The sequence below is a fragment of the Emydura macquarii genome, unplaced genomic scaffold, assembly GCF_026122565.2.
Source record: "Emydura macquarii macquarii isolate MOO-44397 ecotype Brisbane River unplaced genomic scaffold, CSIRO-AGI_Emac_v2 contig_1451, whole genome shotgun sequence".
NCBI classification, from domain to species: domain Eukaryota; kingdom Metazoa; phylum Chordata; order Testudines; family Chelidae; genus Emydura; species Emydura macquarii.
In genome coordinates this window covers 19,513,439-19,775,443 of record NW_027131588.1, presented here as the reverse complement: position 1 = coordinate 19,775,443, position 262,005 = coordinate 19,513,439, and the positions used below count along the sequence as shown (strand labels likewise).

The window sequence follows — 262,005 nt, the reverse complement described above, 5'->3', positions numbered from 1 at the left end:
CATCAGACAAGCCATTGTGGACAAAAGACATTGCTGATTGCTTCTCTCGCACTACTGAAGAAGCTACGTGCACAAGCTCACGTTCCATCACAGCTTGAACACTGGGGGAAGGGAATAAAAGTGCACGTTAAGGGGAAATAGGTATCTTTGTGCTGTCTGGATTCTGAGTGGCAGAGATTCCTAAACAGAAGCAGGAGGTCCCCAAGCTGCTTGACTTGGGTTAGCCCTAAAGGACATACAAGCTTGCTTCTTATAGAAGCTGCTGTTACTTTTTGCATTTAAGATTGTTCCTCATTTTTGTGTATGTTTACTGGCTTTAGCCTTATAAATAACTCATTTCTTTTTCCTAGTTAAATAATGAGCTTTAGTTAGTTTTTTACAGGATTGGCTACAAGCATCTTTGATTTGAAATCTGAGTACAACTGACCTGGGGTAAGTGACTGGTCCTGTAAGACTGGAAGTAACCTGAATATTGTTGTGATTTTTTTGATGTAAGGGACCATCTATCACAAAGGCAGGCTTCCCTAGAGGGTGGGGGGCAAGATAGATTTGAATACCAAGGGGCAGACTGTGTTTCCCTGTTAAGGCTGTTATAGTACCTGAGGAGTTCACACTTGTTACTTGGTTGGTGAAATCTAAGTATGGAACGCACACCCAGTTTGGAGTTCGTGCCCTGTTTCTCGACAGTCTGCCCTGAGGTTGGCACTCATGGTCCTGAGCCCCTCCAGACAGTGTGACGCTCTGCACTAACAGATTATGGGCTGCTCTGCACTAGCCTGACCATTTCAAAGAAATGCAGACCACAGTTTGCATTTGCTCAGCTGGGATTAGGACAGTGCCAAAAACACACAGCAGGTGGTATGCAGAGCTAATGAGTGTGCTGCTCAAACAACCAATATTGCCTGCGATAAGACAACATGCCAGTACCAAGCAAACTAGTGTCAGGTAGCAGTAGCACACACAGCAGCATAGTGTGGAGCAATCAGAGGATGGAATTCCTAGCAATTAGTTAAACCTGGCTTGTTCTGTCACACTGTAAGGACCCACCTACTCTACAAAGTTAAGCACATAAGGCAGCTTACATTGACTGGACTGTGGAAGCATACAAACTGCAGTGTTCCTCCCGCTGCTGTCATTCGCCTGCTACACCAAGCTAGTAAATCCACGGCAATGAGAGGCGTAAGACTTAGGTCAACGTAGTCTGGGCAAGGCAGTGTCTGTACAGATACTCCCTTACTTGCATCCCCAGGTGGCTGACAGAGCTGTGAAATTGACAAGGTAGTGGTCCTGTTTTGAAATTGAGTGTGTGGGGGCTGTTCCAGCCATGAGCCCCAGCTGGAACCTTGCTGCCCGGCGCAGAGCTCCTACCTGGAGTCCAGCTACCGCCCAGGCTCTCAGCTCCCCACTGGAGAGAGCTCTGCGTGGGAGCTGAGAGCTCAGGTGGTAGTCGAGATCCAGCGGGGAGCTCGGCACCAAGCGGAGAGCCCGGGCTGCCCCTATGCCGTTATGGGCAAGAGGCCCTTTTTATTGTTCTTTTGGGCAAGGGTTTCCCTCCCATTGAGTCTATATAGAACTTCCTGTCCAGTGAATTCAGTTGCACTTAGTGCAATTTATAGCTAGGAGAATGCTGAAGTTTGAATTAAAATAATTTCAGTGAGTTCCTGATTTTTAGTTTTGCTACTTCTGCTGCAGTGGAGAATGCAGTTTTCTATTGGGGGGTGGGTCTTGTTCCAGTCCCTCGCTCTGTGATGGAGGACTTGGAAAGTCACTGAAGGCAGCAGTGAGCCACTCTACACTGGTAAGGTTCATTCACTGAAATCTTAAGGGGAAGGAAACAACCTGTGCTGAATCTGACTGGCCACTTCAGAGACACCAACAGCTTCTAATAAATGAGGGGGAAAGACACCTTTCCTAGCGAGATCAGTGTCTCACAAGTCTCCTGCATGCCATCCCCATAGAGGGCCCATTGGCCAAGCCCAGAAAAGCCTACTGCCATGCCGTCACCACCGAGAAGCCACTGGCACCTGAAACAAGAATCCCCACCCAGTGTTGCTGCTTCAGTGAAAGGACCACTAGCAAAAGCATGGGCAGCAATCAAAAATCCACTCGCCCATACAACAGGAACCCATTCATGCCAAGTTCGGAAAGAACCTTCGCGATTACGTTCCCAGCCCGGAAAGATGAATCCAGCTGGGGCCTTGATGCCTGAGTCTGCAGACAGGTAGCTCCACTGCTGTTCAGTGTTACGCCAGCGTTCGTAGCAGAGCGAAACTGTGAAGACCCTGGTCTGTTCCAGGCCTGCTCTTTATGCCCTTCTGGGCAGCTGTGAAGCTGACTAGAGTTGCAACTGCTGCCAAACTCTGAGTAGCAGCAATGGCAGAATTAGAGCCGTTCTCAGGGTCTCAAAGTCTAGAGGCTTGAGGAGGGGGTAGAGAAGCAGGTGTGATTACATCCCACCCAGAGAGCTGAGAGGCTGTGGTGTCGGGGAAGACGGAGCTCCTTCTCCCTTCCAGTAGGGAAAGGGCCTCACATTTGTCACACTCCGACCAGGTAGAGAGTCAGAGGGATGAGGTATTCCCGGAGCAGAATGCAGGGAACAGGACCCTGCATTCCTCTGCCCCCCATGCCACTTCCTCTTTCATCTCAGCCTCTGGTTAGTTACACTCAGGCCTCTGGCTAGCAAAAGTCTAAGTGTTTCAAACTCTGTCCAAGGTTTCGTTTCTAGTTCCACAAACGGGAGAATTTCTGCCCTCTCCCAATGGGTCCGTACCTAAAAATCAGGCCCCAGTTTAACTAAATCGCAGCAAGTTTGCTACACCTTGTCCTCTCTGTATATCTCCCCTCTGTGCGTGTACTGCTGCCCTCCACCAGAAACCCACCAGCAGCTCTCCCCTACCTGAGCCAGCTCTGCTGCAACCATTTCCCTTCTCTGTCCCGTGAAGGATGAGATAATCTGGAATGAGACCGAGACGTTATACTCTAACCTGTCAGGGTGATCAGGCAATTGAGAGGCAGAGTTGCCTAGTAGATAGAGCACCAGACTAGGGCTCAGGAGACCTAGTTCTATTCCCAGCTCTGCCATGTTCCTGTTGGGTGACCCTGGGCCAGTCACATTGCCGCTCTCTGCCTCACTTTCCCCATCTGTAGAATGGGGATAAGGATACCGCCCTCTGTAAAGTGCTATGAGATCTACTGATGAAAAGTGCTAGGTGAGAGCTAGGTATGAGAAGAGGTGTTATCATCCGGAGTGGTCTTTAGTCAGCTGCACACCCGAATACCTCAGTCCTGGCTATGCAAACGAAAAGGCCTTCAACACGCTCAGCACACATAGCTGGCCCCAGATAGTCAAAAGTGCTCAGCATCCCATTGCACCTAGTGGGAACATTACAGAAGGCATTTGTAAGACTTCGCAGTCACCCCAGTACTACCTGGGAGGATATAGCAGGGTCCCACCAGTCAAGTGCACAGCAACCCTCCATGGGAGTGGTGTCCTCATCCTGCCCCCTCTGGGGCATAAGGCAGTCAGTTAGAGGCTATCAAGTTAGCAGCTGAGAGTCGCCTTGTTGCCCCCAAATGGGAATGAAGCACGTAGGGCATTCCTACAGGGTGGGAGGGCTGTATTCTGAAAAGCAGTGGCTCTGAAAAAGACTTACACACTATGGTAGATAAGCAAACTGCCCATGAGTCGCCAGTGAGATGCTGTGGCAGAAAGGAGCAACATGATCCTCGGTGTGTAAGCAGGGTAATATCAAGCAGGTGTAGGGAGATAGTGTTCCCCCTGGAACATGGCTTTGACGAGACCGTTACCAGACTGCCGGGTCCACTTTGGGTGTCCACCCCTCAAAGGATAATGAGAAACTGGAGTGAGTTCAGAAAAGAACTAAACATTACTCCAGATCTGGAAAACGTGGTTTACAGTTAGAGAATCATTCTAACAAAGAGAAGGTTAAGCGATGACATGATCGCGGTCTGCCAATGCCTACATGGGGAGGAGATAACTTACAGAAGCAGCTTTTTAATCTAGCTGACCAATGGATCGGCTGGCGATCGAAAGTAGAAAAAATTGATTTTGAAATCTGATGCAACTTTTTTACATGGAGGGTAATGAACTATGGGATAATCTTACCAAGGCCTACGGGGGATTCTCCAGCACGTGGGGTCTTTCAGTCAAGCCTGACTGTCTTTCAAACCACAAATTGCTGGGCACGATGTTGTCCACTTACATAGCAGGGAAGAATTCCCTGCACTGCAGCAATCAGTGAAGCTCTTCAGCCTGTGTTATACAGGAAGTCAGACTAGATATGATCATAGTGGTCTCTTCTGGTCTTAAAGACTACATGCAGTGAGGGGGATAGTTCCTGGATTTGATGCCTATTAAACATGGAGCAAGTCACTTTGATCAGCAAATATGTTGATTTTAATAGAAACAACAGGGGGAAACATTTTGGCTCTCAAACAAAAAGACAGATCACTATACAGTTCAAGTCCTATGTGTCCACTCCGTCTTCCACACCCGCCCCATCGTCCTGGGTAACAAGTCAGGGCAGCTGATTTCCTCTAAAATAAGTAAAAGTCACTGGCATTCAAAGCGGGTGGGGAGAATCTAGAGCCTAGAGGATTTTTATTTCCGTATTTGACCACTAAAGAGATCAGTCAATATCTGGGGGGTCTGATAATAAGAAAGCAATTTTCACATTGGCTCAGAGTTAAGGTTTCGGTGTTGCAATGAAATACGCTCCTCTGTCCACTCACTGAACATAGCTAGCTAAGTTGGCCGGCTGATTCTGGGGGCCTGGTTTGCCACACCGGTCTCTGAAAAGCTGCAGCTGAGAGCCAGGGGAGCTCTGCACCTCTGAAAAGCAGGCTCAAGTTCCTGTTTTTCTAAAGACTTTTGGGAAGCACAAATATCCCGGCAAAGCCATGCTGAACATGGAGCACCCCACTGTACGCGGCCTCAGTAAGGAACAGCTAAGATTGACAGAAAACACTGAGGACTCGAGCCTTCTAAAAGATCTGCCCTGCTGTGGTGTCACAGCATGGCCACCCTTTCCCCCACCTTTTCTTCTCTAGCACTTGTCTTCCTTTCCTGACCACCCCCTAAGGGAGAACCCCACCGGACACATCCTTGGTCCCTGCAGCCCCTCTCCCAACCCGCTTCACCACCCCTGGCTGGTTCCGGGCGCAGATCCCACTGCAGCCCTGCTACAGGTGCATTCGTAGCAGGTGAGCACGTTCCTCAGAGCTGCAGGACCTGGTGCCATTTTTGCAGAGCGTCAATTCCCTCCCCAAGGCCTCGCCGTTCACCGCCAGCGTCTGGCTGAGCAGCAAGTGTCTGCAGGGTCTGGAGTTCGTTCCCGCCTGAACCAGAGCCACCCGCTCATGAAACCTGGACCCTTCGTTCCCCTGGGGAAAGGGGACTCAGCAGGGCACTAGCCAAAATCCTCTCCTCCTTTCTTAGGAGAGACATCTACAGAGCAAACAAAGCAGAGGTGTCCCAGAGAAATGTGTCCCCTGCTGACAGTCGGGATGGCGGGAGGCCTGCCTGAAGCCAGGCTCCCATCCGCCTCTTTCCCTTTTATTTTTTGGGAGCCCCAGGACAATCCAGGTCCCTTTATCCATGGGCTCCTGGAACCTCCTCATTTCCGTCCCCGCTGCTCGAAGGAGAAGGGGGGAGGCCAGTGCTAACATTGAGTTCTGAGTTCTTTAGCGTGCCCCCCTGACCAAGTCTGGGAAGCCAAGACACCTCAGCGTCCTGCTCCAAGCCGCTGGAGGGAACTGGGCCAGGAGCGGTGTTGGGGCTCTGGTTTTTTGGCCACTGTCTGAGGGCGTTATTACTGTGTATTATTTCTGCTGCAGGCGCTATATTAAATATAATGAACTTTAGGGGCAAAAGCAGCAGGAGCAATGGTTAGAAAGTCTTTACGTCATCTCCTAGTTCCCTTGCGCCTGAAAAAAAGAGCCTGGCAGCGAAAATGTGAGGAGACGTTTACTCCACACTTCTCTCTCTCTAGTCCTGGCTTCCTAGGAATGCCACATCATCCAAGCATGTCACCACCCCTGCCTCTAGATGGTCTAGCAGTGTTTCTCAAACTGGGGGGTCCCAACCTAAAAGGGGGTCACAAGACTATTGTGGGGGGGATCACGAGAGCAGCAGCTGCTGGCCAGATGCCCAGCTCTGAAGGCAACCCCACCAGCAGCAGCAGCAGCAGCAGCAGCACAGAAGTAAGGGTGGCATGGTAACAGAGGGAGTGAGGGGGGTCATCACAGCCTGAAATATTTTCAAAGGGGGTCCCAGCAAAAGAAGTTTGAGAACTCCTGGTATAGAACAGTAGATCACCGGAGGTTTTGAGAACTCCTGGTATAGAACAGTAGATCACCGCAGGGTTTGAGAACTCCTGGTATAGAACAGTAGATCACCGGAGGTTTTGAGAACTCCTGGTATAGAACAGAACATCACCGCAGGGTTTGAGAACTCCTGGTATAGAACAGTAGATCACCGCAGGGTTTGAGAACTCCTGGTATAGAACAGAACATCACCGCAGGGTTTGAGAACTCCTGGTATAGAACAGTAGATCACCGCAGGGTTTGAGAACTCCTGGTATAGAACAGTAGATCACCGCAGGGTTTGAGAACTCCTGGTATAGAACAGTACATCACCGCAGGGTTTGAGAACTCCTGGTATAGAACAGTACTGGAGGGATGTAGGACAGTGGAGACCTCCGCCCCTTCCCCCAAACCAAGCTACACACTCACAGGGGGTCAATAAAAGCCTTCTCGGGTCTAGTTTGTTAAACAAAAACCAATTCCAAAATAATTCCACGAGAAAACATTGCCTGAGCCTTCTCCCCAAGCGTGGCGATTCTTTCCCTCTGGACCTGTCTATCCCAGGGCGTATATTCTGAGGGCTTTCCCCTACCTCTCTTAGATCAGCGGGAGGTAACTAACCAGGTGCCTCACTTAGTCAGAAAACCCCACTGAACCTTTCCCTGCAGAAGCAACACCTGCTAAGGTGTGGGGTTCAGGCAAAGAGCGTCAGCCTGTTGCAATGGGCTATGGGTTAAGGAGAGGCTTCTAAAGCAACAGCAGCAGAGTGTGAAGCAGACTGGGCAAAACATTTGTCTAGAAATAATTCTGTGCTGGTGCCAAGGAAAAGCTAAATGATCCAGCTGGCCCTTTCCCATACATACCAACATGTGATCATGCGTAGGTTGTTCTCATCATGACCTCCAGCAGCGCAAGACAGGCAGAAGCCAAATCTTTCTGGTACTATCACTGTGTTATATTTTATGTTCAGTGGGAACCTAAAAGCTCATGTGGTGTTGCATTGTGTACCACCAAGGGCACATTTTTCTGCTCTCTGCCCTTTCCTGGACTATTGGCATGGTGGAACTGCAAAGAGTCTGTGTGTGATTTTGCTTTTGACCTGGAATGGTTGGTTTCACGTTATCCAAGAGGCACTCAGACTGCAACTCAAGTACAACACTGGCAGGAGAGGGCCCCATTTGACCTCAAATATCTTTTGACGAGGAAGATGGTGGTTGGTCCAGTGCTTTTGTTTGTGTCTCAACAACCAGCATTAGAGGTCTCCATAAATAACCGACCCCTTTGTTTCCTTTTCCTTATCAGTCTAATACATCTCGGTGTTCCAGCACTGGACCAGTAATAGTCAAGGTCTTGCAGGTGAGGAATGAATTACACAGAGATTTTCCAGAATAAGCTTGCACAATACATGTTATGCTATGCCCAGTTCCAACCGGCCCTCCTAGCCTCGCGCTTTTGTGAATAACACAATCAATAATCCTGTCCTCTCCTTTGTCTTTAACCATGGAATGGGCCGGGCTGGGTGGTTCAAGGCTCGGTGATGAGCTATGCGATCAGTGGTGATTAGGTTTCTGCGTTGCTGTGGCTGGCCGTTTGTTTGTTGAAGCAGAGAGCTGGCGGTTGCTATGCAGTTTCCAGTGGACCGAGACAGGTGCCTATATTTCAAAGACGAGCACCACATTGTTGGCAGTCTCAGCAGAGGAGCTGAACCGATGAGGATGCCAACCCACTCGCTAACCCGGGGCTGCTACCTGCCCCAGGTGGGAGGGACATTGCTGGGGAAGCGTGGCGAAGCTTACACTGCTAGCGTGGTATGCTGGTCACACCCACAGCCCGGGGCGCTGAGGGTGACCGTGATGAAAACACCTGGGTCAGGGATGTGAAAGAAAGCCCGCCCCAAAACTGTCTGAAAGGAAAATATAAATAGCTGGGTCACATGACTGCAGAGCATGTTACGTCGCTCCCTTTGCGGCGGAGGCAGGGAGCGTAGCCATCTGCTACCGTTCCCAGTGTGATGGGGCTGCAGGGGGGATTTGCAAAAGAGCCTTAGGGAATTAGGTGCACAAGTTCCATGGACTTTGACTAGTGCTTGTGCTCCTCAGTCAGTGGGTTCTTCTGCAAATCCCATCCATTAGCGCCAGTGGTACCGGCCTGCCTGTGTGGTGGAGCTACAAGGGCCCAGGTTCAGTCCATACTGATGGCCCCATCAGGGGATCGCTACACGTATTAATGGGTAAACCTCATTTACAGACGAAAGGCGATTGCCAATGCAAGTGATAGAAAGGCACCATATCGAAGGATTCCACAGCCTGCCCCAACGTGCGGTGTACCGCAGCCAGGGCACCCAGTGCCCCAATAACAACTGGATGGGTGAAACCAGACACTCACTGCGCTCTCGAATGAACTCACACAGGAAAATGATAAGAGACAAAACTGCCCGACCACCTGTGGGTGAGCTCATTTCACAAAGCGATCACTGTGTCTGACCTCTCAGCCCTCATCCTCAAAGGAAACCGGCACAACACTTCCAAAAGACAAGTCTGGGAGCTTAAATTCATAACTTTGCTAGACACTGAAAATCATGGACTGAATAGAGACACTGGATTTACGGCTTAAAACAACCAGCTGTAACCCACTAACACCCCTGCCAGCTGCCTTCCCCCTTCATCCCTATGCATGGAAAGGTGTTAATGGGCTGCTTCACCTTGAATGGTCCCTTGGAATACATGTTAAATACTTACATTAAGCAATCTGTTCTATGCAGCTGTGACACTCTGAGTAAGGCCTTGTCTACACTGGCGCTTATGCTGGCTAAACTTTTGTCACTTGGGTGTGAAAAACAAAAACACACACACACACACCCTGAGCTACATAAATGTTGCCGGCACAAGCGCTAGTGTAGACAAGGCCAAAGCTTGACTCTCCCACCCACAGAAGTTGGTCCAATCAAAGACACACGGCTACAAGAACACTGCATGCTGCAGAGAGGGCCATTACAAAGCTTCCTGGCCCTGCCTCCAGTTACACCTGTAATTAGTCAGCTGTTATGTTACAGTAGCTGTGCAGGATGGTGCCCTTTGAGAGATGCAATGGCAATCCTACCGAGCACAATGATTTTGTTGAGGTCTGGGGATAATCTGTTCCCGTTTTTTAAGATTTCCCTCCACTGAGTCTCTGTGGGCAAAGGATTAGAGATATATTAAACCATGCTTTGACACGAAGGATATTTACTACCTTGCTGTGGTAGCTGCTAGACAGTAAGCCCGTGTGTTTTTACTGAATCGCAGAATGGAAAAGGCTGTGAGCCTTGTGCGAGTCACTTTTGCTTTGTGCCGTCCTCATGTCAGAGCTGAGAATGCAGCCCTGCTGACAAGAGCTGCCTCCTGTTCTGTGTGGGGCTGATGCCTAATCCAGCTACAGGAGAGAAAAGCCAGTTGTAATCAGAAGGAGAAAGATGCTATGAATGGTAAAAAAGGAAAAATAAAATAAAAATCACAAGTTGTATCTCCTTTTAAGTAAGCATTTAAGAAATCCACATAGGCCCTAGTTCTGCAGAGCACTTAAGAAAATGCTTAGGTTTAAGTGCTTAAATCCCATTGAGATCAATGGTGCTTAAACAGATGCTTAAAGTTACTTTGCAGAATCCTAGCCATAAAGATTAAATCTGAATCTGCTCTGTGTGTAACATTTGGGAACTGCAGAACCTGAAATCTATGGGAGCTTTGCTAACTTGTGGACACCGGGTCAGGCCCCATGGATCACTGGTCTGGATTTAAACTATTAGTAGAAAAACGAATAGCCTTTTTTACTTTCTGTATAAATCAATAGTGTACTGGACTGGGATCCAGGAGACCTGGGTTTTATTCCCAGCTCTGCCACTGGCCTGCTGGGTGACCTTGGCCAAGTCACTTCCCCTTCTCTGTGCCTCAGTTTCGCCATCTATAAAAATCGGGGTAAAGATAACTTGCCTCTTTTGTAAAGCACTTTGAGATCAACTGATTAAAAAGCACTAAATAAGAGCTAGGTATTAATATAAATCTAATAGCTATCCATAAGAAATAATTAATAATGCATCATTTAATCTCAGGTTTTTCATCCTAAACTCAGGCATTGAGGAAAGACCCTTGTTTAGCCCTGGGACTTCTGTGCACTTCTTGACAAAGATCCTAAGCATCTGACCCAGGAAATACACACACACACAGCAAAGAGAAAAGGAACGTGCGGACATGTCTCCAGATTAAGGGGCTGATCCTTCACATCCTAATTTTTGCAATTAGCCTGAACTCCAGCATGTAGTTTCATGGCATTACTTTCCTGGATAGAATTCACTGACACGGTTAAGGATTTGCAGGATGGATCCTCACCCATGTTGCTCTGCAGGGGAGATAGAAATGCAGCTTTGGGTCCCAGCTCCTTCGCCAGCTCTATTCCTTTGTCAGAACACTATAAAGAAATGAGGAGACACTGGACAGCGACCTCGACCTTTCAAAATCTAGGAGTCTCAAGTGAGGTTTCTTTACCTTTCTTAGGTACATTGTGTGTAAACATTACATTGTCCGAGAGCCTGTTAGATGCATCATACCCTAAGCAGGAGTAAATACGAACCCACATGTAAATTGTCTAGCTTACACTACTGCAGGAAAAGTGAATGTCAAGCAGCTCAGGTAACAGCATATGCTTAGGGCTGTGCAAACTCAGCAAACGTCAGAGCTGGGCAGCCTGCTGCAGGAACCACAGGCTACCTGCTAGGAGGTGGCAGCTAAAAATCCATGCCCATTTGGCCTTGGAGGAGGTCACAGCCCCATAGCCAGAGAAGGGGTTGTTTCGTCTGACCAAAAGCCAGACAAGGCACCCGCCATGAAGTGATCAGTGCACAGAGCTTGCAGACACACGGTCCTGCTCACAAGCGCTCCTTGTGCCCCTCTCACAAGTGCTAACTTGCAATCTGCTTGCTGCATAAGGCTAGGGATCGTACACAATCCCTTGCCAGCATGGTCCTTCCCACACGTATCTACAGCACCGAACCATGCAGTGATCTACGATGCATGAGAGAAAGAGGGACTGTGACCAGAAGTTATGGGCATGATGCAGGGCTGCACCAGGTTCTCTGGCCCATGCTATGCAGGTCAGACGAGATCACCATAATTGTCCCTTCCACAGTTAAACTCGATGACTCTACATGTGGTGGTGGCTCTGCTAGGGCAGCTTTCAGGGCCGTGGCATTAGCAGAACCTCCCATTGAAGGCAGGGATGCTTAAGGATCTGAAAAGACTATTGTTGGTTAATATGCCTGGATCTAGCTAGCACTTGTTTTAGGCAGCCGGTAGAGCTGGCCTGTGCTGTTTCTCTATTGTGCTGAACTTACATAGTACAACCGTGAATCATCCTGTATCGGACCTGCCAAGCACTACGATAGCCCCTAATTTTACCAGTGCACTTCCTTGAAACTGCACACGTTGTTCGATTTCAGCCGATTTTAGCTCCTTCCCCTCTTCACTGCAAAGGGGGGCCGCATGGCTGTGAGAGAGCCAGTGGGATTGTTGCTGCTGGACACGTACACGTGGTGGCCGTACTAACACCCGTCAGAGACGGTATTGCAGCTAGTCAGCAGGCAGTCCAAAGAGAGTACAGCAAGGACAGAGAGAGGGCTTCCAGGCCAGCCAGAGTCCAGTGCACTCTTTCTATTTTTACTGTAACTGATGCATGATGCTGAAATCTGAGGGCTAGATTCCACCCTCTTACTCCGACTATGCCGATATGAGAATTCTGGGTGGATTCCTCCTCGCTAAGAACTTGGTGACCTCTGCTAACGCTGGATCCTCATCTTCACCCAGAAAACGATCGTTGAATGTGTATATCTCACCGGAGGTTTTCAGATCCAGGTCACTGCCAAACACAGCACCGCAAAGCACATGGAGGGCGGGTCCCACATTTGCGTGGATTCCCCTCAGATCTGCTCCTTCTCTCTGCCTAGCACACGACAACTGACATCTGCGTCAAATGATCACATATAAGCTTCCCAGCAGGGAACAGCCCCCAGTCCGTTTCCCACCATTTTTCACAACTCGCAGGTTTAAATTGAGGCGGGGGGGGGGCGGTTATTTTAAAGGGGGAGGTTTTAAAAGGTGCTCCGCGTTGGCCTAACTCTGTTATCTGCAGTCAGTGATAAAATGCCCATTGCTCTAAATGGGAGCGGGGTCAGGTCAATGCTGAGCACTTTGGAAAACCCCAGCCCAAGCGTTTAGATTGCGACGGCTCTGAGATCTCTCCAGAACTCACCTAGCTTCCCAGGTTCCACAGCCCGCTCCCACTTATAGATACTGGTCTCTCTCCACAGCCCTCCTCCAGGCTCCTTCACCTGCTGACAGCTGACCCAAGGCAGAGACAAGTCAGGGGCGCTGGGTTAAGGGTTGCTGATTAAGTACACTTCACCTGGCAGGACAGGCATGTCCACTCTGCGTGAATCGATATGGATTTGGAGGCAGTGAATAATGCTTAGGTCTCCGTAGGCCCTTCCATTGGCAATTTCTCTGACTATGATAAAGGTTCCTCAGCAGAAAACAGGAGCTGAAGTTGAAACAAAAAATGCTCTGAGCTGAGCGGATTGGGTGTCCCATTGTGGCGCAGCACCAGAGACAGATCAGTCTCTCAGGTATAATACCATGGTAACTGCTGCTGGTTTACAGAGAAGAGCAGACTGCACCAGGTGCTGGTGAGTACAGTGGTTTTCTCCTTTACTGAGCTTTCTGTAGACATCCTTTCCTTTTGCTCTACAAGGATCGGGGGCTAGTTACACAATCAGGAAACTCCAGAGGCGTGTGTCTGCTTTAAATGATCTGCTACAGACAGGGCCCCCACTTGGGAGAGAAAAAGGGTACACTTTACCTGGGCCCGGAGGCCCTCGGGGGGCCCGGCCCAGGCTGCAACCCCCATTACCACAAGGAAAACATTTCTTATGGCTCATGAGGTTGTATGTATGGGATGAGGGATTGTGGGATGTGTGTGGGAGGAGGCCCGTGTTACAAGTTTGTTCTGGGCCTGAAAAAATTATGCCGGGGCCCTGGCTACAGAGATGAGCTGCTAGAGGGAAGATGTAAAGCGTAAGCCTGGCTGGCCAGTATTCTCGCTCCGGAAGCAAATCTCCTGCAAACCACTTTGTTCTCCAGCATTGTCTATTTCTTCCCTTGAAAGGTAAAGAAGTATCGCTGCATTGGGAAGGCACCGAGCACCGTGGGGTGCTGGTCCATGACATTCGCATGCCAATAATGTAAGTAATAATGTAGAATGACAGTCAAAAAACCTCCACCGAACTTTCAACAGGTTCTCCATGCTACAAGTATCGTCACTGCCTAACAAGAATGGGGAATGAAGTGTTGATGTGATCATCAACCCCCTCCTTGGCAGTGGCCCCCCAACCCTCCCATTCTCTGCCTGTGGGACACTGTGGTTTAGTCTCCGGGGGGCTGTAACCCTTTGAGCTACTTCTGGCTGTTGGTGTGGTGCACAGGTGGCATTTAGTGCAAGTCTACCCTGCAATTAGACATCCCGGGCTGGCCCATGCCAGCTGACTCACTGGCCAAGAGGCTGTTTAATAGCTGGGGTAGAGGTTTCAGGCTCAGGTTGCAGCTGGAGCTCTGGGACCCTCCCACCTCCCAGGGTCCGAGAGCCCAGCCTTCTGCCTGAACGTCCACACTGCAATTAAACAGCCCCTCGGCTCAAGCCCTGCGAGCCAGAGCCTGCTGGCGTGGGCTAGCTGAAGGTTTTTAATTACAGTGTAAACATACCCGCAGTGGTCTGTGCTACACAGGAGGGCAGACACTAGATGATCTGGTGGGCCCTTCTGGCCTTAAACTCTATGACGAGCTAGATTTCCATGGCTGAAATTATGAGCCCGTTTGGGCATTTTGCTGCAAATTCAAAATGTACCCTCCTCATGACAAATATTTGTACTCAATGGGCTCTGTGAAGGTGGGCCCGTGTTTGCGGGCGGTAGATCACACTGCAAGGCGTGCAGGGTTTCAGTCAGAAGACTGAACATTTTCAAAGCCAGTGCACAGCTCTCTCAGTCACGGAAAAGATGCAAGACAGCGTTGTGCAAAATTGTGGAGACTAATTAGGAAGGCTCCGATCCAGCAAAGCATTTAAGCACGTGCTTAACTTTAAGCCCATGAGTAGTCCAGTTCAATTCGATGGGGGGCCTTATTGCTCAGGGATGAGATTTTCAAAGAAAAAAAAAAAAAAAGAGTTGCTTTTCTCTTAAGCACTTTGGAAAATCCCAAAGTAAACACTGGAGGGCTTTGCTGGATCTATGCCGTGTACAGCATTATTTGTGTGCATGGCACTTTACAGATGTATTACAGGACAGAGCAGCTGCACAAGGTGCTAGAGACCATCTCTCAGAGGACAATAAACCTATGGCAGTTTTGCCAGCCTGAGCCACTCCGTCCCTCAGCAGGCCCTTTGAATTTCCCTAACCTGGCTGCAAGAGGCTTTGAAAACAAAGTTACCTCAGACACAAAACCTTGATAGGAAATGTCCTTCCTCCCACTTTTTCTCAGGGAGAGTTTCCATCCCTCTTCCACAACCTGGCAAGGGGACTCCAGATGACCCTTCTCCCTCCCAGAGAGGCTAGTCCACTGACAAACAGTCCCTCTCTAGTACCCCCCAAAAGTGAGGGCAGGGAGCATTGTATGCTACTTCAACATCTCCGACAGGTGCCCTCTTGCTCGGTTTTCTGCAGCTGCTATAGCTTCACCCCTAAAGTCTCTCTCTTATCTACCCCCAAGGTCTGATGGGCTCAAATTACCTTCATTCTCCCCACCTGGGGGGATGAGTTGGCTGTGTCACAGCTGGGGCTGAGCCCCATCTCTCTTTAAAGGGCCAGCCACCCTGTGAAATATCCTCATTATTCTTTTCTATTGAAAAAAACCATAAACAATGCAGTAAATCCTTGGTAATGGGTGTGAGTTTAACATGCTATTTTCCCTCCTTTATTAGACTCTGCAGAAGGATGCCAGTTTGCATGAAGAGCACATTAGATTCTTATTTTCTGAAGGAGCTAGATGATGAACAGGTAAAGTATCTGAGACTGGGATGGGGGAATTCAGTGCCAGAATTGAAGCCCACTGAAGTCAATGGAAAAACTCCTGTAGATTTCAACAGACCCTGAAGCCTGCCTTTGGTTCTAGACATTTCAGACCCCTCCAAAACTTTCCATCTATATTGCATACTGTGAAATTAAATTAAGGGCCTGACCTTACAAGCTGCAGAGCACCCAGAATCCCCAGGGGTTTTAGTGGCAGGTGCAGATAGTCAGCTTTTTCACCATCAGGCTCTACTGTAAATGTGCAAGTGTATTTTCAATCTGCTGGACAAGCAATTAATAATAGGAGACTGCGTAGTACTTACAGGTGATTTCCTTCTGCAAAGTGCTGTGCAGCAGGCACCAGTGACCCTTCCTCCCCCACCCCAGCACCCGGCAGGTAAAGATTATAATTCTCATTTGACATTGAGGTGGAGAGATACAGTGACTGGATCAAGCCCACAGAGGGAGTTCAGTGTCAAAGCAGCATTACAGTGCGAGAGTTCCTGGTACCTACTCATTAGCTCAGCACTAGGCCAGATCTCTTTCTCCTTGGCACCTCTAAACCCTGATTCAACAAAGCACCTAACTTCAGTGGGATTTAAGCACAGGCTAAGGGGACTACTCATGCACTTGACGTTATGCACATGCTTAAATACTTGGTTGAACGGAAGCTCAAATGCCTTGCATATGGAACTGTGAATTAGCCTTTGGATTCCAGAGAACTTCTAGTACTTATGTCTGATTAAATGTGCAATGCATGTGCAGATCCTGATCCAACAAAGTTCTTAAGCAGGAGCTTAATTTTAACCACCTGCATAATCCCACCTAAATCAACGGGACTCTGTAACTATTTAATGTTGGGCATGGGCTTTGCCAAACAAGGCTCCAACAGGATCCAAACTGGCCCAGGCAGCCTGGCATGCGCTGGAGAATGGCATAGGAATATCCAGCGTCAAATCATTCTTTTTTCTGTTTGAACCGTTAGCCTCTTTTCTCCTCAGGCAGCGTCACACTCATCAATCCCATGATCAGGACAGGCATTGATCATTGATATCTGTAATTTGAGTGATATTTATTGGATTTACCTTTCAAGCTTTTTTTCTTTTTAGTCCCCGTCCACTACTGTATTTCTGGCAATCCCTGTGGTGCCCTGGATTAATGCTCAGCTACTCATAGTTTTTGAGAAAAAATATCTAAATGACAACACAAAACCACCCCAGAATTGTGTCTGACTGGCAGCCTCTGTTCAAGAGGGAGCCAAGAATTTGATAACATGGATGTCACAAATCAGGATTTATGTGCATTGGCTGATCTATGCTTTAGGATGAAGTTTACACACCTGTCCACAGGTATGCTTGCTGTAAGGTACTGTTAGAAGTGCCTCAGTGCCAAGAGCATTGCATTCACATTGTCACAGGTTCCACTCACCACAGCGGCGCCTCCTGCTGGCCATCCTTGGGATTAGCTCTGCTAGATGGTGCCTCTCCCATCACCCTCTCACGCTGCAGACCTGCCTCATCTCAGGAACCGCAGCATCCTCTTCATGACTTGGCCTCCAGCCAGGTCACCATCTGTGTTTCCCCCTTCTGGGGTTACCCAAAGTCCTTCTGTGCAGACAGTCCCAGGCAGTCTTCTCCTGTGCCATCCTGGGCCCATCCTCTACTCCAGGCTCCAGTCCAGGGACTCTTCACTCAGCAGTTCTGGACTCTAGCCATTCAGCCCTCACTGCTCCTTCCCTGGATTGCTTCCTACAATTCCTAGCCGCCCCCCTTATCTGGGAGTACCAGCTCCAGACCAACTTCCTCCTCTTCCCAGGGAGCAACCACTTCCTACAGCCTTTCCCAGCAGTCCTTGTTGCCAGCTTCCTGGCTTTTATAGGCCCTGCCTATTCCTGCACAGCTGAGCCTGTTTGCAATGAAGTCCCTGGCTCTCCCTCCAGGTGCAGCCTGTGAAATTAATTGGCCTATCTGGCCACCTTAACCCCTTCCAGACCAGTGTGGGGTGAACACCCCATCCCACACACACAGAACTAAAAACAATTACCATCAGCAAATAAAGCTATTTTGCTTGTACCTCCCGTATGAGCTGCTTTGACAATATATGATTTAAACCCACAACAAGAAGGACTGTGCTTTATTTAGTGTGGAAACCCTGGAAAGTGAGTGTGAAAGGCTCATTCCTTTCTTTCTTTTAGAAAGACATGTTTGAATTTAATAAAGATTGGAAGCTCTCTGGAATCCAAAGGATATTTTACAACACTCTGATCAAAGAATTGGGAGGGTTTGGGACAGAGCCTGGCAAATTCATCTGGCCAACCAGTGTGACCATGACTCTGGATGGAGATCTGGTTGTGAAAGATAGTGGAAGCAAACAGATCCAGCTCTTCAGCCCTGATGGTTGCCATAAGCATGGGTTTTCCTATGGATCTGAGCCAAGAAAAGATCTGGGAGATGTAGCATGCACACAGGATGGCTTGTTGCTTGTGACTTATGGATCCAAAGCCATCAAGGTCTTCTCTAAAGAGGGTGAGATGATCCACCAGCTGAAGTCTCCCAAAATGGACTGGAATCATTCCTACAAAATGGCAGTCCTGAAGTCCAATGCTATTGCAGTGACAGACTGGACAGATGGGGGAAAAGGTCGCATCATTGGGGTGGACTGGAGAATGAATGCCATCCTGAAGATGAACGTGATCAACGGCTTTCACAGACCAGAGCACATCGCAGTCAACAAGGTACAGTATAGCACAAACAACAAAAACAATGATTATTTACATTGTGGCAGGTCCCAAAATGCACTTAGTGCTTTCTAAACACAGAGAAAGGCAGTCCCTGCCTCCATGAGCTTGCAGTTTAAGATGAACAATAATTTTAACGATGACTCTTAGCCATAAATTATGGAGCAAGGCAGCGGAAGTGTAAGAGACAGAGCTTTATTAAACATTCTCTTAGGCTAGTACTCCAGGCTGAGGCTCTGCTGTTTCTCTCTGTATCACATCCTGTAACCATCCCCATGACTACCAGGCTTACACCCCTCCCTGATCAGCCAGGAAGACTATAGCAAAGCCAGAAATTGGACCCAGATCTCTTGGTCTCTGTCCATTGCCTTAACCACAAATTATCCTTCCTGTCTTGTACTGATCGCCTGAAATGGTGCACAGAGTCAGAAGAATGTGTGAGCAAAGTGTATGATCAGTGGGGTTTTTCTATGTAGTCCTGTTTATTCTGTTGAATGAGAGACACTGATTTTCTCAAGAGGTCAGTGTGAGTTCCATTCACAGTTTCTCCACAAACCCACAACCCGCAAACGAAGTCAGCGGGTCCCAAAGTGTGGGTCGCGACCCCAGCGGGGGTCACACTCTCAGCCGACGGGGCCGTGGCGATCCCTCCTGTGCGGAGTACGTCATTGTGCTTGCAGAGCAGGACCTCGAATGCGCAAGGCATGCGAGGTCACCATGCAGAGAGGACACCATTTTGCCCTACTCACTGGCATTCTCGGCACAGCATGACCTCGCGCACACCATGCGTCTGAGGTCACACCGTGCAGCGGACACCATTTTGTAGAGCAAAATGGCATCCTCCCTGCTCTGTGACCTCACACGTCGGGTGCGTGCAAAGTCAGCGTGGGTGGAGGATGACGTATCGTTCTTCAAAATGGCATTCGCTATGCTGGTTGGGCTCCCGGCAGGGAAAACTTCATTAAAATGGGGTCCTGCCGGCAGAAAGTTTGGGAACCCCTGAACTAAGTAATTAAATAAAATTCAAAGAATGTTTTGTTTTTTGAGTTTGTTGGGTTTTTTTTTTTTTGCTGTCAATAAATTTTCTTTGTGACTCAGCTACACCTTTAGCATCCAAACTCTGGAATAACTTTCTGAGTTATTTAGCCAAGAACTTTGGAATTCTACCAGCTCTAACTAGGGTAATATCACTGGTTTTTTCCTGGCAGAGTGAAGAGATACTGGTTACTGAAGGGCAGCTCTTTGGAAAATACCACGGCTGCTGCCTCAAGATTCTGGATAGTGAAAGAATTCTGAAGAAAACAATTGGACCAGACTATGGCAACAAATTCACCTTTGTGAATCCCTCTGGAGTCTGTGTAGATTCAAATGAGAATTTGTTTGTCGCAGATGAAGGGCAAAACTGCATAGTAATGTTTAACCCTGATGCGTCCCTGATTGCGTTAGTAGTAACTCAAGATCTAGAAGGCCCTTGTGGGCTTTCACTGACAAAGGATGGGCTCTTGGCGGTAGCCGACTGCTATCATCACAGTGTAAAATTCTACAGATATAAATGAGATTGGGTGAATGCCTTAGTTCAGCAATTGAACTTGCCTCAGTAAATACCTGTGTATGTGGTGAATGAAATAGAAATGTAAAAATCTAGGTTAACAAGGGATAGAATAGTGATCACTGGGCTACTTCCACCAAACAGAATGAAAACATTCTAGAGTTATGGGAGGAAGCAATATAGCATAGGACTTGGAGCCAAGAACTCCTGCATTGAAATCTAAGTTCTGCTACTGTCTTACCATATGGTCTTGGGCAAATCTTATTATAAGTAGAGGAAAAACTGTGGGCTCTCAGGTCTGCTGTGTAGTCACTGTTGGTAAATACAGACATTTGAAGAACTAATTAAAGTGATCAATTCTGTTCATTTGCCTAATGCTATTAGGACTCATGAGTTGCTACTTGTAAACTTTCCAGATGTGCTGGGATGTTATCTGGATTCTCCTGAAGCTAGATTTATCCTACATGTGGCAGGTGAATTGAGACTATGAGAGCATTTGTATTCAGGGCTCTTTCTTATTTTTTTTTGCTGTAATGGAGATGCAATGGGAATCATTCAAATATCTCCTCTCTGCAGTTTTTCCACCAACTCAGAATGTGTTGTAATAATCTATATAACCTACCTTCCTGCCATCTGTTTTGGTCAAGACTCTCCTACCCAAGTCCCCCACTGGATTTTAGTTGCTTCCTAATATAAAGTATCTTGATTCTTCTTCTTCTTTATTTAATAAGTGGAAATGTTAAATATTGGAGGGGACTTCTCTTCATAGACAAAAGATCATGAGCAGGGACTTCTCTTCCTCACTTCAGAATTACAAAGGCTATGTACACATTGATGGGGGCAAATTCACCACAGTCAGATCAATCTTTCTGGGTCAATTAAGCGGTCAATGAAGACCCGCTCAATCAATCCGGAAGTCGACACACTAAAACCACACCCTGAAGTGGCATAGCGCTGCGTCGACGGGAACGCATTTCCCGTCGGCGCAGCCCAGTGAAGGTGCCGCGCACAACAGAAGTTAAGAAGTCGACGGGAATTACACAAGCTACTCTGCATATCTTGCATAACTCCCGTCGACTGCCACCGAATTTTCAGGTAAGTGTAGACCTGGCCAAAGAAACAATGAAGGGGTCCTCAGCTCAAGCACACCAATGAAGGCTGATAACACAAATATGTTAAAAAACCCTGTGAACTAGTCATATACGACTAGTATCTAGTGACCCCTGTGAAGTAGCCACATGTGACTAGTTTATCAATAATTATCTGCAAGTGGGTAAAAAGAAGTGTAAGGAGGTGTGCACTGACATAGGTTACATCCCAAGGGGCCAGAAGGAAGGAGCATAGCAGGAAAATCAACTAACAGATTAAGGATGTAAGAAGGTCCAAGTCATAGTTTGGGACAGAACGGTTACTTACTTGACAGTAACTGTGATTCTTCAAGGTATACTGTGTATGTGGATCCCATTCCTGGTGCATGTGCACCCAACTAGCATCTACCTGCACAGAGACTCCAAGAAAAATATGGCGACTTTAACTTTCAGTCTCCTCTTAGGGCTTGTCTTCCATAGGAAAAAAGGTATGTTTCTAATACATGTGAACTAACAGCTATTAAGTGAGAAATCTGCCTCTGTGCAGGGGGCTGACCAAAGGCCAAGACACCATTTGTGCTTTCATTCATACACTCCCTTAGGGTTATGTCTACACCTCAGGCAGGGGATATAATTCCCACCTTGCAGAGACATACCCATGCTAGCTCGGATCAAGTTAGCGCGTTAAAAATAGAGTGCTGTGTGAGCAGCAAGAGGGGCTAAGCCATCCCGAGAACGTACCGGTCCGGGACGCTAGACAAGTATTCGTGGTGGCTAGCCCCTCCCACCACTTGCAGTGCCACGGCTACACTCTCTTTTTTACCACACTAGCTCAATTAGAACTAGTATGGATGTTTCTCATCAAAGCTGGGAATTATGCCCCTGGTTTGAAGTGTAAGACATGCCCGTAGATACCCGGGCACTTGTTTTCTAACATGTAACATACACCACCTTAGAAATCATAGCTGAATTCTGCTTAAAGTGTTCAAGCATGCAGCACACTTGATTTCATGGAAGGTGTGATAACAGACACCAATGCATTATTTTCTTCCTGGGGTTGTCCAAAAGGCATGGCTCATTATCAGGCTTTAAAATATTGGTTATAAAACGCAAGGGATTTGGTGGCCTTGGCATGTGAAGCAGTACTGATCATAAAGTGGTTAAAGAATACACACGACACAGTGTATTAATAAAACCTTTTACCAAGCCAAGAGATTATTGGTGATGTGTCCTTAGACGAACCATCATTTTAATCCAGAGAGTTGGAATAAAACCATTTTATGGTAATGATTTAAACAACCATTTTATTTTGTAAACAAACTAGATGAAGGCATTAGTACAATATTAACACAGTCATAGGAATATAGGGCCCTCAAGAGGTAATCTAGTCCAACCCCCGGCACCACGGCACGATTACATATTAATACACTTTAAGGACTCCAGGGCTTGCACAATAAGACACATGGTGGTATCCTCAATCTTTAACATGCTCCTTCCTTTACAATCTTGATGTCCTTGTCATGTTCCCTAGGGAAAACAAGAAAAACTATCAAGCTTTCTCAAGCTGGGTCACAGGTATGCAGTGTGTTCTGGGACACTGCTCCCACAGAGCAGATGTAGAATGCACCCAGTCTGAATCAAGTAGAGACCTCCTCTACCCCAAACAAATGCTGCCATCTTTGCTGTCAACTCTCGTGTCCTTTTACATAAAAGGAAAATACTCGGCAAGCTGGCATTGCACCCCTCCATACCCTATTATGTCATCTGTGAGAAACAATCTGCCTCATCTTCTCAGCACATCTTCAGTCAGATGGCACAAAGAACATGGATAGTAATCTCACCTGCAGTATTTGCAGAGCTCGCACTTGTTCTGGTAGGTTCTCCCATCACTGCCACAGACTGGGTTATAATACAAAATACACATGGGTTTGAGGATGTAATGAACACAAACAGGCTGGAAAAATTGAAAGAAAAAATCATGAGATCAGTATTTCATTAGTTAGATTTCCATAGAGAAATCCAGAGTGCATACAGATTATTCTGCCCTGATCCATACATGCACGGAGCAACCCCCACTGAATCCAGTAGAGTCGTGCAACTCAAAGCATAATCTGGCCCATGGTCACTAGCTCATACAGCACTGATAGTGATCAATGGAAGAATAATTTTTACTGCTAAAAAATTATTTTAAAATAAAATGTGCATATTACACTGACATTAAATAAGAGAATTGTATATGCCCCTTGAATAGTAACAATATTGTTTGTAAAAGAAATGGGGACAATTTTCAAAGGCATCCTTGGCACCAAGCTCCCATTGAAAGTCAAGGGCAGTTAGGTGCCTACCTTCCAGTTGTATTTGTGAGTTTTTCTGCCCTGAGCCTATCGTGGGAAGAGCTCACGACAGCACTGAACAACAGAAGCAGGAGAAAACTCAAAGTTCCACCTTAAGGGCTGGGTAACATGGAAGAGATTAAGATGGAAATGCTGAATGAGCAGATGTGGCCCTTGACCATTTGCCAGGGAATTAAAGTCATCAGTAACTTTCTCTAAGTTTAAGCAAATATCAGTTGGTGTTACATAGCCCTAGGCATAATTAAGCCCTTTGGTACAGAATGTTTCCTTTGTGTTATGCACCACCACCTACATTTAGATCACAAAGGAAACTAAATAGCCCGTCCAAGCTGGAGCGTGTTCAATAGTCATTTATGTAACATCAGATAAAAGCTTTCCCCCTGGTCTCCCTTCCTGGAAAGGGGAGAGATCAGGGGACTGGATCCATAACATATAAGTTGTCTTGCGTACAAGGTGACAGGAACTGAATCTCTTTCTACAATTTCGCCTCTTGATACTTTTGACTTTGTCAGTGCCAGACATTTGAAAAATGTCACTTGCACTTGCAAGCTACTAGAGTCAGAGCTGCATGAATAGATGTTTTCTCTGATTCGTTACTACAGCACATAGCACTAACGCCAGGGTTGCTGATTCCCATAAAAAAGGCACCTACTGCTATTATACATAACCATTTTCATCTCACACAAGATAAAGTTTGCAATTCCCGGGTGTCAGATCTCAGCTGTGAATGACAAAAGGTATGGCAATGATGCACAGTCCCTCCCGCGGATGGTAGATGTAAAAGCTGCAGAAAAATAGCAATCTGGGATGTAGTAACCATTCACACTCGCTTTCCCCACTATACAAGACTGGCTCTGCTATGTGTGCTTTAAGAAAAAAATACACACCCCATTGCCATGTGTTCTATAATAATACATGCAGAAAAATAGCAGCCAGGGAAGGGGATGAAATCAGGTCGATGACAGTGAGCAACAGAGCTGAGTGAATAATTTGTAACAAATAATTTTTCCAATCAATTTTGCCTATTTTGTTGTCTATGAACAGACAGCAATTTCTCCATATTTATCAGCTATTCAAAATCCTTTGCTTAATAATTTCTGGGAATATTTCCTGGCCTGTAACTTGTTCATGAGGAATTTGTTGTGAGCATTTAAAATTTGAGCTGCATTGAGTAATTTTGATCAGACATATAAATCGAAAGATACGTCCCTGATTGGCTGAGTGAAATTTTGAATCAAATTTCCAATTTGAATACTTGTGTTTACAAGTCCAAAATTTGCTTTTTGTGCCTAGTCTCTTACAATTCTCTGTTCTGGGCTCATTCCTGCCAGTAAACTTGTTTGTTAGATGTGCGTGGAAAGTAGGAGAAGGGTGCAAGACAGTCACAGCAAATGAATATTGTCAGTATTTGCTCAGTTTTATCAAGCACTATTTCATACTTGTAACAGAGTAAACAAAGAAAGATCTTACATATTTTGGTAAGTGTCCAGTTCTATTTAGTTCTTCATATCTTCCTGTGCTTTCCTCTGAAATACAATTTATTCTTATGAGGTCAAAACCTAAACTTAAAGTGGTGAAAACTGCATCCATGATCAAACTTTAGTAAAATATGCATAGAAGTCGTCTGCTATGTAACCATGTGGTCCCCATCCTCCCTCAGTATGTTTGCTACAATGATTTGTTGTGTCCTGTTTTAATTTAGATTAGAAGATTTTGGGGCTGGGCCTGTCTTTCCCAATGGGCAAAAGAGTGTGCAGAATTGCACTGAATCTTCAGAGGCAATATGAATGCTTCTCTTATGCAATGTCTGCCAGGGAGACTTAGACCACCGCTTGGTGCCTGAGGGAGCATCCATGGCTGCCTGCCAGATTCCCGCCAGCAGCAAAGACTGGTCAGGGAGAGAACAAAGCCATAATTTCCCCCCCTCCCCACATACACTGAGCAGTGGAGCTGGCTGGTTATGCAGGGCAGGGGAAAGAATATGCTGCACCCCTTAAAGGAATGTCACAAATTATTTCTCCCCCCAGCACAAACAGGAGCACTGTAACCCACAGTCCCAGTGGCTGTGCACCCACAGATCACACTCGTCACTATGAGCTGCTTGCAGATAGCATGCCCCCTCCCTGGGTGAAATCCTGGCCCCATTCAAGACAATGGGAGATTTCACTCTCTGTATTCATATGATACCTAGCACAATAGAGCTTCCTTCTTAACAAATCATAATAAAATCAGAGCTGCAAGATGGGGCAAAAACATGTAATAAAATTCCAAGCATTGATAAGCCACCCTTTATAGAAAGGTCACAGTTAAATGAAAGAATATTGGTTCAAATCCTGCAGTTTGCAGTCAATGGGACTTCTGGCCAAGGAAAGAGCAAGGACTGTAGGAATTAGCCCATTGACTCTCAGGACTTGATCCTTCAGATGCTCTAGGATGTAGTACTTACTGCCAGGAGTAGCCCCATGGAAATCAAGAAGATAAGCAAGTCCTCAGCACACCTGAAATATCAGGTCACTTTTATTTAGTTGCTCAGCTGTGGATTTTGGTACGTAACTCCAACATCCAAGTTTGAGATTTTTGGTCCAGTGTTTCTAGACAAATGAAAAATATACCCCATTGCAACAGAGTGGAACAGGAAAAATTATACTGAGACTTACCTGCAAAAGCAGAGAAGTAAAAAAAGAACACAGTGATGTGAACTTTAAAATTCATCTTGATTTCGACATAGCCCGCACACCAGTAGATCAAAAGCTTTGCTCTGATACTGTTTCCAGGCAGCAGTTAACCTTAATTCTTTCCATAAAGAAGTGTCTGTCCCTATTATATGAGTTGGGAAGTGCCACAGAGTTGTTTATTCTTGGTATTTAACTGTTTCACTTCTCACTGACTCTTCAGGAACTCCACCTACTGCTTCCTTCCATGCCCTGTTCAGTTCCCTCAACTGCTCTTCCAGTGCCCTGTAACTGCAGGAAGCCCTCTAATCAATTTCCCTGTCCCCTAATAAATTTAATCTACAGCCAAACCTCTGATCATTCGCTGACGGCCTGGGGCAACCTCCTTTCACCAGCACCCCACTTATTCTACACTGCTCATCCCACCCACTTTTCCCAGCAGCAATACCCTCACCCCAAGTAACCCCATACAACTAACTGGAACAAATACCCTCCCATAGTAAATTCCCCCACTACAGCAGCAACTCTATTCATCCTGTCGGTTACAATGTGGGCTCAATGGAGGAATCTTCGGGTGAAATTCCCTGGGCTATTACGCAGGTCAGAAGAGATCATCACAATGGTCCCTTCTGGCCTTAAAATCTATGTAGCTATGCTTTTCAGAAATCCTGAGCCCCCACAACTCTCACTGATTGGATGTGGGTATTCAGCACATCTGAAATATCAGGTCTTTGGCACCTCTGTCTGTCCACCTACATACACAGAGCTTCTAGCCGGGGAGATACTCCACAGCCCTAACCAGCAGCAGAAGTGGTCTTCTTGGAAGTCCTCAGGCAGAATTGTCTTTCGGGAAATGGCAGACCAGTCCACTCCACCCACTAAGAGCACTTTTGTCCTTCTTCTGTGGGAGACGGATGCCGGAGAACTGTTTTTCTTCCACTCCTCCGCCCGGGTGGGCGCAGGGGGTGCAGTGAACAGCATAAGCTTCTACTTCCTCTTCTCGGAAAGTGGGAGAATTTAGAAGAGCTTCTTTTCCCCACCTCACTGGAGCAGGAAGGCTAGGTGGAGACTCCTTGGCCCCCACTGTGGAACCTACTGGTGGCTCGGAGTCCCGAGTGGGGCACATTTGTTGAGGGCCTGAAGCACTGTACTTCCTACTCAGGCAATGGGGGCAGGACACACGCCTGTCAGAAGCAGCATACATGCCCCATTTGCATGGACACGCACATTTGCTGCTGGCTGTTGGGTCGGGTTTTAAAATCCTCAGGGATTTCAAGGGGAGAAAATGTAGGTGGGAAGAGGTTGCAGAAGCAGTTGCTAATGGCTCTTGTAGGCCCCCCTGGCCAACTCAGTGCAGGAGCAGGATTCCCTCCCTCCCATACATCTCCCTGGTTGTTGTTATCACCCTCAGACATTGGTGGGGAGGGCACAGGGGGCGGACACATCATAAGAGATTTTTTTTTTCAAAGTTACACATAGTTCGAGAAGACATTGCTTTAAAGTAACTAAATTTGGGGCTAATATTGCCCCTTTAATTTATCTCCCCTCCCTTTTCCTGCGAGAAGCCCATTTTTTATTATTCCTTGTACTGAGTCCCTAAACGCAGCATGTACTTGGGACACCGAGTCCTTGCTATGCAGCCAGTTCAGATCGGGTCCAGGTTGGCGCTGATGAAAACTTGTTCCTGCACAATGGCTATTCAGGGGTCTATAGTATGCGCTAGTGGAGAGTAAACTGGTCTCAATCCACCCATGAGCAGCAGTCACAACTGCTTCTTGTCAGTAGCGTTTTGGGGACAAATCACCTCCAAAGGAGCAGGCAAGAGGTGGGAAGCTGTGGAGTGGAGCTGAGCCCCCGTCTTAACTCCTGCTCCACGCACCTATGTGGCTTTTCCGTGGACATACTGCTGAGGAGCTGGGGGAGGAGCAGGACTCAGCGCCTAACACGCTCAGGGGCATGCAACACACATTGGGGGCCCTAGGTGGAGTTCGTACCCTTCTGGAGTCACTGTGGGTGGGAAGGCTATGTGTTTGTGAGGGAATGGTTTATAGTGTGTGTGTCTGAGGGCAGTGTGTGTGTGGAGGTGGGGGGTGAGTGAGGAGGGGGTACAAAACCCCACTCTGCTCAGGTTATGGGGATCATCCCCATTTGTAGCAAGCACCTGGAACCAGTGTTGCGCTAGGTCGCTGCATGGCAGGTGGTTGTGTAAGGGGTGTGAAGGCATGATGTGTTTGTGCGGGCAGTGTGTGTGTGTGGGAGGGGTCGATTGTAGGGCAGGCTTGGGCAGTATGTGTGTATAAGGGGGAAAACAAGATGCTTGTGTAACTATGTGAGGGTAGTGATGTGGATGTGGGCAGGGCGTGTGTGTGGTGGGTGTACAGTGTGGGGGGTGGGCTGTGTGTGTAAGTGAAGTGTGTGCGGTGTGTGTGCAAGGTGGCAGGCTATGAGGTGTGTGTGGGCCGGGTGGGGGTATGGTGGTAGGGTACTGGGTATGTGGGAAGGTTTGACAGCATTACTCCCTCTCTCCCCATGGGGTGCAGCCTGGAAACTGTGGAACTGCTGTGTCCCCTTAACCATGCCTTCCAGCCTGGGCTGGCTCCCAACAATGCCTCGCTGGTGATAAAAAGCAGACCCCTCCGGGTGCTGTTATCACTCAACACAACAGCAGGTGGAGCTCCACACCCAGTTGGATAGCAGGAATACTTATCTGGGCCGGCTCTGGCACTGTGATGCTGACAGTAAACCACAAACCTCTAGCAGGTACAGTGCTCTCACAGGCAAGGACACACTCAACTGTGATACATGAATATTCTCCCTCAGCAACTCATGAACCAACAATAGAGAATAGCATCAGCCAATTCCTCGCAGCTTTTTATGCACTGCACCTCAGAATCGTTCCATCTTGCTCCAGCCAGAAATCTGGTCAGAGGAAGCTCATTAATTAGTCCCTCCCTCCCTCGATGTGAAGACAATATACACCAGTCTTTGTTAACTGAGCTGAGATTTCTTAAACACGTCAATCCAAGACACACTGTTTTATAAAAGAGATTTATTAATTACAGATAGATTATAAGTGGTAGGCATAAAGGATCAGAGATAGTTACCAAAGAAATAGAAATAACTTTGCAGTCTAAGTTCTTATACATAGGATTTGAATCAGCACTATCTCACCCTGACTGATGATACAAGCAGGTTACAGATTCTTGATACACAGCCTGCATCTGCTATGCAGCCTGGGTTCCCCTCTCCTGTTCAAAGTCCTTTGTCTTCCAGACATTCCTTCAGATGTTGGGTTGTGGTAGGAGTAAAGCCAAGTGATGATGTCACAACCTTGCTTTTATAGCTTGTTCCAGGTTGCTGGAACAATCGATGCCTGTGATTTGGGGGGGTCACCCTCATTGGTCAGGCAGTGTTCATTGCCAACATGCTTCCCCCTGTGAGGTCCCCACTGTATACCCTCTCTGGGATACTAGAATCTCTCCTTGCGAGATGCTAGTGAGCCATTAATGCGATCTGGCCACTCCATTGTTGTACCTGAAAGGGTTTGTGGGTGTTTCCTTTCCACATGTTTCAATAATACATACATAGCAAAAGGTCAGAACTTCACATACAATGATAGCACATACAAATCAAAAGGATATTAATGTTTAACAGATCAAGACTTTTAAAATGATAACTCACACAACGTGCTTAGTACAAAAAATATAATTATATGACAGTGGTGAATATGGGGGTTCTGGGGTGTTGCTTTGGGACACAGACGCTCACAGTGGGCTGTACAATATGTGTGTGGGGAAGAGGGGGCAGTGTGTGTGGTGGGTGTGATGCTGACAGATCAGCTAAGATCATAACCCTTGGGCAATTCACTGATGGGTGCACTTTAATGGAGTGTTAGAAGGTACTGTTGTGTATCTAAATAATTCACTTGTTAAAATCGATATCAGTTATATGTCTCTGCATCCACCTCCATCCTGTTTGATGTATATTAGTGTAACTAAATTGACCTGTTGTTGCTATATCCTTTTTCATGTCCTGTAATTAGCATTATATTATGTGTGAGACTACTTAATTAATTCTAGGTCAAAAGGCCTGTATTTAGTGTTTAGATGTGAATTTATTTAATATGTAGATGATATGAGAGCTAATGAATAGTCGTTCCTGGCTATCCCATTAAGTACTCCCTGGTCATTAGTACTCCTGGAAGTATGCTGCACCAAAATATTACAAATTCTGCACACAATATTGTAAAATTCTGCCAAATTCTGCATCTCTTATTTATCAAAATAACAATATAATTACTCCAATTACGGGTTAGGCGAAGGGATTGTTAGGGAGTGGGGGGGAGTCTCCCATGCAGAACCTGGCTGCAGCCGACACTTACCTTCTCTCAGTCAGGCACATCTGCCCCTCCCTGTGTGTCCCTGCACCCCTCCCTCACTCAGCTAGCCCTCCCCCACTCCAGCTGTCCCTGCACCCCCACTCAGCCACCCCTCCCCCACTCCAGCTGTCCCTGCACCCCCACTCAGCCACCCCTCCCCCCTCTCCATAGGGCACGTGGGCGGCAGGGCACGGGGATGCAGGGTCTGGGTTGTGCAGTGTCTGGGGGTGCAGAGCAGGGGGCGGGGCTACGCGGCTGCCGGGGGCAGCAGGCTGTGTTTGGCGCATGCGCAGACAACTGCGCAGCGCGAGCCGGACGTGGCTACCCCGCCCGCTCTGACTCTGCGGTTGGGGAATTGGCCGTTGGTTTTTTTCCCTCCTTCCCCGTCCCGTAGCCGCCGCAACGTGCTGGGAGCCTCGTAGCGCGGTGGGCGGGGCCGAGTGAAAGGGGGGGCGGGGCTTCTGAGCCTGTTGGCATAGGCCGACTCGCCGACCCGAACCCGCGCCGCGCCGCCATGCTGGCCCTCAGAGCTTTCGTGCGGGGGGCGCGCGGGGCCTGCGCCTGTCCCCGCCCCCGCCCCCGCCCTCAGGTAACGGGCGGGGCGGGGCCACCGTAGGGGGGAGGGGCGGCGCACAGGTTGGGGTGTGGTGCTGCAGTATAGGGCCATGGCGGGGTCAGTATAAGGGGAAGGGGCTGGGGGGTGGGGCACGATAGGGCGGGGAGGGGCCTGGCAGTATAGAGGTGGGGTATGGCACGAGGGGCGTGGAGGGGGGAAGGAGTAAGGTATTGAGTGGGGAGGGGCTGGGGGTATGGGGGAAGGTGTGTAGGATGGAGAGGGGGAGGGGAAGGGGAGGTGAAATGGAGAGGGGGAGGGGCTGGGGTATGGGGAGGGGGTGTGGAATGGAGAGGGGGCGGGGAAGGGGTGTGGAATGGAGAGGGGGCGGGGAAGGGGCAGAATGGGGCAGGGAGAGGGGCGGGGCGTGGAGGGGCACCATAGGAGCATAGGCCGAAGAGAGGGGCGGGAAGGTGGTGGAGGGATAGGGTGTTGTGTATTCTGTGTCCTGCCTCGCTTGTTGCTGTAGCAACAGAGTTAGACTATTATGGGTTAGCCCAGCCCCTTCTGGCTGGTCTCAGAGCAGTTGACTAAAGAGTCTGTGTGTGTTTACATCTGGCTGGGTTCTTTCTGAATGCAAGTAACTTCCAAGTATCCACATGTAACCCATGGGGGGGGGGGGGGGGAATTGTCCCTTGGATGGGCTGCTGCTGGAGGCCATGTGGCAGCTGGGCAGTAACTAGAAGTCACTGTCCTGGTCCTTAATGACCCATGAACGCAAATGGGGGAGGGGAGAAGGGGGTCTGCGAGGGCAGCGCATCCCTGCTTACTTGGCTGTGTTTACTCTTTCCCTGCTCCCGCTCCCCGTAGTAACTTTTACACCTGCCAGGTGCTATTTCAGTGTTTCACTTTGTCGATTTCATAAATAGAAGATGAGGATGCTTTAAAAAGAGAGGGACTTTTTAAGAGGCCAAGTTTCTAACACAAAGAGTGGCTAGGATTTGGAAATAGCAGCCACACTGCGGGTTTTACACCTTCACATTACAGATAACTTCAGCTTCTGCTATTCCTCTACAGCCTGGCAACGTTTTGGCAGGCTTTCACTTCTTGAAATGTCACTATCCCAAGGTTCCCTCTCATCCTTGCTTGCACGGGTCCTAGCTTGTGAAATTCCAGGGGTTCCCACAGTATTTTTGGGACTGATACATCATTGAAACACGACAACGCAACATCATGTTGTAGCAATGAAGTGACTGTCTCTGAAGACAGTGTTCTTAAGTTGGAAATTGAACCACCGCTCTCTGCGCAGAGAAGCTGACCCAGGAGGGTGCTGCACTTACTAGTGCTTTTTAAGGCGTGTCTACATTGCAAAATATGATGGTGCATAAACATGATTGTGAACCTTGGAGTCGGAGGCAGTACTAACTGTGACTTAGAGGTCAGTGTGTAAGCCACAATAACTTGTGGTCAGCTTAATGTCCTCTACCTTGACAATCATGTTCTCAAACAATAAAATTTGGTAATGCAGATGAGCCCTTGGAGTCCTCCAGGGACCTGGGATTGCTTCTTTTGGAAAAGGGAAAGATGAAGCAACAAAGATTGTGTCTTATGGAACCAGGCAATTATATAGTCTTTAAGGCTTGAAATACGTGTCAAAACAATCTCTGAACATATGCTCTTGGCACTCATGAAGGATACAAAGTGCAGAAACTGTGACCTTGATGCTGATTCACTATTAGCCTGTATGGGTCTCAGAATTTTTTTTGTCCTTTCGAAGCTTGACATTGAATGGGTAAATAATAACACATTGCACAATTCATGCAGCTTTAAAATGTGTGAACCTTCTTGCATTAAGAAACAATTATCCCTGGATTCCTTTCAGGTTATCTCCATGAAGGAGAGAGTTAGCCATTTAAATAAACTTTGGGGCATCCTGTCTATACCGTATGTCATGTGCTTTCATGTATTTGCATACCACTGGTGCTCACACTGGTGTACTTAATTAAGTACTTCATCACACAGCGCATAGTCAACCTGTGGAACTCGTTACCAGGGGATATTGTGAAGTCTGAAACTATAACTGGGTTTGAAAAAGAATTAGATAAGTTCATGGAGGATAGGTCCATCGATGGTTATTAGCCAAGATACTCAGGAACTCAACTCCATGCTCCAAGTGTCCCTAAACCTCCGACTGCCAGAAGCTGGAACTAGACAATAGGGGGATGGATCACTCGATAATTGCCCTGTTTTGTTCATTCCCTCTGATGCATCTGGCATTAACCACTGTCGGAAGATAGGATACTGGGATAGATGGACCATTGGTCTGTCCCAGTATGGCCATTCTTATGTTAGGGGTGGATAGGCGACTGGGGCTATGTGCTGGGTCTGGGGAAGCTGCTTTGGCAGCTCTCAGGCATTACTAGTACATTATGTGTTGGTTCTGCTCTTGCTTTGGTGGCAGCGTCAGCCTGGCCTCAGACTGCTCCTGTTAAGTCACTTATTTAGGCTACCAAAACCTTCCAGAGGAAAGGAAATGAGAGAAGGGAAATGGCAATTTTTAAACAATTAATAGCTCAGCAAAAACTGATCAGAATTTCATGGGACAAAGAAAAGGTACTTCAATAGCCTAAAAGCTATCGCTATCCAAATGTTAAGGCCTACTGCAAACGATGGAGGTGGGAGAGCTGCTAAAAGGTGGCAAGAATCCTTTACAATTGACAGTGTTAGAAGCTGGTAGCAATGCCTATAATTTAGGCTGCCCATCTAGAAACGAGATGCACTGAACTCTACAATGAAGCAGCAGATAGTTGTATGGACTTCAGTAGTAGCTTCAATTTATTTATTTATTTTTTAACATTCTCTTCAGGTCCATGCATCTCTTGCTACAGGGCCCAGGCAAAATGATGGCACACTTTATGAAATTCGTACCTATGATGTTAAACCATCAAAGATGAAGGAGTTTGTGGAAATGGTCAATAAATACATCCACCTTCGTACAGCTCATTCAGAGATGATTGGATTCTGGACTGTGGAGTTTGGGGGCATGAATAAGGCCATCCATATTTGGAAGTTTGGTATGCATAGCATTACTGCATATTGCTCTAGTCTTGTGTGTCATGTGCATTAGACAGATGAAGCAGGATGGTTCTTTTGGGCTCATATATAGTTTTTAAACTATAAACAAATTATGAGGGAAGCTCCTATACGGACTACTGAAAACAGATATTTGCAGAATTAAGGTGAGGCATTTATGACATCTCTGTGCTAGACAGTCTTAAAGGGTGTATTCAAATGCAGACTACTCAAATATTCAATGGAGGAATTGCAATTGAGGATTTTATTTGCAGAACACATTCAAATTTAGGGGCTGACCCTGCACTATTGAAGTCAGTGAGAATTTTAAAAATTGATTTCAGTGGAAGCTGGATTGGGTCCTTCAGTTTAAAGTATGTGCATGTATAGTTCTGAGTTGGCCAGTCCAATATTTTAGACTCCCCTCTCTCCTTTCTTGCTCAGATAGTGTTTAATCAGTTTTCTTGTATGTTTGGAGTCACTATCATACAAGAAGATATTCCAGGACCAAATAAAGATCCAATCCTGCAAAAAGAACTATATGGGTGGACCTTTACACCCACATATAGCATCAATGAAGTCACTGGGGTTTTGTACAGGTATAGGGGTACATTTAAAAGGTTCTCTTTGCAGAGTTAGGTATCAGATGGTAGATTAGGATTTATTTCTACTCTGGAGTATTAGCATTTTGAAAGTTTCCCTAGTCTATTCTTTGAGAGTCACCCCTTTATATTGATAGAGCCACCTCTGTTCTGAGCAGCTGTACAGAATATCCTTCACCTGCTCTGCATTGAATGATTGAGCCAGCAGCTGTAGATCAAAATACTTTGAATTCACATTTAGCAGTGATTAACACAATCCTAATCTTCTTTAATTTATCCAATTTTTTGTGCCTCTTCAACTACTTCTCTTTTTACTTGGTTAATTACTTGAATTCATTTTTTTAAAGGAAAACCACCGAGAAACTAATTTATTTTATTAGGGAAAATGGAGATGAAGTTTGTGTGTTTTGTTTTATTTGCTCGACTTGTTCCCTGAGAATACTCCCAGTGTTGCCACACATTCTCTATCTTTCTCTGATGCAATCAGGTAATTGTAACTAACAAAAAGATGTAAAAAGAAGCTAATTTGCTTAGTTGTTCCCTGTATTTGCCAAGACACTGGTATTTTTCACTTGTATGGTTTTCTTAAATTATTGAAAATTCTGTGTGCATCTGTGTATGCAGAAAACTCTGTGTACCTTCATATACCCTACTTATTCAAGGTAACATAAACAGGACCTAGGATTGTTGATTAAATCTACCATTCTTAAGGGCTCAAGAAATTCTATGCTTTTCCTTTGTTTGAAAAGCTGTCTGAAAGATTTAGCTTTTTAACCTTTAATAATGTTTCATATAGCTAAACAAAGCATACTTAGTTACATAAGGGAGAATTAGTAAGAAGTATTCTCATATAAGCAAAAGCTCAGTTTAACATGAGAAGAATAAAGCAAGTCTTTTTAAGGAAAAAGGCTAAACTACTACTTTATTTTCTTTTTTCCATTCCTTGTCCCTTCTTGTTTTTTTACCAATAGCCCAATCTTTAGTAGCTGTGGAAAGTGCATACATGAAAGACTTAGTGTCAACTCCTAGATACTAAGAGTGATTGTGGCCACCTGCTTTCATTAAAAAATCCTATTTTAATATTGATGTAAATTTTGCTCGGAAAATCTGTTTGTTCTGAAAATTGTTAGATTAACTCAGAGGGCAAGAGAGGATATTCTTGAAGAAAATTAAACTCTTATGTTAAGTCACTTTATTAAAAAGTTAATTTCAAATCAGGGTAATTTGTTTTTAGTTTGTCTCCTGTCCTCATAAGTTTATTGTAATTGAATCCAATGTGACATGGAGGGAAAATGCACCTGACAGAACTGTATTTGGAATTTTAACGTCTTTCCCTTTCTTGTAGATAATTTTGCCCATAGAGCAGAAGTCCGGAAAGCAATAGCCAATGATAAAGAATGGCAAGAAAAATTCATCTCTCCAGTTTTGCCCTTCTTGAATAATCAAACCAATGAAATTGCTTACCTGGTACCATGGTGTGAGATTGGGAAGCCTCCAAAGGAAGGGGGTGAGCTTTTTCTTTCTTTGCATTGATTAAAACTATCAATGTGGATTCAGTAATAAGAAATACCTTAACGTTTTAACCAAATGTTATATTGCGTAAAAGGCTAGTGAAAAGCTCAGTGACTTTTACAGGAATATGTAAGTTAGGGTAGGGCACAGCATAGCTGTGTGTGTGTGGTGTGATGTGGGTGTGGTGTGTGTAAACTTGCACTTTCATGAGTTGGTAGCTAAAGTCCTATGCAGTATGTTTGGGAATGAATTGGAAAATTGGATGGGTGAACAGCTAGGATGAGCAACCTGTACTCCCTACAGCCATGCTCTGAATATTTTTCTCTTGATTTGCTTATTCTCTCAACATACGAGTGTTTGTTTTTCTGGGTATATTAAAAGACAATCCAATATCCCTTCTCATTTGCAGAGTTTACACCTTACAGTATAAAATAAAGTAAAATTGCCTCATTTTTAATACAATTTCACACACAAGGTCAGATTAGCAGATGACACTCAGATTTTTCACAGATCCCATTTATGTTTAGGGAACAATTTTTTTCTTGTTTTGTCACCATCATGATTTTTAAAAACCTACTTTCCATGAGGTAAATATGCATCATTCATGCAAAATTCACTGTGGCCAACATAACAAAAAAACCCACAAATATTTTCCTATCCATCCACATCTTTCAGTAACTCTCTTCTGTAGTTCCTCCTCAAAGGAAAGACCTTTGAAGGATAAAGCTGATAAACTTGTCCCGGGTCAGTAATTGCTGCTTCAGCCTCAGGGCGCCTTCTTGCTGCAATGAATGCTGTCAAGATTCATGTAGTAGTTATGATGTCATAAATGGCCACAAAGGACCCTGTCAGTTCCAGAAAGGGTATTTAGGGTCTGGGCTAGTTCACATTGCTCATCTTCTATAGCCTCAGGAGATTTGGATGTCTCTAGACACCTGAACACTGCCCTGCTGAATCAATTGCATGTGTAGATCCTGGAGAGAAGAGACTGGTGTTCACTTGAAATGGCTGTCCTCTATCTTTGAAATGGCTCCCCTATTCCTGTGTGACATGGTGGATCTTGGGACCATTTGGAGCAATATTTTGGTCTACTAACCCCGACAGTTGGGAGTTACTGCTTTCACTGAACCACAATAAATGTGAGGCTGACTTGTAAGATTGCAATACCCTTTAGAGACTCAGACAATTGATTTGACATTTCATGATCTGTACTACTGTATTCTTTTTCCATCAGGGGTGTATGAGATAGTTACTTTTCAGATGAAGCCTGGTGGGCCGGCTCTGTGGGGCCAAGCGTTCAAAGCTGCAATCAATGCTCATCTCAATACAGGCTACACGAAGCTGATTGGTGTTTTCCACACAGAATATGGATTACTTAACAGAGGTACAGTCCCAGTCAGTTTCCAGTACAGTGATGGGCACAGAGGGACAAAGGTGCAAACCTCTGTGGCTGTTGAGGGCCCCTGGCAGGGGAAGAATGTGGATGTGCGTGCCCTGACTGGCAATGTGCTAAGTAATGCAGGTCCTCCTCCCTCCCCCTGGCTCTAGTGCAGGGCAGGGTATATTAAAATCCCGGGCAGGGGCTGCAGCATGGCTCCACAGCTTGTGGGGTAGGATTCTCACTTGCATTTCTCTCTGCATCTCCCTATGGCTGAATCCAGCTGCTGAGGCTGGGGCCACAAAAGCAGCAGTACTCAGGAGAATGTTCAAACTCCTGGTTAATGTAACTACAACTTTGGAGCCTTCATTTTGGATCCTGGACCTCTTGTATGGAGTTAGCTAATCAAAAAACGTGCTGGCTTATCATTTCTGTCACCATCACTTTACTTGCCCAGAGTCAGCATCCATGATGCTAGCACCAAGCATTGGTATTCTGAGAATGGGGCGTTTGTCTCACTGTAAGTGCACCATGAAACAGTGCTAGCACTAGCCCTTTGGGGAATTGAAACTCCATATATACACACATCATACCAGTAAGCAAGCCCTGTCATTGTTGAAAGAAAGAATTTAAATTTACAAGTAAGAAGTCTGGCTCATGCTTGCTTGTGGATCACTTCCCCCTCTAAAATACAGCTAAATTACTCCCTCTTGCCAGGGGAAGAGGAGCATCTTGGCACTAGCTCTGGTATCACTGTAAGGTGCATGGAAGGGCGCTCATGTACCAGCACCACGATAGCCCCACTTGTATGGTGGATGCTGCACATGGACACACACAACTGTCTACCTAGTCGCATCCACTATTTCTTTTGCTGTGGAATCGTATAAACTGTAACCTTGCATTCAACTTGACATGGGGTCTAAAAGACAGTTTGCTGAAACTGGAGTTATGGCTTCCAAAGGTTAGAAAATGCAGTGTTAAGTCAATGTAAGAAAAAGCTCTGCAGAAGGAATGTCTCATCATGTACCTGTTTGATGAATTGCTACTTGTGGGTGGAGGATTTCAGAACCAGGGGCCTGTAGGATTTTTTTGTACTGTAATTTAGTTATGTCACACTCTTCAGTTTGGTTTGCTCTTGTTCTCACAGTTCACGTGTTCTGGTGGAATGAGAACCCGGACAGCCGTGCAGCAGGAAGGCATTATGCCCATGAGGACGCCAGGGTGGTAGCAGCTGGTGAGCAAGAGGGCTGTGTCTTTTAGGCATGTGCACCTGTCCTGGGGTTGATACACCCCGTCATGGGGCCATTTAAGGATAAAAAGCAAGCAAGAGTTGTGGGGGAAGAAATCTCCCCTGGTCAGTGACTCAGGCTCCAGGGCGAGAGTCAATGCAGCTGCCCTTGTCTTCAGGGCAGCGTGGCCTGTGTGGCAATGTCCACTTCTTTAGGCAGTGACCAAACCCAGCAGTGGATACGGTACAGGGTAGGGAGATCTAGGCCTGCCTTGCTCCGAACGAGGACCCTGTTCAACTGATACTCCTGTGTTCAGGCTCAGTCTCTCACTGCAACAGTCCCATTCCCGGGGTCGCTTCCTACCCTTAATTCCAGCGTTGGTAGTCTCCTGGCATCAGCAGTCTCTTCTCTGCTGTCCTTGCTGGTCAACTAGGCATTCACAAGGGCTTCAGTGTGCTTGGCCTCTGCAGCCGGGGGCTCCAGCAGTTTCTTGGCAGGAGCTGCTTCATACGTCTGCTTTCCTCCTCCATCAGCCCCGACTGAGCTAAACTGCACCCTTTTATACTCTGTCTCCAGTCGGAGCATGCCCAGCAAGTGCGTGGGGGTGTGGCCTCATCAGTCCACAGGGCGCGGTTAACCCTTGCTGGGTTAGTGCAGGGTTGATACACCACGTCACAGTACTGAAAAGTCATAATGCAATTCATTGAAGAATGCTGTCTTGTTTCAATTAATTCTGTGTATTTAATTTCAGTGCGGGAGAGTGTTAGATTCCTGGAGTCCCAGCAAAACATGCTCCTGATTCCTATGCCGTGTTCACCATTGAAATAGTTTTCTACCAACTGATGTGATGACAGACAAAACATACTTTCTTAGAGCATTTTTATCCTGGACTGTCCTGGGTCTCTCACTACTGATATAATCTAGCCACATATTCTTCAGTTTGTGGTATATGGATACAACCTGAATCCATGTGCTTAATCTTAGTGCAGTGTTAATGTCAGGATGTAACATGCACTACTTAAATTCTTTTGCTTACCGACCCCTGTGCAGTCCATGCCCCAATAAGAATTCAAGGCCTGCACACCGTGCTCTGAACTTTGCAAACACTTCATGTTAGCCATGAATTGCTCAGCTTAGCTCCACTTGAAGATGTTTCCATGTGGAAATATTCTGTAATCAGTGCAAAGAGGCAAAAGACCCTTTCCATAGCTCATCGCTGTGCCAGTGGAAAGATGACCAGAGAGCTATTACCATATAATGTACTTTGCTACCTCCTGAGAAGCTCACATCTTCCCAGTTACTACTACTTGTCCTAAGAAGCAGGAATCCTAACCAAGGTTTTGCATACTGACCATACATCTCACTGGTGTGTCTGCTTGTATTTATTATTATTAATAAGGTTGCAATGACGTTGGCATTAGGTATGCAGTAAAATTGGTCAAGTGATGATACAGGGAACTCAGCTTAAGTATCAGGAGTATCTTTTTTTACTTGAACTACTGTATTTCAATTCACTTAAATTCTTTCTATTGTGGGTGCAGACCCTTCTATTCAATTATGACTGAACAGTAAGTTACATAGGTCACATTTCCAGGCAAATACTTGTTTAGTGTGCTGAAACTGATTATGAATGAACTGATTTAATTCTGAAAGTGTCTTTGTGGATTCTGTATCCGATTAACTGGTTCACTAAAGTACATGTGCCTATACTTCTTTGGAGAAAGCTTTGCCAGCCGGTAAAGCTTAAAGCCTAATAAAAGCATTGATTAGTGTTCTACATCTTCTATACAGCCATATTACTTGCCTAAAGCTCTTCCTATTCTTTTAACCAAGAGGTTATAATACTGCTATAAAGAGAGCATCCCAAAGGTTCTACGTATTGGTCGCAGCAGCCTATTCCTTTAGAGCCAGTAACCTTGCCCCTTAACTTACTGGAAGGAGTCACACTGCGGGTGTAGATGCATGTTGCCCTCAGCACTTTTCATCTATCTGGAACTAAAAATCAAATCCTAGTCGTGTGTGGCAGTGCGAAGCATTTCCCCCAGCGCTAAAGTCAAGGTGTTAATTCAGTTACTTCATACACTGAAAGACTTACAACTAAAGCTTAGTTTTAAAATAAAATCAAATTTAGATGGGGGAGATACTGTCTTTACTGATGTCAAGTCACATCCTGGGGTCAAGTGCAGGCAATGTAAATAGGCTTTGATAAAGTTGCCCGCTGTAATAGCCCTGTTAGTTGTAAACTGCATCACAGCGGAAACCTGCTATCCTCAGGATAGGACCAAGATCAGTCCCAGTAGAGATTGACTTCTTCAGAGGTCAGTTCCTCCTAGCTAAAAAAAAAAAAATTAAGTTGAAATTTGGGGCCAGCCTGTGGATTTAGGCACCCAAATGAGCAGCCTTATTTTTAGAATGTTATAGTCACCCAACCTGGAAAATGTCTGTCCCCATCACTTGCTTCTTGCAGCTTAATTTGTCAGAGCAGAGTTTTTGGGGTGTGTTTTTCTTCTTTTGGCTGCTGGTTTTTTCAGGCCAAAGAGGACAGCAGGCTAACAGCTGAGTTGGTCCTGAATTTGTAAATGAAAGTTCCTGCCTGGAGCCTGTGCTGGTTCCTAATTGCAGCTGAATGTTGCAGAACGGCCTTTGCAAGGTTGTGTGGAAGTTCACACCACAAATCAAACATAGGCAATCTCCTCTTGTGTGGATGACAGTCTAATAGCACTGTTCTAAACAGGAACTGCATAACTGCAACATTTTGGTAGACGAACAGTGCTGTTACAGCTTTATTTTTGACTTAATACAGGCAATTAAAATGCCTAATACTTCACAAACAGTTATTAGCAAATACAAATATATATATATATATTTTGTTTTTAATGAAAATGTCCATTGAAGGATTTAACTTACAAAGTTCTGTTGTGAAATCTCTAGATTTTGCAAAGTTAATAGATATTCCAGTGCAAAAATAGATCCCATTACAGATAGCATAAAGTGCTTGGAATGAAGGACCAACGGTTTTTTTTTTTTTTTGGCAAGGTCATGAAGAAGGGGAGAAGAAGCATAGAAACAACTTTATCATGGGGAAAATAACATGTATAGTCCTTATTGAAAATACAAATATACTACAAAAAGGGATGCAACAATTTAATAGCATACAGTAAGTGATAACATTGTTTCAAATACATAAATGCCCTAAGTGCAGTCCCATTATCAGAGTGGTTCACAATTGTAACACGTGTGGCACTTGGATAATTTTGCCTGACATCCAACTACATGGCGGAAAAAGTAGTTTGAAATCATTTCACTGAGTGAGTAGTATGTGAGAACTGTACGGCCTAGTCTGGATTCGTTAGAGATAAAAAACAATTACAAGTGTCAGAATTCTCCAGGGACTGAAGCATTGTGAAATATTCCTGTAGCCTTCAGTATTTAATGTAACTTTTCTTTTTATCATAGAAGCCAGTTTGTGCATTAGGAATCTTAAAGGCTTTCTTCTTTGGCAGGGTTAGGAGAAATGAGCACATGGTGAGTACACTGTCCACCCACTGCAGATAAAATCGTACATCAAAAAACTGTAACCAGCTGTATGGATTTAAAACAAACTCCATCACTGTAGGCTCAAAGTTTGCACTATTATACTGACTGTTAGTGCTGTGCACTGCAAGACTAGAGCTATTATCTCAGTCCTTCTGTTGAGATTGTGAATCAGTGCCATTTGTGGTATGAATTTTCAGCAGTATTAAGCGTTCAGTGTATTCACTGTATTCATTGATGTTGAAAATCATACCTTAGCCCTGATCCTGCAGCCCTTGGTATCATATGAGTTACAGTCACAGGATTGGGCCCAATATTTATAACAGCTCTGCTCCTGAAAATATAATGTATACTGTTAATCTATATTAATCAAGTGGTGAGGCTGCTGTAGGGAAGTCTTTGATTGAGTTCTTGTAAGTACAATACAAATTATGCTTTAAGAAATGAGGTATACTAACCCCTTCTGTCCTTTTCCTTTTACAGTATGTAAAAAACACTTCAGCTGAGCTGTGGATTAGTTTTCCCAATGCAGGAGTACAGTGAGGATTGGTAGATTGTGCAAGGAGTTAAGGGTTTCATGTAATAAAATGCTGAATTATCTATGCTACCAAAGATGCTTGGAACTATGTAAATAATCATCACATAGCCTAATACTGCTAGAATGATTATTTCAGTTCCTGGCACTTTCTATGTTTATTAGCCTAAGACTTCAGGGCATTTATAGAAAAAAAAATCAAGTGATTTCTTGATGATGGTGGCACATCAAGAGATAATAAATAGAGGCACAGGTTCCGCAAGGGACATAAAGCACATGAGTAGTAAAAATGCCCCTTGCTGACGCTAGGTCAAATGTTGAAGCAAGGCTGAGGTGCCCAAGGAGACATTTGTGCAGGTCTGCTCCCATGGCGCAGACAAATGAGAGTGTGTCAGTAATTCTCACCATCATAAACATGTTTCTTTTGAAGTTTTGAAATGTAGATATTGGATTGATGTCAGTCACTGTGCAGTTGGGGTTTAGGAGCCTAGTTGTTCAAGGGGAGCTTACATGAGGTGGTTTCCCCCATGAACAAGAGTATATTGTGCAGTTAGGGTTCACCTAATAACTGAAACCAAATCACATTAATCTAACCATATCTCAATTTCCAGGTAGGAGAGTTCCAGGTGAACTTTAGTAGCTGAAGCCAGGGATAATGGTACTTGCCAGAACACACCATGGTACATGCCTATAACAAAGTTATCCCTGAAAATAAAGCGTGACAAGACAGGAATAATGTAATAAACTACACAGTGGCTAAAGATCTGATTGTTGCATTTCCAAACCCCAATTATGTCGCCTGCTTAAGGACACAAATAATACTGTTGACAAAAATCTAAATCTCTTCACGTTTTGCATTTAAGTGAGAAAGCCAGAAATGGCACCACCTTTGAGCTAAGCAGTAATGAATTTCAGCTGCTGGTTACCTTGCTGCTGCCAAACAGGAAGTCAAGAGCAGACGTTCCACAACCAAATGACTGGTCTTGTGTTTTATAATTTACTCTTGGCATTAGCGGCGTACACAACCTGTCAGTTTGTTGCTCTGGTCCGATCACTAGTTTTGCCTCTCATCCATCGTTCTCTGCTTGTGCAGCCTTCCACGTGGCACTATTGTCAGGTACCTCAAGAGGAGCAGGAAAGTACTTAACTACACAATGGCTAGTCAAGAAGCAGGTGACTGGTCACAGTGCTAGTGGGACAGTCCCATGCATTTGTAAGCTTCACAATTGTGCACGCTGCCATCATTGCAGCTGGTTATCCAATCTATGCATACCATCTACATGCAGTATGCTTTGTGTTTTAGGATGATCACTGACTGATCCACACCAGCCTAAAAAGATCTTTACTGAGTAGCTGGTCAGGTGGGGTTTTTCCCCCCCACAAAATAAGGCCACAACACTGTGCCTTTTGGTAACTGATTGGCACTGGCTGTTTTGGTGCATTCACTGCCAGCAATGGATGTAGCACCAGGGAAATCCCACGCCTGGTATGGAAAAATGTAAAGGGTATGAATGCATGCCTTTAAAATAGCAATAAATAATCACTGGCCATGATTCCTCAATCAACGATTGTTGCAACCCTAGGAAAAATATACTGTGTAGAAACAAAATACAGTATGGGGAAAGCCCACAGTGTCCGATGGGTTCCATACTACAGTTTCACAGAGTTATACTGTAATGAACTAGATTCAAGTCAGTCACTTGAGAACAGTACAAGGCAACGACTCCAAGAGGCCCTGCCTCTGTAATGGAATTTTGTTTTCATTGCATTGAATTGCATTGCATTGAATGGTTATCAGTCGAGTGTCCAGTTTACGTCTTTCCCTCGGTATCCTCTAGCTTTCCCCTGGGGGAATATCCCATTCCATGCAAAGGAAGGTGCGTGCTCTCATCCTTCTGCTCAACGTCCTGTCCTTGCAGAGGGTAGCTCACACATAACTTTCTTTTACCTTCTCATCTCGCAGAAAGGAAGTAAGGACTGCAATGTCCACAACAGTCTGGTTTTTGTGCAATGATATGTCCTTTGTGTGGTCATCATCACTTTGGTCCTTGGCAAAGTTTACAAATACCTACAAGAGAAAAGAGTCACATCTTAAGTCATTTTAGGTTCCGCTTAGGGCGGGACGTTTTCTTCTGTGAATTGGCCTTTTTTTAAAACTTTATTTACCATGGATTCAATCCTGCTCCCTATTGAAATGAATGAAAAAATTCCCACTGGCTTCAATGGCAGTAGGGTTAGGTCCAGTATCTACCTCTGTGTCAATTACAATAGAGTTACAGAAGAAAAGCCCAAGTGGGAAAAGCAAAAATGTGGTACGCAGGAAGCAGCATTGCCCAGAGGCTTCAGCTGCATTGAGCTCAACATTGTATTAACCAATTTCTTCCTGCTCATAACCCTCATTTCATCCTCCCTGCCTGGGCACCCTCTCCCGATCATACGTCTTTCAGCCTCCTTTTCTACTGCCCCAGAGTGGGACCAGCCGTTGCTACCTCTGGGCCAAGCACCCTCCTTGAAACCCTTTCAACACAGATCTCTTCAGCAATGGGTGCTCCACCCTTTCCCTGCTTCTGCTCTGCACAGTGCCCGGGCTAGATCATAAACTCTGAAACAAAGGCCCTGTCCTTTGAAGTCTCCTGTTTTTTTTACAGTGTATTTTTACAGTGCTACATACCTCGCATTTATAATTACCACATGTTCACAGTGTGCTATATATACCTTGCACTGCTATGGTGCCGCTCATCTGAGGATTTCAAAGGCCTTTATAAACACTATGAAGTTAGCCTCAGGGCCGCTGCAAAGTAAGCAGGCATTCTGAACCCCATTTTACAGATGAAGAAACAGAGAGTTAATGAGTTTACCCACAGTCACACAGGAAATCTGTGGAGAACAGGGAATAGAAACCAGGTATCCTAATGTCCAGTTCCATACAATTGCAAGACTATACTTCCTCCCTCAAATGTGTTTCTCTTCGCTTTTAAATCACATTTAGCCTGCATGTTTGGTTCATAGGGAAAAAAGGATGCCGGGAATAAGCCATTGGCAATACGATAATACCTAGCTCCTATATAGCCATTTTCATGAATAGATCTCTAAGTGCTGTGCAAAAAGAGGTCACTAGCGTTATCCCCATTTTACAGATGGGGAAACTGAGGCACAGAGCGGTGAACTGACTTGCCCGAGCTAGTGGCAGAGATGGGAATAGAGTCCAGGTCTTCTGAGGACTCTATCCACTAGGCCCCGCATAAGTATCCAATTTGCCTTTCTACAAAGGTGAGATTCATTGCCTGGTTACGAACCCTGCACGTAGGAAATACTCCGCTGAAGACAAATGGCCAAGCCCTGCTCCCAAGTCAGTGGCGTTACTCAGGGTTTCCCAGCTACGCAAGGAGAGCAGAATTTGGCTCCTGGCACACGAGACACTTACTTGGTCAAGTGTAGTTTGAGAGACGGAGTAGTCTTCTATGTGGAGTCTTTTTTTGTTCTGGGAGAGGATGCTAAATATCCTAGCTAGAGAGGACGGCGAGGAGGGGAGCTGGTACTGAAGCATGTTCCGATGCTTCTCCTTCAGGACGCTGCCAGGAAAGGCAAGCCCAAAGAATTCCTGAACCGGCTTCAGGTTGGGGTTTGCCCCTGCTATTCGCACTATGATTGTATAACCATCTCCAAACCTGCAAACGACAGCAAGCAGAGGAGCGCGTAGGTGAGTTGCTGTGAAAAAGGGGTGTCGCTTAGAACACACAGCCATTTCCTGTAGCTCAGAGAGCGACAAGAAAACCACAGAAAGATGAACTGGAGAAGGAGAAAAAAATCACATCAATATCCCAGCAGTTGAGACTGAACTGCTTGTGCAGCCTTAAAAACGCAGGCCCCCTGACAAGCTTGTGGCCTGAGCTCACCTGTTCTTCAGGTGCTGGACACTGCCAAGACACCTGAACCGCCCGTTGACCATTATTGCCATTCGCGTGCACAGGGCTTCGCATTCTTCCATACTGTGGGCAAAGGAAAAAGCATTTAGGCTGTGTCGACACTAAAACTTTTGTCGGTTAGGGGTGTGAACGAACCCCCCCCCAAACCAACTAAGTTTTACCTACAGAAGTGCCACTGTGGGCAGTGCTATGTCCGTGGGAGATGTTCTCCTGCCGACATAGCTACCACTGTTCATTGGGGTGGTTTAATTATGCCGACAGATCTCTTTCTCCTCGGCACAGAGCGGCAACAAGGAGACCTTCCAGCAATGCAGCTGCAGCAGTACAGCTGTGGTGCTGTAAGGTCTGTAGGGTAGACATCCTAAGCCTCTAGAAAAAGCCTGCATTTTCTGAGATCATCACCGCTTAGCACCAGCCTGCATTTGTAGAAACGAAGCAGCTGAGCTGAATGTTTAGATTTCAAAATCCCGGCCCCACTTAAATCAGACTGGAGAAATACAATGCAGCATACAACTATAATGAACACTACATGCCTGTGAGATGTGAGTACCACTGATCTCCCCTCCTTGATGATGCTCAGAACACAGTTCCATAAGAAACGGCGTGCTTTGGGATCCATTCCCGTTGTTGGTTCATCCTGCAAATTATATTTAATAAACCATGTGATATTATCACAGGCTACTGATAAATATTTTCATTGTGCATGAAAAAATGTAACTGTGAAGCGTGGGAACCACACCCATCCAAATGATTTTTACTGGAAAAGTTTAAAAGAACAAGAAGAAAGTTTCATGGAAACTTTTCCCCTTTTTTTCAAAATTCAAAATATGTTTTTTCCCCCAGAATTTTAACTTAGTAAAAATGTGATCAGCTGGTCAAAATCTGGGGTACAAATTTTGTGAAAGTTGTCAATTCTTTTTCTTATTACAACATTTTGTCATCAATTTCAACATTGGAAAAAGAATTCACGAGCGCTAGTTTAAATAGAACGTGTAGCTCACTCTTCACATACTATGGGCTTTAGAGTAGCTCTCTTTCAAGGAATCATAAAAAGAAAGGTAAAACCGTTGTTTTCTTTTCCAAGCTTTTCTCAAACGGTTCACACATACAGGCCAGTATCCGATCATCTTTCTGTGCACAGAACTCCCAGGAAGTTAAGGGAGTTTTGTATAAAAATCAGTGGCAGACCGTTGTCCTTAATTCTTAGTGAGTGTCCAAATCTAGATGGTCATTGCCAAAGTACTTGGAAACAACTCTCTAGAACAAATTTCCAAAAACAGAGGCCTGAAGTTCATGCAATATTTTGCCCTATATTAGCACATCTAACTGCAACATTTGCACATGTAAGTTGGGTCTTTGCACACGCAATGACTTGTTATGCATTTAAATGTATATTTCATTGCCAAATGGCAAAATTCCATGGACTTTAATGGGAACAGGACAGAGACTTAGTTACTTTTTAATGGGAAAAAACCGTTAATACATGAACAGTCATGAACTCACCAGGAACACCACCGGAGGGCCTCCAATTAGGGCAATGGCAGTGGAGAGTTTGCGTCTGTTCCCTCCACTATAGTTCCCAGCACATTTTTCTCCATATTTCACAAGGCCCAGTTTATGAATTGCCCACTCGCCAACCTACAAGAGAGGGTTACATGACCTTCTGAATCAAGAACAGCAACATCTGTGCACATGAGAGCGATGGGATATTCTTTACAATGGTGGCTGACAACTTTCTGGGGCCACTAGTCTAAGACATTGATGGCACCAGCCAGTGCCAACCGCCTCCTATTCAGCTGTGCACATTCCATCCTGCAATGGATCATGGATGTAGGACAGCTCACTCTCCACTGGAAGCAGTCCTCCAGGATTGTCACTAAGGGAAGGCGGAGGAATCTAGTGTACCCCTCACAGCGCTAAAATACCATTACCGGTCAGGATATCAATGGGTGGGAACTACTGCACTGGAAGGAAAAGTGTCTGTGGGAAATAGAAAAATATTTACAAAAACAGAGCCAGTTATACAGCACTCTTATTGAATGATGCTTAGTCTCCATTCACTTGGTGGCAAGCTACAGCTTCCCAGGGACTGCAGACTCATTGTGTGCTTGTAGGAAATGGCCCAAGATTCCTGAAGGTGCTTGCAATTACTACACACCACTACTGCCGATGAAGGCCCTTAAACTGACTGGGGAAATCCTCAGCTGGTGAAAACGGGCACAGCTCCTTTACATCAGACATGGCCCATTAGTATTTCCAGACCAGCACCCTCTTAAGATCTACAGTATTTGAGATGTATATGGTGCCTGTGGTGGACAGCATGAGAAATCAACAGCAGAGAGGGAGGGGTGGTACAAATAGTTTGTAGGACCATTAGCCTGAATGTCTGCTCCAGCATTGGGAACACAAAAATGTCAGTGTTCCAATGATGAAAATGTAGTCCCTACATAAAATAAATGGCCAGACTGCAAAGTCCTTAAATTGGTGATCATTTATGCCAATGAACTCAGTGGGACTACACCTGAGAGTAAGTGACCACCAACAGGAATAAGGGCTCCACCATTTGTCCCTAAATAAGCATTCCTTAAGGCAATAAATCAGCCTTGGTATAATGGTGACCAATAGGAAAAGCCAGGGCAGGGTTTGACTGACTTGAAACCCAGGTGTATTGGTAATATCAGCTGCTCTGGGCAGGACACAGTCATCTTCAGTAGGCGTGAATGAGCAGAACACTTGTTTGGCACTGAAAAAATACAGCCCCTGAAAACCTCACTGTCCTGTCCAAACTGATTGATTAAAGTGGGAAGTGGAATGCATGCCAGCAAAAATGTGTAACCAGTTCAGCCAGGGTCTGTGCTTTCTATTTTGTGTACCTTGCAGACTTCTTTCTCAGGAACACCCCGTAAGAGTGCAAATAATTCCAGATGTTCTCTCCCTGTCAACAGCTCATTAACAGCATCAAACTGAGGGCAATAGCCCATGTTCTGATGGACTTCTTGGATGTTAGACAAGATACTGTAAAGCAAGAGAAGATCCATAGTTAGGGATGCACAACAGGCATTGCCATTTCAGCTCCGGTATACAGAACAGGGATTTGACCAGTCAACGTTCTGGAAGTATCGAACGCCAACAGCTTAGGCAAAGATGTAACTAGATCCCAAAAGCAATTCGGAATCAAATTCATTTCTTTTAAAATGTGACTGTTCATCATGATGGGTCCCGTTTTAAAAAATGCCTAAGTAACTTAAGAGCCCATGGGCACGTCTACATGGCAAGTTACTGCGTGGCAAGCCACGATGTGACTCTACGGTGTACCAGCTTGCCATGCAGTAACGTCCCAGGTGGGCTGCTACAGCACACGAAAGTCCCGGAGTGCCAGCAGGAAGCCAAGCCGCACTCTGGGACTTTCATTGTGCTCTAGCCATGTCCACACGGGATGTTACTGTGCAGCAAGCTGGCGTGCTGGAGATTCACACCATGGCTTGCTGCGCACTAATTAGCTGTGTGGACAAGCCCTAAGCCCTGTTTTCAAAAGTGACTTGGGACTTAGGTACTTTTGAAAATGTTACCCTACGACCTTGACTCAGCAGAGCACTTAAGCACTTGCTTAAAGTTAGGAAAAAGAGAGCCAGGTTTAGTACTGGCATAAGCACGGACCAGTCTAGCAAAGTCAGTGGAGTTACATCTGGGTGGGAAGTTGAGCACACAGGAAGGAGAGAGAAGCAGAGGATTTCTCTGGTGGAAAGCAGAGGGAAGAGTTGTTATGTTGTCTTCTCACCTATTTCCCTTAAGAAAAGCTTCTCCTCCTGTCACATCTGTATCTCCAGTTAGCATCTGGAAAGTTGATGACTTGCCAGCACCATTCACTCCCAGGAGGCCAAAGCACTGAAAACATTAAAGAGCCCATGTGTATTTGAGGGCATGATTTGGAATCTGTAGAATCTTTTATTCCTGACAATGACGCATGAGGCAGGAATAAGACCCTAGACTCTGAGCTCAAGGTGAGAGCGAAGGTCTAAATTAGGGAAAAACCCTTCTTCTTATTTATAAACTTAAACAAATCTGATCTGGAATAGCGAAAGAGACCAACCCTGGATTCCCGCCATTCTGACAGCCGCTCTTCATTATAATCCCACATTTTCATAGGAAGTTTCTGAACTTTTATTTCCGAATCAAATCATTTAGAAGGGAGAATGGAACAAAAGCTTTTTATCTATAGGAGTAGCATCCGACTGCATACCAAACATTAATGTATTTATCCTGCCACCCCCAGGGAGGTCCAGGAGTGTGATTATCTTTGTTTTCCAGAAGCCCTATCTAAGGGATTTAGGGGTTTGCCCAAGGTCACACCCAGAGTCTGTGGCATAGCTGGGAATTGCGTTAAGCACAAGGCCACGTTTCCTCTTCGTTAAAATGAACACCTCCAGCATTTCAGCTCTTATTCTATGCACTGCCTTCTACTGCTCCTAAAGAGTTAAGTAAAAACCAGCACAGATCTCTATGACAAATGGGACGTTACCTCCCCCGGAGGGATTCCAACACAGATCCTGTCCACAGCTGGTTTTCTCTTCATTCTATAAATCTGAAACCAGAAACAACAAATGACTGAGAATAACAAACCTGGGAGGAGAGAATCTGAGCCCCACAGACTTTCCAAAACATATTTAAGGCTCCAGTCCTGATCCCACTGGTGTTGATGGCTAAACTCTCATTGGACTTCAGTGGGACAGGATTAGGCTTTTTATTACATCAAATCATACTAGCCGCACTCATGAGGGTAACTGGTGATCTAGAGCAGTGGTTCACAACCAGGGGTACACGTACCCCTGGGTACGCAGTGGTCTTCCAGGGGGTACATCAACTCATCTAGATATTTGCCTAGTTTTACAACAGGCTACATAGAAAGCACTAGGGAAGTCAGTACAAACTAAAATTTCATACAGACAGTGACTTGTTTATACTGCTCTGTATGCTGTACACGGAAATGTAAGTACAATATTTATATTCCAATTGATTTATTTTCCAATTCTATGGTAAAAATGAGAAAGGAAGCCATTTTTCAGTAATCACGGGCTGGGGCACTTTTGTATTTTTATGTCTGATTTTGTAAGCAAGTCATTTTTAAGGGAGCTGAAATTTGGGGTACACGAGACAAATCAGACTCGTGAAAGGGGTACAACAGTCTGGAAAAGTTGAGAGCCATGGCTCTAGATAATGAGGGAAGCTGGCTTTGGGGTCTGCACTCAGGCACACGGGCAGATTCTCGGCTGGTGTTAATTGGTGTAGTTTTGGTTGATTTCAATGGAGGGTCAGGCCCAGGGGCTGAGAGAGGAAGAACTGCAATGTGCCAGCCAGTGCCCGAGACAGGCGATTTGCAGACACACTGCTGATATCCGACACATTCACCGGACGGAAGAGAACTGTGCTTTAAGCCTAGAATGCACCTCAGGGCCTAGACAAAGCCCACTGAAATCACAAGGTGTCTTCCCCTGGCTCCAGTGGGTTCTGGATCAGGCCCCGGGGAAGCTGTGTGGTACTGGCAGGTGAGTGGCTGCCCCAGCCCCCACCTATCTAGGGAAGCCGGCGCAGCTCCTCTCACCTTGGTCAGCTCTTTGATTTCCAGGATGTCACTCTGCCCGCCGCCACTAATTATCCTCTGCCTCTCCTTGGTCACGTCCTCATCTTCATCACTCACTGGAGGCAACTTGGCACTGACAGGCCTTCGCAGGGGAACAAGTCGACATGCGAAAAGGAAGAGGATAAAGCGTCCATTAGAAATGAAGGACAGCGGGGGCAAGAGGGCGGGGTCAGTCACGCCCTTCTGTGTTTGCAATTCAACCCTGTGTGGCAGGCTAACGTGTGGCTTCCGTCCCATTTAGGCCCTCAAAGCCAGGCTTCGGTCCACAGGCCATGTGCTGACCTGTGCCCGCAGGTGAACTTCACCCGTGGCGAATGCTGATCTGTTTGGTGTCAGAGATTCTACAAATGTCTCGCCGCTAACTTCAGGCACGTGACTCCTAAGATCTCCAGCAGACTCCAGGGCTACTGATTACTGCAGCGCTCATGTCACGTCCTCCAGGCCAAACCGAGTTCACACAAACCCATGTTTCTTCCAGTACAAAACGTTGCAAAGGACCAAGACGTCCTTTCTTCAGGATGACTTCCCCCATGGCTTTTCTCAGGCTGGTTTGATTTGGCACCGGGGTGCAGGACAAACCACTGCCCAACGCTTCTAGTGGAAATCACCAGAAGTGTTTGTTTTGGGCACACAGGGAGATGGGTGTGAACTAGAATTTCAAAACTGCAGCAGTGACGCAAACTTGGGGGCCATTCCTGCTGCCGTTCAGGTAAATGGGAGAAGAAGATCCAAGGCCTGGCTGCACCATTGTTTCCCCTGGTGAGCTGACGATGAGATTGCACAGCGGCTGGTGGCACACGGATCATCATTACCAGAAAGTTGCTAGCTGTGGTTTGACCTTTCTGATTGTCTAAGTTGTGGCATGGATCTTTTGCAGTAGGACTGGGCCTGCTAGATCCTATCTGCCCTTCTCCTATACGTCCAAGCCAAGAGCAGACCTCAGGCTTCTGTGTGTCTCTCCCCACCAGCCCACAACACTGAAACACACTGCAGAGCAAGCTTACCTCGGTTTGATAAAGAACCGGTACTGGATGAGCACGGTGATGAGGAAGAAGACTACCCCTTCCACAGCCATGGCAAAGAGGTTCCGTCCCACCAGATCCCAGGACAGAGGGGATACAAAACGGTTCTCACCTGTTTGGAATAGCCAAAGCACGTAGTCAGCTTTGCCCAGCAGCTGGAGACCGATACAGAGACAAAAGGCTCTTGCCCTGGAAGAGCTTACAGACTAATTTTAGACCAGATGCAATGAGAGGGTGACAGTAAGAGGAAAGAGGATAATAAGATCGCGTGGGGACCCAGTTTTGGCATGTACACGTAGTTCTAGTATTATAGTGATGTTCATTGTGCTAGGCGCTGCACATAGACATAGGAATAGACAGATCCTGCCCTGAAGAGCTTACAATCTAAACGGACAAGACAGTGAAAGGAAGCATCATCCCTATTTTACAGAGGGGGAACTGAGTCACAGAGAGATGACGTGACCTGCCCAAGGTCACACCAAGGGTTGAACCCAGCTCTCCTGCCTGGTGCTTTGACCACAAGACATCTTTCCTCTCAACTTGAGGCTCCATTTTGCAACTAAGTTTTTGTATTTTTAAAAAATCAGCTGATTCAACTCAAAACTCCGTAACAGCTGAGAGCTATTCCCTCTCTAGCCCTGGTAATGCATCAGACGGGAGATGGACAGGCCCCGGCCGGTTCAGAGCAGACTTCTGTGCTGTTTTCATTACTGTTAGCTGGGTGCCAATCCTGCCAGGCCCTGTGAGCCAAATGCCCTGAGTTCCTGGTGATTTCAAAGGGAGGGGAAGGCGCTCAGCACCTCCCAGGCTCAACCCCTACGTGTCCCATCGACATTATGGATCCCACGGGGTGGGAGGTCACTTACCAAACCTTTCCAAAGCGTCGGCCATGGCCTGGTTTTTCACCATGTCGATCAGTCCCCGCCCCAGGCAGAAGTGGGGGAAGATGAGGAACACTGACTTCAGGATGTCGTTGATGTTGTTCAGCTTCTAATGGAACAAAAGCCGAGCACAAATCAGCCAGCCGAGCAGCTTATCCGGGCAGAGCACAAAAAGGATGGAGATTGAGCTTGCTGAGGGTGACCCAGCCTGTGAATTCCCTTCCCAATGGGCAGAAACAACCGCCCCAGCACCAGCACCAACCACCGACAGGCCGGATTAGAAAAACAAGCCTGAAAAGCACTGGCGGAACCTCTGGACATCAAGTATGATCCTAAGGACCCCATGGTGCTAGGCACTGTATGTACCAACCCCACACAGAGAGTCCTGCCCTGCAGCGAGGGCTCACAGTCTAGGATTCAGACAATATGCTCGAGGTGAACGCACAGGGCTGGGGTTCTTATCCCAGCTTTCACGCAGAATACAGAGCTCAGCTTCTCAGCAGAGCGCTCAGCGGCTACCAAACTCACTTCTCCTCCGACTATCCATTAGAAACAGCTGAAGAGTCTGAAGCCCCCTTTCAGCAAGGTACGTAAGCACGTGAGTCGTGCCGCTGATGTCAAAGGGTCTACTCATGTACTTGCAGTTACACACAGGCTTACGTCCCTTGCTGAAATGGGTCTACCGGGCAAGGTGCCCCCACTTGCTCCACCAGTCCCCTTTTCTGACCTCCTGACCTAGCCTGCCCTACCACTCCCCTGACTGCCGGGAGATACGGAACGGGTCCTGGGCTCCAGCCAGGTTCCTAAGGGCATTGTGGAGCAGCAGCGCTGGTGGTGGGGTGGGCAGCAAAGCATTCGGCGGGAACGTACGTTGTTGGTGAAGAGCTCGAGGACAAAAGTGGCCACGCTGCCGTTTATGCCGATGAAGAGATTCACGCTGGTCAGCACCACATACGCCGTGCTGGGGATCTTGAAGACGAAGGAAGCTGGGTACATGAGCGGCGTTATAGACCACCTGGGGAGCAGAAGGACACAGTGTCAGACACGCTCATTCACAGCATGGCTTCACGGATCTCCCTGAGAGATGCAGCCGTACCCGTAGAGCAGGAGGAGAAGGGCCAGCGCAGGCAGGTTGGAAGAGGACACGTAGGATTTCTGCTGGAAGCAGATGAAGATGATGATGACCAAAGTGGCTGGAACTATGTAGTTGCACTAGAACGAGGAAAAAATGGCTCTAGGTTACTTGCAAAATAAAATCAAAAGCATCTTAATGCTCTAAATGGAGGAAAACGGGGCAAAAATAGGAAAATAGAGTCGAAAATTATGAGGCTATCTGCCCAGAAAATAAACTAGCACATTATAAGTGGTGACCGGAGGGCTTGCCAGCCACGCCAGCACTGGAAATGTACCTTGTGCAGGTGAATCGCAATGACCAGGATGTTAAGACACATGAAGGGAAATAAGTCAAGGTCTTTAGTATGGTCACAATTGTTTTGACTGGGGCCCCGTTGTCTGGCTCTGGCCATGCACAGTGACAGCCTCGCCCTGACGGGCTAACAATCCATTAAAAGAGAAGAGAAAAGGTGGGAGGGGAAATGGAGGGATGGAAAGGGGAAGTGACTTTCCCACGGTCACAGAACCGGCCAGCAGCAAAGCTGGGAATCCAGCCCATGGCCGCTGAGTCCCAAGGCAGCGTCCCGCCCACCTGCTCCTGCTGTAGAGATGCAGAATCTTCAGCGCTCTCTAAAGGTCAGGAAACTCCCCCGAGAGTGGGAGTTCGCCAGACCCTTTCAGTGTGTGTGTGACCAAGTGCACACGTCTGTGCGCGCGCACACACAAAAGGGCCAAATTCAGCCCTGCCGGAACTCGATGAACTGCACCAGCTTATACCAGGGCCAGTCAGCTGTGCCGGGAGACAGATGCTGCATTGTCAGGACAGCCGGATGGGTAGATCTGGAGCAGGAGCAGCCTGTCAGCATTACCAGGCACCAGACACTCATCACATGCATCCCCTTAGGGCACTGGTGCCCCGCCCCCTCCTTTACCAGTTGCAGAATCTGTCCACCCACACCCCTGCCCCATTACTGCACAGTCGGCTCAGCAGAGGAGCTTGGCCTGAAGGCCGAGCCAGGGGCAGAACTGGGGATGGGTCGGAGAAAGAATGAGGTCAGAGCTGGCCTGGGGGTGGAGCGGGGCCAGGAGCAGAGCCAGGGGCTGCGGCTGGGGACTGGGAACAGAGCTGGAGGTGGAGCTGCGGCCAGCAGCCAGGGTTGGGAGCTGAACCAGGCCCAGGGGCGAGAGCAGAGCCGCAGCTCCAGGCGCCAGGCCAGAGCGGAGCTGGGGACGGAGCCGGGCTGGGTGGTGCTCCCTCCCAACCCTCTCTGGGGCTGGCCCAGGCCCCGCCACACCCCCCTCCCTGCTATGGGGGTGCGCCCCAGTTTGGCTACCACTGCGTTAGGGGATGTAGAAGAGCACACACTCCTGCATCCCCGGGAGCTTTGCAAGGATGGTGTAGTGCCTTTGAGGCATGGCACGCCCACTGCATTGCCCCCACCGCAGGCCTGGGCCTACCAGGCACAAGCTGGCCTTAGTTTTGCAGTGACGGGCGTGTGATGCATGTTGTAACCTGCTCTGAACGATGAGCTCCCGTGATGCCATCTCACCATATCCCAGACGAAGTTAGCCAGCCAGTAGATCACAGGCTTCACCCCACTGATGAACTGCAAGTGCTTGGCCTTGCTGGCCCGCTCCTGGATCAAGAAAACCACAAAGCTGGCTGGGACGAAGGACATGGCGAAGATCACACAGATGGAGACTAAAACGTCCACCGACGTGGTCATGCTGGGCAAAGAGAAAGCAGAGCGATGATAAATTACTGCCACAGTCTCCCTCCATGCTTTGCTAGCGAACCGTAGCACCATAACCTGAACAGGGGCCCATATTGCCACCCATACCACACAAGGGGAACACGGGGGATAGAACTGGGCCCGCTGTTTAAGCTTCTTTGCAAGTATGTTCATTGAAAGGGCATTCTTAGGGCCAGAGAATGATGAGAGGCCTTTCACATGTGTCTAACCACAAGGGAAAATGTAGGGATTTACATCTGAGCCTCACTCCACCCAAGATTTACCCGTGGAGGGTCCTAGAGCATGAGAGCAAAGCTCCACCCAGCATTTTTCTATTGTTAACAAGCTTCAGTATACTACAGCTGGGAGAGTCAGAGACGGAGATTTGCAAAGCTGCTTCGGGGAATTTGGACACTAATGAATGTAATGGAAATTGGAGATGCAATTCCCATAGATGGCTTTGGAAATCTCAGCCGGGAGCTCTGCAAAATCCCTAGCTGGATCCTCCACTGGTGACTACAACGGGCCACGTTAATCCAGCACGGCTCCGGCCCCCTGGCTTTTGAATCACCAAGGAATCGTCTTGCTTGTATTTACACGCCCGCCCTCCCTCCAACACTCATTTCGTGCATCTTCCTTAATTCTGAAGGCTTTTTCTTCTCTCCCTTCCATTCCCGCAGACCCTCCCCTCCTCCCCGGCTCCAGGAGGAAGCAGATAACGTTCAGAAACAGACGTACAGGGCGACCTCGGAGAGCTGCTGCTTGGTGAGGTTGAGCGGGTGATTGAACGCGGTGATCCCGTAGGTGTTGGGATTCTCGCCTTCCTGGAGGCTGGCCCGCAGAATGGCGTTGTTCATCACATTCAGGAAGGAGCCGATGGCATGCCAGCCTTTGTTATTGAACCAAACCTGAAAAGCAATAAGCCAGCATCACAAGGGTTGCCAGCTGTGCCTACCATTCTACAGGCTTCCTCGTGTCCATAGACTAGGGGTTCGGAGGTACAAAACCACTTGGGGGGTGGTGGGAAGATATATTGATTCTTCCTGCCTTTCTGCCTATAGTCTCTGTATTGTCAGCCACCTCAGTGTCATAATAACATAATAGTGACAATGGCAGCATCTATGGCAGCTGCTCTCCTTAACAAAGGCGATAGCATCACTTCAATTCACACGAGTAACCTGCGGTGTTCAAGAGATCCTCGGCATGGGTGAACGGATGCAGATGGCCCTAGCTGACTAAAAACACGTGCGCCCTGGGGAAGCAAGGGGCTTTGGAAAGATGCCGTTTTCTCACGGAAAATCCCACACAGGGACGAGGGCAGTTTTGGTTCTGCTGGTGAACGATTCAGGTGCAGTGCACCCTGTTCTGAGCACGTGCCTGAATCGCTAGGGCGCGGCTGGCTAGAAGCCGCGCTCCGGTTTAAAATGCAAGGTTCTGGCTCTGAATGTCAGGCCCAGCAGTGGGTGGGTGGGATTTACCTTCACGTTGTTTTTGGTGTCCATTCCTTTCATGAAGCTTCCCAAGCTGTTAAGAAACTGATCTCCAGAACTCCCCTGTGAACAGCACACAATGGCACATTATTAACGTACAGCGCAGTGGATACCTTACTTACATTGTTTTCTTTGCCACAGATTTCCTGCATGACCCAAGGCAAGTCATTGGAGGGCTGCCGTGGGAGGGGGGAATGGGTAAGGTGCCCCTGCCTCGCCCTTCCCCTCAATGGCAGACCCGGTGCTCAGAGGCTGCTCCCTCACTCTTCTTCTGGGATGACTCCAAAGTGGACAGCAAGTTGAGAAATCCCCAAGGAACTCCAGAACTGTCTTTTGTGTGGCAGCAACTCACCCTCTCAACCCCGCCCGACTTTCCTATTATAGCAGCTCTCAGAGACACTGTGTCCCAGCTACTTACCCACCCAAGAAAATCAATGGCCTAGATCCCTTCCTGTGCCAAGATCCACTCAGCACAGCGGGGTGGGCAGGAGCTATTCAGGAGCTGGTTATGGCTCACTGAATCTCTGAAGCAATGTGCACCTCCCTGGCACAAGTTAGAGCAGCTGAGAGGCTGCTCTAAGTTATGCCAAGAGGCAACGGGGCCGGATGGGGCCTAGGGGGCCTCTGCTCCTGCTCTGTGCCATCTGAGAATAGGGGAGCTCTGAGCTGGCCAGATTCAGCTGCGTTCTGGCGGCTCTGTACCACCAGAGTGGCACAGATGGGCCAGAATGAATGGGAATATCAGGCTTGGTATTTTTTTTTTCAGTTCTCATGTTGGGGTTCATTTTAAGTCAGCTTTCTGGCTTCACTTCAGGTTCACAGGAGACCTCAGTTACCCAGGGGTTCTTCTGAATCTGAACAATGACGCCTCCTCCCCAGAGATGCTGTTATATTATAACTTCCGACACCACCCCCCCTCCCCGGTGGGTGTTATGACATTAGCACGTTCTGGGCTCATATGAAATTACTCTTCACCTGGGCAAGCTCCAAGATTTTCTTCACTTGCTTGATGGCATCGCTGACTTCATTGCTGGGAGGAAGCAGGAGGGAACTGCTGGCACCCACTGAAAACCCACCGTACCTGAAAGCACAGGCAGACAGACAGTGAAGCACAGACTGTCTCTAGACTGTCCTCCATGGAAGATCTCTTTTCATTTCCTGTGGCTTTTAGCTGGCTGCTCTGTGCTAGGATCTAACGCCCCCGAAGTTTACGTTTGTTTGTATCTAAGCTTCCATTAGATGGGGGCTCTAGGGACGTCTACACAGCCCGCGGCGGTGAGCCCAGAGTAGACGTGCCTTACCGCTCATGACAGCATGTGCGGAACCAGACGGGCCTCCAACTTGCTGAGCTCTCGGAGGTGACCGCAGGACAGTGCGGCTTATTCCTCCTAGGGGCTGCACTAGCCTTGTGCTTAATTCTCCCAAACAAAACTAGATCTGTTTTGTAAAAACACCTAACCTTTGGCCTTTCCACACTGCACCCCAAGCTTGTAGCCTGCTGTCCTTTCATCGTGCTGGGCTGAAAGGAGGGGGAAGCAAGGAGGTGCGCAGCTCCTGTTCCACTGCTAAAAGCAGATCTCTTTCTGGCTTGGCGGAGCAACGCCCCCCCCTCAGTGCTCCCGGCCCTTCTTAGGATGGTCACTTGATTGAAGCTAGTCTAATGGTCTGGTCCCGCAAGGACTTGCTAATCATAGATACGATTTCGATTGCAACGCTAAAAACAATCATTTCATTTGAAATATTTCTCGGGGGGTTTCGATTTTGAAGAAAGCGTCATTTTACAAAAACTAAATTTCGGGGCCAATGTGATCGGACAGCTTCCCACTGAGCATGGCACTCAATTGATTAATGGGTCCTAAAGAAAAGACAGTAACGTACCTGAACTCATTCACCCAGATCTTATTCCTTAAACTGTGGAGGCAAAGAGAAGAAAACAAGCCTGTTACTTGTGAACTGGGCTATCAGTTAGCTCTACCCTCCAGCCACAGGTACGCCGACTAGAATGGAAAAGTGGTGCCTCAGGACCCGGGTCAGATAACTCCTTGTGTAACTCCAGTGGTGTCAGTTGTGTTACCCCACAGAGGAGTTTGTCCTGATGCTTTGCATTTCTATAGCAGCTCCTGTGCCCACTGCACTGCACTGCCTTGGCCCGCAGAATAAAGGAGAGATGGGCCTGAGCTGGAATCGGGGTCAGAGGCGGCTGATGTTTTGGGCTGGGCCCATCAGCGGAATGATTCCACAGCCTTGTAATCCACGAGTCTAAAGCTGGAGGGGACCGAGCAGTCCATGTTTTTAAAGGCCTCGTGTTTTACTTCGGGAAGAAAAATTTCAGCTAGTTGAGCCCCTTGGTAGCAATACTTCCTGCTGACCCGGGCTGGCTTGCATCAGCCATTGAGAGAACAATCAGAGTTTGAAACTTAGGGTCTGATCCGAAGCCCACTGAAGTCAGTGGAAAGACTCTCGCTGCCTTTGCATCAGTTTCTCGAAGGCGACTGGAAGGGTCTATAAATTATACACCGGTGGGTGCAAGTGAGTCTAAGCGCCAGGGAGTCTAAGCTGTGGTGGGCCAGGAGAAAGCAAATTAGACTCACTGAGCCTCCCACAGTCTCACCTCTGAAGTTGGCTGAGAGTTTACGGCTCTCCCTGGGTGACTCACCCCGTGGGAATTATGTGGCGCACAGATCTCTGCCCGGGCTGGCTGCACTGGGTTAGCAGCGATCACTAGGGGACAATGTGTGTAATAGGCACCTTTTCCCAATGATCTGCGCGTAGGTCTTCACCAGGTAGTCCGATATATTCCGGCCTGTCAGGTTCTGCAGGATGTCGCCCGTGTTCTGTTCTCTCTAGGGCCACAGGAAAAGCAGACAGACTTTGAATCGAGTGCTTGGCTTCATGCACATTGACCCACCCCAGCCGCCCGGTTCCCCATGCACACCCCCGTGCTGCCTGGTGGCTACAGAGCAGCTGGGACCTCTCCTACCTGTGGAGGAGGCAGTCCCCCTGCACCGGGAGGGCACACAGGGAGCATTTTCTTGATCTTCTCATTGCTGCATTCGCAGGCCGGGGAGGGGTTCTCCATGGTCCAGTTGCCGTTCAGGAAGATGTCCAGGACCGTGTCGGGGACGGAGGCGGTGGCCCATTTATCCTCCCCAACCAGGCACGGAGTGTCTCTGCATGAGGGCCAGAGCCAAGGGAAATGCAGCTTTTTATAAAGAGCAGGTCGCTTTGCTAACTTATGTAAATAACCAATTCTGTCAACGCACGGGCGGAGTTTTCCCAAGCGCTCCCCTTGGGCCTAGCTCCGCTCCCATGGAAACCAGCACTCAAACTCCCACCAGCCTAGCCTGGCCCCTGCAGAAGTTGAAGGGAAAGCTCTCGTTAGCGCCAATGGGACCAGACGCCGGGGGCTTCGGGGAATCCCACCCGACATCATCGTCCCTTTCCGGGGCGCTTACAGCGCTTCATTTAACCCAGCCTCACAAGTCCCGACAGAGCCATTTCGCAGAGGAGGGCGCTGAGACCCAGAGGTGTTTATGGGCTTGGTTGGGCCTCGAGTACCAGCGCCTTTGGAGTGAGCACAGAGGTGCCCTGCCCCAGGGCGGCGCCAGGAGGCAGAATGTCTCGTGGAGCTCACATTCATGCAGGGCGAGTGCGCCTGCTCCCGCACCACTTGGCAGGGTGCAGGTAAGTCCCCCCCACCCAACCAGCCTGCCCCGTTGCCTGATGTGTGGGGCAAGGAGCTATGGCCCCACCATCTCCCCATCCGGTTTGGGGCAGTGACTGCAGTTCTGGGTGGCCTGTATGCAGATCACACAAGGGTTGGTGGCAGGGGATCCTCCCTGGTGCCTGCCTTTCTGGCACAATCTGGCCATAAATGACTTGCCCACAGCCATGCAGCAAATCTGTGGCACCGCCATGTCTCCTGGCCTCCCAGCCTGCCTACTAGCTGTGAAAGCACATCTTGTGGGAGCCACGCACATAAAGGGACACGACGCAAGGTGAAGCAGAGAATTGTGGGAACATAACAACTAGACCAAGCCAACAATGCGTTGTGATGTGGCCAGTTTTGTTTTTCTTTTCAGAGCCAGAATCCCACTGGCAGCTAGTAACTTGGGGAACACCCGCACGTCTGTATCCCGCCTCCAGTCAATGACCGTTCCCAGCACGCTCCCTGCACGGCGCCCTAGCCATGGTCTAGGAAGCCCCAGGGGTGGGGGGAGCCTTGAAGAGAGAAGAAAGCTAACATTGGAGGCAAGGTGCTTACTCCTCTGATGGAGGAGCTTTCATGTGAGTCCTGGCCACTGAGAGCAGGTATCATGCTTGATGTTTCCCTAAGCCGGTGACTACAGCTGCTTCTAATTAAACACCGCCACTGAGATCATACAAACACCGTGCACGTCATGCTGATGTTACAGCCCCTGAAGGCGGATGCCGACGCTGGTGTGAACGGCAGCTGTGATTTACGCGACGCACTTTAACAGCATCCAGCAGTATCTCAAAGCAGCAGCAACACCACGTGGCTTAAAAATGACAGCGCTACCCCCGGGGCCTGCCACTGCGTGGGTTCTACTCACGGAATGGAGTGTCCTTTCATACAGCGAGTCCCAAAGCCGGGTTCATCGAGAAGAGTGTTCAAAAGCTTCTGAGTGCCTGCATCGTCTGGCGCGTCATTGCTGTGGGGCGCATCGAAGAGACACCATCAGGATACCGAGATCAGGCATGTGCAGCAGAACCAGCAACCGGGCAAGGCAGAGATACAGGGAAGAGGGCAGGAAAAGGAAACGGGAGAAAAGTTTCCTTTGTGGAATGGCCTCCTCTCTCACATACACACGAGAAAAGCACTGTAACATTTGGAAAGCGTTTGGGGCATTGTTAGCTTCTCTTCTGTGTGATTTAGCAGCTGTGAACAAAGCGCATGAAGAGCTATGGATGAAAAGGGCCAAATAGTGCAATGTTCATCCTACCATTCAGACTCCCCCTTACTTGGAGCTTGCCTGGTTAAAGCTACAAACAGGCAAACCGGTGTCTTTTCTTTATACTGTACTTCGGAGCTACACCCACAAATGTAAACTGTCTGGTGATGAGACTGTAACAGTGAATACAGCAACCAGAGCTTTCAGACGCACCCGTCCTAGAATGTGTTCTGGTGGTTTGAGAGGTACCTGACAAAGGTGTACTGCTCATCGTACATCCAGGGCTGCAGTTCCAGGCTGGGGTATTTCCCGAAGGGAGGTACGATCAGGCTGAAGACGAGAGCAATGCATACAAAGACGGCTGGAAGCACGATCTGAAATCAGACGGGAAGAGGCAGAGCCACCTTTAAAAGACGGGTCCCCACAGGCCCAAAGCGATGTATTTCAGCCACTCGGAAACACTGGCAGAACTGGGCCGTGCTCCGGTGACCGCTGCGGGAGCTGGCGCCTGGCCTCACCTGGGCGAAGAAACCTTTCCTGCTGCGCTTGGCAACAAGCAGCCTCTTCCACAGCAGAGCTACAAACTGCTGCCGGGTGAGCTTCCAGCCGGACATCTGATAGGAGCCTTTCCCATCCATCCCACTGAGCAGGTCAGTCTCCCTGGATTCTGCTGACAACAAATGATACGTGACTCTCACCCCAATGCCTTCCCCTTCGGATGCTGCTCCGGCGTGGGCGGACAGGCCGTGGGTGGCTGCCCGTGTTCTCACCACTGTCTCTCTGAGCAGGGTTAGGCAATGAGGGGGCAGGGAGTTAAAACGCCAGTGCCCATGGCAGCCCTCTCTGCCCCAGGGTTCCCATCAGCAGAGCTGCAGCAGGGGTCGCAACGGCTGGAGAAAAGCCCAGTGTAGACAGTCTCTGAGCCCACTGGCGGAGGCAGATTCCAGAGCCGAGAGCCCCCCCTGAGAACTGACCTGGCTTCTAGCCCAGAGCCATTCAAATCAAAGGACTGCAGCAAAAGTGCCCCAGCTGCTCCAAGGCGTCCGGAGCGCAGCGGGTAGAGGGAAATGATCGCTCATGAACAGGCAGCCCCGTGTTTATCTTTTTGCATCTTGATACGAGGGAGGATTCGACACACCCTGAGGCTGAGACGTTCAAAACTATTTTCAGATCTGGCTGTCATTAATTTCCAGTGGCAAGGGGGCACCCGCATGGATGGGGCAGCTCTGGAAACCGCAGCCTTACAGACTATGCTATCTGTTGACTAAACCCCACTCAGAAGTAGAGGTGGGTCACCCCAGAAATGCCAGCTCTGAAGATCCCCAAACACGGGGGGAGGTTCAACTCGAGGGCTGAGCTTTTCAGCCCAGGTCCACCTTTCACTATAACATATCCTACAGCAGACCAGGGTGCATTATATTTTTATCCTGAGGACTAAGAACATAAACTTGGCCTTGGGGAAGGACAGATGCATTTCCATGGTCAGGTGAAGGTTGACATAACAGCTGAGATCCAGCAGCATCTGGACATAGAAAGCTTCTCCTCAAGCCCCAGGATGAGTTAGGATATCTAGCTCTGATGCATAAACAAATCCTGTTACTCTCGCCTTGGCCCATGCAGAAAAGCAGAGATTAATAAACATCCTGCAGGAGGATGGAGCATCCAAGGTTACATACGTCAGGAATTCTAACACACTTCAGCCAATGCAGGAGAAACTATTGGACATTCACTAGAAGGAATTTAAATAGCGTCCAGAACTCTTCGGGAGCGTGCTGGTTAGTTCATGTCAATGCCCTCATAAAATGTAGTTTCTCTTGCATTGTGATTCACCAAACAACATGGACAATGAACACATTTTTTTAAAACATTCCTATTTTACAACTGTAGATTAGTAACGAGGCACAGACAAACAGCTGAGATTATTGCACTACGGCTGCTTCCATCTTTACCTGGGTCTATGTCTGAATCGTTAGGGTCTAAAGCATCATCTTCCGTGAACGGATGAAGGCAGCTCTGTCTGTCTCCAAAGACACGCCTGTTCCTTCTCGCAGGTAATGTACCATCTGAAGAAGACAGCACACGTTAGCTGACGTGCTGAAGTTAACAAAGATAGTGAGCAGCCCTATTCTTTTATGAGCCCCAAACCCTGGGAACGGAAGTGTCACCAGCAAAATACTGTCTAGAAATCTTCACAGAATATTTGCTTTCAACTTTTAAGCAATACCCATATGCAGACTGAACAGCTGTGGACTGCCCCTGAACTGCTGCTGAATTAGCACCAGTGATGGGAAAAACCTCCACTCAACCTTTGCATTTATAAGTAAAGTGAACCCCTGTGCCGGTTTTTCATGTGGTGTCCAAGGAATTTACTTTTAAGGGCACTTCAAACGTCTCGGTTTTTCATTTATCAATTATAACTTGGGGGCGGTTTTAATCCTAAAATGCTCGTTCAAGACGTAGTGTTACACCAAGCAGAATTTGCTCTGTGTTTTTCAGGAACAAACAGTCTGTTGGAACAAATGCTTGATGCGAAGAGCAGCATTTGGAGTGAAGAGAAAAGTCAAATGAGCACAATGTCAGAGCCGATCATTTGCTCAGAAACTTACTTAATGACACTTATTCAATGTTCCATGATAAACTCATTCAGACACTAAGTTACAGGGAAAAAATCCTCCATTCCAAGAAATATGTGCATGTGTCTTGACAGTCAGTAATGACACTAGAACACATTTTTAAAAGGCATACTTCATCTTCAGTATGGCTATTGTGTGATCTTAAAAAATCACCACAAAAGTGTCACAGATTCTGATTCTGAAAATAATTTGTGTAGCATCTTCCACTTGTGGTTTCTACACAAGGGCAAGAATCATCTTTTTACAGCTGGAAAAGGTGACACCCAGAGAAGTCAACAGATTTGCACAAAACCCTAGAGTGCGTAAGTGGCAAAGTGGGAAACTGAACTCAGATCTGCTAAATTCCATCCCCTTGCTCGAAGCACAAGATGATCCTACCTGCCCAATGGTATAAATTCCTTGAATTGGGATTCATACCAACTGAGACCCTATCCCTCTGTCAGCTGAGTGCATAAGTGAGGACGTATGAAAATCCCACGTACAAAGCTGTACAGATCGAGGCTCCTTTGACAATGCAGCCCTGAAACAACTGCACTTACCTGAGGTCTCTGCATCCACCCCATTATCCTCAGCCACTTTGAGGAAGATCTGACAGGCAAAGAGAGGTTAAAAAGAAAATCAGAAGTGGTCTAATACTGCAGTAATGTGCTGCCTGATAGGAGATGGGAGAGCCATGATTCCAGTACGGAAGGCAGCATGTCAACACGGTGGTGTTCCTTTGGCTAGAGCAGGGAGAGGGGCTTTATGGAACATCCCTCACCTATTGCTACTTCGAATCTGACCATTGCGACACTGAGGGCTTTCCAGCCAACTGCAGCCCTATGATTCTGACTGCTGAGGTCGGGACACTATTTTGGGGGGTAACAGCACACCTGTTCTGTTAGCTCCCGCTAAGAATGGCACGCGGCATTTTGTACTTGCGTGTTTTTACAGGGTGGAGCAGCCATTAGCAACAGAGAATCATGATGCAGAGCAAGCACTTGTTGCAACCTTCATCCCTTTCCAATGAAGATGCACGTATGAGGCTCGGTATTAGACTGGTGGAAGCCCACCTGCCTTTTAACTAAGAAGGAACAACATTCCCAGCCAGGTCTCCTCTCTCCGACCATTTCCTATACAGGAAGAGCCAAGTTTTCAAACACAATGTCCTAGAAGCTGCTGGAAGAATCAGGTTTTCCTCTAAACAGCTAAAGAGGGAGCATGATGACAAATGTGTTTCAGGTGTGTTGGAGAATACATTAGGCAGGGTTTCCTCCGCTCCAGGGGACAGGCTCTTTGTGCTGCTCTGGTGACGTAAAGCTACGGGAAAGCCAGTGTGCCCTAGTGAAGGTAGCATGCCTAGGCAGAACAGAGTCAGTGTTATGGTCCTACCACTCTCGGGGCAGGGGACATGATCGAAACGTTGCTGTAATCTAGGCAAGCCCTGGCTGCTAGAATGGCCCCTTGGGGACGGCTGGAACCAGGTGTACTTACAGCAGCCCCGAGATATCGGAAAGTACTTGATAGAGTAAGTTAAAAACCTCATCATTAGAACAAAGTTAGGGCCAGATTGCCAACTGGTGAAAGTGGGGAGCTCTGCTGTCTATGCAGAGCTGTGCTCATTCACACCAGCTGAGGACCTGACCCCCAATTTGTAATGCATGTTTCCCTTGTGGGCACACACAAATTGGGCAGGAGGAGAGAATTCTTTTCACACTTCAATGGGTATGAACTGAGGGCCAGAGCAGTTCCCAGGTTAACAGGCTTCCCATGGCTATCCAGGATGTTGCCCCTGGTGTCTGCAATTGCCTGGCTGGCATTGTGTAAGCCATCAGAAAAGCTTCAGCTCACGTACTTCCTCCAGGGTCGTCTCAGAGATGCCGTAGCTTGAAATGCCTAGGTCAGAGAGACGGTCATCGATCTCATGGAACAGCTCCACAAAAGCTCCCTCTCTTGCCGCTTCATATGGCAAGACGTAGGTTAACTCATGGCCGATTTCCTCTACCAGCCTGGCCTCAGGAACGTGCTTCAGAATGAGGTTGGAGATAATAGAGACGTCTGGAGGAACCAAAACAGAACAAGATGCCTTCCCTGTTACTCTGCAGGTCACTGGTGACAAGGATCGCAGAGACGAAGGAATCTGGCTGTGACGCATCCTCAGCCGGTATACACAGCCTGCTGAAGGATTGACTACAATGGAGCCAGGCACCAGCTGCGGATCCCTGCAGCTATTTCTATTTGCAGCGTTTCTGAGGACGTTTGAAAACAGAACACAACCAGCAGCCTTGCAAACCATGCTACACAGATGTGTTCTGTGCAGTGCTCACACACTGGCAAGCATATAGTCTCTGATGGCCCTTAAATTCTGGTCTCATTTTATCATTAGGCAAAATATCAAAGACTATTTAGCAATTTACATTCATTGTGCTTTACAAATATTAACTGTTCCTCAAAACCCCTGTAAAAGACTGATAGACTCATTTTACAGATGGGGGAACAGAAGCACAGAGAGGTGAAGTGAGTTGCCCAAGACCACAGCGGTGAGATTAAATCTCATGTGATTTTTTCAGTCCTTACCTACTGTCAGGGTGTCACTTTCATGGTCACTACCGAGCCCAGCATCCGAGCTGCTCTGGGAGACACTGTCGTCCTAGGTGCATAGAAAGGATGATCATACGTTAATTGGATAAAAAGGCAGCCAGCTGTATGCTGCACTCTCCTTACAACACCATCCAGAGAGGCCCAGCAATCTAGATGTTCTATGAAGCGGCCAGAGCATAGAGGATCTGAATGTTGTTTATTGTAGCAAAGGATTGAGATAAATAATACAGTAAGAGGATGTAATAGCAGAAGCTAATATTAGGAGGGCTGTATTTAATCTATTCAAGCCACGAGCCAAATCTCAAAATAGCAGCATCCACTGTCAGACCCAAAACATTGGCATTAAAGACACCACGCACAGAGGTTGTTTTGGATGCCAGCCTCTCATGCAGTGGTTTAACCAGATCTGCTCTCAAGCACTGGACCAAGGCAGGGAATGCTTCTGTGCAGGGCTACGGGATTTCTTTTCAACCCATGACTACATCACATCTTAACTGGTGCTTCTTTGGCAGCCTTAAGCTCTGGTGTCGAAAGGATAAAGGTGAAAGGCGAGAGGGAGTGGACAGCCGCTATGGGAACCGGACCTTTTTCAGGTAGGAGACTGTACTGCTGCTGTTCCTGCAGGAGCTCAGAGAAGAGTCCACGTCCTTCTTGACCAGGGTGAGGTAATAGCCTGTCCCTAGCTGGTTCTTCAGAAACAGGGAAGAGCCAACACAGCACAGTTTGCCGTGAGAAATGATGGCAATCCTGTCCCCTAGGATGTCCGCCTCATCCATGTGGTGTGTGGACAGAATGATGGTGCGGCCTGTAGATACAGAAGGGAAGTCAAACACCCAGGAGTTCGCCGGGAAGTCAACAATATCAATGCCTCTAAGTCATGGGGGTGGCAACCACCCTGCCCTCCCCGTACGGCTAAATGGAAGGTGGGTCCGTGGGATGAGTGGGGGCGGTATCGAAGAGGTTAACAACTACTGCTTCAGGTGGAGTCTCTCCTCTCCTTCCTGACCCAGTGCCCATCCTGGTTTGCATTTTGCCACTCGTCTGGGTAGGCGTTTACACTGCTAGGAATGGAAATAGAACGAGCCGCACTGACCATTGAGTGGATGCGCAAGGTGTTCTGAGCACTGAATTCCTGGTTCACCAGGTCCTGCTCAACTGCAGGAAGGGCTGTGATTTCAGGGTAAACCAATGCAAGGCGTTTCGTGTCTACAAGTCAGCTCGCTTAGTACAAGAGGGCTTTCCCCTAATGCAGACACCACGGGTCAGCGTCTGGTCTGAGCTACACCCATATGAATCCACTGGAGTTCCTCCAGATCTGCACCAATGGGAGTGAAATCAGACTCTGCCCTCGTATCCTCTTCCCTCAGTGGGAAGTGTGTATTCAGAACACAGCTTCCTCCTGAGCACCGAAATGCAGTCCCACCTTTTAAAGAGAAGGGGCTCGTTATAATGAGATTGCAAAAAGGGTCTCATTAAGAGGGAATGCAAATGTCTGGGTGCCCCGAACACGCTAACCTCTGAGCTGTTTGTTGCTGTCTTCTACCGAGGCACCAAGTGATTTGCAATGACACGTTACTAACAATTCCCCCATACAATCAGCAAAGGCAGCGTAATGTATGTTAGCTAAGTCATAAGCCACTGATGCCTGTTTGCTTCCAACTAGAACTGGGTGAAAGCACAGATACCTTGGCGATACTTCAGAAGCAGTTCCCATATCCCTCTGCGAGAGTAAGGATCGACCCCAGCTGTCGGCTCATCCAAAATGACAACCTTCGATCCACCCACAAAGGCCAAGGCTACCGAAAGCTTCCTCTGCATGCCTCCTGTGAAGCAGATGAAGCCAAGGAAGAAGTCAGGCGGGAGTCGTGATCTGTGCCACAAGGCGCAGTGATGGAGATGGCCAGGGGGCGGGTGCTATCACCGGATTCCCCTGCACACAAATGCCTTCTGAAGCCACACGTGCACCCAGATTTCTGCACTGTGCCGGGGAGCGAGGGGAGGGCCTTGAAGGAGCCGGTTGTTGTTCCCTGATCTAGCGCGGCTCAGCACCAGTGGTAGAGCAGCCGAGAAGCTGATCTAACTTATTCCACTGGTGCAAAGTCAGCAAAGTACCTTACTGCCACTGGAGAATCAGCACAGTGGAGTTCCATGCCAGCCCACCACGCCCCTACACTGGGGAGTGGGGCAATTGGTGCAGGAGCCAGGTCAGCCAGCCCTACACCAGTGGAGCGTTCTCCTACGCAAGTGGGATTCTCAGTTAGCCACTTGGGGCCAGAATCCACCCACTTGAGTGGGACAAAGTGAACAGAGCAGACTGGAGAATACAGACGGTGGCTTCCACTGTTGCTTTTGTCTAACTTGCTAGGGATGGAAGGCAAAGCATTGCTCCAGTGACTGCCCAATGTACCAGGTATACTGGGTGAGGTTTTAATTACCATGTCCAGAGCTCTCTGGTCATTGGGTGCTGATAAATTCAGTACTGTATTTACTAGGAGAGCTTTTGTAATGACCGTCATTTTGGACTGAAGCGCCTCCAGAACTAAAGCCGGAAGCTCGTGCTAAAAAATTAAGTCAGGTATAGAAAGATCACCTCTTCTGTGGGTCAGGCACAGAAGATGATGGGTAACGCACCCTCAGCCTTGGTTTACATACTTCTCCGAGGCAGAGGAAGCTCAAACGAAACATCTCAGGCCCCCAGCAATTTGCATCCCAGATAAGCACCCCATCTTGGGTTTGAGATTGAACCTTGGAAGCTCCAAAACGAAGAGCATGGGTCTCCTCAGGTGAGCTACAGGACTAAGTTCCCAAGCTATTAGATGTAGCAGACCCACCTCCTTTGTAGATCAGGCACAGAGGTGGCTACTTAACACACACATGGAGCGGCAGACTACCCGGAAGTCCCCCAATACTGAGAAGCAATGCAAGCTATTACAGTGCTCTTCTCCACGCCTTTTGACCTGCCAAGGGCTGAAGCAGTTGGACCTACCAGAGAGTTTGCTGGTCCTAGCTTTGAGTTTGTGAGGCAGACCGACATCCATCGCCATCTGCTGCATCTCCTCTTTCACCTTTTTTTCTGACAGCCCTTTCAGACGAGCATAGAACCAGATGTGCTCTTCCACGGTCAGCCTAGGGGGGAAGGAGCAGAACCGGCAAGTCACTACGTCTCAGTCAGGCTCGGACTCATCACATGAACCTCTTTTTAAAAATTAGTAACAAAAAACATACTTATTTAGGCAGGAAAACATTGTACAGAGCTAAGATTTTTTGGGAGTGACTCATGATTTTGAGGACTCAACCTTGGACACCTTAGAGGGACCTTGGACGCCTTAGGGGGACCTGATTTCCAGAGGGCAGGTGCTCAGTGCTGTCTGAAAATCAGGCCATATTCAGGTGCCTCTGGTTGGGCTCCCAGACTGGTACCCCAAATCACTAGTGGAAAATGTTGGCCTCATTTTTTTTAGGAAGAAACAGTTTTCTAAAAGAAAAACTGGAACAATGGTCTGGATGGAAGTGCCAGGCGTTGCTGATAGACCCCAGATGTACCTAGCTATAAAACAGACCCTATTTCTGTCCAGCTATAGATTCTGAAAACCCCCTCACGCAACTATCCTGGACCACATATACAACTCGGAGTGGCACCTCTTGGGTGGGAAGTAATCCCTGATATAAGCCACTATTCACGGGTTTGACCCCATGAGGTGTTGAGTGTCTCCTGTATGACACCAAGGATTCTCGGCTCCCATTGAATATTATGTTCCAGATCCACAGCTGGTGCAATCTACTGACTTCAGTTGAGCTGTGCCAAATTACACCACTCAGGATCTAGCCAAATATGGTATGTTTTAAAATCCTGATTCTTGGGTCATTCCCATTCACTAATATATTGATACATTCCACACTACTTCATTGTTCAACTGCCTTTAAACACCAGCCTACACCCCTTGCAAATGATACGCCAGTTACATCTGTTTCTAGATTTTCCTTGACGCATATTTGCTAACCTTTGTTCTATAAAGTTACTCTGGACTTATGCAAGCATAAGCGAGACCAGACGTGAGCCTAGAGCCACGGAAGTGGCAATGTCAGAAAAGAACACACACACATTTTTGTTTTGTGTTACAGACCCCACTGTTGTGTTTCCGGGCTGCTACTCACTGGTCAAACAGGACATTGTGCTGGGGACAGACGCCCAGGTTCTGCCTGATGGTGCTGAGCTCGGAGCGGATGTCTTTCCCCAGAATGAAGGCTGTGCCCGAGGTCGGAGGAAATAAACCAGTTAAGATGGACCTGAATGACAAATGCAATAAATAGATGGTAAGTAAGCTCCAAAATGTCACTAGCTTTATTCCACATTCACTAGTGAATGAAAGGACAATGCCTAGGATAGTCTTAGTGATGTCCCATACCAGGTGGTTCCTCCCCAAAGGAAAACAATCAGAGAAACATCTCACACAGGAGCTTTTGGTTTTAATGGCTCTTAGTTCTGCAAAAGAAAAATATCCTCCCATCTCCCTAGAAGCTTTTCATGCTTTCAGGATTCATTTCCTCCTTCTGAGAAAGCAGGGTCACAAAGGTGGTTATTGAAAAGAGCTGCTGACACTAAAAATTCAGCCACAGCCTTGATCTGCAACTTACAAGTCACAGGCATCAAAATGCTCCATTCCCCAATATCTGTGTATTGCATGGGCTAAATCCTCAGCAGTGTAATCAGCATAGCTCTAATGAAGGTACACTGATTTACGCCTAATGAGTATCTGGCCTTGCATATTTAACCTATACATCTAGCCACACGCATATATTTTATTGTCACATTTAGAAAAAACGCTTAGATGTCAGAACCACTCTAACAAGAGCTCCTCCCCCACCCTTAAAAACATTTCCCTTACATGGTCGTGGTTTTCCCAGCTCCATTATGTCCCAGAAAGGAGGAGATCTGCCCTTCATAGAAATTCAGCGTGAGCCCGTCGACCGCCACCTTCTTGCCATCACGATAAATCTTCACCAGGTTCTGAATGCAAACCCCCAGGCTGAGATGAGCGGGCTCCTCCTCCATGCAGTCTGAGAGAGGAAAAAGGGATCAGCGAGGCAGCGTAGAACAGACACAGGCTTCACCACCACTAGGATGAGCATCAATCACAATACGTATCTTCCCGTGGCCAATGAGAACCCACAGTGAAGGGAGGCACTGAGGAAGCTTCCCAGGATGCGATCCTCCTATGGATGTTCACTTTAGCGTGGCACTAATTAGAACTTTGGAGGCCAGCTGTAAGAGCCTGACCCAATGTAGTCAGTGGGAAGGTATGCACCGACTGGATCAGGCCCCGTGTCACTGAAATCAGGGAATGCTACAGCTCACAGCTTCATGCCTCAATACCAATGGAGAGCCCAGTCCTGCCTGCCTTATTTGTGCGCCATTTCCAGTGATTTATGTGGGAGTTTTATTTGCGTAAGGGCTGCACCATCAGGCTCCCATTCTGATAACCAACAGGGGACCGAACAGTGACTCGGCCAGGAGCAACTTTAATTTACTGATGCTAAATCCTGGCATCCTTTCACGCAGTCGACTCGAGGCAAGTCCCAGCCTCATTCATTTAAACCTTAGCACCCGCCTTCTGGCCCGGCGTGGGTCAGACACTTACTCTCCGACGGCCCTTTGTGATCAGAACGAGCGTGCCGCCTCTCCTCAGATTCCTCGCCGAACCAATAGGACTTTGTGAAGGGGAAGTACCAGGGCCTGGGAATTCCATACTGGCCTACACGGGGAGGAAAGCATGCACGTGAGCCCAGCAAAATCAGCCATAATGTTTCTGTATTTAAAGGTACAGGGCGGTTACTGAACTATCATATCTCCAGCTCTCAGGCTTTGGAGAAGAGCAGCACATGTATGAGAAGGTGAAAATCCTCCTTCCAGAGTGAAAATTGGTGACAGTTTGAGAGAGAGGTTTTAGCCAGGTGGGGAATATTAGACTGTTTCAAAACGCTACACCCAATCTTCCCAAATCCCACTTTATTCTAATAGCTAAAGGCCTGATCCTGGGAGGTGCTAAGCATCCTGTGTCAGGTACCAAGTGCCCTCAACTCCTGTCAAAGCCAATGGGAATTGAAGAGGCTGAGAATCTCATAGGAGGTGCTAGCACCTGGCTGGACTAAGCCTAGATTCTCTGTACATGGGGGCACCTGGAAACCATCCAGGAGTCTGATCAGCGGCTTTGAAGTGATAATATTGATGGTGTGGGGTTGCCCCCTTCCCCTTTCTGTAACATGTGCTACTATATTATCAGCTTTGTCTGTAATGTGAAACATTCTCGGCAAATGGGCAGCAATACGCAGGATTTACAAAGAGCAGGACATCACATTTCTAGGCTACAGTAAAGGCTCACCTGGGAAGACAGACTCAATGTACCAAGTCATAACCCCGTAGAGGAAGGTATCGAACAACATCATGAAGACTGACATGGGGAGGCTGAAGCGATCTTCTTCCAAGGGGCTTTCAAAGAGATTGTCCCATTGCACGCCAACCCCCTGCTCCTCGAACAATGCAAAGTACTCGCAGCCGAACCCAAAGGCCACGGGAGACAGCAGGCTCTAGGAGGGGAAGATGTTCATGCTCTTGAGACCGTTCACTGCTATTTACAAAGTCATCTCTTTAGCTTTAAAAATAAACGCCCTCGTGCTTCAGTCATGACTCAAAACCCAAAGGGTGGAACCCTTGTGCGCGTGTAAAATTAAGGGATTCTTTACTTCCCTGTAGCTACAGAAACATGGTGTCCTTGTTTGTTTTTATGGAGTGAACTCTTGGCTGAATCCCATCTGCTCCTGGTGACTTATTACCATTTAATTTATCAATTTGTTCCAAAACCTCCTCTACTGACACCTCAATCTGGGACAGCTCCTCCGACTGGTCACCTAAAAAGAATGGCTCAGACGTGGGAATCTCCCTCACGTCCTCTGCGGCGAAGACGGATGCAAAGAATTCATGTAGCTTCTCCGCAACGGCCTTTTCTTCCTTTAGCACCTCTATCATCCAAGGGCCCCACAGATAGTCTGGCAGGCTTCCTGCTTCTGATGTACTTAAACGGTTTTTTTTGCTGTTAACTTTTGAGTCTTTTGCTAGTTGCTCCTCAGACTCTTGTTTGTCCTGTCTAATTCCACGTTTACACTTGATTTACTAGAGTTTATGCTCCTTTCTGTTTGCCTCAGTAGGGCTTGACTTCCAATTTTTAAATAAAATGCCTTTTTGCCAATAATTACTTTTTTTACTTTGCTGTTTAGTGGCACTCTTTTGGTCCTTGTACTACCCTCACAGTAGCCTGAGAGGTTCCCAAAACCTCCATCTCCATGAGGGTCTCCCATCCCTATCCCATACCGGGGTCACTGAAGTGTTCAGAGAGTCACAGATTTGAAGGCCAGAAGTGACCATCGTGATCATCTGGTCTGAGCTCCTGCATGACACGCCGTGGAATCCCACCCAACGCTCCTGGCCCGGAGGTCTAGGCCATTACTGAAGAACATGGTGCTATTCTGTGGGTAGGCAGTGCCCCAATGGTATCTCTCTGTGCTGCTCTGCAGAAGACGGGGGTTCGGTTTGTTGTCCCATTCTCTCGCTCCCCAGATGACAGGACAGCAGAACCAAAAAAGGGCAGGGGTGTGTGAACAGCCACCCGCCTCCAGTTAAGGAATGTTGTGGAGTCTCTAAAGGGAGGCTGATCCAGTTCCTCTCAGATTGGTGGGCCTCTGGGAGAGGGCAGCCTAAGGGTCTAATCCTGCCACAAATGAGACCACGGGGCAATACAACATCAGCTTCAGCGTGGCAGGATCTGGCGTCATAGCAGCAGGCGGGGGAATCTCAGTGCTCCATGAAGAGCATGCTCAGAGGCCCCTTCCACACCTCTCCTGCTCCCTGCTCACTACCAAACCCGGAATACTCTCCATCGGGGCCCGCCCTGAAGGCCTTTTGTCCCCGGGCGCAGTGGGAAACAATGGCCTCTTCCACCCAACAGTCCCGCATGCTAAAAAAGCCAGCGAGCGCTTTGCTGACCGAGGCCCGATCTGCCATCGGGCTCCTCCGCCCCACGCCCAGCGCGACTTACAGCGAACATCTTGAGCGAGAAGCTCACGTAGTCCTGCCAGGCGACGCACAGCACATAGGGCAGGTAGAGGGTGAAATAAATGATCCCCCCACAGGCTGTTGCCAGGTTGGCCCTGGAGAACATGGTGCTGATGAGGAAGCACTGCAAGATGGTCACCACGGCGAAGACGGAGAGGAAGAGGAACACGATGCCGGGGTCGCTGTAGGGCAACAGGTTTCCCATCTGGGCAAGGAAGAGATACATGGGCCACGAGTCAAATGGGGCTTGCTGGGACGCGATCGACAGAGGCCACTCACAGATTCGCTACTCAGAACAGAGCTGCCCTTTCGCTGCTTTAGCCCCTGGGCTGCCCCCGCCCAGCCCTGCGCGCGGAAGGGATTGTGAGCGTGCGAGGGCTGCGTTGTGCCCGGGGACACGGTGCACGGAAGCGATTCACGGAAGCACCCGCCCCCCATTGTTTTAAAGCACTCGGCCTCGCTTTGGAACCAAGGGCCCCTTTGGACTCGGTGAGTCATGGCCTGATCCAAGCCCCGCGGATGTTAATTAGCCCCAGATCGTTCGTCACCGTGCTGATTGCCGGCCGGGCCCCGCTGGGAAGGGGGGCGGGGGTGAGATAAACCGGGACGCCACCAGACTCACCTTCAGGATCAGCACCAGAAGCCCCGCGCTCATGAGGAGTGGGATAAGGCTGCTGATGAACCAGCTCAACCAGAGGATGCCGTTGTCTAGGCCCATGATTCGCATGGTCTCCTTCAGCCGGGCTTCCTTCTCGTACACGACCCCCTTGATTATCACAGCCACCGAGTAGATCCAGGCCAGAGTCATGAAGAGGGGCATGGAACGGCTCATGACACGCAGGAATCTGGTGGCCGGAGGGTGGGGGAGAAGCTCATTGCGGTTATCTGCTTTGGAGAGCGCGTCACCAAGGGGGTGCAGGGCACTCTACAGGTGCGGAGGAGGAGGATTACAGGAGCGCCTGGAGGGCCTGTCGGGGCCAGGGCTCCATGGTGCAAAGCAAAGCCTGCACAGAGGGCCAGGGCCTCCTCTGGTGTAAATCAATGTCGCTTCCTGGAAGTCACTGGGCGAGTGAGCGACTCAGGCGGGGAATGGGTCACAGCTCTGCACCGTGGCTCTGTGGCGGCCCCTGCTACCACTAGTCACCAGCCACTTCCGGGTCGGGCTGCGACTGGCTCCAGCACAGGCCAGGGTGGAGGAGAGAGCCCGGGGACCAATCACAAGGATGCTCCTTGCACTCTCCTGTGCATGGGGCCTGCTTCTCCCCAGTACCCCCCCCACTCCAGCCACGGGCCGGGCCGGGCACTCAGAGGGGTTGACACAGTGCTATCCTGAGGATGCACCTCCTCCTCCACACCACTCTGCAGCTGAGAGGTGCCATTCTCCACAGAGCTCTCCTGGGGCAGGACCTTCCTGCACCGCCCCACCAGGAGCTGTCCTTTGGGTCCCTGCACAGAGCGATCCCCCCATGCCAGATTAAGGAGCCCTGCTGCCTGGTTGACACGCTGCACAACTTACATATCATCCACATAACAGGGGTAGGGCATCTGCTGCACGTAGACGCCCGTCTTGTTCTCCGTGCCCGTCAGGGCCCTGATGATCGCCTGCTCCACCACGTCCTGCAAGTACACGAAGCCGCCCCAGACATACCGCATGTCTTCAAAGGGGTCCGCACGAGGACCGGGATCCCAGTACCTAAGTCGAGGGAACAAGGATCACCTGTTAGAAATCCTTCCAGGGGTTAAAGTCTCCCAAAACCTCTCTTGAGAAGGCAGCTGGGCAGCACTCACCCATCCTTAATCTTGTTTGTCCTCTCCACGTTGTCTATGTCCATCCGTATCTTGTACTTGACGTGGTGAGGCAGATCTACGCTGTTTGGGGTGATTTCAGGGAAGACAATGCCAGCCCAGAACTTCCTCTCATCCAGCAGCTCCATGGACCTGTTGATGAGCCGGACCTCTGTGGCCACAGGCTCCAGCTTGTCCAGATTGACACACTAAACGGAGATGGATTTGTAAACACGTCAGTGTCTATTACAGCCAGGAGCATGGGGCGTGTTTATTACATAGGGCAATAGACTGGTAACGACACTGATGGAACGCATTCCTGCTTCTGAAACGAGGGAGACCCTGAGATGCTAACGCCTTCACCTATGAGATGGAGCAAAACTACACTGCGCTGGGACACACTGTCCTTCATTTATAAAGGCGGAGTTCAATAACTCGAGGTGGCGCCACGGGTTGCCAAAGATGTAAGCTGTGACCGTCCCTGCTTTACTGACACCTGCCAATCAAACAGGCAGCGCTGTGAGTGGCTCCTGCATGGGGATGTCCCACCCTCTGACCTGGAGGTGAGGGTTGGGCGTGGATTATTCTCCATAAGGCATCACCACCAAATAACAAGCAGGTTCAGGATCTGATTTTCCCATAGACAGAATGTTGGTTTTTTTCCCCGTCAATGACCTAGGACTTGATCCAAGGAAGTAAATGGAAAGACAGCTGAGGTTTTGGAACAGGTCACAGTCAGCCTCACTGTAAGGGGAGCCGTATGGCTGAAACAGAGAGCAGAACTCAGACCTTGCCCTTCTAAAAGATGATGGTGACACCGCTGAGCCATCCCCCGTTACGTCATGAAGTAACTAGAGCTTTAAAGCCGCTGCAGCTTCTCCTGCGGTCGCTGAATACCAGATGCAGAAAAACAAGCATCCAGTCATTCTCAGCTACCCGTAATGACGGGGCAGGACGGTCGCTGGACACCACGTGGAACGTGCAAGGTAAGATTTTTCAAAGACGGGGGCCTAACGTTAGGCTTTTCTGTCCATATTTTGGCACCTAAATGAGTTGCAGAAGTGCTGAGCACCCAGCAGCTCCCCACTGAAGCTAGGACACTTACTTACATGCCTAAATGTGGGCTTAGCAGTAATCCATTTAGACCCACCCCCCCTTTCTTTTTCAGTCTTGGCTGCAATGTTTTATGGCTTCCTTGACGCAATTCTCCTAGGAGCATTGATGGGGTGAGCCACGACACTGCAAATCCAGACACCACACCACCCCTCGCCAGCGCTGAGCTTTTTACAATACGACGCTCTCAGACATCTTGCAGAGAGCGTCGCTTGTCCTCGTATGGGAGCACGTCCATGAGCACAACCCCTCTGCTGACATACCTAACAGCAGCGGCAAGCTGGCATGAGGGCTCACCTCCATGAAGCGGGAGATCGTTTGGATAGCCTGGTCTGTCTCATTGAAGGCATCCATCCAGGTGTATATGGAGCCATTCACTGCTTGAACGTCCTCCGCCGGCTTGGCCAAGAAGAGGGAAACGTCTTGAACCGTCCAGCCTGAGCCGCTCAAGTGAGCGTCCCAGATGCCTTTGCTCCTCAGCAGCGTCTGCAATTACGGGGCGAGGGAGAAATAACGACCTTGAGACTTGATTTTGGATTCCCCCCGGAAAGGCAAAGAGGTGGCAGAGATTGTACCAAGCTAACTTGACTCTCTCCCTTTGAACCTGGAGGTCCAGCACCAGACAAGGACTAAGAATGGAGAGTTAACTGAGCACAGGGACGGTGGCCCTTTGGCTGATTCTGCCAGAGTACCGGACGTCCAGCAGAGAAGCCCCAGTTCCCGGAGCGTGGCACCACGGTGATTGCTTTGCGACAAAATGAGAATTCCCAGGGGAAAACAGCATTCAGGGGGGATGCAGAATTGGCGGTATCGCATGGGGCACCCAAGCTGCTGACTGAGGGGCCTCATTTGGCAGCTTGCTAGAAGACTGTGGGCTACACCCAGTCACACGAAAATAAACAGGTTGTAGCGCCTCTTAGACCATGTCTACACTAGCATGTCTGTCGGCAAAACTTCTGTTGCTCAGAGACGTGAAAAAAAACCTTCCCCCCCCCGAGCGACGTAAGTTTTGCCGGCATGAGCGCTTGTGTGCAGAGCGCCATGTCGGCGGGAGACGCTCTCCTGCCGACACAGCTACCGCTGCACGCTGAGCTGGGTTTATTAGGTTGGCGAGAGAGCTCTCTCCCTTCGGCAGAACGCGGCTACGTGAGTGCTCTCACAGCGGCACAGCTGTGTCCGTACAGCTGTGCCGCTGTATGTTCATAAGTGTAGCCATGGCCTTAGAGAACAAAAACCCCAGGGCAGTTTGGGCCACTCACGTCACAGTCTAGCTGTTGGTGAGAGGCAGCATGGGCTGGTGGTAGGGCACTGGCCTGAGATGCAGGAGGCCTGGATTCGAATCCCTCTTCTGCCACTGGCCTACTGTGTGACTTTGGGCAGGTCACCTCAGCTCTCCGTGCCTCAGTTTCCTCTCCCACCCTTTGTCTGTCTTGTCCATTTAGATGGCAAACTATGCAGGGCAGGGACTCTCTCTCACAATGAGTTCACACAGGGCCCAGCACAGTGGGGTTATGATCTCAGTCTAGGCTGAACTGTAATAAAAAGAGAGATCTCCTGATGCCCAGCACTGTATGTCCCGCCTTGCAGGCTGAGAGGTGTCGTCTTCATAGACTGCGCCTCTCTCTATTGCAGGTGGAGGGCAGCAGAGAACCACACACTTCGGATGCTCAGAGCCTGCACATTGACACAGTAAATACAGTCCCATCCTCAGAGGCCCATTTGATAATGACGACTCTCCAGCGGGTGGCAGTCTTGCCCTGGGCCAGTGGGAAGAGTTGCACACCAAAAAACCAACCAACCAAACAACAAAAAACCCCAACCAAACAAAAAAGCCGTCACTGGAAAGCAGAGAAGCACAAAGGAAGAAGGACATTTTTCCCGCTGATCAGAGGTTGCTAAGTGCTGCTGACATCTTCCAAACAATTCTTTGCTTTGAGCTGGGACGAAGGGTGACGGAGCATAACCGGGAATTCAATTCCCGAGGTGCTAAGCACAAATATCGGTGCAGTAAGGCTGACGCTGCCTCCTTGTACGTGTAGTTAGTGCAAGTTACCCGCCACCGCTGCTCTGGAAGCAGAGGGGTTTCGCAAGGAGGAACTGCTGGTTGAACAGTCTAGTGTGAGCTTTTACGCTTATACCATCCATTTATTTACAAGTGCAAAGTTAAAAAAATAACAGGGCAAAGCAGGAAAAAAGGGCAGAATACGCCGTGCTGGCGAAGGAGAACACAGGAAAGAAAAACAGAAATGGAAACGGGGAGATGGTGTTACAGCACTTTCTCCTGTCCCTTCTTTGTCTGTATTTTGTCTCCTAGGATCCACTCCGACAAACGCTCCTCACCAGCAGTGCGTGGTCTCTCAGTATTTATATTCATGTTAAAAGCCGACACGCACTGTTCTCTGAGCAACTCCTGGTCCCCTGACGTCACTGGGTCTGGTGCCACATGCCCTCACTAGAAGTAGGATCCAGCCCAAAATGTCAACCAAGAGAGAGAAAAACATTTCTCCTTTGGGTGCTCCTTTGGGTGCTGCAAGGAGTTTGACATGAACCTACAGTGACCTGCAAGACCGGCACTTGGGATCTGGCCACCCGGTAACACTGCAGCCTGGCTGTCTCATGGAAAGCATGTCATCCGGTTTAAACAAACTGCTGCCAAGGCCAAAGAACTGGCCTACCTCAAGAGTGGCCCCAGCTGGAAGGTCTTGTGTTTTGGCCTGATAAGTATGTAATTGATTAATTCAGGTTTCCGCTCGAAATGGAACAGAATGTTGGTGGCATGACTTTGCCAGACACTCGCAGTAAAGGACCGCAGGCACATGCGTTGGGAAAGGTGATGGGGAAAGAGTGATGCATTGAAAACTGAGCTCTGATGGCTTTTGTTAAAACAAAGCAGGGGACTGGAACTCTTAGGAACACCAGGAAGCCTCTGCTGGAGACGGTTAACACCAAATATAAAACACCAGCTCGTTTGGTTCGCGGATCTCACTTCAAAACACACCGCTCACTTTTCAAAGGACATCTGATTGCAAACCAGTATCCAAAGCCTGGCCCTGAGGAAGGCTTGTGCAGGGCTATTCCACTCCCCTTACAGTCGCTGGGATCTTGATCTTACTCACACCAGCGTCATCCGGAGTAACTTCCATCAAGCCAGCACCGGCACTGGAGTGATAGGAGTCATGCCCTCTCGTTTCCAGCATTTTCAGGCCCGGAGGAGAATGCAGCGGGTTGGGCCAGAGAATACTTTGCACTTCATTTCGGGGGGGGGACTGGCAGGCAAGCCCAGGGCTCCCACAGCTATAGGAAGATTCCCACAGTGAAACAACAAAACGCTGGTATTGGTCTAGCTTTACTGGGCACACAGCAGAGAAAGCTGTCTTGGTCTAGTCTAAAGGGCTGAGACATCACTGCGCCATTCCAGTTTTACCTCCGTGTAACTCCAGTGGGGAAGGTACAAGCGGTCTGACCTTCAGTCCACCTGATCCAGGGAGCCATGCCAGCCTGTAACTATAGTAATACAGCAGCAAACCAGGCCACTGATACTTATTTTATACAGGTTAGGTCTGATTCTCTTCTTGCTTTCATGGGTGTAAACCAGGAGTTACTCCCCTGAAGCCAAGGGATTTATAAAAAAGGTGGGAGATGAGCATCAGACTCACCGCTCCTTCCCTGTAAATCAGCAGCATGGTATCTAGTGATCGGTCAGCAGGGCAACATTTGCTCTTCTGCAGATGTAAGCATACCAGGCAATTCAACGTGATGCAGGATGCCTCACTCTAGGTGAGAGGTGCTGAGCCCCCAATCCCCCCTGCACTCAATGGGATCTGGGGGCGCTTGATCCCTCCCAGGATCAGTCCTTGGTTTGTGACTGCTTTCTATAAGGCATCCCTCATGCTAACTTCAAGAAAGTAGCTCCTCTGGTACTTATGGGCATTTGCTGTTACAAAGGAGAACCCAGCAGAGCAAGTTAAATGTGTCGGGAATGCTGCTCTCCAGTAACGTGATATTAGTCAGCAGGGAAGAAGGAAGAGTCCATCCCAAGCAAGGCCGATGAAAAGCAGTGGTTAATTAAGCGCTGCTCCAGTTCACGGCACTCTGTGATATGATCACAGAGCGCTCGGCGTGACACATGACGACATGCTGTACTGAAACATCCTCTGCTCTCAACTCAGACGGGCCAGATCTTCAGCTGATGTAAACCGGTGCCACTCCAGTGAAGTCAGTGGGGCGCTGCCGATTTACGCCAGTGGAGGAACTGGCCCCGTTGTGCCTCGTGCATTATTCAGTTCCCATTTCATGTGTACACAGTTTCAGACCAGGCTAAAAACTTCCTTCTCGAATGATGCTGTAGCTACCATGCAAGAGAGCTTGTTTCAAGGAATGACAACCTAGTGCTGTGCATACCAGGCTGGGAGTGAAGTGCCAGCCACATCCCTGTATACAAACCGCCTGTAGCTTTGGCAAGGACAAAGTTATCCGAGCAGACTTAAGGTATGCCTACACTGCAATTAAAAACCACTGGCTGGCCCATGCCAGGAGGCTGGGCTTCAGGCTACGGGGCTGTTTAACTGGGGTGTAGACATTTGGGCTCCGGCTGCAACCTGGTCTCTAGGACTCTCCCATCTCACAGGGTCCTAGAGCCCAGGCTCCAGCCTGAGCCAGAACGTCTACGCGGCAACTGAACAGTCGCTTAGCCCAAGCCCCTTAGCCCGAGTCGTGCAGACATCCGCACAGTGACAGCATACTGACCCGGATCAGCTCCATTTCCTGGCTGCTCTCCATGAATGTCCAGATCTTCGGGCTGATCTCCTGCCACATCCCTCCTAGGTCACGGAACACGCCCAGCTCCTGGAAAGTCCTGTTCACCTGCCAGCAAAAGGGGAAGGGTTATTGCAAAATTTCAGCACTGCGGATCTGAGCAGCAGCAGGTCAGGCGGGCAGAGTGAGCGACAGAGCTCGGCGCTGCGCTGCCCAAGTCTGACTGGTAACATGGCAGCTGCAGCAAGGAGAAAAGTCACACGTGCTTGGAAGGACAAATATCCCAAGTGGGCACCTGTGTGCGCCCAGGACCTCGGTGCCTACGGAGGCCACTTTCTAAGGGCTGAAATGTGGCTGGCTCTTGCATGGGTGCGCAGAAGCAGCAGCACAGGTAAAGCCTGCCTTCCGCTTTCCATGTCAGGGCCATTCAGAAAAGCACCAAAACGGCTGCTTCCCAGTGCTCCCGGAGGTGCCCGTCTCCCCAAAGGAGGTGGGAAGGAGACGCAGCCCAGGCATGTTCCAGCCATTCCTCCTGCCCCCTTTTCTCTGTGAGGTTTCAGCAGAGAGCACATGGAGTGTGAGAGCTCCTGGGTCAGCTCTGCGCTGCAGGACAGTCATCTCTATACTTGAGGGATGTTCCCTGAGCTGGCCAAGCCAGCAGTAGGGGAAAATTAAGCCATCTCCATGGAACAAAGCAAGGAACTGTTTATGTGCTGCTTATCTGGGAGACAGGGTTACAGAGCCTACCTCAGTCATGACCCTCCTCGTGACTGGGGTGTCTGGAGTGTACAGGATCTTCCCAATAAGCAAAGGCTTCAGAGCCCTCCAAATAATTCGGGAAAGCGGACTGGATTCAAGATTCTTCAGCAGGTCGTTGCAGTAGGGCGCTAAACAGGGAGAGAACTTGCATGACACAGGATCGAAGGGCGCCAAGGCGCTTGCTCCCGGGCAAGCACGTCACACACGTGTGCATTTTAAAAAACCAGAGCCGCCTGAGCAAATAGGGTTTGAGTTACAAAGAAATCACCCTGAGCTGCACGACTCAGCCCAAACTCCTACACAGTCTTATCAAACACCTCTGTGCCCGCTGAAAGTGACAAAGGAGCATCCGCACAGCGTCCACAGTGAAAAGCAGGCGTCTGTGTCAAAGCAAGTGCCGCTCACTGACGAGAAAGCACAGTTCAATCAAAATAGCACATAAATGGCCACATTCTCAAGGGCTCAGTAGCCCTAACTCGGGCCAGATTTTCAGACGAGCTCGGCTCCCAATGTGTACGCAGGGGGCTGAGGCCTTTGAAAATCTAACCCAGGGTGACACGTACAAGGCTCAACCCAAAGCATAGTTTACTCAATGGGAGCCTTTCCACTGACCTCCGTGGGCTCGGGGTCAGGTCCATACACTGCAGTTACAAGAACCTCTAGCATCACGCTGTTACGAACCAAGGGTACCTCCAAATGTCTATGAGCATATAAATACACACACACACAAAGTCACTGTCTAGCTATCCTGTCAATTTCTGTGCCCATCACCCGTCCCCGTGAACAGGCATGTTGTACTTACTTGTAGAATTATCATAGAAATTAGCAGCATCTTCCTCGGTGCTGTTGCCTCCAAAGAGGGCTTTGTAGTTGTTGTCTTCGTACCAGTTGAGAGATTTGATTTTCAACCCTCCTCCCTCTGGATGGCCGCACACAATCCGCGACACCGCCTGGTAGATCTGGGTGGAGGAGCTTGAGGTGTTCACACTGGTTAGAAACATCACCTCCTGTCTCATGTCACTCCAGCTCTTCATGCTCGCCAGCTGCAATGCACGGGGGGAGACCAAGGGCTTCTTATTTCACTTGCAGGGAACAGATATTTTGATAGCAAAAGGATCGCATCCAGAAACACCTGATCTAATTTAATAAAACATTGACGTGAAACAGCCCTTGGGAAAAGCACCAGGGAGCTGGCAGTGGGGGAACTTAGTGCAACAGGAGGACACGGGACATCTCTTGAGTGTACGTCCTTCGTTCTGAATTTGTCACTGACATCACACAGAAAATCCCGAGCTCCTGACTCCATTCCCTCAGAACCCCCAACAAAATGGGTAGCCAGAAAGAGTGGCCAGAAAATAATAAAGAGTGAGTCAAACTAATCAGATCCGCAGCGTTGCCACATCCAGAGGCGGAGGTACAGAACCAAGTTCTCAGCTGGTGTGAACTGGCATATTTCCACTGGAGTCAGTGGGCCTGTGCCAATCTACACCAGTAGAAATCTGGCTCATGAGGTCTGATATCATTTTCCTCCCACCTCCCCCTTTATCAATGTCATTCCCAGTTAAAAAAAACCAGCCAAACATTACAAGGAACCTCCCTTGGCATCTTACCTAACACAAGATGCCGGGGCATTAACGCCACAGATTGGCGGGGAAGATTCTATCCAGCACCACAAACAGAATCCCCGTCACTTTGACGCAAGCATCCATGTCCACTCACTCCCAAAGTGATGCGAATAAAAACACCACAGGACTGGCCTCAGACACTACAGTAACATGCTGTGCTTAAAGAGAGGGCGCCACATTCCCAGAACGTGTAAAATGACCTGTCTCTGCCGATGTCCATTTATACCAGCTGACGATCTAGCCTGGAATGCTTCAGACCATTATTTTCAGAGCTGCAGGCCCCATTGACTTCAACTGGAGCTGTGCATGACAGACACCTTTGGAAAATACCTTAACTATCGGTGTCGCTATTTGCACCACCTATTGAAACAACAACTATGCACTTTAATATTGGTAAGCTGAACTGCTTCGCTATCAATTTGTAGAAGGGCTTTCTGAAATCTCTCACGAAGAAACTCAATTACACAACAGCTAGAAGTGTGGGTGTAGCTGGGCTGGACCCAGGATCTGAGAGAGTCGAGGTGGGTGAGGTAATATCTTTTACTGGACCAACTTCTGTTGGTCAGAGAGACAAGTTTTGGAGCCATACAGAGGTGACCTGAAGAAGAACTCGAAGGCTCATCTCTTTCACCAGCAGATGTTGGTCCAATAAAGGATATTGTCTCACCCACCTTGCCTCTAGAATAGCTAGAAGGCATTGCTGCCACCAAAATGCACCCCGTGGACCTATAAACATGCAGCTGCCTTCATCTTCTGCATTGCTAGCCAGTACATTACCCTGGCCTACGTGGTCATGTCAGTCGGCATTTGAAATCTGAACCAATGAGCTCAGACAAGTATCCGAAGGGGCCAGGCATGCTGAACACAGTAATCAAAGCCTTTCTCTATTGTGATCTGCCTTTTAAGGTAATGCTTCTGTCTGATCATCTTGGTCCCTTCTTCTTCCCCCCCCCCCCCCCCACCATACCACACACCCCACTGCTTCACAAAGCTCTGGTACAAACACAGGGCCCATCATGGCGATAAAGGGAAGTGGTGAAACCTGGAGATTTTGAAGAGCCAGGGCGCCTGCAAAGGAAAGAGGCTTCAACCCATGAATCCGGGGACAGCCTGGGGAGCTGGGCTCTGAAGACAGCTAATCAGGTTCTCCCTCCCCGCTGGAACCACAGTTCCTTCCTGAGCTCCAAGGGGAGTTATTCCTACTGGAAATCCTCTGGGTTCTGAGTGGAGCATAACCAGGACTTGGAAGGGTCAGCTTTTTATCAGGAAATGTCGATTTCACTGTACACACACGCAAACCAATGGAAAAATATTTCCATTGTTAATAATCAAAATTTTCAGATAGACAAAATAGAAAAAATGCTGCTTAAAAACTTCTTATCCAGTGATTTAGACCCTTGAATTGTGCTTGTTACAAACGGACCAGCGAATGAATAGTAAACAGGTGTGATTTGTTGATTAAAGGAGATTTAGTACGTATATTTTGACATACGATGATAATGTGTTAACAGTTTATAAAACTTTGAAGTTTTTGAATCTCAACGTCTACTGTCGCTAGATAATTGTCTGACCCCTACCCACCAATTTCCCACAGCTGTGAAAATTTAAATCGAGAAAAATCTAAAAAAATTGCTTTAAAATAAACATTGATATTATCTATCAAAGTAATAAAGAAATAAAAATCTAATTCTGCCAAGCCTAAGCATAACACAGAGAATGGCTTCCCCCTGCCACACGGGAACGGCTGCAGAGGGGTTTCTAAGAGCAGGCGGGAAGGGAAATATGCCCCAGAGCTGTTGCAGTTCTGTGACCCACTCCTCCACAACTTGTTGGCTTTTGCTCCCATCAACTAGCATAAGTGGAAGGGATGCACGCACCCTGCCCAGAATCCTCACCCAGAATACCAGGCATGTTTTAGCTAGACATAAAACTGGTGTCTTTCTATCCCATATATTCGTAATATAATATGCAACAGCCATCCCTTCATGAGATTCACACAGGAAGGCTAAGGGAGATTTTAACATTACAGATGCTGCCTGGGCCATGGTCCATCACTATATTTCCAGGGACAGTGACACAAAGCCAATCAGAGTGTAGCTGGCCTGGTGTACTGTGTCTCTTGATTTGACACCTTTATTTACAAAGGACAGTAATCAAAGTCTAGGAAAACTGACACAGCCAAATGATTAAGCCCTGGTACACAGCAAACCAAATTCACCCATAAGGAAACACCACAGAAGTCGGTGGAGTTATGCTTGGCCCGTTGAGTTTATTCCTGGAATAGTTTTAGGCATGTGCCAACGACTTGGTAAAAATTTGACTGATGCTGATCAAGAACCACTCCCATCTCACACATAAGAAGTGCGTTTATTTTTAGCAAAATACAAACATCACATTGAGATAATGGGACACAGATGAGAGAACACGAAAAACCTTGGGTTTTGTTCCATATTTGCCAAATGCTTATGCCTGAAGCATATTTTAAATTTCTCCACTGCCCGTTGCTGTCTTGGTCTGCACCCTACTCAACCACATCTGGTGTCACTGTGCTCAACACAGCTTTGAGGAAGCAGACACCACGTGATACAATGGAAATAAGCTTAGGTAAATGTCAATTATTTGGGGTTTCCAAATGGCTAACTTTAATTTTTCACTGGGTGATTCTTAAAAACAAAAATTAGACGTATACGGCCAAGATTTCCAAAAGAGACTCATGATTTTGAGGGCCCAACTCTAAGGCCTCATCTACACTAGGAAATTCATCCATTCCACTGTGCTTGTTAAAGCAATATGATCCTCCCCCCCTCCCATCCCCACCGTGGAAACAGGTATACCCAGAAAAAGGTGCTTTATACCAGTATCGCTGTTCTCATATGCGAAGAATAATAACTCAAACCAATAGAACTGTATTCACAATAGGGCTTTTACCAGTATAACTACATTGGTGAATTAAAAAAAATCACACTCCTAACTGACAGGTATCCCTGGTCAACTTCCAATCTTTGGCTAAGACTAAGAGTTAGGCCAGGCCTACACTACAAAATTTACCAGCTGCACTACGTTGGTCGGGGGTGTAATGAGGTGAGATTCATGAGTGACAGAAGCCTCTAGTGTAGATGTAGTTATTATACTTGCAGAACTGGACTTTTACCGGCATAGCTTGTTTTGTGGCTGGAAGAAGCTATTTAGACTGCAAGCGTCTTGTGACACGAACTGTCTCCCACTCCATGTATGTAAAACACCTGATCTGGAATGGGGCCTTTAGGGTACGTCTACACTGCAGTACAACATCTGCAGCTGGCCCACGTCAGCTGGCGGGCTTGGGCTGCAGGACTATAAAACTGTGGTGCAGACGTCCAGGCTCAGGCTACAGCCCGGGCTCTAGGACCCTACAAGCTGGGAGACTCCAGCCCAAGCCCGTATATCTCCGCAGAGAGAGGCACACAAGCCGGGGCAACTGACGGGCTAGCCATGGGTGTGTAACTGCAGTATAAACCTACCCTTCGAGCTTCTCACCAGCAGGCGCAGGCTAGGAAAGATTCAGCGTGTAGATTGAATGAGAAACTTGTCCAAAGACTGGGAGATGGACTTTGACCCCATGTTCAGTTTAGTTCAGTCCCTTTCCTAATAAAATCCCTTTGCTAGAAAGACTAGTGGATGTGGTGCAAATCATCGTCTTCTCCTTTCCCCCAGCGCCTGCTGCTAGATCAACAAGGGAATGAATGCTCCTTCCCCATTGTCACGCAGAAGTCAGCACCCGAGACAATGAAATGTAACTTTCGGTCAAGCAGTCTGGGTTGGCTAATGCTATAAGCTCTGCAGAGAAAATGCAGCCTTTGTTTGCACTGGAAAAGGGAAAAAAGAAAGGTATTCCTACCCAGGACAGCTGCCAAGCAAAAGGCATGTTACTCAGGGAGTTTTCAGCCACATCAGCAAAGAGAACATCACATGGTTTCAATTATTTTTACCCCCGGACAAAAAAAAAAAAAAAAAAAGCCTGAGTGCCCTAACAGGAAACAGCTGTAACCCGACCCCAACGCAAGGCTCCTAGGACAGCCTCTTCTGCTAACAGCTATGGCTTTGCCTTGAGTCTAAACCGACGCTGATCTGGGAATCTTCTTGTTAATTTCATCATAAATAGAAAATGCCCCAGGCCCTGGGATTCAGGCGGGAACATGTCCCAAGAAGAGTTGGCTGGCATTGTGCTGGCTTCTAACACCCTTCCCTCTATGGAAGCAGAGCTTTCAGTAACCTGAAGTGACCCCAGCTTGTTCCTCAGCTAGGAGGTTACTACAGTTCATGGCTGTACCGCTCTCTTTCTCTGATAGGCAGACAGAAGAATAATGGGGAGGAGAGGGGTGGTGCTGCTTCGTTTAGATTAAACTGTGACTTCTCCAAGAGAGAAAACACGTTAGCATAATATCAGACCTTCACAGTCAGCACAGTCTCAGCTGTGAGTAAGACAGCTAATTTATCATGACTATTTGTATTATCACAGGGCCAGCAGCCATAGTCAGGGACCCGGACCCATTGTGCTAGGTGCTGTACGAACACAGAACAAAAAGGGCAGTCCCTGCTCTAAGGAGCTAGCTCTAAAAATAACATCTCTGGGGTTGGGTCCAGCACTAAGCATGCGGGGCCGATTTTTTACCATTTCAGCTACAAAAACATGTATCGGCTCTCATCAAATGGTCATTTACACATGCAGACTGGTCACATTATTGTTTTTATATATAGTCTGATAGAGCCTGGAGGGCCCCAACCAGGATGAGGGCCCCATTGTACAAGACACTGTATAAATGCAGATGAGAGAAGCAACAAATATGTAATTGTCCGAAAGTGCAGAGTTAGCAAATCACAGCATCTCCCTCCTTTCCCCCTTGCGTAACTCCTCCTCGCTCCCTGAGACCAGCTGCTGAAACCAACTGGCCTCACCCCCCCCCCCTCCCACCGCTGCTCACATCTGTGAGCAAAAAGCATTACAGGGGCTCACGCCCCGGGGCCCTGTCAAAGGCCCAGCAAGCCTTATTTTGTGCTTATTTTGCAGCCGCAATAGTTGTTACTGCCTTTGAAAGAGCTGGCTCTGAAAAGCAAATGTAGGGCAGGGTGTGTATCACGGAAGAGATTTCAGAGTTCTTCCTCCAGGTCTCCCAGAAGACTAGATCTGTAGCTGCACTGCTTCAAAGATTCCCACTGGCTCGGGCAAAAGGGAAAAAACCTGTAAGGTGGGTGCAGGTCACTGACTTTGCTGAAATGTACTGAGCAGCTCTGGGCTTTGGGGAAGTCAATTTCCGGCTGAAAACGGTGATGGCAGAGAGAAGTTCTCCCTCCCAAGGGTGGAAGGGAGCAGCTTACCTCTTTAACAAGCTTCCCAAGACTCTCCACCAATGTCTCCATGGCTCCTGACAGATCCTGTAAGGAGGAATAGGAGGCGATTCCTTTCTGTAACAGAAAAGAGAAACAGAAACTTGGGGTCACAAAAAGAAATGCAGAGAAACGCCAACACAGGGAAACGCAAACCCTCAGGAACGTTCAGATGCCAAGCTAGAGAGGGATAGGGAGGAGGGCTAAGTGGACGAGGCACTGGACTGGGACTCAGGAGTTCTGAGTCAATTCCCAGCTCCGCCACAGACTTCCTCTGTGCAACCTTGGGCAAGCTCCTTAATCTTCCCTGTATCTCAGCTTTTCATCCGTCAGTTGTGGGTAACGCTTCCTTTCCTCACAGGGCTGTAGTGAGGAAAACATCCGTTAATGATGAGGTGCTTGACACCATAGTAATTAGGGCCTTACAGATAGAACAGAAGTAGCAAAATACCTGCATTTATTCTGCATGCGCCTTCAACTGAGAGGGTGATCCATATTCCTGATCACCTATGGCCTAAGTGGGTGCACCAGAGGCCCCTTCCCCTCTGTGCCCCAGCCATATGCTGATCTCACAAATACAAGAGGAACAGAGCTGGTGACGAGCCTGTTTCCTCTGGTGTACCTGGAGGCATCACACCTGCTGCTACACTGTTCAGGCATGTTTGAGCAATTCCACTTCTCTCCCCAAACCCTGAAGGAACTCTGGCTTTAGCAGCCTTAAATGAGATGTTGGGGTTTAACATTAAGCCCAGTACATGTATTTTATTTTAAAAGCAACCCATTTCCATGAAACAGTCCATGACCCAAAGCCTGATCCAAAACCCAATGCAAAAAAAAAAAAAATAGTGCCAGGTGTTAAAGAGGGAAGGTGATTGCTTTCAGGAAGCTTTTATTTATGTTTAAAACCAACCCTTGCCACATCCGGAAACCACAGCAGCCAATTGCACCTCACGGTTTTTGTTTATCCGTAGTCCCAGAGTAACTTGTGGGCTTGAGTTTTACTTTATTTTATTTCTGGATGCTGCCAGGAATGATCTACAAAAAATTGCATCTCAAATGCAAGGCAGTTCACAACAATTTCAAATGATTACTCAGCTTGGGTGTTTGAGCTAACAACTTTGACATCATCTGTCTTTTAGAGACCATCTCTGACAGGTGTCTGTCCAACCTGCTCTTAAAAATCTCCAACGACAGAGATTCCACCACCTCCCTAGGCAATTTATTCCAGTCCTTAACTGGAATTCATCTGGCCTATTTGAGTCACGGGAGCGTGATAAAACAGTGAGCTAGAGCCGCTGCTGGTATAAACAGGCACAGCTCCACTGGACCAGCTGAGCACATTCACACCAGCTAAAGATCCGTAAGGATAAGATAACTTAAAAAAGAAAAAAACACCGTGAAGGGGGAAAAAGAAAAGCAATTCAAACTTGCCACAGATTTAGTCCTTAATGGGACACATTTGAAATATGGTTCACAAATAGTGAAGTCTCAAAGACGAGCTAACATTTTAACAGTATGCCAGGGCGTGCGGTCCTACGCACGGACGGTACATCCATGCCCCCCTGGGAGCATCGCGTGTGGAAACAGACACAAGCCAGCTCCATTTCGTTATTATTGATAATACAGTAGTATCGAGAGGCTACAGAACAGATGCGACAGAGCAGACCACGCTAGGCGCAGTACATGCACATAATAAGAGACCACCCCTGCCCTGAAAGGCTCATCATCTGAACAGGCAAGAGGGACAAAACATGGGATCAGAAAACATTACCCTGAATTTGACAGAGGCAGAACGGAGGAGCAGAGAGAGTTAGTGACTTGCCTGAAGTCATGCAAAAAGGGTCCGCTCATGGATCTGGGAACCAAACCCAAACACTACACCACCCTCTCTTGCATAGTCAGACAAGTGCATGCCATGCCACGCATTCATAGGAGCCCCGTGCAGTAACTCAAGACGTGAGGGCGGCCCCCTGAGCTGACCGCACACTTTACACCCAAGGAACTCCGTTGGAATTGCTCCTGATTCAGATCCGTACAGGCGGGCAGAGAATCGGGCCCGATAAGCCTGCAGTTCTCCAAACACAAGCAAACCTTCCAAACGGGGAGTTTTGTCTTAAGGCCAGAGTTAGTTTGAGTTATCTGCACTCCAATTCCTCCTCTCGAGTTAGCCCAGCTCACGTCAGAGCGGCCACGCTGTGAAATAGCGCTCCAGCTTCTGTGTCTACACTGGCCCTGCGCTTGCTTGGGTGTGGCGCGGAGACTTCTGAGGACGGAAGTCCCAGAGTTCTCTGTGCTGCAGGGAGCTGAGCCGCTCTGTGAATTGTAGGAGAACCTCTCTGTCCTGCTGGGCAGATGGGGAGGATTGTAGGAAGGCATTAGAGGAGTAGCAGCACTTGAGTGGCGCCGCCAGTATAGCCCTCTCAGACCTGTCTACTAGAATGAATAGCACCACTGCACTTCAGTGAAGAGTATGTGTGGACAGGACTCGAGTTCGGGGCAATACCTGAGTTATAACTAAAGCAAACTTTGCACTGCAGACAAGCCCTGAGTAAGGAATGCAGGATCTGGCCATGTGGCTTTTGACATTTCTGCCATGAAGGATGAAAATAGAAAGTCCAGAATCTGAATCATGGGATTTCAAAAGAAAATTTCTGCACAACGTGCAGTAAAAGTTGTCTGCATTCGTTCAAGGGGCACAATGTCTGCGTAGATGTAACCTCGCCCTGCCACGTGATACATGAGTGGTTGCTTCTGATAAGTAAATGTGGCTTCTGAGTCATATTCACTTTGCAATGGGAAACAGTATTTGTCATAAACACAATTTCAAGCAGGAACTGGAAGACAAAATCATGCTTTTGGAATTCCTGCTGTTATTTCCTAACAACAGAAGCTCTAAACTATTGTTTCAGGGGAGGGTGATATCATGTAGCTTCATCCCAACACACTAAAAAGGACCCAGCAAGCCAGAGCTTCAAATGAAGTTTGTATTTATATTAGAGAAAACCTTTTCATGGACAACTTTGCTTGCTGTGTTACGGTAACTGACATGTATGTATTGTTCAGTTTGGGCAAGACAAATGATAAAATGCCACCCGTGTCATTAAGAGAGACAAACACAGCTGCTTTGTGTGTCCCTCACAGCTTCCTCATGGCCTCAAACAACAGGTGAATCACAGCACAGCCATAGCTCACTGCCAAACCCGCAACACAAGACGAGGTTGCATCAGAGACATTTACTCGGATGCCCCCGCAGTGCAGAGTTAAAACCTAACGTCACGTGCATGCAAGCTGCCTCTCCACGCTGAATATTAGAACTGAAAAGATCTAAACAGAGCAAAGTTCTTCCATGCGTGGGAAAGGTCCCATTTTAACTTGTGTAGTTTCCCGAGGAAAACCCACTCACAGAGATTGCTTCTCATTTGGTCAAGTGAAGACAGAGTGGTCCAACGTGTAAGTGGCAGGGGGTACCCCCCACCAACACAAATCTCAGGGGGTTAACAGAGGGCCAGGGCTTCTGCCTAGACACTAGATTTCCCTGCCACCCATGGCTCCCTGCGGCCCCTGACCGGCACAGCTCCTCTTTGCTGCTAGGGTCCATTGAGCCAGCAGCAGTCACAACACAAGAGCAGCGTTTGAAGCAAACAGAAAATAAAATCCAGGACAGTTTGGGTGAATGGCTCCCTCCCCCAGCCCTCTTTTTCAGCCAGCCCTCCCTAAAGCACTGCAAACTCTGCACGCTGCACAAATACAGGACGAACAACAGCGATCCCGCAGGGCAGGCTAAACACAGAGTACATATGGCAGCTCTCATCCCTCCTCCTGTAAAAGGGGAAGGATGTATATACTGGAACACTCAGCGATTGGTGCTGTTAAAGCGATTAGGCCCATGCGTGTTGCTTTCCTTGGACAATGAACATCCATTCAACAAGTGTTCTTTTGCCACCCATCCATAATTTTGGGCTTTTTGCTGATTCCTCCCAGAGTCCCTTCTGCATTCCTGTCTAAACTAATTGGCCTATCTACGTGCCTATGTCAGCCAAAGTATAATTAAGCATATTTAAATTATCCTCTGTAAGGTTAGGAAATACCACGATCGCCATTTTATAGGTGCGGAGCCGAAGTACGGAGACAATCAAGGCATGTCTCGGCTCCACCTGGGAGCAAACCTCCTGGCTGGGGTCCGCGGACACGCGCTCACGGGGCTCACGCTCGCTCTCTGAAAGAAGCTCTGTGAACGGTGCTTTGATGTTGCAGCTCAGGCTGCAGGTTGGTCTCTCAACTCAACTCCCGCACCTTCAGAGCACGAGCGCCAGCCTCAGCCGCAATGTCCGCACCGCCGTTTTCAGAGCGCTAACGGGAGTCGGCGGGCCTGGGCTCGCTCCCAGGTGCAGCATCAACGGGCCCAGAATCAAGGTCACACGGCAGGGCAGTGGCAAAAGACAGCAACTGAAGCCAGATCTCCTGCCTCCCAGTCCAGGGTTTTAACCACAAGGGCCTCCCTCGATTGCTGTGGCAAAGGTTTTCTGCCCCCAGGTTTGGACAATTATTTGGGGCGTTCGGGATATGGAAAAATTTACGAATACGAAGTATGGTAAAGACGACCACAGTTTTACCATCTGGCTTTCTTCTTCTGAATCGTGCTGCAATCTCCCCAGCCAATTCATGGCACTTTGTACCATACTGATTTCCTTTGTAACGTTAATTTAAAAGGTGTTTACCTGTAAGGACAATGTCTCTGTGAGTTATCTGTAACTAGTACTTTTGCTCTTTTCTTTTAGAGCTGAACACACACCGCAACATATCACTCAAGCCCTTCACACACTGCTTAAATGGTAGCTTGAGTATTTCACAAAGTCCCTCGCCCTGAGATTAAATTTACCCTAAATACAGCTGCAGACTCATGGACCTTCTTTTCTTCTATTGTGGTTCTCGGAAAAGAAAAGCAAGAAAACTTGCAGTGAATTGAAGCATGTTAATTCACGCCAGTTGAAAACATGGCCCAGAATTTCTGTTATACAAGTATTACTGCTAGAGAGAGTTTTTATTAAAATGCTATTAAACCAAGACCTCCGGGGCATTTTTAAGACTGTAATGTACTCGGCCAATCAGCTTTTCAACACGGGTTTATGAGCTTTGTAGAAGAAGCAGAATTGAACTTGTGTCCAAGATTTCACCCTTAGGAAAATGATGCTTTTATTGGTACACTGCACGTGAACAGATTCCTTTGTTGGGGAGTGACAGAACGTTCCCTCCTTTTCCAAGGTTGTTATTGTATGTCAAGGGACCGTTCAGTCATTAAGCCAGAGCCGTTCAAATGTGTGATGACTGATTCCTAGGTTCATTTATTCAGTCCACCTGGCCACATGGAGCGCATGTATTTCATTTAGCTGATTCAGGCTGTGACACGGTCTGGATTAGAGGCGACCATTTATATTATTGATATCGGTATTGCAAAATTACAGTAATTTGTTCAGATATGTCATGTCAGGTACCACTGGAAATGTTATAATTTGCTATGTATAATAATCGTTTATGTGTATGTATCATTTTATATTATGAGATCTAAATATGTCTGGTAAATTTGTGTTTCAAACTTGTGCTGTGTTTCTGGGTGACATGCTTAATGGCCCATCAAGGGAACTCAAATGTATTGTGAATCCAGTGAAAGAACTCAGGGCTGCACCTCATGAATCACCAGGACAGGTAAGAAAATGTCTATGGAGAGGGGACTCTGAGGCTTTTCCATGCCAAGTGCTGTGTGGAGGGCTGTGTTTGGGACAAAAGGAAGTACAAGCCACATGGCAAAGGGACATAAAAGGCAGCTGCACCATCTCCATCTTGTCTTCATTCCTGCTTCCTACTTCTGGATCAACTCCTCTGTAATTGAAGCTGTGAAACAAAGGACTGAGACCCATCCAGGTACTGGATGTACACCAGAGGGACTGTACAAGCCTGCAAACTCCACAGTTCTGCTGCTGATTTATATATATGTTCTTTAAAGTCATTTGTATCTATCTGATTGCTTTGACCATTTAACCTCTCCCTTCTCCTTTGTTTCTTTTCTTTATAATAAACCTTTAGTTTTAGTTACTAAAGGATTGGCTGGCAGCGTGGTATTTTTGGGTCAGATCCAAACTTATATTGGTCTGGTACTGTGGCTGACCCTTTGGAGTCAGGAGAACATTTTGGTAAAGGAAATAGAGTTTTAAATAACTGATCTCTTTACTGGACCTAGTTGCTAACTGGGGGCCAAAGACTGAAATGCAATAAAGGGGGCTGTATAACTTCTTGTTTTCAGCTTCTTGATAACTTTCAGTGGGGGGTCAGCAGCGCTGTTTGTGACTGGTTGGCGAATCTAACTGCAGTGTTAGCCACCAATGCTGGGAGAACCGCTCTCCTTTTGCAGCCTGCCCTGACCCTGGCCTTTTCAGGTGGGCTACCCTGGCCACAGACGGGTCACACAGGCATTACAGCAACCTTCACCATTTTCCTCTGGAAAAATTACACTTTGTGCTCGTAAGTAAGGTTGTGTGACGGCTCGACAGCTTCAGAACTGCTGGAGTCTCTTCAGAAGAACAGATCTTTCCTCTGAAGGCGAGATCAGAACCAGGCATCTCATAAATCCAAAAACACTGCACCCAATATCTATATTGTTCTTGCCAAGTGGCATGAGCATAATGACGTATGGTCGCTCTTTTACTGCTTAAAAACATGGATTTAGATATGGTCAATGGTTTTCTTTATGCTGGACTAAAGAATCTGGGCTTTACTACGAGTATGGCTATACTCACACAGCAGTGGACCTCAAAGTCCGGGTCAGCTGACTTGTGCTTGTGTTATGACGCTAAAAACAGCAGCGTAGACGTTCAGACTGGAGCCCGGGCTCTGAAACCCGGCAAAGGGATGGGAACATCCACGTTGCTATTTTTTGCCCCATAGTCCGAGCCCAAGTCAGTTGACCTGGGCTCTGAGACTCATTGCCATGGATTTTTTTTGCAGTGTAGATGTACTTTAAATGAGAAATGCAGCACCAAGCCTGTTTATACGAGGTCCCGCGGAGCTACGTTGAATTGTACCAGCTGAGAATCTGGCCTGTTCTCATTAAATTCCTCTGACCTGAACAACAGCCCTATATTTCCAAAGTTTCTTTGCTTTGCAGCATTCATATCATATATCCCTTGACACCTAGCTAGCAGGAGTGGGATTTTTAAAAGTACCCTAGGGACTGGATTTCACAACAGAACTAGTTCTACTCTGAGGCCTCTGCTTTGTTCTATTCACGCACTGACAAAATACTGCAGTTCTATACAACTCTTTCCAACACTGTATACTATATTTTTTCCAGAGGTGCAATAAAAAGGCCAGTGAAACTATCAGCTGGAGAATGTTTTTCATTAAGTATCGATGTAGGCAGCTGTGGTGAGGAGACATCACTGCCAACCACCCGTTATCCAATCTAGGAGAGGATGCTGCTGAATAACACATCATTACATTAGGGAGGGCACTGTCCAGCAGGTGGGAAAATAAATGAAGCTACAATCACCAAATATTTTTTATCTGTAAAAATCTGCATTTGCTCTTGTTTCACAAATGATGGTATCTCCTATGAGCGCCACCACCCCGTCAGATACCTATATATGGCATTTAACGTGCCCCTACTAGTTCGCAACGTTCTCGCTTTTATTCTTTTATGATCTTTGCTGCGAGCATATTCGTGACCTTGTCATTACGAGTTAGAACTGAGAATGGTGGGAAAATGGGGAAGTTGGGCCTGTACTGAGAGAGTTTGGCTGGAACCAGAATCCGTTTCACGAGGAAGACGCCTACGGGCCAACATTTCCAACGAGGGCCTCCTTTTTCGGGGCCCAGTTTATTCTCAGGTATTTTGTTCCCATGTTTTGCACCTGCAATTAGATTGTGGGTGCAAACCTCAGTTCTTGCACCCTCGTTTACCTGACTGTGGCTTGGTCTACACTCACCTCGGCGATTCAGCAGCAGTCGACTGGAGTTACGCAAAGTACGCAAAGAACTTGCGTAACTCCCGTCGACTTTGCTGCCGTCAGTGTAGACATAGCCTGTGGGTGTAAACTGGGCCGTCAGAGGCATGTATTCAGACTGGCATCTGAAAACCTTCAGGCTCAAAGTGAGCGTGTGCACAGATTGGGGGGGGCTGTAAACTGTGACCAGACAGAGGCTGGGCCTCCGCAATATGAATGTTTTCCCCAGTAAAAGACTTATGAACCCTTCCAGTCCCATTCGAGCCCGCAAAATGCAAATTTCATTTATTCTGAACACTCTAAATAATTGAAGATAAACTCAACTCAACCTCTCCTGTCCCCAGCATGTTCTGAAATGCTTTCCTTCCCGCGCTCCTTTTCAAAACCGTTCATTTCGTTAGAAGAAAAACGTTTGTGCGCTCCTCCCTCTGTCACGTCAGCTCTATGTATTCATTATTAGCTCATTCTCGTGGGAGGGGCCTCTCTCAGTAAAGACAAAATGCAGAGGGAACATGAATTACAGTAAAGCCCCAGCTGACCTTTATGTACGGGGCTGAAGAGTAATCTGATTCTAGTGCTCGATAATCAACCCCTTCGGTTGGGAAAAATCCAAGCAACTCATGCTTGACTATCTGTCCTCTGAGACACACCAAATCTGGATATTCACAGAGAAAGAGTGCTGAATTCCTCTAAGCAGACAGTAGAGAATTTGCTTAACTGGACAACAAAGTGGGTTCTTTAGCCCCTCCCTTTCTGTGCTGCTGTTTTCAGTATCAACTTTATCGAGTTCTTTGTATGCTACCCAAGCACTGTAGGTATATCAATAGTCACCTGGGTTCCAAAATAAACAAGCATGTCTGTTGCTAATATTTTCACCAAGAACCTGACATTGACTTAAATAATTGCAAAGTGCACGGAGCTAAAATATTTTAGGTACTGATACAAAGTCTATTAAAGTCGGTGGAAAGACGCCCCTTCACTTCAACTGTCTTTGGATCAGAACTTAAAATTTCACCTCTCGGTGCGTGTTACATCTTCTCAAAGCGTTTGGGCTGCCATTGGCTATAAGTGCCAACATATGAAAGGTCTGATGCTAAGTCGGTTTCTGTCAGACATCTGTGGGTTCATTCCAGCTGAGATGCAACATCTGATCAAAATACAGCAACAATGAATGGCCCAGCATAAATAGTTTTCTCCTGACAAATCAAATGTAGAGACATGTGTTCTCAGGCAATGTCCTCATGTAACACATCGTCCCAAACAACAGAAAGTGGAGAAAGCAGTATGATTATTTTGAGGACTCAGGACTCTCTTCCATTTTCCTTATTGGCATTGAACAGTTGATTCCAAAAATAAAGACTAGCGTATTCCTGAGCACCCCATCCCCATATTTCCCGAAAGCTCGTACAACTGGGCATTATTATATCATGTCCTTCATAAAGCACTAATTCCCAGCACTGATGCTTTCCCTTAGTAACACCGCACAGCCAGTGCACTCACCAGTATAGGCTTCAGAAGGTCTATATTAGCATGAAAGGCTTGCTCTGCTGCGTGGAGTTTTTCCTTAGGCATGGTGCAAAGGAAATCTTCGCTGACCACTGCTACTGCCGGGTTGTGGATTGTAACAAATGCAGACAGCTTTGATGCATTGCACAGATCTCTCAGCTGCATTCGGTAGCCAGACAGGATGACCTGGGAACAGTTGTGAAACGATAGAAAATGCCATCAGTAAATCATTCTTGGCGCTATCACTGAGTCAGAATTGATCATTTAGCTACAGCAGAATTCATAACATTCCAGGTGAGCGGAGAGAGGGTGTTTCTACCAAAGAATCACGTGGTTCTTATCTACGCATTACTCTGAATGATGACAGAAGTGTGTGCCCCCACTGAGTTACACAGGCGTTATCTCCACTACCCCCAGCACATCCACAGACTAGTAGACTCCCTACTGCACACCACACCAGGGGCAGCTGTGCCCCTCTAACAAGTGAAGGTTGTGGTCAACCCTAAGAAGTGTGGAAATAGTGAGGACGAAAGATCCAAGGCCTAAACTCTGGAGATGTATCATTTGTAAGGACGTTTTCTACCCGACAACAATTTGCAATCCGATTCCTCTGGCCTCACTCACAGGTGTGCATGGGGTGGGGGGAAGGAACAAGAATCCTGCCATTTGTGCCCCCTGGCCTGATCCAAAGCCCACTGAAGTTAGAGGAAAGACTCCCACGGACTTTAATGGGCTGTGAATCAAGACCTCTGGGCACGAAGTGGTGGGTGAGTGTGTGTGACGGGGGATCGTGGCTTTGCTGCAGCACTGGACACCCCCAGTGGCCGTTCCTCACCGGTTGGCAAAGCGGGGGGAGGTTGGTTCCTCCCTCTCTCCTCTCAACACATTCACAAAGAAGCAGCCACAGCCTGGCACTTGTAATCTGGCAGAGTTTGGCACTGATCCTGACCTAGTGAAGTCAGTGGGAACATTGCCACTGACTTCAATGGACATAAGACCAGACCCCGAATTCTTGTCCACAGGCACCTTGTACTTTAGATTAATGGCTCCTTTCATATCTGTAAAGGACATGAATGAAAACCTCTGACCAATCATCTGACGCCTGGATCTCTGGTGGGATTGATCTCCCAAACCTCTTTAACAGGTCATTATGGTACTAGAGTCTTTGGATCTACAATGGCAAATGCTTAATATAGGTGATGAACAAGAGAAGCTGGGGGCAGGTCTACACTGCCAGCAAAATTCAGTAGCAGTGGACAGGAGTTACGCAAGCTACTCTGCGTAGCTTGCGTAACTCCCATCGACTTCCTAACTTCCTTTTAGCGCGCCGATGGGAAATGCGTTCCCATCAACGCAGGGTTATGCTTTTTCTGGAGATGGTTTTAATAGATTAACTTGCAGTTTGACTGAGCGTATCTTCACTGTCGCTCAATGGATCTGGAAAAATCGATCTGACGGCAGCGAATTTACCACCGTCAGTGTGTACATAACCTCAACGAGTTAGTTTGGCTATTTAAAAGCTGTCTCTACATTCCCAATACTCAGCACTACACACGTTGTTGTCAAAGTCCTCTGATTATCCCACATCCACATCTAACATGTGCTTCTCTTTGATTCTATACTGAGTTTCTGAAAATTAGGGCTGCAGACAGCTTCTTTAAAATAGTTACACAGAATTTTTTAGGGTAACATATTATTAATTTATAGGATTAATTATCAGAGGCAGATGGCTTTGTAAAATTCTAGAACGCATGAAACATGTATATGAATGGGGCCAGCATCTGTAATTAAGTAGTGTCAACATTTAAAAGGGCTTTCTCAGTCCCCGTGCTTCAGGGCATAAACTGATCAAGAACAGGGGTAAGAAGGAAGGATTTTCTCTCTATGCTAGGCTACTGCATGGTCACTTGCATTAATGTGAGCAAACATCTTCTTCCATTGTCTGAAGCAACCAGCACCGGCCAATGTCCGAAAGAGGAAAATGAGCTAGGCAGGCCATGGATCTTTTCTAGATCAAACTCAATGTCCTGAGCTTGCAAAGAAAACATCCAGCATCCAGGGCTCCAGTATTTCATCAAGGCACCTTCCTGTAACGATGTGTATTACAGCAGCATGTGCAGGTCTCAGCCGAAATCAGGTCACCGTTGCACGAGGCACTATAGCTACGTGAACATTTTCTGATGAACAGTAAATTCACCAAAAAAAGGCGTTTATGAATTTGGGTCTAATCTGTTGAATAGTTTCAGCCAAAAAATGGTTTTTCCCCACAAAAATCAAAATATTTCAATTTGACCATTTCAAAACAACATGTTTTGACTTTTCTTTTCAAATTTGGCTAATTTTTTTAAACCAAAAGAAAAGGTAAAAAGCACCCAAAACGAAACATCCAAAAAAAAATTCATTTTGGGTCAAATCGAATCAATTTTTCTTCAGATTCTTCAAAAAAAATCAATTATTCACTTAGCTCTACTACATTCTGTACAATCACACTGTCCCTGTCACAAAGAGCAGACAGTCTAAACAAAGGATGGGGAAAAGGAACTCTCATCTTCCTCATTGTACAGATGGAGAACTGACGCACAGAGAAATTAAGTGACTTGCCCAAGGTCACTCTGGCAGTCAGCATCAGAGCTCCTGAGTCCCATTCCAGTGACTTACCATATGGCCATCTTTTCTTTGTAATTGAACAAGAAAAATAAAATAGTCTAAACTGCGCTGTTTATAAAAGTGTCTTCACTGGAAAGCACAACTTGAGAAATTCTCTTTGGCTTTCAAAGCGTTCTGTACCTTATAGGTCTTTCCAGACTCTATATGTGGATTTTCAAGTCCTCTTACAGACTTGCTGCAAACCAACCACGATGAGATTGTAAGTTCTTTGGGGCAGGGATCCTCTCTTTGTATTTGTACTGCACCTACCACAATAAAAAACAATAATAATAATAATGCTTGAAAGAGTTCCTTACTTGCTGGAGGTTGACCTCTGCATTCAATATCTCATCCACAGCAAACAACGGCAGGGAAACATTTTGATAGAGAAAGTCTGAGAACGTCTCGTTGTCAACCAGGAAATCTCGAAGTTTCAAATCTGCCAAGTGAGAAGCAATCATCGTTTGGTTTTATTTAGCGCAAACCCGAAAAGGAGAAAGAATGTGAGATCTTCAAACTAAAATAGCAAAACACGGTGGGGGGAAGGGGCAATGCCGCAAGACAGAGCCCAAAAAGGAAATTTGGCGACATTTTTGGCAGCTGCCCACGTGTTCTGAAATACAGCAACTTGCAAAGATACATCGGAACTGCCATGTTTTTACACCAAACCCAGAATCTTTGAAAACAACCTCCAGCCAACACCTTTGCCAACACCTGATGTGTTGCATTTAATTTGCTGGCAAGTACATGAGATGCAAGGGGAGCTCAGCGGTTCAGAATTTGGGGGAAATTCACTCCAGCACAGAAGGCCAGGCACAAGAGGTTTAAGACGCCCCCCACTTAACCCCCATTTTGTAGGTTTAAGGAGGACTGAACATATAAAAAAACGTTATATAAAACGTATGATCATTAATAATACTAACACTACTAATAATCACCATCAATGTAATCTCTCAGAAGACATTCCAAGCCAAGCACAGGCAAACACACATGTGCACGTGTGCAGAGGTTACATTACACGGGTGGCACTGGTAGATCTAGGAGGTAGTGTTGCCTTCTCTCACAATTTATTTTTGTGAGTCTTATGGTATGTGGTGTTTTTCTTAAAGCCCCAGCTCCTGGAGTCATGTGATTATGTCAGACTCTCAGCTTTTTGTTTTCTTTTTTTTTTTTTTAAAGTCTTCCTGGTTGAAGCAAAAATCTGGAAAACGTGACCCAAATGCACCCTGACGGATTAGAAACCAGAAAGTAAAGAAGAAAGCTCCAACACTGATTTTTTTTTTTTTAATCTCATGATTTTTAAACCAGTCATTTGATTTTCGGGGCCAGACTCCAGGCGTATAAATGCTCGGGGTTGGCAGTGCAGAGCAGTGGTTCTCAATCAGGGGTACATGTACCCCTGAGGGTACGCAGAGGTCTTCCAGGGGGTACATCAACTCATCTAGATATTTGCAACAGGCTACATAAAAAGCATTAGCAAAGTCAGTACAAACTAAAATTTCATACAGACAGTGACTTGTTTATACTGCTCTGTACACTATACACTGAAATGCAAGTATAATATTTATATTCCCATTGATTTATTTTATAATCACATGGTAAAAACGAGAAAGGAAGCGATTTCTCAGTAACAGCGCGCTGTGACACTTTTGTATTTTTAAGGCTGATTTTGTAAGCAAGTAGGTTTTAAGTGAGGCGAACCTTGGGGGTACGCAAGGCGAAGCAGACTCCTGAAAGGGGTACGGTGGTCTAGAAAGGTTGAGAACCTGCAGGGGACAGCAGGTGAAATGAGAGGTGCAAATGCTAAGTAGCAGGAAGTCAACAGGATTGACTGAAGAGAAGATTCCTAGGCATGGGCTAAGCTGATTAGGTAGCTCACCTGATCCAGGGGCACAAAACAACTGATAGCTGATGGCAAAGAGTGAGAAAATCCCAGGGGCCAAACCTTAATTTCGAGGGAGTCCTCATCGCTTGCGTTCCCTCACAGCTGAACTGCTCATCCCCGAGGGAGCAGCAGCCGCCTTGGCAGAGGGCGCTCTCATTCTAGTTTTAATGAGAAACATGCAGGGCATTTCCGAGAAGGCACCAGAGTGAGCCGTGCCGCAACCTCCACGGTGCTGGGCGTGGCTGGGAAGCAAGCCAGGGCGGCGAAATGTCACCAGAACACGGAGTCCCGCTCTCTTTATGCTGCTCAGTGTTTCTTTTGTGTTGCTCAGACTCGGTTTGGCAGGAGACCAGTCTGGTACGAGAATTATGAGGAGCGAGAGGGGGAAGAAAAGCAACACTTCTCCATTCTCCTTGCAGCACGAGCGCGCCGGGGTTACTGTCGGTCATTGCTCTCTAGCCTACATCTCTGGTTACAAGTTCCCTGTAGCCTTTTTGTTCTACATGAAAAATATCGCCACCATCAGCTGGGCTGCTGAAAGCTGGGATAAGGTTGACAGGAGGTTACTCCAGGATGAAAGCTTTTTTCCCCCCCTCCCAGCCAGGATGATTTAATAACATGCCCATTGATCAGATTGTGAAAAAAAAAATCTAACAGGCTCACAGGAAAAAACAGGCCTAGAGATAGTCTTTTCAGCCAAGACTGGCACTAAGAAAAGAGAGCCCCGTCCTCAGCTGGTGCAAATCAGCGTAAGCCATTTACACAGATTCACATCAGCAGCGGAGGGCTTTGCCCCCGGAAATCAAGCTGCGATTCGAAAATCCCCTTCCTCCTGCTTTCTGGCTACTTCTTAACTGCACTGCATTTGTTAAAGAATTATTCTGCCTGTTTGTGTTTTGGTGAGATCATCAACAGCACTGAAATTCAGATGGACAAAGAGGTCAGCTGGATAAAGACACAGTGGCATTTAAGGATCGGACATTTGCAAGCTTTTTCATTTAGCCCAATTCTAAAGAGTCTATTTTTCTAGTTGCTCTTAAAAGGCTACCCCCACCCCATGGAAACCTTTTAATAAAATGTTATTAAGCAACAGTTCTCCTGCTCTTCCTGTGTTTCCTCCTCCTTTGTTCTCTATTATCATGTGGAGACAGGATCTTTGTTAGTTAGGAACATTCTCTTGAGTTTTTCTAACTCAAAGTGTGTGTACATCTGCAGCAAAGCAACTTGCATCTTATTACAGAATGTAAAGAAGCTATTTTTGGATCCCACTGGCCTATCTGTAAAGGTGATGTGGACCGCAAAGGAACCGTATCTTCCTCATTCTCTATACATCAACTAAGACAAAGTCCTTCAAGTTTTTCCTTTCCTCATTATGGCCAGCATTTTCAAAAGGGCCCAGCACTACAGCGGGCTGACATATCCCTGCATATTTCGACATTTGTTTTCATCCCGATTTGTGACGAAAAGTCAGTTCTTCACCAAATGGAAAATTCTGAAAAATTTTTATACAGAAATGCCAAAACTTTTTGTTGCAGGTTGGTGCGACATTAATCTTTGTCCCCCCGAGCTACTGAGCTGACATGCTTATGGTCCGACAGAAAGTCTGTGGGCGGCAAAGCAGTGACTTGACCCCAGTCTCCTGACCCCAAGTCCAGTGCTCACCCCGCCTCTGGTCCTGCTTCCATCAGAAGAGACTGAACACCCCCAGAGGCTCACACAATGACTCGTCCCTGGGAGCAGAGCAATCCCGTCAATCTAAACTCCAGCACTGCACAGTCTAAGATGATGAGACCTTTTTAAAGGCTTCTCCTTCAAAGCAACCATCCTTCTGTCTACTTACCCACCAGAGCGTACCACCACCAATGCAAGCAATACAAGATGGTTAGTTCAAAACTGCGCCAGTGCCTGCAAACACAGACAGCCACAGGTCCTGAAAGCGCTAACAAGAAACGTATTGAGTAATGGGACCACTTAAAGTGGGAGGCCACGTGCCGGGATTACAGTGTAATCACCAACATGCATGCCTGCTATTAGGGAACTTCTTCACACCCTGCTGGGATGATTTATGTTCCACTGACACAGGGCACCACACAGCCTCTTCCTCCTTCCCTTCACTCCCAACAGGACCAATCGAGTTGAGTGCCATAGTACTGCTGGCACTGCTAACAAACCAGGCAGCAGATTAGGCACTCCTGGTTGAAATGTCAAAACAAAACAAAAATTAGAGATGAGCCCTAATGACGAAACTTGGATCTGGGTTTGGGTGTAGATTTTGAGCCACTCCGATCAGAGGTGTTCAGATACAGGTGAGGACTCAGTGACTGACATTAAAAGGCAAGAATTTGTCAATACACTGCTAAGATAGTGTCCGACTTGAGGCACTACTACAGATGCTGAGATGCCTACGTATGTGGAAATACTGATGCTGCTTATAATGATTAGATTGACAGGAGAGGTTCCGAACGAGATGATCCCAGGACAGCAGAGGATCTGCTTAGCTTTGAGCAAGTAAATAGTTCCACTGAGGACACTGCCAGGACTCATAGCGCTTAAATGCCTTGCAGGGCATGAGCGATGTAGCTATACCGGCTTAGCCCCCGTGTAGACAGAATGGGAGAAGCTCTCCCGTCAGCGTAGGAGCGTCTTCACTGAAGCACCACAGCGGTGCAGCTGCGCCAATGCAGCATTTTCAGTGTAGATCTGTCCAGAGAGAGGTTAAGGCACACAGGAAGACTGTACTGTAGCAGAATCTAGAATGCACCCAGATCTCCTGGATCCCAATCCAGTGCCTTAAACATAACATAACCCTTCCTCTTGGTATACATCAGGGAGGGTGACCACATGTGATAACTGTTGACATGTTATAGAGACAAGGTGGGTGAGGTAATATTTTTTACTGGACCAATTTCAGTTGGTGAGAGAGAGACGTTTTTGAGCCACACAGAGCTCTTCTTCAGGTCTGGAAAAGGTACACCCAACGTCACAGCTAAATGCAAGAGGAACAGATTGTTTAGCAAAATTAGTTAGTACATATTGTAAGGGACCATTCAAGGTACAGTGGACTGTTAATACCTCTGCAGTCAAAAAGAGGGGGGTTAGTAGGTTACAGACTGTTGTAATAAGACATAAATCCAGTGTCACATTTTGACATTTTCACAGTGATTGCTGCATTCCTTCAACACCAAATTCCAATCTAGACATGGGTTTGAATTTGGGGGAGATAAAGTTTGGGGGTTTTCAGATTTAGGGGGCCAGGTCAGGTCAGATCCATCCCTGTCAGACAGATATGTGCACAGGGGTGGGCCCAGAAATGTAACTTTGACCCCTTTTGGAGAGGCACATTCTCTTCCACCACGCACTGTGCCCTGGGAGAAACTCGCTTTTCCCCTCCTCCCTGCCACGGCTGCCCCAGGACCAGAGGAGTTCTGTGCCCCCAATGATTATTGGGGGGCCTGTGCCCCTGCTTGCCTCCTCTTGTGCACGCCCCTGCATGTGCATCTGTTTAAGATCTGCAGTTTCCTAACAGCTCATCACAGGCCAACAGCTTCATCCCTGAACGCAGATCAACAGCATTCAGTTTTGGCTTCAGAATCAAGTTGCTGTGATGAACTGTAGAAAATTTTCAATTGGTGGTTACATGAGAATATAAGAACGGCCACACTGTGTCAAACCAATGGTCCATCTAGCCCAGGATGCTTTCTTCTGACAGCAGCCAATGCCAATGCCAGGTGCTTCACAGGGAATGAACAGAACAGGCAATCAACAAGCGATCCGTCCCCATTGCCCATTCCCAGCTTCTGACAAACAGAGGCGAGGGACACTTCAGAGCATGGTTTTGCATCCCCGCCCATCCTGGCTAATAGCCATGGATGGACCTATCCTCCCATATGGATTAGCAACTGGCCCTTCAAACTGCAACATTATACTACTGCCATTTGGGGTTTCTGAAAACCAGACAATCGTTCTCCGCATTTCTGCAGTGCTTTTCTTACACAGATCTCAAACCCTTTGCAAATATACGCTGGTGTCATTCTTCCCAATTGACGGATGATGTAACTGAGATGACTTCACCAACAAATACAGCAATCAAATGGAAGAATCGGGGCCTCCTAATTCTTTGTCTTATCCCTAAGGGAGTCTGGCTCGTAGCAGACAAGTGTCCACCTCTCTCTTTCACACACACTAATCTGCAGCCCGGCTGGTGCTTTCAGCAGACAGGATGAGTGAACTTCTAGGCGCTACTACAATACTAATAATAAATCAGCATCATCTGCAGGGGGCCAGGCTCACGCGGGTGTAAATCAATTTAGCACCACTGAAGTCAATAGAGCTCTGCTCGCTTACGCCAGCTGAGGATCTGGCCTAACATCTGAAAAGAGATTCTCTCCCTACTGTACAGTCAGCTCTGCTTTTTAACTCCCAGTCTAACATGCACTGCAGACTGGATCTTGCAAGGAGCTGTGCATGAGTTCAGGACCGGAATCTAGCTCCCTGCCGCTCTTTGTTCATTAAAACTTACGAAGAAAACAAGGCAGCAAGCCAGTCCATGTACCACGACTGTATCTTCAGTCTAGCGGGACATTCAAGACAGAAAGCAATTATGTTATTTTCTGCCCTTCCTCTGCTATTACTGGCTTGATTGGCTTTTGGCTTTTCTCAGAGCTCAGCCTCTCTTTCCCCTTGCTCCTGACGTACAGTCAGAACCCTTTATTCATTAGCTCAGAGGCCACTAATGTAGAAGTGATTGTGTTGCCATAAAACCAGCATTAAGTCATCCCTGCAAGATCAAGTGGCAAGACCTGATGGGTTATGGAAGCCTTTACTTCGCTCCTTCGCAGCGGCAGATTCTTGTAAGTGCCCGCAGGAGCGCTCAGAGAAGGACGAGCGGATTCCTTTCCCAGCAGAAAGCAATCGAACGCATCGGCCTCTGTCAATTAATGGAAGCGACAACACAATGAGAAAGCCACAGGGATGATAAGTGGGTTTTTCTCCCCTCGTGATGGGATTGAGAAAGGGTTGCAAGGCACAACGATACCCATTAGGTAAGATTCAGACTTACGGAGCCTGAGTCTCAGTTCCGGCTGAGCCGCACGTGATACAGAAACTGGGGAGGGCAGAGGGACACCTTTGCACCTCTTGGTATTTTGTGGCTAAGCCACTTCTAAGTCAGAGCAGCTTTGGGACAGCTCTAATGTACCCCAGGCTGCTAAAGGTCTTAAGGAGCTGTTCCAACAGCTGGGAACAGCCAAAGTCCAGTGGCATTGTGGCCTCACCCCGTTCTCCCCGGCCACTCCCCTCACACCAGGTACCGATGTACAGCCGCTCCTCCTCCAGCAAAGACAACCCCATACACTGGGCACATTCCTCAATGGCCAGACGAGATGGCTGACGCAGTATCACAAAAAGAGAGCTGGGCTCATGGTTTCTAGATTGGGCCTCGGACGCCGAAGTTACAGTCACATTCATATGGATACTAACAGAACCTCCGCCTCCAGAAAAACCCCAGCATATGGAAACCTGCCCTTTTTAGTGGCTATCCAAAAAGTAAAGAGAACAGAACAGATAAACCAAATGCACACACAGAACAATGGGTTACTCTCCACCCTTGAGCTGCACCTAACTTTATAAACCACAAGCACTGGGGAGATATACTTCTTATAACACCCCCCACAAATTGTACATTTGTCATCCCGGTTCGTGTTCCAGTGGCTTCCACTCCCCGACTCGACGGTGGGATATAAATGGGTAATAAAAGGTTGTTTTAAAATTTTCCTACAACTTCTGGCGATAGAGAATCAAACTTTTCAAACAAGCAATGGAACATGTCTGAATTTCCCCAAAGTGAAAGAAAATTCGGAGCTTGGAACTTTCCAGTTCATCATCAAAAAGAGTCTTTTCCCCCTCCTGTGCAATGTGATGGGGGAACACATTGCTCATTTTACAGATGGGAAACCGAGGCTGAGAGGGAGCAGACTCACATTTTCAAGTGGGCATTACGGCCAGCTGCCTTCGTTTTGGAGTCCCCAACCTGAAAATGACAGGGCTGAATTCCCTGCTGGCGTAAGCTGATGTGGCTCCAAATGGAGCTACACCAACAAGCAATTTGTCCCCTAAAGCCTGATTATCAGAAGTGCGCAGCACCCATAGCTCCTACTTACTTCAACCGGAAATCCAGGGTGCTCAGCACCACCAAAAACCAAGCCCCTGGTGTCTGAAGTTGGGCATCCAAAAATGGAGGCACCCAGAATTAGTGGAGATGCTGAAAAAACTGGGTTTAAGTGACTTGTCCAAGATGATAGGGCAAGTCAGTGTCAGAACCAGATCTCTTAGGGCCTGATCTGAAATCAAAAGAAAGATTCCCACGCATTTTAACAGGCTGTGCAACCTTTGATTCCTAGCCCTATACCTAAAGAACTATACTGCCACATCCTGGGAAAATCACTTACCCTCTCCTGTCTTACTGTCTTCCCTTGGTAACCATACACCATCCATACAGCATTGGCCCCACTGGTTGAGGTCACAAACCCTGAGGGTAAAAAGGAACTGGCCACTTATCACCCCTCCCAAGTCCTAAAAGTCAGTGGGAATCTTTCCCTTGACTTTAATAGGCTTTGTGATTTCTAGCACACTCGCACAGCGTACCTGCCTTCTGAATCCCTGTCCTGCCTACCTTTCCTCCCCAACAAATTTTCTCTCCCATCGCTGCCCTTTGCATTGCACCCGTACTCACAACACCAGAGGTGTGGTCCACCCGTTTGTTGCAAGGTGAGCTGTCTCTTCCCACACAGATCCCCAACCCAGCGAATGACAATGCCCAGTTCTGCATCACAGGGTAAGTGGCCCCGCAAGGTATCACCCTCCCCATTATACAAATGGCAAAACAGAGATTGCAGAAGTGCATTGACCTGCCTGGATGACAGTCTGACCCAGTAGGACATGGCATAGGAGTGGGAACCAGGAGGCATGGTATCCTCAGCCTGGATTTTCCATTGATTTACTAAGCAAGTCTCTTAGCTTCAATTTCCCTGCATCTAAAATGGGGATAATATTCTCACTGGTGAAACTTTTCCCTCCTGCTCCTTCCATCAGCCCCCACAAAAATAAAAGTGGAAAAAAAGACCTGAAACATACAACCCAAAACTGAACAAAATAACCCCACCCCAAACAGAGTTCTGATATCTAGAAGAGCTGGAGCAGCCACAAAGTCTAACAGGGACTTTGTTAATGCTAATCTATTTCCAAGGGAGGCATTTAGATACTGTGGTGACGGACAGCAATATGAAACTCTGTAACAGACAGACTAGTAGTAAATTATCCATGTCAGAGACAGGACTAGAACTCAGAACCTGCAGACTCTCAGCTCCTTCTGCTTATCCAGAGGTAACAGCAATAACATTGATGCTGGAACAGCAAAGTGACCTACTGATCCAATGACCCAGATCTGGTCTGCTAAGAAGAAACCCTTTTGATTCCCAGTGGTCAGCCAGTGTCAGGCATGGCAATTTTCATCTGCCCTTGTTATATTCCCTCGATTAAACTTTTGGTAACATATCCATGAAGTAGGCTGGAGTGACACACAGCGTCCTTGAGGGGCTCATTTTGCTTTTCATCTATCCCTCTCCCCACATGGCATCCCCCCTGCGGCAGTTGGTATAGCTCTCACCGCTAAATCTCCTCCTCGCTGATACCGACAGGAGCTAAAACAGTCATGGGAACATGTTACACAACTTTACCTCGATTTGCTGACAGGAAATTGAGCAGCTCAGCGGGCCTGTGCTGCAAGATCTAAACGTAGCAGCCACATCTGCTGGCAGTTTAGCTCTGTCCCTTTTACAGGTGCACGCTTTGTCCTTTTGCTGTGGGAGGTTGTCGGCCTATCTTTCTGCTCTCAAGCCGCCAGGTGTGCTCAGCCCGTTGTCAGTGGAGACAACCAGTTCTGTTAGGGCCAGATCAGGCCCATCCAGAACCTTCCCACATCTCCCTTTCTGGAGAACAGGCAACTGAGGGATGTGGTGGGATTCCCATCACTGGAGGTTTTTAAGAACAGGTTGGATTGGTCTTGGTTTATTTGGTCCTGTCTCAGCCTAGGGGGCTGGACTTAAAGACATCTAGAGGCACAGGGAGGTGAAATGACTAAGGTCACACAACAGGTCAGTAGCAGAGCTGGGACTAGAATCCATGTCTGCAGACCCTCAGTCCTGCATCCTACAGAACAATATCATTCTCTTTCTTCAGATACTGAACAAAAGCACAGAAAGAGACAAAGGATCTATTATCAGGGGCTAGATTCTGTGATTAGTACAAACAAGAATAAAACAAGATTTGTCAAATGGAGAATAAAACAAAGAGAAAAACATATTTTCAAGCTTCTAACACAGAGTATAAAGAAACCAGGAAGGAAAGGTAAAACAATGGCCTAGATAAGGAGCATCCCAGCAAACATTCAAACACAATGGCCAGGTTTATGGACATGTAAAGGCGCCCCAACCCTGGTGACACAGCTGTCACAAGATGGAGGAGAGCTCCAAGGGAACACTAAACGTTTGAGGACCCCTGGGGCCTAGAAAAAAAGAGAAGTGGATTAAGTGAGTAAATGGGCAGAGACGGCCCAGGATGTCAGTGAGAGCGGACAGGCTGGCAAAGAGATACACAGAGCGGTGAGCAAGACAATCTGAGTCTCCCAGTAGAAGACTGGGGGGGTTAGCTGGGCTGAGCAGAACTTACAAAGCTGGTAAGGAAATAGCCAGGTGTAAGACCCATACGCATGAGCCATTTATTGTTTTTACCCTTTGCTCTGCGTGCATCGAACCTTTGGGGAAATGAATAAATAACACTGTGCGTTGAAGGCACTGGCTTTGAGTCGCTTTAATCAACTCACTGGTCACAGATCCCTAGAGTGAAGGGATGTACAGGTGCCAGCGCCGAGAGACCCACTCCCGAGTGTTTGGTGCCACCCAGAGCAAGTGCAGGAACCCTACGTGGTACACAAGAATAGGGACTAAACGGGGTTTAAGGCACAGTTCTCCCTGGTGCCAAGACAGCCCTCTACAAATATCTTTACCACATCATTTTAACACCGGGGGTAACCCCGCTCAATGGAGGGCCCACAGAGTGGAGCAAGTTGCTGGAAAACCACCCTGCAGCTCCACTTAATCCACACAAAATGGAGCAGACTGCAGCCTCCCTCGCCTTTCATCCTGACCTGCCAGGCACAGACACAACAGCTCTCAGATCTGATCAAGACGCGGCACCGTATGCTGGGACATGCAATCTCTGCAGGACGCGCCTCTGTATTAGAAGGTGACAGAACCTCACGGGCTGCATTTGGCGTGCAGGCCACATTTAGGACCTTCTCCTGTTTTTAAGATTTCTAATCAGTAACAAAATCTGGGTGAGACAAGGATATGCTTCCTGGGATTTGCATCTGAAGATCGTGGGGGTGTGGCTCTGATTGCTAAGAATACTGCTTTGTATTTTGACTATGCTGGGAACAACATGACCTAGATAATATGCACATTTTTATAAGATGCAAAATGTCAACTCAAAATTACAGTAAAACATATAAAGAGAAATACATACAGACCAAAAAATGAACAAAGGCTCTAAGTGTGTATCTGTGCCACTATTTTGATAGCAGAATTTGGCATACATTGCAACCAATGAATGCACTGGGTGATGTTATGCTATTAAAAAGCCGGGAGAGTTAAGCAAAGGATATGGGCAATGCAGCCATTTTCTTCCACATCTAACAAACCGGGACCTTGAATTCCTGGTTACTATCACAATTTCTGTTGAAGTCAATGGAAATTTTGGGTGCCCAAGGAAGCACGATCAGACTCCTAACATTTAAAATAATTATAATCACCACCACCAACAGAATTCCATGAAAGATGCAGATAACTTCCAGCCTGCTGGTTTAATGCAAAGTAGGTAATATCGAGATCTGAATGACTTCAAAGGCATTGAGTTATCCCAGCCACATTGCAAAGCCTTTAACTTCCACATTATTACTGCAGTTCAGTATGAAACAGCCTAGCCTGTAAAAGCGGTAAGGATTCTGCACAGGCATGGTGATATGCTATATACACGTGGGAGTATCTAATACCAACCACATCCCACAGTCCATCCGTTTTGAATGTTTGCCCACATTTTTAAAGAAAAACAAATTAATTGTGTCATATCTGGCATGTGTGAAGCACCACTCCGGTATTTTCTTTTCAGATAATTATCTATGAAAGAGTCATCCCATTATGTGCAAAGAACAGTGGAACAGCGAGTTTATAATCTACAGATGAACACAGCATATATAGTTTCTTTCAGTGCCATGATTAGTGCCAAGTCCTGACTTTCCTCGAGGAATGTTGTAAAAAGCAAAACCCTGCTTTGATCTGGATTGCTTTCCAGTGTTTGATTAACTCAAATGACAAGGATATATTTGATAATAAGACTAGTTTAGGCAGCATAAATATCTTCAGCCAGATCCATGTCTGGTGTAAATCAGCATAACTCTATTGCTGTCACTGGAGCAATGCTACTTTATCCCAATTGCCGATCGAAAAAAGTCTTTAAGAAACACTAAAATTGTTTTCCCATCTGTTTTAATAATAATGATACCTAGCTCTTATACAGTGCTTTTTATCATTAGATCGCAAAGCGCTTTACCAAGGAGGTCAGGATCCTTATCCCAATTCTACAGATGGGGAAACCAAGGCACAGAAAGGTGAAGTGAGTTGCCCGAAGTCACCCAGAGCAAAACAGCTGAGAATACAACACAGATCTCCCCAAGTCCCAGTCCAATGTGCTAACCACTAGGCCACATTGCTCAATCTGTTCTAAGAAAACACTAGATTGCTATCCAGTGCCAATGAATGGCTATGCTTTTTAACAGAACCTGTTCCATCTCTCTCCCTATCCTCTGTGCAGGTTGGGTGAGAGAAAACCAAAGTGTAATTAAGACAAGATAAGAGGACATTCGGTGAACCTGAAAAATGAGGAATTAAAAAATAAAAAAGGAAATTGTTTTTCCTCGTAATGCACAATTTAGCCTGTGAAACATATCGTTGTAAGATATCATTCAGGCCCAAGAAGTTAGCCGGATTCAAAAAATAATTACATATTTACCAAACATCATTATCCAGGATTATAATAGTGAATATAACCCGCCCCCCCCCCCCCCCAAAAAAAAAAAAAAAAAACCCTCAAGATTTTACAAAGGAATATAAACCTTCACTAGAGTGAATCTAAAAACACTTATGATTTTTCACAGGAGTTTTTTTAAATCATTTCTAAAAATTTCCCATAAAATAATTTAAAAACCTAAACCAAAAACTTTCCAGGTTTCATTGGAAAAAATGGAAAATTTTAACCAAAATGAAAATTCCCCACACAATGTTCTGTTTTGCTTGAAAAGCCACTGTTCGTCGTCCCCTCCCTGCCCCCCAGAAAAATCAACCCAACTTTAACTCTTATGTTCTAGGCCTTAAACCAACCTCTGACCATTGGGCATTGGAAGCACAATTTCCCCAGGACAAGTTATCACAACCCGCCTACTGCAACAGTTCTGTCCACTTTTTCTGAAGCAGCGGTCACCCGTCAACAATGGAGACAGTAAACTGGACCAGAAAGACTACTGGTCTGATGATACAGCAATGTCTACGTTCCTGACACTTTCCTGGGAGTCCTGATGAAAACCAGGGACAAATACCCACTAACTGCATGAAATGGTATATCCGTTAAAATCAGGATTATCCCATAGGGGAGCACAGTTGTGAGAGCAAAGAAAATCCCACAGCTGGCCCATGCCAGCCGACTTGGGTTTGCGGGGCTCGGGCTATGGGGCTGTTTCACTGCTGTGTAGCCTTCCAGGCTCTAGGACAGGGGTGGCCAACCCACGGCTCTTGGCTCATACATGCGGCTCTGTGCTCTAGCAAATGCGGCTCGGCGCATTGTATCCTGCGCCAAAAAGTGTAAACTTTTAAATGTGAAATTGACAAGCTGCCACCGAAATGGACAGATCAGGGGGAATTTTAGGTGGAGGGTAAGAGACTAGGGGACACTGAAAAGGGAAATTGACAAGCTGACACGGAAATTGAGGGATCAGCGCGAATTTTCGGGGTAGGGTAGGGTAAATGTGGCTCTTTGCGGTATCTATAGCTATTTTTGGGCTCTTCGTCTTTGACTGGTTGGCCACCCCTGCTCTAGGACCTTGCTAGAGATGGGAGGGGTCCCAGAGCTTGGGCTCCCTGGGTTTTTCTTTGCTGTGTGGACATATCTTGTGTCTTCATGCCACTGCCCTTTGCTGGCTGGAATGTCTAACTCATTCCACTGCTTGGTTATGTCACCCTCCAGTGCCTAGTCCAAAGAGGGGATTAAGACCTTCACACTACTGACAGCTAGCGGTGATTCTCTTTCAGCGTGAGCAATCCAGGCCTGGGTGCTTGGATATGAACATGCCGAGTTGGGTTTTCAGTGCCACATGAGTGCAGGTTAGCTGATGAACACAGTGTGGGGACTGCCAGATGAGTGCGGTACCTTATTTATGGGGATCCCCTGGTAAGAGTGCCCCCCCCCACCCAACTCTACTCTGCTCCTGTTTCAAAACAATCAACATAACTGAAGGGCCTTTGCTTTCATGCTGAGAAATGCCTGCAGGCTTCGAGGACCTCTTTCACCCTGTCCATCCTACCCAAACTGAGGTCTGTCATGCATGGCTGCACACAGATCGGCACCTCTCCTGAGGACAGTTTGTGGTTCACTTAGCACTGCGGGCTACGCTGGAAAGAGACCCCAACTGGACAATGTAGCTACAGACGAGTGTGGACTTGAAGAAGTGCCTCCAGGCTCCTGGCTCTGATTTTTGTTCAGTGCCATCAGTCTGTGCACAGCACAAATCAGCGAGATCTCTTTCACGAACATCAGCCCCCTTCCCGTCCAGTTCAGCACGTTTGGCCCAAGCGATTCCACGCACCTGGCAGTCAGCCGGCGTGGCAGAGGGCCAGGCTGAGGCTGGGTGTAGAAGTGGCTTGCTCGTCCTGCGATGCTGCCCACGGTGCTGCAACTATGCCGTTACCATAAGGAAGATTAACCGGATGGACTTGACCGACCTTTGACAAATCTTTCCCTTCCATTTCACGGGCATCGTTTTATTTCCATAGGCTGGGTGGAAACCGCTGAGTGCGGCTCTGTGCTACGACGGCTGGAGGGCACAGACAGGGCGAGCGCGGAGACGCAGTGAGGAAAACACGGCTCAGCCAAGCTCAAAGCCTTCGCTAGCCATGCCCCACAAATGAATCCTGGCATGTGCCTGTGTTCAGTCATCATCTGGGAAGCTCCTTCCATAGCTCAGCTGTGCTTAACACAATACACTGAGATTCATGAGGGGTAGGTCCACCATAAACCCTGCCTGCAGACAAACACAAAGCTTCCACTGACATCAACAAGACCTACCCGTGTGCATCTTATTATTACTCTAGGCAGGGCAGGTAGCATCATCTATTATTAAGGCTGCACGACAGATCCCATGATCATATTGCCTTAAAAATTACTTTAAAGGGACGTGAAGGCTCAGAAACAAAGCAAAAGTAAGGCAACGCCTGTTTAAGCAGGGAAAGGCACTCCTGCCATATTCTGGCTGGAAGTTTTGGATGTTTTGGTTTGCAAAGCACTGGAGTATTTTTGATTCCCAGATCAGCCTGCGATTTAATCTACGTGGCAGCGTCCCCGTCAGAGCTGCCATTTTTTCACCTGTTCAGGCTCTAACCCTCCACATGCAGGCATGCTGCATGCATTCCGCTCACTTGTGACATACTGCATGTCTACAGTACTTTTTCATCTCAAATTATTCCATAGTGCTTTGGAAATATGACTTGATATTCAGACTACAGTACACATAGGAATCACTTCACTAAAATGCAGCTACCTCTGGGGTGAAATACATCCACTATTGAACATGCAGCAGCACAACAGACAAGTGTAAATCGAGAAGCCAAGAAGAATGCTGTGGCTAGCTGAAACTGCAAGGGCATTTAGCAACAGGAAGCGGAACATAATTACACATATTGGATTTTAGCCAGAATCCTGGGGCTAACACTCCCCTATTGATATTACCAATAACATTTTAAAAGATACAGCATTTGATTTCCATGCAGAAGCAGCCTGCAAAAATTTATCTTCCTTGGATTTCATAGATATTTTGGTTAAACTATGCTCCACATCCCTGCTTGGCAAAGCTGACCTTTGATTCCACAGACGGTATTTCCAACACATCGGTCTTTTGCTGCTCCACCACTACACTAAAATCCATGCCAGACCCACTGCGTTCTGGAATGAGGACTCAAGTCCCCTGGCAGCTGTTACTTAGCTCACAGGGATATTGTAAAAATGTATTCATGAATGCTTGCAGAGCACTTTGAAGATGAAAAGTGCTATGAAGTAGGGAAGATCCCAAATCTGAACACTGAATTTGGAGAGGTCGAGCCTCAGAACCAAATTCCTTCCTATGGATTTGGTTCCAGGTCAAATGCAAATGTGGAAGGGACCTGTTTTCTAGATATACCAATGACGTGGCTGCAATCTCTCAAAAAGAACCATTTGCTCAAGATTTCTACCCCAGAACAGCTGATCTGTCCACAATTCAAAATGTCATAAGCTTCCAACGGTCACTTTTTCACCATTTTTGCAGAAATTTCACAAGATATTGCTACTATCAAACCCAACCTGGAATCAGAGCCATGGGTCAGACTCAAACCATGAATCCTAGCCCAGCTCCAAGCCCTGCGTACTCAGCTGAAGACAAATGCAGCATTCAGCAAATTAGCCTATTTTTACATTCCAAGATTTTGAGGGTTAAAAGTTACCAGAAACAAACCCAGAAATTCTCTCAACACAGCCTGAGGAGAGAAAATAACTGCAAACTGAAGATAACCATATGCCTTATTTTTGATTACACAATACCAGTATGTAATAAACTATGGTGACAAGTTTACACAGAGAGCAAGATAATGGGAAAGAACGAAAGCTCTATTGTTTATTTAGTACAATTTTTACTTCTCAGTTCCAGATAGAATCTGTATTAACAGATAAAGCTATAGAAGGTACAGTAGGTGACTCAAGCAACGCCACACAGCTTTCAGAAACACCAGCAGTGTCTTATGAAGGCAGATACTAGTTATTACACTGACTCTGACATCAGAATTGAGAAGTGCCTGCTTTCTCGAGTGTTATGGCTGCATCCTGGCAGAAAAGACAAACTAATGGAAAGATAAAAACTGTGCCCTTAAGATACAGTATTTTGTTGTTTACTGGAATAATGCTGTTACGTTTTGTAAGTGCTATCATTAAAAAAAACACAAAGGATCAGTTTTCATGGGCACACAGCCGATCAGTAAGTTGTCAGTGCAGAACAGGCTGAAGAAGGGAACAGAACTGCCAGCTAATACAGGCTAATATTATCCTTGTGACCCTCCTTTCTGTTCTGTAATACACACACGCGATGCCGGTGCTAGCCCACTGGGGCCCCTCAGCAGGAATGTTTTGGGGGCCCCTCCCACACAACACATACTAATAATGAACTGGGGGACCCCTTGAGCTGCCATTGCTTAGTCTGTTTATGCCTCGCGCTGGCTCTGCACACGTCCAGGGTGGGATTCTCAAAAATGTTCAACGACCGCTTCTCACACTGAAATCAATGGGACGGTGACTTCCATGGGTCCAGTATCAGCCCAGTGCTGAGCATCTAATCTCTCCGTTCCCTCCGTAACCCTCCTCCTGCCTGGAAACTAGGTTTGAGGCTAAGCCCTGCATCATTCCCAACACCTTTGAACCTCGGGGCAGTTCAGATCTGAACTACACATCTGAGTCCAGTTCTGCTAGAACCCCAGCAGTACAGTGCACATTGTACCGTGCCGCTCTGTGCCCTGCTGCCAATCTCAGTCTCTGATTGTGACCATGTAATTATGCTGTTAAAGAAAACAGATGCTTTGAAAGTTCAGGGGCATCCCAACCCACGGAGCGCTCCACGGGGAAAAGAGATAGAACACGTCGCCAGACCTTTGTATCCAAACTGCTGCAGAGATAATTTCCTACATAAATCCTACCACGGACTTGGAAAAAAATAAAAGGGGAAAGAGATTAATTGCATTTAAAGGGATCGATTCTCAGCATGGAACATGGGGAATTCAGTATATACAATGAAGCCCAGCTAAAGGGGGTGCGTATCTAATCCTCCAAATTCTACCAATATCACACCCGGGGTCTGTCTACACTGGAAAAAAAGGGTCGTTCTTCACGGAGGTTAGCTAAAACTCAGGCTAAAATAGCAGAGAAGACACTGCAGCTCGGCTTTTAACTTGAGACAGCAGTTTGAGCTCAACGCCCGGTTCCCCTATAAGCTTTCACTCCAGCTGCTAATCCAAGTTCAAAGCTGAGCTGACGTGTCTTCCCTGCTATTTTACCCTGAGTTAGCTAACCCCCGTTACGAACCCACCTTTTTATTTGCAATGTAGACATAGCCTAAGAAACCTTCCAATTCGATGCTTCCTTCTTGAATTCACTGGCAGGGTATTTTTCTGCTTTGGGTATAAAACAGAAAAACAACAGGTTTCATGTAGATTCTGTGTCCGTTGCCTGTGGTAAGGGGACACAGAGACGTACCCCACAAAGGAACTCAGACAAGCATTGGTTGGGATTTTTAAAGCAGTCCAGGGGATTTAGACACCACGTCCATTCATTTTAAAGAGAAGAATTGGGTGAGACTTTCAGAAGCACTCAGCATTATCCGAACTCTGCTCCCAGTGATTTCAACAGGAGCAGAGTTTTAGCCAGCGTGGCCTGCTTTTGAAACTCCCACCCTCAATGTCTGGACACCCTGGGACTGCTCTGAAAACCTCAACTGCTCTGACTGAGACAGGCCGTGTGTCTCTGACTAATTGGTCCCCGAGGTGTTTGTTTTGGAAGTTAAAGCACAGCACAACAGGATTAACCGTAGGCAGGCCCACCGTCAGCAATTCCAGGCCCCGAGCAGAACAGTCAATGCCCCCCCTCCTCCCGAGAAAGGGATGCCTGAGGTCCGAGTGGGCTTCCGCCGGAAGTTTTTACTTATTTATTATGTGCCGTGCAGGTTCCCGAGAGGCTGAGGCAGCGGTATCTGCTCCCAGGTCCCTTGGACTCCCCAGGGAGATGACTAATGAACCCGGGAAGCTGAGGAGCAGATACTGCCTCCTCAGCCTCTCGGGCACCTGCATGGCGCATAATAAATAAGATCAGCTCAGGGGAGGGGCAGAGAGCGCAGGCGGCGGGGCCCTTGGGGTTGTGGAGGAGAGGAGAATACGCATCTATCCTCCCATGCACCTGGGCCCTTTTAAAGCGCTGGGACCCTGGGCAACTGCCCCCCTTGCCCTGCGCAGCGGTGGGCCTGACTGTAGGGAAACCCCTCACTGAGTTATACATAAAGGGCACACAGCAAGTCAGCTTCTCTCGGTTGCCTTATCCCAGAGCACAGACCTTAACCGTCTCGCCAACCCCAAATGTCCAAAAATCACCAAAAATCATGAGATTGTCTCTAAAATCATGAGACTGTGTAAAACAAATGAGAGATTTTTATTTGTCTTCTGCCTTTGGAGCCTGTGGGGTGCACGGGGGTCACATCTGACGCTTTCTCCACAGCCACGAGGGCGAGACACGTCGCTTGTCTTTAAGAGAGAAGGCTGAAAGCATCACATCTCCACTCGACTCTAGGAGCACTGGGACGTCAAGGAAAACAAGAACTGGCAACACTCACCCTCTCCTTTCATACCACAGAGCAGCATGCTGCCAATGCATTCTGCAGCATGTTCTCCAGACCCAAGAGAAGCCCCATTGCGTGACGGGACTGCTAAACTCCATGCTGGGCCATCACGTGAGCACGGCTATTTATACCTTTACACAGCCCCGCGTGCTGCTGGGAATGCACTACCGCAGCCTGCAGGGCCAGCCGTTCCCCACTGAAGAGTGGGAAAGTGCTACACGTATTCGTTGCTGGCTTTATTCTAATGCTGATCTATTCGGTTTTTGGTGGTGGCCCCTACCCGTGGGAAGTGAGAGAGGAAAGTGGTGTAATTGGTGAGGGGAAAAGATACACGTATTTTTTTTTTTTTTTTTAAAAAGGAAACGAGAGAAAAAGCAGAAAAAACCAGCACGAAGGTGGAGGCGGCTGATTAGATGAAACCAAAAGAGAGCGGAGTCAAGGGTTTATAAAGCTGATTTCTGGCCCCCCCCAGGTCAGGATATAAGGTTGGTTAGAACTTGGCACAAATAGTGGGGTTGGGTTAAAGCCTGTTTCTTTCTGTAATCTCTCGGTTTCTCCCAGCCCTTTCTCTTCCCAGTATTTCTGAGAGTCTACAACGTATGTCTCCTATGCTATTGCCATAGAATGAGGTTGATTCAGTTTCACTGAAGTCAAGGCAAAGACTCCCCATCACTGCAGTCGGTGCTGGGCCAGATCCATGCTCTCAAATATACCAAAACTGCACAGGTAACACAGTTCATCATGTCTGATGACAAAACCTATATCAAGGGGATCTGACAACATGGCTTGGTACACAGTGCTAAATTGGGACTTACACAGAACAAGGTGCAACCCTTATCATTTAAGTATGTGTTTCTGATTAGGTTTAAATGCAAATTTGATGATGTTACTTACTATTTTGTTTATAGATTTTCAGTTATTTAGTACTCTAGGAATGGGCTCAGACATCCCTAAATGCAGCTGCCCAGGCCAATGGAGATCTGGGTAATTAAAACCATTGCCCCTATTAAAACTCTATGGAGGCAACCCTAGTCACACTTGTAAACAAAGAATCTGAATGAGTACACCCAATGTATCTAAATCCACAACTAATCATGAATGAATTTTGTATTTAAGTTGTAAGCTTTTCAGGGCAGGGACCAGTTCTTGATAGATGTTTTTACGGGGTCTGGTACAGTGAGGTCTTAATTTTGCTTAGGATCTCTAGGCATTATTGTAATACAAATAATTCACTATTTATATAATTATTATTGCTGCTGAGTGGTTGTCAGTTTTGTAAGCCTAACCCTTCGAGTGCTTGGAGATCTTTGTATGGGGTTTTTACTCTTCTTTAAATACAAAGAAATATTAAACATTGGAAAAACTGGGGCAAGCATCTAGCCTGCCAAAGGATATAACATCTCATTGCTTTCAGGCTCTCAGAAGGGGTGTAGTTCTGTTCTGTTTTCTAGTCTCATTGGGTCCAGCTGGTTTACCATTTAATTGCCTACTTATACTGAGTGATCAGGGCCTTATTTAGAATTTGAAGCCGTTTCACTCTGTGGTGCCCAAGCAGAACTTGAGATGTGAACTATTCAGAAAGTATAACCCGTCCCTCCATCCCCATGTCAAGTACTGGCATTGTGACACATGGACATGGGACACTTTGTTTCCTATACTGAGAAAACAGGAGACATGGCTTATTATTTTTTGTCTATTACAAACCAACCGCTTGCCCCATTTCAATTTTTAATTCAAATTTACCGGCCCAATTTTTATCAAGTGGTTATAAAACAGGCCTGATGAGAGGAAGTTCTGAGCGGTCTCATTGTCTGCTAAAGTCTGGGGATTGCGAGCTCACAGTACCTTGCAGGACTGAACCCAGGATATGACATGGGGAGTTTAGGCTCACCCCTGCTCTAAAAGGAAGGACTAGAGTTCATGGGTTCTGGAAGGAGTCAGATCCAACCCTTCCCTTAGCCAGTGGGTAACCATAAAAACATGACCTCTGAAGCAAGTGGGTAGACGATGGAAAAAAGTGAGACAGTAGAGGAACCTCCACTTCCAAAAATAATCAAAAGCTGATCTTTGGGGAGGTTGTCAGAATACAGGAAGGTAACAAAGTAGACTGCCAGAGACCCGGCTTCAGTTTCTGCCTCTGCTACAGCCATCCTGCGTGACTCAGGGCAAATGACCTCCTCTATCTGTGCCTTAGTTCTCCACCTGTGAAATGAAGAAGATAGCATTTCCCTTGTCTGTCTCGTCTATTTACATTTTAAGCACTTGCAGGTATAGACTGTCTATTGCTATCTATCTGTACGTACAGCACCTCACACAATGCAGCTCTGGTCTAGCTGCTACTGTAATATTACTAAGTAATGTTAAACTAGCAAGTGATTACATATGGAAAGGAGAGGGCATGACTTTAAAGGCAGTACCTACTGAAACCTTGTATGGCAAGTTGCAGCCCACGCTGACAGCCTGAGGTCTACATACATTTCGAAGGGGATATTTGTGTGGACCTGTCTGGTTCATTGCCCTCCTCTCTGTGTTGTGTAAGAACTAAATGGAATGGCTACTGGAAAAGCAGACTGGCATTTTGGAGTCCCTATAAGGTGGAAGCCAGGAGTTGACTATCAACTGCTGACTGATGTGCAGCTGGGATTCCTAGAAACTAACCGTCAATTTGGCTGAGCATCACCCTCTAATTTTTTACTGCCCAACACCTAGTGTTTCTTGGGGGAGGCTGCATCTCAGGGCTAACTCCCAAGGGTGCCTTCACACACCCCTGCAATGTGCAAAAGCAGCGTCGGCATTTTCCTGGAGAGTCGCTCACCTCAAACTCCACACTTCCGTCTCTCCTAAAATGCTGGTGAGGCGACCCACAGGGTCAGCTGCCCTTGCAAACGGGGCTGCATGGCTGGAGCACGGGCTGCTCTCACGCAGGTCTTTGACTCTTGGTCTCTGGATTTGCTGACCCTGGCTTACTGGCTCAACAACAGAGGGGAGAAGCTCTGCCTCCTGGCTGGGGGTATTTTTTTGCTTCTTATTGATTTTTCTCCCCCCTAAGGGCTCTTTGGTGATCGATGGCCCACTAGCGACCGTGAATTTAAGTAGCAGTGCTCATAGCATTTTAAAGCCTTCTGCACTGTTAAGCTGCATGCTGCTACCACTTCTCTGCAAAGAGCTGTGACTCGGGGATGTGAAATAGACCTGTGCGCTCTGCTGCTGATCACACTCCTCTCTCCCTCCCCCCTGTGTTGAGAGCATACTACGGGAACGACCAGTGGGGGGCAGGGAGGGGGGGTGCTGCTTACCTAGCTTCCGGAGAACAGGCCCAATCCTGTCCAGTGCTGAGCACCCTCAGCTCTCACGGAGGACAAACGGTGTTCAGGCTGCAGCGCGCCTTCCAGAGGGTGCTCGGCCCCTTCCAGATTCGGTGCTATGGTGCGACGCTGCCCCCGCTAGCAGAGGCAGGCCTGGTTCAGCAAGGTGTCTCCCAGGCACATGCCTGGGCTCTACACTGCCAGCAGGCCCACTTCAGTGACATCACTGCCTGAAGCTAAGCCGGTGCTTAAACTCAACAGAACCCCAGTGCGTAATTAGCAGCGTTAAGAGTCCCACAGGGGCCAGGAGGCCAAGCAAGCGCTACCCAGTGATAGGAATGAACGCTCAGGCGAGGGGCAGAGAGGCAGACTATTGGCGGCCAAGGGAAGGGGGCACCTGCTCTAAATAAGCCTTCAAACATCACAAATGCTGGATTAAAAAAAAAAAAAAAAACCCACAAGGGGAAAACGGGGAGAGGGGAAAGGAACAGCAGGAGCACAACCCCGGGTAACGTCCCTCGCTCCGGTAAGCGAGCCCCAGCCCCGGAGGCACTTCGATCAATGATGATATAATTGACCCACTTTGGTCGCTTCTTGTGAGGTCCAAAGTCAAAGGACTCTGGCAAGTGCTGACTGCATAACTGATATCAGCTCCTGGACTTAGACAAAGATAGCGTTAGCGAGGCCAAAAAAAATTAAACCAGTGTGTGCTTTGCAGAGCAAACAGACGAGAGTCGTGGCTTAATTTTCTTAAAATTGAAGGTTAACAACAGGATTTAGGGCCTGCTTCAAAACCCGGCAGAGGCAAAGGCATGCCCTTCTCCTGCCCCCACGGCTTGGATCAAGCCATTTTTGGAGTGCGGAGGATAATACAGAACTTTTAAATAATTAAACTTTGTGTTACCGCCATGGGCAATAGTCCCGGCTACTACTCCTGTAGGAGATTTAGGTCTGAGAGCAGCTCCCTTTGCGCTGATAGCCCCAGACAAATGATAGGGCAGATTAAACAGGGTGCCATCGTCTCCCTCCTCCTCCCCAGTGTGACTGGAGAAGCTGGTGATTCATTTTGACTATCAGGCCAGCCTCGTTTCTGGTATTCAGAGTATGACTCTCAAGCACAAAGCCCTTTACTCCCCACTCAGTATGTCTTGCCAGCAAGATAAAGTTCAACAGCTACTGATAAAGATGCAACAGCTCCTAGAAGCGCACTGCCGGGTACTCGCTCCCCATAGAGAGGGAGCTGAGGCAGCAGAGACAGTGGCTGTTCCGGTCGAGTCGTGAATATTGCTCGGAGCTGAGAGAGGGGAGTCAGCCAGGCTCAGATGCAATCTCTGGACTTTGCCTCTCCTGGGGCTGGCCCAGACACAGCTTGTGCTGAGTGGAAGGTGCTTGGTTTCATGAGAGAGGAAAGCAGTCTGTATTAGCTATGGATAGCTGACACCCAGTGAAACAGAGATGGCCCACCTACTCTAAAAAGTGAGAACATGCTCTCCTCATGAGGGTGGCAAGAGGGAGGCTTCCTTGTTTGGCAAGCCAAGTAAAACCAAAATGCTGCATGACCCCTTCCTGTGTCGGTCTGTCCGCTCCCACCCTCTGACAATCTTGTTGATTTCCTAAGAACACCACCCCAAATCCTGCCAGGAAACACCACAACGTCTTTAACTGGTCAAGGTCCTGACACTCTCTGCTGCTTGTATCTCACATACGTATGAGAAGTGCTGCTGTTTAGTCTAATTATGTACCAAATATCCCATTAAGAGTGGCCTGCGCGCCATGGGTAACTCTTGTTATGTTTCTCTTCTCTCTGATAAGATGCGTGCCATAGTGTAAAAATCTTTAATAAGCCTTTATGTTATGCAGCCTAGTGATAAACCATCATCTCTTTGCATTCGCTCTAGACTTTGGTTTGGCTCCGTGGCGACAACTGCCCAAGGAAAAGGGAAGCAGAAGAATGAATGGGCCACTGAAAACAGTGGCAAACGCTTCAAAGGGTTTTTTTTGAGGTACTGCAACCGGGCAGAAGACAAAAAGGGCCCAGTTGTAGCCTCAGCTACGCCAATGTAAATCCTACATAACACCACTGATCTGAGTGGAGTTAGTGTGTATTTACTTAGATGTGAGAAGAGACAAAAATCAGAATGATCCTGGAGAAACCACACCTAGTGGTAAATACCTCTAACAGAACACTCCTCAGGACTATTTTTCTTCTTTATCCCGTAGTCAAACATACCCTCTCTCTTCTTTACACTAAAAGACAAGTAGTTCTTGCAGACTTAAGGTCCGTTTCCTTCAGAAAACATCAATGCAAAGAGGGAACATGCATATGGAGCCTGCTCCTCTTCTCCTTTAGACTAAACATACACTTAAGTCAATAGAGTTACACTGGTATAAACCAACTGTGCAACAAAGCAGAGGAAATCTGGTCCAGGTGTAAAACCCAGGTTCAGTTCCCTGACCTGCCACAGATTTCCTGGATAATCCTGGGCATATCCCTTACTCTCCACGTGCCTCAGTTCCCCACCTCTAAAAGGGGGATATTACAGCACTTCCTTAACTCACAGGCATATTGTCTGGATATATCCATTTAAGATTGCATGGTGCTCAGATACCACAGTATTAAGGGCCATATTAGTACAAGAGATAGAAGCAGGTCCATAGTGATTACATTTTATTCTGAGAGGATGGAGCAAGAAAATGGCCTTAAATAGTTCCTTATGTGGGAAAAGGATAAAACTGAGTATGAGGTTGGCTCCAGAGTCTTTTTTTTTCCCCAGACATGCTATGACCTCACCCCTTTCCAACCATAGACATAACCTTTATGATGCAATATTGCCCTTTGCCAGCATCTAGCCCCATGGGGCACAGGGCTCGCTCAGGCCTTTAGCTACTACTACAATATAAAGAGTCAAACAAACAATCATCTCTACTAAATGAGGGCTAGTAAAAAAGCTCAGTGTGCATTTTTAAAAAATTTTCCCTGGACATTTTCAGTTCACACAAATATTCATTTTGATTCAAATTTTTTTTAACTTCAGTGTTTAGGGTTTCCCATTTTCCCTTTTTTAAAATAGGGAAAGAAATGGTGAGCTCTGCCTAAAAAAGAAAAGTGAAAATTGTTCACTTTGATTTTAAAACAAAAACTTTTACTGGGATGAAAAAGCATCAACTGAAAATTTTCTGCATTTCCCCCCACTCAAAAAGAAAAAAAAAAAAAAAATTTTTCCACTAAGAAAAGCCTTGAAGTTTTTTGATCAATAATAATTAAAAACAATCCAACAGATTTCTCCTCCTGATAAGCTTTGATCAAAGCAGAAATCAGTGAACCTCACTGAGGATGACAATGTTGGGTGGCTGGGAACGGCCTAGCACCTGCTCTCTCTCTCATTCTCCTCTAAGGGCTTGTCTACACTTACTGCCGAGATTCGGCAGCTACGCAGAAAACTTGCGTAACTCCCGTCGGCTTCTCTTCTGCGCACTGTTTTCATTGCAGTGTGCCAACGGGAACCGCGTTCCCCCTCGACGCAGCACTACGCCACTTGAGAAGGTGGTCTTAATACGTCAATTTCTGGATCACTCAGTCGATCCAGGGAAATCGATCTGACGGTGGCGACTTTGCCGCCGAGAGTGTACCTGTAGCCTCAGAAATGGTCATTGGGGTCAGATAAAGCCTTTATTGTGTGGCTAGAGAGAGAGTTAGGCAACCACCAGGGCCCCCCTAGGAAACTTCCAGACTTGTTTTAATGAAGGGTTTGTAAGTGAGCGTAACATGAAAAGGACAATCAGGCTTTGTTTCTTCTGTGCCATGCCAACAATGGAGGGTCTGTCAAGTTAAAACCATTCAGAATCGGGGCTAATTGGCTGGGTTTTTACTTACACACCAGTTGAATTATTTTATTACAGAAAGAAGCTCTTTGCTGGGCTTGCTCGGAGCCCTGTTTTTGCAACAAATTCCCCCAGCTTTATTACATAGCACAACATGAACATCTTTGCTTTGACTTGTACTGACGGTGCTGCCCTCTGTGAAACACGCATGCTTGAGCGGAACCCCTCCCTCTGGCCTCCCTAGCAGCATCTGGGTTCTGCAGGGTGGCTGTGATTAGATTTCTTTAAACATGCAAAGGGGATTCACATTGCAAGTTTTAGTATACACTACATCAAAGCTCATCCTCGGGGCAGGGTTATGGCCTGTGGTAGTCTTTCCAATTATGACATAAGGAGTTCTGCCATTGATGTGCAAAAGGGACAAGATCTGCCAATAAAACGTAGACAAGACTTTTCCACAAGCGACTAGTGATTTTAGGTGTCTCACATTCAGGGCCCAAACTTGAGGCCCTGACAGGAGCCGGGTGTTCAGGAAGTGCTGCACATCACCCTCTGATTATCAGGCCCCTTTAAAGGCATCACAAGTTGGGCACCTAAAAACAGAAGCATTCAAGTCATCAAATCGCTTCAGAATGAGTCTTGGCCACAGTCCCTCACTCCTTATCGGGCACATGCTCATGCTGCAGATGGCAGCAGATAAACTGTCACAAGCAGCTGTTCTGAGCACAGCTGGGGCAGGAAGATTTGGGACTCCCTTGGTAGTGCGGCAGGGGTAGGAAAGACACGGAGAGCGTTTCTCAGTCTCCTACGGCGGAGCATACAAGTCAATCTGCTTCCTCATGTCCTGCAGGATTCTGGGCACAAGACAATGACCCCATCTGTCAGCCCCCACAGGAGGAACAAGGGAGGAGCAGCTGCCATTTAGGGCCCCTAGAGACCCAAGACAGGGGCACCTAGCCTGGCAGGGAGGGGTTTTAACAACCGGTGCCCCACAGCTAAAGGAAAAGGGTGTAGACAGGGCCTAGGACAGAAGGGAAGGAACAGGCTGGAAATGGTGTAGGCCGCAGCTGGTGTTCGTAGTCTGCTGCGAGCCCGGAAGCTGCAGAGCCCTGATGTGGGGGTGTTTTGAATCTCACTGAACCTTTTGCAAAGCTCTACTCTGTGTAGACACCCTGCATCTATCGAGTCTTAACACACCCGCACCTCTGAGCGCCCCAGGATGTGAAATGACGTAAAGAGACAACCGCTGCTCCAAAGGGTATACGGTCTATGCCTGCCATGGTAACTTAAACTACCCGCTGTGCCTCAAGTTAAGTCTTTGCAGGGTTGGGGCCTAAATGAGAACCATGAACAGACACCAAGTAAGTGCACATGGGAGAAGTGCCCCAGTAATAAAATCAGGCCGTTACCCATGAAGACCCCGATACTGCAAAGCCCTTAGCACGTGCTTCACTTTACACATGTACTTACATCTCACCCACTCCAGCAGGGCCCCATGTGGGTGCAGGAGCCTGGCTGGGCCGAGGCATTTGAAGGCTCAAGGTCTAGAGGCGTGTACACAACTTGATGCTTCCATTTGTTTTGGTTTGTCCATTTGTCTTTTTAAACTATTCCACTCCAAATCCCTGCCTCCATCCCTCCAGCACCATTTCTGAATGGCGAGGCAGAACCTAAGCGGCATATGAAAAATAACCGATAGAATCTATATATTTATTCCTTTCAAAGGGAGTACACACAAAAAAAAAACCAAAAAAAAAAAACCAAAAATCTTAATAAAGGCTGTCCAGTTAGACAGCATTTCCATGGATGACAGGAAGGATGGTTCAATGGTTAGGTGCTAGGCAGGGACACGTGAATCGGGTTCAGTTCCCTGCTCTGCCACAGCCTTCCTATGTGACCTTGGGCAAGTCCCTTGGCCTCTTTATGCCTTGGTTCCCCATCTGGGAAGGATATATTAAGGACGGAGGCATTCAGATACTACAACAACAACAGAGGCCCAGACAGACAACATTTCGTTTTACAAACTGATCAAAGTCCCTCTAGGCTACATAATTAAGTGCCCTAAATACACCCAGCTTCATTAGGAGGGAAGTGGGGTAATTATAGATAAGTTTCTGCTTTGATTTATCATGCTAGGGCTCAGCTTCAGCTATCTCACACCCGTGTTCTTTTCAATCTTTGATTTGTTGTTTTCCCCCCCGTCAGTGCCAGCTGTATTGGAGATGTGCTTTGCTATTTTATCATTTGCCTTAGAAATCCCTAACCACTTGTATTTTCCAGAAATGCATGCAACAGGCTACCATGCTGGCCATTTCTCAAACGAGGCTTGTTTCAGCTCTCTGAAGATGGTAATTTTACATTAAAAACAGCTGCTACAGTTGGTTGCCAATCAGCATCCCTTCTCAAAAACACCACACAGACCACTGCTCCTGGAGAGACTGAAGTTTTTGGGGCAGGACCGATGGGATTTGATGAGCCAGTGATAATGAATCAAACCCTTTCCACCCATTGTAAAAAAAATAACCACAACAGCAAACTCTGTTGCCAAACATACAAGGCTCTTTCACCACTGAGTTACCTGAGCCAGAGTTCCTGAGCTTCTGCAGTTTTCCCAGGAACTTCTGAGCATCCTTTATGCTGCTGTCTTTCTGGCTGTACAAGAGTAACCTCTTGGCATCAGAGAACAAGCGGGAAATGCTGCAGGACAGGGATGGAAAAGCAGAAAAATGCAATCAGTCACGTGGTGCCATCTGAACCATATTCCAAAGGCTCAGTTTTATGTCTTCATGTCTCAGTCCCTTCATATTAAAACTACAACCCTGTCCTGTACAGCAAAACCTTTGTTAAGTGACACCCAGGGGACAACGTGAGGAAGCCCAAATAAAAATGGCCTTTAATGAAAGATTAAATAACTGCACTGGGAACCTTCCAGTTACTGGGAAGTGGTTGTTTCAGATGCAGGAGAGGGAGGCGGATGTGAGGGGCTTCTAGTAAGTCTGTCTGGTTTTATCTGCTAGGATAAAACGCTTCGGCCATGTCTACACTCACAAGCTTACAGCGGCACAGTTGTACCGCTATAGCTGTAACAACGAGAGGTCTGCAGCACTTCAAAGACTGACACATTTAATTGCAGCAGGCATAAGCTTTCGGAAGTGAGCTGAAGCCCATGAAATTAAATTAAAGCTGAAATTAAATGCGCAATCTACACCTGTGAGCGACAATAGTTTTGCTGACCTAAGTGCTAAAGTAGACATGACCTTTGGTGTTTGCAAACACACTTTTTAAGAGCACTTTGGCAAAATACATCCCCTTTTCTTCAGGATTCTTTTCCAGGTAGCCAAAGTCAAGCGGCCCTGAACTCTGATTGTTCTGGGATCATAGGTGTGGCTGTAGGGACAGACTGGGGCTGAATGTCCCACTGGCACAGTGAGGCGGGAAGGGAAGCGCTACAAGGATGCCAGCCACAGCTGGAGCGTGTGAATTTCCCCAGCAGACTGGGGAACCCAGGGATTATGGCGCATACGAGAGGCAATGCCTCCCAGTGCTCCCCAGGCAGCACTGCAGAGTCACACCAACCCCAACGCAGGGCCGTACTCGACAGGCACCATATAGCCCTTCCTGTTGAATAAGCATCACGTTGGACGCATTATCTGTGTATTCGCCTCAGTGACTGGCGGAAGGAGCTCACTCCTCGCCCTCACTCACCCAATCTCATTGTTCAAGAGTCCTTTGTGGACATTGTTCTAGACCATCACTATGGTTCCTGCCCTTACAAGTACTAGATGCAACAGCTTCGATGGTGTATTTAATGCCTTTTGTTACAACTGGCCAGTGATTTATTTGTAGCAGGGAACACAGGGAAAACACCACACCCCGCTCCTAACTACGGTCTCCCAAACTCAATAGCGTCTCAATCAAAGAACAGGCTGGACTCTTCTCCTCTCTACAGGCCCAATTCTACCTCTGTTTATATTCAGTCCTTACTCAGGCAAAGCTCCTTGTTTCACTGGGAGCTCTGCCTGCATAAACACAGAAAGGATGGCCGGATTTACTCCTATACATTATATTGGGTTTGCACAATCATTTGCTAACTAGAACATGACATGATACGTATTACAGCCAGGGGCTCTTTGGATGGTTCCTTCAGAGTTCAGCGGCAGGAAAGCACTACCACAGAACAAGGCACTTGATGGGGATTAAAATGGCTCAACCCTTAATTGTAATCTAACCATCAGTTGCTACTCCCACAATGCAGAGTTTACACGTGGCTGTCTGTCTTCTGAGAACGGTCACAAGGAAAGCAAGATCTTGTACTTACATGGACCTGTTGAAGTTCCCAACAACACCGGGCGATTCCCCAGGCGTTGGGTAGCGGAAGCAAGGGTTGTTGGCATTACAGATAATCCCTTGGACCCAGGGCAAGGTTCCTGCTGAAGGCATGGCCTTGTTCGGAAAGTGACCTAGAACAGAAGGGCAAATGTTTGGAAAAATTACACCTCTGTTTGCAAAAATCGGAAATGTGTCCAGGAAACAAGAGAGAGGTGAGACAGTGTAGGGTCCAATCCTCTGTTTATTATTCACCCCAACCTCTTATACTGTCAACCCCAAGCATTTAGAGGTCATGAGTCCAGCCCCCAAAGTTGGAGATTTTAAAAATTAAAACGTTTGGCTCCTTTTCTTTGCCTTCAGAGCCTTTGGGGGGGGGGGGGGTGGAGGGGGGGTGGAAGGGGCATTTGGGCTACTTTTCTAAGCTTTTCTCCCATAAGGACTAGAAACCGTTTTTTGACTGAAAGCGGAGACTCTCACGGAATCACAGGATTCCAGGAGCTGGGGCTTTGGAAAAAACCAGATTTGTGACTCTCAACAAAAAAAAACCCCCAAGTTAGAGGGAGTTGGCCACACATGGAGTGAGCAAGGAATGCAAGACCTGGCCCTTAATTTAGAGCTGGCATGTTCTCCAGATTGCCGCCTGACCAACCCCTTGTTTTTCATGTGCTAGCTCTCAGACGCCTGTATCTGCTAAGAACAGCTCACAGGGTAAATTCTCCTTTCAGATACATGGATGCTCAGGGCAGCTTCGCCTGCAGACTAGAAACTAGCAGCCACTGCTGCAGGCAGACAGCTAGAAGGGGTGGGAAGCAGGTGCCTGCGCTTTGTGCAGCAGAAAGGCGCAGATCTCTTGCCCACTTTTTCCCCTCAGCAAAAGTAAGTTCTTGGGCTCTCCCCACACTAGGAGCTAGAGACAGTCAGGGGCAGACTAACTTCTCCAGGCTCCCCAGTCAGCCCTGGCTCCCTCCACCTCAAGCTGCCCCTGGGTCCCTCCTACCCTTTGCTTCTGCGGTGTCGGAGGTAAAGATTCCTCCCTGCCCTCTGTCGCTGACGGCATGCCAGGCAGGGAAATAAGGGACCATCTCACTGGTGAGTTCTTGGACATAGAACTCCACAAAGCTTGGCTGCTCTGTAGGCACATGTCTCTTGACGTCATTCTGACTTTACCCTGCTGTTCATGAGGAGACTTTGGCTCAGGGTTGCATGCAACATTTGAATTAGAGTTTGTGTTTTGAACACCTGTAGCATTCAGGGGTCAACCCAACCCCCACTGGCTTTCAGCTCTTCATGCTGCCTTTGCAAACCCAGTTTGTTACTGGGGATCATTGGGGGGGGGGGGGGAGAGAATCACCCCTCAAGTTTCTCACTGCCTCATCTAGAACTATTAAGGCAATGATGTACATGACTCGTGACCCCATGAGCTTTATTACAGCGTTTCACAGGGATGTTGTCTCTCCTACCAATGGGCAGAGGATAGCGGTACCTTCCTGTGGCCATCTAACAAAGGAAATGCTGTGACAGTCACAGTACACAGAAGGCAGAATGACTTTTCCTACTAGTGCAGGAAAAGAGGAGATCGTCTCCTGCCATTATCTTGAATAGTAGCTACATAAAATTACTATTTAAGACTGGGATTCTAGGATTCAAGTTCTTCTCCCTTTCTAGTAAGCCGAAAGCCTGCCACAGTCCCACGAGTGGGAACTTTACTTTTTCTCATTTTCTTCTTTATAAGCCAGGAAGCTTCTTCACCTTCTCTGAGCAATTCATAGTTTTGGTTTTTTTAAATCCCATCTTTGTCATTGGTTTCCTTTCTTAAGTTTCCCCAGGCACAAACGGCAACACACCTATTTTGCTCTGACTTTTATTTCCAATTAAGGAAGTTAGCAAATAAAGAACAAATACAAAGACTATGAGAGAGAGAGAATGCACACATTGTGATTCACTCTAACATTCTGCATGTGATCTGAAACACACAAGGGGCAGCTGTCATAATAGCAAGTGGGAATCCTCTGTATGCCGCATTTCTGTATTCTATATTTAGAATGTCAGCACTGCCCTTCAGTGACATAGCTACAAACACAGCTCTTCTTTTTCAGTCATGTTTAAAGTAATGCAGATTCTTCTAAGCAAACTATGTTTTCAGATGCTGAGGAGGCAGATGGAATAGTAAGCGTCCACAAGGTAAAGACAACAATCTCACTACAGAGCTACATTTGCAATGGTCTGTTTGGCTTGACTATTGTGGAAGTCGTAACTATCACTTACATAAAGGGGGAAATCTTGCTGACTGTATCAGATAACAGCACTTTAACCTGGCCAGGCTGTTAAAAATTATCAAAATCCTGAATGGCAAAGGCTTAGCCTAATAAGCAACTCAGCCCTTGGTTACATTCTTGTCCTTTTCAGATAAGATTAAAGGCAATTGACAAATTTGTGTTTTAAACCATGCTTGTCCCAATAAAATATTTCATCTCTCAGTTTCAAAGTGTTTCACGTTGTCTAGTTACTATAATTTAATTGTCTGCAAATCATTTCATAATACTGTACGGGATCACCACAGCAGATAACAATTCTGTTCCTCTAAGGACATATCCGCAGAGTTGCCACAGAGTTCATGGTGACCCGATTTCAAGGTTCTCTCCCTAGCCCGGCTCCCAATTCAACAAGAGAACATTCCACTTTACAAGACTCATCAGTGTCTGTTTGCGAATGAGTGAATGTTCAATGAAACTGAACTGAACTAGAGAGAGGCTTAAAAAGAAAGAATCCAGTTACTTATTCTCGGAAGCTATTAGATAAAGAAGAGATGTTCACTCAAAAAGTGAATTAAAAATGGTCGGCTGCCATTCCACTCTTCCCGCTAAAAGCCTCAGAAAATAAAAGGTTATTAAATAAAAGGGAACGGTTCCATGCCAAACAGTGGTCGATTAAAACTCAGCTCTTAACACAGTGGTGTTAAAAGAAAGTATTTAGGGCAGCCGTGTGCAAATTTGAGTGCAAGTCTGAACAGGGCAAATATCTCTGGCTTTCAGGTGACACACAGGGCCAACGCCTCAGCTGGAGTAAATGAGCATCAGTTAAGCTACCCGGATTTACAACCAGCCGAGGCTCTGGCTGACAGAGCCCACCTGCTTTCCCTGAGTTTCACATGCCACCAACACCATCCTCAGGCTCTGTGAGGAAAGACCGTATGAATGTTTCAAGGAGTGCAAGAGCATGAAATTTCACCCAGGGAAACCCCCAGCACCTGGCAAGCAGCACAGGCAGCTATAGGCTTGTTAGGAAAATAAAAAAAAAAAAAAATCCACCCCCAGTCACAAGGCTGCCTATGGCCAGAGTCTGCTGGATAATGGAAAACTGCAAACAGCATTTCAGCATTGCTGGAATCCAGAGAGTGAAGGAAGTGCATTCCTCTGTGAAGGGATTCCCAGCAGGCGTGACGCTCTAGCAGGCTGCACCCGGTACAGCGGTCACTAGTGCGGGAATACTGTCACCGCAGCAAGAATCATCCATTGTTCTAGTCCATTTAAAAAAAAAAAAAGGAACACACTCGGGACTCCTCTGGGAATTTTGTTGAGCAAAATGTTCTTAACGCGGGCATTCGGCCTTACCTAGGAGCAATCAGGGAAAAGAAAAACCAGGATCCCTTCCCCAGACAGCTGCTGGCTGTTGACATCAGGAGGTTGCCATCAAAATAAGACTGGGCACAGTGCGGACCAACAAATTAGGCTCACTAAACAGCGAGCATCCCAGAGAGCGGAAGAGGTCGTTTTAATTGAAGGGAGGATAGGAAGCCTTTAATAGAGGTAAGACAACATATTCTAGGTCCGCAGATGATCTAGAAAGACCATGCAAACCAGTTTTCCCCAAACAAAAAGGTGTCCATGATTCAAGCTGGGAAGCAGGGCCCTTAAGATAAGTGGACTCCATGGCGGAGTCTGCTGAGTACTGGGCAAACAGTCCCTGGCTAGGAGGGGGTGTTTTTATATTCTTTAATATGTATATTGCAGCAGCACCTGGAGTCCCCAGCCGAGATTGGGCCCCACTGTTCTGGTCGCTATACAGGCACATAAGACTGCCCTCCCCTCGCCCCCGACCCTAGAGATCTCATCTAAATAGACTAGCCGGTTGGTCAGAGGGCAAACAGAGGCACAGAGAGGAGAAGTGATTTGACCAAGGTCACACAGCAGGACAGCAGCAGAGCTGGAAACTGACCCCAGGTTTCCTGAGTCCAAGTCCTGTGCCCTACCTACTGGACCCCCTTGCCTTATCGTCCCAGTGCCCTCACTGGAAGTAGCACTAGCCCCTCTCCCAACAGGCTGACCCCATCCGATTTGAATGCTTCAGGGGGAAGATTGTTCTGCTTGCATCAGCAAGCTTGCAAGTCAGTTCTCAGCCCCGCAACTGCCTGAAGACTCTGCAGTCAGTCTGTGTCCCAAGGAGATTGGGCAGTGTTTTCACCACACCCCTGAACTTCTGCGCCACAGAACATGGCAGGCGTTAGCCCTGTTCAGGAACAGGATTAACACATGGACTATACCAACTGGCCCCAAAACTTACTTCAGTCATGCTAGGGCACTGTAACTGGTAACCCAGTTTTGTATTGTCGGTCATGCAGCAGGAACCAGCCTGCTTAAAGCTGCTCCAGTCACATGATGCTCTGAACATGGCTTTCATCTAGGCCTTTATTCTTCTTGACGGAAACTCACCAACCAAGGAGGGAGAATAAAGCTCAGGTGCTTTCCAGAAGATTCCCACAAGCGAGAGGTTTACATACAGCACCGGCTTAGGTCAACATGATATAAATGCCAAATGAACACAAGACCGGAGGAGCAAACAGGACACAACTGGCATGACACTCCAAGATCCCTTCTGGCAGCAGTTTCCGGTGGAAGGAACCGCGCTGTTCCACAGCCCCGATTAAGATGTGATCAGAGCGTCAAACAGCCCCACCATTTGTGGCTTTGCAGTTTCAGCATTGCCGCCAAGCCACGAAACCACCAACTGCATTTAGCATGGAAGCCGGACAGGGTACTTACATTCTTGTTGTTCGTAGGGCGGATACGAAAGGCGGACGGAGATCAGTATGAAGAAGATAAAGAGAGGCCAAGCAACTTCAATCAGCAACTGAAGCTGGAAGGAAGAAAGAGGCAGTATTAGGGTTTTCTATTGAAAATACTGAGTGAGCGGAGATCACCAAACCATCCATTTATAAGTAGGGCCCTTCCAAATTCATGGTCTATTTTCATAAATTTCACAGTCATAGCATTTTAAAAATCTTGAATGTCCTGGTTTCAGATATTTAAATCTGAAATGTCAGAGTGTGGTAACAAAGCGTGAATACAAGTTTATCAACAGCAAAATATGAACTTGTCAAGCCTTAAGTCAGCGTTTCTCAAACTGGGGATCCTGACACAAGGGAAGGGAGGGCGGGTCACAAGGCTACTGTGGTGGTGGTGGAGGTGGGGGGGGGGGGAGGGGAAAGGAGAAGGAGCAGCTGCCCGGGCACCCAGTTCTGAATGCAGCACCACCAGCAGCAGCAATGCAGAAGCACGCATGGCAATACACTATATACCATGCCACCCTTACCTCTACAATGCGGTTAGTTGTGGCACTGCCTTGAGAGCTGGGCGCTTGGCCAGAAGCCGCCACTCTCCAGCCAGCCAGCTCTGAATACCACAACACGCCCTCCCCCCTCCAAATAGCCTTCCAACCCCCTTTTGGGTTGGGACCCCCAATTTGAGAAACACGGTGTTCTTTTGTGTACTTTTACCCAATGGCATAGTGTAGAGTAAAAGTACACAAAAAAGAGACTAGATTTCACGGAGAAGACCAGATTTCACAGTCCGTGATGCATTTGTCATGGCTGTGAAATTGGTAGGGTGTTTTTTATAAGTCAGTAGAGACATTGTAAGCTTCACACCAGCTTTCCCTGCCTACGTGCTCTTAGAGTCAGTGGACACTCGGTTTGCTATGAATCCCACGGGCCGTTTGGGGCAGTTACATGCCAGTGACACGGAATATGCAAAGTATGTTGTAGAGGACTTATTTTTGGTTGGTTTTCAATCATTGGGCGAAGAAATGATGCTTACCCCAGTGCATCTCCCATCCAGCTAGCTGAAATGTCGGCCTCCTATGTTAGAGATAGCAGAGGAGGCGAGTCCACCCCAAAGCCCTAAATCTTCACGCAAGTAGGCACCAGGGGCTCAGATTCAGCAGTTCGTTACAGTAGTGTATGTCTGGAATAACACCACTGATGGCTTAAATTAGAGCACAATTGATCCCATACTGTTGTTTCTTAGGTCTACAAATCATTTTATACCTCACTAGTACCTACAGGCCCCACGGCAGACGGAGGTCCATTGTGCTAGGTGCTGTACATACACCTTGCATCAAGAACTGTCTCTTGCTAAGAGCTTGCAACAACCTACCCAGACCAGACAAAGGGTGGGAGAAGAGAATATTATCTAGATGGGGAACTGAAGCACAGACATTGAGTGAGTCACCCAAGCTCTCACAGAACATCTGTGGTGGGCCAGATATTGAATCTACAGCATCTGTGTCCCTGTCTAGTTCCTGCCCCACTTAAGTTTGATCTTGCCTACACACACGCTAACTCGAAGGTCAGATTTCTGGGCAGCAAAACTTAAGAATTTAAAGTTCTTCTCCTTGTGCATTTTTCAAACGTCTCCCAACGTTTACAGCCAACACGATTTACTGGTGACAGGCTTGCTACTGAAGTCACCTTTACAAGGTGCAGTGGTAACGCTGGAGCTCCACTTTTACAAAGCAAATACAGGAGAACCTCACCGGTCCCTACAAAGAGAGCAGAGCCTCCTTTTGGGCTACTCGGGTTTACAAGACAAGCGAGTGCCAGGACCATGGAGGCGCCGATGGGAACCGCATGCTTCCTACATCACATTTGTGAGGATGCTGAGTGGGACCATGCAGTTTATAGTTACCTCTCGCTTCCTTTTTCTTGGGTCCTCCTGCTGCTGGCAGGGTTGGACTTTTCACTGCACTAATGGACAGGCAGGGTGGAGCTAGGTTATGCTCTCCTACCACCTGAGTGCGGGCATCCCTACTGTGGTCTGCAGCTGGGCTCCACGCCACTGGAGAGAAGGGCACAGTGGTGGGGGTGGCTTTTCTGAAGGCTCCGGCCGAGACCAAACACTACCAACCAGTTTGTACCAATCCCTCATAATTCCTGCTACTGACAGACCTGGGCCAAAACTAGGGGGTCACACTGAGCTCCCTCGGCTGGCGAAAGACACCTGCCATCCTAGCCCTGTCCCCGTGGCACCAAGCTGTCCTGGTCACTCACATATCCTCCGTTTGCACGAGCAACCGTGGTCATTACATAATTAGGCAGATCAGGGTGCACGCATTGTGGTGGGGATGGATGACACGCTAAGCTTGTAACGGTCTGAAAATAGGGTTCTTGGCGTTGATTGGCCAGCTTGCAATTCACTAACGCATGTTCTAACGATGTCTCGCTATCACAGCAGCCACGCATGGAGCTGAGGGTCTGCACAGCCTAGCATAGATTGATTGGATAACGTCCACTTCACTGAAACACTGGTTTAATAAAGGCATACACAGAGGATAAACTTATGCCTAGGATGGCATTATACAAGGTGTTTTTGTTGCTGGGAACCGTTCCATTCTGCAACGTCAATCAACTAAAAAAAAAAAAAAAACCCCAATCTTCCTTCCTTTGTTTCTAAAAATCAGCGGGTTTCCTTGCGGCTATCAGCGCTCAGGGGTGATACTAATTACATGCATCTCTTTTCATCAATAGCTATCTTTACAAATGCGGACAAATTCCACGTGTAAAAATGGGGTTGACACAGAGACACAAGGTCGCACAGCAACGTCTAATCTAGACTAGAACCCAGGACTCCCGATTCGGTGTGGTAACTCCTAGATCATGTTGCCTCCCGTCAAATGTAGATCGCAATGAAAAACTTCTAAACACACTGAACAATCCAGCCCTGCCCACCCCACCCCACCCCCACTCCAGTCCCGAATCCTTCCAAGCCATGCACATCCACAGCACTGGTCTGACTCGTCTTGCACTGAAGCCAGTGGGAATTTTAGTATTGATCACGGAGTGCCCCTGCTTCACACCAGCTGACACTCTGTGTGAGGGGACAATTAAAAGAGCGAGATCTAGCCACATGCTAATAAGAAGCCTGTTGAACAAGACACTCCACAGCCAGTCACCCTGAAGACATTGCTCCTAAGGACTTTGGGAGGCTGCAGAGAGCCCTACATAGACTAGGCCTGCATATATCTGTCGGATTTGGAGCTAGCTAACTATTTGCCAAGGAATATAGTAGCAGGAGGAGGTGCTGAAGGAGGGGGAGTTGAATCAGAACAGTGCATTTTTGCACAACTGTGACCCCTGCCCCTGGTTTTCCTTTCCTTCCCCCTGCCCAGGGAGCAGTCAGGATACTTTGTACTAGACAACTTCCAACAGCACCAAAAGGAACACTTGAGCTGCACACGTCAGCCTGAGCTTTGAACCCAGCTTTTGCAATGCAGATCAAACTCACTCCAACTTGGAAGCCAAGTTGTGACCGGAAATGTAGGCAGTGCTGATTCAGTACAGGAGGTTTTTTTTTTTTGTTTTTTTTTTGGGGGGGGGGGGGGGAAGAAGGTGTAAAAATGATATTTAATCTGTGTCCACACAGTTTTCTGGGTCAGATCCTTGGCTGATGCAAAATAAGTAGAAAGAAAGGACTTCAATGTGCCTATGCTCAATTACAGTAGCGGAGGATCTGGGATCTCCTCCTTTAACACCGACAGAGAGAGAATTACCAAACTAGCCATGAAAATGGTGTAACGGGGTATCATTTAATATTCTTCCCCTCTTGGCATCACCAGTCAGATCTCACAGCTGCATCATTAGCAAGACAGAAGCCCTGGGGCCAGGCACTAGTGAAGGCAATTAAATTATTCTGCCTGAGGCTCTCACTATAAGTTAATGAACAGTCCATTAAAAAGAAAAAAAAAAAAAAATTACCACTATCTCATCTGATGGGCCACTAGCCAGGAGAACTACAGCACAGAAGTTATCCAGAAGGTAGCAGAAGACGTGGATTAACAAACACAGCACAAAAGAGCCAGAAGGCCTCTTTCATTGACAGCCACATGGTTCACTCATCTTCTATACCGGGTCACTACGTTTTTGTGGCATCACCAGCTGTCTAACTACGTCCACATTGCCCAGTAAACTGGCGTATCTCGCTCGGTCAATATGGATTAAGCAAAAACTGAATTCCTTAACCCAGCTTCTGTTGCATTCAGAATGCACAACTCTCAAAAGGCGTTCTCAAATGGGTGTAAGGCGTTCTTGAAATGTAGGGGCCAGTTCTTCAGCTAGTGCAAACCAATGAACTGATGTCCAAGGAGCTCTGCCAATTTACGCTAGGGGAGGATCGGGACCTATATATGTTTCGCACAAAAAAAAAAGATAGGAGCAGCTGTTTATAGGTCTATAGAGATGAATGGGTTTAAACAGCACAGCGCTACGTGCCACGCTGTGGCTCTCCACTTATGGGAGTTGTTCTGCTGAAGTCAGTTCACATAAAAGTCTAGCACAGGTGTCCTCAGCTTTTTCCAGGAGAAGATCCCACTCAAAATCTAGCAATATGTGAAGGGCAGCTGTTTGTAAACTGCAGGTTGAGAACCTATGGGCCAGAGCAGTGTTTCTCAACCTTTTAAGTAGCAAGAACCCCCTAACTTCTGAACATTTTAGTAATTCCCCCAACACTCCATTTTCCAGGGGATTTTATATTTACAGACCAATGTGAGCCATGTGTTGAAGAAGGGCTGAGTATATAAGGCCGTGATAGGACAGATGGCAGATCTAGTGTGGTGCACAACTCAAGTATGTTCCTGGGCTAGAGGTGATGTTGGCCAAAGCTAGGAGGCATTGAGCAGCCTGCCAATGCTGGGGAACGTAAAGCGCCACACCAAATTTTTTGCCATAGATTTGAGAGGAGGAAGGGGTGAGACAGGAAAAGAGGGTAACTGGTAAAGTCTGGGGCAGTCATAGCTTCTGGGCACCAGACTTTGAGCTGGAGGGGGGGGGGCTTCTGCCTTGGCTGGGACCTGGGAATCTGGGCAGGCGGCTGTTGCCCGTCTTTAAGCTGGAGGCTGTGCCAGCTCACGAGACGCAGGAGGCTGCCACCGGGCTCCCACCTGGGAGCTGGGACCTGGTGGGAAGTGGGGGGCTGCTGCCCGCCTCCCCCAGAAGCTAGTGGCTGCCATCTGCCTCCCAGCTGGGAGCTGTGACTGGGTGGGAAGCGGGGGACTGCGGCCCCCCCGCCCTGCATCCCCAGAAGTGGGCAGCTGCCCCCCACCTTCCCTTCACTGTTTTTCCTGGGTACCCCCGCCTGTGTACCACAGGTTGAGAAACTATGGACTAGAGGAGCAGGCTCCATGTGACTGGACCTGATGTAGAATGAGAGAATCTCAACTCCACAGAATCAGCTTGCAGGGCATTGCTGAGACAGGCAGGGAAAGCAAAGTGCTTCGTTAGCCTTGCTGGGTCTGGTTTTATTTTAGTACTGTAGAATGGGATCAGCTAAATCCTGAAGCAGGAGGGTGAAGTCCCATGGACTTCAGTGGGATCTGTCCTCTGCTTATGTTGGCGCTAAGTCGAGCTTATCTATGAAGCAGAGTCTTTAGGGACCGTTTCCATTTCCGCTAGTGAACATGACAGGCCCTCTCTCATAATTCAGCGTTTCTAATAAGATTCAGGCCTGGCCATTTGGCAACGTCTTGACATTTACCAGGATCAAACGACTTAGCAGGCTACTTTCCACTCCCAGTCTATACAGCTCCTCTCATGCCGACTTTGCATTCCCCGTTCATACTTCATCAAGGTCAGATCTACCTGGACAGTTCTGTGCCCCACAGCTCCAAGGCGAATTCACCTATCCCTACTGGCAGAGTTACCTCCAGGGCTTTTGTCTGGGTAACTCCAGAGTAGTTCTTGCGCTAGAGAAGAGTTACAGAATGCAAAGAGGGCCAGTAAGTTAAAAACCTGCAGTCATAACAAGAACAGGTTGTATTCACTATTCCGGTCTTTCCCATAGGAATTGATTCCTGTTGAGTTATTTCCTGTCCTAAGGAGGATGTTGCCATTGTCAAGGATCTACACTGTCTGATCCTGCAGGAACAGGGTTAGGCAACACAGGCCCTAATAAGATGTGATGAACCCTAAAGCGTCACACCTGCCTGATGAAGCAGCTGCCCGGAATTCTTCCAGTGATCCTCTATCTAAAGCCAGGCTACGTCCATACAGCCGCTGCGTCAGCCATTCCAGCCACACTGCACGCTTGTGGTATTGAAGGGATCACTCAGGACCTGAAAACAGACACGCTGGCCAAGTGCATCTGTCCTCTTCTAGTGACTGGACCACTAAAGAGACCTGAATCTGCTACTGCCTCTAGGTAACGGAGCAGGGGTAAAGTCCTGGCCTCAGTGAAGTTGGTGGACGTTTTGGGAGTGACTTGAACGGGTTCAGGATCTCCTCCTTCATTGTGCAGCAGCAGCTCATGCTTTTAGATCCAGAGGCCCCAGGTTCAGCTTGATCTGGTGGCATTGCTTCACCTAGAGAGCTAACATGGTGATGACAAAAGCTCAGTCAAGTTGTGCGCCACCCCTGTGTTGCGGGGGTCTGGCTTGTCTAAAGAGTGGGTGGTCTCGGATATGGTCATACTGGGCACTCCGGCCCACAGAGTCAGACTCGTCTGACTTCAGTTCTGTAGCTACAAAGTGCTGAGCACCCCCAATTCCCATTGACCAGTTCACCTCAACACCTGGCAGGATTGGGTCCTTTCAGAGACTGAAATCAGACCATTGTATTGATCTGGACATTTTTACGCGCTAGAGCAAGACACGCTGGGTCAAGATTTCTCTTTTGTCTGGCGGGTTAATCGGCTGCAATTTAGCCGAACAAAAAGAACGGCTCCAACTTACAGTCTGCCTTCTCCTGTAGGTGAAGTTCTTCCATAGCAGCAATCCCAACTGCGTCCAGAAAGCCATCTTCGGTCAGCAAGCCTCGGATGCGCCCCTGGTGTAGCAGCAGCAGCAGCAGCCCACAGCAGGGACTCTGTGGCTGGGCATTCACTGGAGAGGAAAAACTAAGTTATAAACAAAAAGCAAACAAGCCAGTGCTGCAGTCTAATCTCATTGACACCCGCCCTCCTACTGATTCCAGTGCTGCAGCCAAATTGCTCCATCCCACTCTCATTCAGTCCGGCTGACAGCCCCGGGTACAAATGAGCGCAGACTTTGATCCATGGTATCGATTACCTAAGCTTTCTTAGACTAAGAAAACATTCCCAGGAGGGCAATTTCCCTGCTTCCTGCCCATCAAATCTGAAAGCAAGAAACAAACTAGGAGACAAAGCTTTAGCTACTTACAGCTGCTTTGGAGAATCTCCGATTTTGGTTTAAACCCTGTAGTGATCCCAAACAGTGTGATCCATGTGTTTTAGAATGGAGACAAACTAGCTGTCTGGATAGGAGTTCCACTCTTTTAAAAAGCAGCATCACTCGCAAAGGCACTGATCAGTGGGAGGAGAAGTACCCATAGTGGGGGGAATGGGAGAAACACTGGGTCAGTTAAGCATGTCTTATCAGGGCACATAATACGCATGTGAAGGTGTAGGCAATGGGAACGCACCTGCACTTGATGGGCGAAGGCAGCAGAAAAGCATCTCTTCCCAACCTTTCTAGGGAGGTTTAGTGCTATGCTGATAAGATGCCACTGATGCATCTTCCTGAACACAGAGAGTCTGGATCAACCATTGCCCTGCACCTTGTGCAGTCAGTCACAACTGACCTGAGTGTAAAATGCTCCCAAATCAATATGGCAATTGTGAGCATGGTGCATTCTGACCTGGTAAGCATTGCACTGGGGTAAGTGACTACAGAACATGCAGGACAACACAGATTCAGATCCCTAGTATTTATGTTATCCATTTCTTAATGTGACTAAAGTGGTTTTTCTAGGTTATCAAAGTCCTAACCAGTTATTCAAACAGAGACATATCTACCCTCCTTGAGGTCTGTTAAATGGAGAACACACATGCTTTTGATAATCCGACGTACCAGTGCCTCAGCATGGATTCTACATTGCATTCCTGCTTGCAAACTGCACTGAAAGCATTTCCAAAGTTCATAAACACAGTCTGAACATAAAACTTGGTGACATTCTCTGGCCTGTGTTGTACAGGAGGTCAAACTAAATCATCGTAGTCTGGCCTTTAAAAAAAACACCAGTCTGTGAATCAACCAATGTCCAGACCTATCAGTTCTTTTTAGTCTTGTCAAAGAGTAAACATAATTAATATGATCACAAAGCTAAACATCAGTATCTGCAGATTAAAACCTGGAATACAGAAAGGTGACATTTTCATAATGTGACTACCAAAACTAATTAAACCAAACTGCTGTTATACCAGATTCCTAGGATGATCATGTGGTTGTATGACAACAGAGCTGCTTAATGCTAGGAAAGAAGAACAGATAAGAAGCAACAAACAGGGATCTAAGTGATCGATGTCAGTACATAATCACCTCAATGTATAGTCAGGATAGGTCCCTTTACATCTTTGGAGTCTAACAGGATCTACAAACTGTCTTCATCCACAGCTTCCCCTCCTCACTCAGAAACCATTTGAGTGCTCTCTGCAACGGGAATGCCTCACTAAAGATTCTCTGGTTGGACAGCCCTGCCACTGACATTTCAGCTGCATGTACATCTGGTTTCTGGCACTCGCCAGGGACATCCTAAAAGCGAGGCACTGAGTCTCCACAGAACAGCCAAAGGAAAATGTTTGGCCTCTGAGGAGGTCAAAGGACAAGATTTGGCCTCCCAGGACCGACCGACCGAGCATGCACACACTTTCCTGCCTGGTCACAGAGAGGATGCAGCATAGCTGTGTTCAGTATCAATGCTAAATATTTCAAGCTGTAACTAAATGTAATCCAGAGGAGAAACTAAGTGGGAACATGACCACGCCTTCATCGCTGCTCACCCTGCAGGGGATCTGAAAGCATTTTCTTTACAAACCTCACTGAGCAATCTGAACATTACTTGTATCTTAACGCAACAGATTCTTGGTGATCGCTAACGGAGTACAGACGTCTCTGGCGAAATGTCCGAGCAATGAGATGCAACATTGATTACCCATGTTCCTAACTCCCACTGGAGCACAGCAAAAAGGATTCACCCCTCTTACCCTCAACAGGGGCAGTATGGAAATCAAGTAGTAATGGAGTTCTCAGCCGAAGCCTCCTATAGTCATTAGGTAGTTGGGCTAATATTGGTCAGTGGAAAACCAGAGGCCTAGAAAGGGAGCAGTTGTCCCACACAACAGGCAGACTCCATGACCCACCCTCCACCAGAGCCCAGTGCTTGGAGTCCGGAAGCAAATTATAAATGCTCCAAATAGTCAGTTCTTGCTGTAAGTGATAAACTCACCTGAAACATACCTATGATGAAATAGTGGGTATTTTGAGCCAAAAATCCCTAGGAGGGACAAAGCCAGGACTTCCCATATCCACCCACCCACCCACACACGGTGCTGAATGTGCTATTCCACGATGTACAAACCTGTTCACGTCCACTTCCCTCAGCCATCTACAACTACTGATCTGACGACTACAGAAACATCCTGTCTGAGAATCTGTCAGACATCGACATAGATTAAGCAACCTGTTCTGTGCATGCCTAAAGCTGCTGGCTCTGATTTTAACGGACAGATCTGGTTCATTTGTGACATAAGCCTACTAGTTCCCCAAATTCACTGCCAGTGCCAACAGAAAATTCATAGCGGTTCAGAATCTGTGCCAAGTGACTCCCCTTCATCTCCTTCAGACTCTCCAGACAGTTTCTCCAACTGTCAAAGGACAAGCTTTAAAACGACATCTGCAAGGAGACCCTTGCTATAGCACAAACCACGAGGTCAGCTGGAGTTGAAAGTCCATCACCATTTCCACCCGAACCTGTTTTGATGGGTTTTCAGCACAGCTGTAACAATCCAGTCCAGTGCCATAAAGAAGTGCAATACTACAACACAGATCAGCCAGTTCCAGCAGGGACTTTGTTCTTCACCCCTTTAAGAAACATTTTTGTGAGCCATTAGTACATACCATCACCTGTTCCTGATATTACCCAAAAAGCACTAAATGGAGGCAAGCAAGTAAACTTTTGTTCTATGCATTCACTGCTATGGGTTAAATTAGCTCTTGGTGTAAATGGGTGCCGCTCTATTGAAGTCAAGGGATAGTCACCCATTTACCAGTCAGAGAATATGGCCCTATCCATCTAGGGCATAGTTGGTTTTTATATAGCATGCATCTTCCAACAAGACAGCAAGAAGCCCCTTTACGCTGGCAGATGGGGAGGTCTGTCTACAGTTGTCATGGAGGCTCAGTCCTGCGTACACTTACCACCGTGCATACGATTGCAAGTAATCCAGCTTATTCCCAGAAGCAAGAATTTGCAGGGACGGGCCAATAGGAAAGATTCTGTGGGGTATCTGCATAGCCTTCATTTTCATACCCACTCAAGAGACACGAGTTCAATTGCCAGATCTAACACAAGCTTCCTGTATGTCCTTGAGGAAGCCACTTCTTTCTGTTGCCCCAAAAAGAAATTGGGATAATAATTCTTCCTTTGGTTGTCTTGCCTACTTAGGATTATAATGTCTTCCGGACAGACACTGTCTCTTACTAAGAGTCTGTACAGCACATAGTGTAATGGAGACCTGATAGTACCTCAAGGGTCCCAGTGCAAATACAATACAAAAAAAACTGATTACTACTTGGAGCATGGAACTGGTGCTGTGATTGCATTCTGGAGCAACGTTTGGGCTCTGCCCAGTCATGTTAGTAGATATAAGGGAGGATTGACTATATTTTAAGGTCTCGCGTAAAGAACAAGTAAGAGCAAATCAAGGGACAGAAGGCCCCTTTGCATTTGATCACAGGAAAACAATACAAGAATTTCAATCCAGAACAAACTCCCATGTGGGAGGTTATTCTCTGTCCCCACAGAGAAGTGCTATGGTGTATTGGATTTTGTGTGAATGATCTGGGGGTAGAATACTCTGCCTACACTCATACACAGATACAGGGGTGCAGATGTGCACATCACTGTTCTGATACCTGGCTGAGGGAAGGATGAGAAAAGAAAGATCTCTGCACATTGCACAAGCAACTCGTCAGTCTGTCCTTAACAATTGGCTGAATATTGTCCACACCCACTAAAACAAAAAATCCACAGGAGGGGGCCAGAAGAGAGAAATTTGTACATTCCCTCTCCGAGCATCCCCCAGATCATTCCGTTGTGTGTGTGTGTGGGGGGGGGGGTGCCCAACCCCCAACCCACCCACCCCCTCTAGGCTCCCAGCTCCTTTATCCATCACCTCTGTTGGGTAGAGATCTACGTCTCTCCCCCTCCTGACCAGGGATTTTCCAGGCTGTCCAGTTCCCTGCCTACACGGTGGTGATGTTCGCAGCAAGACAGACTGCCTAAACTGGCCAGTGTCGCACTTTGCTTTCTCTCTGGATGCTATGAACAGTGTAATAGCCACAGTTAACACACAGCCCTTTTTAAGCAAGCACATTTATTTAAGGTGAAAGCGTTAGAGAAAACACATTAAAAACAATAAAAGACCCTACACACATGCTAAAAAGCTTATCTGAGATCATCCTAACTCCAACCTCAGGCTCTGGTATGTGTTAGGCTGATCTGCCCAGCCGGGGTTCTGGTTCTTAATCGGAAACAGTTATGAACTTGTAACCACAGAGAGAATCCTGTTGTGGGTCTTGAAGCTCTATTTCCTTATACAGAAATCACCCTTAAAGTGCCGGATAAGAATGGACTTTTGGAACAAAAAGTGTTGTTTGCCTGGGAAATGGCTAAGGGAAGGTGAATGCAAATTCCTCACATGCAGTTATTCAAAACCCTGCATCTTTTTTAAGCTTAATAAAGCTCAGTCTCCCAAGGATATTGCAGGAAACTGCCAGATCTGTCCCAGTGCAGCCTACAAAATCTGCCGAATGCCTCTGCTCTGGCTCAGGGGCCCCATGGCTGTCTCCAATTCTTAGTTAGCACAGGTCCAATGCAACTGCACTGCCAGAGCTCCCTTTATGACTTAACTCTGCCGAGGGAAGTTCTATTGCATGAATTGATGGGCGGGGTCTGTATAGAAGGAAATGCAGCCTGATGCCAGCTGTTCTTTTTCCAATGGATTCTCTGCTGTTATCCATGCCCTCTCCCCAGTTTGTCCCTTATACCTGTCTTTTGAGGGGCTCTCCAACCCTACAAAGGGGATTTCAAAGCAGAGGGCCCTGTTTGCACATGCCATGAGGGACGATCTGGTGGTGCAGAAGAAATTTTTTTAGGGATGAACTATCACAATGGACCATCTTTGCCATAAATGCCACAGGTGAATGGACAGCAAAAGGTGCGCTTTGATTCATCGTTTATTACTGGCACAGTGTTCCCCCCCCGCTGCTCAGAATAAGAGTGCTCCAAAATGCCTCCAACCCAGGTGGCCAGGAGTCCCCAAAACCAGACCCAATCTGAACAGAGGGCTACATCTTACAGATTTGGAATTTAAACAGAAAAAAACTGCAGTGGCAGAGAAACCATCCCTGCCTCTCTTCCTCCCCCGCTTCGGTTCCTGATGTCTGTACTCAGCAAACACCCAACAGCCTTCAAAAGAATCTTTCTGCAAACAAGGCAGCTGTTTGCTCTATGACAGGGAAAGACCTTTCCCCCAGAAAATAAATCACTACTTCGACAGGGGACATTGCAAGCTAATCAAACCCCAGGGGACTGGGAGGTTGCATATACCGGTAATGGGCTATAGAGTAACCTATAGATCACCAATTTCAATCCAGCCCTGGTCAGCAGGGACTGGCAGCTGTTACCAGCTGATGAGAGTTCAGTGGCCCATGTTAAATAACTTCGGTGGCCTCGGTCCAGTTCTGAGTGGGCAAGAATCCACAGCACAAGAGCAACCACCACAGCTGGCAGCTCTCCAGAGGCTGAGGGGCCATGGAGACTGATATGGTCCCACCAGGGCATGTTTGAAGCACGCTGACCAGACAGCAAGGGTTTGTTCTGCCACTGTTGGTGCCGGTCTTTGTCCCTGAGGAGATTGAGCCTTCTGAGTTACCCAGGCAGCCTGTTGCACGAGCAATGAGAGACAGATACAGAGCCACTGAAACCAATGGTTGACTCCATGGGCTTTGGATCAGGCTGTAAAATTGAAACCTGATCAAAGCAAACGACGCAGAAAAGCGATTCAAAAGCTGGAGAAAAGGCCTGACAGTGAGAGACAAAGCGCTCTGCCTGTTTAGCGTAAGACGACTGACATGACTTGATTACAGTGTACAAGTGCCTTCTCCTGGGGAGAAAATACTGAGGGCTGGAGGACTCTCTAGTCTAGCAGAGAAAGGCACAAGAATCAATGGCTGAAAGCTGAAGCCAGATAAAAATGTGTGCCTTATTTCCCATTCGAATTTAAACCGTGACCGCGGGTCACCACTGGAACACGCTACCAAGGGAAGTGATAGATTCCCATCTCTGCTGTTTTCTGAAGGTTATGCTTTAGCTAAAACAAGTTATTGGATTCCACATAGGGGTAACTGGGTGAGATTTAATGACCTGTCAGACACAGGACTAGATGATCTAATAGTGCTTTCTGGCCTTAAACTCGGCTTCCATGTATGAAACATCTTATTGCCTTCCGGCAATTCCAGGCTGCGTATTATAACTATAGTAAATAACCACAACAAATCCTGCATCTTAGCAGGGTGTTAGGCTAGGTGACCCTTGCGGTCCCTGCTAACCCTACTGTTCGAGGATTCGATCATCAGCTCTACAAAGCCCTCACCGGTAGTATTGTGGTAATGGTAGCGCTCTTAACGGAGATCAGAGCCCCATAGTGCTAGGGGCTGTACATACAAATAGTAAGAGACCATCCCTGCCACAAAAAAGAGTTAACACTGAATAGACCATTCAAATGAAGTGCTATTATCCCCATTTTGCAGATAGAAAACGGAGACACAGATTAAGGCCTAGATCTTCAAAGTTGTTTAGGCATTTAATTCCCATTGAAGTCAGCAGGAGTTAGGAACCTAAATACCTCCGGGAATCCGGCCCAAAGTGACTTTCCTAGGGTCATAAGAAGCCTGTCACAGACCTGGGAATTATATGCAGCTCTCCTAACTCACAGTCTGCAGCCTTAGCCATCTGCCTGCAAGCTCATCAAACCAGACTTCAAATTCCAGCTTCTCCCTGCACAATGGCATATAGCAGCTACAAAAGAGAGCTTTTTCTACATTACACACGTGATCACTGCCTTTAACAGGACATGACTGAGGACAGCTTGCAAGAAGTGATCATAGCAAGGTACAGAAATCTGGATAAAAGCTTACATTAAAAAAAAAAAAAAAAAACCTCGTAGTTCTGCTATTCCCAGAAAAGGAGAAATTACAATACACTTGTCAAGTTTAATTGAACCAACAGACTTAAGGCAGACAGCTTTAGACTTCGTTCCATTCAACAGGAGACAAAGGGCAAGTAAGGGCATGTGTTCACAAGTTACACCTGCATTTGTCCAGATGCTAGAATAGTGGTGAATTCCATTGCAAAGGTGTTCCAATGCACTTTACACACAATAGGCACTACCACTCAGAGCTCTCTGTATTCATTATGTGCTCAACAACGGCTCACACGAAGACTTGGAAATTCATGACCAACCACCACTTTAAAGCTGCAAACTTTGCAAGGATTGGGCATTGGGTTTCTCCAATACCCTTTGAGACGTGCCATCGAATTTTCAATTTCCACATGGACAACCAGTGGAGATGGAGAGACGGGACCCCGGTCTGACAAATCAAACAATGGTACTTTGGTGGCAATAAAAAACCCACCACAAAAAACATAACTTTGTGCTTTTATAAAGTCTTTCCTCTAATTAATCTGAGTCAAGTTACAAAAAGAATTGCTAAGCATCATTAGCTTCCTTTTACACATTGGGGAGCTGAGACATTAAGAAGTTAAGTGACTTACCCAAGATCACCCAGTAAACCAGAGGCAGAGCTGGGAATACAATCAGCAATCAGATTCCTAATTCTCAGTCTCCTGGTCTAAGCACTGTAACAGCCCTAAACAGCATAAACAGGATCAGCAGTAAATCAGAGCTTTGAACCTACAACTTCCCACAGAACAACTATTACCTGAACGCTCCAGTCACTGGAACGCAGTTCTTTCAAAATTTCCAAACACTGGCTTCTATCTCACTCAGGTTTTCCTGATAAGCAAACCAAACCAATCACCACACTTCCTGTGCCCTCTCAAAACTTCATCTGAAAGACCTGCCCTCCAGCTTAAAACGCTGGTTTCCATTTGCGCCTCTCCTTCTTGCAACACAACCAGAACTGCCGACTCAGAAGGCAAGAGGGGAGCATTTAATCACACAATAATTACTCTCGGTTGATATTTATGGGAAAGAACCTCAGGTGGTTTACATCATTTTATACCAGCGGACAGTGTGGCCCTGTGTACGTGTTAAACAGATGCAAGGCTTGTTCTCTAATGCTTAAAAAACCACATTCATGTTTTAATCAAGACAAAAATGATGTTTGCCTGCTGTCCAAAGAGTATGCAGCTTCATTGCTGTGCAAATCAAACAATGAAGGCATCTTAAAACTGGCTGTTAGACTACTTAAAAAAAGGAAAGAAAGCTTTGCTCTAACCTGCAGTATGTATGGTAACTGTGAAGCTGGTGTGTGGGGATGGGGGAAATACAAGACAGTTTACAATATGAAACAAGGACAGTTATAGGAAATGGCTTAAATAATCTCAGTTCAGCTAGTGATCCAGTGTCTGGTCTAAATAAAACCCCTTGGCTTGATGCCCAGCTCTCTTTAAACAGGGTCCCTTCAGGATACCCATGCCTAGTAAATACCGCACTAAAGAAAAGATTTGTTTGTTCCAACAGAGACCTGCGTACCAGAAATGCAAAAAAGAATTGGTGGAAGAGAACTCATCTATTGCAGGATTTTTTTGGGGGGGGAGGGGGAGAGGGAGAAACGGACACCAAACCAAACTATTCAGTCAATTAATTATCATTATTAATTTGTGTGCATAGATGATAAAGACAGAAGGGACCACTGTGATTATCTAGTTTGACTTCCTGTAATACAGGCCACAGAACAAACAAAAAGCCACTGCCCTGCAGAGTTTACAGTGTAGAATTTAGACATGACACAGCGCATGAAGGACAGAACAAAGAAACGGTGGATGAAGTGGGGAAGGACAGGGTTACATAAATAAGAGCATACGGTTCCACATTTGGTTCGGCTAAAATTCTTGATGATTTATCTTTTAAATGTAAATCAATGTTTCTTGTAAGCGTAACCTGTGCTAACACCGGGGACTCTGTCTCCCTCTAGTGGCTGGATAGTACACAGAGGTTTGTTTATGCATTTGCTACTGCCTCTAAGCCAGGGGTCCTCAATATATTTACCACTGTGGGCCGCATGCGCAGCTCTCTGTGTGTTATGTGGGACGCATCCACACCACCTGTATAGCCCTGAGGATGTCCCATGGGCCGCAGCGGTGTGCTGATTGGGCTGCACTTATGGCAAAGCCAAGAGCATTGTTGCATTGACTTTGTGGTGGAAGTGAATAATGAGACAGGATTTGAACGAGGCAAGGGTGGTATTCGGAGTACAGGGATTTGGTCAGTGCGAAACCTCTTACATGTACAAGACACGGACGTTCCTGGGAGAAAGATGGACAAGTGCTAGAGGTATGGGGAGTGCACAAGGAGACTAGGTCGGACACGTCGGTAGGAACGGCGTAATACAAGGAGGCTAATGCAAACTTGCACACTGTTGCCTAGCTCGGAGGTGGACCTCTAGGTTCTGTTCTGCCTCATGCATCAAGAAAATGGTCAGGCAAGTTCTCATGCTAGAGTCTTAGTTATTGATGCTGATGATGTGAGATGCAGGAAGGAAGCAGCTGGACATCTCAGATCAGATTCGACTTACAGTAGTGGCAATTAAGGGGAAAAAAATCCAACTCTATTTACAAATTGAGCAAGCCTGTGCTGGAAATTACTGCAACAGAATAAATACGGGACTCCAGAATATCATTTTTATAGTTATTATCTTAGCTGCACTTTAAGGGCATACTCAATCTCATCTAAAAGCATAGGAATGTTCATTATGCAAAGACCTATCAGAGGAGAGGTAAAAAAGCAGAGCACATAGGGCATGTGGCCAGTGCAACATTCTGGGCCTGATTCTCCATTGTCCTGCACCTTATGCAGTGTTGACAAGGGTGCAGTGGGAGGGTAAAGGGAGTGCAAAGTGCTAACCAATCAGATTGGTAGAATTTTATGCCCACTTTACCCCAGGGGGATGACCGCACACAGCGCATGCAATGGAGAACCAGGCTCTCTTTCTATAGCCTAATGAATTCAGAAAGCCATCTTCTGCCCCCAGCATATAGTGCAGTAAACGCTCGTTCACACACACACACACACACACACACACACACACCACTCCTACTGGCTTAAGACCTGATCCTACATTCTCCATGTGATAGCAGCAAACCAGCCAAGCTTTTATCAACATACAGGTACATCCATGGTACCCATAGATATATTCCCCTCCACTGGGGAAAGCAAGTGTAGCTCCAATGGACTGAAGTTGCACTTGCTTACATTGAGAGTTTGAGCTAAAAAGGAGTTGCATGCACCCATCTATAACATATTAGATGGCACAAAAAAAACAAAACAGACCATAGTAAATTTAAAATTACACTCAAAATGAAATTCATTAAACCTATCATACACACTCCTAAAGCTACTAGAAAGAGGATAACTGGCTGAGATATTGAAGCTCCTTATCATTGAAAGTCCTTAGCTATCCTAAACTAAAAGGTCAAAATCTAGTTCATTCTCCATTCCAGATAAACATAGGCAAAAGCGAGGTTCATGTCTGTCCAAGAGACCAAAGCAAATAAGATATTCAATTAGCCACAGTCAACGTCCAAAGATCTAGAGTCCATATTAGCTTGGGGGGGGGGGGGGGTGTCTCTCTACGGTCAATGAGTGTGCTACCCTTTGTAGCACAATCTGAAAATAGTAGTGCACGTCCGACTGAGATCAGAATTGCGACGCATGGACTTAATTCATGCAGTCAAGCCTCGATCTCAGAGTAACACTCTGTTCTGAAAGAAAGGGCCAACGTATAGCCCACAATCCTGGTAAATCGACTTCTAATTGACGGTGCAGGTTTAGACTGCAGTATTAGACACAGCTCACCCAGTGAAGTTCAAACATCATGGTCTTTTTTCCCCCCGCTCAGGCTTTGCCCACTGGGACCAATATGCCATAAACTATCATACATCAACTGCAGGAACACACGTTGGTTTTTGGTGAAGAGGGAATTCTTTAGTGGTGTTTTTTGGATTCCCTGGCACTATTAATGAGTGGTCAGTTACACTGATGGGGATAAACTCTGCTCTTCAGGACACCCACACAGTTCAATTTAAGTCCATCCACTAGCATGGGTGTAACTGAGCAGATGAGACCATGGAGAAGAATCACTGAACTCATCAACACAGCGTGAAACAGAGAAACGGCTCCAGAGCGATGGGAAAATGGCACCATCGTCAAAACCCGGACTAACAATGGGCGATTCCTTTCAGCAGAGGTTCTCAAAGCTGGAGGTTGGGACCACTCCAGGGGTCGCGAGGTTATGGGGGATGAAGCGGGCACGAGCTGTCAGCCCCTGCACGTGCCGTGGCTGTGACGGTCAGCCCTGTGCATGGCTGGCAGCCAGAGCCCTTCATAGCTGCAGAGAGCAGTGGCTGCTGGCCGGGTGTTCTGAAAGCAGCGCCATACCTAGCAGCAGCACAGACGTACGGGTGACCTTACATCACTCTGAGGGGGAGGGAGGGGTCATCACAGTCTGAAACGTTTTCAAAGCGAGTCCCACACAAGAGTTGGCGAACCCCTGCCTTTCAGTGATACTGCAGAAGACGTGACCTTCTGCAGCAGAGGAAAGAAGGGACATGGCTGAGACAGAGCTAGGGGGAAGAGCAGGCTGGATTTGGACCCAGAAGATCATGTGTTGACCAGGTTTTCCTCCTAAGAATGGCAAAAAGCCACTCCCCATAAACTTCATAGATCAGCATTTGACACTGGTTCACTCTGGCACATCTTGACGTTAACTGGTTTTGTTGGAGTACTATTCCACTTCATCCAGGCCGTCTATCAAGGTGCAGCGTGCACAGTTAAAGTCAACTGCTGCAAACTTGAGCAAACCGTTCGAGACACTAGTGTCAAACCACCATGTATTTGTCTGCACTTTTTCCCATAACGAAATCAATACCCATGCCAGATAGGTGAGAGAATACAACACAGGCATCATACGGTTCAACAGTACACTGGAAGATCTAGATTTTGCTGAGGATAGAGCTCTAAGTGACTGCTCTATCACCATGAAAGATAAGACCAAAAAGGAGTATGGCATCACGGAAGAGACCGTGTTAATAAATAGTTATGAAAAAAGAAAATTAAGGAGAATCCCAGCAACTTCCAACTCAGGCATTATATCAAAAGGCAAAGAAATACAAGGGGTAACTCAGGTCACATATTTTGTCAGTACCATGCAAACCGCTGGGGATATCCAGAAGGATATAACAATGAATTGACTAAGATGGCAGCTGCATTCACCAGCTTAAACAAAAAAGCCATCAAAAAAGTTTAAATTAAAGATCAAAACTATGACTTTTCAACTCAAATGTCATTTCTTCCTTAACACATGGATGTGAATGCTGGAAATCCAGAGGCCTTCAAAAGCAAATGCCTCAGGACATTACAAGGTATTAAATGGAATGAATTTCTAACTAATGCCACGATTTGTCGGAGTTCAACAACTCCTTCTTATCTAAGGTTTTCCAGAAAAGATGGAACTACCCAGGACGCTTGTTAAGAATGAAGCCAGATCATCTGCCATGACTGGTGTGTCATTGGGCAGCTGGAGGAATATGCAAAAAAGGCCAACAGAAAATCCCTCCATCAAATAGGACCCAGACAGAGAAAATGTATGGGATTTAACTGCTCAGAGTAGCCCAGGACAGACAGGGATGATAGAGCCTTGTTCATACCCTAAGCAACATCTCATGGTGCAGGAAGGATTCAGAGTCAGAAGAGAGCAGACTTTTCTCCATTAAAACTTTAAGACTAAATGCTGGCTCAGGACAGCTGGTTTTACTTACAATACATAAAATTCCTCTTACATATAATACATGGTGTAACCCCCTTTTTCTGATACATACTTCAGTTTTTGGAGTTTGGCGTTTTATTTTCCACACACAACATGTAAATACACAGAACTAAAAACACTGCTTCACTATTGCTTTCTTTTTAAACTATGTACTTCTCTGCCTATGCAGAAGGACTAAGGTTCAAAAAGGGAGGGAAATTCAGTGCAGACTAAAAGTAAAAAGTGCCAGATGAGTTTATTACAAAACAAATGGGAGCCACTGGCTTCAAAAATGAAAATACACCTGAGTCAAGCAGCTCCAAATTGTTAAGACGGAGCCTGTTTGTTTTAGCAGAAGTAAATTGGAATCCATCCATTTTAAACACTGAGGGCAAGATATCCTTAGCTGGTTGAGTTGGCAATGCTCCATTTAAGTCAAAGGAGTTAACCCGCTCTATATCTGCTGAGTATCTGCCTCGTAAATATTTGGTTACCGCAGTAAATCCAGACCTTAGCAGGTGTCTGAGGAGGAGGTTCCAGGAGAATGCAGCACTAGTGAAATGAAGACATGAACCTGGAATGGAGGCGCTGGAAGAGAAAAACAAAGAACAAAGAGGACAGGAAATGAAAGGAGAAACAGAGGCCTCCGGGAGAGAGAGAGTCTGAGGGAATCAGAAGACAAATCAAGAAAAGAGGAGGTGAGGTCCATGCCCTGTAGGGATTAAAAGTAAAATCCTGACCCCACTGAAGTCAATGGAAAAATGCCTAGCCAGCAAGAATTGCCGTGACAGTTTAATGGGTCAAATAATGCTTCTTTAAAAACACAATATTAAAAAGGCAATTGGCCAATAGGAAGGGAAATGTTTTTCTTGCAAAGAAAGAGTTTTGAAACACTTTTTTAGGTTAAAAAGCAGAGAGTTACGTAATTACAGGACGAGGTCAGTTCAGTTTAATAAAGCGTGGTCACTTTGACCTGTTGGAGCTACCTATTTAGGGTTTGATTTTCAGCCAGCTACAAAATGGCCTTCATTCGTGCACCCACAAAGAGATGGGCCTGAGTCATTGCACCCACAAGCAGTGGTAGGCATGGGTGGGAGTTTCAGAAGCGGCCTAACTTTGGCCTTGCTCTGCTTCCATTAAAATCAGTGGTGAAACTGTCGACTTCGCTGAGAGCAGAGTTAGGCCAATGCGGAGAACTTGGGCAAATCCCAGGCAAGACGTCAATTAATATTTGCATCCACGGTGAGTCTGGTGGACAAAAAGCACAAATGCAGCTTTGTGCAGGTAGAGGTTGTGTCTGAAAACTTGTGCCTTAAAGTCAGCAGGACACTGACACTAAGATCTCCCTGACCGCTGTCCAGGGTGGATTAAAAAAAAAAAAAAACAAAAAACAAAAAACAGTTACAATTAAATCTCATCACAAACATGCTAAACCTACACTTACAGTTTCATAAAAATGACTTAACGGCTCTAGTCTCTCCAGCATAACTACCAGCTCTTGTGTTTTGAAAGTTCTGGGCTTTCAGTTTCTGAACAGATTGAAGTCCCATGAGCAAAGGAAGACACAGGCTGGATAGGATTGTTCTTGTTCTGTACTTATGTGGTGGTGGAGCTGGGCCAAGCGAGACAGGAGTTAGCTAAGAGACTGTCTTAAGACAGAGAGACAAAGGACAGAGGCAGAGTAGAAAGGAACAGCAGAGTGGACTGGAAAGAAAAAGGGAAGACATTCAGTACACACAGTTTCTTATATTCCCCCACACTTTGGCCACGGAAAAACTGTCATGGCTTCTGGGTGTAAGAGAGACCCTATCTGGGAATATTTTGAAGAAATTCCTTCCCTGGACCAGCAAATACCAACAAGACACCATAGATAAAAAGATTGCTCAGTTCATTTATGCCACAAATTCTGCTTTTCACATTGTTAACAATAAACCCTTCACTGACATGGTTGAGTCCTTATGACCAGACTACACTCCACCTGGTAGAGCAGACATTGGTAGAAGGTTGCTAGATACAGTGTATGAGAAGGAACTCGAACAGTGTGCAAGAAATACTGAGGGGAAATTTGCCAGTTTAAGCCTTGATGGGTGGAGCAATGTACACAATGATCCAGTAATATGTGCCTGTGTGACAACAAAAGATTGGGTTGCAGATCTTTCAGAAACCATAGATACATTGGGAAATGCCCACGGCAGTGAAAGCTGTAATGAACTGAAACAAATTTCAACTGTCACATGTGCAGTTTTGTCTCAGATAATGCTGCATACGTGGCAAAGATGAGATGATACATAGAAGAAGAAATGGAAGGATGCCCCTTAACAACAAATGGCTGCAGTGCCCATTTAATGCATCTTTTAGCCAAAGATTTAAGTACGTCTTCTCCAGGAAGAAAAGAAAATGTTGAAGTCACAAAATACTTCCGTAACAACCATTTTACTTCACCTCCGCTGCAGAGAGCAGGAGGATCCAAACTAATTCTCCCTCACAATGTTCAATGGAATTCTGTGGCTGATTGTTTTGAAGAATTTATTAAGAACTGGCCTATTCTCATAAAACTTTGTGAAGAAAACCGTGATAAAATAGATGGAAGTATCTCATCCAAAGTATCTAACATTGGATTAAAGAGGGATCTAGAGGATACGCTCAGTATACTGAAGCCCATATCCATAGCCTTAAACTTCAGAGAAATTGTTGCTACATTGTTGTCATCAAAATTTGGAAGGCACTTCAAGAGACACTGAAGAAAGAAATGCCTCACCAGAAAGTTAAACTGCAGGCAATAAAGAAACGAATGGATCAAGCACTAACTCCACCTCATTTTCTTGCGAACATTCTCAACCCCAGATATAAAGATAGATGCCCAAAAGTTAGAAGTTAGGCATCTCAAAATCACTCCTCAGTTATGCCAGTCATAATAAATTTCAGGGCTGGAGCGGAGCCATTTAAACAGTACACGTTCACTGATGATATTTTGAACAAAGTCACTCCCTTGAATTGGTGGAAATCATTAGCCAGGCACCTTGAAACAGAGTTCCTTCAGTTGCTAAAACAACATTTCACAGCAGTAGCTTCCTCTGCAGGCACAGAAAGAATATTTTCATCGTTTGGTATTATTCACTCAAAGCTAAGACAGACTGGGAGTTGAAAAAGCAGGAACACTCGTATTTCTGTTTCAGTCTATGAATAAAAATGACAGTGGGAATGGGGGAAGATAAGAGCTAGTTGTAGAAGTTTTAAGGACAGTGTACGTTTATGATGACTTGTCTATTAAGAGTTAAAAAAATTTGAAACTTTAATAAAGCTTAAAGACAGCTGTCAGCCCGCAACTCAGGAGACTGCTGCAATTGCAAATGTGAAACATGTAACGTTTAGATTTAGCTTAATAAATATAAGTGCTATAGTGTGTGTGATTTAGTTACCATTCCTCATGTACTGCTGCTGCATCTGCAGCTTGACACAGGTAATGAACAAGTATTATCTAAAAAATTAGACAGAGTATACCCTCCTAGATGTCGTTAATTTTACACGTTTTGGTGATCACATCTTTTTTTAAACAATGGTGCAAATCTGAAGTAGCATCAGTGGGGAAACTTGATTTAAATCAATGATTTTCTCTTGGTGATTTAAATCATGATTTGAATCACCTTGATTTAAATCAATCCATCCTACCACTGTCCTGAAGGAGATCTGCACAGCTAGGTGCAGCTCCCCCAATGCTGAGAAAGAGTGCGCTTTCATTTGTATCAGAGTGTGTCAGCTCTTAACTTTACTATTATTTGTATTATGGTGACAGCCAAAAGCCCCGAGACCCCACTGGTGCTAGGCACTGTACATGCACACAGTAAGACAGTGCCTGCCCTAAAGACCAACGAAGTGGGGAAGAAAAAGGAGACAGAGGTGGCACAGTAGGTCACGGACAGAAGTAGGCATAGAACTCAAGTCTCCTATAGGCTAGCAATAGACTAGTGTTCTACCTGGTAGACCATCCTCACTACCCTGAGTGTCAATGACCTATTGAATTTTGGCCTCTACGAAGACCACTATCAAGACTGTTAATTAGTACTCAACGCGGTGATAGGTGTTGGGGGTGATACTCTGCAAGTTATTTCAAATGGGCCAAGTGACCATCAGAGGGTAACAACTTTTAGTCACCACCAAGTCTTTTCTACAGCACCGCTAGCCTGGTCTCATTTAAAAGAGAAAACCAGATTTTCTTGAAGTGCTCTCTGAACTCTCTGGTCAGAGGCTCTGGCTTTCTTTGCTTATATATTCTTCTGGAACCTCTCTGTCTGGTCCGGAGTGGTAGTCTTGGAACGGCTCTTCTTTTTTTCCTGCCTAATGCCAACTGTTCGCTAATGAAGTTAACATAATGCAAAATGGTCCCTTTATTGGATTAAGCTAGCATTCTTCTAAACAGCACTCCCACAGAAAATAACTAAAGGGCATAAGAAGTCAGCTTGAACGTGAATATTTATGCTGTTTACACTACAGACTCTGGTGTTCATTCCTGTTCTAATCCTTAACCAAGTTTTTACCCTACCGCTCAGAAGAATGAAGTTTGAGTGTTCTTTATTTGTCCACGATGTTAAGCTGTTTTGTCAGAAAAGCTGCATCAACAGTTTTCCATCCTACTCTGCCTCTCTGCCACAGTCCTTGAGGAAAGATCACATGTCTTCATCCAGTGACAAATGCTTAAAAAAGGCAGAACTAGCCTTTCCCCTTTACAAAACCTATCCATAACAAAAAACAAATCTATTGACAGAAGAAATTCACACCCTGTGCAACACAAAAGTCCCATCAAAAATCCTAGACAGCTTAACTGTTTAGTTAAGAGAAATCACATACATCTCATTTGATTAAATTTATGGCTGAACTCTGCACACTATACTCGGGGTCAGATTCCACTCTGGAATTCCAGAGTAGCCTTCCTGAAGTCAGTGAGGTTACACTGCAGTAAATCAGAACAAAACCACAGTACAGAAACTCCATGAACCATGCTGCAAGGAAGTCAATGGGAATTTTGCTGGAGTGAAGACTATAGGATTGGTCCTTAAGTCTGACGTTGGTTTGTTTTTTTAAAAAAAAGGCATTGTTAATGTAGGATTTGCTTATTTCTTTGTTCGGGGGAGGAGGGTGGAATAAGCAGGCTGAGATTTAATTCTCATGCAAATATTGGAGAGTGGAGACAACTTTTAAACAGACAAGGCAGAGCTGAAATTTATCCTAAGGGGCTAATATAAGTGAGAATTAGGCCAATCATTGGCTGAATGCTGTGGGAGCCATTACTGTTTAGAACTTAATCCTACACAGCCTCTATTGTCTCTGCTGTAAGTAAGTATTTAGATAAACAACCAGGTTTCCAAAAAAACACCTATCGGATAGATGGCACAATTAGTATCTGTGAAGAGGTCATGGTGCAGTTATATTGGTTTGCATTATTTAATACTGAGCGATACTTGGGAACTTTTAATATGTATATTAAGCCATCACAACTTTTGCAAATGCAAAAATTTGAGCTTCAACTGCATTTCAGGATGCTTATGTCACACATGGAACACCAATATATAATGGAGAAGAGTAGATTTGAATTTTCTTTTTTAATGGAGTTTTTTTTTAAATGAGAACCAGTGTGGCTATTTGGGGCCATCTTACTTACAATCTCTGAATCAATATAAAGGCTTGTCTATTCTCACAGTTATGCCAGCAAAACTTATATCGCTTGGGGAGGGGTCCACACCCCAGAGCAACAAAGTTTTGCCAGTATAACCCCAAAAGTGTAGACAAGCCCTAAAGCCTAAAGGGACCACAATGCAATCATCTAACTTGACCTCCTGCATACCACAGACCAGAGAATTTCACCCAGCAATATCTGGTTGAATCCAAACATCTCTTTTTAAAAAGAATCCAATCTCAATTTGAAGACTCCAAGTGACATCCGTTGGTAATCTGTTCTAGTGGTTAGATACCCATTTCAACCATGCATAGCACCACTCCAAATCAGTTGAATAGGAATTTATTTCACATGTAGCCCCGCTGAAGTAGAACTACTAGTGAAGTCCGATGCTACTTGGTGTGAGTAAGGGTATCAGAGTCCGGCTGTCAATAGTCAGGTGCAATACAAGGCACAGATAGCACAGCATTATTTTTGCATATGTTCAGGCTCCCATTGACAATGAATTGTAGTAGCTCAGGAAGTGCAGTTACATCAATCATATCATTAATGTAATACAACAAGAGTCCCCCATATTATATATTTAGCATTACAGTCTGCAAAGGCACCATAGAAGCTCACAATGATGCATCTGTTCTGGAAAAGAACCATCATATATATACTTCCATTCAGCTTTCTTTAAAGATGCAAAAATGTGCAGTAAGAGATAGGCACTTAAGTAAGACAAATTTGCACTTAATTTCCCTTTCTATCACCATAATCCCTATTCAAAAGCAAACTCATAGTGAGGTTTGTTGTGCTGTAACAATGCTTCCTCTGCAGTTATAAAGCACTGCACAAGGACCTTTATCATACCAGTTATTAATAAAACATCATGAAAGTTAAAGCACGTGTATTTTCTCCTGTGACTCGTACATCGGGTCCACTGTTGAATAGTGATGCTGTTCTGTTTTGTTTTAGCATTTTAAAATACTAGTGGGGCCAGATTTCCAAGAAAGCGGTTTCCATGTATGGCCCCAGTTCAGCAAAGCACTTTAAGCACACTGTCATATACTGATTCACCCCTGCTGAGAATCCACTCTAAATGTTTCCCTGCCATTAATCTAAATGCAAAACGTTTTTGTTTAAACTACCTTTTGTGTCTTTAATTTTTTTATTTTTGTTTATGTTTCTAAGACTATAGAAAACAAATACAAGATTTTGGAAAGGAACATTTGCATTATCTGTGCTAGAACGAAAAGGAATTTTTGGTAAAAAGTAGCAACTTTTTAAGTTGCCACTTGAATCTCGTTTTCTTTTGACATTTTTTTAAATGTCTGAAATTTTACATTTCAACAAAATCAAACATCAGTGTTTAGAATAGGTTATAATGTATAATTAGGGTAATCAACTAGCATGTAAAAACAAAGGATGTAGCACTCCATTAAAGTTACTGTCACTCAGAGAAGTACTGGGACAGATTTTGAATATATGCATCTGGACTAATTCCCCTGACTTTGATGGGTTTACACTGGATTCTGACCCATTAGGCTTGCACATCTCACAACGGAGCAATAAATGCAGGCAGCATGAAATACCTACCCTACAAGACCACCCAAATGAAGTGAACCGCATTGTGCAGAAAAACAAAAAGCACCCCCCTATTCCCGCGGACTTCTGTCTACACTGCACAAACATCCCCCCAGGCGCTGCTCCCAACGCACTGGAAAGGGAACGGGAAACAGCCAACTTCACCAAACAGCCTGGAGTTGACCAGCGGCTATTTTTCCAGCCCCCCCTCCCCCCTGCAGCCCTTCCATCTTCCTCCTTGCAAAGAACACTCCTGGGAACCGGATTCGCTCCGGCGAGAACCGTTTTGCTCCTGGAGGCGAACGCCTGGGTCCCGGAGCGCGGCGGGTGTGTGCAAAATACAATAAACTTTGCCAGGAGGAGGGTGTCTGGGCTGGTTATTGTGCTACGGCCCCGCAGCTCGCCTGCCTGCCTGCCTGCCGCCGGGGTTACTCTCGGTCAAGTCTAGCTGCTCCGGGCTCCCTTCGCGGCTCGCCTCAGCAGCTCCAGCTGCAGGCTCCGGAGAAAGCAGCAGCAGCAGCGGGGGGAAGAAAAGAGCAAAGCAGGTCCCGGGCCACCAGCGAGCCTAGCCCCGGGGGGCGACGGCTGGCGGCGCCCCAGAGCCCGGGCGTTGCAAAGGGCATTGCCGGGGCGTGGAGCGGCCGGGGCAGCCCCTTTGCACGCGGGGGGCAGAAAGGCGAGATTGGGGGGGGTGCAAAAGAGGCGACCCCCCGCCCCGCCAAGCGCCTTCCCAGCCCTACCTGGGTGCCACGGGTCTCTGTCCCCCCGCGGAGCGGCCCCGCTGCCCTGCCCGCCACGGCCGCCCCGCTCCTGGCCGCACACGCCACTGTTTGCGGAGCCAGCCCCGCGGCTGCTTTTATAGCCGGCCCCAGCAGCGCCGCGCAGCGCCGAGCAGCGCAGAACAGAGCCGAGCGGCGGGGTTACTCTCGGTCACACGCAGCGCCCGGCGGCTGCTGCTGTTTATGTCGGCCCGTCACTCAGCCCGCCGCACGTGGCGAGCCGGCCCGCCCCTTTAAAGGGGGGATGCGCGAGGGGGTCCCCCCGGGCACGGGGCGCCGGCTGGCGCGAGCCGCCCGGGCCCCCAGGGTTCGGAAGCCGGGCTGCAGCGGTGGGGGGCGGGGCGGGTTCCAGGTGTCTCCGCTCGGGACCCGAACCTGGGCGGCCAGAGGTTGCAAAGGGGGGGGCGTGGCTGCCCCTGCCCCTGCAACACCAACCCCCGCTCCCTGCCCTCCCCGGGTCCCAGCCCCGCTCACACCAAATCCCGGTGCAGAGGGGAGAGGGGCCGGGGCCAAACCCGAGCCGGGGTTTGCAATCACCGAGAGGTTGCAACGCCCCCAGAGCCAAGCCCAGCTAGCCCAGGAGCTGCCACTGTGGGGGTGAGTGCTGGGCTGGACCCAACCCCCGGGGGCGGGCAGGATCCAACCGAAACCACCCCAGGGCCTCCACACTAGACAAGCCATAAACATTTACAAATGGGTCCCGAGCCCCACAAGGTTGAGAGCCCCTGGTTTAGCTCATCCAAAGAGTCTAGGCTTCCGGTGAGTCTCTCTGGCTAGGCTCCATTATGGTCATCGGAATGGTCCCTTCCGCTTTAAAGTCCCATCTCTAGTCCCTTTCCTCCGTGAAGGAGGGTAGGGATAACACCCAGCCAAAGGTGCAGTTACCCTGGATACCTGCGTGCGTAAAACAGAAATTGTGAGCAGAGGTGGATGGACGATCAGGGAAGTGAACTTTCCAATATATTTCTTTAGGAGCAAATAAGCCACTCATAGCCCTGGGATCTTAATATTAATTGGGCAAACTCAGGCAACTGCCCCGCTATTTTCTAAAGCCAGGCAATGTGGATGTTTTATACGTTTGAGGATGAAGGGTTATTTGTACAAACATTCCTGCCAGAAGTTTGTTACTAATCATTTGTTATGCCGCTGTTGAAAAAGTCTTGGGGTTTCCACACCCACATTGACACTGGTTTTCCTAAACCAGTTGCAGACCCCTTATATGGAGACTTGTTTTGATTTGAATGGTTTGTTTTGGTTTAGCATGACCCTGTTCCTAATCAGCTTCAACTGAACCAAAATATGACTGTCTTTGCAGCAGTCAAACCTCAAGCTGGGCAATCATGCGTTAGTCACCTTGGAATTTAGTCAATAGATCACAACAATGCTGCAGAATAGCAGGTGAGTTCTGCATGACGGCTGCCTGGTCTTGCGTCCATTCTAGCACGGTATCCACACACGCAGAAATCTGAGTACGGTTTGTAGCGCCCCAGCTCACTGTGACACTCCAGGCTTCCTTTAATAGGCTGTGGTGAGACAACTTCTCTCTTCCATCCAGGGATTGTGTGCAGAAGCGGTCTAGGCCAAGGAAATTCATCTCCTGGCAAGACCAAAACTGGTGTGCTGTTACCTCCTTGTGCTCAAAGTCTGCTTTAAACTGAAGTAAGAGCATCCACAAAGCCTTCTACACTGGTTTAACTATTTTAAATAACACCTTATGTTAAACCAGTGCAAATTTGGGCATAGAGAAGCTCTTAGTTATCCAGTTAGTGGAAACAAAACCAGGAATGAAATCCTGGCCCCGTTGCAGTCAATGGGAGTTTTGCCATTGACTTCAATAAGGCCAGCATTTCAGCCCATGCTACTTCTCGTAGGGAACAAAGCATGAAAAGCAAAAGCGAGCAGTTCACCCACAGCCCTTCAGCTGCAAGTTCTTTGTCCAAACAATTTACCTAATACTTATGAATAGGTGATACATTAGGAAGAAATTGGGATCAGTTCACGAAAAGAAAAAAGGCTAACTTCACGTTATTTGCAGAGCATAATTTGACCAGCTGTAGTAGTAGGACAGATAGTCAATATTTTTTTTCAGCTTCCTGAGAAATGTGCTTGATTAACCTAGTTTCCTGTGCTAGAGATCAACTTCCTGAGGTGGTAGAAGTTGTCATAGCTCCACTATTACCCCCGCTGAGGATCTGCCTGTAGAAGTTTATTGATGTTCAGATTTCTCCTTCTGAAATGCCTACTGGTATATCACTATTAGAAACAGAAGCACAAAAGCCACTGGAGTAAAGGTTGTGCATGTGCATTGTGAATTATTCCGTATATAAACTTGTATATGGTGAAAACTTTTAATGCACAAGAGACAAGACATTCTAAATTAAGGCTCCCATTGCACATAGAACAGAGCCATTGCTGATATGTAGTAAAAACTTTTGCATTATTATACATGCTGTTAATGCTTTGCTTTAATATGAGCAACCTGGCTATGGGAACTATATCTTTGAATCTCCTGATTTCCATGTATTTCCATGCTCAGCCGTAAAGTTAGATTAACATTTGTTTTACTGTATTTCTTTCATTTTTTAAAGAAAAACAAAGAGACTAAAGTGAGTGATCACACCCTCAAATAGACTAACAAGAGAGTACAGGCATCAAACTTTAAAATAAAATTAGCCATGTGAGCCTCAAACATAACGGGGAATAGTCAAATAACTGTGCATACTCCCATATGCAGTATATAGGGTCACACATTGAATTCAACACAACGGCATAATTCTACTTAATTATAGCTAACTATGTAATCTCACGGAATAAATTAAATCAATGGGATTGAGTGGGTCCACCTCGGGATAGACTTTGACTCTCTGGTCATATTCTGATATCAATTCCAGCACTGTATTTGCAGAGTAGCTCTATTCATCTCAATGCTTTGGATTTATACCTGTGAAACAGAGATCAAAATCTGTACTGTTAAATCCATAGCAGGTCTGAAGTGAGCCCTATTACCTCTTTCGGTACTGGGAAGTGAGGAAAGTCAGAACTCACAGGAGGAGTCAGTTATGATGCGTTCTACCTCCCCCTTCCCAAGAACCCAACAATTCTCCCTCAGCCTCTATCCTCAATATGACCCGCCTCCTGCAGGTCTGGACCAGCATGGGGCAGAGAGGATGACTGGGATCCCAGGCCAGAAGCAGGAAAAAAAACTGACAAGAGGCAGCAGCATGAATGAGAGGGGAGCCAGGGCTGGGGGTGGGAGATGGGTGGGGAGCTTGAGGCTGTATAGTTGTGTTGTGTGGTGGCTAGGGGGATGGGAAAGGGGAATCTTCTGAGGCTCATGGGAGAGAACTCGTTTGCTAAAGGGGAACAGGAGGAAATAGATGTGGGGAAGGAGACTGGCCACTTGCTGGGTGGGAAAATACGTGTATTTATCCTTAATTCTATAAGGGGTAAGCCATGTGTGAATTATCTAAGCATCGTCCCTAAACCTTATGCAGTAGATCAATGTTGCACTCAGCTAGGGCCTGATCCAAAGCCAGTGAAAGTCTTTCCATTGACTTCAGTGGGCTTTGGATCAGGTGTTAGAGAAAAGTATCTTCCTATGAGACTTTCGCATAGTAATATTTGTTTGGCCATTTGCTCTCTTGCAGGTCACTCTCACTGATTTTCATTGATCTCGTTTTTCTCTTGTAACTGTTTGGTTGCATTTCCCATGCAGGGGCCAGAGACATTTCTGATCCAGGCTGTTGCTGGGTGGAGCAGATCAATTGCCCCAGTAGATTTAGATGAGACAGGTGAGTTATACAGTGTGTGTGTGTGTGTCTGTCTGTCTCTCTCTCGCTCACTCACACACACACTGAAGAAGGTTGTACCACTTTGTCATCCATACTAAGAGATTCTCCAGTGTAAAGCGAGAAGATTCAAGCCACTCAACCAAAAGGCAACCGTTAAGAAAACAAAAGCTTATCATGCCTTTTACCGTCTTTGGATTTCTTGCAGTAACATATTATGGGGATATTATGTCTGGAATTCTGAACTCTTTTTAACCCTAGGTGACCTCGTTTGGGCTCAGGTCAGGAAGCAAGAAAGATGTACCATCTGTTTAGTAAAACTTTCATTCGGGAAATTGCTTCCCAACATGCTTCGAAAACTTTCTTGTTACTCGACAGTGGTGCAACACAGCCTTTGCGCCAAGCTTCCTCCTTCCTTGCTATTGCATTTCCTTGTACTAACGGCAAGTTAATCAGCATATCAAGTATTTGCCCTGGTTTTTTGCACTCCTCAAACCAGATTTTTGTTATCTGACCCTGTAATCAGAAATGCCTCCAGGCAGGTTTCCTGGAAAGATCCTTCTAATTTAAGCAGAAAGAAAATTTTCCTATGTTAAAATGTCCTCTTTAGAAAAGCAAGAGCTCAACATCCCATTCTCAATTTACCTTTCCTCATTCAGGTGTTAGTCATGTGCAGTTGCTGTTCCACTACCATGCAAATCGTTACATCAAGATATTTTCTGCAATTTGCTACTCATAGTTTCTTTTTGTTCCTCTATTTCCAGATGGTGAAGACAAGTAATATATAGATCAGCAGGTCTTTCAAAGACAGGTTACCATTTGGAGAGCAATAGGAGAACTATTATCTGGAGCTTAAGGCCTTCTAAATTGCCTACTGCTACCTGCCCCAAGGAAGGTGTGAAGTGCTACATTATCCATAGGATTTGGATACATAATGATTTAAGAACCATCATAATTAGTCTTTTGTGACGGTTCTGAATTCTCTGTGTGATTTACTATGACATAGCTATTCTATATCCTTTCTGTGCTCCTGCAGTCTATGTATGTCTACCAGGATATATTTTAAAAAACAAAACAATGGAATTCAATATTTATTGTTTCATAAACAACTGTAATAACATTTCAAAAGCAATATATATAAATATATATATATATATATATATATATATATATATATATGAGACCAAATCCTCAGCTGGTGCAAATCCATTGAATTCAATGGAACTACACTGAGTAGCTGCCAATCTGGTCCATAGTTTCTAAAGCAGTTTTAAAAGCAAAGAAAACGTGTAGGGCGGCCAGTAAAAATATTTAGATATTCTAAATTTAGTAATCAGACACTCTTCCCCTCTTCAAGTTCTTCAAATGAAAATGTACAAAAAATATACACATATTGTATTATAATAATGTGAAGGGTCCAAACCTACTTCTATCAATCAATGGTAAATTTCATCAACTTCAAAGAAAGCAGAATTGGGCTGTAAAAGGGCTTGTCTACACTTACCTCGGAGATTCGGCGGCAGTCGACCGGAGTGACGCAAGCTACGCACAAAACTTGCGTCACTCCCGTCGACTTCTCTGCTTCTGTTTTGCGCGCCGTCTTCACCGCACTGCGCCACTTGAGAAGGTGGTCTTAATATGTCAATTTCTGGATCGACTGAGCGGGTCTTCACTGATTGCTCAGTTGATCCAGAGAAGTCGATCTGACGGCGGCGACTTTGCCGCCGTAAGTGTAGACATAGCCAAAGGCTAAAACATCATGGACGATTTGCAAAGGTTTGTAAAAATTAGCATGAGCAGGGACTCCTGCATAAGCATTTTCAGTCTGTGCTATCTGTAATGGGCCAGATTTTCAGAGGGCTATTGTGCACGTGTACTCACTATATAGAGCTCTTGCTATGTATGCACAAGTCAGGTTTGTGTGCAGGCATTCTGGTTGCATGGATGCACATTAGGCGTGCACGAGCCAGACATGCAAAATTGTGCCTTTTAAACTTTTGCCCTCTCTCACTCGCACACATGTAGGAGTCATGTGCAGTGCATGCAAATATTAGTGTCATCATGCTAGTGCACGGGACCAGGAAGTGAAACTTGCTGCAAATGGAAGTGAGAATGACGACACACAAAGCTCTGTCAAATGCAAAAAGTTAACACGCGAATACAACGGGAGCAATGTTTTCCCTGCAAACTCAGTTTCAGTAATTTAAGTCCAGATCTTCGGCTGGAGTAAATTTGGTGTATCTGCATTGATCTGGGGGCGTTTGGTGTTAATTGTAATGATCAAAACCTGATATTCTTTTATGCAAGACTGAATCCTGCTCTCAATTAACTGGAATAATAAAACAGAGTAATTTGACTGCTTTCCCTTGTTTCTTAGACACCTGTCTAAGAAATTTCAAAATCCGGCTCTAAATTCTTCCTTCGGCTAACTCTCAAAGTCAATGAGAGTTTTGCCTGAGATAGGACCCCTGCAATTAACCCAATAAGAACAACACACAAACTTTGGGCCAGGTCCTCAGCTAGTGTAAATTGGAGTAGCTCCAATAAAGTCAATGGAAGTCTAATATTTACTGCAATTGGGAATCTGGCTTTTAAAATTGACAATGGGATGTTTTTGCCCCTTTAAACATTGCTATGGGTGATGTCAGTCCACATTCTCTTCCCACTTTATTTATCAGGGATCAAAAACCTGCAGTCGTCTGTTTTCAAGATTCCCCTTGACTTCAATTTTGGCAAGTCAGCTTTTCCTTAACAAATAGTGTTCACCAAGAAGGAAGAAAACATATGCCCCTTCAACATTTTGATCCTTTTAATTCTTCCTGCCAAAAAACCACCCAAAAACCAATGTAAACTACTCCATGTCCATCTATTTATTTATCCACCTAAATATTTCAGAGATCCCCACCCTGATGAGCAGTAATTCATACATGCCAGGCCTGATCCAATGCCCATTTCAGTGTGAACACTTCCCATTTAATTCAATGAGCGCTGGAGTGTTAGCCAATACCACACAAAGACATATCCTTGAAAAAGTTCCATCTTCAGCACTGGCCCCGCTGATGATCCTGAGATTACAGAACAGTAAAACACCTGATTTTTTAATTCTCGTTCTAGGTTGCAAGGAGAACTGTCCTCTTCCATACAAAGCACTTTTGAAAAAAGCTTGTTGTGAAGATTGTAGTGTTCTGTGATCTCTGTTAAGAATTCTAGGTTAAGCTGTTGTGGATATTGAAGTCCACATTTTTTAAAGAAGACTTTTTTTGTTCTGTCCCAGACTGCTGTTTTTAACAACAGCAGTCTGGGACAGGAAGATCAGGTTTCCAGGATTCCTGTTTATTGTCTCCTGGGTTACTGCCTCACTGTAGGTGGAATGGTTAGTGTCTCAGGAGAAATAATCTGTATTACAATATATTCCCAGCAGCTAGTATGCAGCTCTGTTATTACCTACCAAAGCAGTCATTCAAAAACTACACAGGCCAGAGACAACTGATAGGTGTTATCCACTAAAAAAAAGCAGGGGGGAGGAGGGGAAAATCAGATCATAAAGATGGAATGCAGATGCTATAATTCAGAGCTCCCCAGAGTCAACCACAAAGTCTTCAGTAATTTAAGTTTTGGGAGGTTGTATTTCCCTTCCTAAAACAGTGTAAAGCCAATACCACACAACTTCAGTATATTTTTAATTCTGGGCGTCAGAAGCACCAGGCAATCCACCCTCAGACAAACTGTATGCCAGACTTCTAAAATGTAACTTCATTTATTAAAGAGTCACCCAGGGAACCATTCTGAAACATTCTCCAATATTTCAGAGAAAGGAGAGATATGGTGCAGTTAATTTTCGTCAGTGAACACAGAACCAGGCGTCGATATAGACGAGATAGTACAATAGTGCTATTACTGTAGGCTTCTTGTGCCTTTTTCTGACGCATCTGGTGCCAGCCCCTGTCTGAGACGAGATACTGGATTAGATGGCATCCCATTTGGCAATTCATATGTTCCCAGTATACACACATTGGGCCTGATTCGCTACTGTGTCACTCCAGTTTTACACCTTCAAATCAGTGGAGCTATGCCAGTTTACAACTGGTGAGTCAGTCCCATAAGCGCATTTGTTCCTTTGCCACTTTCCCACTTTCCCTTGTGCTATAACCTCCTAGTGTCATTTACAACTTATCTTAATTCACTCTAACTCAATAAATAGGAACACACTTTAAGTCATTATCTTGTTTATGATAAATTAATAGCAATTCTTCTCAAAACAAGACTTCATTCCCTCTTGAATCCAATTCATTATTGATCAGGTTCAGTGTGTTTATCTCTGATACCCTGCTGCATAGAGTAAATCTCTACGTGGTCTCCTGAGATGTTTCTGCCTCCTTCACATACTGAAAGTTAAGAAAAAAAATTAATGGAGATTCATTCATTCTACCAACAGAATGGAGGATGCTGTTCTTGAGAGCTGATGTAATTAAAGATGGCCTGCAAAGAAAAAGTTTTGTGTCCTGTTTTTCTTCTTTATGATGTACAGTAAAGGATGGAAAGACCACTTTAAAGGCATTTTTCTCCCTTTAAAAAAAAAGCCAAGCCTCAAAAATATCAGGAACATGAAGTCTGGTCATCTCTGGTTTTGCTGGAGAAGTCACAGGTCTACCAGAAATGCAGAGCATGAGGTTTCTCAGTCTTTAAATGAAGAGGTTTGGGGTGCTGAATAAAAAATCTATTTTTCCCAGGTGTTTCTCAGGCATTTTGAGTTAAATGTGGATTCACTCATAAACACACATACACACGTGCCCTTTCTTATAAATTATAAAAAAGCAAAGGTGGAGACAAACCCAATTCTATTTCTTTTCAGGTCACATGCATACTCTCTGCAAAAATTCATCTGCAGGATAAAAAATGCTAATCATTGCATCTCAAAGCAAAGCAGGGCTGAGATTAGAACACCCAATTAAACGGGAACTGGCAGTCCAAACTTCAGTTCCACTCTAAGTCACTTAAAATTTACAGCTTCAGAATTCTGCTCTCTGTCCCAGCGTATTAGCCAAAATGTATCTGCCTTTGGACCATTTGGTTGTTTAAGGATGAAACGAAGATGTTGTGCTATTCAGTTTGTAGGAAACCCATCAGCCCTGCCACCAACATTCAGAAGTTCTTTGGGATACAGTGGGATGGCAACCCTGCAGAACTTTGGACCTCCAGGGAGCAGGGCCAGATATGCATTATTAGTCTGCTCCGCATTGTCCAATTTTAAACCTCAATTCTGCAGCTGCACCCTCATCAGGAGCACCATTTCAGACTTGGAGTGCGGTGGGGCAACTTTAACTGTGATTCCAGGGGCTACTTAGGCACCTGAAAACTCTAGGTTTTTTGCAGATGATAACTTAGAAATTAGCTGACAGGAGCATGGTATCTAATTCCTATATAAAGAAAGAAAATTAAATAATATTAGCCCCATTCAGCTCCAATACTAACATGCTCTGACATCTTCTGTCAAATCACTTACAGGACATTGGTTAGGATTAACATGCCTAAATACCTTTGAAAATCTGGCCCTTAGTCTCTCTGTGCCTCAGTGCCCCGTGTGTACAACGGGGATAACCGCTCTACCTCACCAAGGGACTGCGAGGAGAAAGAGAATAAACATTGTGAGGCGCTCAGAGACTACAGTGATGGGGCCCCATGCTATCCCTTCCCTTGGCCCCATGCTATCCCTTCCCTTGGCCCCATGCTATCCCTTCCCTTTTCACCTATCCCCTTCACACCTCTCCCTCTTTTCTGCATGTAACCTTGGCTGTATTTCTTCTGAATCCCCTGCCTTCTGTCTTCAAACCCCTCCCTCCACAGAATGATTCCTGTTTTACAGGCTCATCTAAGGACTTCCAGATCCTTAATTTAATTACCAGCCCTTTCTTGTCTTAATCACCCTGCCTCTGTTTATAAACAAAATACTGACTGCCTGCCCAAGGGGCAAAAGCTGGGAGCAGCACCTCTCCTCTGGAGAACTCACATTTCACACTCAGCTGCAATTAAGAGCACTGCCTGGAGCTAGGCTGGGTGCCAAAACTCGAGAGGGGGGGGGGCAGACGCCGCCCTCAATGGCATCACTGACCCTCATGGATGCAGGGTTTTGCCTGCATTGGTGAGATTGGAAGGGGCGAATAGTTTATGTGCCAATCCACCAAATAGTGGGCATGTTTTCTTTTTTTTCCATTTAAGCTACTTGACCAAGACCACAGGCAACCCACCAGCTTAATCATCTGACCGTCGCCTTTCACAGATATTTAATACAGCCACTATATTTTAGCTGCTTTCCACTTTAACTTCTAAACATTGTACGCGACGATTGATGTACAACTTTAAAGCCAGAATTAATCATTTGGTTTTGCATGTTCAAGGAAGCACAACAAATAAATCTCCACTGGTGGTAAAGCTGATGCAAGGGCTGTTTAATATGCAATTATAGTTTATTCATAAGCGTGGTTGGAACAGAACTAAACACACCCTTGCAAATTGCCCTGCATGCGCAAATTAATGTTGAGTTACTGGTAGTCTCCTGCACATGAAATCAGATCACAAGTAACGTTGCATATTGATGCCAACTGTAGCATAGCTATGCCAGAAATCTTAGATGGCACTGGTAAAACTATGGTTGTAGTGCTGGTCAAACATTTCATTCAAAACTTCGTAAATTCATTGTTTGTTTTTTCCTCTCTTTCTGTTCCTTCTCTCTCCCTGTCCCCACTTGTTTTTCCTACTGGAAAAAATGAAAACAAGGGAGAAAAGGGAAAAAGAAGAAAAGGTGGAGGAAGGGGAGGAAGAGAAAGTGGGAGAAAGAAAAACTAAAAAACGGCTGGTGTTTGAGTTTTCAGATTTTTCATCAAGAAATCAAAATTATTTTCAAGAAACATACCATTTGTGGCTAGTTCTATAGATCTATGATCGATGTCTTGCATAACACAGGCCGTCAGACTAGATGATCGCAGGTCATTGATAAAAATGTTAAATAGCGTAGGGCCAAGGACTGATCCCTGTCAGGCCCCACTGCAACCCCATGAGCCAGGTCGCACCACTCAGTTTGGGGGCCTTCTCAAATGGAGGACTCGGTGCAAACTGCCCTTCAACCAGGACAGGGTGTTGGGGGGGGGCAAGTGCAGGACAGTCCTGCAAAACCAGAGACAGCTGGGAGGGATGTAGCAGCTTTGCTGCTACCACAGACAGGTTATGTGTATCTGCAGCTCTTTCCCTGCTCTAACCTAGGCTTTTTAACAGGGCATGCTGGGAAAATGCCATACTGCCCCAGTAAAGGAGACAGAGTGCTTGGAAGACATGCACTCAGCGCTGCATAACGAGACCCTATCTACACAGCCAAAAAAAACCCCAGTGTGCTGAACCGGTTACAGGCTGTGCTGATGCAAAGGTATTTAGGGGAGACTCCCACCTTTGCTGCCCCATCGGTATCAGCTATGGTGGAAGTGTTCGTGAACGCAAGCCACCAGAAGTTTTTCCCACCCCCAAGAACTTTCCGTAACACCCTTGATTTCAGTTTGAAAATCTTTGCAACGCTACGTGGTTTTTTGGCCTCAGTACCAACTGTAATAACCTTTAGAAACTAGAATGACTCGGTCAGTGCTCTCCACACATACACTTCCTATTCAACCATCTCCCCACACCTGTCTTAATTACGGAATTTGATGTTTTTAGGAACAAATGGAAATTGAGCAATCATGGTTAAACCCCTTTTTAACAGTTACACCGCGTTTTCAGAATCAACCCTTATTTCCATCCAGTGAGAAATTTCACAGGGCCTTTGGAGTCCTTTTCACAGTATTTGAGATTAGAATATTTTATCTACCTCGTCTTGGGGAAATTGAGCCTGATGAAAATACAAAGGAAAAGATCAGGGCTGGTTCTATGACAGGCAAGCAAGGGGAAAAACAGGTCTACATCTCTGGGTATGAGCATGAACACACTTTGCATCTACCTAAATGGTTCATGGCCCACTCAATTATCATGGTTGTTGTGTGGAAATTTTGCATGAATATATTTCATTCCTGCAGTTGCTCATACATAATTCTAAGCATGGATCTCAAAACCCACTCTCTTCCTCTAGATGGTTACTGAGTTACTGTCACTTTTTGAGCTCACATCCTTTCACTAGCAGCCCCCTTTGCTTTGGCTGCATTGAGGTTTCCAGCTGCTCATCTGTGTCTTGCTGCTAATATCTTGTGGTGCTACTGACATGTAAGCAGATGTCAGCATTTTTTTTTTAAAGTGGAAACTAAGCTGCGGCGTGCACATCTAAGAAGTTAGAAGTGGCTGCAATGGATAAAATCCCACATCAAAAAATGTAGACTAGGAGGGGTGGATTTTGAAGCAACACCTCAAATAACCCTATTCTTGATGCTCAGATCAATTCACAGTTGCACTGTTTGACTCAAACATTTCATTAATGCTTTGTGCCATGGGAGTGGTTGTTATTGAATCAGGTTTATTAAAGTAGTCCCTAGAGACCAAACAAGATCACTATACAAACACAGAGCCGTAGACAGTCCCTGGTGCTGGATACAGATGAATGCAAATCCTTCTTGAAGATGGGATTCAAATCTGTGTGCATCTTACGCTGTCAGTTCAATAGGGCTCTGAGGAACCCGCCACAGTCCTTCCCTCCCCATATTTAGCCATGGTTTAGGATGACATTTTGTGTGTGTGTTTTTCCCCCCCTAGCTAATTGGAAAACACCATTTGTCCACTTCTTTGTTAGCAAAACATTTTCAATGGAGTTACACCCTCTGAGAATTTGGCCCCTTGTATGCATTAGTTAAAGGAGAGAGCTGTTTTAAGCTCCTTCTATGTGCTACTTTATATAAAAAGCCTCCTTATGCCGCCCACAAGTGATGGCAGAATAGAGCCCTTTGTGCAGGACAGTACCCGCGGCAGAACTTGGAGGCAGATTAAGGATAGAATTTCATCATTGGGTTTTTTTATTTTCCCCTTTGTTGATCTGTGGTCAGGGCTCAAATCAAGGGGGATGCCGTCCCCTTCTTGCAATTAGCTAAGCTGGTTCGTATTTCGAGCGAAAGCTCTCCTGGGTAAGTATGTTCCTTCCAAATTCGTATAACTCACAAGCTTAATTATATTTAAACAGGAGAGTTCAGTTTCCAGCCCTGTCAGCCACCGTGGTCAAATGAACAATAAGCCCAAGTTCTGGAAACAGCGGGGCCAGGTCCTCAGTCGGTGTAAACTGGCACAGCCTCTTATCAATAGAGCTGGTATAAAATGTATTGATGGCACCCTACAAACGATGCTTCACACACCTATGTGTGTCATAAATTGGGCCCAGGGCTAGTGTGAAATTAATACCAGTAACTGGATTTTTATGGCAATAGGCCCTTGTAATTATGTGGCTGACAAAAGCGAAGTGGCTACCATGTGCAATCTAGCGCACTCAATGCTTCAATAATGAATGATTCAATGACCTTCTGTAGGCAGCAGACTGGGTGAGTGCACTAGCTTCTGGAAGTCTGGTCCTAAGGTTTGAGAAGTGACTCATTCGTTGGACCCCCTCTGTTTTTGGGTGTCCAATTTGAGACAAGATCAGAGGAGCTGATTTTCAGAGGGGGGATGCTCAGCACTTTTTAAAAAGTCAAGCGCCTTTAAGGTGTCTCAAATTGTGCACCCCTAGTCACTAGCCACTCTTCACAATTTGCAATCTGCATTTGGTCACAACTGAGATGGCCTTAACCTAATTCCTAGTGGACATTCATCCATCTCAGAAGGCCACCATTCCGTACCACGGTTTGGTACAACAGAGCACAACTGAGTCTCAGAGCTGGAATGGCAAATGTGTTGCGGGTTGAGATTAGCAGAGCTGTTAGGGTAAAACTTTCACAGTGCCTGCCTACCTAACCCTCATCTATCATTTCTTGATTTCAATGAGCTCAGAGCTTCTCTAAGAACAAAAACAACAGAACGAAATAAGAGGTATGAGAAAAGCAGGATTTTTCTGCCAATACCATTAGGATAAAACAATTCTGGATATAACTGAATAGCCTGGCAAACAACCTGCCTTAATGACTGTAAGACACAATAGGATACCTGTGAAAGTGCTATAAGGAAATCTAATTATAAATTACACACTAAAAACTACATTATAGGAACATTAAGTCTGCAAAGTTAAGTACTCAAAAGAGTGAGGAAAAGGCAGAACTAAGTTTGCCTGTGTAAACTTAATTCATACCCCCGTGTTATTATGATAGAGTCTTTAATTATATGATCAGATACTATTTTTCCCTCTCAGGACATCCTCCTGATTCAGAGCACAGGACAGTCAATATTTTGTTCTCTCCTCATTGTTCAATGTGTGGCCCTAGGCCATATTTACTGCACACTATTCAAACCCTGCTCTACATACGGATTATTAATTTCCTCATGATTTTTAATATGCCACTCATCACTATCATATCTGAGTGCTTCACAACCATCACTGCATTTATTTTCACAACACCACAATGCGGTGAGAGAGTATTATTATCCCCATTTTACAGATGGAGAATGGAGGCTCAGCAAGATTAAGGTCAAACGTGTCCAGTGACACTGGGTGTCCAACTTGAGATGCTCATGGCCTGATTTTTCAGCATGCTTAGTGTTATGTAGCACATCATAGTTTCGGAACACAACTCCTATTGGCTTCAGTTACAACCATGAGTTCTCACCACTTCTGCAAATCAGCTCTTGTTCTTTGAAATAGCTGAACCATTTTAGATGCAACTTTCTAAAAAATTGCAGCGTGTGGAATTTCAGCACAAAGAGTTAAAGTTGGACAAAGTTACAAGCAACTTCCCTGATATGGGAAGTACTGGACAACCCGGTGCCTAGATGGTGCTACCAGTTCTACCTGTAATCATGAACATAGACTACATCACACTGCTTTGATAGCAAGTCAAATGAAGTACTAATGCTGACTCTCAGTGAAGCAGAAAATCTTTGTGCAATACATACTTTTTTTTAAAAAAAAGAATACTGCAGTTAGTTACCAGGAGCCATCTTTTTATCCACAAAACGGGTACAAAACCTGGTCTAGACAGAACGTTTCTAAGGGCTTGTCTACACATGAAAATTGTACCGTTTTCACTAAACAAGTGGAGTTAAAGAGGTACAACCTGTCTAGTGTGGATGTAGTTATAGTATATAAAGGCACTTATACCTGTATAGATTATTCTTGTAGAGGAAGAGAAATAAACTGTCAGTGGAAGACCTCTTGACGCCAATACAACTGTCCACCCTAGGGTTGTACCAGTATAATCATATCAGTCAAAATTCATATCCCTAATTGATATAGTTAAATCATTACAAAAATCAGCATGTAGAACAAGCCAGCAAGCTAAACCAATATAACCCAGGCTTGGATCACTCTAAGAATGCCCTCACACACAGCTGCACTGGTTTAACTAAATCAGTGTACAAAAAAAGTCACCCCTTTAGTTACAGCGACACCTCTTTGTGGGTGGATTGGATCTTTGGACTGAGCAGGTAACTCCTGGCTGAGAGAGCCAATGTAGCTATGCCAGCTGGTTTTAATTACGATGGGAGATTTTGCACTGTGGGCGTTCGTACAGTCAGAACTAGGGCTAGATCCACCAGTTCATTCCATGTAGGTCAGACCGCAATTATCATGGCTGTCACATTTTCAAAGGGGAAATGAAGGTGCCGTCAGTTCCCCACCCTTCCTGTTTCATTTCCCATTTAATACTGTCCTTTTGTACCTTATACCATTATCGACTGGGCTTTCCCCCCATGTTCTTTTTTCCCTCCGACTAGGTTTTTTTCAGCAGTTCCTTTTTAAAACTTTCTTTTCCTCAAGATTTGCTCTCCTGTGCTGTTCTTCTCCCCCGCCTAGTTCACCTTTGGTCTCCTTCCCTCTCAGCTCTTCCCTTCTGTCCCAGTCTGATTCTACCACTATTTTTCTCCTCTCCTCTTCCTCCCATCTCTTCTTCAGACAGGAGCAAGGAGAGGCCTTTTTGTGAAATGGCAGCGGAAAGGCAAGTCCTGCACACCCTCCAGATGAGAGTATTTTGAGAGGAGGCAGTAATTTTGAGGTGTTACCCTCAAAAGGTAGGGAAACTGCCAGTCCTGCCCTTTCAGTCTCTTGCAACCCCTGGGGATGTCTGCACTGCAATCAGGGTGTAACTCGGGTACGGATAGCAATGCATATGCAACAGCACAAGATTCGGCATGGGTTGTACAAACCTGTCCAGACCCCTGGGTAATTACTGGCTAGCCCACACTGAAGTCTGTCCTGCCACATTTTCACTGCTATTGGTACCTGCGTTGGCTCGACCTAAGATAGTTCAGGTGTGTCTACACCTGCTGCAATCACCTCCCATTGCATTGTAGACATAACCTTAGTCACAATTCAACTTTCAGAGTCTGGAATGTCTTTTTGAGATGCTGCGAGGGGATGTCACAAATCAGTTTTTATAAAGCTGACCAAAATGTGAATTCAGGTGTGGGCTTGCTATAAGACATTTCATCTTTCTGAAATGATATTAGGTGTGATTATTGATGCCTGAATTTAATGAGGCTAAATTCATCAGTGTTCATAAAGGATGAAGAAACGCACCCCTGAGTGACAAGTTTTGCCAGCAAAGGCAGTAGTGTGGACAGCCGCTCGTTTAGGTGGTTCTATTATGTTGGCGGGAGAGCTCTCTCCCATCTACATAACGTGGCTACACAAGCGCTCTGACAGTGGCACAGCTGTACCGATATGGCTGAGCTGCTGTAAGTTTTAAGTGTAGACTAGTCCTTTGTTAAACTGATGCAAACCCCTGTGTAGACACTGATTTTGGTTAAAGAAAAGCTCATCTGAGTTTAATTTAACCCTGCTCTTAATCAGTTCAAATTAAGCCAAAATAAACATTGTTTGCACTGAAATTGGTACAGAAGGCTGTGTGGACACCCTTAGCTCTGTCAGTTTAAAATCACACCTTAAACTGGTGTTACTCTCTCATGTAGACAAAGCCATGGATGCAAACTTTATCTGTAGTACTCACATTGCACTGCAAGAGTAGGAAAGATGTAACTGAGCTTCATAGTTAATATTCCATTTAGAGAAGCAGAAGCACTTCACGCTTCTCTCACATCTATTCTTTCAGGCTGTCTTTAGGCTCAGGCAGATAGCACAGTTTGTCACACATTTTAAAAGGTCACCTTCACAATTATCTAAAAAACAAGGCCTTGTCTACACGTTGCTTGGAAACTTAGGTCTGGTCTACACCACAGACCCGTGTTGGTATAACTATGTCACTCAGGAGTGTGAAAAATTCACACACACCCCGAGCAACATAATTATATCAACTTAACCCCATGTAGACAGCATTATGTCTGCCTCTTGGGGAGATGGATTAAGTACACTGATGGGAGAGCTCTTTCTCATCAGCATACCGCCTCTTCATTAAAGCACGAAGTGTAGACATGCCTTTAGCTGTCAGTGCATCCCCCTTGGTTGGGCACCCTGAAATCAGTTTAAGAGTGCCTCTAGTTACATCAGTTCAAGTCCTCGTTTTGTAAATGAAAACTTATAATCATGAGCACAAGTATATGACTGTTTCAAAAACTGGAGAATGATGCAGTATAAACACATTACACACGGGGCTTTCTTTTTAAGTATAAAGCTACCAGTAAGGGATGATTATTTTTTAATTGCCAGCTATGTACTGTAACTAATATAAAAATTCAAAGGGCCCTAGTCTGGGCCGCTGTGGTTCTAGAATTTTCATGTGAATTTCCATTTGAGGCCACTGTTCAAGTTATCTGTCTAGTATAAATTACCAAACACAAGATTTGATTTCTGTGGCCAGGAAAGCCATACACAAATTGAAGTCCATACACATCGCATGGCCCACAAGAGTGCCAAAAGGATAGGATTACAGCTAAACAGCCATGTTTGTACCCACACCATTCCAAAAACCACCTAAATAATCCTTTTGAGGAGTAAAAAAGAATGCATTAAGCATAACTTTAAAATAATCTTTAGATAAATCTCTTTGGGAAAATTCTTATCTTAATGAAAAGTAACAATACCCATTGTGGTTAAATATTATTCAATCTCTTGTCCCAATCAACTGATCTTGACAACATAGTAAATGAACTCTGTCTCAATTCTTTCCATTTCCTGTAATAATTGCCCTTTTAAGCTCAAGGCACAGGCACAGGCAGAGTTACTGCAATGTGTGTTGGGAATTGTAGGTCGTCTGGCTCTCTCCGATATAGATTTCCACCCGCTGACGCACTACAAGTCCCAGATCACAGCACAGAGTCTATTGTCCTAGGCAAAGCAGCAAGGGTTTCACATTAAACTCTACTGTTGGTCTTTTCTTTACAGTTCTTGTTCTGAAAATGACTAACCGGAAATCATCTGGACACTTGCCAAGCAGAGTGGATGTGTGCAGAGGCACAAGAAACAAAGCCATTTAATGGCCTTTTGTGGACAGTTTGTATGCAGACAGAATATATTTCTTTATGATGAAAAGTTAAAGGTTGTGGCTTTACTTGTTCAGTGTGCTCATCAGGTTCAGCTGGACAATGCTATATTTTGTTTTCAAGAGAGATTGTTCAAAACATAAAATTAATATAATTGTTACTGAAATAAAAAGCCCACTTTGACAGTTAGGATTTACCCTTGTTTTCAGTGTTTGTGGTCCCAGGATATTAGATTCACCCTGATATATATATACTTTGTTACCAGGCATTACTGATATCCCCCAGCACTTTCAAGTTGGAGTCCACACTGTATCTTCTCATGGTTAAGAATAATGGACGAAGCAGCTGATTTCACCTTCAGATGTGTCCAGCGCAGCTCCTACTTACTTGAGCACAAAAACTCCGCATTTAGGCTCCCTGTGAATGAGCTTCTGCCATCAGACCCCAAAGGTCCCAGTTTAAGTCTCAGCAGTGGTAATGTGTCACGTTTAGGCGCCAGAGAGGGGGCTCCCCTCCCCTAAGTGGTGAAGTCGGCTGTAACATTTCTTCTAAAGGGGGGCTATATAACAACCATAGTCCAACATTTAGAGCATTTCTATTTGCAACTTTTATAATATTCATTAACTTGAATCCTGCCTCGTGCTTTACTGTAACACTTCTTGGCAGGACCAAGACCGACTTACAGAAATGCATGGCTAATGCGCAGAGAAGAGGGCCACAAATTACTCAGTACTGAAGCATGTCTATACACTATTGTTTGCTCAGTCATTTTTTCTTGTTCATTACGTGCACTCAGAAATGTGTGCAATTCAGCAGCCAGCCACTGCCCCCTCCCACACACCTTGCTTTGGATGATGGGAGTAATGCCTTAGAGTGATTACTTTGCTCTCTGCCTTGATAAGCATTAGGCACGTCTCATCCTTTGTTTGCACTTTGATGGAACTGAGATAAATGGTTTAATGATGAAAATCTGCCATCCCAACTGTTTGTGCTAGTTCTCATCTAAAACACATGATTATCCATTTTGTGTGCACCAATCTGGATGCACTCAAGTTTTGCAGTCTCATTTCTCAAAGCCCATGTAAAACAGGATCCTAGGAAAGCACTTATGGTATGTGTGCTTACATTTGTATGCGTCATGCCATCCTATAGGAAAGGGAGCACAGTATATTTGCTGATGTGCTGTTTTATACCCATAAATCTAGAACATTCAGAAAGGCCTAGTCTACACTGAATATTTCACTCATTGATGATGACTCCTCAGATAGCTGACCAAGTTCAGATCACTAGTGTAGAGAAGCTAAAGCTCTGATGACTTTGCACCAGGGCAGCTGTGACAGTGGCTGAAATCAGAGTAAATTTTCAATGAAGACAACCCCTAAACATCTATCCTTAAATCCTCATTGCATATCTATACATTGATACTGAGATGCGTCCTCAGCCAGCTTGGACAACTTGCATCCTCAGTTGCTAGACAACTTCAGTTGGTGTCACTGGAAAATGACTTTTCAAAAACTGGAAAAAATATCCATTTTTGTTGAAATTTCAGGTTTTCATCGTACAACCGAACCCCAATACTTTTGGTTTTTAAACTAAAGCTTTTCAGTTTTCAGGCTAACAAAAACCTGCAGAGCATCTAAAGGAAACTTTCAAGGAAAATTAGAAAAAAATTAAAACTTGTTAAAATACATCACAAAAAAATATAAGTCATTTCCCAGCCAGCTGTATCTGCTCCTTTAAAGCCACGTATATCAATCCGAGAACACAGATCCCATGTTATAGAGGCAGGTAGGCACAATGAGCTATGTTACAGATTGCAATATCACAGCCCAAGTCTCTGCTTTAAGGGGATGCTCCAAGTAGTTCTATATAAACACAATATTTCTTTTTTCAAGCATTCAGAATTGTCATGATTTAGATGGTTCCCAGAGCATGCTAGGTGCTTAGAAGAAAAATAAGGCAATGAGCAGAGACATGTATAATCTGAGACCAAGATGCTACTCTCATTAAAATCAGTGACAAATCTTTCACTTACTTCAGCAAGGACAGGACTGGGCCCTAATTTTGTTCTACTACAGCACTAGTGAAATTTTTTTTAAACAGCCACATTTATTTTAAAAAAAAAAAACCCTCTCAATTTCTCAGTTGTGGCATTAGGAAAAGTGCTTACTGTTTTCAGAGCAATTCTTGAAGTCAGCAGGAGTTTTTCCTGCATTAGGAATGCTTTTATTCAGAGTACACACACACACACACACACACACACTCAAAGTAGTTCTCTAACCTGTAAAGTTCAGGTAGAGCCGCAGGATTTGGCTTGTTCGTTGTGCTCATCAAGCTCAACTGAATTGTGTTGCAATTTTGGCAAAAGAAAAATTGTGCAAAATATTAATTGTACAATGAATTCTACAAACAAGTTTTAGAACTTTTAGCAAGAGTTCTGCAGTGCCCCATGAAGGCAGACCTATAAATCCATGAAAAAAGGGTGTTTATGGCCATGCGGATAGACTGAAAACAATAACTGTGCATCTAAACATCACTCCTGTACTAGAGACAGCCCCTGTGGGTCTCAAGTACGCTCAGATACCATGGTGATGGGTGCAGTCTGAGAACCTGTGCCTACATAGAACCCATTAAAGACAACTGCTAAATCCAGGCTTAAGACAGTTCACATTGGCAGAAATATGTTCCATTGATTTTAATCACACTATAAAAAATTCTTTCAGAGCAATGACAGGAACTGGTAACTCACAAATCCAGTGTTAGAAACAAATTGCAGTTTTCCTGGAAAGGGATCGTAGGGCTATTATATTGTTAGTACTTTGCACTAATTTTGTCTGTTAACTTTGCACTCTTCATGATGCTTTATAGCAAGTATATATTTCCAGCTTGAAGCACCTCAAGCACTTTGAAATTAGTTATGGTGATTTTTACAATATAGTGTTTGAACTGCAGTAATGTCTCACTGCCCCAGTCTTGGACCAGGACCCCATTGTGCTAGGAGCTGTACAAACAGAACAAAAAGACAGTTCCTACATTGGATGAAAGTGTTTTATGCATGTGGACTGCTGTCTGTGCCTAGAATTTGGTAGATCAAGTAATTGCAAATGTATTATCACAAAGTTGTATATACACATAAGGTTAAAAATTAACTCTCAATACCTCATTTGTCACAGTGACATTTTAGTCAATAAGTTTAGGGGTCTGTTTGCATAGGTCCAATTGCATGACTGAACCCTTAAAAAGCTGCTTCACATTCTGATAGCAAAATGAACCAAAATTCTTTTCTCCAGTTAAATTAAGCCTAACAAGGAAGAGAATATCTGCATTAATGGTTAAAAAACCAAAACCAACCAACCAAACGAAAAACAAATTCCAGTAGACAGAAAGAAAAGTCAGGCACTGTAATTCCTAACACAAAAATGCAAAAACTTTAATTATTTCTAACCCAGGAAAATAGTGTATGCTACTAAAATGGTTTGAACAAGCTGGGCATGTCTCCACTAACTCTAAAAGGTGAACTGAAAATGAACAACCAGACCTGTGATATTGTAAGACAACAGTTTTCAAACAATTCCTGCTCAAGAGGATTCAAACATGGTTTCAAAGTTAGTGGAGACACTCCCAACTCGTTCAAACCATTGTAGTAGCATACACTATTTACCTGGGTTAGAAATAATTAAAAAGAAAAAAAAAACCCAGTTCTTACATGGTTTTGACCCATCCACATTAGACTTCAAGACCATATTAAACTCTAATTGAACAGGAACTGTGCTTGAAAACAATACTGTATTTACAGTAACTCCGTTTTCAAACAAACAATCTCCAGGCAAGGGTAGATAAGGCCTGAAGCTGCCTGAAATTTATTCCTTTTCTCCCCTGGGGGGTTTGGAATTGCTGTAGCTGTGGCCATGAAGGTCTTCCAAAGAGTGCCAAAGTCCTGCAGAGAAAGGAAGAAAGACAGAATCGAAAGGTCTTTTTACATTTGAAATAAGTGGCCCATAGAGTAGGAAAGAGCATAAGATAAGGCCTACACAGATCCAGCTGCAGGATCAGGACCTTTATAGGTGTATGAATGTGTGTATATTATTGCTTCCCAGTTCACCTTTCAAGAGTGTTTTACCCAAACCAATTTTAGGTCTTATTTTCCGCACTACATACTATGGCTCTGCTAGTATGCACACAAGTCCACAGCTATTACCTAAAATGTAAGGGACACCTGCAATGTAAAGACAAGATCTTGGAATCACTACACTTCAGAAACAAAATGGATGAGTTAGCCAGTTAGTTTTTTAAAGCACGTTTACCTTAAAAAGACTTTGAAAGTGTATACCTTTCAGACATTCCAATCAGGACCATTTCTTCCGCTTTAATCTTCCTTGCCATGAACAAGTCCACTCTGATTGAAGTATCAACAAAATGTCAGTTCCAGTGGAGAGCAATAACAGCTCTAATGGCTGTTATGAAGGTATTTGTAAAACCTGTTTTTAAAAATTTGTGTTTTTCCCACTTGTACAGTTGTAATACTGCAGACTCAATCTTGCAGTACTTATGAATGTGCTTGCCAAGATGTCAGAGGAATAATTGTCATATGTGACAGGACCCTAGACAAAGTCAAATAAATGTTTCCTGAGCAACTGTACAGTTTCCCTTTAACGATCCTGACGTGAAAGATAGCAAAACAACTACTAAAAAACAGGAGTGGAGATTGTTTTGCTATGAAAAAGTAGCTTCAAAGCTTGAGAAGATGACAAATGATTTGTTTCCTAAAGCCCTCTTGTTACCCTCAACAAATCTATTTTCCCTTAATACATTGATGTCTTTGTACAGCAGAGGAAAAGCAAGTAAATAGCTTTATTTAGGAACCTGGAAGCACTGAGATACTGGGAGCATGCACTGTTGCTTGCAAGGAGGAAAAAAAAACAGAAGAAAATCTTTGTCTAGAGACTGGATTATGATTCTGTTGAAGGACACAAAGGCCATGGTGGTTTGGAAGGAGTGAAAGCCGTTGCATTCTATAGAGCATCACTAGATATTATGGGGAGAAGACAGTTGTCTCTCTAAGACCAAAAGGAACACTTTTCTGTAACATATTGCTGGTTAATCTTACACTGCTCTGCAGCAGAGTATAATGCAGGAAAACACACATTATTCAGCAGTAAGTAGCTGGATTCAAGCAACATGCAGTTCCTTAAGAAAAAAATAGTTTTTCATCTCTTTTGTAGGGATGTTTAATGACAGCTAAACATAAAATTATTTCAAGGGAAATGCTAGAAACAGTCAAAAGCCACGGCGTAGAGAGGATCTAATAATGTCCCTGTAATTGAGTTAAAACCCTGGACAGTACAAGGCTTTAGACAGATTGTAGGCAGTTTGGTCTATACTGCAGTTTTTATTCTTGATCCTGAGCCATGGAACAATTGTGTTACAACTGCAGTGTAGATGAGGCCTTTCTTGTAAAGGCCAGAGACACCTTGGTTTGCCCATAGAGAGACTGCAGGACTAAGTTACTGTATAATGACTTTGGAGGCCAAATTCAGATCTGGTGAAGTTGTCACCCATCCTTTATGTTAAGTGTGAATTTGGCTGTTCAGTACAAAATCCAGCCCTGCTTACCTGTCCACGTAGCTGGCCTTAATAACTTTACTTATTGCTCATTGTCCTTTATAAAAATGACCACATCCCACGCTCTCATGCTGTGTTTTTAATTTTGTGCAAGAGTTACACACACTTTGGAAGGATTGCAAGAAATTTCAATTTGCTACCCAAAAAGATTGCAAATAGAGGCCTCATTTTATTTGACTGACTCTTTTTCCGTCACTTATTGCCAGCTCAGAAACAATGGTTTGGTGTTGGTCTAGAGGTTTCATAAGTCTCCTTCAAACAGTTTTGATCCAAGATCAAAAATCTCATTAGAGGTAATCCTTCCGTACTCAAATCCATACAGTAGCAGTATATGATTTGTGTGTAACAGAAGAGTCATTCATGCAGAGAATACCAGAGAGATGCATAGAAATCACTGAGAGGGGGGAAATGGGTAACTCAGAGGGGGGAAAAGGGTTGCATTGCAATTTTGCCAAAAGCATTTAAAAGGAAACTTAAATCAAGATGTAACTGACGACCAGCTGCACACAGCAAAGCCACCTTTTCCTGTCAAGGACTCAGTAATGCAAAGCAGAGATGCAGGCCCTGGAAACCTGACCGATAGTAACCTCGGAGAGAGGCAGACTTAGCTAGAAGTGCAAACATGTGATTTCTTTGCCGCCAGTGAAGATGAGCAAGCCTGCAGCAGGGGTACCCGCAGCATAAGCCAGGCGGGGTGTCACCCTCGAGAGGTGGGGCAGGAACAATGAATGTTTGTTTGTGTGTGTGTTGACTTTTGCCTGGGAAGAATGAACTGGTGCCCAGGAACCTCGGCTTCACTTGCAATTAACCTGTCCCTGGCCAGGCCCCAGCTGCTCTGCGTCGGACTCGGAGCAAGGAGGGAGCTCGGCTTGTGTGTGCGGGGGCCGGGGGGGAGCCCGGGTTTGCTGGGCTGAGCTCTGAGCGGGTTTCCCCCGGGGGAGGCTGGAAGAAGGGCTCTGTGCGGGGACGGGGGGCCCCGGCAGGCGATTGCACGGAGGGGCTCGTGGGAGATGCAGCCGGGCTGCAGCCACCCCAAGCTCAGCTCCCGGCGGGGGCCATCCGCGGGCTCCCCGCCTTTGCAAAGGGCTCCGGAGCTGCACCAGCCCGCCGCAGGCAGCGAGTTACCCCCGGCCAGCAGCGCGCGCGCCTCCATCCTCCCTCCACCCGGGACCCCGCCCGGCCCAGAGCGGGGAGCGCGCAGGCGCACTGAGCGGCCGCCTTTGTCCTCCAGTTACCCCGCGGAGGCGAAGTAGGTGAAAGATAACTCGGTGTCAGCGCTCTCCCCGGCCAGCGGCAGCGGAGTGCGCACGCGCACCCGGCCAGGCGCCTCCACCCTGCTCCTCTCCCCTCCCCCCCGTAAGTCCTCTCCCTGCCCAGGCAAGACGAATGCCGCAGGCCCCCCGCGGGGAGGAAAGAGACTCGGAGCGTGCAGCGCCGCGGGCATGTGCGGGAGCCGTGGGTTCGATTCCCCACCCCGCCTGACTGGGTGCCAGTCGCTTACCCCGTACCTGGTCTGTCAAAGGGGGTAAATGTCTCCGTGCCCAAACCCATCCGGCTGACCTAGCCTGAAAGCTCTTTGGCACAGGGCTCGGGTCACTGTGCGTATGCACAGGGTGCAGCATTGAGCAGAGCTGGGGTCTCTGCACATCGCTGTAAGGGGGAAACACCCCACTTCTTTTCCCCCAGCAGGTCCTCGGCATATTTCTGTGTGGAGAGCTCCAGGTGCAAACAGCCACGAGGCTGATGTTTATAAACTGAAATTACACCTAAACTGAAGCCACTGCTTGAAAAAAACCCTTCCCTGTCATCACCTGTTGAAGTTGGCCCAAACTTTTTGTCACCTTCACTTTTTGTGCAGCTGTAATGACGGATGGTCAGACTTCAGTTAGTCACTGTGATGAATGACATGGGGCTTAGCAGATGACTTCATCTCCATCACCCATCTTTTAGGAGTCGAGCGAGATAGAAGGACAAATTACCTCATTGTGTTCTCCGTTGCTTTTTTCTGGTTATGATCTCATTGGAGGAGTCTGCATAATCCAGGCTTGGTAATCATTCATGGAGTCTTTGCCCTTTGTCAGCCATTTCCAGTACGGAAGAGAGAGTCATTACCATAGAATAGGTGTCACTATAATATGTGAGAGGAGTTATAGGCTCCAGTCCAATCCCTAGTGGTCAGAGCCAGTATCCTCAAAACTTCTCTGAAATAGCAATGGTACCGGACAGGAGAGGCCAAGGACTGTGACCGAAAGTGTACTGGCCTGTTCCTTGAATGAGTGGAGGACTCCAGTTTCCCCCTCAGGCATTATGAGGAGTGCCTTCCTCATAAAATGGTTTTAGCAAGAACAAAGTTTCAAGGGGACTGTGTGGAGATCCTGGCTCTTCTGCCTTTTCTAGTGATAGAAAGCTCTGACGTGGAGGTTGTAGTAAGTATAAGACTTGTCATAAGGCCTGTAAAATAGGCTAAGGCCTACGTGAAAAAAAAGCCAAGTGAACAGGGGTATAAGTGGGGGAAAAACAAGCGAACTGAAATTGGCACAGGAAAGTGCTGATACTGTAAAACATATATTGCCAAAATATTATTAAAATGCAAATTATGTAGTAGGTGTGGGAAGCACCAAGATACCAAAGAGAACTAACTCCCTAAAATAACACTTTAATGAATAGAAATGACTAAAAGGTGATAAATGGAGTTGTTTTGCCCAAATCAGCCAATTAACGGAAAAAGGTGGTATTAGATTATGTCAAGAGGGTGGCAACTACCTACATCAAAGGGGGCAAAACAAAATTGTATGAAACAATGTATAAAAGAGGGTGTCAGAGGAAATAATGTCGTCCGGTCTAGGGATAACAGAAAGTCCCGCCATTGGGCCGTGGCCATTGTAATGCCGCCTATACGAAACTGATCCAGAGATACTCTGTAGGTCACTTCTTATTGTGCCGCACGCAATAAACCTGGCCTGGGTGCCTTCGTTGCTCAGCTAATCCGTGGTCGTGTCAATTCATTCGAGCGTGAGAGCCGTCTCGGTTACCTGCGCAGAGCTGGGACAGCATCTACACAGGGACACACGCACCCAGCCTACACTGATAAACATCGGTGGCCAACACACCGTACCACAGAGGTTTGTTTGGAGAAGGGGAAAGAGAGATGGAAGGGGAAGTGCTGATGTTGTGATTGTCATTGGGATAGTAAAGAGGAAGATTTGTAGCATTTTCTAGTGGTGCTCAGAGTCTAGGTTAAGCCAGTCTCCTGGGGAGTTTCATTCTATAGTTGCCCCCAGTCAACTGAGAATACTCTCTCTCTCTCCAGCACTTATCTGCACTGCAATTTACTGAACAGAACAACCAGGGCTTTTGATGCCCTAAAGTAACAACAATATGTTTTCTTTGAGCTGTGGGAACATCCAGAGACAAAGGATCATGATTAGTATTGCAAAAGTTATATAGTACCATGAACTTAGATGGTACTTTATAGATGCAGATAAAAATCACATTCCTTCCTCTGAGGAGCTTCTAGTATAAACAGATATTATCCTGCACAGATGCTTTGCTTATTGCAAGCACAGAGTGTGCCAGAACTTCAAGATGGAGGTGATGCCCTAGGATCCAATACCCAGAAGGCTGCAGGGTGAAACAGAGCCTGGGCTAACTGAACACTGTTAGTATTAACAGCAGTGTTGACATCGGTGAGAACCAGGTTGCTCAGCACATTTGAAAAAAAGTCAGGTCACTGTTAATTTAGATACCTGTCTATAGGTTTAGAAGCCTAATACTAGACAGCCAGGTATGACCTTCTCCTCCGCCCACCCCCTCATTTTCTATGTGGATAGAGAGTGTCCTTCTCTACCCCTGATGGAGACAGAAATTCCCACATTTTCCTTTAATGGGACCCCTCAGCCCAGAGTGTCCTGCACTGTCCTCACCCAACTTCGTTCTGGCTACATCTCCCCTTTTAGATCTGGTCTATGCCATTCTTTAATCAGCAAGATAGATCTGTTTAGCCACACAGTGCATCCCCGTCTCTCTGTAACATTGAACAAACCGGAGTAGAAACCAGACTTTACCACAGACAGTGCAGAGTAGTCACCAGTCCAACCTAGTAAAAATGGAAAACAGTTTGGAATGTGACTTCTGTGTACCTTAGTATGGCATGTAAGTGTGGGGAGGAATGTGATGTCTTAGAAAGCCAGGTTTCTCTCCCTCCTGTTTGACCTGGCAATAAAGCAATAGTAAAGAAACTTTTGTTTAATATTTTACGGAGTGTCCTTAGATGTGCTGGCTGCCTCCCTGTATCGATGAAGACAAGGGCCCAGACCCACAAAGGTATTAGGCTCTGAACTTCCACTGGAATCAATGAAAGTTAAGAACCCTAATACCTTTGTGGATCTGGGCTAAGGTCTCTGTCCCAAAGTGCCTACAGTCGGTTTCCCAAGGGTTAGAGTTGGACCTACTTCAGACTGTGATTCAGAATGACAAATCCAAAGGCATTTTAATGTAAGCATACCAGTTCTGCGCTTTGTTTGTTACTGTGCCTACTCCACAAAAGGGGGGGATATTCATCAGTACTCACCGTGTGGGCCTAACTTGGTTCCTGAGCTGGGCCAACACTTGGGCACTTCTGAAACTCCCACACAAACATTAGAAAATGGGATGGAGCACATGAGGTTCTGCCTCTGGCTGTTATCTCTGCTGCTATAGAATGTGCTAGCCCAGTTACGTAGCATAGACCCGACCCTGTGCTCCCTGTTCGGCCAGGTTCTCACTGAAGCCAGTTTATTGCAATGGAAGTTTTGCCTGAAGAAGGAATTCAGGGCCAGGCCTGCATCATGACAATTAATTTAATAGATTGGGGCAATGGGGAAATTAATCTTTCTTCCACTCATCTGTTTTCTGTCACCACCACAGTACACCAAAACCGCATGACATTATCCCCACGGATGTTCCTCTTGAAGGTCTCCTTTCATGGTAGGAGTGGTTTATTAGAATTTTTAATAAGCCAGTGCCACCAGTATAACAGGTTTCTCTGCCCTCTGGAATTCCCAGAGCAGCCCATCTGTGTCTGTCTCAGACAGCAAGCTGGCTGGGTCAGGAACGTCCCACTTTGCACCAGCATCGGTACAGGGACAAGCTGGAGATGGCTTGCATCTTCCTCAATGTGCTGTCCCCTGCACAAGCGAGCTCTGCCCTATGGGGGGTTGTGGGAGCAGGATATCACCAGGATACAGGGCTGCTGCAGCCAGCCCTCCGACCACACCCTCCTTTTCATCCCAGAATGGCGGATCTGCCAGGAGCATGTGGGAGATGCACAGGGCTTGGCACCTGGTATAGACCCTTCTCAGCCAGCACTGTTCACTGACCTTCACTCAGCCTGTCCTGCAGCCCCTTGGCAGCTGCACCAGTGCAGAGGAGCCACAAGGCAATGCCAGCAGGTGGCCAGGTGAACGTTGTAAAAACCGCAGCTTTAAAAAGAAAAACAGCCATGGAAAGATGGCCACATGGACGCAGAATGCGGAATTTGGGTTGGACTGGGTGTGCCAAACCCACTCAGGAGGTATTGGTGAGAGGTAAACAGGGGTAACGGGCATGGAATATTTTCTTATCATGTTTGTCAGAAGAATGGCCTCTTATGTACAGGACCAGTCATTTTGTTAATCTCCCCAGACTCAACTCACCTTATCACATTCCAGACCTCAGGAGAAGTGGTCTGAGTACACCGCTGGCATGTAGGGTGGGCCTGGTATGTTTGCAGCTGATGCTCTTTGCAGAGCTGCAGGAAACAGGGAGCCCAAAGCAGAGTGAAGAGCCTGGATGCTGGCCAGAGGCTGAAGCCAGTTGACCCATATTTTCAGGGGTCTGTACGCAGCCTATTGCAGTAAATCCCAAATCAGTACATAAGGCTCAGGCCAATACTCAGATGCATCCACTAATTTTGGCCATCTGAGGCTACGGCTACAGCAAAGTCGCCACCGTCAGATCGATTTCTCTGGATCAACTGAGGGGGTCAGTGAAGACCCGCTTAGTCAATCCAGAAATCGATGTATTAAGACCACCTTCACAAGTGGCGTAGCGCTGTGTCGATGGGAACGCGGTTCCCTTCGGCACAGTGCAGTGAAGACCGCATGCAGAAGAGAAGCAGAGAAGTCGACGGGAGTTACGCAAGTTTTTTGTGCAGCTTGCGTAACTCCAGTCGACTGCCGCCGAATCTCAGAAGCAAGTGTAGACAAGCCCTGAGTCATTTAATCCCACTTTAATGCCCTCTTGCACTGCCCAGAGAGGGTAAAAGGAAAAATTACATAGCACTTCTTGCACTATGGTTCAGGAGATTTTTGAAAGGAGGATGGAGATATGGAGCTAGATCCTCACATCTGCCAGAGCTCTGCTCATTGCACAACACAAAGGGCGTGGGAGTGAAAACGGGATTGTACCTATAATAGTCACTGATTCTGGGGGCAGCCAGTTCTCAGTGGGAGCGAAGCACTGTTGAAAACTTGGCCATTTCATGTAGGTGCCTAAACGGGAACGGTTTGGTGCTGAGCTCTTGAAAAATCTGGCCTGCATATGTACATTCTCTCAGAGGTGGCGCATTATTCCCAACGAAGTCGTAGATCTGAGGCCGAAAATTACTTCCTTAGGGTGGAGTTCACAAAGTAATTTAAGCACTTCACTCTCATTGATTTCAATGGCAGGTAGATGCCTAAATACCTATGTGAATCCTAACCTTAATTATTCTTCGCACGCACCCTGTTTTCAAGTGGTGCATGAAAGTGAATGACTTCTTGTAACCTCTGCCTGATTTCAACAGAGTGATATCAAGTAAAGTAAGGAAGTGGTTTAGAGAACCAGCTGACACAAGACAGGCAGAAAGCTAATTTTGCACCAAGCAGCCTGTGAGTCAGAAGTCTGACATGTTTCAGCAAGACTGTATCCTGAGCCTATTCCCTGGCATGCATGCCATCAGTAGGGAGGGTGCCACACTGCACATGCTGTAGGCGTCAGTGAAATAGTCCCCACCACCCTGGTACCCGTCGTGAATGTTATACTGGAAATCGATCTCACCGTTCAGCTCCCACTCATCCCACTGGATTAAACTGAGAACTGGTGGGGCCACTGGCATCTAACGAGAGCTTCCCTGCACCAATGCCTCAGCCTTTGCTGATCTCCTACCTCCTCAGCAGCATCTCCCAGCTGAGGGCTAGGCTTTGGCCGGTTTTCAGCAGCTTAGTGAGCCACTGTTCTTCCCTCTGGTGTCCCAGACCCTAGATGTTTCATTAAAAAAGGATTCTTTATCTCCTACACTTACAAAATTTGTGAACCAGATGTTAATGGATGCAGTGACCTCGGAGTCCTACAGCAGCCTGAAACAATGGCTGAAAGCCACCCTGTTCAACTCAGCAAGGTGAAGAAACGTCATTAGGTTTCAGAGTTAACATTCCTAACTCTTTCATTGCTGCTTAGAGCATGCCAGGGAGACGGACAAACCCTCTGTGAAGATCTGCAAAGTCTGCCTGCCACTGGCGTCTCTTGTTACCATTATGAATGAGAGGAGCGTGGTTTGAGGGTGGAGTCTGGGAGAACACCTCCAGTTATTTTTCTGTAGTCTGACCCCTGTCCGCATTGGAGTGCGGCTTGGAAGAATTAGCAGCTCCTGAGATGTTTCAGTGTAGAAGGAGTAGGTTGATCAGGATTAACAGTTTTGAGAGTCTTTTGGAGGTCTCTGTTTATGAACTGTGGGGTCCAATCTTGCAACAAGCAGAGCCTTCTGCAGTATTTGATACCTGCCAGGCAAGAGTTCAAGTCATCACTCTAATACAGATGGCTGTGAGGACATAGGAACAGTGTTTTCTGCTTCCTGACCCCTTATTACCAATCTCAGCCTCTCCCAGCTACCCATCTTCCTCAGTAGTTCCCAGAATGAGACTCCCATGCCGAGGAATGTGCTCCCTGCTTTCCTCCTACCATAATTATGGCTGCTTTGTCTGAGGGAACATTGCATCCAGAAATCTTCTAGGATAGCCACAAAATGCCTCGTTTTATAGCTTACTACGTGTTGTGAATGCACCAGTCCCACAACCTCCTACTCAAGGTGTGCTAATTGCATCTTTAAAGCTATTTAGACACGGTTTGTACTTCTTCTGCTTGGTGTCATAGCATATTGCCCTACAGACTGCACCTGGAATAGTGAACTGAAGCACACTAGCCCTGCCTGCCTGAATTGCTCCTGTCTTTCCAGTTTCTTTGGTCTGTCCTGGCTCCACCCGGAGGCCTGTCCCAGTGGATGCTTGTTGACTTCCTACTTTGCTATTCAAATGTTCAGATTTTGGCTTATGGACTTCTAGGAAATGAGTTACAAAGTGTGCATGTTCCTGTGAAGCTGACTTAGTCCCATCTAGCCCTTCATTTAGTGAAACCCCTGAACACAAGCTCCTTTAAATCACCTGCCATGTACCCACCATTTGTTATGCTCAACAAAAGTTTGCTGACTCCTGGGTACTTATCTCCAGGGAGGTCATGTGACTAACCACACTAGTTCAGTTTATGTACACTTGTAAAACTCAGAACTGAAATATGCTTTCTACATCCTCTCCTGCACTTTACATAACACTGTTGTGGGCTGATCAGTAACCGGCCCTTCAACCTAGAGGTTGTTGCATTTTCAGGGCTGGATGAAGTGGTGTACATCAGATTGGAGAAGTGCTTTGGAATGAAATAACCAAAGTATGGAACTAATATTGCTACAAACTCTGGAAAGATGCAACTCTTGGCATGACTGAGGCTCTGGGGTCACTCATCTGAACCAGATCTTCATATCTGTGACCTTAAATATACAGAGGGAAATTAGAGTTCTCCTTTCAACTGTGCATAAAGTTCATAAAATATTTGTAAGAACAGGAGAAAGGCAGCTGGATGCCTCATGTCACAACTGAATTTAATTTGTTTTGATGGTGAAATTTGTTGGCTTTTTTCCTGAATTGAAAAAGATACATGAAAGTAAGTGAGAAAATTCCTTGGATTTGCATCTGTTAACAAGGAATTAAAGCCCAAATCCAATTGGATTTGGATTTAGGTGTTAAAATCCCACAAGGTACCTACATATTTTTAAAAATCTCCCTCTACCTCTAATTTGGTATATGTGTGTCACTCTCTGGCTATCAACTTCTGAAAGCTATTTACTAATTATAAAAATTACTTTGCCCTGAAATGAAATCCATGCCTGTGTTGGTAACAGTTCAGAATCTAGAATTCTTAAAATATTCCTTTGCATTAATTTTTTTCCACTTGTATATAAATAGACGAGCCTGTGATGATATACCAAGCAGTACATGAACATAGGGACATCATAACAATCAGACTGGTTGACAAATCCAAATGCCAGACAACTATTTGGCTCTATTCTGAATAGTCAATTCCATATGGCAACCTCAAGCTGACTGCGGTGTCAGACCCACTGTGGTAAAATACTTTGCAGAGAAACTACTCCTCAGCAATTCGTGTCATGTCACATTCCCCAAAACCCAGACAATGACGTTTTAGAAAGGAAACTCTTGCCACTTTCCTAATACAAGCAAGATTAATTCTGACTTTTTTTTAAGTCGTAGATTCAGTTACACAAAATAGCCAAAGCCATTCTGCTGCAGGGAGAACTCTGGGCTAGCTCCGTTAAATGTGTGCAAAGGAAGCACAGGAGCCAATGGCCTGCCCCTCGTGGGAGTGGCTGATGCTACTGGCCAAGAATCTGTGCATTCATTGTATCCTTAGGTGCCGGAGACACTAGCTTCATCCCCTTGATGTTTTGAGTTTAGGGCTAAATTTTGGTTCAGCGACCTTCAACTATACAGTGGGGAGGGTGTGGAGGAGATCCCCAGTCCAAGTAGAGTTCTCCCATGGAGGACTAGGACCTCGGCCACCAGGGCAGCCACTGCACCTTTAGAAGAGTCGTGTGCTTCCCCGCCCCCAGTGCAGTCCTGTCGTGGTTTGGCCCATAGCCACGTCCGCATCTCGACGGAACAGGCTGCTGCCAGGGTAACGACAAGCCCTACCAGCCGCACTAGTGGCCTCCCTTATTCAGGGAGTACAGGCAGCCTGTTGCCACCCGTTTAGGCCTGTCTGCGGAGGGGAAGTTTCCTGTGCCCTTTTGCCTCCTATGCACGGCTGGGCCAGGGCAGCTGGGATTCAGCCCCGGATCGGTTTGATTGTTAGAGGAGGACAAATCAGAGTGGTGCCTGGTTACGGGAAAGAGGTTGAGCAGAGGGAACCCGTAATGAGCAGAGCCTAGCGCTGGCACTGTGAGAGCAGCTCAGAAGCTGGAAAGAGGAATCAGGGTCTTTGCTTATAAAAAAAGACCAAAGATTCTGGCCCTTGACACCCTCCAGCTGCATAAGGGGCTGTGGAGGGGCAGAGTGGCGGACAGGGACAGTTTCCCAGTGCAGGGCAGCACAGAGCCACATGGTGCCCGGTATTGCTGGTGCACAGGACTCTCCATCCACCCCTTTCCCCCACCCAGTGTGACCCTCTATGCCAGTCTGGGGCCAGAACTTTCGGGAACATGTTTTGTGTGTGTGGGAAAGGGAGTAACAACAGCAGTCTGCATTCCAGCAATTCCCATCAGCAGCAGGTTAGGTTGCCATTAATTAGAGCAATCTTCACCCCTCCCCCCCCCTTCCTAAGCTGGGCCTTCTGTGGTGAGCCTCCTGGGACATGCAGCATAGATCTGTCTTACACCCACAGATGCCTTGGAACTACTGTACATCTCTAGTCCAAAGGATAATGATCATTTCCTCGCCCCTATGTTTATAAATATGATTTCAACAAGTCAGTTCCTTACTGTGCTCTTCATGTACAGTTGCATTTAGTTTGATGTAATCTTCTTTTTGCCAAACAGGGTTTAACCACAAACACCCCTTTATTCAAGGAGCTATGCAAAAATAAATACATAAGTAAAAAATCCATGTCTGACAATCAGCATCGCTGCCCTGCATTTTTGTCTCTCATGGCTCATTAAACACATACCATGGAGAGGAGTTGAGTGCATTCAGGTTTTATTTTTGGCAAGGTAGCTGCTTTAACAGTGTTGAGTGTCACCTCGCATTGTGATTATATAACAAGTTTTTCCAAGAGCAAGTGACACCCTATGCTTTTCTCGGTGTTCTAAAGATCCTCCACATTTCCCCCAACTGCAGCGATTCTCCATTGATAGATTAGAACTGTGCCCCCCCCCAGCAGCCACATAGTTCTTTGAATCAACCAGAAGGAGCACTAAAGAACAACTTATGATACTTGCTCTCAGGGTAAGCACGTTGCTTCCGCAGCAAACTCTGGCCTTACTCAGCTCAGCTCCCTCACATTTGCTGCCACCAGACATCAAAGCTGTATTTGTTTTTATATTTCCAGGTTTTATTCACATGTTTTTTCACTAATTAATTCTTGCTCTGCAGATGGCAAGAACCACCAAGGACTAATTTTACAAGTCAAACTTGCAGTTCAGATTTGCAATTAGTTCATTACAAGAATCACATGGCAATTTTGTTCCTTGACTGGAGAACTTCTGTAATTGTGCACCACTACAATTTTATATTTGAGTCTAAGATTTGGAGTGGGTTAGCATATATGTGTAGTTTCCAAATTTACAATCTAGAGCCCCACTTCTGCAGACACATGTGTGCGTAAGTTTATGCATGGGACCAGTCCTGTTAACTTCTGATGGACATGTAATGAGAACCGGAACAGAATATTTGCATGTATAAAGCTACTCACATATGTAAGTAGTAGCAGGCCTGTAATCTTCTTGAGACCTGAAAGAGAGCTCTGTGTAAGATCAAAAGCTTGTCTCTCTCACCCACAGAAGTTGGTCCAATAAAAGATATTAGCTCATCCACCTTGTCTCTGTAATTTTAATGGCAAACAAGGAGCTAAATACCTGTGCGATGCTTTGAAAACTCACTCCTGAGCATCTGGTTACTGGAAATCATCTAATTTAATTTAATTTAGAAATGTACTGATGGCTCAGAGGCAGGCTGAAGCGATTCAGTCCCAAGACTCTAGTTAAAGCCCCTGCCAAAGGCACAAGAAGTGTTTGGGGGTTTGTACTCTGATTTATATATTATGCAGCACCATTACCTACAAATGTGACTTAAATGAGATCAGACACAAGGTCTCAGTGAAAACTATCCAGGCCTTGAGTGGAAACAAAGCTGTAACTCATTTGACAGGATGAACGGCTATAAGCTTGAATCCACAGAAAATTGTCTCCTCAGTTACCAGATGAAAGAGACCTCCCAGCAGCAGTAGCTAATCATGGAGTGGATAAACATCTTCACCTTGGGTCTATGGAAGGCCACATGGGGCATTTCACACAGCCTCTCTCATTGGAGGACCACAGGAGGCTTTGCCTAGCCACATGGGCATCAGTGACTGTTAGGGAAGTGCCGGTAAGATTAGGTAAATTTCACCCAGCATACCTATGGAGTCCCCTCTCATGGCTCTGCAATGAGGATGACTAATGGGACCACTCCCGCCACCATTCAGGGATGTATCTGGAGATGCTGTGATGCACCCCCACTATCCTCTACTGCTCTGGAGAACAGAAGCAAATTTTAGCATGACGTAGTTCTCACGGTGCAAGGTCTCGCTGATAAAAGAGGTAATAGCCTTAAAGGGGCAATAGCCCCATTTAAAAAAAAAGGAGACACTCTCTCTAGATGTCTGGGGTAAGGAAGCCATCCAATGGAGGAGACAACATTCCATCTTCCTCCCTCCAAGCACAGGGTATTGGGAATGGGTCAATGAAGACAGGATATAGGTCAGTCACGGAGGGGGAGTATCCCAAGCATGGGTTGCAGTAACACCCAGTTCTCTAGAAGATTTGGGTGCAAAGCTTCGTAGAGGACTTGGCACTGAACCAAAGCCAATCTGAGTAACAGAATAGGCCCTTAGTAGAAATGTAGGTGGGGCAGGGGCTCAATCCTGGAAGCCGTCGAGCACTGCAGCTCCAATCCAGCAAAGCATTTGAATCAGAAGCAGCGTCACATTATAGTCAGTAAGCCTGATTCTTCACTACACTGCACCATGTGTAGTCATTTAAACCTGCACAAACTGGGAGTAGAGTGGGTGCAATGACTGATTGCAGCTAGATTTTGTTGAGGGGCCAGGCTGACGGGGCTGCATTATTCCATTCTGTGATTTCATCTGTGAATTTAAGTGTTTGTAAGGCCTAGATCTTCAGAAATAGCTACTTATTTTTGGGAACTCACAGATTGAGTACCCAACTTGAAACATCTTAGAGGGAGCCCAGTTTTAAAAAGTGCTGAGTATCTGCCCTCTGAAAATGAGACCCCTTTAACATGTTTCTGATTGGGCACTCAAAAATTGAGTGAGTCAGTTTTGAAAGTATTGTCCAGAGTACTGAGAATTCAGGTTTAGGGGCTTTTGTAGGGCTTAGAAAATGAATAAAATATTCTAAAAGTGGAGATAAATCTCATCTAGAAGGAACTTTTCCCGCTTGCTTTTCATTTTTTAGCTATTGTATATGTTAGGTTTTTTTTACAGAATCTTTAGCCTATCTGGGGGAAGTTGGTTTCTTTCCCAGAAGAGAATGTATAGCCAAAAACATCTGCCGAAGACCAATAGAACCATTATATCTTTGACATACTTTACTAAAAATACTGCCTGGTTCTTATTTAGCATGTGTATCTGCTTATCAACTTCACCACATGTCCACTTTTAAGTGACTACTGTTCTGCTGTCTCCATACAAAAATGGTCATCAACACACATTCAAAAGAAATGATTACTTACAGCTATATGAAAGTAATAGTTGAAATTACTAACTGGGGAAAAAATGTCCACTTATAACTGAGTATTTATTTACTAAAGCTCCCAACTAAGGGCCAATCCTGCAATGATCAGGACATATGACCAACTTTACTCACAAGAGTAGTCTTATTTTACTGGGAACAAAACAGTAAAAAAAAAAAAAAAGAAAAAAGTTGTCATTGTACTCTACTGAAGTCCCACCCACAACCCAGGTTATGCCCAGAGTCCCAGAACAGATGGCTGCTTCTGCAAAAGGGAAGAAGAGTGAAATAGTTTTCAGTGGTAAGTTCAAAAATCAATAGTCCCCCCTCCCCCAAAGTCACAGCAGATTTTGGGTCTTGTCTACCTTCCAATTTGAGTCTTTGAGGTTTGCATTTTTGAGTTTTTCCACAAGGGCTAGAAAGGTGGTTAGATTTTTTTGGATAAACAAAAGCAGATATTTGTAATAATCTAATTTCAAGAGCTGGGAGTGTAAAGAAAAGACAAATGTTGTTTGTGATGCTTGATAAAAGCACGTGAGTTGACAATACTTCATTAGACTTCAAGTGAACAATGATGAAGGGAGGGAGGGTCAGTTCGCACACCTCAGAGCCACTGTTCCTGTCTCTCTCTACAGACTCATTTGGGCAGCATTGCTGAGTTCATAAACTTATCCTCATGCCTAGGAAGGTAGAATATTTTTAAATGAAAGCTTCAATTCTCCAGAAAGTTGCAAACACAGAGTGCTAGTGTTTATCCCTACAAGCTGCACCCTAAGGTGCATGGTAACAAGATGACAGGCCACACACGCACAATTGTAGAACAAACTGCCTCTAGTTGGAGCGTGGGACAGGTTAAGTCAGTTAGATGTTGTCAGCTCCTAATGCAAGAGTGAGAAAGCCAACAAGAGTTTCTACAGAAAGAGAACTCTAAAACCTAAAAAGCTAAAAATAGTTTTCTATCACTTATCTATTGCCTCATTGGGTGTCTAAAGAGCTATTATACGTACCATTAGCTCTGTAGAGAGTGAGAAGAAATAAGGGATTCCTCTGCACAGCTTTAGAAAGGAAGCCTCCCTCAATGGACACTGAAGGATAACTAGGTAACTAACCACAAAGGTCACACCTAGTCAGTTCTTTTAAGCCAAAGGGATAGAGCTACTCTTCCAGGGAGTGGGGCAGGGCAAGGGGTGGTAGGATTTCTTCCTCTAAAGGAACCAGACTCTCACTAGGTAGGGATCTAGTGGGAGAATCTAAACATAAGAACATTGTAGTAAAGATCAAAGTGACTCCACCCCAGGCAATCTGATTCAGGTTCCAGATTCACCCCCACAATCTAACAGCTGCAGTCAAACAAAGTCTTGTGATAAACTTCAAAACCAAACAAAGTAACAGCCCCTCCCCAGCACGGCTTCTTCTTCTTCTAAAATATTCTTATTAAGTTCTTGACTTCCCCAGACAGCAAGGGGTACAGCCCTCACAAACAAGCAAACTTTACCTACCTTCCAAGCCAGGAAAAGAATTCTCCCTCCTTTCCCTGCTATGTGCAGGAGGCTATTTATAGTCTGCCCCCTTTCCCACCATGCCCTGCAGGGAAAACCTATAAATCTATGATTCTAAATCCTAGCATTCAGAGGTTCTCCTTTCTTTGGTGTTCTTTAGTTGCTCTTGTCTGTACTTTAAGGTTTTGAATACTAAACTTAGTAGTTAGGGTTTTCTTCACACCACAGAATTGTCTCCCTGGGGCTACTTTTTTCTCTGTGACTGTCTCTTTTGTTTCCTGGATTTTTGTTTACAGAAACGCCTTTGGAACTAGGAAAGCATAACCCGAATGACTTTCTTTTCCAGTGTTAAAATGCTGCCAACTTCAGCACAGAATCATAGCACCATAGGGTTAGAAGGGACTGCAAAGGTCATTTAATCTAACCCCCTGCCAAGAGGCAGGATTTGTTGTATCTAACCCATCCGAGACAGATGGCTATCTTGCCTCCTTTTGAAAACTTCCAGTGAAGGCGCTTCCATGACCCCCCCTCGGCAGTCTGTTCCAATGTCCTACTGTTCTTACAGTTAGGAAGTTTTCCCTGAGGTCTAATTTAAATCTGCTATGCTGTCGTTTGCACCCATTGCCTCTTGTCTGGCCCCTGTGGCAAGCAAAAACAACTTTTCTCCGTCTTTTTTTATGGCAGCTTTTCAAGTATTTGAAGACCGCTCTCTTGTCTTCCCTTAATCGCCTCTTTTCTAAACTCACTTCAGTGCAAAACTTTAACAGCAATCTCAGATATCTTGTACCAACAGATCAGCACACCCGTTTATTTGGGAAACTATTCTGATTTAGCACTGCTGAGGTCACTGGGACCTTGAAGTTGAGATACCTACTGCTTTTAGTATTTGTTGGAAGGGGAAGGAAGGCCTTCTAGAGTGTCCGAGTGTGTTATAGACAGTCTTGCAGGCAGTGCACAAGTGGCAAGCCTTGTCACTTAAGGAGACTTTCCCTTACGGTGTTCTTTCCATGCTTTTCCAGTTTGAATGGATGGGAGGTGACCTTATGCAATTTGAACTGTCACTAAATGAAGCTTTTCTGTGGTTTATGTCCTGGTTTTTTTCATCCCGGGTGGGTGTACCTCAGTTGGTAGATCCACGTGGTGAGAGAGAGGGGAGATGACAAACGGCTGAAATTTTAAACACTTGTATTTTTAGTGTGCCACATCATACTTTACAGATTATTGTACTTAAATTATAAATGTGTTACAGGGTGGTTTCATTTCCATGAATTAAATAAACTAGTTAAAAGAAAACCCAACACTTGTAACCACAATATCACCTCACATAGGTCCAGCAGCATGATCCGATCCCTGGACCTTCAGCTCAGACCTCTACCACTTGAACAATTGCCAGCCTTTGAACTCAGCCACTATAGGAGGACTTGACGTGGGTTCCTAGGGGGTTACAGACCTGTTTGTTAGAGACAGCACGCTCATGCTGGAAACCAAGGAATCCTGGGTTCAGTGGCTGGCTTTGGGAGAACAGTAATGTTTAGTGGTGAGAGACAGACTAACCAAAGCACATTCCCTCTAAAGACATGTGGCTGAGTAGCTAAAATGTGGTTCTACCATGTTAATGCTGGGTTGTGTTCCTGCTTGTGTCTGCCATGGCCTTGTGTAATCCCTCTCTTAACTTTTGTAAAAGGGGAGCGGCTCACACTGGACTATCTTTTAGGCTGGTGGTTCGTGTCCTTGGTCAATAATAAGGGTCATGAAGTGCATTGGAAAATAAATGCAGTCTGAGGTAAGACTTGAACCCATAGCTTCTTTGGTCTCAGGCCACTGACCGTTCCCTGAGGGTCACAGTCTCAGTTACTTGCCCCTCTGGCATTTTTATATGCATGTTGCATCATCATGGCTTCATATGGCAGCTTCAGCCCAGTTCCCTTTTTTCTGTTTTTGGGTTTTTTTTATTAAAGTGAAAAATGACAGAGACTGGTCATGCCTCTGTCGTATGTTGGATCAAAGCATAGCTTCACTTAAAATGACTTCATTTATTTACAGTGCAATAGGAGCCAAGTTCATCTGTGTATAAACCTAGGTTCGTGAAAATAAGAGAAATGTAAAACCAACAAGAAGTTTAGCATGTTAGGAAAGAACCACTTAGGAAGGAACAATCAGTTGCACACGTACAAAAGAAATGACTGCCTAGGAAGGAGCACTGTGGAAAGGGATCTGGAGGTCACAGTGGATCACAAGCTAAATATGAGTCAACAGTGTAATGCTGTTTGCAAAACAAGTTAACATGATTCTGGGATGTATTAGCAGGAGTGTTGTAAGCAAGACACGAGAAGTAATTCTTGTGCTCTACTTCACGCTGATTAGGCCTCAACTGGAGTATTGGGTCTGGTTCTGGGTGCCACATTTCAGTAATATGTCAAAGGTATCACCTTGACTATAACAATTATCAAAGCGACAAGTGCAGGGAGGAGGGGCCTGTTGACTAATATATGCTGGCTAGTATATATATACATATCATATTAATAATATGTATTATCCGTACCATATAGGTTTATATTAGTATGCATTAAACACAAATATTATAGTAGCTATATAACCTAAATTAGCCTATGATTTTTATATAACCCTGCTCACTTATGCTAAATACCTCATAACCTCTTGCATTCACTGAAGTAAATTTTGGCTTGAGCAAGTAGGGAAGCTGTCAAAATCAGGATAGATGAGTGCTTTACCATAGCAACAGAAAGGGAATTACTCTCATAGGCCTGTACCGAAATGGCCAAAAGGAAGAGGACAAGACATATGATTTTTTTACCCTAGTACAAATATAGGAAGTCTTCTCGCTGTTTGGGACCTGACATGCGCGAGTTCAGAACAAAGAGATAAGGGCTACCCCCTGGTACCAGAAACACAAGGTAAAAAACGGATTGGTTAAATCTAGTTTCAGATGGCACACTGTACCTTTTTACTTGTAAACAGGTAGGGTATAAAAATACGGCCTCAGGGATGTAACTTGGGGCACACACCTTCTGCCTAAGGTGAACGTAACTTTGCTGCACAAGATGGCTTCCTAGCGACTGGTATCGTATAGAACCATTTTTGTGTATTATCCTGACTAACGTTGGTTACCAGGTCTCTTGAGTATATTTTATAACAAACCAAAGAGTGGTCATCAATTGAGCATGCAATTTATCAAGACAGGCAAACACTCCATTTGTACAACTGATACTGTAGTAATCGGCACTTGAGACGTAACATCTGCGAAGAGTCGCCAAAAGTGAAAAACTCTAGTGAAAAACTTCAAAAAAGGGGTCATTTGGGAACGCTTATTAATCTCTCTCTATTCACCCAGTTTTCATCAAACTACCATGAAAAATTCAACCAATGTGAAAGTTTACTTTCTATGTTTTGTTTTTGGCTAGTCTAAAGATATACTTACAAAAATGGTTTAAACTCTTGATTCAGCCTTAACTATGGAGTCACAGCCATTAATTCTGTAATAAATGTTGAGCTTTTGATTTACTGTCCCCATTTTACAGAGGGGGAAACTGAGTTGCAGAGAAGTGAGGTGACTTGCCTAAGGTCACCCAGTAGACCAGTACCTGAGAATTGAACCTAGGTCTCCTAAATCAGCACCCTAGCCACTAACCCACGCTGCCTCCCCACCATACATACAGCTGTCCTAAAAAGTAGTTACATTTTAAGAGACGCCTGAACATTTGTTCTATTCCAAAGGACCAGAAACTCCCTTAGATAAAGAACCTAGATATTAAAATATATGAAAGAAGCAGATTTGCACAACATTTCTACATAGACCATTATTGTGGGGGGGAGGGGAACAGTGGGAGCTGCGGCAGAACAAGTTTTTCTCCTACACGTCTTTTAATCTTTATCACTCAAGGACTTTCACGTTCTCAGTTCCTGGGCAAAGCCCAGTAGGAGGAATACTGTTCATTTTATCTCTGTCAGCAAAAATATGCAATGTTCAGTTATTACCCTCCCTTGGGGGGAGGGGAGGCGAGAGGATCAGAATGAGAAGCACTAAAAGATGTTGTCAAAAGGAGACATCAGAACTACACACAAAAAGGCAGTCTCAAAGACGACAAATTTTGGAATCTACCACCGTCTGGACACAGGCACCACAGATGAAATGCAGTAAAATCACCCTCCGTACTAGACACCTTTACAAATAAAAAGAAATCGATCTGCTGAAAAGATTGATTTGCCTGGACCTGATCTATTTAACTTGTTACTAGAAGAACCTGAACTTTGTAACTAGCCTGAGATACCTATTATTTCTGTGAATGACACTGCCCTAAAGAATATCTAATTCTACTGATCCACACTGACAGTTTCTTATTGAGAAAACTTGCCCTGGGAGTTGAAGATAGCAGTGATTTCCTCAGCTAACCTGTGGACTAAATTAGCACCACAGTTTTGTTGAGGCCATCCTCTTAGCCACTTTTAATGTTCTGTCTCTTTACACCAGTGTCTCTTCAGAGGACATCCTGCAAGAATTAACAGAAGCAATTAACAAAAATCAATAGGAAGAGCCAAAGACAGAAGTGCTTATCAGCTAAGCACATCTTTCAGACCTGTAACAACCACTTTCAACAGAAAACACCATCTACAATTGCCAAGCGCAGCTAAAGGAACGCATATGGCCTCACGTTATGCAAATAATTTCATGAGCAACATGGAAGAAAAGGTTCGTACAATCTCCCATACACCAAACTCACACACCCAGGATGTCGTTTATGTCAGTCAGTGTCAACTTACAGAATCAGGCAACAAAGTGTTGGCAAACCTAGCTATCATCACTCACATAGACACAGAATGCTTCATGGCATGAGATAACTGAATTTTCAAAAACTTTAAGTGATTTAAGAACCTGACTCCCATTTTCAAAAGTCACTTAGGAGCCTAGGGTAAAAAGTTGCAAAAGCATCTAAATGACTAATGAGTCTAAGTACCACTGCCTTCAGAGCCAAAATTGTCAGACTTGGATGTTTAAATTTGGGCACCTAAATTCATGCTAAGGGACCCAAATCTCAGCAGCCTGATTTTCAGAATTGCTGATCATCCACAGCTCTCAGTGTCATCCTAGGGAAACATAGATACTTAGCATCTGCAAATCAGGGCACTTAAATATAGATTTATTTTCCCAGCTTTTGACACCCACATCTGCACATTTTGTTCTTAATGGATTAGGAACATTTAAAGAAAAAAAATCATTGTGCTGTGGTTTAACTTTGAGTCACCTTGTTTTCTTCTGATGTGCCTTACTAATTTTGCCTGCTCTCCCACTTGACCAGGGAAATATAAGCAATTCAGTGTTTGGTTAAATATAGCCTGATGATTGGAGGAAAGAATGCAGCATCCCTCGTATTGTCAGAAAGCAGCCAATTGTTAGTAGTGAATCCAGGATTTTTAAAAGTTATCTGGCATAATGAAAGGGTTGGGAGCCAGAGTAGGCAGAGCTGCAAGCAAGGAGGGTAACCTATCTTTTGTAAGTCAATTACTTTGTTCTAAACACGATGACTCAGTGTCATGAGTCACAACAAAAGCATAAAGCAGATAGAATGTTAACTACTTGGCTAGTATTTCAATGCTAGGAAAAGGCTGGTACTTTAATCAGTGTCTTTTTATTGGAGTTGCCTCTTGAAATTGATCCATCACTCTATCTAACTATCTGGATTCTTGTATTGCCCCGTCACTGGGACATCCCACACATAAAAGCAACAATAGCGATGTTTCTCCCTTCCTTTCCTGATGATCAGAAGTAGGAATGGGTTGGTATGATTGTGGACATATATGTAAGGCTGTGATTAGTCCTAATTCACCTCTGGGCAGCGGTTGTATTTTATACAAACCCATTGACCTAGTGCTAAAGGAATAGCACCGTTGGTGCTAATTAGAAACTGCTTTTGTGGTGAAGGCCTGAGTAGACATGGAAAGCGAGTTCCTCAGCTGGTGAAAATCAGCACGGGGCCATCTGGTGCTGAGGGGTGGATGGGTGCAGAGCGAACACACTAGCAGCATGCCACTAGGAGACTCTGTTGTGTGAGGGGGGTTTCCCAGGTAGCTCGTTAGGCCCAAAGCCTGACGATTGGGCCTTAGATCTAAAAGCTGAGAGAGTAAATTCACAGCCCCCCCTGTGCATCAGCAGCTGAAATGGTTCTAGGATGTATTGCCTTTCGCACGTGTCTACACAGGGCCTGGTTCTCCCCCGCCCTGCACTGGGTGGAATCGTTTACACCTGTCTAAAGTAGGTGTCAAACACACCCAGAGAAGAATTCCTTGCGCACACGCACATTAGTGATACCTGGCATCCACTTCACAGAGGTGGAATAGACTCTGCAAGGCAATGGAGCATCAGAGCCACTGACTTTCATTCACCCTCACACAGGCCCATCACCCAGTCTTCTTAGGTCCTTCTGGAGTGCTCATTTAGCCGTGACTAGCCTAAATCTTTGTGTCATCGGCAGATTTTGCCACTTCACTGAGAATTGTCATTTGTGTCCTTTTTGCTTTCTAGCTGGTAATCAGTTTTCAATCCACGGCAGAACTTTCCTTCTCATTCTGTGTGGTTACATATTTCACTTCAGAGCTTCTTGGGAGGGACTTTATCACAAGCCGCTTGAAAACCTTAATGCTTTATCTCCTGTGACTCATCTAATCTATTCTTGGGTCCACATCCTCACCTGGCATAAATCAGCATTGCATCATTCAAGTCAAGGGGACTGTGCCATTATATACCAGCTGTGGATCTACCAGCTGAGAATCTAGCCCATTATTCTTAATTCTTGATCAGAATGTGTTGCAGAGGCATAATTTATTACAACTAATTTATTACAAAAGCCGTGCTAGGTTGTCTGCATCATGTGATTCACATCAATGCATTTAATAATTCCGTCCGTAATGACTGTCTTAAAGATGTTTCCTTTTCGTGCTTTTTAAAAAAAGGTGAATACAACACAGGGTACTGTCTAGCCAAGCAGCTGTTTTGAATGATAAAGTGCATATTTTGGTCCATAGCCCTGCTATTTCGTTCTCTGGTTCCTTTGTAACTCCCAGGCAAACGTCATCCAATCTTGGCAATCTACTGGAATTTGATTGCATGAGCTGGTGCAGCCGTTCTCTTTTTGGCACCTCTGTCTGTGACAGCATCTCACCTAAACTACCTCTATAGAGAAACTTCTGGGTATGTTTCCTTTGTGGTGAAGATTGTGGCAAAGAAATCATTTAGTTCTTCCCCTTTTGTGCATTCCCCAAACAGAAAGCACAATATGTGTATATTGTTTAGGTTATTTTTATTGCAGCCCAAGCAAGAACAAATATAAAGTGCATGGGAGATAATTGCCCCCCTGCATAGGGGTTAGTGTGGCAAAAAACACAGCTCCCCAGCACAGGATCACACAGCAAGTTGCAAGAGTTCAGATGGTTATTTATTTATATTCAGGTAGCGCCTAGGAACTCCAAGCAAGAATCAGGGCCCCGTTACATATAGCACTGTACAAACAAAGACCAATAAAGACAGTCAGATGCTTATATAGAACATGTTCTCACCTGGAGAGTTCATGAAATTTCAAGGCCCTCCTGGTTCCAGCTATAAACAGTACTTAGCATTTACATTTTCAAAGCTTTAACTGATGCTCACTGGAACCGTGTGAGGTAAGTTCTGTAAATATTATCCCCTCTTTATAAGAAAAGTGAGACAGAGAGGGTAACTGATTTGTACAAAACACATGGAGAAAAGGTGTCAGAGCCTCAGAGCTGGGACTACAACTCAAGAATCCTGGTTTCTAGGTGTATGATCAGACCACACCTTTCTCTCGACACACCTGTCCCAGCTGAAACCAGGAACTGAAAAACGTGCGTAGGAGGGAAAAAGTAACCACGTTTTTTGGACCATCTATTCAGGTTTGGTTTAAGAGAGATGCCATCAACATGAAAATAACCCATCTGTCTGAAAACGTTGTGCCTTCTCCAATTATAAGTAACCCCTAAAATTACTGCAACTCCCCCCTCCCCCCAAAAAAAATCCTGTTCTTTCATCTCAGCGTGCTCACTTTGTGCCTTTCAGAGCGCTCCTGCACATCCAGTCCATCTCACTACTTTGATGACAGACACCTTGTGCGTGCTGGCATCACTCTAATGCACTAATCTGGGGGAGTTTAAATGCAGGTTCTTCCCCATTCCTCACAAGAGGGGCGTTCACTGTGAACAGCAGGAACAAAGCCGGAACTGAAGAAACAAGCAGGCAGGCATGTGAGCAGAGAGGAAGGGCAGGTGAGCACAAGCAGTGCATGTTTGATGTTGTTACTCCGGGGGGCCCTGATCATGCAGCTGACTTTCATGGCTCAGGCAGAGCCCCAGTGAGGGTATTGAGGCTCTGGAAAATAAAAGGGTTCATGTAAAGCGTTATCCAAACATCATATGGGACCTTGAGTATAGAGGGAAGTTTCTGAGATCATAAATAGGAAAATAGCCATTGCTCTCCCGCTCCTATTTCCTGTCCAGCAAAATTTCTCCAGGTAAAGTTGATCTTTAAGTGCTGCCAAAATTGTATTGGCTATCTGTCATTTTCAAACCTTTAGAAAAATCCATCTTGATCTTGTATACGCTATTTCTCTCCGGCTGGCTGCCGCATAGTCTTGGCTGTTGATTCTTTGATTCTTAAACCCATGAATAACTGCGAATGGTCCAGCATCTTTCACTCTCTTAGTCATTATGATCTGAATATGGAGACCCCAGATCTCATTTCACTCTGCAACTGGCAAGGACCCTCGGGGTTTGTCTGGTTTATTTCTGATCTGCTTTTCCCCATTTGAACCCCTGTGTTGAAGAGAAATGCATCCAGAGCACCTTCAAATCCCAGCCTTTGGGGCTGATATTTAGAGAATTTGATTTTAAGTCCCTGCCATTCGGTGATGCTTCCCTGGGGGTCCTCGGGTTGTGAGGCACCAGTCCTTAGCAAGAGGGAGCCTCGTCTGTGCCCATTGTGAGTCAGCTCCTAGACTCCACCAGGTACTGGCATCACAAACACTTCCCCCTGGTCCTCTTTACTGGTTAGCGATACGTACCCTCCAACCCTCGAGTCCTCTGAGTGTCGCCCTGGAGTGGCCCGCCCCTTCTCCACCGGACACTCGCAGAATCACCAAACCTGCTGTTCCCAGAGAACAGTACAGCACAGCTTACTAGTTCATAGACTTTAAGGTCAGAAGGGACCATTATGATCATCTAGTTACAGCTTAGACCCTAGCTCCGCTGAACACCCCATACTGAGATGTGTTTATAGTGCAAACAACACTAAGTTTATTTCACAAAGAACAGAGATTCAAATGATAGCAAGTAGGGTTACTGAAAACAAACACATAAAATAAAATCATAAACACATGGAAGAGCTCCAATTTAACAAGATGCTCTCTCGGACAGAGAGGGTAAGGCAACACTTTAGTTTTATTTCTTGTGTGGATTTCATCTTGAGATGTTTTAAGGTAACTTTTTTCTATCACGAGGAAACTTCCAAAGATTAGCTGTATGATCAATGGCCTAATCTCTAAATACACAGATCACTAAATTGTCTTGTTTACAAGAAAAATGGCGACATCTCAGTCTGGCCATAAAAGGTTCACATTTATTCTGAATTTTGAAAGTTGAGTGGCTGGTTGCTAAGTCTTTTCAATCAGTTATAGGGTTGTGGGCTGAACTTTCTATAAATTGGTGACATGATGTCACCTCAAGACCTTTTTACCCAGACAGGACCATGTTAGCACTCTCATAAAGAAGTCTTCTGTTACGGATTTTTGATATTCTGGGGGAGGATAGTGGGCTTATAGTTTCCATGGAATGCAGACACAATAGTTGTTGGTTATTTAATTCCAATCCATTATTGAGGCAATTTGATTTGATTTGAGTGTGGCACTGCTCTATTCTTAACTTAGTGTAGTAGTAGTAATAGCTTAGCTTTGGCAATATGTTTTCTTGATTTGGTTTGTTTTGTATTTTAATACAATGTATAAAACTGCGATGGAGTCACATTTCCTTTAATAACTAATGTGAGTCCAGAACAGCTGGGGAGCTGGGTGGAGACCTTTATGGAGGATAGATCCACCCATGGCTATTAGCCAAGATGGTCAGGGACACAACCCCATGCTCTGGATGTCCCTAAACCCCTGACTGCCAGAACTGGGAGTGGACACCAGGGGATGGATTACTTGATAATTGCCCTGTTCTGTTCATTCCCTCTGAAGGATCTGTCACTGGCCACTGTTGGAAGACAGGATACCGGGCTAGATGGACCATTGGTCTGACCTAGTATGGTTGTTCTTATGAGATCAACTAATCAACCTAGAAGTCTGGCTCTCACAATTCTCTTGAAAAAAGCCAGGTTCTGTAATTAGTGTCTATGATGAATGGGGGGAAATGGGTGTGATAAAATGATTGTTTAAAAATAACGTCTAGCAGTGTCACGAGAAGGTGTGTTTCATCTCACTGCGATTACACTGAGGGCAACGTGGGGAGAAGAAACAGAGATGACCGGTTATAAAAGGAAAGTTTCAGGATAGGATACCTGCCCCACTCCTATGTAACCACCCTCTGAAAACAGTTTGCGCGCACACCCCCCCATGTTGACAGCCTGTGTTTTAAAGCATCAGATAATAGCCATTGCACGAGGCTGGATACTGAGCTAGAGAAATCAGGGGCTTGATCCACTGAGGCAGAACGCTGGCACACTTGGAAGTCTTTCTATGAATGCAGATAACAGCTACTTATTCTGCACTTCGCTCTGGTTTTTGGCAGCGCAGTCGCCACAAGAAAGGAGTGATCTGTTTTCTGCAGATCCTCCGTGAACTCCAGTAACCGCTCTGCCTCCACTTGAACACAGTGCACAAAGTGTGCTGGCATCGTCAGAAAACCCCAACTGGGTAGCACTTTCCAGAACGACAGCTTTCCAGACAGTTGTTGATCTTTATGTCCTACATCTCAGCAGAGTGACCCAGGGAGCAGGACAAAGACACCCATTGATAAAATGCCCTCAGAGAGGGACTGCCTGCATAACAATACCATATGTTTTGCTTTAATTATGATCTTGCAAATCTGCTGTGCCAGTAAATATGTCAGCGAAGCAGAAAGGAAGAGAACATGCAAGGTTACGCAGTGCAGTTCTGTCACAGGGAAACCTCTGCTGGAAATTGTATCCATTAGCCTAATTAATACTTGTTGGCAGCTAATTAACTGTACTTCAAAGGGCTGTTACAGCATGTTAGATGGTTGTTTTCATTTTGTGTTTATTAATTTTTTTTCATTTTTCAAATGCAATGTACATTGATGCTGTCTGCATATTTCCAGGTCAAGCATGCAAACAGGTCACTTTGACACGCACTAGCAGCCCGGCAACATACCATCCGCATGAATGCAGGAGAAAAAATGATGGGGTAGAGCTTCCGGCACTGCCCTGAGATCTACTGATAAAAAGCACCATAAAAGAGGTAGGTATTACAAATGTAGCTGCAAATGGACCAACCGAGAGAAGCCTGTGCTAAGCGTGAAACTTACAAAAGAAAATACACAAATACACATTTGAACCATACTTTTGAACATGGACTCATCATCAAAATTTTAAAGGTGGACTAAAAGGCATCTTAAGACACTTAACTATGTCTCCTCCCTCTGATTAATGCATGCTTCTGACCAGTCTAGTAATTATTCGGGACAGTCCAGGCAGCAGTCATACATTGACTCTTGGCTTAGGGCAGTTTAGTTTCATTCCTGGGTACTGATCAAATGCCCCTGGAAGCCAATAGGAGTCTGTCTATTGATTTCAATGGGAGTTGGGTATAGCCTTAAGCCTGCCAAGCCTGGAAGATCCACTGAAGTCTCTGCATGAAGATTTGAGGGTCTTCTGTTGTACGGTAGTGTCTTCTCTGGAAATCAGTAGAAAGCGTTCCAGCCAGCCCTTCATGACTGAAGGTCATTTTGACTAAGGTCTTTAGAGAAGGGGAGAAGGTGAACTGCAAATACATGGAATGATCCAGTGTTCAAAGATCAAAAGTTAGCCACTGTGGCGTATTGGCAAGAAAACCCAGTGATGTTCTGGTCTGGGATGGGTCTCTACATTCCATCCCAGAGGATGGAACAAAATAGTGGACACATACTGGACAAAAGAAAGATAGCGCGCTAGTCAAAACCGGGAGATGAGACAACACCAGGCAGCTGCCAACAAAAACCTTAATGCAGCAGCTTCAGTAATTTTATTAGGCTTGAGACAAACAATTATGAGGGAGAGCAGCTCCTTGGCTGATGTAAATCAACCTGGCTCCAGTGCCTTCAAAGGAAATATGCCCGGATACACCAGCTGAGGATCACACCCAAAATATCTCAGTCCAAATGATTCATTCCATACGTCACCATCCATGAGGTTACACAAGCAGACAGCTGAATGTAGTGTTATTACAGTGCTCTGCTGCATAGTAATTCATTGTCCACTAACATATCCATTTTTTTTTAAATGAGATACCTCTGCTGCTCCTAAGAGAGTGAATTCTGAAATATCCATTTTGATTATTTATAGGCGATACTTGTTTCGGTCAGATGGAAGGTCCACGGTTCTCCGGCCCCAATGTGAAACCGCCGAAGCTCAGCAGAGTTTTGAAAAGGAATCATCATTTATTTTTCTTTCACTGGCACAATTGCAGTGAAAGGTGGGAAAGACTAACTCGCAGCCCGGGACACAGGTCTGGGGGGGAAAGTTCTGCCGTGCAGAAGGAAAGAGCAAAATGGTTCTTCTTGTGCTTCTGTTAGCAAGGCAGAGGTAGATGAAATAGATCAGCATTAGTCTCTGGAATGGAAGCCGGGGACTGGAGGTTCCTGTTTGGATTTCAAAAGCTATCACATGCGAGGATGAGAAGGCGCATATCTGTGGTGTCAGCAAAGCTGAACCAGCAGTTTGGGATCATTCTAGTACTGTGCACTGAGCCAAAAGAAATCAGTGATCTCCTTCTAAATCATTCATTATCGACCTTTTTCAGCAAGGTACTTCAGCACGGAGCTAACTTTAAGCATATGAGTAGTCCCTTTGACAGGGCCATGCCTATGGGGGTGCAGGGCCCAGGGCGAAGCTGGGACCCTGGCGACAGCCGCCCACCTCCCGCCCGGTATCGGCATGCAGTCGGGAGGCAGGCTGCAGCTGCCGCCTCCTGGCTGGTCCAAACATGAAGCTGAGACCCTGGAGATAGCCACCTGCCTCTCGGCCAGTCCTGACACAAAGCATGGGGCCCCCAAAGTGTGGGACCCGGGCCAGTCGCCCCAATTCAGCGTACCCTAGAGACGGCTCTGCCCTTTGATATCACCATGGCTACTCACATGCTTAAAGTTAGGCACCTGTCTTGGGAATCAGGGCCTAGGATTGGGTCTGATTCCAAGTCAAGCTAATGGAAAAACTGCGATGAGTCTGATACTGCTATGAGCATGACATTGTGATGATTCAGTGGAGCTGGATCAGCCTCTAAACCAGTGATCGTCGCTAGTTTTCAAGCAGGGCCTTTTTGACAACAAACCTTCAATGTGAGAGCCACATCAACTACTAAATTAGCACATTAACCATATGGCCTTATCGCGGCTGCTCCTTTCTCCAGCCGCCTCGTTTTCTGTAGTTGTTGTCAGATCTATTTGCTTTTGTTCATTTCATCAATATCCCCAGTTACGTCCTTGTCTGCTTTTTTCTCCTGTATCACTTTCCGATTTTCCCCTCCACGGAATTAAGAATCTATCCATTCTTTCCAGTAACTCACCGGGGCAAAAATAATATCCGACACAAACGGCTGAACACTCCGAGTTCTACGTTGGTTGCTATGGTAATGTTACGGTCATTATACACCGGATGTGCTTAGATGTACTTATCGGCGCACGTCGTGCCATGTGATCAATGTGACGTGTAGAGAAGACGGACTTTGATAGGCTCGGTACCTATTCTAAGGTTAAAAATAAAATAACTTGGAATATAAAAAATGGGTCAGGGAGCCACACTTAAGGTCAATGGGAGCCGCCACTGGCTCCCGGGCCTTGCGAGGAAGAACACTGCTCTAAAACAATTAGCAATAGTCAGCACCAACCAGGTCGACTACAACTGTGGATAAAAGAAAAGCAGAACATGATAGATATAGTGTAGTGTTGAATAAACAAATACACACACACACACACATCCCATCCACCCACCCCAGACCAGATTCTTATTTGATACAAATCAGCCTAACTCGTTTAAAGTCACACAGTGATGCCTAGTTGTATTAGATGAAGATTTGGTCCAACGTTAAAGTAACATTAACGTTGCGCATTTTCTGTGCCAAGATTGCCCACAAACCCTAACCCTGCCACCTTGTGCTGATGTCTTGCAAGTACAGTGCAATCCTTGCTTACAGAAATACCACACACCACTTCCTCCTTCTGGGCAGAGTGGATGAGGCAGCTGAGCCCTATTGATTTTTATCCTCATTGTTAATTGGTAGACCCCTGCCTCACTCACTACACATCAACCTATCTACTTGCTGGACGCTGAATCAGACAGAAGTTTGCTAAAGCCCTCCCAACTGAAGTTCATGTGCTCAGAAGTGCCCCAATTCAACGTAAATGAATGCATTTTTAAACCTTTATTAGCTAGCAAAATCAAAATGGATTTTTTCCAGACCACTAAAGACAATGGACAAACATTCTCCAAGCCAGATTTCACATATCTGATATCTTCTGTTGAAGTGCTAAATCTATTGAAGAAAAATCACCTCTCCCTCTCTTTTTTTGAAGATATAAGGCAAAAGATTAAATGTTTCACTCCCTTGTATTCAAAAACAGCTGAACTGTTTCTGCTCAGACTTTCCAAAATAATTCACTCTATGGCAGGTCAGACCTAGAGAATTTCAGCCCTAAAATTTGATCAAGTTACTAATTCTTGGAAAAAGATATTTAGACTGGAAATAATTAGGCAGCATTAACTAAAGCTATTGCTTCACGCTCCAGTTATAATATATTATATGCACACACAATATCTTACATTTTAAAGCACTTTAAAAACATGGATTGTATTCAGATTAATCCATGATTAATCAGAATAACATAATTACTGTGCAGTCAATCAAGTAATGGAATCATACATTGTATTTAATGATTGTCATATTGGCTTTATCAAATAGTCCAATTCTTTTGTGCTTAGATTTTTAGTTTCCTTTGCAGAAGTTTGTGCTGATGAAATATGACTGAACCGGAATAAGGAAAAGGATGGAGAATAACAATGAAAAATATTATAATTCCGTTATATAAATCACTGCTACACCCTCACTTGTTCATTTTTGGTCACCCCATCACCAAAAGGCTACACGGGGATTAGAAAGGATTCAGCGATGGGTAAAACTGTCCCACAGCTAGAGACTGAAAAGATTGGGACTGTTTTCTTAGATAAAAAGTGACTAAGAGGACAGGAGAATGGTACACGAGGGCATGAATGGTATAGAGATGTTAGACAGGGAATGTGACAGGGGAGACAAACCTGCACCAGATAGGGAGGGGTTAAACAGTAGTCCTGGGCTCACTCCCCTCCACCCTGTTACACACCTGTGCTGGGGGTTGGTCTTAAGAGAAGGGGAGCTCAGCCAGGGAGGGCTGCCTGAAGAGGATAGCACACAGGCTGCTGGAGGGAGGGGGGGGGGGAATGGGAATGAGCCTGTGGCAGCCCTTGGCAGGAGGTGGCCCAAATGGTTGCCTGATTGGTGAGCCATGGAACCAGTTGCAAAGTAGAAAGATATTGTAACAGGGGAAATATCCACCTGCAAGAATGGGAGTGGAATGCTGAGCCTGTTGGGTCGGAGTTGCTTTTGTTTGTATGTTTGTTAAGTTTGGGCTAAGAGCCTGTTGCCCTGGAAGGGGCTGAACTCTTTAAAGTGGCTTGGCTGGAGCGCCAGCTCATATCTCTGGCTGAAGAATGCTGTGGGGAAACAGAAGCAGAGCTGCTGCTTTGCCGTGTCGAACCAGGAGAGGCCATGCTGGGAAGGCAGCTCCCTGCCAGGGAATTTCTGCTTGTCCCTTCTTACGCAAATACAAGGGGACAGTCAATGAAAGTGAAAGGTGACAAACTCAGAACTGACGAAAGGAAATGCTTTTTCACCCAATGCACGCTTAGCCTGTGGAACTCATTGCCACAAGATGTCACTGATGGCAACAGCTTAGCAGGATTCAAAAAAGGTGGGCACTGAGATGAATAACAAACAAGAGCATCCAGAGTTATAAAGATAAGGGCTATAGAAATAAGCAATAGTTGTGGAAGTGAAATAATCTCTGAAGCTTCAGGATATAAAGCAACCTCTATCTATTGGGGGTTAGGAGAAAAGTCTCCCCAGGTTACCCCAGGTAGAATTGCCTACCGTGGTGTCACGGAGTACCACTGAGGCATTTCCTCATGGCTTCTCGGTGGATTAGCTCTATCCAGGTCTGATGCCCCCTTCCTTCATCTTGCTGTTGTCGTTGCCCCACTCATTCGCTGTGACTCCAGGCATTTCTTCATGACTCAGCCCTCCAGTTAGGTCACTGCACAGTCCTCCCCTTCCAGGGTATCAGAGTGTCTCCTTACATACTACCTCAGGCAGTCGTCCCATTCACTGTCCAGACTGGGCCACATCTCCAGTGGCTAGGAGGGAAACCCGGGCCCACCCTCTGGGTTCCAGCTCAGGGACCCTCTAATCAGCAGCCAAGTGCTGCAATATCCCACCTTGCTGCTTTTCTCCCTGAGCCTTTTCCTCCTCTGCCTCTCTCAGGCTTTCGCTCCACCTCCCTTCTGGATTAACCCTTCCTTCAGGCCTGGGGCTTCTACCTGCCCCCGGGGTTTTTCTTTCCCTTCTGACATCCTGAGAGCAGCTGCTGCCAACATCCTGGCTTTATACTAGCCCCGCCTGTTCTGTCTTAGCTGGGCACCATCAATCTGGGGTTACTTAGGCCTCTTAATTCTCCTCAGCTGTGCTCTATCCACTTAATTGCCCCATTCACAGCCTCATTAATCCTTCCTAGGCTAGTGCAGGGGGCCGGAGGGAAGACCCGCCATCAAAGGTGTGCTTCTTACACCTTCCTCTGAGGTATCTGGTGATGGCCTCAGTCAGAGACAGGATGCTGGACAAGATGGACGTGGGCCTCTGACCCAGGCTGCCAACTGCGAGGCTCTGACCTGATGACGCTTCTTGTGCTGCGTGGTTGGTTGAAAGTGGCACTGATGACCAAGGTGCACCTGCGTTCCCCTCTCGATCTTTGCCCCTCCTCAGCATTAGGGTTAATGTGCGTGCGTGAGGCCAGGGCCGGATTAACCCCAGGCTAATATTTTTAGGCCCTACCATAGGCCCTCCATTCCATATTGAAGTAACAGGTGAGCAATGGTAGCGGGGCCTTTCTGAGCTCAGCACATCAGTGAACATGCAAATCATGGAAAAGGCCATAAATCATATCTATCAAAGACTATCTGTGATGAATTCATGGCACTGCTGGCAAAGAAGACGCTATCAGCCATTGTAGATGAGATCAAAGATGGGGGATATTTTTCAGTCTCCGTCAACTCAACACCAGATGTGTCACATGTAGATCAGCTGACTGTCATCCTGCGTTATGTGCTACCAGCGGACCAGTTGAGCGTTTCATGACCTTCATAAACACCACCAGCCACACAGGGGAGAAACTTACCTCACACCACCTCGATTTCCTCTCCGAAAATGGGATTGACATCAGCCTTTGTCGTGGCCAGAGCTATGACAATGCAAATAATATGAGACGCAAATATTCAGGGATGCAAGCAAACATAAAACATAAAACGCAATGTTTTGGTTGATTAGATACCATGTGCTGCACATTAACTCAACCTTCTTGGCGAGTCTGCCGTGGGTTATTGTGTTGAAGCAGTTTCTCTTTTTGGATTTGTCCAAGAATTGTACAATTTTTTCTCTGCATCAACCAGTCACTGGATGGTTCTTAGAGATTCACTACCAAGGGGATGCCTGGTGCCCAAATCACTCTCAGGGACACGGTGGAGTGCCAATGCTGAACTGTGAATGCAGTTGTTCTGGGATACCCCATCATCCTTAAAGCAGTAGAGAGCATCAAGGATGAGGAATCTCAAAAATCAGCAACAAGAAGAGATGCGGAGATTCTGAGTGATGCAATGCGCACTTTGGAAACTGGATTTTGGGTGAGGTCTGGAATGATATACTTCAGCCATTCAGCAGGTGCGGTCTAAGCTTGCAAAATGCTCAAATTGACTTTTCCACTGCTGTAAACCTAATGAGGAGTCTTGGGACTGTTCAACAAATGCAGGATGGTTTTGATGAGTATGAAATTCGGGGGGCTGCAAGTACTGCTAACCATGGGTATAAGTCAGCCAAATGCCACAAAAGACAGAAGACATGCGACGATGCAACAGCCCGCTCATTCAGTGACAAGGAGGCCTTCAGAGTTAATACCTTCATCACAATCATAGACAAACTGAAGAGTTCATTAGAACAGCGGATCGAGGCTTACGAAAATATTGACAAAACCTTTAGTGTGCTGACCAATTTTTCACCTAACATTTCATGTTCTGAAATCAGTGAAGATGTCAAACGTGTGTCAGAAGTACCCAGACGATCTCCCAGTAGATTTTACTAAAGAATTTCTTCAATTTGTTGAACTCACATCACTCTCAGATATAGAGCGAAAAGATGACGAAAGCAAATATATTTGGATGTACTGAGTTATCCCATTAGCTTAAGGCCGCTCATAACCTTTATCCGGCCCTGCAAGAACTTCAAGTGGACAGAGGACTGGAGTCCCTAAAGCTGTCCAACTAAACTTTACCCTGGCACTAAACCTCGCTTAAAAACGGAAATGAAAAGATGTTTGCACAGAAAGGACCCCAGAGAAGTGCAAAGGGAAAATCCAGTCAGCATGTCCCCGGTGCGGCCAATACATCCCCTTTGCTGAAATTCTCAAATATTAGCGGTCTGCGATGCAGCTTGCCAGAGAGAGAGACACACCATGGCCTCAGGAGCTGCGGGTGGATTGCCCAGCAGAGGCTGGCGGCTGCCGTAACGATGCAATGCTGATGTACCTGCAGGGCACAGGAGGAATGAATTAAACATTTCCGTGTGACAGTGAAAATGAACATCTCCCAGCCCCTGTGCTGAGCACCAGCGGCAGGACCCTGTGAGCCTGCAACCCCCAGGGCGAAGAACTTCCCCCGCCAACAGACGCTGGAGATGGCAGAGGGATACTCCAGAGGAGCTGTCGTTCAGTAAGGGAATATACTGTACTCAGGCACCTTTTGGGATGATAAATTATTGCTCCAGCTTTCCACTGGAAAAATGAGATGGTGGGCCAAATTCTCGGCTGGTGTAAACTGCCATCGCTCTGGTGACTCAGTGGAGCTGTGCTGATTTACGCCAGCTGAGGCCCCAGCCCTATATCTGCAGAAAGTAGTAAAATTTCCTTAGGGCAGGAACTGTCCTTCGGTTCTGCATTTGTACAGCACCTAGCACGGGGGCCTGGTCTATGGCTGAGTCCCCAGGGCTACTGGAAAACAATCTGCTAACAATAGCCATAGTTATTAAGAATACATGCAACAGACAGCGTGAGCACCAAATTAGAACCCCTGTTTATTAGAGTATTATTACATTGTATTCTTCATAGCTAGCAGTACTGGCTTGGCTATTAATTCTTTAGACATAATTTAGACATTCTGGGCCAGGTCCTGACCGTCATAAATCAGCACGACTCCATTGACCTCCACGGCCTTTCACTGACCTCTCTCCTTTGAGCTTGATGCTACATGAAGATTACTGGCGCCCTAGGTCATGAGAAGTTCTGGCCCTCTGAGTTTATTTATAAAATTGATGCAGAAAGCATTAGATGTGTTCTTTGCACGGAGTTTGTCACCGAGTGGGTAAATGGCTAGGAATGTCCGAAATAGGTACGCACAGGCTAAATCGGATTCGGCATGCCAGGTTCTCCTCTCCGAGACTGGTCCAAACTCAGAATTCCCATTTGGTGGGAAATGCCAACATTTTAAAATTTCCTTTACTCCCAGATTGGAATGAAAAGTTGCAGTTTCATGCAAAATGAACATTCAAAACATTTCATCTTGGAAATATTGAAATAATCTTATCAAAACATTTCTTTTTCATAAGGTCGAAGTACTCGGTTTTAATGCTATCATTTCAACTCTTTTATACATTATATTATAAATTGCTTACTAAAGTATAAAAGTCAAAATGATAATGTTAAAATGAAGCACTTTGACCTTATTGAAATGAAATACTGATAATTGCTCATGGAAAATGTCAACGAAGTCAGTACATTCCTGTGAAACATTCCAATTGTGTTGAATCAACATATTCCATTGAGAAAACTGTTGCGTTGGAAATTTTTTTACTAGCGCTCTCCTTTTCCTTGCAGCTTGCACTGTCATTCACACCTGTGTAAAGTGATGGACAGTGGGATTAAAATGCTACTAAATCAGACTGGTAGCATTTTACACCGACTTTGCCCAGGTATAAATGACAACACCAGGTGCAGAGCCGGTGAGAATCAGGCCTCAGGCGAGGTAATGTTTCCCTATTGGCCGGAAGAGGCTGGGACCAGTGACAGGCTATAAATTGTTGCAATCTGCACAAGTCTGAACTGTGCCTGTTTAATTAGTCTGACTGTCTGTGGACAGCTGGGAGAAGATATTGCTGGGAGGAGGAAAGTGGAAGCGGATTAAACTCTTTTGATCGCTCCTGGGCAGCCTTGATTTAATACAAGCTCAGCATTTTTGCTGAGTCGAAGTGGAGGCAATGGGGCTGTCTAATACACAACTGTAGGAAACACTTTGTTGCTCTAATTATTTGACTGACTTTTCAGCCTGGGCTATGATCTTGTGAGACTTTAATAGCTAAAGTCAGATTTGGGCCTACTCCACATTTGGATCATTTGTTTGTTTGTCATGTCGGTTGCAGAATTGCAGCTCATAAGATGTAGAAGTGTGTGGATTCACTTTGTCACAGATGAAGCTTGCGATATCAGGGAAGCTGAAATCTGCTCCTCCCCAGAGCCCTGCTCTTTTATTATTTACCTGTGTCTTTCATTATCATTCTGTTTTCCAAAATGAATCCATAGTCCAGCTTTCAGAATCAATGTTCAGCTGTAATTGTCTCTACTGTGTCTTTTTCCTTTCATAGATAAACATCGCCGGAATGTTTTACCCTTGAATTAGTTCAGTTTCCTTTTCATCTGTTGTTAATTCAAAGGCTGTGTTACAATAGTCACTTTCATTCTCCTTGTCTTTTATCACCTGTCTCTTCCAGTCTCGCTCGGTGTCAGTCTTTACCCTATCTCCAAACTGCAGGGAAAATAGAGCCAGCCTCTGTATCAGGGTAGAACACATTTTTGGCTGACCTACATATTTCTGCATTATCTCACAATATCTATTTCAATGGTGACCTCAATGAGCACACACAAATCCAGCAACCTCAGTCTTTTTCACTTTACATTCAGGGGAATCTGGTGAATTTTAGTACTCACAAAAGCATTGGATGGATGACAATATCAGGCAAAGCCAGGTACTGGCATAGCACTGGGAGAGCACAGTGCTATGTAGGCTGATGCTTACACGCACCACCCCGGCTATCTTAGTCCCTGTGGATAGCAGAGTAGGAAGGATGGCGTTGTGGGTTAAGGCACTGGACTGGGCTCAAGAGCTGTGGGGGCAACTCCCAGCTCTGCCACAGACTCCCTGCATGACCTTGGTTACATTACTTAATCTCTCTGTGCCTTGGTTCCCCCTCTTCTCTCTTTACATTGTAAGCTCTGTGGGGCAGAGACTGCCCCTTTCTATGCATCTGTACAGCACTTGCCACAGCAGGGCCTTGATCTCAACTGGGACCTCTACTGGGACACAAATAATGAAAATGATTAGGAACTGCCAGCTGTAATACTGTGTGTCTCGGTTGATATTAGACACTTCTCTATCAGTTCATTAGGGATTGAACCAAGATGATGGATTTCGCTTCTGTTATCGAGCTCAGATGGTAGAAAAGCGAATGCATGAAGTCACAATGGCCGTGGACTGACATGCACAATGCTAGTTTCACTGCAGAGGATTTGGTCCTAGAGGATGCCCACAGAAGTGGCTGGAACGCACATTTCAGGATCCAGGTTCTCCAGCATGCATCTGCTGCTGCCATGCACTCGCTTTAGCGACTGGGTTAAGCTGGGTGAGTCCCCAAAAGTCCAACCTCATGTCCTAGCTCGTGGGGAGTGGGCAACAACTTAAGTAGGGGATTGCTTGGCAGGGCAAAGTATGGTGGGGCCTGTTCCCCTGAGCCGTTACGGGAGCCATGAGGACCTGCCACGAACCCTGAAACACGAGACTCTGGTGAACCAGTGGAGTCTTCGTCACCCTTCAGGTCGTCGGCAATCATGGTGGCCATGTAGCGGACGGTGAAGTACTAATAGTTAGGAAAACAGCTTCAGTCACTGCACTTCCATCCCCTCTGCCCCAAGGCGGCGAAGTATTTAGGGACATACGATCCAATATAGCACGCGCCATAGGGGATTGTCGCAATGGACCGTTGCTGGCTAGGTGAACTGATGATGATGATGATGTTAAGCTGGATTTTGGCTGTCTTGAGTCAGAGCAGTCCAGTGACTCTGGCCCTGTAGTTTTAAACCATGCATTTATTCCACCCTCTGTTATTTGCAGTGTTTCAGGTATGCTCGTGTGGCTGTGGCAACCCTCTGCCATCAATGGGGAGTTCTGCTTTAAAAAGGTATGGCAACAACTCAGCCTCAGGTTAGTAGGATTTTAGCCCCTGCCCGGTTCAATACACCTAGTTTCAGCAGATGAAATATTTATTCAATAGGGGCTTGAACCTGCAAGGTGCTGAGTGCTCTGCCCGTGATGGGAGAAGGTACTGAAGTACGTGCCTACCTGTAAGAACCTGCAGAGTCCCACTGAAGTCAAAGAAACTAGGCAGCTTTACTCGAGCGGAAGCTCTGGCCCTGGCTTTTTAGCTTTTCTTATGATCGCAGCTGTCAAAATGCAAAGCAGTCGGTCAGGCCCACTTCTGCTCTTGCTGACACTGGGGTAACTCCAGAGTGGTTCCACTGAAATCAGTGGAGTGACAATGGTGCCAGAGTGACGGAAGCGAGAGGAGAACCAGGATCTAGGTTCGTAAACCTGTCAGTTATTATTCCAGAAAGCCATTCACAGTCCCAGACAACTCCAAAGCTGCCCTTTCTGCTACCTTCTAAGCTGCTGCTTAGATTCCCTGCTGCTAGCAACCTGGGCAGAGCGTACAGGGTTGTGTCTAATGGCATCTGAGTGGAGAGGAAGTAAGACAGGACGGTACATATCGTACACTGTCAGAGGACGCTTAGGCAAGGAGTTGGGGGGAGTGGAAGGGAGAAGAAACCAGCAAGATGGGGGCGAGAGCGGCACAATACAGTGGGTCAGGTCCTGCCCTCACTCACATCACTGACGTCAATGGAGCTACATCAATTTACACCAGCTAAGACTCTGGCCCAGTGGAGCTCCAGCAGTGTAAAAACCAGTGCCAGAGACTGGTGAATCAGCCCCAGAGTTTTAGTGTAATCCACTGAGCTATTGTTCTGGCCCCCTTCCACAGAGCCTGGCTCAAGCTATAGCGACTCCTGTATTCAGCTTTGGAGATTCCTGTGTCAGTCCCTGATGTCAGCAATCCCATTAGCAGAGATTAACGACCAGTCAGCTAAGTCGACGAGCAGCTGCCGTGGGTTCAGACGCCAATAACTGACTAAATACATTCTCTCTCTAAGAAGCTATTCTACTGTTTACCTGTGTGACTCCATTTTTTCCATGGAACATGAATTTATTTTTTTACAGACAACTTTAAAATATAGATAAATAAAGACACCCCCTCAAAATTATGAGTATTTTATAAAAATTGGGGGTATTTTTCATGCTACAGGACCCAGTTCTGCAGCTCTACTCACTCAACAAGTTCCCTCCTGTTCAAGATCTATGTGAAGCCTCCTAGAAGAGATAGCGGCGTGGACTAAAGTGCCAGCACTAGACAAAGTCCTGCTCCACATCACCTTCACATCATATGTAAGCAGCACCACCCAGCTCTCTCCAGTTGTAGCCACCATATACAACAGGATGAAAGGCTAAGGTGATGCGGATTTGAAAGCACTTAAATGACTCTCCATCTATCTTCTAAATACCTTAGGCACTTGTATGGTTCTCATTAGTATAGAGTGAATTAGTATAGTATGAATTTAACCTTACAACATCCCCTGTCAAATTCAGACTTAGACACAGTGTGACCTCCAGGCTTGCATATTGTCACTGTCTGTGCCTAGGTATGAAATAGCTGCCCTAAAAAAAGCTGGTTGAAAACACAGCAGCCTGTCTGCTCAGTAACACAGCCTGCAAAAAACACATCACCGCAGTGTTCTGCAGTCTTCACTGGCTCTGGGTCAAACTCTAGATCACATTTGATCTTCAAGTTAACAGAGAGACCACCTCACCTTGACTGATTGTAACCTCCTACAAAAGCTACGTTTCACTGGAATAGTGGCACTGCCAATCTGAAGAGCATACTGCAGGAGACAGATTATTCTAGGTGACTGGCCCATCAGTCTGGGGCTATGTCTTCATTGATGGCAGCAAATTCGCTGCTGTCAGATCGATTTATCCGGATTGACTGAGTGGAAATGAAGACCCGCTCAATCGATCCGGAAGTCGATTTAATAAAACCACCTCCCCAAAAAGCGTAGCGCTGCATCAATGGCCACGCATTTCCCGTCGGCGCAGCATAGTGGAGACGGCACACAGAAGGGAATTTAGGAAATTGAGGTAAGTTACACAAGCTACTTTATGTAGCTTGCGTAACTTCTGCCGACTGCCGCTGAATTTGCCTGTCAGTGTAGACCCGGCCTGTGACTTTCTGCCAGAGGATGTCCAGATGACAATGGAACCCACCACAGCAGCACACACAGACACAGCGTTATGTAGACTGAAGGGGAAAAGGAATAGAGAGAGCGAAAGAGAGATCTTTATGTTCATACTTTATAAATTTGTACGATGGTGGCGGGAAGTCATAAGAAGATTAGATGGACTCTGTGGACCTAATCACGTAGGTGAGGATTTGAAGGCCCCAGCCCCGCCCTAAGTCTTATTAGATCAAACTCATCCCTGCTTCAATTTAATCAGGATGACTTTGACTCACTGTGTTATGTTGGCTCCCGCTGTGAGTCCCCAATTCAGCAAGGTATTTAAGCAAGCACCTGATTTTAAGCACATGAATAGTCCCATTGAAGTCAAAGGCTTTAAGTGCCTGGCTCAATCAGGACTTAAGTTGTCAAGTCATGTTGGAAATTTAAAATAATCCGCCAATGAGACCACATGCACAGCGGTCCAGGAAACATCTGTCACCGTGTGAATCCATGGGGCTGCATACATTTTACCTCCAAATTTCACGTACAAGGCAGCATCTGTCAGTGACTTTGGAAAAAAGGAACCTGCGAAACGAAGTGTTCGGAAGCAAAAATACCCAGATGCAAGTGTTTAATATTTATAATTCCAGTTCCAAAATAACCTCTGTGTTGCTAAGAGGTGGTTACAAACTCTAAGCTGTACTCCGAACGTGCTTTATTATAGGCACTAAGAATAGCATTTAAGCCCTAGTGAGGTGCTATGCAGATCACAAGTGCCGAGAGAATAAAAGGGGACCTTTTTAAAAGCCAGGGCCTGGCTCTGCCCTGTGTGGCACCTCTTTTATACGGGTGGAGCTCTATCGAGTTCAGTGGAGCTACACGGATGGAAACTTGGGAGGAATACAGCGAAGAATCGAGCACCCAGTGTCTGATTCAAATGAGAAGCAACGCTGAGATTATTACTCACTTTCACATGATTGAAACTGCCTAAAAGGGTACGTGAGTTCAGCAGGTTTCATTGTTGATGTATCCAAAGCCGTGGGAAAGAAAGGCAAGCTGTTCAGAGAGGAAGGGCTCCTCGAGGCCTCTGAAAACATACAGCTGAGCAAAACTGCAATAGCAGCACCTGACTTTTGTTTCCAGAACCACGCCAGCGCAAGGTGAACAGAACAACTGGCCCATCGTTCCGCTTTCAGCACTGTCAACACTGGGGGCTGAACCACTATTTGGCCCCTGTCTATGCCTGCCATATTTAGCCAGGCTTGAGGAACAGCTGGGCAGGAAGAGAGGAGCTGTGTTTACCTCCAGCCAAGTCACACACAGCCCATCAGTGAAACAGACAAAAGACAGACCCCCTTCTAGGGTAAACAGCCCTACAGGGCCTCTCATGGTACTCTCCCTTGATCTCTTCCTGCAGCCATCCCTGGGCTCAGTGCTAGTCCAACAGGGCCAGTCACAGCACCCTGGTTATTGCCCCTCCTGGGCTTGCTCAGGCATTGTCCCCTGCTCTGATCTGGAGCACTGGCCCCAGGGCTTCCTCCCTGGAGATGCTTCGCTTGGTGCCCCGATTCTCCAGCTCAGACCCTGTTTATAATTCAACCCCTTTCTGGGGGTATAACAAAGTTCAGCAATTACTGGCCCTCTTCCGGGTCTTCAGCCTCCTCTCTGGGCTCCTCCCTGACTCGGTGTTCTAGCCCCTCCAATTGTGGCTGGGAGGGGGGACCCAGATTTACCCACTACTCGAGGTCCTGACCTAGGGACCTATAAGTAGCAGCCACCTGCTGCTTCCCTTTAACTATTTGCTACTGCATTTCCCTGGGCCACTGCCCATCTTGGCCCCAGTATCTTCCTTGCAGCCTGGCCCCAGCCGAGAACACCATCCTTGCGCCTCTGACTCCTTTTTATATGAGCCTGCTGGTCTCTGATTGGTTGCTCCCTGCAGCCTCTCTCTGACTGGCTGCTTCCCTGCAGCCTCTCTAGGCAGCTTGCCCTTCGCTACACCTAGGGTAAATCCAGGCAGTCTGGCCCAATAAAATAGTGTCTGGAAAAGGAACAGACCTGATCAGAAAAATAATGGGATTAATATCTTATGCACTGCCCTGGTATCTGGCAATAATTGTAGCAAACTCCCACATAGCGCCATGCAGCTCCATTTTACATACTCAGCCCTGTGCTCAGCTTCATGGGTGGTCGTGTCTTGTAAAACTCAACCGTTGGCTTCAAAGTGCAAGTGGCTGACTTCTCTTAATCAGATCTGTGTCCGGCTACTGGATGGAGGAAGAGCCTTTGAACTGAGCACATTCGTCCCTGGAACAGTGATATACTGGGAGCAATGCGAAGAACAAACGGAGATCTCGCTTTCTTCCACTGCAATATTCAATAACAATGAGTTAACTTGGTAGATGCTGATTTAACAGCTTTTTGCCATGGACCATTGATCTGTTTGTGTAGCTCAGATACAGACGCTGTCTTCCCTTGCATTTATCTTGCAGCCTGTGGCTAGATAGAACAGGTGCCTCGCCAAGCTGCAGGGAACACAGTTGGTTTTTTTTTTGCATGTCTGATCAGTTCACTGCTGGCCATGGGGCAGAATGCAGAAAGCAGTGATAACCTTGTAAAGAAATGTGGCATGGAAGTTTTGCCTTGCTTATTAAGTTCTAAGAGCATGACTGGTGCTATACAAAACTCAGAGGAAGACAACCTCGCTCCCCACAGACCCCAGTGCTGCAAGCGCTCCCTGTGCGCAGCACCTATTGAGGTCAGCTGGTGTAAATGGGTGTAGCTCCAGTGAAGTGTATGGGTGTAAATGGGCGTAGCTCAAGTGAAATGAACTGAGCTGTACCTACTTGCTCCGGTAAAGGCTCTAAGCCAGTGTGAGTGCCACCAAGCGTTCAGTGCACTGATGTGGCCCCTAATAAATCATCTTTTAGAGCAAATGCTTGGCCCCATCATGGATCCATTCAATTGCGTTGGGATGAATTTGGGTGTGTTCCAGTGATTGTAATTCCTTTGCTGAGAGTCAGGAGTCAGCAGGGAGGGACGCTATTGAAACAGCAGCTGGAGTGATCTCTCCATTGGGATCTTCCTCGATTGCAACTGTATCCCCACATCCTGCAAAGTTTGTTTGTTGGGCTGGAGTGCTCTCCTAGTGTTCCCTGTGCAGAGTGCAACCTCCCCACAGCATGTCATCTGCCTAAGACATTCCATTGGGAAGCCACTGCTGGTGTACAATTGTGAGATGCTTTAGTCTTGAAACGTTTCCTCTCTCCATTGCTGCCGAAATGCAAATGACTTCACAACAAATGGCTAAGTTCAGCCCTGTGCTGCTGACATAAATGGGTCATTAATTGACATTAATTGGCTTAAACAGGGGCAGGATTGGACTAATCTATAGAGGTGGGTGAATGGACCACAGCTGTACTTGCAAACTGAGCAGCTGTTCTCTCACTGCTACTTGCAGGTCTTAGTGCTTGTTCCTCCTCAACGTCCAGCTAAGCAATGTTTCAGTTGCAGAAACATTCACAAACAACAGAACTGTTAAATTCTCAGATGCACTTGGTAGAAAAAGAATCTCAGAAAAATGGTGCATTTATGGAAAGAGTAGTAGACATGGGCACCCCCACCCCAACGCTAAGCCGGGGCAGCAGTCAAGAGAAGACAGGAAGACAGACAGACAGATACATGCTTCTCTCCTCTGACCCTGAGTTCTGTAATGCAAGAACTTTTCCAGTTGTGGCCTACACTTTCAAAGTCACTAGTCATTTGGGATGTCTCCATTTTTGGGTGCCCAACCAGAGACTACTTAAAGCATCCTGATTATCATAAACCTGAGCCACCTGCCCTCTGAACATTAAGACCCCCTATGACATCTCAAGGTGGCATCTCCAAAATCAGTGGGTGCTTTTGAAAATTTAGACCTCTAAACGAGCGGAGCAATTTATTCCTGCACTCTAGGAAGTACGAGTAAGAGGTTTTTCTGATAACTTCTATTTTAATTCCTTGAGAGTTGTTCAGGTTTGATGGGGCAGTGGAGAGGGTATATAAGAACACAAATAGTACTTGTTTGCATCCTTCATGAGTAAGGTGGTGCAGTCACATTGTGATAAAATGGAAGCTGTGTGTTCATAGATTCTAAGGCCAGAAGTGATCTCTGTGCATCTCATGTGACCTCCTGTATACACAGGCAGTAGAATTTTTCCCAGGAGATGGATTAAGGCATATCTCTTAGAAGGGTCTCTAATCTTGTTTTTTTTTAAATCCATGCAATGGGGAGTCTGCCACCTCCCCAGAAAGCTGTTCCAATGTTTAATTACCCTCACTGCTAGGAAATTGCATCTTATTTCAAGGTTGAATTTGTTTAACTTCAGCTTCCAGCCATTAAACTTGTTACCTCTTTGTATGCAAGACTGAAAAGTCCCCTGATACCAAATCTCTTCCATGTGCAAGTACCTATACACAGTGATCAAATCACTTCTCAGCTTTCTCTGTGATAAACTGAATAAGTCGAGCTCCTGAAGGGTACATTTACACAGCAATTAAAAACCTGACTCGGACCCACAGAGCGTGGTCTGTGGGGCTGTTTAATTGCAGTGTAGACTTCTGGGCTCAGGCTACAGCCCAAACTATGGGACCTTCCCATCTCAGACTTTATTGAACTATCTAATTCCATAAAGTTTGTCCAGGATATTGTCAGTGTTACACCAGCCATATCATATGTCTTCTCATATGTAAGCAACCAACTCCTCTTGTTTGTTACTAGGTTCCTAGCATAAGTATATGGACAGTTAAAAAAACGTGTTCCTTATGGGCTGCTTTGTGCTTGGATTTGTCGTGCGTGTTGCTTTGGGGTTAGCATATTAAGTGTTTGTAAGATGATTGCCCAGTTATCACCTCCCCCTTCATGGTTAGTTCAAAGCCCTCCCACCTACACAAGCTAGTCTATCACTCAGGAGATGGTACCCCTACTACTGAGATGGAGGCCATCTGAATCGTACAGCTCCTCTCTCCACAGTAGGTCCTCAAAGTTCCACAAAACCAAAACTTTCTCCTACGCCCCTCACCGAACCGACTGTTCACCGTCATTAACGTTTGCCTTCTCTCTTCTCTTGCTTGAGGGACAAGGAAGGATTACCAAGAAGATTGTCTGGATAGTCTCTCCTACAGCTCCATTCCCAGATCCCCGAAGTCCTCCAGGAATTGTGCCTGAAATGGTGTCATTGGTTCTAACATGGGTCGCCATCTCAGGAGGCTCGTTTGTAATAGCATGGTAGACTTAAAAGGCAGGTCACACTTTGCACTAGTAGAAGGTTCAGAATACTCTTCAAGGTTGGCTCTGTGTAGAACGTTACAGTAGTCCAACCCGTAGATGAAAAGTGAAACAACTGACTTTTGTATGGTAGAAAAGGTTGTAAAGGTGGCTGCAGCTATCCAGGACTCCAGATATTTAACTTTTATGGAGCACTAAAGATACACATCCTTCTGTGGAGATGCCCCACGATCTTGCATGCTAATATGATTCGTGTGGCCATATACACTATACATTCATAGGCGCCACTGTTGTAGAAACTAAACATCCCAGATATGGACATGAGGTCTCTGGCTTAAGTATTGGCTATGAAATGTCTCTTTTCTAATAACTACCTGATCCTTAATTATCTCTAGCTAGCAATTGGCAAACGCCAGGCGTGTGGTGCTACGTAACAAACGGGGAAAGCAATGGGAGTTGTTGTCCTCTTTACAAAATCAAGAGTTTAGACCCAGCTCCTAAAAGCTAGTTAGGAACCTAAACCCCACTGCAATCCACAGGAGATAGGCTACTAAATACCTTTCAGGAGCTGGATCTCCAGCTAGTATAAACCATGACAGCTCTGTTGAAGCTGTTACCCAAGCGTTCAGACTGTTATAAACCTTACAAGAGAGCCACAGACTTAACCACTGAGCCACCCTCCCTTTCATTAGGGCACTAGCCGGGGACCTGGGTTCAATGCTGTTTCTGCCACTTGAACTTCTGAAGCAGGAAAGGCCCAGCAGAGCTAAAGTGACCATACCTTGTGAAATCTTCCTGCTTGCTTTTGTGGCTTTTCTCACCCTCCTTCATGAACAAACCAGACTGATCGGCACCCTTTGAAGCCAACTGCATTGTCCACAGTCTACTCATCTGGCATAGGCCAATGTGATCTGGCTATTAGATCATTGGTCATACTATACCCTTCGATTTGGGTCATTTGGCACAGGACTGCAGGAAATGAAGAACAAGCACCCTACACTCAAAGACAGCTCTCATTCTGAAGCTTTACAATCACGGGTCCGAAATCGAAGCCAATATCTGTGTTTACTCTGCCTGCTCCAGTACGTCTTTTAACACAGACTCTTCCTAACTAAATGCACGTCCGACTTTTCAGTGCAGGGCTCTAAACACGTTGCCTATGTTCTCCTCTCATGGTCTTTGAAGCTGCATAGCAGGAGGGGACGTGTCTGCTTCAGTAAAGTAAATGTTGAGTTTTGGTTTAAATGTCAGTGACGGGGGCTAGGGAAAGAGAATATGCCAAAACACCCAAAGACAATAAAACCAAATTGGGGCTGTTTTCACATTTAGAATATTTGTTATATTTTTCTCTTCGGTTTTCATAGAGAACTCTGACTCATGAATCTTAAGCAGATCAGTGGGTGTGCCTAGCATGGTTTTTAGCATGAACAGATGTGTGTATTCAAGTTGGGGAAAGTAAGTATTATGATGTTGGGCAGCGGATCTCCTTGTAGCTCTGATGTCCTTTGAAGTTTCATACTGCTTCAAAGAAGGAGGAACCGTGACTTGTGCTGTACAGATTACAAAGCCCTTCAACACGCCAGTCTGTCTAAATAATACATGGCACCATCAGAGGCCACCTGAGAGTCTGCTTAACATTTTCACTCTCTCATACTAATAAAATAACATTTGGCCCTTGCAAGTTCTTCCACGGATTTCAAAGCACTTTGCAAAAGTCACTAAATATATTAGCACTAATGTAATAATTAATATACTCATCACTAATAACCGAGTATTTAATGATGGGGAACTCAGCTACAAGTTAAGTGACTTGCTCGTAAAATTCCAAATTAATGCATTGTATGCAATGGGCCAACTTCAGCCCTGGGCACTCTTCCACCACTGGCAATAGAGAATTTTGCTGTGTGATGATAAGCCTGATGAATAGCTAGGAAAAACCCTAGTAAAATTAAAAAATCATTCTCTGGGAGATTAAAAAGTGGGTCATAGTATGGTAACTATCTCTTCTAGGCATATCTAACTGTCCCTTTGTCACAGCCTTTTGTCTTATAAGCTTCTCTTAGTATGCCAATAAACAATGGAGCTAACATATCAAGCCAGCTCTTAACACCTGTTAGGAGTCCTTCATGTCATCAGTGATACTCATATATTGCAAAATTCACCCGTATGCAGAGGGATAGCGTAAGATCTATGCATTACTGTAAGTCCTTCTACACAGGTGTGAATTTAATCTACAGTGGACAATATCCAAACAGTGTTCAAATGGGAGACAGGGAAACTGGTCACACCTTGCCCACTGCTAGTAGGGAAGGTGAGGAGGAAGTTGAATTGACAATGCATGGTCCTGCCATAAATACAGGGGACTGGACTAGATGACCTCACCAGGTCCCTTCCAGTCCAACGATTCTATTGTTCTAAAATTCCACCCCTCCTCCTCCAATTTCATTGAAGAATCTAGAGATTGTGTGAGTTAAGTACCCCAAAAAATCCTTCCAGAAGTGCTCTCCTTAGCGTTCCGGTTAAAAGGACAAAACAAATTTTGCTTTTGCCATTTCACCTAAGAGGAAAGTCACTAACGAAAAGTCAAAGAAAAGTTGTTTAGAAATTGAGGGAGTATTTATACCGAGAAATGAAATAGTCAAAGAGTCATTGGCAGGAAAACAGTTCAATCTGAAGTCCAAGCAGGCATTGATTGGTTATCTCCAAGAAGAGCCAAATTCATCCATTACTCTGCTGAAATCAATGGAGTTACAACAGGGCCAGATCTGGCTCACTGGCTTTAAACTACAGTTCCCTGCATGATGAGATAAAACAATGTAATCGTAGCTCCCAATCCACCACAAATCTCACAGAGCCAGCCCTGCTGAAACGTATTTTCATTACAGACGGGTATGCTATTGTGCTAGGCACTGTACAAACACAGGACAGCCCCTGTCCTAACGTGCTAACAATTTAAATAGAGAATTTAAAAATACTTGGAGGGGAAAGAGGTGAAGCGGCTTGTCCAAGGTCAACAGCAGAGCTAAAAAGAGAAACCCGGACTCCTGATTCCCAGCCCGGTGCCCATCCCCTGGATGGTATTGCATCCCAGGTCCTTACCTGGACAGACTTAAGACTCTATTAGAAAGTAAAGTGTAGAAAGGCCTATTACAAATTATTGTGAAGAGTCTCACCCTGGATGTTGAGACTCATAAGTGCAAGAATACTGCTTAAAATCTATCCACTGATACTTTGCCTCTTGAATGGAGTCTGAGGGCCGCCTCTGACAGAGCTTGCCAGAGGTAACTGTGGATATAGTAAGCTATATGAAAACACGGTGGAATCTGGTATAACTGGATCAATTTAAGCAACCTCTGTTTGGATCCATTATATGAATGACTCAGCTCCATGACCAGGGAATTTCCCAAATCAGACGCTTAGCTGGAATCAAATCACTATTTTACAAGAACATGAGTTGGGCAAGGCATATTAATGCTGAGGGAGGCCAGTTACACTCTAATTAGCTCATAGAGGATGCCACATACTTTCCCTGCAGCCAATGGCTCATCAAACAGATGTGAAATATTGTCCTTCTTTGAAATGCTCCAGAAATGACTCCTGATCCTTATAACCAACTGCTCCCTGACTAGTATAAAAGAGGGGCAAATGCATCAGCTGAACACACAAAGGGAGGAGCTGGGGGTCAGACTATTGCACCTTTGAACCAGCCTGGCACAAATAGCTCAGTGGGCATGTACAGTGTAGGGTTTTCTAGAACCAAATGCTCTGCTGCTGTAAAGTGGGCTCCATTTGCCTCCACCAGTTTAATAGTAACACCATTCCCCTCAGTGGGTTTACTCTGGTGTGAATTAGGATTAAGGGAGAGCCAATTCAGCCTCATCTTCCAAGTGCAAACCAAACTAGCCTCAAGTCATTGTCTTCCCAACGGCTTATTAGAGATGAGGAAAAATTAGGTGGTAAGTCCTTTGGGGGATACACGGAGGGGAGACATGGGAGGGTGAGATTTTCAAAAGTCTCTAAGACTTGACAGCACAAGCTTTATTGACTTTTAATGGGACATGCGCATCTAAAAACCCTACCCTATCTTTTCTGATCTGTAAAGCACCTAGAATGCGGGGACTGTCAGGGTCGGGCACACAGGGAGATGGTGTACATCAGCGCAGTGTCAGTGGATCTGGTCCAAGCTACACCAGCTGAGGAGCTGCCCCGGTGACAGTCATAAGTCAAATGGGATCTGGGTTCAGTTTTAACCCCGTCTTGCTCGGTGTTTTCCCAAGATCCACTTCTATTGGCACAGCACCCTGAGATCTTGTATAAGGGAGTCCAAGGCACTAAAGACTCTCGCAAACCAGGGCACCTTTGAAAAATCGAGCCACTTTTAATATGATAAGATTAATAATTTAGGCCCCTGGATACGAACCAGGTTAGTATAAAGTTGCTGATGGAAAAAGCTGTAAGACCATTTCTATGCAAGTGTGCAAATTGGGGGGAGGAGGGGGAGAAGAGGAGGGAGAAAGATTGTCATAGCATCCAGCCCTCCCTTGATTTAGGCCAAGAATAAGGATGCAGAGGTGATGTGCTACTGCCCTTCTGGCAATGGCATAAAAAAAAAGAAAAGAGAGATTCACTGGTCCCACGACCTGTATCCATTTACTCCTCTGGTTCCTACATGGCCAGCAATTCTCTAGGCACTGGCCAACTTCAAAAGCCATATCAATCAAGACTTAGGGCTGCCTCACCAGCACGCTGAGCCTCTGTCAGTCCAGAAGTAACTGGCAGGGCTCAGGAGTCCCAACTCTCACAGGGTGATGACTATGGTCCCAATTGAGCAAAGCGCTTAAGCCGGCAGTTAACTTTAAAACATAGAAAACAGGACCTATGAGGAACCACTGAAAAAAACTGGGTTTGTTTAGTCTGGAGAAGAGCAGACTGAAAGGGGACGGGATAGTGTTCAAGTACATAAAAGGTTGTTAGAAGAAGGCAGGGGGGAAAATTGTTCTCTTTAACCTCTGAGGACAAGATGAGAAGCAATGGGCTTAAACTGGAGCAAGGGTGGTTTAGGTTGGACTTAGGAAAAACTTCCGAACTGTCAGGGTAGTTAAGCCCTGGAACAAATTGCCAAGGGGGGTTGTGGAATCTCTGTCGTGGGAGGTTTTTAAGAACAGGTTAGACAAACACCTGTCAGGGGTGGTTTAGTTATTACGCAGTCCTGCCTTGAGTGCAGGGGACTGGACTAGAAGACCTCTGAGGTCCCTTCCAGTCCTACACTATGATGCTATGAATAAGCATGTGCTTAAACTCATTCCCATTCAGCAATGCATTTAAGCACATGCTTAATGTTAACCAGCTGCTTACGGTGTTTTGCTGACTTGGCTGCGTAGGTCAATTCTGTTTGAATTTCCCCACCAGGCTGCCAGTCATCCCTAGGAAACAATGTGATGAAGAGCTTTAAATAAGTGAATATCCCTCATAAAAACACTTGATAAATAGTCATTACATCAGGAACACCACCACACCCGTTGGGGGATTTAATCGTTGGCTGTGAATATCCTTGAAAAGTTAATAGCTAATTTTTCCCCTTTTCCAAAATTAGTGCTGAAGCATCCCATTGTTTTAAAGAGCCCAGCAATCAAACAGAACAATCCTATAGCATTGTTTGCAAAACTTACAAAGCTCTTATCTTGGGAGAACAATTACAATGTTGGAAAGTTTCTTCTCTGCAAAGCTGCTGTTTTAACGGAGGAGTTAACATTTGGGCTCAGACACCCAAACGTTAGATGCTAAAAATACTTTGTCCTGCTGCAGAATTTCAAAATACACAAAGGGGAAGTTGCTGTTTTCTCTGACCCTGGAACAGGTCTGACTGCTAGGGCCAGCTATTCAAAAGGGTAGAAATACATGACTTTGCACATATATGCATGCAGCTGTGTTCTGATTTACACATGCAGTTACTGCAAGTCTGCAGCAAACTCGGTACTTGCATGTGCAGACGGTCAGATGAGCACCCAATTGGATATTTGCATGTACAAGTAGCCATCTTATGTGTACATTAGCCAATATGCTTGTGTGATTAGTGCAAAACTATTGTATAAAACCCTGGGCTTCCAGTCCCACCCTCTTGAAAATAAACTCTCATAAAAATAAAATCTTAAACATTGGACTTAAAATCTTATTACTCATCTTAAGCCAGAGTGCCTATGGCAGGCAAATATTTCCACAGGCAAAGGGGCTGGTGTCACAGATCACTTCCTGGCCATCCACTAGGACAGCTGTGAGGAGAATTCAAGCCACTCTGCTTTGGATCCTCGGGGCAGTTTCAAGCCCCTGGAGTCTAAATGGAATCCAGCCACCGCCCCAATCTGGGGTCCCTGGCACACTCTTCAGGGTGCAGACCTTCTATCTGGCACCCCTCTCCGAGTATTGGAACCTGCTGTACAGCCATCTAACCCCTCTGGGCTCAGCGTAGACCCATCAGGCTTCCTGGTGCTTACACACCCCGCTCCCAGAACTCTACCCCAACGATGCGAAGCTTCTGGCATACGGTTTAAGTCTCTGGGGGGCACAGAATAGTTGCGAAGCAGTCAACACAGACACGCACACTTTGTACAGTCCAACATCTTTAGGCTCTTTAATTCTGTAAGCCATCCGCCCCCTCTTGAGTCCCTTTATAGATTCCTGCTGGGGGTCACCTGCTTCTTTTGTTCTGCCTCTTGGTTATTTTCCATTGCTCTCAAACCCTCCCTCCCTTCGGACAAGAGGAGGAAGTATCTTCTCCCAGCTACAGCAAATCTATTGTTGCAAGTGGTTTTACTTGGTACAGACAGTGTTGTAGCGGTGTTGGTCCCAGGATATTAGAGAAACAAGGTGGGTGAGGTAATATTTTTATTGGCCCAACTTCTGTTGGTGAAAGAGACAAGCTTTCGAGCTCAAAGACTGGACTCTCTCATCAACAGAAGTTGGTCCAATAAAAGATGTTGCCCCACCCACCTCTTCTCCCTTATTCTGAATAGACCAGCGTAGGAGTGCTGATCACCCGCTATCATCTCTGGCCTGATAGAGATGTGACACAGCCCTGCCCAGCCAGGCTGGATCCACACACATATAGGCTTTCCATGGCACGGAAATTTCATAATACAATTTCCTCAAATCCTCCACACTTCATAAGTGGTACAAACAGAACCCCTCCATGGTCACAGATGAAACAATATGTACCACAGCAGAACTTGTCAGGCGTCTAGTCAAATATCCTGTCCAGCAGCTAAAGTGTGGAACTTCCACACTGCATTTAACTGCAATACCAAAGCATGGGGGGAAACGGTTCTTAGCAGGTGATCAGCTTATGGCTAAAAGCAAGAATTCCCTTCCTCCATCAGAAGAAGAGTTGAATAAATTGGCCGCAGTCAGCCACTCTGGCTTTCTTGATTTTTTAACCTCTTTATATCCAGATCAGCTTCTTCTCTAGTTACCGCTGCTGTCCTCAACGCTTTCCCACCCTGCGGGTGAAAGCAGAAGCTTTGCATGTGGTTCTTTGGTCTGAACTAACTCGAACCGGTTGTCCTTTGGGGCACACCGCCAGGTCAGGTGCTCAGATCTGCTGTCCAGCTAGGTTGGATTTGGTTTAATCTTTGGTTAAATGTTTTCTGGCTTTGGAGAGAGAAGCAGCTGCTGTGGTAATCATTTCTATGGGACTATTTGTAATGTATGGCAAAGGCGCCCAGGAGAGGCACACTTCTAATGTCAGATATATCGGGGAGGAAATACATAACCACTCACTAGGAAAAAAAGAAATTCTTAGTGAAAACTTCCTATAGAAGAGACATAGGAAACAAACATCTAAGGCTTATTGCTACACTACAGCTTAAGCGGATATAACTTACGTTGCTCAGGGGCGTGAACAAGCCATTCCCCTGTGCAACAAGTTCTACGGACCTAAAGTGCCGGTGTGGACAGCACTATGTTGGCACGAAAGCATCTCTCACCGACATAGCTACCGCTGCTCATTGCACTAGGCGGTAAGGGGGGGGATAATTAAGTCAACAGGAGAGCGCACTCCTTTCTGCTTAGAGCGTCTGCATGGACAGCACTACAGCAGCTGTATCAGTGCAGCTGTAAGCTCTGTAGCGCAGCCTGAGCGTGAGAGAGCCAAAGGGAGCAAGAAAAAAAATATTAAATTGATTGAGTCGCCGAGAAATGCAATTTCCCTCTGGGCCTTCAGTACGCAAAGCTGGTGAAAACAGTTGACGAAGGTTAAGTGCACGGAGTTATGTATACAGAGTACTTCTCAGTGGGGGCTCGGTAATTCTCAGGGCTTGGCGGATCCCGTTAAAGAGAAGAGCTAGATCCATATCTTTTTCCCCAGAAAGCAGAGGATTTTGGTGCAGATTCTTAAATCAGACCCACCTGTAACATCACCCCTGTACACAGTAAAATATTTGATCAACTGAGAGGAAGCAATTTAGTTTAACTCCAGCCCCCGTGATGCGGAGCTGATGGGTACAGGGTTAGAACCTGAATGAAATGTTAGAGGGATAGGGGAGTTCTTCCCTTAACCAAGGCAATGCTGCATTATGTTTCCTGGCATATTATAGTAATTCAGGATTAATGCCAGTCACCAACCAGCCGTATCAGAGAAGTGCAGCCTCTCACGTTATGTATGAAAAGGAATTCAGATTGTTCCACCCCACTTCTCCCTCCACTGAGCTCTGAGCAAATACTGAGCAATGCAATCTGTAGGAAGGAGTCAAGAAGTCATCTGTCACCAGTAAGGAAATCCTGCACAGTTTAGTAACGCCGATTCTGCCACCTGCTGACAAAGGAAGATTAACCCACGTTTCTGAAGAAGGTGAGGGAGCTGGCTCAGGGTTAAACCAGCTCTTTAAAAGCCAGGCCCGCGGACGGGATGGTGCAGAGGAGTACCACACCAGTGGCAGTGCCCATGGGCTTTCTGCCTGCGTAAGAGAGAGGCACTAGGCATAACCAGATGCAGCGGATGCTGGCCTCACTCTGCTAGTCAGCTCAGAAAGGGGTTACGTCCAGATTCAGCCAGCAGCACACCCCATTACTGCTTGAGCTGCAGCTTCCACAGATCTTGTGCTCAGTGAATTCAAGCATCTGGGTTCCAGCTACCACCTGCACAAGAGGTGTGTGGAGGGATATCTTCATCCTCTCCCCGCCTTTTTCCATCCCTGAAAGAGCAGTCAGAACCTGCCCCTAAATGCCTAGCCCATACTCCAGCTATTCAGAGAGAGTCCCTCGTATGCACAGATAATATATATGTGAACCCATCAAGCACCCACTTGAAGCAGAGTTCCAAAGAATCCCTATCCAGACAAACAGTTGGCCATCACAGGGCTCTCGCTCCAAAGGTTGCACACCCTTGTATGAGTCAATGAGTCAATGGTCCTTATTAAAGGACCAGGGGAGTCTTTCAAGCTGAGCGATACATGAAAAGGACATCATCCTGAATCTAGTGAAAATGTATGCTTGCCTCTCTGTCCAGGATCCCCATAAATGTATTTGTATTGACTTGCGCTCATTGGTAAGGATTCTATGCGGAGGACAAACCGCCAAAGGTGGAAAGGGCACAGCTGTTCCTGCTGCTATTAAGGGAAATAGTGAATAATAGCATGGTGTTTGGGGACGTACCCAGAACCGAAACATCTGGGTGAACAAAATTGCCATCTACAAACCTGGTCTGGAAGCAGCCCAAGCAGAGATCCCAGCTGTACGCAAACTCATCCCTTCCCCCTGTGCTTCACTTTCCCCATCTGTGACTAAACTCTCCCAGCTCTGTAAAGGAGATGAACAAAGCTGTACCAGTGCAAAGTAAAACATCATCACCACCTGTTTACAGCTGGGAAGACAGGCCTGCTGCCTGCTCAGTAGCAGGCTAACTGCAACCACTAATCTTCACCAACAGATGCAAGAATCTGAGCTGCTTACAGGCTTGTTTAATTACTAATTAATAAAATCTTCATTAGCTAATTAAATACAGAAGAGCTGGAAATAGAACTCAGGCCTGCTGACCCCCCCCCAGTCCCTTGCTCTTAAGTCTTTTCTCTGAGCAAATGTGTAGGTCTTTACTAAAGCCATGACAGAAACGGTGGTTGGAAGTAAAGCTGCAGGGGTTAAGCTGTACTGGAGACTTTTTCTGATCTTGTATACCCTAGTGCAAATCAGGATCCACTCCATTGAAATCCATGGGATTAGACCAGTGCAGGAGGAGAACCTGGCCTCATATCTTAAACTTCATTTCCTCATGAGTAATAGTCCCCGATTCCCGAAAACATCTCTGGTCAGGAAAGCACTGGAGGACGCGCTGAAGTCCCATTGACTTCAATAGTACTTCAGCACATGCTAAACTTTAAACATGTGTTTTCCTGAGTTGGAAGCATTGGAGCGTAAGCTAATGCAATTTTCAACAGCTAGCTGGGATAAACATGAAGTAAGACAATTGGCTTTTGCCCTCAGCACCGAAGGAGAGATTTTCTGCCTTGTGCAATTATTCCTACAATACTTAGAAGGCGTTTTTTGTTCCTATAAACTATTTAAAATTTCCCACTGGAAGGAACCCATGGCACCTGGGGTTAACACAAGGATGCTAAGAAATGTACGTACATTGGCCAGAAACCCAAACAGTCTTGGTTTTATCTCACTGAAATAAACACCGTTGTGCAAAATAGACATGCTGCATTCTTGGTGATTAAAACATGTATCAGAGCGAGTAAATACCTCAAGGATCTGCAAAGGGAGAGAGAAATGCCAGCTACTTGTTCTTCAGTGAATTTTATCTGCCAGCTCCATCTGGTTTCTCAGCCTGCCCTGTGTTGTGTGTGGAATAGGAAATGATACCACTTTTAAAAAAAGCCCTGGCTGCTTTAGAAAACAGGAAGTGAAACCCCTGGTGCCAGGGTGGTGGTTTTCAAGAACAAGTTGAACTCAAAGAGCAAGGGGGAGGAAAAAGCAAATTTGGAGGCCCCGGGGGTATGTTTTTCAGCACCCCATGTTTGATGTTCTTGTCTGTAGAGGATGGAGTTGTCCTTCCCTGTCAGTCTCAGAGGAGGCCATGCCCTCTCTCGGCTGCACCCGTGTGGGCATGCTTTAGGCCGGGGATTAGCTCTCCACAATCTATAGCCCCGACCCTCAAGCAGGGTGAGGCACATAAGCAATCTATTGCCCAGCAAGGCCCCACAGACTGGGGGGAGGCTGGCACCCCAGGCATGGGGCGGCAAGGGGGGAAGCAGACACAGGCCCCCCGATTCCACTGCATCCCAGCCCAGGGCCCTACCAGTGGCAAAGTGTTCTGCCACTGTGTCAGCAGGGCTCCAGCCAAAACTTGCTGACAATGGCTCAAGCGGGAGCCCAGCTGGACCTAAGACAGCTACTCCTGGGCTACTTCCTCCACCCGTGTACTTGTGGCCAAGGGTCATCACCTGCCTCCTCAGGGTACATCACCAGTGGCGGACCAAGCAAGCCCTCACCATCTAGGTTGTCCAACTGCTTGAGTGAGTCCTCAAAACAGCCCGAGTCCTCAGCAGCTTCTCCCTCCAGCAGCTGGGCCCTGAGTGAGCGCTAGGGCCTGTCTTTTATACTTCCTCCTGCTGTTCCTGCTCCGCCCCTCTGCTTCTGGCGCAGCGGGCGTGGCTTCCCTGGCTCCGCCCTCTAGGAGGGTTGAGTGGCAGTCCCTTGCTGTCAGTCTGGGAGGGAGGCCACGCCCCCTCGCTACACTGTTGTAAGAATCAGAAAGAATAAAGTGGCTAAGATTTTCAAGAATGGCTAGTGATTTTGTTGAGACACCCTGAACAGGCCTGATTTTCAGAGTGGGTGCTGCACAATCGCTGAAAAGCAGAGCCCCAAAATTACAGGTCACTCCTTAAAAAAAGATCTTACTCAGGCCCAATTAGTATGACACCCCCATAATGACTGGTCCCCGAACATCCCTGACTGAAAGTCAAAGTGTTGCCAGTTCTTCAGATGGAAAAACACCTCTCACTAGGCTCCAGCATAGAACTGGACGGAGATTTTCTAAGCTAGGGAGCAGTAGGGCCAGGAAGAGATCTGAAGGCAGCCAGACTCAGAAGCAGACCTGACCAGAAAATATCGAGTGTGTGTGTGTGTGTGGGGGGGGGCGGTGTTTTTTGTTTTGTGGGAAAGGACAATTTTCATGGAGAAAAGTTGCCCTCTTTCAGATGAGCTCTGATCAAAGCAAGCCCAGACTGAGGCTTTTATTTATGTTAAAGGCAATCCCCAGAAAGGGAGGGTTAGGTCAGGTCAATTTCTCACGTCAGGAAGAGGCTGGCACGACCAACTACAGGCTCCTCTGGATATCCATACCTCTCTGCTCCCAGGAAGGAACAATGGCAACAAGATGGACGTTTTCACTCCCGGGTCAGAGCAGCTGTGCCGAGAACAGGAGCCAAGGCTGTCTCTTCACCTCTCTCCACCGAGGGTAGGAACAACTGCTTTTTCCCTCTCTGGACAGAAGGCGAGGTGACCATCTCCCATCTGCTGAATTCCAAGGCGAGTGGCAGAACCAAACCTGCTTATAGCCGAGTAAAGTTTCATTGTGGGACAGACTGAGTCCAGCACCTAGCCAGAGCAGCTGGCCTGGATCCTGCAGAGATGTCGTGTGCAGGGGAAGCCATCTGCCTCCCAAGCCTCTGGAACTGCCCCATAGGCTACTCCATAGGTATTCCACTGCAGCACAGAGCAGGAGCAAAGAACCTCTAAAGGAGGACCAAGGAATTTGGGCCGTCCCTTTCCTAGACCGTCTGTAGAATCAGAGACGATTATGATTGAAAGAGATCTCAGGAGGTCCACTAGCGCCACCTACTCCCCAGAGCTGGGTGCATCCCAGACAGCAAGTGAGCCCTCAGAATGGTCCCAAGGAATACAGCCCTCACCCACTGCATCACAATTGGGCTGGTTTCACTATCCAGGGGACTTGCAGGGTCTGAATTGTCCCCTGTGAGCAGAGTGAAGCTTCACTGCAAGGTGTTATCTACACTAGGGAAACTTTTACTAGACGGTTTTAGAAGATTCTTGGTGCCACAAAGCTGAAGGGCTAACAATCCCTCTAACATCACTGAAGCACCTGAGGAATCTGACATAACCATTAGTTTTGTTCCACTATGACTGAATAAAGTTCCCTCTAGATATTGTTAAAATAATGGAGCCAGTTTCTCCCCTGTGTGCGTTACAGATCTCTCCGACTCTCACCGCATTCATTCTCTGCACATTGCTCCTCGTGACATGAATGGAAATTCCACACACTGCAAAAGTGCAATATAATATGTGATTGAGATCTGGAGCCAGAGAAGAAAGGTTTTCCCAGTTGCTTCCAAAATGTACATGAGGCCTTCTGCTAAGCATGTACAGTATGGATGTCAGCTGGATCTTCCAGTCTTTGATCATCAAGGGGAATCCATTTGTATCTAGAAGATGGGACACTTCTGTAAAATTGTTGCTTTCTTTTGATTTTTAGAATAAATATTTTGCGTTGGAATAAGGCGTGTCCATTACTGGGCTTGAAGAGCCCTGCCAAATATTCAAAATTACCAAGTCAAAGGCCTACTTTCAGTCCTTTCACCCATTCAACCAAGCGACAGCAGCTCTAAATACAAATAAACTAGAGGTGGGTGAGAAACTGTTCCCAACTTGTGAACTGTGGAGATGTCAACAAAAACGTCCCAGTCTCCATCAGAATGAACCAGAGACCTTTTAAAATCGAGACACCCCCCCTCAGACTAGCCTGCAGACTAGGGTGCTGGCTTGGGTTTTGGAAGGCCCAGGTTCAAGTCCCCCGCTTTGACTTTAAGCAGGAATTTGAACACAGGTCACCCACATCTCTGACAAGCGCCCCAAGCCTCTGGGCTGGGACTCTCTTGATTTCATCCTGCACCTGAGAAACTTTCCCAGTGACAGTTTTGTCAAAATTGACCCCTTCCGATGAAAAATCTTGGTTTTGACAAATGGCCTTTTCTGAAGGCGCTGGGGAAGTGGGGGGGTGTCATTTTGTCTAGAAATTCCTAATCACCTCCACAAATAATTCCCAACCCGTTGGCCAGATCTCTCCCCAAATGCCAGCCAGAACAAATGGGCTCTGCAGTGTGCCCAGGAAGTCAGCAATTCCGGGCTATGTCAGAGCAAGGGCAGGAGGGCATTAGAGTCCAACCCCTTGCCAACTGACCGAGCGATCAGATGCAGGCGGGGGATCCAACACCAGTGCCTCTGCTGATAACCGTGACAATGTCACAGGAAGGGAGCTGTTTCTCAGGTAGGCTAGGCCAGGGATGGCTTGATAGATTAAAAACCATCACCTAAACATCTAACAGTGCAGACCCTGAAGCACAGACGTCACATCCTCTCTAGAGAATGCTGCTTACCAAGCAGGCCTCCTGCACCAGTTCCAGCTTTCAAAGAGCTTTTTAAGATCTAGCCCCCCCCCAGAGCATGCCTTGTAGTAATCTTACTGCAAAGTGAAGCTAGCAGAAGTGGGAATATAAGCCAGTTAGTTACAGCCAAACTGCTGCTCCCTTTTCCTTGAGACTGCTCTTCCTCCATCGCCCATCCGGAAACTTAAACAGTTCCCATGTAAGCATTTCTAAAACTGGGGTAGCTGAGAGGGAAGCCTCATTGAAACCTGTAGTTACACCAGCGTCAAGGGCCAAGAAAGGCAGCCAGGATGCCTGGAGAATGCTCTTAAAGTCATGATTGCAAAAGGTGGTAAAAAAATGAGACAAACTCCCAGCAGAGACAAACTCCGACTGGTTGCACATTATAAAACAATTTATTTGGTGGACATTATCCCGGCACTGGTGGAATAGTTTGTCAAAGGCAACAGACAGAGCCGGAACAAAAACGTTGACTGATTGTGTGCCTCTGAAATGACTATGAGGTTGAAGATACAGTACAGCGGCATAGAGGGAGCATTTATTCCTGTGCATTTCTTAGCTCTGCTGTAGCCTCCAGGTAAACAAAGATTGATAAAGTGTGACAAACAGAAATGTTCAAGAAATTAATAGGACCTGTTCTCCTTGAGAAAACCTTTCAGCCATAACTCAATGGTGTTTTTTTTGAACCCACAGTGCAATAAATATTACACATCAGCATGGATTTTTCTTCTCTTTACTTTCCTTATAAGTGGATCAATTTAGGGGCTGGATTCTTAGCCACAGTAAATTAAAGTAGATCCATGGAGAAGACAGCCAGCTGAGGGCTTCGTCGTAGGGGTTGATATATACACGCGCACACAATACTTAGCATTCCTCAACTGGAGAGCTCAGAGGAGGTTGACATGAAGGTTGGTAAACATCATTATCCCTAGTCTATCTTTGTGGGGGTGGGGGAAACCAGAGGTAGAATTATAGTAACACTGAGGCAGCAGCAGAGCTGAAAATGGACCTGCGGGATCTTGACCGCCAGGCCAGCACCCTGCCCACTGGACTATAAACCTCCACCTCGCTTCCTGCCCACCTACAGGGAATCAATGAGGCAGATGATCTGGCCTAGAAGTGTTTTCCCACAATCGTTTATTTCCCCCTGTTTTTTATAAGACAGGTTTTTCTGTACCTCTCAGGAATCAACGGCGGGTAATATATTTGGTGGGCTGCAGACATCCTCTGTTTCTGTGAAGGTTCTTCAGGGCAGAAATTATGTCCTCCCTCTGCCACGCACCTAGCGAAATGGGGCCCTGGTTCTGACTGCAGCCTCTGGCTACTGTCATCATCTTCATTTGGGCTGCTGAAGCTAAAATCTCTACCCCCTATTGCACAGGTAGAACAGGGGGAGAGAATGTATCTCCACGGCAGATAGAAAGCAGCCTAATAGGTTAATCCCAGTGCAGAGGGGTATGTGTATGCAAGAAGGCACAGAAGTCTATTCTGTTATTTGTAACACAGTAGCACCTAGAGCTGTACCCAGGACTATGGTGATACAGAGAACAGAACAGATTAGGAATAATGATATTGGCAGGCTACTGATTTATGTGGCTACATAGGGAGTTGGGCTACTAACTTTAAGCCCTGGACTTAAAAAGTGAATAAATCTTGACCTTTATTCATACCATACTTCACATTTATTCTGAGATCTTGACGGACAGGCTCTGCCTGTTTACAAACATAAATTAGTTCAGCTTCAACCCCCTTTGACATCAATTTTAAAGATGGGTGAAGTGAAGCCCAGAGAGGTTAAGTCAAATGGAGAATGACCATGACTGTGTATCTTCTGACAGTGAATCAGTGGGACGGCTGAGAATGAGACCCTGGGTTTCGAAACCTGCCACAGAATAAAACCTCCCACTGAAGCCAATGGGAAATACTTTTATACGGTGGTGTGAACTCCAGCCTCCACCCACCCTTTGCACTAATCACAGAGCAACATTATCTCCAATGTTATCTCCAATCTCCAATGGCACTGCCCTTCAAATCCCTAGTGGACAATCTGGCATGGTCACATGTTTCGGACATTGAAACACCCCAAATCAGTCATGGTCTTTGGAAGATCTAGAGATTGCCTTGTCTCCTTTCTCTGGTCTTGCACTGAGAATAAGCTGACTTTCCTATGATGGATGCTTCCTTTCATGATGTTAAAGAGTGTGGAGTGGAACAGTGTGTCCCATCTTCCCTTCTTCCTTAAGAAAACAAACGACAGGTCCCTTCAGTGCAGTTTTTAGTACAATGACTTTTCTCTGAGAGATTTATTGTAGCAGCTTTGCAAGAGATTTGTAGCAAGTAGCGTTCTGCCCGTAGTCTTACATCCCCAACGCCACAGCCATAATTCTCCCAGAGTGAAATGACAGAAGATCACAATGGCTAATAATGTATTATGATGATCCTGTCTCTACAGGAAATATTGCACTTGGCTTTCAGCATCTCATTTGGACTACAGGAAACTTTCCAGCCAAGCTGAAACAAATGACACTATCCTGGTCACGATTGTGAAATCAAGTGAAAGAAACTAATAGGCAGTGCCTCGCTCATTTTGAGGAGTTTTTTTCCTGGGGACTAGATTTCTCAGAGTGCTGATAATGAGATAAAGAGCCTTCTGGCTTTAGGTCGCTGGTTGGAGTCTGGGTCTGGTTGATAATGATTTAAACATCTGACAGGCGTCTGGCGGGCGTGAAACGAGCTGTTCATCTTAGTGCAGTTCTTCCCGCATAGGAGTCCAATGGTGGAGTGAAACCCAACAGCTTTTTAACAATGCAAAGCAACACTACACAATACTTCAATACAGGAAGGGAAGATCACTGAGCTTTGCTCAAAGCAAGGGTGGGGTAAGGCAGCAACATGTCGTCACTACATAAAACTGGAATGGGGTCAGGACACCTGGGTTCATCAACCTACTCTTTTAAAAAGTTCTGTGGGGTCTTAATGGCCACAAGTGCATAGGACCTCCAGAGTACATCTTGCCCAACAGAAGGCACTTCCCACGGCACAGGGCACAAAGGAATTGGTTCAGAAAGGATGAAAGAAGAGTTCCTCCTACTGACCATTTGCACCATGTCTTGCAGAACCCTACATCTTCTTTGGAGGCCTCCAATCCCTGTACTGACATGGTCCAGTCCTGTTTAATGTGTGGAAACACAGCACAATCGCAGCACTAGGGAGTACAGCTGCAGGATTAGTTCTGTGGCTTGGGCTACCTAGTGTGGTCACCAACTTGATATTCTCCAGCAGGTGGTGCAGAATGAATCTCAGCCCTAGTATGAAGCCTTTGATCTCCTGACTAACTATGTGCAACTTGTTTTGTCAGAGGGGAAAAGCTTATGGGGAAGGCTAAAACTCTTAGTGTTCTTCCTGAGAGGGAGACCGATTTGAACACTTTCCCAGCTGAGTTAAATTCACCACTGGCATAAGCGTGGGCAATTAAGGTGCTAGCCAGGGACCCAGGTTCAATTCCTTTCCCTGCCACATCTTCCCATGTGATTTTGGGCCAGCCACTTAGTCTGTCTCCATTTCCCAAAACAGCACTTCCCTATTTTACCCGGCCGTTGTGAGGATAAATGAAAGATTCTGAGATGCTCAAATACTGTGGTAATGGGAGCATTAAAAGTACCTTAGCTAGGCGGTGAATATGGCCTGCAGTCTTATTTGCAGTATATTGACCTAACTCTCTTCTCTGGTATAAGTCTGACGTCAGTGGAGTTGCTCTGATTTGTGCTGGTGGCCATAAATGGAGGATCAGACCCTGTTTCTTAAGAGTTAACATTATGGAATGTTTACCCCACACCAGCCCTGACGGGGTTAAGGTAGCCAAGGCGGAACCGATTAATCTTCCCAGATGCACCTGATGTGAGGTCCAGGGATTTATAAACACTAATTGCAATTAAAGCCCAGCTGGGCCAGAAGTGGGGCAAGGATTATAAAGAGAGAATGTTTGTGCAGTGCGGGGGTTGGTGTGTGTTAGTCACAGAGCAACAACAAACATCCTGTCGTGAATGAGCCCTGAGATCCTAGCCCGGGAAGAAGGGACAACCCCAGGGGAGTTGTGTGATTAAAAAGCCTGAGAAGTCAGGGTAGAGAGAAGCCCAGGGAAGCAGAACCAAGGATGGGGACTGTGTAGACCTTGGCTGCCAGTTATAGAGTCTCTATGCTGGAACCTCGTGCAGAGGGAGGGTCTGGGTTATCATAGAAGATCAGGGTTGGAAGGGACTGTAGGAGGTATCTAGTCCAACCCCCTGCTCAAAGCAGGACCAACCCCAACTAAATCATCCCAGCCAGGGCTTTGTCAAGCCGCACCTTAAAAACCTTTAAGAATGGAGATTCCACCACCTCCCTAGGTAACCCATTCCAGTGCTTCACCATCCTCCTAGGGGAAATGCTTTTCCTATTATCCAACCTAGACCTGCCCCACTGCAACTTGAGACCATTGCTCCTAATTCTGTCATCTGCTACCATTGAGAACAGCCTAGCTCCATCCTCCCTGGAACCCCTTTTCAGGTAGTTAAAGGCTGCTATCAAATTCCCCCTCATTCTTCTCTTTTGCCGACTAAACAAGCCTAGTTCCCTCAGCCTCTCCTCATAAGTCTTGTGCTCCAGCCCCCTCATCATTTTTGTTGTCCGCCACTGAACTCTTTCCAATTTGTCCACATCCTTTTTGTAGTGGGGGGCCCAAAACTGGACACAGTACTCCAAATGTGGGCTCACCAATGCTGAATAGAGGGGAATAATCACTTCCCTCGATCTGCAGGCAATGCTTCTGCTAATGCAGCCCAATATGCCATTAGCCTTCTTGGCAACAAGGGCACACTGTTGATTCATATCCAGCTTCTTGTCAACTGTAACTCCCAGGTCCTTTCCTGCCAAACTGCTGCTTAGCCAGTCTGTCCCCAGTCTGTAGCCCTTAACTGTTCTTCCAGCACTGAGGACTGCTCACCTCCTCCCCATTCTGTGCTGCCCAGTTCAGTGGTCTGGCAGCTGACCTTGTCTGTGAAGACAGAGGCAAAAAAACCATTGAGTACTTCAGCTTTATCCACATCATCTGTCACTAGGTTGCCTCCCACATTCTGTAAGGGGCCCACACTTTCCCAGACCTTCTTCTTGTTACTTGAAAACTCCCATCTTTAATTCCATAGTTTTGCACAGAAGTGAGTTTTAAAAGGCACTGCTCCCATGGAGCTGAAATGGAGCTGAAATAGGGTGGTAGGTGCCTAACTTCAGGCTCCCACTTCGGATGGAAAAAGAAAACATTGTCCTGTAAGTTGTGCTTTCTCAAAGGCTTCCCTCTAATCTTCTGGTTTGCCTCATGCTTCCTGCAGTGGACACAGGCTGGAACTAGGTTACATTTAAAGAAAAAGTGCATGCCTTTGTTTATAAATCTGGAGCTGTGAAAGGCATTTTGTCATTTAGGGCTTCCTCTCTGTGTGTTGCTATCTCCCTTTCTCTGCATGAATAAATTTTAAGCTGTCATTTTGAGACTAGAAATAAAATGGAAATGCAGACGAAACCAATGCTACTTTGGCTGAGGGAAAGGCGACAGATTTTCATTCATACTAAAGTTCCTTAACATCCATATAGAAGGCTTATGTGACCCTTCTGCCAGGCAGAGCCAGTAGCAGCAAAGGGCCGGGTTCTATATCTAGGTGGACTATCAGGTGGACAACTCTTCTGCATCAAACATGTGTGGTGGATGTTTCATTCTTTGTATTATGATAGCACCACCCTGGAGGCCCTAACTAAGATCAGGACCCTATTGTGAAAGGCACTATACAAACACACTATACATTCTTTGCAGGCAGGGACTGTCTTTTATGTGGTGTATGTCATATGACATACAGAGAGTAGCCAGAACGCACAAATTTGCTGCTAGTCATGTTTAACCCTGACTCCACAGCAACTTGAATTCAATCCATGTGACAGGAACGTACTTCGGCAGAGACAACACTACAGTTATTCTGTATGTCTCTTGTGTGGTGTTTGAATAAAAGTCTAGAAAACATGACCTATAAGGGAAGCTTGAAAAAACGGGGTTTGTTTAGTCTGGAGAGGAGAAGATAGTTTTCAAGTACATAAAAGGTTGTTTCAAGGAGGAGGGAGAAAAATTGTTCTTCTTAACCTCTGAGGAGAGGACAAGAAGCAATGGGCTTAAATTGCAGCAAGGGTGGTTTAGGTTGGACATTAGGAAAAACTTCCTAAATGTCAGGGTAGTTAAGCACTGGAATAAATTGCCCAGGCAGACTGTGGAATCTCCATCATTGCAGATTTTTAAGAGCAGGTTAGATAAGCACTTGTCAGAGATGGGCTAGATAATGCTTGGTCCTGCCTAAGTGCAGAGGACTGGACTAAATGACCTCTCAAGGTCTCTTCCAGTCCTACGCTTCTATGATTAAGGGTATGGAACAGCTTCCATATGAGGAGAGATTAAAAAGACTGGGACTTGTCAGCCTGGAAAAGAGATGACTAAAAGGCTATATGATAGAGGTCTATAAAATCGTCAATGATGTAGAGAAAGTGAATAAGGAAGTGTTATTTACCCCTTCACATAACACAAGAACCAGGGTCACCCAATGAAATTAATAGGCAATAGGTTTAAAACAAACAAAAGGAAGTACTTCTTCACTTTATGCAGTTAACCTGTAGAACTCATTGCCAGGGGATGTTGTGAAGGCCAAAACTATAACGGGGTTCAAAAGAGAATTAGATAAATTCATGGAGGATAGCTCCATCCATGGCTATTAGCCAAGATGGCCAGGGATGCAACCCCTGCTCTGGGTGTCCCTAGCCTCTGATATCCAGAAGCTGGGAGCGGACAACAAGGGATGGATCACTTGATGATTGCCTGTTCTGTTCATTACCTGTGAAGCATGTGGCATTGGCCACTGTCGGAAGACAGGATACAGGGCTAAATGGACCATTGGTCTGACCAAGTATGGCCGTTCTTATGTTATGTGTACTGAAAACTGTGTTAAAATTACAAGCTATCGATTTAAATTATAAGGGTTTCCTTGTCCTTCTTGCAGGCTAGGGGGCTCTGAGGGAAGTGTGCGATCTGAGTTTTGTGCAGTCAGTCTATAAAGAGCCAACCTAGAGCAAGGGGGCGGGTTGTGCCTCTCTGCCTTAGGAAGCAGCCTGCTTTGTCTCTTTCTGATTTTGGTTTTGTATGTTAGAGTGCTGGATTCTAAGAAATATAGTGCAATCTTGCAACCTTCCAGAAAGATTTGCTTATATTTTTATCTCACTTCTCTGTGTGTATGAGCATAACATCTTACTCTCTAAATAGACAAGAGCCCCAAAGTTTGGGAGAAAGAAAGTGTTGTTCCTATTTCACAGATGGGGAATTGAGGCAGAGAGAGGATAAGTGCCTTGCCCAAGTCACACAAGAATTGATTCTAGGTTTCTTATTACGCAGTCTAGCGTCAAACCACTAAATCAGTCCAGTGTCAACCGCAAAACTATTCTTCCTGCTAGAGGTTTCCTCTAATAACTCAATCCTGCAAGTAACAGCGATAGTAAATTTATGACCAGGGTCATTATAAATAGTTTGATGAAATGAGATAAAATAATCAATAATGAAGATGTATATAAGTAGTGAAGAGACTTTTGTAAGCACCAGATAGAAAATACAAATTCAGCCTTGTAAAAGGAGGTCTGGATAACGAGGGAAAAGTGATGCCACTTACTATTGAATTAAGAGCAGCTAAGGTTTGTGACTCATGATCCAAGTCCCACATGCCAAATTTTGTTCCGTTTAGGGTGGTTATAAAATGTGTGCCTTGGTCTAGTCATCTGGCCTTTTTTGCCTCGAGTTGCCCACCTATAGAATGGTTTAACCCAATAAGTCACTGTAGTGTTGTTTTCTGACCAAGTACATTCCTATCATATGGACTCAATTCAGGCTCCTGTGGAGTTAGGGTCAAACATGACCAGCAACAAATGTTTGTATTTTGGGTATTCTTGAATGTACAATTGTCACTCTACATGTACTGAACACATGTTAAAACACAATTAAAAGTCAAGAGTAGACCTATTTTCTGGGACAGCTGGCTTCTACAGAGCACTCCTCTTCATGCCGAGAGGGGATCTCGTCCTTCTGGTCTGACACTACAACGTCAGGGCCAGTTTGTCATGAAGCCACAAAGTATCTGTCCTCTTTCTTTAGTTTTGTGGGATCTGCTGCTCATTCCAGACCTCAAGAACAATTTGATTCCACCAGCCCACAGTTGTGGACTGGACCAAAAGCAACCCAGTGAATATCATCCTCGAGTAATGCAGGAAACTGACTACTGCACGGCTCACAGATCTAACTGAGCGTCCCCTCTTGGCAACTCACCAAAGTGCTGTGAGGGGAGTCTGTGCTGAATCCCATGTTTTAAGCCTCCAGAGTCTAGATGCATTGAAGCCCAGGCATTGTCCCTATATTAGGGCCTCTGGGAACACACTCAGGGTGCAGGTCTTGTATCTGGCACCCTGTCCTGTGGACAATGGGCCGCATAGTCACAGCCCTGCCTCTGGAACCAGTGTTGAGACCTTAGATTCCCTTCATTGCTTAGTCTTCTGGTTTACCTCTCTGCACCTTCCCCCTGTGAGTCTTTTTATAATCTCTGGCCTTGTCACTTCTGTCCCTTTGTCCTTCTTGGGGAAATTCCACTCTCTCCCTTTCCTCCCTCCCTTCAGACAAGAGGAGGAAGTATCTTCTTCCAGCTTCAGCAAACACATTGGCCCAAGGAGCTTCACTCTGACTAGGCGGGTGTTGAGTTCTAACCATTGCAACTGGTGTGGGAGTTACATGTTTAAAGGCTTGTCGCCAATGGTGGATACATGTAGAAAGAGAGGCATTCATGATACAGCAGTTTTCATAGTAACAGCTTCATAATATCCATCGGCATTCATAAGGTTTCTCAGATCATAACATAGGGGCAGGGGTACAGGTAAACATAGAAATTGCCACACCAGACTCCAGTGCAGCAAAAGCTCCATCAAGTGCTGGTCTCAGTCATAGGTGCTGGAACTAGGAGCACTGGGGGTGCTGCCTCACCCTGTGGCTTGAAGTGGTTTCCATCATATACAGGGTTTACAGTTCGGTTCAATGGCTCTCTGCACCCCACTAGACAAATTATTCCAGCACCCCTGGTCTTAGATACTGGCTTTTCACGGGTATTGCAGAAAACCCTCTTCCATTTCACCATAGAGACCTCATAACTGCTTTTCAAAAGGTCCAGCATAAATCTTTCTTGATGAGCAAGGATCCAGCACTGAAGGTCATCCTGGCTTCCATTTAGAGAGGGTGTTTGAAATGGCATTGGTGTACAGGCACTTATGGCTGTTTGTCCTCTTCTCCTACAATCCCATTGGTCTCCCAGAAGCTAGTTTTAGGGAGTTTTGCTGGGAACCATAGGATGGATATCTAATGTACAGTGCAACTACAATAATATGCAACAGAGTTGGTATGGACATGGGGATTCACTGCACTGTAAGTACTTACTGTGAGAGATGTGACAAATACAAGCATATCT

General features: G+C 46.1%; 2 protein-coding genes across 5 annotated transcripts; one reads left to right on the top strand and one right to left on the bottom strand.

The window, feature by feature from the left end:
* Positions 1 to 30,514: 30,514 nt before the first annotated feature.
* Positions 30,515 to 43,339, top strand: LOC137156452 (protein NipSnap homolog 3A-like). Of its 3 annotated transcripts, XM_067553293.1 has the most exons (7): positions 30,515 to 30,773; positions 33,604 to 33,811; positions 35,757 to 35,918; positions 37,158 to 37,307; positions 38,449 to 38,535; positions 41,987 to 42,055; positions 43,211 to 43,339. In XM_067553293.1, exons 1-6 carry the CDS (start codon positions 30,699 to 30,701, stop codon positions 42,037 to 42,039), a joined length of 735 nt encoding a protein of 244 aa, XP_067409394.1. In that variant the 5' UTR covers positions 30,515 to 30,698; the 3' UTR covers positions 42,040 to 42,055; positions 43,211 to 43,339. The 3 variants fall into 3 exon arrangements, with proteins under 3 accessions (XP_067409394.1, XP_067409393.1, XP_067409395.1); XM_067553292.1 differs by lacking the exons at positions 41,987 to 42,055; positions 43,211 to 43,339 and adding an exon at positions 39,282 to 40,299 and having other exon boundaries at positions 30,525 to 30,773; XM_067553294.1 differs by lacking the exons at positions 30,515 to 30,773; positions 41,987 to 42,055; positions 43,211 to 43,339 and adding exons at positions 32,113 to 32,175; positions 39,282 to 40,299.
* A 216-nt stretch (positions 43,340 to 43,555) lies between these two features.
* Positions 43,556 to 169,262, bottom strand: ABCA1 (ATP binding cassette subfamily A member 1). Of its 2 annotated transcripts, XM_067553290.1 has the most exons (50): positions 168,618 to 169,262; positions 147,303 to 147,452; positions 140,348 to 140,441; positions 135,298 to 135,439; positions 133,558 to 133,676; positions 104,503 to 104,624; positions 101,534 to 101,725; positions 92,028 to 92,114; positions 85,850 to 86,090; positions 85,036 to 85,175; positions 84,280 to 84,396; positions 79,831 to 80,019; positions 78,424 to 78,629; positions 78,152 to 78,328; positions 77,258 to 77,480; positions 76,619 to 76,840; positions 74,909 to 75,113; positions 74,168 to 74,281; positions 73,415 to 73,586; positions 72,684 to 72,815; positions 71,515 to 71,654; positions 70,214 to 70,351; positions 69,113 to 69,333; positions 68,505 to 68,577; positions 67,783 to 67,985; positions 66,488 to 66,536; positions 65,265 to 65,378; positions 63,834 to 63,982; positions 63,565 to 63,689; positions 62,977 to 63,075; positions 61,383 to 61,572; positions 61,151 to 61,245; positions 60,281 to 60,313; positions 59,378 to 59,483; positions 58,391 to 58,465; positions 57,651 to 57,820; positions 56,730 to 56,907; positions 55,163 to 55,278; positions 54,937 to 55,081; positions 54,052 to 54,175; positions 53,168 to 53,297; positions 52,125 to 52,245; positions 51,045 to 51,107; positions 50,304 to 50,410; positions 49,399 to 49,540; positions 48,029 to 48,163; positions 47,059 to 47,162; positions 46,496 to 46,588; positions 46,024 to 46,267; positions 43,556 to 44,667 (listed from the first exon to the last, which is right to left on the bottom strand). In XM_067553290.1, the coding sequence occupies exons 2-50, from the start codon at positions 147,366 to 147,368 to the stop codon at positions 44,527 to 44,529; spliced, it is 6,783 nt and encodes a 2,260-aa protein (XP_067409391.1). In that variant the 5' UTR covers positions 147,369 to 147,452; positions 168,618 to 169,262; the 3' UTR covers positions 43,556 to 44,526. The 2 variants fall into 2 exon arrangements, with proteins under 2 accessions (XP_067409391.1, XP_067409392.1); XM_067553291.1 differs by lacking the exons at positions 147,303 to 147,452; positions 168,618 to 169,262 and adding an exon at positions 146,555 to 146,922.
* Between the last annotated feature and the right edge of the window lie 92,743 nt (positions 169,263 to 262,005).

What these genes read in the sequence shown, in the direction of transcription:
- LOC137156452 (XM_067553292.1), top strand. Translation starts at nt 30,699, where the DNA reads ATGCTGGCCCTCAGAGCTTTCGTGCGGGGGGCGCGCGGGGCCTGCGCC. An exon ending in GCCCCCGCCCCCGCCCTCAG is followed by an intron (nt 30,774 to 33,603) that starts GTAACGGGCGGG and finishes CATTCTCTTCAG; the next exon opens with GTCCATGCATCTCTTGCTAC. An exon ending in CATCCATATTTGGAAGTTTG is followed by an intron (nt 33,812 to 35,756) that starts GTATGCATAGCA and finishes CCTTTCTTGTAG; the next exon opens with ATAATTTTGCCCATAGAGCA.
- ABCA1 (XM_067553290.1), bottom strand. Translation starts at nt 147,368, where the DNA reads ATGGCTTTCTGGACGCAGTTGGGATTGCTGCTATGGAAGAACTTCACC. An exon ending in GGGAACTTCAACAGGTCCAT is followed by an intron (nt 133,677 to 135,297) that starts GTAAGTACAAGA and finishes CCTGTCCTGCAG; the next exon opens with CATTTCCCGCTTGTTCTCTG. An exon ending in CAGTCTCCTACCTGAAAAAG is followed by an intron (nt 68,578 to 69,112) that starts GTCCGGTTCCCA and finishes CTATGCACCTAG; the next exon opens with GACGACAGTGTCTCCCAGAG.